The sequence below is a fragment of the Manis pentadactyla genome, chromosome 6 (assembly GCF_030020395.1).
Source record: "Manis pentadactyla isolate mManPen7 chromosome 6, mManPen7.hap1, whole genome shotgun sequence".
NCBI lineage: Eukaryota > Metazoa > Chordata > Mammalia > Pholidota > Manidae > Manis > Manis pentadactyla.
The window spans coordinates 8,755,448-8,978,230 of NC_080024.1; the positions used below are offsets into that span (position 1 = coordinate 8,755,448).

Sequence of the window (222,783 nt, forward strand, 5' to 3'; positions counted from 1 at the left end):
GCCCCGTGCACGTGCTGAGGGGTGAGGGGCACAAGCATTTCAGGCACACAGTCCAAAGAGGACAGGCAGTTAAGTACAGCCAGTGAAGGGCCACGGGGTGAATGGGAGGAGCTGGGTCACAGGAGGCCCAGGTTAGGGCAGAGATCAGATTCACAAGTGCTTGGGAGACGTGGCAGCAAGAAGACATCCCTCAAAAAGGGAGGCTGGTGTCACAGCAGACACTTTAGCAGGGACTGCTGTGGAGTAACCAGCCGTGCAGGCCCTGTGGACCCGGCTCATGTGCACCTGAGGCCTCCAAAGTCAAAATGTTCAGGAACAGGGAGGCGGGGAGAGAAGGTTGATGCGGAGCTGAGAGCTGAGAAGCAGCAGCATTCGCCACCTGGGGAAGAGAACTGGGTGGGGGGCCGAGGGCCTGGCGGTGCACTGAAGGCACTCTGACGGTGAAGCGTGGAGAGGGTTGGCCGAGGGCGTCACACCGGCACCAGGGGTCCCCTCCCATGGTCAGGAAGGAGAACGAGGTAAGAGTTCCCTGGGAGGGCCCAGTCCCCACACGGAGGGCAGTGGCAGGGAGAGAGGCCTGAGTTTGGGGAGGACCCAGGGAGCCACTGGTTCACTCAATCCCTTACTTTTCCCGAGGGGTGAGAGGATCTTGAAGAAGAATTTACACCTTAGTTACTATTTCAATGAACTTAAGATCCTTGTTTGTAGAAAAAGATGAACAATAACTTCATCGAAAGCTTGGAATATTCTCTGGACAACTAAATCAGCATGGTCTCCTATTAAGCTCAAGGCCCTCCCCCTTCCAACGTCACAAGCGACCTCAGGGAAACCTTTTAAGGTTCCGCTGGCCAAATGTGCTGTTGGCCCTGAAGGGAAAGGTGGCATTTGTGGTTAAGAACATAAATCTTGTAGGTGTAGATTTGAATCTCAGCTTTACTATTTGTTGTTAGGAAAACTTGGGAAAATTAACTTGTCCTCTCTGAGAAGAATTCTGGCTTTGCAAGCCATACAGTGTGTATCGTGATTACCTGCTCTTGTTGTGTGAAAGTGGCCATAAGTAATACATCAAGAGTGTTCAGAGAAAACTAGCCAGAAACAGGTGGCTTGGCAGATTAGGGTTATGCCATAGTTTATACACCCATGATCCATAAGACAGAAATTACATCACTTACCTTCAAGGGTTGTTGTAAGAATTAAGTTGGTAACTATCTGTTTATTTCTTGGCTACAAAGTAGACACTCAATTAACAGAAGCTGCTGTTATTATTGTTGTTATTATTATTTCTAAGGTTATTCCAACTCTGTGGCCATGGATCTATAGCCTTCAGACTTCCTGATGCGCAGAACAGAGTTCACGGTTGAAAATCATCTGAATGGAAATCTGTGCTGGGGGCACATAGATCTGGGGTTTGACAAGCAGGAAACGAGGTTCTCTAGCTCCTGACGCTGAGGGTTCCATGTCGCAAGGGCAGACTAATGCTATCCCAGTGTGCAGGCGATCTCATTTCAAAGTAATAAACAGTTTTTACTGTTTTACTTTGTGAAATGACCTACTACATAGCGTTTAACCACAGATGTGTATTTTTCTTTGGAGTGGTGGGAGCCTGTCTACTTAATGTTTTCAATAGCCAATCAAAGACATGCATTTAGGAGTTGAAAGGCCTGGATACTCGTTCACAGTGTATCATCTTAACAAACTGAAGATAAAGGTCATTACACTACAGCTCAGAGCAAAACACTATGCTGCACAAGTGTTTTATGTTTTTATAAGGTTGTCCTAGGTGATTCTTCAGCATCTTAGGAGTCCATTTCTGGTTACAAATGAGGCCTGATGACCACGTTGTACACAGCAGCTCAGAAAACACTGACAAGTGGTGACTAGGGTGTTGTCCCTACCCCCTGATACCCACTCTTTCCCCAAACCATACCTTCATCCTAAGTTCCTGAGCCTACTCGGTAAAATAAACATTCTGGATTCCATATAACTGCGGTTTAATGCACATACTATACCAACCTGTTCAGGAAAAGAGCAGTAAGGGAAGAGTTGACATTAGGTAAAATATATTTATATTTTTTAGTTTATAAAATTAGTCACATTGGCTGTTGTTAAATTGTTCTTATAACACTAAATGTATAAACCATTAGAAAATATCGGTATTTTGCTTTTACAGTTACAATGGCAAATGATAACAGAGTAGAAACACTTTTGACTGAGAAAGGGCAAGAGTATAAAATGCCGTGGCATTTCACTCTGAAGTGGTATGTCACCAAGCGGATTTTTCCGTCCCCATGGAAGCTGTCAGTAGAGGCAGAGAGGCAGGACCCTGGCTGCCTGTTCCTGCTCAGTGGGATTGTCATGTGGGATCTCACATGGGAAATGAGGCCCCGGAGAGGGGGACAAAGATTTCAACCACTGAGGATCCTGGTGCCATGCAGGATTTTAGGTTGATGATAGTTATATTTTGGCAAAAATAATTATAATCAGGTAACAAAGCATCCAAGTTATTAGGGCAAATAATTACTGAAATAATCTAGTAACCTAAGTTATTTTAACTATTACTTAACAATAGTCAACATATTAACTCATTTTTAGTTATTTACCACTAACATCAATTTTTTCTGATTATTTTATATAGACAATAAGAATTTTCAAATGGCCGTTTTGTGTTCTAATGATTCATGTTGAATCTCATGCATGCTCATGAGCTTTCAGAATCTCAGGGAGGTGATGAAACAACTACACATGACATTTTTAGCTGTTGGCATTTTGCATGGAAGTTACAAATGAGTGAAATTTCATATTTATGTAGTTACGTTGACATGCCAACCTGTGCATACACACAGCACAGTAACCTATGTTCTGTCACTGAAAACCCAGCCGTGAGTCAAGTCTGGAACATCAGGGAGAAACGAGACAGGAGGAGCCACCCAGAAGCAGGTGCCCTCCGCCTGCGTGCCAGTCACCCGCGCCGCCCTGGCAATCTGTCCTTGGCAGGGAATGAGACTAGGGTCTCTCGCCAATTAAACCTTTGCTTGGACTAAATGCACATGAAACTTTGACAGGCTCCTCATCTGCCAGGAAGGAGATTGTGCTTGATTTCACAGGTGTCAGTGGGAATCTTATGGGTGACTGAGTGCTAAGGGTGTGTGGATAAGGGTTAAAATCTGATTTGAAATTAATGCAGGTTTAATAAAAAGTAATAGTTTGTCACTAGAGCAGCTATGGGACTGTTCCAGATGGATGTAGGTGGGGAAGGCCCTCAGAGCCTGCCTCCCCTGCCCCGGTCAGGAGGCCCCACTGTATCATCAGGAACAGCTCTGCACTGGGGCGGGGAGGGATTCGGTTATTTTTTCCAGGTACTGAAGTGGAGGTTGCAGAGAAAAAGAAATGATTAGGGGATGGGACACTGAAAGCTGCTTTGCTCAGTAGCCTAAAAGGAGCCATTAGATTATTTGCTGCTCTCAGTTCAATGTCTGGGGATACTTAATCAGCCTGAGAGCATAGGAGGAAAGCAATTTCTAAATAACCCATCCCACGGAGGTAGAGTTTCTTCCCTTACATCCATGCTTTTTTTTTACCCCTCTGCCAAGTTGACGATACAAACCGTGCTTAGATTTCCAGTCTGTTACCCCAGCCTGTGTTCTTAAAAATCCCTGTTATAAAATTTGTAGCTGTCACATTCCTTTGGGGGAGCAGCATCCTTCTAAGAAATCCTTCTAAGATTTACATGACAATGTGAAGTCCTGGGCAGTTGGACTATGGACAAGGTCTGCAAGCAGAAAGCTGAGCCTTCTCTCCAGCCATGCCCCAGGGCCAGGTCAGAGGTTGCCTGTGGGGAGGATGGAGCCCGGCATCTCCCAGGCCACCAGATGGGGGTCCCTGAATACAAATTGGGGGGAAGGTTGTTGGATGGCCACTGCACTCACCAGGTCCCCCTCCCCCACCCTGCACCAGTTCCCAGAGAGGACACGCAGCCACCTGCTCCATGGCTGAGTCAGTGATGCAACAGATGAGTCAGATGAACATGGAAAAGGTTCAAAAGCCCCGTTCTCCTTTCGAATGCCTAGATAAAAGTGCTATGTGATAAAAATCTGCTAATAACCATTTATTGTTTGTTTTTATACAACAGAAGCCTTTCTTTTCTCAGGGGTATCAGGGGATGGGGAAGACGTGCTGTGGGACTCTGGGTCCTGCAGCCCCGTGCTCAGGGCCACGATGCTCACCTCACTACAAGGTGGACTGCAGGGTCAGGTTCTGCTGTGCGTGCATGCAGATACTCTGTGCTTTGCAGATGGCTCCTGAATCAGCAAGACCTCGTAGTTCTTAATGAAAGGAAACAGAAGAGATTTGGACACATGAAAAAAAACACGACCATGACTCAACTTCCCTGCAGACAGGAAAATGCATGCCTAAAACTGACTGTCCGTCTGGTCTTGTTGTCTTTGTTTCCTCTTGCGGAGCTGCCGCTGGAGCTGCAGCTTGTTGGTGAAGAACATCTGTCTCCATCCCACGTCCTCGGCCAGGGCCCTCATGTCAGGGGTGATGTGGTCACAGGCAGACTGAACGATCTGCTCCCACAGTTTGTCACACTTGCACAACTATGGGTGGAAAAAGCCAGAGGTGGGTCATGTCACACACGGCTCCAGCAAAAGTCATCCAGTCACTCACAAAGTCCCTGTCCAGCTCCTGATGCCTGTGGGACAAGGGAGGAAACACTACATGAGCATGAAGACATGCCAAGCACAGCTCCTGCCTCAGGCACTTCCTCTTTGAGGACAGAGGTGAGTGCACAAATATCAAAGGACAAGGCAACACTTGATTAGTGGAATAAACCAATTCCTGATCTCAGTTAAGATGAGAAATGCAAGATACAGTTGACCCTTGACAAGGGTTTGAATTGCGTGGGTCCACTTATACGTGGATTGTTTTCAATAAATATATTGGAACAATTTTTGGAGATTTTCAACAATTTGAAAACTCATAAATGAACTGAATAGCCTGGAAATATCTAGAAAATTAAGAAAGGTATGTTACAAATGCATGAAATATGTAAATACTAGTCTGTTTTATCATTGACTATCATAAAATCAGCAGTAGGCTACTAATAGTTAAGTTTTGGAGAGTCAAAAGTTATACACAGATTTTTGACTGCACAGGGGGCGGGGGTGGGGGATTGGGGAGGGACCCCTAAGGCCCATGTTGTTCAAGGATCAACTGTACTTATAAGTATTGCATAATTAAATTTATATACATTCAATATTGTATGGTTAGTTTCCAAGTATCCACATAACAAGAGACTGATAATGATGTGGTCAGCCGACCTTCTGCCCAGAGCCACAACTTCTCCAATGGGAGCATGGCTTACTCCTGCTAAGCTGGCATTCATTTAAAACCTTCGCTCAAGCCATCTCTCCCCTGGGCTTGTACAGCTGACAGCTTAGTTCACCACAAGCTACTCAGCAGAGAACCACATCAAAATAAACAAGCAGCCCTTGGAGACTACCAACCAGCATGTCTATCCACCCATTCCTGGTCTAGGATCCCATCCACAAATATTTTGCTCTTAGTCCTATGGACACGTGACATAATGCCACATACCACAGTGGCCCCGAAGATTCTATCTAATCCCCGAGCCTGCCTGGAGCACGACAAAGTGAGCCGTCCTCTGAGAGTAACCTGGGAGGTTCTTCTGCAGTCTGGGCTTTAACTAAGTGCCATGAGGTTAAGGACAGACAAGACCCCTCTGGCCTAGGATTTGCACAAGGCCATTTTGCCCTCCAGTTCAAAAGTGCCACAATTCAGTCTCCATTTATCCAAGTTTTCCTTATATGATTTTTCAGTTGGCACCATTATTTATGGTAACTACTCTCATTGGTCTCCTGCTACTAACACTATTATTAAATGGAGATTTTCTGACCCCTTACCTAACATATCTACAAGTCCTTCCTGAAAGTAAAGCTTCCATTGTATTTACTCGGTATTGCCAATCTTGGTGATAGCCCTGATTTTTTGGTGTATGCAGGAATGGCAACATTGAAAGGTTTTTGGACATCTGATGTTACCATAGTAAATGTGCTCTAAGAAGGGTTCCATGTGGACCTTCACCCCCTAACCTGTGGGCCTGGACATGGTATGGATACTCCACATCTAAGGGGTGAAGCCCTGAACATTTCAGAGACCTTGCACGGTGGGGAAGCCCTGCTGCCTCCCTTGTCTCTGGGAGGGAGGCCCTCTGACCCCACAGACTTGTTCAAAGTTGCCGGGCTCTGTCCCTCTGCTCCCCTAAGACACAGCACTGCTCTCTGCCTGCTGCCACCACCATGCCTACCTGTGCCTCACAAGCTGCGATACGCACCCCAAGCACCAGCTTTCTGAAGGTACACGGAGAGAGCCATGACGTCCTCCTACCACTCACTGCAGCTCACCTGGCTACACGCAGCTGCCCACACGCACCATCCCCCAACCCAGGCAGCCAAGCGTTCTGCCAGCCCCACCCGGCCCAGCCTGGGCTCTGTCCGGCCTTGGTCCCGAGCATCCTAACTTCTTTCTGGGGAAGGGAATTCATGTAAGTGTATCTCTATGTCACGACACCATCACACTTTTGAGCAGAAAGCAGCCAGTATTCTTTACTGGCTCTAAAATTTACTTACTCTGTAAGTACTCTAATAAGGGAAAATAATTAATTACAAATAAAAATGAATAGCATTATAAAGCATAATCACTTAAGATCCTTTCTGTATAAATATCAAAACAAAAATGATTATATATTCACATAATGGGTACTGTTAAACAGCAACACTAAATGTTATGACATTGACAGTCCCTACAACATTCTGCTAGTCAAATCATTATCTTATCCCTTCTCTAGTTTCTGTACTCAGATTACAACATATTCAAAATACAAACAAGAAAGGAAAACTCTTGGAAAATGTCTTAATGTTAAAAAACAAAACAGATCTTCTGAACCTCCTTTAAAAGATTTGAACTTGAACATTAGTGTAAATGGCTATCTCATTACCAGCACCATACATTCCGGGATATCAGTGTGTCTTATGTAATGGAGATTATGGGAGAAAATAAGGTTTGGAGGAAAGGGATGTATCAGCAAAAGAGCTGAAATTGCCACTAGTGTAACTTCATTTATGACTCATATTTTAAAATGAAAATATTTGATTTATATTATAAATTGTCTATGAAATACCCCCATCTAAGACTCCCAAGCCCTAGGGCTCTTTTGTTTTGTGTTAAGTGACAGGTTGAAAAAAACAAGGTGCTCCTCTTATAGGCCCAGCTGCTTTGATTCAAAGCACAGCTACTTGTAGCTCTGGCTCCTCCTGGTGGTGGTGTATGAACTTAACAGACATAAACTATCAAAAACTGAAAGGGTCCTGGGGCTTATCTAGTTAAAGCCTCTCCTTTCATAAATGGGGAAATTAAGGCCCAAGAGAGGATGGGCGCTGCCAAGGCTCATGGTGGAAGCAGATGAACACAGAACAGAATCCAGCTGTCCATCCTCGTTTCCAGCTGTTTAGAATCCTTGAGATCTTTACTGTGCAGTTTTAATATCAATTGGCCAAATCCTTGGACTGGATTCTTAGAATTGGGTTGCTGTAAAACCAAGACAACACGTTAAAAACACAGATGCTGGGTCCACCTCAGACCCACCAAATCAGACAGTCTGGAGTGTGCGCCTGGCACCTGTTTTCACCTGCTCCCTAGAGGCTTCTCCTGTTCGGCCAGACTTGGGAATTATAAGGGCGTTTGTGGACATGAGGAAGAATCTGTTTCTCCACAGCCAAAATGTGACCCAGGAGAGATTTTTCTCAGTGGGTCTTAGAGCTGTTCCTGAGACACAACCAAGATGAATATGAGTAAGAGGGGACATGGGAGATGAGGTGGGGATGGATGGCCCTGGAATTTTGGATGTCACAGGACCAGTGAAATTTCTAGAAATCAAACAAAAATAAAACGCCAAAATAAGGTTGCTGACTTTTTAATTTTGCCAAGTAAGGATAGGTTGTTAAAATGATCATGTTTAATACCACTACTTCATAAAAGAAGAAGCATTTAACTCTCCCCAAAAGAAGCAGGCCTGACCTCCCATAGAGGATGGTCCTTTAAATGGAATAAATTTAGCTTGATGTCCAGCTTCATTTTGCCCTGGCTGTTCTCATTTCATCACAGATTATAAAATCTCACTTCCATTGATGATGTCAGTTTGCTGAATGTGAACTTCTGTGTAAACCATTTTTTTCCAAGCAAGGAGGGAAAGAAAGAGATTGGATAAGAATAGAGTCAAGAGATTTTGGTTTTTGAAGGATGAGACCCATTTGAGAAAATGTACTGAAAGGAAAAAGCAATTGAAAGAATGATTTAAAAATAGGAACTAAATGCAATGTAGTATCCCAGAATGCATCCTGAAACAGTAAAAGAACATTGATGGAAAAACTGATAAAAACAAAGTCTGTGGTCTAGTTAATAGTGTTGTACCAATATTAATTGCTCAGTTTTGATAAATGTCCCAGGTTCTGTAAGATATTAGCATGAGGGGAAGCCGGCTAATGGGTCTATGCAACCTCTCTGTATTATCTTTATAACACTTTTATAAATCTAAACATTTATAAATAAAGTTTTAAAGAATAACGACAAAACTGAAGAGAAAGGAGATAAGGGACAGAAAAGTCCCTGGGGTTAGACCTTGGAGCCCAGGTGGCAGGTGGCACTGGCCTTGAATAGGAGAGGAGCTCCTGCCTTCTGAGATTAGGGGCAAGAGCCAGGCGCCGACACAGTTGGTTAATAAATTTGTCCCCAGAAGCTTGAAGTGGAAGCCTTTTTTTCCCCATTAATAAGATAATTAAATAAATGGCAAGACGAAAGAGGTAAATGAAAAGAGTTTATAAATAAAGGGAAAAAAACAGTAAATGGAACACAGGAAAAATTTAAACTGAAAGCTTAAATGAGTGGTTCATATTGCATGGGAAGAAAAGAGCAGGGGCCTGGGACCACGTTCCATCTTCTAATAACGCTGTTCTGCAGGATACTGAGGGCTGAAATCAGCAACCTAGAAAAGCCTTACTGTAGAGCACCAGGTAAACTGTGAAGGATATTTTCAAGACGGCACTAAAATAATGGCAGGACATTGAGAGAGAGAATAGTGTGCGGAAGTAAGGAAAACCTGGAGAGAAAACAGTTGCTCAATGTAAGGAATAAATTCCACAAGACACTGCAGTGGCTGCTATTTCCTGCCCTGGCAGGAGCTTTCAATAGATCCCCATTAGTATATTTTATTTACTTAAATTCTCTTTCTCTGAAAGTGTGAATAATCAACTTCTCATCAACAGCAAATACAAAATCTTTAATACATTTTCTAATGGCAAAAAAATATACAAGTATTACTCACACTTGTTTCCGGCTCTCCATTTTTAGGGGGAAAAAAATCAAGTAAAAATATATATTTTTTATTCTCAAAAGGGATATATTAAGCAATACAGATTATACTGCTTAAATTTATATATAACAATCAAGAAATTGTATTGCATTGTCGTGAAAAATGTTGACTTTTCAGATAATAAGATCATGATTTGAATCATCTTGGGCAATGCTGCATGCTCTTTTACAAATGAACATTGGCCTGTTTATATTACATCTAAATATGGAGTAAATTAGGGTTCTTTGGTTGCAAACAACAGACTCCCACCCAGATTAAGTTAAGCCAGAAATGGATTTAGTGTAAGGATGGTGCGTGTGTTTGGAAAGAGCTAGCGGAGCAGGAGCCCAGGCTCCCTCTGGGATCCAGGGGGAGGAGTCGGTAATAGTTGCATCAGGGTTCTCACTTTGGGTGGATCAGCCCCAAGCGCGTGCTCCGTGTGTCATTCTGCTGAGGATTCAAAGGAATGAGAGAGAGTCCATTTGGTCAGCTGGGGGCATGGAGAAGGACAGGGCACTCTGATGAACAATCCCCCTAAACCTTCCACACTGGGAGACAGGTAATTCAGCAAAGGGTTATTATTGGCAGAAATGGAAATGGATGGGGTAACCCTACTTGCGTTATTCTTATGCAGTCGTGTCTCTGCCTGAGCTGTTGTCTTGCGTTGGAATGCCCCCTGACCTGGAATGCCTCTAGTCTGCTAGACCACCTATGGGGAAATGAACTCATTTTCCCCTCAAAACCCAGATAAAGTAACCCCCGCTGTGAAACCAAGCAGAGGAAATCACTTGGCACTGTCTTTATACCTCATAAACACACCCTTTGTTGAACTGTATTATAATGTATTGTATTATATTGTATTATAATGGAAACTGTAATATAATGGATCTGCCAGTGGCTCTCTCCTATTGGACTTTAAATTCCTGGAGAGCAGGAATAATGTCTTCTCCTCTCTACTGCTTTTGTGCTTAGGACAGTGCCTGCCATTAAAGTAAGTATTCAACAAATGCTTGCTGAATAAACGCAAACAATAAACCACTGCTATGTTACAAAAGAAAAAGAAAACTTTGAGGGAGCACAAGGAAAACTCTATATAGACACCAAATAATTAACCGTTACCTTTCCAAATCTGTGTGATGTTTGAGAAAGCCTGGCAATATCTTCAAGATCCAGATAAGAAATTATATTCAGGAGCAAATTGTCCGAGAGCCGTTCAAGGAAGTCAAATTTACCTTTGCATAAGTTGCAGATATAGTCGAATATTCTTGCACCAAATATTAAGGCAATTTGAACTGTAATTCAAAGAAACCAACAAACCAACATGGTTATCATGTACAGTGGCAAAACAACTCTGATCAGCCCCAGTAAGGCACATGCTGAGTCATCCCTGTCACCAAGCTGCCTTTGGGAACAGTGCCATGAATTTGTGAGGACTTTGTTTCCAACTGCACTCTTCCTGCCTGGAGATCAGAATCTTTTTGGGGCACTCACGGTTTAACACAGTGATAGGCTGCATCCCTTGATGCCATCAGCACCAAATTCCAGTCTAGACACCTGGCTTAACAGCTCTCGGCGCCATCCTCATCCCCATCCTCGCAATGTCCCCAGTGCCAGGCCATGTGGTCTCCCTGACACCCACTCCTCTCTCCAGACTGGTCGGAAACACATTAATTAATATCTTTAACTTTTAACTGATTTTTTTTCTCATTGTTATATGTTGTTTCTCCTGCAAACTTTCTTCCTTCCTCTTTACCTGCTTTCCCCCATCTTTACACACTAGAAGAAAACTAGTAGGCAAAGAGAAACACAGGTGACTATTTCATGAAAATTGTGTTCAGTTTTGCCTAATATTTTCCATACCTTTTCAGTTATTTTCAAATTAAGAAATAGTGCCCAAAGAATCATCTGACATAACAGTCTACCTCAACATGTAAAATGAAGGAGAAAAACGGTTTGTTTCTTTCTAACCCAGAATAACCAAGAAATGGCTAACCAATAGGAAAACATGTTTGGAGGGATACGTGCTCAAATTTGAAGTGGTTAAGTCTGGGTGGTGACTTTTCTTCCTTTTGTTTATCTCTTTATCTTCTAATTATTCTACAATAAATCCATTATTACCAGTGTATTTTTTAGGAAGGAAGGAAGGAAGAGAGGGAGGGAAGGAGGGAGGGAGGGAAGAACAGAAGAAGAGTATCTCCTTTTACGAGTGAGGAAAATGGGATGATGAGGGGTGCATATGGATTCTATGATCCAAAACCTGGGGCCTTTCTTAGTTTCTTGAAGCTCATTTTTTCCCCTTGTGATGCTGAAAGCACCACAATAGCCAGTCTTTCCAGAGAACCTCTCTTAGAAGAGAGAGCATGCAATCTCTATGGAACTAAATGTCCAAGATTTGGGGACCGCCTTCCCTCCTCAGCATGGAACACTCCATCTGGAGCAAGTAGGATGGAGCCGTCAAGGACACTGGGCTCCCTCAGAAGCAGACCTGAGAGGCTGGCGGTTCTCTGATTTCAGAATGGGTGTGAGGTACGGACTATGTTTAAGTAAAAGCTCTAATTGTGCTACCTTGGAAGAGCCAGCCATATCAGATTTCTCTCCAAAACTGGTTAGTCCAGCTTTGTAAAGGCATTAAAGGGTCTTAGTTGCTTCTGAATTCCAAGAGCTTCCAATTCAAAGCACCTCTAAAGTCCACGGGCTTTCATGGGGGTAAAAATACCAAAAGCAAAACCTTTGAAGAATAAGCATTGTGGAGACCTCCTGGCCCACCAGCAGAATAAGAAGAAAAAGCAGTGCTTATTTACTGAGGGGAAAAAAAACCTTTGGTATAATTTTTTTAATCCCTTAATGTAGTGGGAGATGTTTGAATATTTTTAAGTGCCAGGAAAACATACTCACAGCATATTTAGATGTGCTTTAGGAATTCTCTACCAATAAGGTCTTTAAAATGTAAAAATTACAAAAAGACATACACACCTTGGTATATAATGTGATAGTTTCAAAATGTGCAGGTATTGGAGCATTTAGAAAAAAATTTTATTTATGTTACCAATATTTATTCATTTTGAAATTTTAAAAATGTCAAAATAAAATCCATTTTGGAAAGTAAATTTGGATTTGGAAAGCTTTCTAGACTCCAAAGTGCTCCACTGATTCTCTCTTCCCAGGTTCATTCCCCTGTCTGTTTCCGTCCACACTGAAGCAGGCCTGGTCTATGTAACCAATAGGATATCACATAAATGAAATTCCAAGCCTAGGTCATCAATGACAATGGGGCTTTTGCCTTCTGCTGCCTCTTGTTCTCTCACTCCAGAAGAAGCCGACAGCCATGCCCTGACATTTTTTGGCAGCACTCTGGAATGGTCCATGGGGAAAGAAATTGCAAATCTGCCCACGACCACCAATGATCTGTTAGCCACACATTCAAGTCCTCATGGAATTGCGGCCAGCAGCCCCGGTCAAGCCTTCGGATGACTGAGACTCCATGCAACCCCATACCAGACCCTGAATCAGAACAACTGAGTTTGGACAGCTAAGCCACCCCCAAATACCTGACCCACAGAAAGTGAGTTATAAACATTTATTATTGTTTTGTGCCATTATGTTTTGGGATAATTTGTTACACGATGATAGATAATCAAGATTTGGGTATCTACAAGTTTTGTGGTGCCATAGTGGAAACCTGAAATGTGAGAATGGCTTTGAAATGGGAAAATATATGAAAAATTTGAGTAAGTTTGAGGAAAGTGTCAAGGGAAATACCAAAGAAACTTTGATAAATAAATAAATAGCTGTTATTTATTTATTCATGGTCTGATGGACTCTGTGAGGACTTTATAGGTGAGGGCTTAAAGGGAAGTGAAGAAAATACTATTAAAAACTGGAGGAAAGAAGATCCTTGCTAGGTAGGGGCAGAAAGTTTAGCAACATAATCATATCCTACTGTGACATGGAAAGGAGGGAATATATTTAATGGGTGTGTGATTTAGCCAAGGACATCTCCAAACAGAGAGCTAAATATACTGCCTGACTTCTTGTTGCTTAAAGTAAAAGGTGAGGGGAAAGATATAAGCTAAAGGAAGTTCTCTTAAAAGCTGCTAAGATTTGCTGGTTATGAAGATTCTCTTTAGATGACAAACAATGCTAAAATTAAGAAATGGCTCCTAGGCAAAGATCAAATCCAGAACAATCTCAGGAAAACAGGGTATAGAGATGAGGCTGAGAGTGTGGCTGTAAAATGCTTTGATAAGAAACAATCAGTCAAGTTTTAGGGATTCCAAGAAGCTTAAGTTCATTGTCAGCTGGGAGACAAAGGCAGAAACCCAAGCTAGAGATGGGCTTTTCTCAAAAAGATGTATGGGTGTGGTTTTGTCCAGTGGAGTGAACCCCAATAGGAATAACAGACAACACGTGAACTTTCTAAGAGAACTCTTTTGGCAGAAACACTGCCTGCCAGTTTGGAATGAAGGGCTCAGAGGCAATGCAGAAGGAAAAGACAGCTTTGGACCCCCAAACTCCTACAAGCAGGAAGGAGGCTCAGAAAACTACACCTGAAAACATGGGCTACCTTTTGTGGGAAAGTAAGGATGACTCAGAAGATCCAAAAGCCCAGTGGGTGAAGCCAAGAACCATGAAGAATTAGTGCCAGATCGTGAGCTCTAATCAAGAACTGGCAGCCTATGCCCACTTAACTTCAGAATTCCTACATGCCCCTGACTCCCTGGGGCTCTCATTTCCCCACCTTTTCAAGAGCTGCTCAGACAGTGGTTCTCTCAGGCCAGCCTCAGAGAGAGGAAAAAGTGGAATAAAGAAAACACAGCAGAAAGGAAATAGAAACAGTAAAGCAAAGAAGAAGCAGGATAGGATGAAAGACAATGGAAAATAAGAGGACTGGAAATTACAGGCATATTAGTAATCACAATAAACGTAAATGAACTAATCATGCCAGTTAAAAGACTCTCAGATAAATAACACATTCATACACACACAAACGGTTCTGGCAATATGCTGTTTATAAGAGATATGCTTAAAAAATAATGATGTGGCAAAGTGAAAATAATAGAATGGAAAAAAATAGACCAATGCAAACCAAAAGAAAGCTGAATAATTATATTAATACAAAATATACTTTAAAGTAAAACTCACTATTGGTGACAAGGAAGACAACTATTTATTGGTAAAAGGAATAATTCACTAGGGAGATTTAATACTTCTAAACTAATATATGCCTATCAAAATATAAGAGCAATCACTGATGGAGTTATGATAAAAAATGATAAATCGTCCATTACAGTGGGAGATTTTATACTTGACACACCAAACAGATATAGAATATTTGAATAACACTATTAATAAGATTTATTCAATGGACATTGCTATAGAAAAACAAAGATCAAATATTAATGAGCTATGCATCCAAATAAAAAATTGATTACCTCCCCAAATTAGAAGAAGATATAAAGAGCAAAAATTAATAAAATAAAAAAGAAACAATTAAGAGGATCAAGGAAGCTAAAATGTTGATTTAAAACATAACTTTTCAAAAATAAGCAAGGAAAAAAAGGACCAAAGCATAACCTAGTGCTGTCAGAAATAAAACAGAGAATATAACTGATTACAACAGGAACTTAGGAAAATCATTACACCACATAATTCAAAATCAAGCAAGTCAGAATAATCCTTCAGAAATATATAATTTACCAATTCTAACTCAAGAATAGAAAACCTGAGAAACTATAGTAAATAAATTGAAGCTACTGATTGATTTTTAAAAAACCTCAAGTAAAGCTTAAGTTCTACACTGCTTTATAGGTTAGCCTCATACATTCTCAAGGAGTAGACAATCCATATCTTATACAACTTGTTCCAAAGAAAACAAATAGAAGGAAACTCAAACTATGAGGTTGCTCAAACTGGCAATGCTGGTAGTCAAAAAGAAAATTGCATATGAAATATTACTTAGGAACATACATGAAAAAAATTCTAAATAAAATATTAAGCAATTGAATCTATCAATAGACTAAAAAATAAAGAAGTTGTGACCAGTAGAGTCAATCCCAGGGTGATCCAAGGATGGAATAACACTGGAAGATATATTAATATCATTCACCATGCTAGCAGATAACAGGGAAAAAGTGATCATCTCAAACAGGTAGAAAAATTTTCATATAATTCTAACACCTACTTATAAATAAAAATTCTTATAAAACTAATAACAAATGGAAACTTCTTTAATCTGATAACCTAATATAGCCTAATTAGCAAAACCTAATAATAGTGGCAATAACAGTAACATGGATTTGTACAGTATCCAGTATTTGCCAGGTAGAGCTCTAATATGTATTACACAGTGTGTGTACCATATATATAGTCATTCAATCTTTGCAATAACTCTATGAGATGGGTACTATTATTATTCCCCTCTTAAAAAGAGAAAGATGAGGAACAGAGGGTAAGTGGCTTGCCCAAAGTCACATAATGAGAAAGGTCGCCTATTAACAACTAGGAGACTGAACCAAGCAGTTAGCTACACAGGGTATCTCCAATGATGATGTTTTATTTTCTTTCATATCAGACATAAAACTAGAATGCTTACTCTTACTCAACACTGATCTGGAAGTAAAAAAAAAAAAGATATAAAAATGTATCAGGATTAGAGAGGAAGGAAAAACTGCCAATACTGCAGATATCTAGATATCAACACACAAAAGTCAAGAAATTCTACTGAAAAATGGTCAGTATAATTTCTCTCTATACCAGCAATAATTAATTCAAAATTATGACTTAATATACATTTATCTTCTGACCCAGTTATCTCACAAATATATATTGAGTAAATATGAAATGACCCATGCATGAGGTTATTATTCATTTTGGCACTCTGTCAATACCACAAGTTTGGAAACAACCCAAATTTTCATCATTAGGATTCTGGTGCATCCACACGAAGAAATACTATGCAGCTGCAAAAGAAGAAGGGGGAAGGGGAAGGGAGAAGAAGGGGGAGGAGATCTGGAAAAGCATGAAGTGATTTCCAGGATATATTAGTGGAAAAGTAAAGTGCTGAACAGTAGGAATAGAATACCAGTGTTTGTATAAGAATGTGACAGGGGTTGGGGAGTCGGAGTGGGGAGGTATGGATGGGGTGTCCATAAATATATATGAATTTGTTTTTAACTGCAGAAGGAAACACCAGAAGGACACACAAACATAAATACAAGTGGTTAGTGTAGCACAAGAGGAAGAAAGGGTGGAGCAGATAGGGATGGAACCAAGCCACTGAATGTACATTGTTTCACAATTTTGACTCTGGAAACACCTGCATGTTTTACATAATCAAAGCTTAAAACAGAATTTAAGTTATTTTTTGAAAAATTATCCTATTCTTAGCTACAAAATAAATTATAAGGTGACTGGGAAAAATATGAACAAAGATATTTAGAGGTCAAAAAAGACCTATATGAAAAAAAATTTATTGGAAAACAAAAGACGATTTAAATAAATGGAGAGATATACCAAGTGCATGTTGGGAAGACCAAAAGATGACAATTGCCTCCTCAAAAATCCAGAAATTCAACCCAATTCCAATTAAAATCTCAACAGGAATTTTTGCATAGCTTTACCAGCTGATCTTAAAATTCACATGCAGAGTAAAAGGTCAAGAACAGGTGAACAGGTCTTTCCTGTAAAGAATAGAAGGAGGGGGAAGATGAATTCATCTTAACAGGTGAGAAAACTTACTGTAAGGATTGCAGTTAAAGCAGTATAGTGTTGGCGTTAAGACAGAAGACTAATAGAGTAAAATATCCCTGGAAATGACAGGAATACATCAGAATCTGGAATATATAAAAAATGGGATTACAAAACAGTGTGGAATAACTAAGTCATTGTATGAATGGTGCTGGGAACATTGACCAGCCATACAGAAAAAATTACAATCTTTCATCTCATCACATCCCAAAATAATGTTTAAGACTAAGTTAAAGACCAAAATATGAGAAACAAGTCATAAAACATTTAGAAGAGGAAATTATGAGCAACCCACACCAACATATTTGATAATTTGGATAAAATTAAGTAAATGTGACCATTACCATCTCTTACTAGTGGTGTTGGGTACCTGTAATATTATCTTCTGTTCTTTTTTTGTAGATAGAGATATTTCTGAATTTAAAAACTTTTAGAGGGCAAGGTATAGAACACAATGTATAAGATTCCACTTTCTGTATTAACCTATTTTGTATATAGGCATAGACCGTTTCTGGAAGGATCTGAGAAACTGCTAATGATGGTTGTCACAGAAGCTGGGAACATGGGGTCAGAGGGAGACTTATTTTTATCCTAAAATCTTTTAAAACCGATTTAACACTTGTTTTGCTGTGTATTTATTCTTTTTTTTTTCATCTCAAAAAATTAACTAATAAAAAATAAAATCCAAGAGTCTTCTTTAGACCTGCCTTCCGTGCTCTGTAGCCCAGAGCCAGGCTCCACACTGCCTGGACATGCTTTCGCCTCTCGGCACCCGCTCATCCCACCCTCCATCCACAGAACCCTACCCAGGTCTGCAGAAACTCTAGAAACCAGGCTGAAGACCAGGACCTCTGATTAGATTAAAGATGGCAAAGAGGAGACAAGTGGACAAGAGGTAGGGGGTAGACATGGGAAACTGAAGCCCCAGTCCAAGGCTGAGACCTAGGCCTGAAGGAAGGACCCGAGGAAAGGGAGAACGGGTCCACGGCACGGGGCTGGCCCAGGTTTGGGAAGGAGGTCAGGACAGTTCTTCCCCACCTTCTCATTCCTGATGTACCAGTATTTTCAGGATCTAGAACTCACGCCAATATTTCAGGATTATTAGTGTTTATTAGTATTTCAATTTTCTATTATAGTCCCCATTTCAAACTTTCAGTGACCTGTAAATCATCTAAATGCCCAAGGGATTCTTAATACTTTGACATCTAAATTGTGTCTCCCACATTTTCCACATGGAATAGCAAAAATAAAAACTTTTTGCTGTTTGGTTCAGAAGATATGGTTGTTAAAGTCATTTGGTTTTATCACGTGGCATTTTGTGGCCTGGCCTACAATCTCAGTCACCACTTACAGCCCTCCTTTGAAGATCTAAGCAACCAACTTCAAAATAGACATAAGTTGGAAAACAACTTATTTTTAGGTTGGATTCAACCTCAGTCCATGAATCAGCAGAGTTTATACAGGCAGATTTTTGCCCAAAATGAATTTTTTTTGAGGTATTGCCTTAAGATAAAAATTTTAAAATATTTCCAATAACTAATTTGTGGCTATTCCTATTTATTTAACTTAAGAAAAAAATCTGTCGATGTTTTCTCAGATTTTTAAAGGTCTCAGAAAAAACAAATTCAAACTTCATAGACAAGTGAAAAAGACTGCAAACAGGCAAATTACAGAAAGGATATAAATGGCAATTATACATGACAGGATGCTCACTTACTAGTTATCAGGAAAATGTTAATTAACTATGACACTATTTTCACCATTTAACTGGAAAAGATGAAAAGTATGAATAGTAATATCCAATTAGTGACAGCAAAGGTGTAAGAAAACTATATCCTGTTGGCTGGAATATAATTAATACAGTTTTTGGAGGGCAATTTGTGAATATAGTGAAATGACTGGTGACATTTATGTAAGTTTTGAGTTACTCAAAATTGAAATATTGTGCCATCAAAATACTAATGAAGTCGCACTTTTATGAACAAATGTTGAAATAATGTAAATCGTCAATTTCAAATTCTTTCAAAACTAGCATAATTATAAAGTTGGCATAATTATAAAGGTCAAATAAATTGCTGACAACATTTGTGCTGTACCCCATGACAGTGTCACCCCAACTAGAAATACCAACCTTTGTCAGGGTTTAGAGAATTCACCCCTCAAATAAAATACTCTGCATCTATCAAAATTTATAATGTACATTTCTTTGGCCCTAGCAATTCAACAACGAGAAATCTATGTTACTGACATACTATCACAGATGTGCAAAGATAAACATGTCTCAGAATGTACCTAAAGGGTTTAGAAAATGCCCAACAGTTGAGGATTGTATGTTTATACAACACAATACCAAACAGTTTGGAAAAGAACAGGGTACTTCTATGTATGCTAACAGAAAAATGCTCACCATATGTTAAGTGAAAAAACAAATTAATGAACTAAAGATTCTATTTTTATAAACAAGCACACACACAATCCAACGTTGAAAGAATTCAAAGGCAAATGAAACTATTTATAGTGGTCATCTGCTTTCTGGGGAACAGAGCTCGGAGGAAGAGAGAAAGACTTTTCACTTTTTTTTAAATGAAAGAGTTTTTTAAAAATAAAATTGTTAAGAAAAAAAAAAAAAAGACACAGGCCCAACATGGGGTCACTTACGCTAGGTTAAGCCTCCAAGCTGGGGCTTAATACCCACCTAATTGTAGTTTCAACCTCCTTCAGATATGTCATCAGTCAGAAATTTCTGGGCAGCAGGGATAAGCTAATGTCACCTGTGCCCTCTCCATCCCCCAAAGATGAGGCAATCCACTTAACAAGACCCTTTGTCCTCAAATGAAGGTAACCCACCCCCAAAAATCTTTTTTGCCTTTTTGTTTATGACTTCCTTGTCTTGCCTTTAAAAACCTCTTCTTTTCTGTTGCCCTTCGGAGCAGCTCTCTACTTGTTTAATAAAGCCAAAGAGATCTAAATTTACCTGGTTGAATTTTGTTTTTTAACAAAATCTAGTCGATATACAATATTGGTTTCAGGTGTACAACAGAGTGACTCTTTTTAATGGAAATATACATATTTTTAATTGAAATACAGTTGGTATACAACAGTATATTGGAATTTTGCTTTTCAAATGTGAAAAAGTGTAACAGCTAGAATCATGCCCTAGGCAAATGCTAAGCACTTCATTCAATTACTCTTCCTAAGGACCCTATGAGGCAAATAATATTATTATTTCCATTATCAACAGTTGAAGAAACTGAGATCCAAAGAGATTAAATAATTTGCCTGACGTCACATATCTAGTGGGTTTTGGAGCCAGGATTTGAACAGAGGTAACTTGTTTTAAGTAATACTTTTAATCTCCATGTTAACAGGTCTCTATACTTGGAAGTGTATGAATGACTTTTAAAATAACAAACATGAATTTGGTTTTTTTTAAGCGCAAATGTGGAAAAAAATTCAGCAAAGTTTTTGATTTTACAATTTAGGGATGTTGCGAACATTGCCCCTCCCAAAGATGTCCCATATCCCCAATCTTCAGGACTGATGAATATGTGATCTTACACGGCAAAAGGGATTTTACAGATATGATTAGAGATCTTGAGATAAAGAGATCAGCCTGGATTAACTGGGTCAGCCCAGGGTAACTACAGGTGCCCTTTGAAGAGAAAGGAGGTAGGAGGGTGGAAGTCAGAGGAGATGTGCCAACGGAAGCAGCATGAGTGAGAACACTGGATGGGCCGCTGCTGTCTCTGAAGAGGGAGGAAGAGGCCTGGAGCCCAGGAAAGCAGGCAGCCTGTGGGGCCTGGAAAAGGCACGGAAACCGATTCTCCCCTCAAGCCCCCAGAAGGAACGCAGTCCTACCAATGGCTTAATTTTAACCCAATGAGACTTTGGAACTCCATAATGTAAGATAGTATGTTTTTATTATTTAAGCCACTATATTTACAGCAATTTGTTATGGCATCAATAAGCAACCACTACAATCATTAGTTACAAACTTAATAAAGATACTCTGCTTAAAAGATTACAGGAAATTCTCTACATGGAAAGTACGGATTTTGCTATGGGCTGAACACTGCCCTCCCCACCTTCCCCATATCCGTATGTTGAAATCCTAAATCCCAGTACCTTTGAGTGTGACTGTATTGGGAGATAGGGCCTTTAAGGAGGTAATTTGGTTAACTTAGGTTGTGGGCTCTAATCCAATCTGATATTCTCATAGTTAGAAATTTGGACACATGGAGAGACACCTGGGACATGCACACACAGAGGAAAAGCCACGACGGCACACAGTGAAGTAGCCCTCTGCAAGCGGAGGAGAGGCCTTAGAAGAAACCAACTGGCAGCGCCTGGATCTTGAACTAGCCTCCAGAACGTGAGAATATAAATTTCTGTTGTTGAAGCCATCCAGTCTGTGGTATTTTGTTATGGCAGCCTTAGCAAACTAATGCAGATTGATATGGTTTATTTCTTTAGTGTTACTTATAACTACCCCAAGTAGAAAAATACTACTAAGTTCTAAAATTTACTCCTTGTGCTATTACTTGAACTTAGTCATGCAAATGCAGTGCTTTTTTATGTTTTTTTTTAACAATATTGCTTTATCAGAAAGTGTAGGTCTTCATTCATTTATTTTAACAAACATAGACTAAGAGCCTACCATGTGTCTGATCTTAGAAATAGAATGATTAATAAGACATGGTCCCTGAGCTAGCAGTCTGATAGCATGATTTTAATCATGATGCAAGATTTTCCCCCCTGGAATAAACTATTGATCAGAAACTTGAACTCTGTTAGGATCAGACATAATTTAGAAGAATCTAGATTTTAGAGTTTACCTTTGTCCTACCTTCTAAGAGTTCTCTCAAATATTTCATACAAGCATTTGTTGACCTATGTACCAGGTGTTGTTCCAGGTGGGCACTAAAAACCCAACAGTATGCAAAACAAAGTCTCTACCATAAGAGAGCTCACATTCTAGTGATGGAGACAGACAATAAATAAACAAATAACAGTCTATCATGTGGTAATCAGTGGTATGGGAGCTATGGTATTCTAGGGGAAGCGAAGAGGTAGTGATTTTCTATATAGTGGTCAGGGAAACATTCTCTAATAAGAAAATTTCATTAGAGACCTGAATGAGTAGCAAATCATGAGGCCATCTGGGAAAATTCTTAACAAAGGGAATAGCAAGTGCAGAGGTCCTGAGCTGGGAGATTGTCTGGTTTGTGCAGTAAACCCCAGGGAGGCCAGTGTGCCTGAAGTAGAGTAGGCAAGAGGGGAGAGACGCTGAAGATCACTGCAAGACTAGGTTCTTACCTCTTGTGAGACAGGAAGCCATTGGACGGTTTGAAGAGCAGAGTAATGTGACCTGATATATGTTTTGAAAGGCTGATTCTGGCTGCTTTGCTGAGAACAAAATACTGTGGGGCAAGGATGGGAAGAGTGAGACTAGCTAGAAAGGCTAGTTCAATAATCTGGGAAGAGGTTTGTTGTCGGTTGGACAACAGCTGGAACTGGTGAGAAACCTTTGTGTATTAGTTATCTATTGTGGCATAACAAATCATCCCGAAATGGACTGGCTTAAAACAAGTTATTATCTCACAGCTTCTGAGGTTCAGGAATCTGTAAGTGGCAGAGAGGGGTAGTTCTGGCTCAGGGTCTGTCTCTCAGGAGGTTAGAGTCAAGACTTCACCTGGGTTTGTGTCACCTGAGGCCCTCACTGAGTCTGTAGGATCCTCTTTCAAGAAAGTTCATTGCTACTTCTATAGCTTTTCTTCTTCCTTCCTAATTACAACCCTTAAATAGAATTCGTGCCTCATATCAAATTTACCGAGTATCATAATTCTTCCAAGTGGTAAAGATACCTCAAGACAAATGCTGGGCATAGAAGCCACAGGGCATAAATATGCAAAGAAGTAAAAAGCTAACTTTTTCAAACAATAAGGCTTCTCTCTCACTTACCAACTTCACATTTCCCTGTATGGCCCTGGAAGATGACTGGTTAGCCAGAGACGGGTAAGATTCCTCAAGGGAGGAACAACCTAAGACAGGCACAGTCGCAGGGGGGCCATCAGGTGAGAAATTGGGGATCAACAGAGGTGAGGCTTAGAACCTCACCCCCCCGTTCTGAGAGAAATCTTCTGCATACGTGGATGTTTTATTGCCCTGGTCTAGCTTGGATTAACACATAGTCTACAGGCACACACCTGATCATCTACATGTGCTCTCTTACAACACTAAACTATGTTTTCTACCTTTATGTTGTATCTACCTACCACTTCAGCATTTTATTAAAAATAATAATAATAAAGAGAGAAATGTGGTATCCACATATAAATCAAGTATAAAAACCAAATGAGTATTCATATTTGAACTGACTGTTTATAGTTCATAATGCATGAGCAAAACCGAAAGTTTCTGTGATGACTGCCCTTGTACTGTTCACTATGTAACTTATTCATTATGTAAGAATTTGTTCTACATGTAAAAACTTGTTTGTTATGCTTCAGAAGATTGGAGACTGACGAAAATTAGGCTTGGGGTGGAATGATGATTGTGCATTGAGCATTGACTCCCCTATACAGAATTTTATTGTCGTTAACAACCATTTGATCAATAAATATGAGAGATGCCCTCACAAAAAAAAAAAAAAAAAAAAAAAAAGAAGGACAGACTTCCAATGGTAAAATAAATTAGTAACCGGGATGTAATGTATAGCATAAGGAATATAGTCAAGATATTGTAACAGCCTGGTAGGGTGATAGCTGGAACCTAGAATTATGTATATAAATGTTCTACCACTGTGTTGTACACTTGAAACTCATGTAATGTAATACTATGTGTCAACTACCCTTCAATAAAAAATAATTATTTAAAAAAAAAAAAAAAAAAAAAAGAAAGTTCATGCCCATGGCCCTTGGCCAGAGGCCTCAGTTCCTCGCCTGTGGAGGCCTCTCCACAGGGCTGCCGCAAGACAGAGTTGTTAGCTATCCCAGAGCAAGTGAAGAAAGAGACATTACTTCTGCCAAATTCTATTGGCCACACAGACTGACTCAGGTCCAGTGTGAGGGGCTTGCACAAGAGTGTGAATGTGGAAAGTAGGAGGCATCTTTGGGAGACATCTCGGAGGCTGCCCACCACAGTTCAGAGCCCGGTTTTATTGATGGATTAATTCTAACATGTGATGGGAAGAAAGGAATTAAGGATAACTTTAGGATTTTTGGCTCTTTTTGGGTGGCAGGGCCGGGAGACCAGAGCTATTTTTTGATATGTTAATTTTGAGAGTGGAGATGTTAAGGGGGCAGCCTGATAAATATCTGATTGTGAAGTTTTTAGGGAGAGTTGAGACATGTCCATTTATGGGTAGCATTTAAGCCAGAGGTTGGATCCAATCCCCCACAAAATAAGTGTAGACGGACAAGAGAAAAGGACAAGAGCTGAAGCCAGGGCCCCAACACTTAGATTTAGAGAGATGGCGAGGAGGCAGGAGGGGAACCAAGAGGGAGGTGCTCCCAGAAGCCAGAGGAAGAAGACGTCACCCCAAGCTAAGTGCTGCTGAGAGGCTAAGGAGGCAAGGGACACGTGGTTCTGGTCCTCTGCCAGGACTGCCACCAAAGGTGACTCCGATTTTTAGAGACACGTCACAGGTATGCAGGATTTAAGGGGCAGAGGACCTTTGGATGAGAAAAACTGTGGGGATCTTGTGACTATGAAAAAGGGGGACAAGAAGAAAAGAAATCCAGCCAAATGTTATACACTTAACAGCTGCAAACGGTGATCAAGATGTGATTATGTACCGTGCATGTGCTGGGTCATGGACTGCTCACAGCCACCACATTTTATCCCCAAGTTCCAGAAGGAAATGGGCCCCATTCCTGAGGGTCAGCCTGTGGTCACACAGCCGGGCAGAGGCATCACAGAGATTCAGGGCCTGGCCAGTGGCCCTGGAGCCCTGCTCTGCATTGCAGTGCACCCCTCGACTGCTGCAGAGAGACCTTTCTGAGGGATTCCCTAAGGACTAAGGAAGAGGGGACAAACAACAGCATTGTTTGGATATTTCCCATCTGCCTGGTGCTGTAGAAATGTGAGACCTGGAGGCCTTTGAATTTGCCAGGGGATTTAATTCAGTATCTCCATGCCGCTCCTGAAGGGAGGCCACTAGGCAGTCCTGAGACTGCAGTTCTCAAAACTGCAATGTAAAAAGCCTGGCTGGGTGTACTTGACAAAATCCCTCCACACTCCTCCAGCCACAGGAGCCACGCCACTGTTGAACCCATAAATCCCCACTTGACTGCCTATTCTTCCAAAATCAGAAAACCCACAGTGGTTATTCTGAAGTGAATGTTGCCCACCCCCACCCCCACCCCCAGTATCTTACCAGGAGTCAAGCAAGAGACAGGTGAGGGTTTGGCCCTAAAACCTGTATCAGAACACAATCAAGTGCAATCCCTCTGGCTAGGTTTTCATGGAAGTCAATTTGAAGTCACACGGTCTGCCAATGAATATTTAGCACTCACTAGACATACAGCTTTGACATAGGTACTACAAGGCTTAGGAAATAAAATGGATCCTAAACTGAAAATAAAATGTGTCTTATAGCTGTTTATAACTATTTGTTCAGAAACATGTCGATTCTACAATGAAATAATAAGGCGAGTCTGGACTGACTTTTTTTCAATGAAAATGGGCAGTTTTTCCCCAGCATCGTTCTTTTTAAGCCAGTAATGAGTTTTGTAGGTACTTGCTATAAAGGAGCTGACAAAATAAGATGTGTGCAATATCAGGAATTGAAAGCAATCAGTTCAGACTCCTAAGAGGTAAGGAGAGAAAACAAAACAAAACCCACTCTCTCTCTATGAAAACAACGGTTACATGCTATAATTTTAAATAATAGAATGTTTTTAAGAGTGTTGACCCAGAGTGTGCCTTTAAAAAATAAGATTAATATGCTTGATTTTTCAACTTCCAATGATTGGTCCTAGCAAAATCAGTAGTTAACAGTGGAACCCTGGAAAGTCACATCCATTCTGATTCTCATTTGTGAAATGGGGATAATACTTCAAGGATATTGTACTAATAGAATGAGAACAGGTATATGGAAGTCCTTGATATTAATATTAATAACATTGTCTCACTACTCGTAATAAAATAAAAATCTGTAAAGTGTCTTCATTTTAAGTTTTAAAATTTTATTATTAAGGAATAATTGTTGAAGAGTTTAGTTAAAGGGAGTCCTTTTGGAGACATACTGAAGTAGTTTAGGATGAAATGATGTAACCGATTTGCTTCAAAATAATCCGATGGGAACTGTAGGTCTGGGTATAGATTTTGGCCACATTTTGAGTATTGCTGAAGCTGGGTTATGGGTACCTGGGAGTTTGTTAAGAGCCATTCTGTCTACTTTTTATGTTTGAAATTTCCATATTGAGAGGGGAAAAAAGCAAAGGGGAAACTGGTGGACAATTTCTATTAAGTCCAAGTGCTACTTGATGAAAATCATTTCTTAAGCAAACCTTGATATCAAAAGAAATGGTCATGATTTTAAAGAATATCAAAATGCATAAGAGTTCAAGGATTTGCTAATTTGGTTATGTTTTCAAATAACCTGCTAAGTTATCTTTAAAGGAAACCCATTTTAATTATAGAAAAAAATTATATTTGCATGATTTAAGGTTACTAAGGGAATCCGCATATTAATCTGGAATGTTAAACACTTGATTTTTCCCTGAAGAAATTTCAGGATATGTTAATAATTTTCTGGTTTTTAAGAACACAGTGTTCTATTACATCTATTATATCTAATAAAGTTCCTAATTACATATCAGTATTTCCAAGGATATATTTGATACTTCTTGACAAAATCTATCACTGATTAAGATAATTTAACAGCAGTAAGTATATAACGTGCTTCCTTCCTTACTTTGAAGATATGAATTCCCTTGGAAGTCTTCATGAGTTTCTTTTACTTCTCCAGGTTTTGCTGATCGATGCTCACTCCTCAGAGAGATCTTCCACCATCTAAAGATCACCTGTTATTGAATAGAAGGTGATATGAATGAAAACCGATTTTGATACTAACAGCTATATTCAGGTTTGGGATTTTGAAGACTTGCTGTGGTAGGCGCATAGGCTGTGTGTCCGACATCAGCTATAACTTTGCAATCTGGAATCACATCAAAGCAGAAGTGAGGCCTGTGCATCAGTGAACATTTTCCTTAGCGACCAGGGCCACAAATTAAAGTGCTGGAAGGAATCTTAAGTATCTATCAAGGCAATTGATGTTAAAATCACCCAAACCCAAATGGTGTTCTGTCTCTTGAAGATCTCTGAGGAAGAGATTCTCTGCCTCCCTTCCTGTCTGCAGGGCAGACAGGATGAGTGGACACTTTTCTCAGAGAGTGACAGTTACGTGGACAGGGCCAGGGAGAGCACCGTTACGCTGTGTTGGATGCATGAGGGTGTCGCTGCACCAGACACTTCTTGGTAATGGATCTGTTGCCACTTGTCTTCTATGAGCATTTTGGCTTATCTGAAGAAACTCTCATTTCCATGGTTACGGTCTGCACTTAAGTTCTATGCTGATTTTGTAGCAGGTCAACCACTGGTCCTGATGAGGAAGGCCTTAAAGCTTACCCAATGTAGCTCATGTTTTTCAAACTATAATGAAACTAGGAAATTAACTGAGATGACAAAACTTCCACCAACTTCAGCAACAACCCAAACTCTTTCCATACTTAGATGGGGGCTATAGGGAAAGGACAGGTAAGGAGACGGTGCAGAGAAACCCCTTGCCATCCTAGTTCTAGGCTCTTCCCTTGAGAGCATTACTGCGCAAGGTTGAAATGACGTTCAGGCAGGCTCTGCCAAGGAGAAACTGGCTTTGGGGCCTCCCTTCATCAGTTTGCTTTCCCCTATTTCCACCCACCCAGAGGTCCCTGGGATCCTCACAGGTCCTGGTGTGCCTTCTTTGACCACTGCCCTAGTCTTGGTGGTGTTCTGGGTCCCTCAGCCTTTGAACTGCTACACCTTCTTAGGCCTCCTCACTGCTTTCCCCTTGCCCACAGGCCCAGGCTTCAGCCAGCTTCTCTCCTTCTCAGGCTGCCTCCCCCGCCACCCTCTAATCTCCTGAGGCCCTTCCCCCTCCCTTCTCTCCAGCAACTCAGCCCCGGTGATGCCTGAAAGACAACTGACCTCTCAGAAGGTAGAGACTTTTTACACCATTCCACCTGCACCCTGTCCACGAGGAAGCAGATCCTCAATAAATACTTTTGGAATGTATGAAAGGGTACTTTTCACTTAGATTCTGTTCTAAACACTACCGGAGATGAGAAGAGAGTATATGGTAAGTTATGAAACTCAAAAATCTCACAAAATTGTGGGAAATCCCTTAGCCTTCCACTTTTGGTTTTCCTGAGCATGAGCCTCACAGAAATTGTCCTCTTACGCATCTTTCTGCCCCATCTCCATGGAGGGTGTAGCAGTCACTATGGCTGCTGTAACAAAATACTACAGACTGTGGGGCTCAAATAACAGAAATTTATTTCTCAGAGTTCTGGAGGCTGGACATTCAAGTGATCTTGTCACTGTCAACAGTTTTGGTTTCTCCTTGGGCCTCTCTCCTTGGCCTGCAGACGGCAGCCTTCTCACTGTGTCCTCACATGGTCTTTCTTCTGTGCACATGCACCCCTGGCATCTCTCTCTTCTCATAAGGACACCAGTCACATTGGGTTAAAGCCCCACCTTTACGACCTCATTTAACCTTAATTACCTATTTAAGCAGCCTATCCCCAAATACAGTCACCTTGGGGTTTAGGGCTTCAACACAGGCATTATGTGAGGACACAATTCAGTCCATAACAGAGTGACATCAAGTATTACAGTAGAAAGAGCATGAATTTTACAGCAAGATAGGCCTCACCAAGTTACTTGATTTCTCTGTACTTCAATTTTCCTTTTCATTCCTTTTCTATTAAATAACATTAAAATTAATGTTACATATTATAACTAATATTTCCTTTCTATGAAATGAAGGTGCCAGGTGATCAGAATCTAAGGCTCTGTTCCTTATATCAGATAATCTAGAACTTTCAGAGCTGATTGGGAAGTCCATCTCCTGCAACTCATACAGATGAGCAAAAAGTTTCAGAGAGGTTAAGCTAGAAGTGCTAGGTCTCCTTCCTTACAACTGTACACCTGATGCTATGTTACAATGAAAGCAAGTCTCAGATTGAGTTCTGCTACAATAAAGACATGCATCACCAAACTGACACCGCAGGAGTCCAAAACACGATTCTAGATCAGTGGAGTTCCCCTCACTGTCCACCTGGGCACTCTGCAGGATCCTGCACAGAAAGGTTTCTCTCTGGGGCAAGTGCACCCTTCTTGTAATGATATAACAGCTACCCTTTAGCCAGATCAAGCAACTAAATCCTTGGTTAAGTGGAGGATTCCAGAACAAATGGAATTCCAGACAAGGCACTACTCCAGAAATGTTATGTTATCAAGCTCATTTTTCACTCTGCTCAAAAAAAGGCAGAGAGACATTCGTGCAGTCTTACTTAGCCACATATCTGGCACGTCATCCATTTCATCAGTGCAAATTTATTTTGGACATTTGTTATACTAATCAGCCCTCTGGTACGGATTTAGAGGGCAATATTTGAACTGCTTGACATGACGACCTCCAAGGGAGGATCCTAAGGGCACAGACTCATGTCAACTTTTACATGCAGGTAAGCATCCTACAGGCTCTTCGGAGGCAATTAAAGTAAATTACTAAGAATATAACACTTACCTAAGGAAAGATGGCTGTCTAGAACCAGAATCCAAGCCTCTTCGCTCCTAACTCATAAACTCACTTGTTCTGAGGCAACAAGCTTTCTTTATACACGATCTTCATGCTGCGACTCATCAGACCTCCTCTGCAGAGTAGTATGCAGAAATCTGACATTGAGCACAACTTAGCCTTGTCCACACTCGCTTATATTCCATATACTGAACTTTTCAAAACAAAATTATATTCGATATTTTCTACCACTTGCTGTCAGATTGGTAAGGACTTTTATAAGTGACAAAAGCCAGTATTAGTGAACACAAGGAAAAATGGAAGCCCTTAATAACCAATGAGAAGAGTGTAAACTGGTTTGGCAATGCCTATCAAAAACCTTAAGGTCATCCATGCCCTTTGACCCAGACATTCTACTTGTAAGAATTTATCCTAAGCAGTTTTTCAGAGGTGTGTACAACATTTTTATGTAAGAATGTTTTGTCATAGGTTAATTTTGATAATGAAAAAACAAAGCTAAAAAATTATGGGACTAGTTAAATAATCATGCACATTGTGATGATAGAATGCTCTGCGGCCAATGAAGTAATATGTGAAACATATTTAATAACGTAGAACAATGTTAATGATCATTTGTTAAAAGACTCAAAAGTGTATATACCACTAATCCAAATATTGAAAGGAAAATACATATGCAGAGGGAAGGGGCATCAGCATGGCAGCAAATGCATGCATTTCACATGACAGATAGAGCTTGAAGGGAGCCCAGCTAAGAGGCATCCCTCAAGTATTTGTGAACTGGGTGCTACTCTGGCATTATCTTATTTTAAGTCATGTATACATACATAGTTGTTACATATTTATCTCAATTTTAAAAACCTTAAAATCTATAAATGCTGTTTTATTACTTCTTTTTATTATATCTTATTCTTACAATGACTGTTTTGTTAGTGAACACGCCTGCAAGAAAAGCCATACAGGAGCTCCCCACTTCTCATGGTTTTTGCAAGACTGTTTAGATCTGGCTGGACTGTGGGTTTCACTGTGTTCTCTCCAGATTCTGTGACTCTCCCAACCACCTGTAAGCGGGGCATGACTGTCTTTTTACAGGTGAAGAAACCAGCCGTGGAATAGATAGCCTGTGAGCTCTTCTCGCCCAGGCAGCAGCAGAACTTGCAAATCTAGTTCGCTTCACTGCCTCAGAGCTGCTCCTCCTTATCAGATTCACACCATTATTTGGTATCTTCCTAGAAATCATGTGACTAGTGGTAGAATTCTTGAACATTTTTATTCATATTTAGCATGTTCCTAGATTTCTTATATATTTCCAGCCAGTCTTTGTAACAAACCTGGAAATTGAGCTTACCTTCAATAGAGAGGCCTGAGATTGCTCATTAGTCCCCCTTCATCTCTTTGCACACAAATTAAGGCAAGATGACGAGGCATGTGTCATTCACCCAGCGAAGGCCCCTAAACGTTAGGTCTGTTTCCTCACCGTGCCAGCGACTCACCAGGCAGCCTTTAGGGGGGCCTCTGGAAAAAACTGGTTCCAGTTGGTCACCTCAGCATCTGAGTGTGCTCCGACAATGCACACCCCACCCCCAGGCCTGAGTCTGCCACTCCCACTACAGCCCCCGGCTGACAACTCCCGCTGCTGGGACAGAAAGCAGAGACTGGTGTCAGCCTGGTCTGGGTTTAAACCCTCGTCTCTGTCATCTACCTTGGGCAAATTTCTTAATCTCTTTTAGCCTCAGTTTTCTCATCTTCAAAATGGAAACAATAATGATAAATGATGTCCCTCCCCCTCACTGAATTTTGGAGGGATGACCTGAGGAAAACCCAAAATGCCCTGGGCAGTAGGACTGTGTCCATTTCCTTCTTCCTTTCCCTCTTGCTGACTTTCTGGGCAATCTTCCATATTCAGACACCACCACCAAGAGATCAAAACCGTGTATTTTTTCTCATCAACCCTCCAACAATATTCAGTCATACTTCATCAAGGTCTGTTTTCTTTTATTTATTTATTTATTTTTGAAGAAGATTATGTTTACTAGGCTCTCCCCTACCCCAAGTCCCCCCCACAAACCCCATTACAGTCACTGTCCATCAGCGTAGTAAGATGTTGTAGAATCACTACTTGTCTTCTCTGTGTTGCACAGCCCTCCCCTTTCCCCCACTCCCCACATTATACATGCTAATCATAATACCCCCTTTCTTCTTCCCCACCCTTATCCCTCCCTACCAAGGTCTGTTTTCTTAATCGTATTCTTCAACGGTATTTATTTCAGCTCTCCACTCTGACCTGGTATTTGATTTTTCTAATCAGCAATCATTAAGAATATTTTGCTAGAAGTATTTCCTCAATGGCGTAATGAAGAAGGCTCATCTATCTATCCAGTTAATGGACAGAGTAGCTCATGATGGATTAGAGTGACTGGCCAGTCACTAGTCTGGATCTTTGTAAGCATCTGTCTAGGAAATAACGTGTGTTATTTAGCTCATGACGGTTTCTGCTTTCTCCTGCTATTGTTATTCTATCAGATCAGACTTCTCTGTTTTGGAAATCATACACATCGAGGAGATTTCAGAGTGGGGTTGAGATCCAGTGGCATGGAGAGTTTATGGAATTAGATCTCTTATTAGGTGAGGAAGGATTTTGTGATCAGAACAGCCTACTGTGAATGGAGAAGCAAAAACTGCAGAGGTAAACGGCATGTAATCCTACCTTAGATTGCTCAAAGCTCACAACGCAGTGGCATTCCAAAAGGCAGAAAGACATTATTTTTTTTAATGAGTAATGATGGTAATTTGTTTTATTTCACCTCATATTTAAACTATATACTATTATATTTTTGGTGCAAATTTACATCAAGCATGTATTTATGTATTTATGTTCAGTTCAATTTTCCAAGACACAGCAGTACTTAGATTTTCAGCTACTGAAACTTTTACTCTGAAATGGTAGTAATTTTTACACATCAGGAATAAAAAGCAACATAATTAATAATGGGAATAAGTCTTAAGCAGAAATGGAAAGGGATAAACTGAAATTTTTAATAAGGGGGAATGGACTACATTGATATGTTTCTTTCCCTCAAGAATTCAGAAATAAAGTTGTCCTCGAAAAGCCAAATTAATAAACTTCAGTCACAAAGGATGTGATTAAGAATAGGTGGCAGACATCGTTGGTTGCCACCCAGGTTTCGTTTGCTCATCTGCCCTTCCTACATGGGCCCCAATTTATCCAGTAGCCTCTCTCCTCTGCATAGCTTGTGCTCAGAGCACAGGCCTCATCTCTAGCTCCTGGAGGCAGGATATGATTGGTGCAAACCATTTTTGGTAAGTTTTTCTCCCTCCCAGTGGTTGTTCTGGGTATGTGATAATATTTTGGCCAATGAGACACCAGGAGAAGTCTGCAGAAGCTTCTGGGAAAGGTTTTGTCACTTATAAGGAGAAACACATGCCCTTTTTGGGCACTGGCTGTTGCTTTGATGTGATGGGAATTGTTGCAGCCATTTTGTGATTATAAGGGGAGCCAATCTAAAGTGTGACAGCAGGCGCCTGGAGGAGACAGAAGCAATAGAATGTGGAGGGGAGGATCCAGAACACTGTCACTGTGTCAGAAATCTCCTTTCCCTTGGACATGTGTATGTGAAATGATGTATTTCATCAGATCTAATATGCCATCCATTGTGTGCCACAGCATTATTTAATGTGCTGTGTAGAAAGACAGCACTGTCAAGGAAACTGAAACAACAGTTTCTTATCATTTATTTTATGGTTATTGAAAGATATTTTTTACTCTTCACTAAACATGTATTTTATTATATTACTTTTAGCAATTACATTAATTTTATAAATTATATTAACATAGTATACCAATTTTAATATAATAAATTTATATCACCCTTGTGTATGCCTAAAAAAGGAAAAATGTAAGTGGACTAAGTAGATGAAGGTATCCCTAAAATGTCTTCATATTCAGAATCTGTGTCTTCTGGATCACATCATGAAGCAGATGTTTTACTTCATTGTTTTGCTCAGAATGTTGTCCTCTGTGATATCAAGAGCATGGTGAGAATAGCAGCTAAGGCCCTGGCCTCTTAAGCTGGCTCTGCAGTTCTGTAGAGCTAACCTCCTTTTGATTTCTACTTTGGGAATGCTGTAAACTTCTCCGATTGACCTCCACTCCCTCCTATTTGCATCCTAGGTTTGCCTAGGGTGAGGTGGAGCTGCTGCTGGTTGTGCAGAGGAGTGGAGGAGATGAAGAAGGCGGTTCAAACCACATCTTAAATGGAATTTCAACATGCCTACTGTTTTCAGGTCCTTCTTTATCCTTGTTTTCAAATGACCTGTTTCCATCCATTCCTGAACCACCTTACTCTGAGTTTCTGGAGCACAAATCTGATGTCTTCTTGACTCTAGCTTGATTTCAGCTTTCTCAGGCTGTTAAATCACCTACTAGTAGTAGGTCTTCTGCTTTCTAACATGCAAAATTGTTGCCTTTATTGGCCTTTCCCATTCTCTTTGTGGGTTTATGTTTTAGAAAAACTTTGTAATTTTCATTTTAGTGGTGTTGCGGGGCAGAAGGAGGGTATGTAACAGTTCTTTCACTACAAGCTGTGCTTTCTGTATTCTTAAGATGTTTGAAGTGCTGGAGAATCTGGCCTAATGTATTTGTCATTTTAATTCACATACATAGGATAATGCAAATGATTAAGTTAAAGCCAGTATTTAAAGTTAGAAATATCCCTTAAGTTTATATGATTTTAAGATGTTTAAAACTTTAAAAGAACTTGATCTATATTTTTAAGTTTGTTTCATTACAGCTTTTTAAATACTTGGTTTGATTTTGTTAGATTTGTAATTATGTCTTTTCAGATTTTAGACATACCTGAGAAAATCAAATTTATTAACTTTGTGATGTTGAAATGCTTACAAAGACTTAATCAAGTTTGTAAATGGTATAATTTAAGAGAATTTAATTTGATAGATTTCTAAGTTTTGAGTTTTAATCTATAATTTTAAAGATTTGATTAAGTCTATAAATAGTGCTTTTTAAGTAAACATTTAAAAAACATAAATGTTTAATGGATTATGGATTATGATTAATAATACAAGCTAATTAAGCACTAATCAAAGAATAGTAGAAATGAGTGTTTTTAATTTTAATACAAAATTACTTGATTTATAATTGAATTTAGGTTTGTAAGGTGTCTTTGAAGGTTTAGAGAAAAATAGGTTTTTAATTTCTAACCAGTTAAGTATTAGTGATAAATGCAAATAATTATAATAAATTTAAAGTATTTGTAACAAATGGTAAATAATTACAAATAACTAAGATAGAGTTTCTTAAGTCAGATTTAAAAGACTGATTTAGGAAAGTGGGGATCTCTTTCTTTTGGAAAAAGAAAATTGATTTATGCCTAATAACAGGATAAGCTCCAAATGGATCAAAGATCTGCATGTAAAAAAGTGAAACCATACAAGGACTAGAAGGAAAAAAAAAAAAAGAATTCTTCTATTGTCCTTCTAGTTATGTCTCAAAATCCAAAAACCTTTATACAAGAGAAGAATTGTAAATTCAGCTATATAAATATAAAAAGTTTCTGTATGGCAAAGTCTCCAAAGACCTGTCTGGAAATGTTTAAAGCAGCTTTTGTTCATAATAACTCCAAACTGGAAACAATCAAAGTATCCACCAACTGGTAAACAGATAAACACATCCATATGACAAAATACCACTCAGCCATGAAAGAACTGCTGATGCATGCAAAAACGTGGTTGATTCCCAAAAGCATTATGCTGAATGAAAGAAGTCAGGCATAAATAATCATACCTTCTGATATGATTCCATTAAGGGCATGTTGGAGAAGACGAAACTGAAATCAGGGGTGCCAAGGGGTGGGGCTGGGAGAGGAAGCTGACTGCATAGGGACATGAGAGGACTTCTTGGGTTGATGGAAATATTCTATATCTGTACTATGGTGGTGGTTATAGAAGCTAAAAAGTATGATTTTTACTACATTAAAAGCGTACCTCAATAAGCCTGATTTAAAAAAAAATCAAAGTCAAAAGATCATGATAAACTGGGGAAAATATCTGCAATTAATATATCACAACAAAGGGCCAATCTCCCTAAAGAGTTTGTAGAAATAGAGAAAAGAATACATTAATTTTAAAAATAAGCAAAAGACATCTATACTGGGGCATGCCTGTTTACCCTTCATAGTTCCTACAAGCATAATAATCATTTTTCTCTTTCCCTCTCCTTGTCTCCATCACCTTGTCACTCATCGCTTCTGTAAGAACTCAGGTGGAAACTGCCATCACTTCTTGCTTGATGGTCCTGCAGGATTCCAGCCAGTCCAGACCTCTCCTGATGATCCACCCTATACGCATCCCTTGGACTCAGCAACCCATTCTTCCTGCACTGAACTCAGCCAACCCAGGGTATAAAATAGCCAGAGACTTGGGTCCCTGTAGGTAGGGTCAACACCTGTATTCAGCCTGAAGCAGTTATAGGAGAACGATCCTCCTCTCCCAGCATCCCCAAAAGATTTGGGGATACAAGTCTCTGGAGGGCTGGGGGAACAGATGACATAGGCAGTGTAGTTCAGGAAAAGAGCCAGGCCCTGGGTGAGTCAAGAAAACCTTGAGGCTAATTCGTGTGGCCAGCTGGCAGAACAGGTTAGACAAAGACAAACCAGCTAGATTCTAGAAAGTTAACTTGTTCAAACCAACTAGATTCAGGATAGGCAACAAAAATAACCTACTGTTACTTATTATATGTTGATTAACATACTAAAATTCACACCTCTTGTATGACAGTACTACGGTAGGTCATCTACGGACAAAGAGAGAGTCACCCTATTGCCTGGAATTCCCCTCCCCCTTCTGAGAAAACTCCACCAACAAATATTCAACCCCCTGCTCAACTCTAGCTATAAGGCCACCCAACCCGAACCTCACCATGCTGCTCACCTGTGGAGCACACCCACACTCCTTCCTCGAGTGTGTACTTCCACTTTAAATGAACAACTCTTTGCTTGCATCTGCTCATCCTTCTCAGGAATTCTTTCTCCATCAGAGTCAAGAACCCTTCCCCTGGTTGAGGTCTCACCTATTACGCAGGGCTCTTAGGGTTGGATTTTCCAAAAACAGTTAGAGAACTTAGAAAGTGTGACTTTTACTACATTAAAAGCGTACCTTTTCTAAAAAAAAAAATCAAAGTCAAAAGAAAAATGATAATGATAAACCGGGGGAAATATCTGCAATTAACATCACAACAAAGGGCCAATCTCTCTAAAGAGTTTGTAGAAATAGAGAAAAAAACTAATTTTAAAAATGAGCAAAAGAAGTGAAAAAGTCCACAAGAAAAAAAAATTCACATAACCCATAAACATATGAAAACATGCTCAATTTCACTTACAGAAAAGCATTTTAAAATTGCACTGAGATACCATTTTTCATCTATCCAGACTGGGAAAATCCAAAAGAATAAAAACACACCTTGTTAGCAAAGATGTAAGGACACAGGTACTCTCATCATTGTGGCACAAAAGCTATGGAGGCAAATTTAGCATCATCTATTAAAATTACAGATGGGAAGAAAAAGATGATTTATTTAATAAACAGTGTTGTCATAAACCATCCATGTAAAAGAAATAAATTTAAATTCCTACCTCCAACTACATTCAAAAACAAAATGTAGATGGACTAATGTGATAAGTGCAAAAAGTAATACTGTAAGATTTTTAGAAATGAATGTATTACTTTAAAATAATAAATAATACCATTTTCATCTTAGAAAATGGTGCAGGAAGCAGGGATAGCACCACACAAAGAACAATTATGCATGTGTTTAATACCATCTTCTTCTCTGGCTAAAATATTGGAATCAGAATTCCAGACTCTGATTAGAAGCTATTATTTTAATTTGCCAGTTCACTACAGAGGTGGTAGCTACTAGTTTTGCTCCCTCTCCTAGGTCATGAGATCCAGAAATGTACTTTAAGCAATATTCTTTATAGGAAAACATTCTATTAAGTAAATCAAATCGGAGGTCCTACGGAATTCATGATTACTCTAATTTTCTCCTTACTGTGCATGAAGACTTGGATGTTAATACATTAGACATAATCTCACACTAGGCAGATTTTCCGAAAGCAAAGTTTGCACCAGAGTTTGCACAAAGGAAGAAAGATAGGTAAGAAAACTATACATAACTGATGATAAAATGAAAATGCACACAAAATCCAACATGAGTACTTATGACTCAGAGGAAAAAATGTCACTCAAGTAAATAAAGGATAAAAGGTATATCATACCAACGTGGATGGGATGTCACTAACTGTTCCTACCATTTGAAGGCACAATGGGGCCTCAAGAGTGTCTGAGCAGGTGTTTGGGACCTAGAGGGACATTCCAGCTCAAGGACTTTCTAGGTGGGTGGCCCTAAGTGGATCTCATAATCTTGTTTGCCTGCTCAAATCTTCTCTTCTGGGAGGATTGAAATGAAGTGATACATATAAATGTGCCTAGCAGAATATACCAGATACATTTCTATTTTCCTTTCCTATCAAACTATTACTAGAATTTGTTGAAATAACATGTCAAGAATACAAGCCCACTTCCCTAGGTTTAGAAGAAGCACAGATGGACTCTTGCAGCTGCAGTTGAAGACTTCATGAAACCCACACTTTTCTAAGTCTGGAGATGGTGGGACTATTTCCAAGCACAGATAGACTGTGAGTCAGGGCCATGCCAGTCAGTTCTAACACACACTGCAGAGGCCTGCCCCCAAAACACTAAGTATGCCTGCCAGATGGGTGTGCTAAAAATCTCTAAGAAATTCAAAGCACTCCACAAACAATAAGATAAAAAAAAAAAAACTCTGAACACAGATAGAAGTAGAGCTTTTTTTTTTTATGTCATTACATTTTTATTAAACTGATGTAAAATTCACAAACATAAATAAACCATTTTAAACTATACAATTCAGTGGCATTTATATTCATGATATTACACAACCATCACCACTATCTAGTTCTAGACCATCTTCAACCCAAAAGGAAACCTTGTACCAGTAAGCAGTCCCTCTGCCTCCCCACCTTCATTCTCAGCCCCTGGTAACCACCAATCTGCTTTCTGTCTCTAAGGATTTGCCTATTCTGGTTATTTCATATACATGGAGATGATATGTATTTTAAATTTGGGGCTATTCCACAGTATTTTTTTTTTTTTGTTTCGTTTTGTTTTGTGGTTTTTTTTTTTTGTTGTGAGGGCATCTCTCATATTTATTGATCAAATGGTTGTTAATAACAATAAAATTCTGTATAGGGGAGTCAATGCTCAATGCACAATCATTAATCCACCCCAAGCCTAATTTTCGTCAGTCTCCGATCTTCTGAAGCACAACAAACAAGTTCTTACATGGTGAACAAATTCTTACATAGTGAATAAGTTACATGGTGAACAGTACAAGGGCAGTCATCACAGAAACTTTCAGTCTTGATAACACATCATGAACTATTAACAATCAGGTCAAATATGAATATTCGTTTGATTTTTATACTTGATTTATATGTGAATCCCACATTTCTCCCTTATTATTATTATTATTACTATTATTTTAATAAAATGCTGAAGTGGTAGGTAGATGCAAGATAAAGGTAGAAAACATAGTTTAGTGCTGTAAGTAGGCAAATGTAGATGATCAGGTGTGTGCCTATAGGCTAAGTATTAATCCAAGCTAGACAAGGGCTTGGATCAATTTCTCACCTGATGGCCCCCCTGCGACTGTGCCTGTCTTAGGTTGTTCCTCCCTTGAGGAATCTTACCCGTCTCTGGCTAACCAGTCATCTTCCGGAGTCATACAGGGAAATGTAAAGTTAATAAGTGAGAGAGAAGCAATATTGTTTGAAAAGATTAGCTTTTTACTTCTTTGCATATTTATGCCCTGTGGCTTCTATGCCCAGCATTTGTCTTGAGGTACCTTTACCACTTGGAAGAATTATGATACTCGGTAAATTCGATATGAGGCACGAATTCTATTTAAGGGTTGTAATTAGGAAGGAAGAAGAAAAGCTATAGAAGTAGCAGACGGAAGAAAACATGGGAAGATTGGTTATTTCTTTGACATATCTTCTTGTAGAGTAACTTAAGCATGTATAGGTTTTAAACTACTAATTAAATTGCGCACACACATTAACATAATAGGAATACAGTTACATAACCAAAGCAGACCTACAATTACCAGCCATCTCCAGTGAAACCAAGAAAACCAGTTAGGCACCCTAAGCATTTGTGAAAACTTATCTATGATATGATGGATATTGTCTAACTGAATTTGAATAGTTTGAGAAAAATCAGACAATTTAAAACAACAACACATTCCTGGGAACTGTTCACATCCCATATGTTCTTTTAACAGTAGATAGTCTGTAGTCTCAAGATTTTGGAACGCTGCAACTTGCACTTCTCCTAATTCTTGGTTGAGTTCCAACAGTATAGATCCAGCCAAATTTGTTATTTTACTGTATGCACAGGCCAGCTTAGATATCTCCCCCTTCCTTCCAATGGCAATTCCACAAACCAGTGGGATGAATGCAGCTACAATTGCAACAGTGCCAGGATCTTTGTTGACATTTTTTGATGATCATCTTCTGCAATGACTCCTCCAGAGTATGTTGATGTTGGAACATCTTCTTCATATCGTATCTTATTTCATTTTCTGGGTAGCCAAATTGGGCTTTGATCCTCTGTATAAACACAAACAGACCCTTTGCCCACACTTTGATATGCCCTTTATACCATTGTGAAGAACTTATTGGAGGTCACCACACAGGAACTGCTTTTTTTTTTTTTTAACAGAAAGGAATATTATCAGAAAAATGTACTTCCATAGCTGATCATCTGACACCCTTTAAATGATCAAAATTAAGGATATTTAAAGCATGCATTAATCATTGATTTACAGTTAGTTTTATCCTATCAGGGAGTAATCCCCCTTTCTTTTTTTTTTTTGTTATCATTAATCTACAATTACATGAAGAATATTATATTTACTAGGCTCTCCCCTATAACAGGTCCCCCCTATAAACCCCTTTACAGTCACTGTCCATCAGCATAGCAAAATGCTATAGAATCACTACTAGTCTTCTCTGTGTTGTACAGCCCTCCCCTTTCTCCCACCCCCCCTATATGCATGCTAATCTTAATATCCCCCTTCGTCTTCCCCACCCTATCCCTCCCTACCCACCCATCCTCCCCAGTCCCTTTCCCTTTGGTACCTGTTAGTCCATTCTTGAGTTCTGTGATTCTGCTGCTGTTTCGTTCCTTCAGTTTTTCCTTTGTTCTTATACTCCACAGATAAGTGAAATCATCTGGTATTTCTCTTTCTCCGCTTGGCTTGTTTCACTGAGCATAATACCCTCCAGCTCCATCCATGTTGCTGCAAATGGTAGGATTTGCTCTTTTCTTATGGCTGAGTAGTATTCCATTGTGTATATGTACCACATCTTCTTTATCCATTCATCTACTGATGGACACTTAGGTTGCTTCCAATTCTTGGCTATTGTAAATAGTGCTGCGATAAACATAGGGGTGCATCTGTCTTTTTCAAACTTGAGTGCTGCATTCTTAGGGTAAATTCCTAGGAGTGCAATTCCTGGGTCAAATGGTAAGTTTATTTTGAGCATTTTGAGGAACCTCCATACTGCTTTCCACAATGGTTGAACTAACTTACATTCCCACCAGCAGTGTAGGAGGGTTCCCCTTTCTCCACAGCCTCGCCAACATTTGTTGTTGTTTGTCTTTTGGATGGTAGCCATCCTTACTGGTGTGAGGTGATATCTCCTTGTAGTTTTAATTTGCATTTCTCTGATAATTAGCGATGTGGAGCATCTTTTCATGTGTCTGTTGGCCATCTGTATTTCTTTTTTGGAGAACTGTCTGTTCAGTTCCTCTGCCCATTTTTTAAGTGGATTGTTTGTTTTTTGTTTGTTGAGGTGGGTGAGCTCTTTATATATTTTGGACGTCAAGCCTTTATCGGATCTGTCATTTTCAAATATATTCTCCCATACTGTAGGGATCCTTCTTGTTCTATTGATGGTGTCTTTTGCTGTACAGAAGCTTTTCAGCTTAATATAGTCCCACTTGTTCATTTTTGCTGTTGTTTTCCTTGCCCGGGGAGATATGTTCAAGAAGAGGTCACTCATGTTTATGTCTAAAAGGTTTTTGCCTATGTTTTTTTCTAAGAGTTTTATGGTTTCATGACTTACATTCAGGTCTTTGATCCATTTTGAATTTACTTTTGTGTATGGGGTTAGACAATGGTCCAGTTTCATTCTCCTACATGTGGCTGTCCAGTTTTGCCAGCACCATCTGTTGAAGAGACTGTCATTTCACCATTGTATGTCCATGGCTCCTTTATCAAATATTAATTGACCATATATGTTTGGGTTAATGTCTGGAGTCTCTAGTCTGTTACACTGGTCTGTGGCTCTGTTCTTGTGCCAGTACCAAATTGTCTTGATTACTATGGCTTTGTAGTAGAGCTTGAAGTTGGGGAGTGAGATTCCCCCTACTTTATTCTTCTTTCTCAGGATTGCTTTAGAAGTAGAGCTTTTATGTGTGTGTATGCATTAGTAAAATATTATCTTCTGGAACAATGCCTGGAAAAAAAAATGATCTGGAACTCTCTCTCCAAAACCTTCCCAGCTATGGGCAGGAAAAGTGCTTAAGCAGGTTGAAGGCCCAGGGGTCTGTGGCTGCACTTCACAGGGCACACCTTGGGATATCCTTGCCGCTAAGCCTGGAAGCTGCTTCTTCATAAAATTACTATGAATAATTTTTACTTCATAAAATTACTCAAAGGCATCTATGCTTTTGCTTCTGGTAACAAAACAGTAAATCACTCTCCCCCCTTCCTCTCAACAGTGGAAACTAGTTTATTGCCCTTGTAACTTACCCATTTCCCTATCACTGCTCTCTTCCAGTGCATCTGGGGCAGAGTCTGACCACTCAGCGAATGGCCACTTCAGTTTTACTTCTGTGCCTTCTTTCAGGTGCTCTCCACATGGAACGCTTCACTCTGCTGTGGTCTCCTTTCTTTTTGTTTGTAAAATGAACACTTGCTACTGCATGCTTGTGTCTATGTCCTTTTCAGGGCTTATCTGCTAGTCAAATAGAGTAACCATTTAGCACTTTTATTTCTGGGAATTATTTCTTAATTATTAACTACATATAAAAATTGGATCTACTTTGTCTAAACTTTTCTTAGCTTCTACTATGGACTGAACTGTGTCCACTCCCAAATTCCCATGTGTAGGTAAAACTGTAATATTTCCAGAATCTCTCGTCTGGACTTAGTCCATTGCCTGATCAACAGGTGTTTACAAGGGGTGGAGAGAAGCTATTCTCTCTTCCCCTCTGCTGTGTCATTGGTCTGGCACCCGTCAGTCACCAGGACTCCACCTGTGGTGTTGCTCCCAGAAGGGGCGGGTAGAGAGGCAAGTGCAGGCCTGATGGGAGAGAAAATGGGCAAGCGAGGGCTAAGGCAGCAAGAGAGCCAGGTCTTGGAACCAAAGTTTTTTTCCCCTTGACTGATTTTGGCTTCCCTGGTTTCACTGGTTTATTTGCCCCAGGCTGGGAACGCTTCTGCCTGGAGTTACACTATGTGGAAGTTGTAACCCTCAGTGTGACTGTATTTGTGGGTAGGGCCCTTAAAAAGGAATTAAGGTTAATGAGGTCATAAGGGTAGGGCCCTAATGCACTGTGACTTATGTCCTTGTAAGAGGAAGAGGAGACACCAGTGATGTGTGTACACAGAAGGAACATCATGGTGAGCACACAATGAGAAGGCGGCTAGCTACAAGCCAAGGAGAGAAGCCTCAGGAGAAACCAAACTGCCAACCCCTTGATCTTGGACTTCTAGTCTTCAAAGCTATGAGAAAACAAATTTCTGTTGTTTAAATCCCCCAGTCTGTGGTATTTTGTTATGGCAGCCCTGGCAGACCAATCCAGCTCCCAAAATGATCATGATAAATGAGAATCAATTTTATTGAGGGCATATCATGTGCTGTATACAGTGTGTGCTTGTCTTTATCCCATTTAATCTTTACAACAACTCTAAAAGGTTAATATCATTGTGCACTTTACAGATGAATAAAACTAAGACTCGGTAAATTTAGAAACACTTTCCCCAACTTATTCACTGCTCCCTGGGATTTGAATCCTGGTCCATCTGACTCCCAAGCCACTAAATCGGTTAAACATGTTAAACTTATTCAACATGTTGCCTTATTGGAATGACAAAAAGCCTTACCTTTTCAATGCGCATGATAATTCATGGAAGCAGTGGTACTTAGTCTTAACGATGCTAATCCACATATCATTAATATTTGGCATTGGATGGGCTTTTTACTTACATTTGATGGGGGTGTGATTAATGTGCTGAGAAATCATAGCATTTTATTCATTCCACATTCCAGAAGCACATAGGGCATTGGCATTGTTCTAGGCAAAACAGAAACCTTTCCCCCCATGAAGATTTCATTCTTTGGGGAGGGAAAAGAGGAGTAAGGACAATAAACAAGACAACATATTTCACAGTGCAGTCGAGTGTGATAAATGTTGTAAAGAAAAATGAACTGGGAAAAGCAGATAGGGAGTGCTGGGCAGGGATGGGAGTTCCATTTTAAATAGGGTGGTCAGGCAGGTGTCATCTGAGCTCTTCAAAGCTAGATGGTTAGACACAGGAGCTGCTAAACGGCAGCAGGCCCCATGCGGCCCTTCCAAGCATGCAGGCGACAAGCAAAATCCCCTCTTAACATCCTATCTGAAGCTGAATTGCTCATGGAGACAAATAGCACCTGTACTGTATATCACAACCCTGGGATTACATCTAATAGGCTTTCCTGCTAAACTGCAGATTATACGAGAGAATAAGAGCAAAGAAGCAACAATGAAAACTTTCTTCAAGTGCTTTGCTATTATGCCTTTGTTTTCATGTCTGTATGCCTTCTGGAGCCAGCTCCTTGAAAGTTCTGCCTGCAGCTTCCTGGTTGTACCGCCAATGCGTCTTCCATGCAGCAGATGCTCACAGTGAGGAACTGGACTCTGCATGATCAGCATCCTGCCTCCTTGCCCAGCGTCATTTGTCATCATCACTCCAGCGAGTTGCCTGGGAGCCCCAAGTTTTGATTAAACCGCCATGCATTTGCACATGCGTGTCCAGTGCCTAGAGCGTCCTCCCTGGCTGTACTCCCGAAAGACTCATTTTTCAAGATTTACTTTGACCACTTTCATTGCGTCATGACTGTCAGTAAAAGAATCTTATCTGTCTAACTCTCAAGTGAGCTGCTGGATTAACAAATACTCTCTATTCTCTGGGCAAAACACTTACTTTCAATATATGATCAAACTTGCAAAATAGTTTGAATCAAGTCTTCAAAGGGTCTGTAGTGATGGTCACATATCCATTTACTTATTGAGTCTATACATTTATTAATCAAATAAATATTTACTGTGTCCCTATGACTTGTAAAGCAGTGAGCCAGGCAATTGTTTGTGCACAGGTGAAGAATACTGTAAAAAATAAATAAGGTTCTCGTTCAAGAAGACCATATTTGTACAGCTAGAACATGAATACAAAGTAATATAAAACAATTACTTATGTTGACTTGTAAAAGATTAATATATGGCTTTAATTACTTCAGTTATACTAGCATAGTAAATAGGACTCTCACTTTCTTAAAGCAGATGTGCAAAAAAATAAAATTTTTTTGTAAGTGAACATTATTTTACTTTCTAATAAATAATAAGTACACATGGGAGAATGAACAGAGTAAATAAGTAAAAGCATCTGTCTTGTCAGTGGGTTTCAGCCCTGGGCAAGTTCACTATGGATTCAATGAGACTGAAAAATGACAATGGAATGTTCTTGGGGTGAAAGGGCTCATACCCAACTTTATTCCCACGGTGGCAGGTTAATCACTAGAACCCTGCCCACTCAGTGCGAGTCTGCAGGCAGCAAGCCGGTCTCTGCCTCTGGGCCTCTCTGTCCTAGCAGCCGTCTGTCTCGGTCCTGGGCGTTACTACCACTCCAGTCTGCTCTCCTGCGGCTGTGCAGCCGTGTGGCTGTGCCACCATGTCGCCCGGAGAACTGGGCACAGCTCTTCATATAGAGTCAACATGTGTAGTGAGCTAGCCGACTGGGGCCAGGTGAGAATCCTGGCCATAGGGACCTTCACTTTATCCACAGCATCTCTCTCCGTCTTGACCCCACCTGAATGTTTCCTAAACCTAGTCTCAGTCCCTTTGGTAGCTGAGTCCAAATTTCCAAGGAGCAGTGAGTCCTCCAAGCCAGTAGCGCGTGGGAGACCCTCCATTCCCCCTGTTCCCGGGCTGTCAACTCTCAGGTAACAGGTAAGGGCTGCAGCAGTCTCTTCCGGGTCTCCTCTTGGCAACATTTTCCCACCAGCTGGTGGCTGCAGGAGGAGGCGTCCTATGACTCCCCGAGTTCCCAAAGGAGGCGTGGGGGCTGGGAGGCGTTCTGAGGCCCGTCTGGCCGCCACCTCCCCTGGCGCTGTGCTGGGGGGTGGGAGGCACCTGAGGCCTCTCCGCAGGCCATCCCATTCGCCTCTCCCTCCTGGTCCCCACATGGTGGGAGGGGCGGGGCGGCGCGGAGGGGTTTAGCTTCGCGGAGCGCCTACAGCTTCAGTCTACCTGGGATCTGCCGGGTCTGCGTCACCCCCAAACGTGCTTGGAAGGAAATGGCTCAGGCCTCTTCTTGTGGACCAGCGGCGTCTAAACCTTCTCTTCGGAGTCTTTCTCCTCCCACTGCAATCTGGGAGGTTTGCTTTGTTGAAGACCACAGGGAAACAGGCTCTCTGCATATTCTAACCAATCTATTATCAGTGCCAAAAGCTTTGGGACCCCATCCCCCACCCACAGTTTGGCCTTTTGAAATTTAAAATCCTAGGCGCTTGCATCTCAAAGCCTGGTCTTGAGAAACTCCCCTAACGCAATGAATGTAGCTGTTTAAGGGAGAAGAGCAGATACTGGGAGGGAAAAGAAGATTCAAGGAAAACTCTTCAATCAAACCTCAAGTGTTGTCTGGCCTGCATCTGGTTTGATAGTATAAACTTCCGAGCATACACTTTAAAATAAAGCCGTGCCAAAAAAATATTTAAATTAAGTACGGTAATTAAAATAATGCATGGAACGTTCTCTTGGGGAGAAAAAAAATTTTTTTCTTGGAAAAAAGCTTAAATGAAACATATTCTATTTAAAAAGTTATTTTCCCAAGTTACATCTATGACCCCCATGCAAAATTTGGCAAGACTTTTCTCATCAAAACGTATGAGGACCATTCTCAGTCTCAAGTTTAACAGCTGACAAAAGCATCCCATGGTCCTTTCTGTTGAAGATAAACTGGAATTGAGCAAAATCACCTGTAAGCACCTGAGAAGCTATTATACGATCTCCATCTTTCCTGGTTTCTAATCCCTGACTTCTAACCTTGGGCAGAATTCACCTTATCTTCATAACTAATCCTCCTTCACTCACCTGCAGACTCAGCTCTTGATTTTCTATGTGGGCTCTGACTTTAATGCAGGATCTTGGTCCCACAGCTCTAGTCAGCTCCCCTGGGCCAGTCCTACATGCTAAGATACTTTTTTCCAGCGACAAAGGAATGTAAAAGTTCCTCCAGTTGGCTGCTATCCAACGAGTCTCCTGTTTTTTTAGAGAGAAGCCTTTTCAAAGTGTAGTCTGTGCACTGTCTCAAATTCCTCACCCTGTCTCTTTTCAACCCACTGCAGCCTGGCTCCACAAGACTTCATAGGACACTGAGGCTACTTAAATCAGCAGCAATCTCTTTAGCAGCTGTGAAAAAGAAAGACACAGACACGGGCCTGACATGCTGCAGCGCTTCATACCTAAACCTAATTACAGTTTCAACCACACCCACCAATCTGTAAGATCCAAGAAAGCAAGGACAAGTGACTTCTCTGCATGTCCAGCAGCTTCTGTAAAATATAATTATATGAATGAATGAAGATACTTCATTCATATATCATGTTTTCATTTTACAGCAGAGAAAAGTAAGAGTCAGAGGGTGAGTTTCAGAGGCCAAGGTCAGAGGCCAAGGTCACACAGGTAACAAGATTTGATTTAGTTTTATCTGACACTGAAGCTCTTTTACTTCAATTATACCACATCTCTTTCCTCCTATTTTATCATCTTTTCCATTGGCTTCTTCCTTTTAGCCTTAAATATGCTCAAATCTCTCCTAACAGCTACAACAAGGAAGAAAAATTGTCCTCCTTGTCTTCACTTCCTCATTTTTTCATTTACACCCATCATGTACTGAATCCATCTTCCAAATGTTACTAGGATCCTCCCAACTTCCTATCGAAGGGTGCACCCATCTTTATTTTACTATATTCTGCAGCATTTGACTCCTTCCCTCTGTGCCTTCTCTTCCCAGAACAGTCCCAGACTTCTAAGGTTAAGCTAAGGATCCCTTGCTTTGTAATCTCTCTTTGCATTTGCACAGGGTGGTCTAGAATCCGTTCTTCACATCACAGTAGGGACTTATGTGGCCCAAATTCCACCCAAGCTTCACAGTATCTACTGGAATGTTTTATTTATTGGAATGTAGCCCACTGAACTATGGCCATTTGTTTATCTTTTGTGACTACCACTAGCCTCCAGCAATCTTCCAGTCTTAGATGGAGACTTTTTTTTTAACTTCCAGAGTACCCATGGAGAAAGGCACAGAGCTGAAATCAGTAAGTGTCTGTTGAATGAATTATTGAATAAGTTAATATGCTGACTTATCCAATGGCATCCAGCCAGTAAATGGCAGAAAACAAATCAAGAAAAGTCAGAGATTTTTCCAGTAGACTATATTTTGAAAAAGACAGTAAATTTTCCAGGTATTAGAACTCATTAATATGTATGATATAAACTACATAAATCTATTATTTGGAGGATACAAAACTTTATTTACATAAATAATACTTATAATCTAGTTTGTACTTATATTAATAAACACTTAGGTTTACTTTACATTAGTTTATTTCTATTTAAACATGTATGTATACTCATTATACATTTATATCTTTAATAGACAAAAAGAATAAACTAAAGGTAACAAGCAATCTAAATAACTGAGAAATCCTTATTGTTATGAAATTACCACAAGACCACTTTCATATGAATGAGCAGACTATTTCCTCTTAAGTGAAATTTAGTATTTTAGTCACATTTAATCCTATTAAATGTATTTTAAAATTAAGGCTGTAATTCAGCTACATCTTCTGGTTTTACAACAGACAAGGGGCTAAAAAAGGGGGCTAAATAATGGCTGCCTGCTGCTTTTCTTCTTTTTTGAAATACTAAGTGAGGACAAATGCTGGGGAAATCAATGTGATAAAAATGAAGAAGGAATTCTCACAGGGTTAGTTAAAGGGCCATAAAAGAGAAAAATATTAAACCCACTAAAGGGCTAAAAAATTTGGCAGGTTGGTCTTCAGTCTATTTCCAGTAAAAAATGGCTGGCATTCCCTCAAATTAAAAAAAAAGGGAGGTGGCTTATGTTTTAGAATTTTAAAACGGGAAAATACAATGGTGAACAGGTCTATAAATAAATAGATCATAATTAACCTTACCTCTTCGAAGTGCACCACAATTTTATTTCCACTGAACTGCCATGAATTGTATAATTTCTTTGTAAACAAACTAAGCCTTTTATAACAAAAAAGTAAAACAATATAGAGCATAAAAAATAATAAATGATCTGAGATTGGGGTGAGAGAGAAACTGCATAGTTTCTTTGGGGTAAGTCTGTCTTTAAAAACTCAACACTTCAGTGACATCAGTGAGTTCTTATACTGAGTGCATAAACAAATACCTTGCTAGATTTACTAATAATTATTGTGGATATACTTCTAAAGAAAAATAAAAATGAGTCCTAAATGACCAAAGCTTACTCTGAAACCATAAGTATATTTCCTTTCCCACTCCTATCCCCCAGACCTACAAAAAGGAAAATGAAAGAATTGAAATATATTTTCCATTAAGGTCATCATCTAAGTTCCAACTATTTTTTCAGTAAAAAGTTGAAAAATCTGCCAATTAGGATGTCTCCATGTACAATAGACTACCACAAAATAAGTGAGTCAGTTTTCCTGGAGTGTGTTTTCGCTTATTTGACTTTCAGCAACAATGGCCTCACCTCTTCCTGAACTGTTAGCTGGCAAAACTCCCCATATTATTTTCTTAATGATATTAATTTTTTAAAGAGAACACTTAAAAACATTAAAAAGGCCTTATAGTTATGACAATGATAAAGCTGATAGTAAACAGTTCAAATAATAATAAAAAGCATGGGGAGAAAGTAAGAATAGTCAAAATCTATAATCCCACTTCCAGATATTACAGAATATTGTTACAGATATTCACCAAACATTGCTCAGATTCTATATACATTTGTAGATGGATTTGTATGTGTGCATATATATGTGTATATGTTTTACATAAATTATATGATTTGTAAACTTTCTGTCACAGACATCGATTCATGTGATGTCAAAATACAGCAACAATCATTTTTAGTGGCTTCACAATGTTCCCTTATATAGAAGTGTAGATAATCTACTTGACCAATTCTCTATTGAAGGACTTTTAGTTTGCTCCACCTGCTTTTTTAAAATTCTTATTAAAATTAAAAAAAAATTGTTTATTAAGTAATTATTGATATACACTCTTATGAAGGTTTCACATGAAAAAACAATGTGGTTACTACATTTACCCATATTATCAAGTCCCCACCCATACCCCCAGTGCAGTCACTGTCCATCAGTGCAGCAAGTTGCCAGAGATGCACTATGTGCCTTCTCTGTGCTACACTGTCTTCCCCATGATACCCCCCACCCCAACCGTACTAAACATAATACCCCTCAATCCCCTTCTTCCTCCCTCCCCACCCGCCCTCCCACACCCCTCCCCTTTGGTAACCACTAGTTCCTTCTTGGAGTCTCTGAGTCTGCTGCTATTTTGTTCCTTCAGTTTTGCTCCGTTGTTATATTCCACAAATGAGGGAAATCATTTGGCACTTGTCTTTCTCTGCCTGGCTTATTTCACTGAGCATAATGTCCTCCAGCTCCATCCATGTCGTTACAAGTGGTAGGATTTGTTTCTTTCTTATGGTTGAATAGTATTCCGTTGTGCATATGTACCACTTCGTCTTTATCCATTCATCTCCTGATGGGCACTTAGATTGCTTCGATATCTTAGCTATTGTAAAAAGTGCTGCAGTAAACATAGGGGTGCATATGTCTTTTTGAATCTGAGAAGTTGTATTCTTCGGGTAAATTCCAAGGAGTGGGATTCCTGGGTCAAATGGTATTTCTATTTTTAGTTTTTTGAGGAACCTCCATACTGCTTTCCACAATGGTTGAACTAGCTTACATTCCCACCAGCAGTGTAGGAGGGTTCCCCTTTCTCCGTATCCTCACCAGCATTTGTTGTTCTTAGTCTTTTTGATGCTGGCCATCCTTACTGGTGTGAGGTGATATCTCATTGTGGTTTTAATTTCATTTCCCTGATGATTAGTGATGTGAGCTCCACCTGCTTTTAAGTTATTATAAACAGCACTGTGATGAATATCCAGTTTGTGTGTCATTTCAAATTTGTGTGATTATCTCCTGAGGGTAAATTCCCAGAGATGGGATGCCAGGGTAAAGGATGACCATATGATTTGACTAATCATTGCTGAACTGCCTTGGCAAAGCATATTGGTTAGGATTAGGCTCAGCTGAACATGACAGAATGCCCAACAAGGTAGCTTACAGAAGACAGAAGTTCATATAAGAGAGGAGGCAGTCCATGGCCCAGGGGACCAGGCACCTTCCATTTTGGTACTCCCTCATCTTCAGAAATTGGCTTCTTCTGCATGGTGTGATATGGCTGCTTAAGGCTATCCATCACATCTGCATTCCAACCAGCAGGAAGGAAAAAGGGACAAAAAGGGTCCAACTCCCAACGACTCTTCTGTGACATCACCGTCACCACTCTGCCAATATCCTATTGGCCAGAATTTGGTCATGTGGCTACATCTAGCTGCAGGGGAAACAGATGTGTAGTCTTTTTGTCTGGGTTGCCCATATGTTCGGCTAAAAGTCACGTATTCTTTTATGAAGGACAAGGGAAAATAGATATTGGGGACAACTAACAGAATTTGCTGCAGGAAGGATGTACCAAATTACAGTCCTTGTCAACATCACACAAGAGGCACCATTTCCAAAGACTTTACCAACACCGTTAGACTGTTCCCACTGCAAATGCATTTCACTACTTACAAGGGAAATATTTAACTTATCCTCAAATAACCTGTGTCATTTAAGCCACTAATATCAATGATGGACACTATCCCTCCCCAAAGGTAAAAGGAACATGCAAATGTGGGGACTACGACACTGTCCTTCTGCCTTGACTTATGCTTCACTTCTTTCTTCCCTGTCATCCCTCTAGGGTAACGTTGTCCATAGATTTAAATACTGCTTAGTCAAAATCGGTATTTTCACTCCTGATCTCCAGAATCCTACTAAATTAGCCAGTTGCTTACTATGCATACCCATCTGGGTAATCCATCAGCATCTTAGAATCAACTGTAAAAAAACTGATCTCACCTTCTCTTTGAAACCCACCTATTCCTCTTCCCACATTCCTTAGTTTGGTGGCACTCATTGAGTCATTCTAGACTCTTCCTTGTCATCAAAAAACATTGACTCCATGATTAATTATATTTCCTTAAAAACTCCTGACATTTCCTTCATCTCTGGTTTTTGAGGATCTAGACAAAATCTCATACAAGGTCTCCCTACTTCCATGCTTGAACCAATGCAGGCAAAGATGGACAAATTTCAGGTAACTTTGATTTGATTTATTATTTCTCAAGCTCTTTCCTCAAACTTACCCCTGAAAAAGGCCAGATTAAGGGGATTCATAGTAGACATGGAAGTAGACCTGAGAACAGGAAGAACATAACTAAGCAAAGACTGGGGAAAGAGTGTTCTCGGGGAGGGGAAACATAAGCAAACAATGAGGACAGAGGGGACACTGGCTGAACTGAAGAGATGATGTCCATGTGAGGACAGAGTCCGTATAGACAAGGCTGTAGAGGCTTATCTCACAGCACACCTTGGACACCGCAGTGCACTGAGCCCTGGCTGCAACCAGCCGCATCATACTTGTCCCGTGGAAGTGCAGTTTTAAGGCCTCTGCTTCCCTCTTCCCTCCCAGGATTGCACTGTAAAATTTCTGCTCGTTTTACTTCCTTTTCATCTTCCCAACGCCCAGTTTTCTCTTTCACTGTCTATGCCAAACAGGAGTACTCTTGAACTGAAAAAATCTTGAAGATAGAGAAGATATACAGAAGGAAATTCAGGTACACTAAAATTTGCAAAAAGAAACCTAAGTTAGAAACTCATAATTTAGTGTTAGAGTACTTTCCAGATGGATCAGAAGGGTCTGGCATTATCATTTAGGACTCCCTGTCTCAAGAGACAGAAACACAATCCCAGGGAAAGTAAAAAGCAATCATGTTGGCTGATGTACCTTGGAGAGACTGTAGTGTGGCTGCCCTCAGGCACAACAGGGTCCAGAGGTGCAGAATGACAGCATCAGACATCAGCTCCTTCTCTTTCCTTCAGTTTCTGCTCCTCTGATGTTGGCCTCATTATCTACTGTTGCAGATGTGCGTCTCTCATGCAGTGGGAGCCTGGCAGCTAGAAACTCTAAGCCTACATCGTCTGGTTTGAGGAACCCCAAAGAAATCAGAAACTACCTGGGTAACTGATGGTGAAAAACTCCAGGGAATGATTTTATCAGTGCAGTCTGCATGAACTACCCACCCATGTCTTGGAGGCAGGGGGGTTAATGATTGGCTAAGCCTGGGTCACACGCCCATCCTCGTGCTTGCACTGCAGTGGATCACTGACAGCGGGGAGTAGGGAGCAGGGGGAAGGGGACGTGGCTGAAATGAATCTGGGGCAGAAAACCTGTCAATCTGATTAGAACAGAGACTTGGTGGCAAAGAGTATTAAGAGACAAGTTAGGAGTGGGAAATGAGGCCAGACTGTATAGATCATTATCCTGTAAATGGAACACTGAATACCCTGAAAAGTCTATGTCTGTTTGTATGTACAGCTGATTCTTGTTATTCACAGTATTAGGCTCTAGAAGGTTGCTGCCAATGCTGAATTAGCAGATAAGAACCACTGCCTTAAGGGAAACAGAGTGGTAGCTTCCTGCAAGCCTCTGGTCACATTTTCATCAACTGATCAATACATAACCTGGTTTTATGTGTGTCTCTGCTTCAAGATACTTTATTTAATGCATTTGTTGATTCATTAATACTGAGCCCACAGCCAGCAGTGCTGTAACTCATGTCTGAACGAAGCTCATCTAACGCACACATTTTCTCCATCAGACACGCCACACCCTTCTTGCTCGCAGAGCACTAGACGGCACTTCAGCAGTTTTTAAACAGTGAAAAGCATAAAAAATGAGAAAAACGTGGCACTAAATAGACCACAAAAAGGACACTTGTTTACAGAAAGAGAGGTGACACAAGAAGGCAGAGCGGTGCCGTGTTCTGCCTCAGCTGGGAGTGGGCCAGTCGGTGGACCCCATTTTTCCCTGCCCTGCAGACGTCCAGGAATGACCGGGAAGATCCCAGGAGTACACGGACTTGGGGGTTACAGGTAAATTTTAGCCAGCAAGCACACATAAGTATGGAATTCTGGAAGACTCTTCCGGCAGTGGTGGGCAGGAAGGAGGGCGCCGGGAAGGGAGAACACCTGGGAGAAGCAGCAGCAGTCGGGGAGACCCTGCGGGAGCAACAGGGACACAGGGATGAGCCCGAGGGAGTCCAGGGAAGGGAGGACAAGGCTCGATGCCCAACCGGACACAGCGCGCACGAGAGGGCGACGTCTAAGGGAGGAGGGAGAGTCAGCTGCTTGAGCCTAGAAAAATGGAGAACGGAGTCTGGACGAGAATCTGACCTTGAAGGGCAAGATGGATTCCGAAAGGAGCCCTGGGTCCTGTCAGATGCTATATGTTCTTCTTCACTCAGATTTTTTTCTTTTAAGTATAGATTTAGCCGATTTAAAAATAAGTAAGTACTATTCTAGTACTAAATCATTTTACTTCCGATCATTAATAAAATATAAAAACACATACAGCGCTTACTATATGCCAGACATTGTTCTAGGTTCTTCATATTTATTAGCTCGCTTATTTGCCAAAGCCTATGAGGGATCTTTAGATCCATATTTCAGATGTAAAAACTGAGGCAGAGAGTAGCAACTTGCCTGCACGCAGCAACTATTAAATGGTGGCATCTGCTAAGAGAATCCATGTGTTTAACTACCATGTTATATTGTAGTACTGGTCATGGTTTCTTTACAAACTCTTTACCACATTGCCATCTTCCTGCTTCCCCTCTGCCCAGTCCAACAATCCCCCCCATTCTCCCTCCATTTAATTTATGGTTTTGCCAATATTCGTCACTATTTCTCATCTAAAATGGAACATAAACCTTGTTTATGTTGGTAATAGTAACTAAAATAGTAATAAACCTTGTTCACCCTAATTTCTTTCTTCACTTATTTTTCTCCTTAAAAAAAAAAAAATCACTGCTCTTTAGCTCTCTAAACCTACTTCAAACTATAGCTCACAGATCCCTAAATCTTTAGTTTCTTTTCTGAATAAGCCCAAACTCTTCATTTTCTTATACTTAAAAAATACCAGTTTTGCTAGCTTTTATCAGAAATGTAGTTTTTTCTTCTATATTTAAAGTAGCAACACAATCTGGACTTTCAGGTACTAATCAAAGAATTTTTTGTGTGTGTTAAATGACTCATTTGCTGTCTTCATGTTTTAAGAGTGATACTACCTAGTTGGAGCACTGTAATAATATTTACAAAACAACTGGAAAATCATAAATGGAACTGTTAAATAAATGCAAGTGTTCTGGTATGGAATTTAACTAGAACATCTACACAATATCTCTTTTGTTTGCCAGCTTTACTTTATTTTTGATTTTGCTTTGATTCCTCAAATATAGCTGGCTTCTAGTATGGAGAACATGGGAGAGGTACGCTTTGAGAAAGGTGGGAAGAACCTAATTCAGCAAACACATACTACTCTGTATCAGGTGTCTTTATTCAATGCATATAACTTCATGCAGTTTTTATGAACAGATCTTGGAAGATGTCCACATCAGCAGTTTGCGAAGGTCCGAATACACAGCCACAGGGCACCAGCAAAGTTGCCAGGGGGCCAAGGCCCCTGAGTGCTTCACATACCCACTCGTGTGCTTTTCAAGGCTACTGTTTCATGGTTTTCTTTGTTCTATAGCAATAGCCATCATGATCGATGAACTCAAAAGTTGTAACCTTGCTTGGTGTACCCTTACGTGTACTGGAGAAGCTGAGCATCAAACTGCCTGTCTCATGCAAGGCTCCTGTCTCTGGAGCTGACCTTCCTTGAGCACACTTTGTCTTGCAGGTGACGTTTGGCCTGGCACCCCAGCCACTGTGAATTGGACCAGTGTGGCCATCTGACCTGGGCCAGTTGGGCCATTTTCAGTTTTAGGTGATGGAAAACCCCCTCAACCTGGTTTGAATAAAAAGGGAACCTTACTGGCTTTCATAGCTATAGGCCCAGCACTGGCCCAGAAGCCACAAACAATGCCACAAAGACCCGATTTCTCTTTTACTTCTCAACTCCATCCTCCTCTGTATTGGTGCATCCAGAGGCAGGTCATCCCTGATGGTAACAAGATGGCTGTTTGCAGCTCCAGGGTCACACAGCCATAGCTCCAAGTCTGGGGGTAAAGGGAATGCCCCCTTCTCAACAGCTGTAGGCATCTAATTGGCTTGGATTGGGCTGTCGGCGCCTCTCCAGATCACTGTGGTCATTGGCAGTGTTGGGTCCAGTTACTGGCAGCAAAGGTAACACATGATCCAAGGACAGGCGACACACAGGCTTGACTTGGCCAATAAGGACATCTCTTGGGAAAAAGTTCCCCAACAAGAACAAGTGGCTGAATAAAAATAGCACATCATTTCTCTGGAGAAAATGGAACTTGAGACCCAGATGTGAGCAGCTGGTAGGGGCAGTGTAAGCAGAGAACACAGAGACCCAGGGATGAGCAGGGAGCCAGAGTTGCTGAGGACTACAGTAGAGCAGCACGGAGCCCCGACGAAATTCTGCGGAGAGAAGCCAGGCCAGTCCTCGGGTCCCTGGGACCTGCTAACCCTCAAGTCTCCGAAGAGTGGCTGGGACGGCAAGATTCCTATCTTCATTGTCCCAGGTGTTTTCTCATGACCAAAACCCACTGCACTAGGTAAGTGGGATGAAGAACCCAAAGGACCTAAGGACACTTCACTGCGGAGAAGGTAAAGACAAACGAGAAGGAAAAAAAATGAAGGGACAGAATGTAGCACATGGTGGAGCGGCCGCGAGCACTCTTTCCGTGCTGTACGAAGCGCTGGTGCTGTGCGCGGCGTGGCAGGAGCCGAGTGTTTACCTTACCCTATTGATCCCTTGTCCCTGATTTTATTTCTAGGCAGCCAGCTGGAGAGGGCCTCCCCTCAGCACACACACTTAAGCGAACTTCCTGCAAGTCCTGCTCTTTAGTTTCGAGGTCACACCTAGTGGCCAGGGTGGTGGGACCTGCAGTCTTTAGGGCGGGCATCTTTAAGCTCAACTAAGGCTGTAGAATGATGATTTGCCATCTCAGCCACACCCCAAACGCCCACCGTGTTGCATGTAACAATCTCCCCTCCCCTGAGCTACCCCACCCATGGTCATGTCTCTTCTCTGGGTGTTTTCTGCTCATTTCTTGGCCAGTAGCTTGCATATGGTTCAGAATGGCCTTTTAAGCTTCTGCTTTACCTTTGTATTTCAGTTCCCTGCATCTAGTTGGCTGTATCTCTTTGACTCTTAGTCCAAATTTTCAAAAGGAGGCTCATCTGTTCACACAAATCACACGGTTGCTGGTCAGCAAATGGATTCACTAGCCTTGAGGCAGGTGTTCATCTTGGTCCAGTTAACTGTGGCAAGGGGAGGGATGGGGGATGGCACAACACAGATGGTGACTTATGTCAGATGGGGCTTAGAGAAGGTATGCAATGACATACATATCCAGACAACTGTATTTTCCCAATGACAAACTCAGGTGAATCAAGTAGGTGGGCCACAAATATCTTCCCATACTGTATTAGTTTCCTAGGACTGCTGTGTAACAAAATACCACAAACCAGGTGGCTTCTTAAAACAACAGAAATTTATTGCCTCACAGTTCTGGACGCTGAGAGTCCACAATCACAGGGCTGGCAGGGCCACGCTCCCTTTGCAATCCATAAAGCAATCCTGCCTTTCCTCCCCCTGCCTTCCATAGTTTGCCAACAATCTTATTGCTCCGCGCCGAATCACCCCAACTCCTGCCCTAGCCATCACGTGGCCTCCTGTGTATGTCTCCACACGGCTATCTTCTTATAACGCACTGGCCATAGTGGAGCACGGTCCACTCTACTCCAGTATGGCCTCATCTTAACTGGTAACATCTGCAATGACCCTATTTCTAAATGAGGTCACTGTCTAGGTAATGGGGGTTAGGACGTCAATACATCTTTTTGGGGAAGATACTATTGAACGCATAACACATGGGCCGCACAGCCAATTTCTCCACAAACCAGGTACACATCTAACCATCACAGCAGAATTACTCTCAAATCCATGATCCTTACACAAAAGGTATATGACACTGCAATGAGTACTATGAGTATGTGTTTACTGTGTCTTTATATATTCACCAAATGTTCTTAGTTATGCTATTAATAATGTCAGCTTGGTATTATTAACCTCCCTTTGAAGAGGAAAGGTTACAAAAAATCAGTATTCAAAGGTAATATTGGGGAATAATCTTTATTTCATTTACTTTCAAATATTCTTTAGTCACTGCTTTCTACCAATTGGGAAAAATTAATTTGATCCAGCAGGCAAAATGCAAAAGCACTAAAACCTCATCCAGCTGCTCCTCGGCTCCTTTGAGGGTCTTACGCGGAGTCCTGTTAAGGGCCAAGACTGCTGCCTCTTTAAGGAAGAGGGACCTTGGGTGACAGCGGGAAGCAACGACCACGTGGAGGAAAGTAACGGGGGAGCTGGAGGTGGCCCCTGAGACATAAAAGGGGTCAGTGTATAAACAAATTTTTCCTGTTGAATGCCAACCTCTCCCTTAAAAAAAATACCAAAGCGACATTTTAATAGTTTTAGAGAGGAGAAACACTCATCTTGGAACTAAAAGAACTTACCAGAATAATGTCACGTAGGGATGGAAACTCTCAATGATCTGTGTATATATTCACAAAATCCTTAAAACATCATGAGATAGAAAGTATCATCTCCATTTTTCTCAATAAGAAAATGAGACCCACCAAGTCTGAGTGCCCAGCTCCCTTCGGCCATGCTTGCAGAGCCCTCCCCTCTCCCTCGTGCCTGCTGCATGGCTGCGCCCTGAGTTGCAGTCTGTCCTGCAGGCCATTTTCCTCTGAAAAATCCTAAGTGGATCCCTATTACCTTGTAGTTGCCAAACTTTTAGTTTTTCATCACAGAATCATTTTATTAAGAAAAATTCTGTACAGATTTTACCTGTATCTGTTTATGTATATATATATATATATATATATATACATATCAGTTAATGTTTATTGAAAAGTGATATTTTATGAAGATAACTGTTTTTATAAGCTCAGTTTAATATTATTTACTTATTATCAAGTTAACAAGAACAAGGAAACTTCTGATAAAAAGAAAACTTTGAAATTAGGCAGCAAAATATAGATGAAAATGAGTATTGGTGTTACTCAGCATCAGTAGTCAATTAATGTCTGCATTTTATTATAAAATAATAAAAAGAATACACTTTTTTATAAAATAATAAGAATCCAGGCAGATAATCATAAATCTATTCCACACATTGTACCAGCACAATCTTTTAAAAATGCAAACCTAATTACCATATTTCATCCACTCTAAAATGCCCACTGACTGTAAGTTACATCAGCGTTTTATGTACAGCCCAGAAAAAAAAATGCTAATTAAACTTTGATTTTAGGGATAGTAAGATGTAAAAAGAGTGTGTTTCACGGTCATTGGGAAGTAGAATGCTAGTAACTTCATCCTCTTAAAAATCAGTGGCTTCAGGTTCTTCGCATAAGGACAAAGCTCCTGATTATGTTCCAGGAAGCCTGCATGGCCTCATCACCCTGATCTCTGTGTTCCAGCTACACTGGCCTTCTTTCCATTCACCACATCTTCCAGATCACAGATCAAGCTCCACTGCTTCTGGAGAGCCTTTCTTGACCTCGCTGACCAGGCCATATTTTTGAGCACTTGGGTGTCTCACCTGGACACCACTTACCATGATTGACATCTAGTTTGGCTGACGTATTTTGGCTTCTGTGTTTATTTAATATAGCCCCATGAGAATAGAGAACATGAACTTTTGCTCCTTTCTGTATCCTTGGTTCTTGGCACAGCACCCATCAGCTCCCAGGACAGCAAAGGCACTGAAACATTTGTTGAGTGAATGAATTGAAATCATTTTTAAAATTCACACTGCTGATTTTAGGAGAGGCTTCTGTTAAAAGGATCCGAAAGATCCACAAGTGTGATAGTCGTAAGACTTTTGTTTCAGAGTTGAATCATTAACAACATTTACCAAATTCTTGTCTCCTGAGGATAGATAACAACTTCAGACAAAAAGCCTTGAGTATCATTATGTGTTAAACTCTCTGTAGCTTGATATTATCACAAGGTGGTTAATGTGTTTTTGTGAATTCTTAGTGTACCAAGATTCTGTGCCGAGTTGGTTGTGTCTGAATTTCTCCTGATTTTAAGCCTTTTTCTCTGCTCTGGTTATACCTGCCTTGTTAAGGCACAAATTGAAAGATAGGCGGTCGGAGCTCAGCCTTTTAAAACAGTGACACATTTGTAAGAAATTCTGCTGTGTTCACAGCCATGACAGATGCTTTCCTCTGCAGCCTGCACCAAAACATGTTCATCTAGATTTTGGAAGCACAAGTTAAGGTGTTAAAATTTGGTACACAAAATATTTGAGGATGTAGGTATTTCTTTTGTACTACAACTTTCAAATTATTCCCAAAGATGAGATCTGAAGAAAATGCTTAAGGAACTCAGAAGAACATTTATTTGCAAAACCAAAGGATAATCTGAAAATCATTGACTGGCTGGATCAATTCTTAATTCTTGAATTTACCAGGCACCCTCTGATATGCTTCCCGGTGGTTCTGACACCCAGGTTACATCCTGCTGGAGCACACTACTTAACACTGGCCCTCAGAACAGGCTCAGTGTTAACACACTGTCAGCCCAGAGGACCCCACCTCTTCTTCGTCTTGGTCTAAGCACACATCTAGTCCGGGTGAAGTCTTCCGACAGCTGCTGCCCACTGAGGATTCCCTGGAAAGTTCTCACCAGATGGCTCCTGTCTCCACTCTACGTGACCTGGCTGCCATGTGTATTGGTGTCTTCCTGCTAGACTGGAAGCTTCTGGAGGGAAAAGGCTCCATCTTTGCATAGTTGGAATGGTCCAGAGCATCGTGTGCAGCAAACACTTAATGAAGGAAGCCCTTTCTCTCACAGCCTTAACAACCTGGACAATTTCTATTTTTTGTCAGTGGAAAAATCTGTCTTGTGGTTTTTGAACTGTATTTCCTGATCACTAGTAAGATTAGCATATTTTCATATATATGTTTATTAGTTGTGTGTTTCTTCAGGTATCCTTTTGCCTATTTTTCCACAAGGCCATTTAACTTATTAATTTGTAGGATTTTTTTTTTTTTTTTTTTTGCCTAGACACTTGACTCTTTTTAAAGATCTCCCAAGGAGCAGATTCCGTATTCTTCCATAGAAATTCATCCCACCCAGCTAGGTCTTCCCTATGTTTAATCTAAACCTCACAGATTGCCCTGGGGGCCCATTTCCTCTGGTTTTTACTGCTGCTGTGTAAATGGAGACTAGTTGTGATCATCAATTATGACTAAACCGTTATTAACAAAAGCAGAAAGTACTATTGAATATTCCAGGCCTCTCTTATTTGGTTGAATAATCAGTTACTTATACTCAGAGATTTTATTTCCTAATTATTTTTATCTTTACTACTAAACTCTTTTCTAAGTCCTCTATATTCTCTACTGTGGGATCTAGAGCTTAAAAATGGGACCCAAGGAATGTAAAATAGTTCAACCTTTGTGGAAAGCAGTATGGAGGTTCCTCAGAAAACTAAAAATAGAAATACCATTTGACCCAGGAATCCCACTCCTACAAATTTAAGAATGCAGGAGCCCAGTTTGAAAAAGACAGATGCACCCCTATGTTTATCGCAGCACTATTTACAATAGCCAAGAAATGGAAGCAACCTAAGTGTCCACCAGTAGATGAATGGATAAAGAAGATGTGGTACATATACACAATGGAATACTATTCAGCTATAAGAAGAAAACAAGTCCTACCATTTGCAACAACACAGATGGAGCTAGAGGGTATTATGCTCAGGGAAATAAGCCAGACAGAGAAAGACAAGTACCAAATGATTTCACTCATATGTGGAGCATAAGAACAAAGTTAAACTGAAGGAACAAAACAGCAGCAGAATCACAGAAACCCAAGAATGGACTAACAGTTACCAAAGGGAAAGGGATTGGGGAGGATGGGTGGGAAGGGAGGGATAAGGGGGAAAAAGGGGCATTACGATTAGCACGCATGTGTGATGGGGGGACATGGAGGAGGCAGTATAGCGCAGAGAGGACAGGTGGCGATTCTGTAGCATCTTACTACGCTGATGGACAGTGACTGTAGTGGGGTGTGTGGTGGGCACTTAATAATAGAGGGAGTCTAGTTACCATAATGTTGCTCATGTAATTGTACATTAATGATAGGAAAAAAAAAAAAAAGGGACCCAGGTCCTGGTAGGCATAAACTGGAAGATGATGTAGGACCCCTGGAAGGTTAGCTTGACCCCCACCTCCATTTTGTGTCCTCCACTTTGAATAACTTAACTATGTGCCTCCATTTTGTGTCCCCCATCTTGAATAACTATGTGCCTCCATTTTGTGTCCCCCATCTTGAATAACTATGTGCCTCCATTTTGTGTCCCCCATCTTGAATAACTATGTGCCTCCATTTTGTGTCCCCCATCTTGAATAGCTGTGTCCCCTACATGACCCCTGCCTCCATTTTGTGTCTTCCATTTTGAATAACTATGTCCCTCCATTTTGTTTTGTGTCCCCCATTTTGAATTTTCCGCTCAAGCCACACCCATTCTGCAGAAACCTTGCCCGCAACCCTCCTCAGCCAATCAGCTGAGGCACAATAAACCACCCCCCTTGGAAAGCCCCTACCTGTTTTTTGCTACAGTATAAAAGCAAAAAGGGAACCTTGTTCAGGGTCTCAGACATAGTCCTATGTTTTGACGGGCCACTGGGACCCTAGTTCGAAGTAGCAATAAAGACCTGTTTTGCTCTTACATCTCGCGACTGAGGCTGGTGACTGCGGCTCCGCACGGGGGACTCAAGGAAACGGGGCACAACAGTGACCACATGGTTTCCTGATTGCTGCACTTCTATTCCTGCCGCTCATTATGGTGCCTCAACCCCTTACTGGATTATTTTCTGTGTCATTGCTTGATGGGCACTTTAAAATATACATTAGCCAGACTAAGGAAGGTTAGAGAGCAAGAATTCCCTTTTTAGTAATTATTGTTCTGCCTCAAGTACCTGACACTTTTTAAAAAATTAAGGTATCATTGATATACAATCTTATGAAGATATCACATGAGCAACACTGTGGTTTCCACATTCACCCATATTATCAAGTCACCCCCCCACCCCATTACAGTCACTGTCCATCAGCATAGTAAGATGCTAGAGTCATTACTTGTCTTCTCTGTGCTGTACTGCCTTTCCCGTGACCCCCATACATTATGTATGCAAATCACAATGCCCCTTAATCCCCTTTTTCCTCCCTCCCCCACACCCTCCTCACCTCCTTCCTTTTGGTAACCCCTAGTCCATTCTTGGGGTCTGTGAGTCTCCTGCTGTTTGTTCCTTCAGTTTTGCTTTGTTGTTATAGTCCACAAATCAGTGACATCATTTGGTTCGTCTTTCTCTGCCTGGTTTATTTCACTGAGCATAATACCCTCTATGTTGTTGCAAATGTTAGGATTTGTTTTCTTTTTATGGCTGAATAATATTCCATTGTGCATATGTACTACCTCTTCTTTATGCATCTAGTGATGGACACTTAGGTTGCTTCCATATCTTGGCTATTGTAAATAGTGCTGCTATAAACATGGGGGTGCTATGTCTTTTTGAATCTGGGATCTTGTTTTATTTGGATAAATTCCTAGTAGTGGAATTCCTGGGCCAAATGGTATTTCTATTTTTAGTTTTTTGAGGAACCTGCATATTGCTTTCCACAATGGTTGAACGAATTTACATTCCCATTAACAGTGTAGGAGGGGTCCTCTCTTTCTGCATCCTCATCAGCATTGGTTATTCCTTGTCTTTTGGATGTTGGCCATCAAAACTGATGTGAGGTGATATCTCATTGTGGTTTTAATTTGCATATCCCTGATGATTAGTGATGTAGAGCATCTTTTCATGTGACTGTTGGCCATATGAATTTCTTCTTTGGAAAAGTGTCTGTTCAGATCCTCTGCCCATTTTTTAATAGGGTTATTTGTTTTTTGGGTGCTGAGGCCTGTGAGCTCTTTATATATTTTGGATATTAACCCCTTATCAGGTAAGTCGTTTACCAATATATTCTCCCACACTGTAGAATGCCTTTTTGTTCTGCTGATGGTGTCCTTTGCTGTACAGAAGCTTTTTAGTTTGATGTAGTCCCATTTGTTCATTTTTGCTTGTTTCCCTTGCTTGAGGAGATGTGTTCAGGGAAAAGTTGTTCATGTAAGTACCTGACACTTTTAATCAAAGTTCTCTGTGAATCTCTAACCATTTGTCCACATTAGTAAGTAATCTACATTAATACTGCTGATCCTATCCTCTAAGGATCTATACCATTATTAGCAGCAAACTTAGTATTTTCCCCCCCTGGGTTACTGACCACTTTGTCTTGACCATCTGTCCTCCAAGTCGGCATGTACTTTCATAACCATGCTCTGAGTTTGGTCCTCTGTCCGGTGAGTCTCCATAGGAGGGCTGTGATCTGATATCCTAATAGACTGATGACTATTGCCTATAGAATATAGTTTTAACATGTTAAAGTCAAAATAGACTGCATCAAGTCTTCCAAATCCAACATTCAAGGTCATAATGAATGAACCTAAAAAGGTTTTTTCTTCATGAGTATTCAGTAATCTAAGTTACAAAAAAAAGTTGCCCTTTTTTAACTAAAAATTATGTTAGTGTGCTAGGGCTGACCTAACCAAGTACCACAGACTGGATGGATTACACAGAAATTTACTTTCTCATAGTTGTGGAGGCTAATGAACAAAGTGCTGGCAGAATTGGTTTCTTGAGGCTTCTTACCTTGGCTTGGAGATGTCTGTCTTCTCCATGTGTCTTCATATAGTCACCTGTCTGTGCACATCTGTGTCCTCATCTCTTCTCTAAGGACACTAGTTATATTAGGATTAGGACTCACCCAAGTTATCTCATTTAATTTAATCTAAAAAACTTTTTTTTTTTATGAACAACAGATTGAGAAGAGCTAAGGTGCAAATATAGATTCGGAGAAATAGCAATATTAATGTGGTCATAAAGGCAAGAAGCACTTGAGTTGGCTTAAAGTAGGAGAACCAAGAAAGAAGAATCCATGGGCTATAAAGGGAAGCATTTCAAAGAAAGGCTGATCAAAAGCATGAAATGTCAAGCATGCTAAGGTCATAAATATCCATTATATTTAGTGATTATAGAGTCAGTGAATAATATAGAGAGAGTAAGAGTGAGGTAGGAGTTGCCTTAAGGAATGAATGAGAGAAAAGGTCATGGAGTCAGTGAATACTCTATGAAGGAAGAATAAGAGAGATACAAAGGAACAGAGATAAAAAATGTGTGTTTATTTTTGAAGGCAGCTACTTGAAGGGAAAGAGAATTTTGAGTAATTATTGCATATTAATTTGAGCCATAGTTTTTAATGAATTTCTGTCTTGTTACCTTTATCTACAAGTATCTTTCTTCCAAAGATCTGTCTTGTCCTATTAAATAGCAGAAAAACTTTCTCCTCTTTATAGCTGCAAAGTATTACATTCAAACTTCTAAAAGCATTACTTATTATCTTTTCTTCACTTTTTGCTCACATATTGGCCCTGCCCTTTAGTTGTACCACTTACTAGAAGTAAAACCAAGATCCTGAATGTTCAAAGCTCAGGCTTCTTTCTGTACCTAATCATCTAAGTTCATGACTATGATTCCCCTCCCTTTCTAGGCCCTGCTTTTGGTTTTGACATTTCCTTCATTGGATTGTGGGAAGAGATTTTTACTTGTAGGGAAATGCGGCTGAGATTTGCTATGGTATTTGGAAAAAGCACTACAGTATGTGGGGCTAGCCAAAGACAGTTATTCACTGCTTGGGCATAATGTATGGATTCCAGGCAATTCATTTAAGCTCTCTCAATCCCAATTGCTTGTCTAGATAACAATGGTAGCCATATTATAAGTATGTTTAAGGATTAAAAAATGACTCACCTGTTGTAAGCACCCAGTAATGTTTAATTTTAACTATTAGTTTTATTATTAAAAAGATGTGACTTTAGATGGATCAAGCAAGTTCTATTTGAATAGAACTTGTAAGATGGTTCTTTGGTGAATAATTGCTCATCGATACCAAACTGATCTTTTTCACTTAAGTAGCCAGGAAGTCTGTTTCAATGCTGAATCATACCTTAACCCTACAGTGATGAATTCTGAAAAGGAAGGCTTAAACCAATCTCTCCAAATCCCTACATAATCCTCTAAAGCATTTAACATTTCTAAATATTATGTAGTTAGGATACTATCAGTTATTTACTTGAAAAAATCAAATTTATTTAAACTAAAAAAACAAAAATGAAAACAATTTATCCATTTCTCCCAGCCCCTATGTCCTGCCTATGGCAACCACCAATCTGTTCTATGTATCTATGAGCTTGGGTTTTCACATTTAAAGAAATTTTAGATTCCACTTGTAAGAGACCATATAGTACTTGTCTTTTTTGTCTGACTTATTTTAACACTCAGCCTAATACCCTCGAGGTCCATCCAGGTTGTCCCAAATGGCAAGATTTCATTCTTTTTAATGGCTGAATAATATTCCTATGTGTACCACCATTTCTTTGCCCATTCATCCATCAGTGGATGCCTAGGTTGTTTCCGTATCTTGGCTATTGTGACTAAAATGCAATGACATCAAGTCATCTTTTTCAATCAGTGATTTTGTTTTCTTTGGATAAATACCCAGAAATGGAATTGCTGGATCATACGGTAGCTCTACTTTTAATTTTTTGAGGACTCGCCATACTGTTTTCCACAAGTGGCTGTACCAATTTACATTCCTAGCAATAGTGCACAAGGGTTCTATTCTCCATATCCTCACCAACTTGTTATTTTTAGTCTTTTTGATAATAGCCATTCTGATATATATATTGCAAATATTTTCTCCCATTCATTAGGTTGCCTTTTTATTCTGTTGATGGTGTCCTTTGGTGTGCAGAAGCTTTTTAGCTTGATGTAGTCCCACTTCTTCATTTTTGCTTTTACTGCTTTTGCTTTTAGTATCATATTTAAAAGACCATGTCAAGGAGCTTACCACTTATGCTTTCCTTGAGAAGTTTTACGGTTTCAGGTCTTACATTTAAGTCTTAAGTCCATTTTCAGTTAATTTTTGTGTATGGTGTAAGATAGTGGACATTTAATTTTTTTGCATGTGACTGTCCAATTTTGCCAACAACACTTACTGAGATTATCCTTTCCCTATTGTATATTCTTGGTTTCTTTGTCATAAATTAATTGACCATATAGGCATGGACTTATTTCTGAGCTCTCTGTTTTGTTCTGTGTCTATTTTTATATCAATACCTCACTGTTTTAATTACCACAGCTTTGTTGGTAATGTAGTCTGAAATCAGGGAGTATGATGTCTTCAGCTTTGTTCTTCATTCTCAATATTGCTTTGGCTATTAGCGGTCCTTTATGGTTTCACACAAATGTCAGGACTGTTCTGTTTCTGTGAAAAATGTCATTGGAATTTTGATAGGGATTGCACTGAATTTGTAGATTGCTTTAGGCAGCATGGATATCTTAACATTAATTCTTCCACTTCATTAGCATGGGATACCTTTTTATTTGTGTTTTCTCCAATTTCTTTCATTAATGTCTTATAGTATTTAACATACAGGGTTTTTTCACCCCCTTGGTTACATTTATTCCTATGTATTTTACTCCTTTTGATAGAATTGTAAATGTGATTGTTTTCTTAGTTTTTCTTTTGGGTGGTTCATTATTAGAATATAGAAACACAACAGATTTTTGTATATTGCTTTTGTATCCTGCAAATTTACTGAATGTATGTATTAGTTCTAGCAGTTTTCTGACAGGATTTTTTTGGATTTTCTACATATAATATCATGTCATCTGCAAATAATGACAGTTTTACTTCTTCCTTTCCAATTTGGGTGACTTTTATTTCCTTTTCTTGCCTAAGTGCTCTGGCAGGCCTTCTAATACTATGTTGAATAAAAGTGGTAGGAGTGGGCATCCTTTTGTAATTTCTGATCTTTAGGGAAAATTTCAGTTTTCACCACTGAGTATGATGTTAGCTATGGACTTGTCATATATGCCCTTTATTATGTTGATGTATGCTATCCCTATGCCCACTTTGTTAAGCATTTTTTATCACAAATGGATGTTGAATTTTGTCAAATTTGTAGGATTTATAATCTTTGGATCCTTGTATATTAACCCTTTGCCTGGTAAATATGTGGCCAACATTTTCTCCCAGGCAATTTATTTTGTCTTAAGTATCATTCATAAACAAAATTTTATTTTAAATGTATTGATCTGCCATTCCTTTCTTTTGTGTCTTCCAGATTATAACAATATTTTCTCGTATTTTCTTATGGTACTTCCATTGTGTATGTTTGGAGTATGACACTTAGCTTTTCAACCCATACAAAAAATTTTTAATGTATAATATGGGACAAAGATTTAGTTTTTCTATTTTATGACTATTTTGATAACCAATTGCCACAATAATTGTCGAACAGTTCTTCATTTCCCCACTGCTTTGAAATGTAAGTGAGCCTTTAAAATGAGACTCAGAGGAGGGGGATGATACGGATGTGGGGACACTGACAGGAAGTGACCCAGGAGACTGGGAACAGTGCCCAGTGACAGCACTGGAAGGTGGTAAGTGTTATTTAAGGGATGATGAGCACAGTGGTCCCGGGGCCAGGAAGCCCACAGTTTATAATGATCTGAAGAATGATTTGGAGAAAACAAAATTTCAGTATATAGCTAAAAGAGCCTTTTCTTTTGTTTGTAATAATAATAAAATTGACTATCCACCAAAAGGGAAATTTTAGCAAACTTGACATAAAAGGAAACATCTTTAATCTGACTTGAAAAAATCTACAGCAAACATCATACTTTATGGTAAAATACTGAGTGCCTTCCCAAAAAGTTCAGGAACAAGACAAGAATGCCTGGTGTCATCATTTCCCTTCAGTGTTTTAGTGGAAGTCTTAGCCAATGGAATAAGGCAAGGATAAAGAAGACATGAGGATTAGAAAGGAAGAAATATGTTATTATTCACAGGTGAGGAGAATGTGACAGAAAATATCATGAAGAATTATAAATTATTAGACTAGTGACTTAGCAAGATCATTAGATAAAAGAAAGTTTACTAGAAGCAAAAATCAATTTTTTTTATTACTAGTTACAAATAGAAAATGCAATTTAAAGAGGCAATATAACTTACAATAAAGAAGTCAAATATCTAGAAATCTAACAAAACATATGTAAGATTTTTACACCATAAGAAATAATTGAGCAAAATTAAATAATACCTAAAAAAATTCTACAAGGAAGGATATACTATATTTCTGGATTGGAAACTTGGTATTATAAAGATATCAATTCACTGTAAGTATGTCTATACATTCACTGCAATCCCAATCAAAACACTAATAGATATTTTTGTGGGAACATAAGCTGACTGTAAAAAAAAAATAGTGCTATAAGTAGAGTTACTACAATCATTTTCGTGGAAAAGATGAAGTTTGATTTGACATTGGAAGAAGAAAATGCAATATAAACATTTAATATTTCTTCCATATTTGCTATTATGTACCAGGTACACTGCTGGGTGTTTTTGTTTGTTTGTTTGTTTGTTATGTCATTGTACCACAGTTCAATAAGCCATTTCTTATAAAACTAGACAATTACATTACTTCCAAGTTTTAACTTTTTTTTTTTGGACTCCCCCCATCATCAAGTCCCCACCAGATACCCCATTACAGTCACTGCCCATCAGCGTAGTAAGATGCTGTAGAATCACTACTTGTCTTCTCTGCGTTGTACAGCCCTCCCTGTGCCCCCCATCTCACATTATGTCTGCTAATCGTAATGCCCCTGCTGGGTGTTTTGCAAAGAACATTCCACAGAACCTTGGTTCCTAAGATGCTCAGAGATAAAGGGGTTCTGTAGTCACATGTCCACAGGGAAAGCTCAATGCTGCAGTCTCCTCTTGGAGATTTCATCATGCACAGTAGGATTTCAAATACCCTAAGAAATTATGGAGAAGCAAGTAGAATTTTGTTTAACCCAGGATCTTCCAACTTACTTGATCATGAAACCTTCTAAGAAACACTAGCTTGGTGGCTCTCATTTATTAATATCTATGCAGTAGCTAAAGGCTGAACTGGGTTAAATTGTTCATTTTACAGATGAAGAAATGGAATCTTGGGCAGGTGAAGACTTATACCAGATCATACAGCTACTAATATGGAATATTCAAAACCAACTCAAAAGACGATGCTTTTTTCCAGGGTAAAACAGTACTTTCACTCGAAATAGAATTTTAGGAATGGAGTAAACCTTAGTGATCTCTTGGACTAGTGACCTTGCTATACTGATGAGGCAACTGGGGCCCAGAGGAATGAAGTGCCTTGCTCCAGGTCAAGAGCTTGCAGAGGAGCAGGAGGAACAGCAAGATCCATGACTCAGTGATTCCCAATTAAGTGCTCTACTGCCCTATATAATTAGGAGGCAAATCTGTGTCAGTGCAGGGTGAGACCGGATTAGCTATTGGGGTTGAGTAGGCGCTCATAGGTGGTGAATGAACCATTTACCTGGGGAAAGATGACACCAGAACTACGGTAAGTTGTCATGTCATTTTGGAATGTGGATTTAGAAGCCACTTAGTGACTGGGTTATGATATAGTAAAGAACAGAATAGTGTAATTTTTAAGAGTTTAATCACCTTATTTATATAATTTTATCCCTCTTCCCTGAGACTTTGAAAAACCAAAAGGAATTTGCATTTCTAAAAGCAATTTCACAACTAATTGGGCACATCCTGGTGTGTCACGCACGAGGCTGGAAATCATTTTTCTAAAGTGTGTCAGCTATGAAGACTAGAAAAGAATAATGCAGTAGGCAGAAATACCTGGAGGAACATGTAGGTCAGGGAAGGGCATGTTTATTGCAGGTACTGGTTCACAAAGAGCAGGAGGAATACCAAAGCACTCCTTGATGAGGGCCGTGAGCAGGGTTGGGCTGAAAGGTCTAAGACGCAGTGATGAAGGGAAACACCTGTTTTCCAACGGCAGAGAGAAAAATGAGGGCCCTTGGAAGGCAAAAAGACAGATGAAAAAGAGGGTAAGTCAAGACATATACGAGGGGGAAGAGGAAAATCAATGAAAGTGAGTATATCGCTGATTTCTGGGTTTTAAAGGGAGCAGCACCAGTTTTTTTTGGTGTGGAAACATTTTGGCTGCGGCTGCAGGCCATTGGGCTGAATGGGCAACACAGCTTTGAAGTCTGCAGAAATATTCACCTCCATTAATGGCGAAGGTTCTCCTAGGGACAGGAAAGAGTAACCGGAAGTAAAAGGAGAATGTAGGTTTACTCTCTGCTTTATCCTCTCCATGCTTAGGACTCTTGGGGACCTTACGTAGTGAGCAGGGCTAGAATAGAGCATGATTTAGGGGTTCCTGGGTTCCCTGGGAAAATACCAGCATGCTATCAAGGTGCTTGTACCCCATCCAGCTTCCAAAATGTGCGACCTGATGTTACTTAATTTGACTTAAATTGGTTTGGGAAGTTCTGTTCTTTAGGATTTACTGGGAGACACATCTGTACAGTGGACCACGTTTGCCTTATTTTACTCTCCACCTCCCTTTTTTTTAGCTCAGCAGTACTACCTCATGCCCAAAAAGGCAAGCAAGAGAGGGCAATTTTTTAGTCTCAAAAGTAATTATTACATTAGAAACAAAAACAAAAGCAAAACCATAAGGGTGGGATTTTCCAGACACTAAGATCTCCTTAACATTTCATAAGTAACTACTGACCCATTTACATTCTCTCTCAAATTTGCTGAATCAGATTAATTGGCTCCCCTGCATCCACCCGGAAGATTAGTAGACTCTTTGGTGGTACAGTTATCAATGCTGCCCACCATTTAACGTGGGAAGTGGCTCATGGGTGAGACAGGTAGAAGCTGATGCCCAGAGCAGGGCACTGTCTCTCAGAGTAAGAGTTCCCCATTTACATTTTCACTTCAAATCTTTGCTTTTCTCTGATTATAAAAATAAATGCTCATTGTAGTGAAATTCAGATCTTTCAGAAAGACAAGGCAGAAAGTGAAAGCAATCTGTAACTCTATCCTTAAGAGTGAATCACTCCAGCCTTTCTTCCAACATTTATTTATACTCCACTAACACTTAAAACAAAAAATAATTTTTATTTTATAAAAATAAAACTTGTGGTGCTGGTTTTTTTTTTTTTAATGGGGTCATAGTACATTTAACCCAGCAATTTGTTTTTCTTGCTTAAGATTTATTTGGTTTACTGAATAAGAGATCCATCATATCATTTTTAAAAGGTTGCATGGTACTCTACGGTATGAATGATTCACAGTTTAACTGAATTTCACTAATAGAAATATGTTTTTACAATTGTTTTACTTTGGTGAACATTCTTGCTCAATTAGCTCAGTACACATGTGAAAGCATTTCTGGATAGAAAATCCTAGAAATGGATTTATTGGGTGAAAGGGTGCATGTATTACCATTTTTATTAGACTGTACTTACATTTTAAATTTTAAGTTGGTCTATAGTTTAAAGTGGCACTGGTACAATTCTTGCAAAATCTCTCAGAAGCAGTCACTAAGTCTAGTTTTCTTTAACTGCTTTTTCAGAAGCCATGGAGATGATAGTTTCATGTCATAGGCTGGCATGTGACCCCAGGTATTTTCAGTCTATCAGTGCAACTCCAGAGCATGTCAAATATATTGGCCATTTTTGGGGAGTGAGCTTTCGGATTTTTTTAATTTTCAGATGACATGAGCTTCAAATATCTTTTTGGAGTTTTGAGTAGGATTAAATGGAGAGATAAAATAAGATGGATCTATTACCCAATTCTTCCTTCTTTCATCTGCTGGACTGACCATAACATGTTGACACTCTTGGACACCCATCTGGGTTATCAGCTGCATGAGGCCATATCTGCCATTTCTCATCTACTTAGCATATGGTTACTGCTTCTAGCTGTTTCCCAGCATTTGTCACATTAAACCTAAGTAGTCAGTTCTGGCCACTTTAAGCAATGCCTCCTTCGAAGAGACAAGACAGAATTTCAAGAGTAAAATACCTGTAATAGTATCCTTCAGAGAACCTCTTAGTCCAACAATGATTTTTGCTTCCTTTGACTCAGATTTCAAAATATCTGTGCTATTCATTAACTTGTCATGAACTTCCTTTGGACTTAAAAAAACAAAAACAAAAATAAACATTAAACCATTTAAGTGTTTTATAAATCAAATCACTAACTATATTCTCCCAACTAGATCATAGGCTCCCTGAGAGAAGGGATTTTGTTTGGTTCACTGATGTTTCACCAGTATCTAGAACAGTGCTTGGCACATAAAAGGTGCTTAATGCATAATTGTTGAATGAATGATGAATTCTTTGAAGGCAGGAATCTTCTTATATTTTGCATCCCCATAGTAAATGCCAAATCACTGATTAAAATTAAGGCAAGGATCTTCATTCAGGTATACAACTTAAGATGTTCTTAGAAGCTAAATGTTAAATATTCCTTGTCTACATAATATTCAAGATTCTTTTCAGCCCTAACTTATGAATCTACTAGTTTTCAAAGAATTAGAAACCCATGTAAGAAAATATATTAATAAAAATAGGGTGAGAATAATTGAGTAAATCTTTGACTTAGAAAGCAGTGCATTGATTTTATGGTCTTTGGATCATCATTATAAAGATCAGATTTGAGAATTAAACTATATTTCCTCAAGCTATATTCTGTAAGCCCCTTTTGGAAAAAAAAAATCACTGCACCAAGTTGTTAACTGGGAATGCCTCTATAAGCATAAAAAATATTTTTAATGTTACTGTATAAAAAGAAGGTAAAGGAAATATCTATGTACAACATTTATATTCTGGATGATGCCAATGTTGGTATGACGATTATCTGAGAGATACCAGCCTTCAAATTCATGGCTTATGTATAGTTATTTGGATTTAAAGCCAATAAAAACAAAAGCAGTGAGAAAAAATAAAAAAGGCAATCAGAGTTAAAGACAGATCCATCTAAATCTGGGGCATATTTTGGACAACACAACATTTTTGGAAATAAAGGCAAAAAAGAGAAAAAAAATGTAGAGGAATCAATTTTAGAAAGTTACTCCAGAAAAAAGTCCACCTTATAAAACACATCTTAATTCCAGTCTTTTAGTACTTATTTATGTCAGACTACTTCTTACTGGATGTTTGGTTTCCTGTGCTGAGACTAGAAAAATCATCTTGTGGTTAGAAAATAGCTATTCTCAATACAGTTGACTGAAAAGACTATTTTTTGGCTTACTATTTTTAACAACAAGATTTACTTTAAAAAGAGAGTGAATTAATCAGATTTGAGATGAACTCTCACTGGCTGTCATGGATATATTCGGTTTGCTTAAAAAAAGAAAATGGATCAAATCTTGAACAGGATTTTGTATATATGCAACTGACAGAAAGAATAGGATAGCTAAAACAACAACAACATAAAAGAGAATGGGGGTGGGTTGCATTTCATAAAACAAAATAGTTAGAAGAAGAATATGTGTCCAAGTTGGCCTACAGAGCAAAGTCTGAAGAACATCAACAACAGAAGCATTCTTGGGTAAAACTAATGCCAAGGGTGCTTCTATGATTAATTTATTAAAATAAAATGGTAAACAAGCATTCAAGTTGTTGAGGCTTACAATATTGGGGTATAGTACATTAGTAATACCAACCTGCAAGAAAAAGAAATGCTCAAAAAATTTCTCTAAAGACAAATTATGGAAAAGCCTGTAAAATAAAAACTAGAACATTCTAACTTACTTGAGGTAGATGAAAATAGAAAATGAAGTAGGAATATGGTAAGATATTACTGCTTTCTATCATTCACATTAGAAGATGAAGAATTATTAGGCTCATATATACATCTTAAAGTGAATGGAAAACAGTCAATCCTAAAAAATGTATGAAAAGAATTAAGTTTCAGCATATGAAAAATTCCAATTAAATGGGTAAAAATTCCTTAAAAAAGTGTTTAATTAAAAATGTTTGGCAGACTATCATACTTGTAATAGATATTATGTTTGTAGTATTTGTAAACCTCAGAGTTAAAAATTAAAATAAATGTTACTTATACTTTAAAAGATGCTTTTGAAGATATACAAAAAGTCATTCTCTGCCTATTTTACGTAAGGGTTCAGGAAAAAAAACTGATGAAACACTCAGTATCTACATCAAAACAAATACACAGTTCTAAATTTCATTTTACAAGAATACCATCTACTTTAGTGCAAGAAGCACGTATTATCTCAGTGACAGGCATAAACTCGGAAATCAGAACGTGTTCCAGAATCAGAAACGTGTTCCGAGTGGAGGCCCAGTTCAACTTGATCATTTTATGGGCACAATAAATCATCCAAAAGCCCACCTTACATAGCGAAAGTAGTCATAAAAATAGGCCGATGGTTACTTTACTACAGTGATAACATAATCCTCGGTCTTATTGTTGTGGAGCAGATGTCATCATGGGTGGGGCTGACGCGCAAAGCAGCTGAAACATTTTTGTACCACCCCCCGCACACTTTCAATGGGATAGAAGGGGATCCAGAAAAGGTAAGGGGAAAGCTCTTAACCATAAATTCCTACAAGAATAAGGAGTTTTGATGTGGTCGTCGTACACGTAAAGACCACCAAGAGATGTTTTAAACCCTCCATGATTAAGTCCTACCCTGGAAAAGAGATCGTCCCTTTTTCCCCTCCCCTGCCGGCTCCTCCTTGGGACACTTGGCTGAGTCTGTCTTTCCCTCATTTCCATGCTGAGGTGAGGCTGCACGGCAAGACGGGACGTCTGTTTTTCTCCACGCGCGGAGGGAACTCTACGGGTAGGAACCCCAGAAAGCACGAAGGGAGCGGGCGGCGTTGTGCGAATGCGGGGACGAGCCAGGCTGGGGTTGGGAAGGGACACGCGGGGCGCCGGGCCGGCCGAGAAGGCCGAGGGGTGACGAGGGAAATCTCCCGTCTTGGAGCTGCGACCGGGCGTTTCCGGCGAGCCACAGTCTCTCTAGGCTTGGCGCGACTATGGTTCCGTGCTTCATCAGGGCGGGCAGGGAGTTAGGAGGGAGGGTAAACCGCGGCTCACACTTGCCTGGGACCGGGTGACCAATAACTGGTAATAGTCTTTGCTCGGCGCCGGGCCTTGTCCTACAATTTCGAACAGCGTCTCTGGCAGCCACGACGCCATCTTGGGACGCCACAACCGTCGCTAGGACAACCAGGAAGGGGCGGGGCTTGATTGGGGTCATGGGGCCAAAGCCTTGGTTTAAACCGAACCCCACTTTAAAGCTGGCGGGGGGGTTCTGACTTGGGATGATCGCCCTCTCTTTCAAGGGTCACAGGGAACCCTGATCCGTGAAATTCCACCTTCAGTTCACCCATGACCCAAAGGAGAATTAGTTCCTGCTACCATGGAGGGGAGGGGATGACCCCGGCGGAGGGATACCAAGCGGAGTCCCACATTCCCCTTCCTGGTCCCTCGAAAGGATAGGGAGGAGGTCGCAGGCCGCTCGGGTAGACGAGCCGGACGTTGGGGGAGGGAGGGGCGACGTGTGGGGCCGCGAGTAGGCTGAGGGGCCTTTTTCCCGGACCAGCCCGTCAGCCAGAGCTGGAGGGCAAAGTAGTTCCCGGAGGGTGTTTGGAACGGGAGGGGAGGGAGGCAGGCGGCGCGCACGGAGGCGCACGCCGGCCGCGGTGCTGCGGCTCAGCTGATAATTGAAGGGACCCGAGGAGCCGCCGCCGCCGCCGCTGCCGCTGGGGGGGTGGGGGGAGCGAGGGGAAGTTACTGCCGTGCCACCGAGTCCGGACCGGAGACTTTGGGGCCCAACTAGGTAATTGGGACGCAGTTCCGAGTGGCTGGGCCAGGCTTGGGGGGAGGGGGCTGTGCTGTCGGGCGGGTGGGGGTGGGTGGAGGGATGGCCGGGGGGGTGGACTGAGGAGGGGAGGAGCTGGAACAGAAAGTCCCAGGAAGCCCGCTTGTGTCATCACCGCGATTCGGCCCCCGCCTGGCCTGTTCCCGGCGGCGGCGGCGGCGTCAGCGGCGGTGGGGTCGCGGAAGGACCGGGCCGGGGGTTGACGGGCGAGGCGTTCGAGGGAAACCGCGGCCTGAGGGACTTGGGCAGGGCGGGAGCGGGGTGGTTCGCTGGGCTCTCCCTCCAGCCCCCGCAATGAGAAGGGCCCTTCACGGAACCGGGGTAAGGCGTGCAGATCTTGAGGAGCCCTGCGGGGGTTGGGGGGCCGGAAGTGGGCTTCGGAGCTTGGAGGGCGTCTAGGAAGAGAGAAAGTGGGGGGCCGGAAGTGCAGGTGGGGGTTGTGAAGACGGCAAGGGTTCCCCGGAAATGGGATGGGGGGCCCGGAAACTGGGAGAGGGGAGGCTCCAGGGCCGGGGAAGGCCCGGAAATGGAAACTAGGAGCAGCTCGAGTGACAACAGTTGTGGGAAGCGAGGGTCAGAAGAGGGAGAGGCCGGAGTGAGGGGTTAGACCGCTGTAAGGGGTTCCTGCTAAGGGGGACGGTTGTGGGCGGGTGAGGCTGGAGACAGGGTCTCCTCTAGGCAAGTTTTTTGGCCGTGGGAAGTTGAGGCTGAGGGGAGGGTACGAGACGGGCTTGCCGCGGGAGGGGGGGGTAGAGCGTGAAGAGGCCGAGAAACTTGGCTGTGCGGAGGAAAGCTCTCCTTAATGGATCAGAATGGAAATTGTGTGATGGGGGTCCAGACTTGGGAGGGAGGTGGACCAGGTGTCACTCCAGAAGTGTTAGCATTCTAAGCGAGTCAGGCGATGAATTTATTTATATGGGATTACGTAAAATCTTATATCTTTAGTCCGTTCACCACTCTCTCTCCGTCCTTCACCAGTAGTGAGTGGGTTTCTAGTTCAGGCAAGTTAGAGAGGAGCTCAAATAACGAAAGTCGTGAGATTCCAAATCTGTCCACCTCAGTATCGCTTCCTTCCAGAATAAGAGTAATCCTTAATTTGCTAGAGGGAAAAATTAATAAAGCTTTAAGAACACAGGCAAATAGGGTGGAAATAATTGAACTCCCGTTGGTGGACGGGAGAGACTTGATTACTCTTGTGTTGTGAGGAGGGAACGGAAGGGGCTGCTCCTAAACCCTTTAGACATTGTTTTTGATAATGCCGTTTGACTTTGGGGAGGCTTAAACATCCTGCTGGCGGTGGGTTTTAATTGCTTCATTAACTGAGAGAGGAAAGGTGTCAGTGTGAAAATGTTCGTGTGTGTGGGGTGGGGGTGGGGGCACATTGAATAGCACGGGGAGTCTGTTGAGTGCACGTCTAACTGCTCCCCTGCTGTCTCCCTAGTCGGCGTTCCCGATTTTCCCTGGGCTGCCACATCACCCGATCCCCGGGCTTTACTCCGTTCTGTAGGCCCTTTAGTGGTGTGTTTAACTTTCTATTCCTTGCCAGTCTCTTTAGATATTTTTGGCATTTCATTTTTGAAAGACCGGTAAAGTTGAGGCTCGGAATCTCCTCTCTAAAAAGAAAACAAAACAAAAAAATAACGTGGTAGAAAGTTGAAAGAGCTATTGAGTGGGCTAAAAAAACGACGCTTGGAACAAAGGTCCTAGTTGTTAGAGAAAAAGGCAAAGAGCCTATGTAAATGAGGCCTGTGTGTGTCGCATTTAAGGATGAGGTGGGGTGTGAATGAGGGGGAGAGCAGTTAGGGCTGACGAGTGGAATTACCAGGTTTATAGACAATAAATTGCAGATTTTTAAATTGATCCTTTTCATATTTACATAGTGCAAAGAGTTCGGTACTGTGAATTTTATTAGAGGAAACAAAATTCTTTCAAAACTTCTCGTTTAGTCTAACTGAATTAGTGTGACTTCTATATCTTTCTGAGATTGGTGAGTTTTTCAGTTATTTTAAGCATAAAGAGAGCACATTACACGGTTGGGGTTTGTGGGCTTTGTTTACATCGGCCTTCTATCAATGTGCCAGTATCCTTAATTGAAGAACTGTACTTAAGATTGTCATTCTTTCCCTTCCCAGTTTTTCAGGAGTTTGAGTGGTTTTTGCTCAGGTGACATCTACTATTTAGTTTTTGTCCATGAGCAGGCTTTTTGTTTTAGTTTTTCACTTTCTAAAAGTTTTAGAAAACTTTAGGCAGTTAGAGTTCCAGAAGGTGCTAAACTAATTATTATTTTAAAATGAAGGGGATGCTAGGCCAGGGTAAAACCAATGCTTTCACCTTGCAAAGTAAATTTGAGCTAATGGTTACATTTCCATTCTAACTTTTAAGATTATTGGATTTGTATTATCTAAGTAAGGTTTTATGATCCACTTAAAGGATGGCCTACCAAAGGGACACAAGCTGTGTGACCTTGAGCTATTCATTTAACCTTATCAGGTCTCCAGGTTTATCTGTAAAATGGGGATAAGTAATCTCTAAGCAGGACTGAGTAGTTGTGGGAGTCAGTGGATATAAAGGCTGAAAAACTGCAAACTACTAAATAAGTGTAAGATATCACTAGTATTAGAAAATTATTGTTTTGAGATTATTAAATGAAGATACAGCTTCTTACCAGTAGTGGTGTTGATGGGGGGAGGAGCATTGATGCAAGGTAGATTGAAGATAAGTTACAGCACTTGATAATTTGGAATTGCTGTGAAATTGGTCGTGGAACTTGGGCCCATTTCTCTCTGTTGAGAGAATTATTTTTTTTATCATATGCCAGATATTTTTTCACCATACCTTCTGCTGAAGATATTTAATATTGTTTAGAAAAATTTCAGGCAAATTTATTTACATTTTAATTATTGACAACCCATTCTGGTTTGTGGTGCTTATGAAATTGACTTTCTAATAGCACAGACTACAATTAAGGAAAAGCATTGCTGAATGCTAATCTGTTGTCTTTACAGAATCTAGGGAGGTATTCTGAAAATAATTTTAATGGGTGGGGGAGATCTTCTTGAGCAAGTGTCATAACCACCAGTTGCCCTTTTATTTTTCCCCCATTTGTTGAGGTAATTTGATGGACTTAAGTTGAAAAAGCAACATGCTTGTTGTTTTCATCTTCACTCAAATTCTTGATACTGCCAGCCCAACGTTTTCCCATTAAGTCATTTTGGGTTCACTTCAACTCATCCCTTCAAATCACTTCCTCAGAATCCTCTGCCATGTGATGATGTCCTTTTATTTCTTGATTACTTATTTATGTATGCTTAATTTTGGGATATTAGTGCTGAATTTGTTTGACATGTGTTGCTTTTGTTTACCCCCGCCCCACTGTATTATAGGCTTCTTGAGGGCAAGGGCTATCTAATATCACTGTTTTGCATGGAGGTGCACTTATAAACCTGATTGAAAATACCTGTTTTCCTCCCCACTCCAAACCAATAATGTTAGACTGGTCTTTGCTGACTATGCTGCCAGCCTTCCAGCTTGGAAAGATTTTTGGTGCCAGCAGATGCTCAGGATGCTTTTTGTATTGGTGATCACAGCCTCTTCACATCTTCCTGACTGCTATCAGAGGGCTTGGGTAGGGTGCAAGGAGTAAGATTTGGGGGATTATACAATAAATATAGTTTGCACATTGCTGTACACTCTTGGTGCTTGTAGTTTTTAAGCTGTAAGAACTTTCTTAGCTTTATATTCATGTAGTTTCTTTCATTGCCTGTGCATAGTTCAAACAGCTATATTACAGATTTCCTGAAGGCATAACCCCTAGCAATTGTTCTTTAAAATCTACCTGCTCTGCTAGATTACTCTGTAATAGTGGGTGCTTGTTTTTATTTGTGGTAAATATACTGATGTTGAGCCAATCTGTTGATTTTTATTTAAGTAAAATTTAACTTGGCCAGTGTCCTGGATTTTTAAAAATGCAGTTCTTAATTAAATCTAATACCCTAACTTACTCATAGTTTATGTTTATTGGCATAAAAATTGTTTCCTAGGCTGAAATAAATCTGCATAATAGTTTTTCTCTTAGGCCTTGCAGATTATGGTTGTGATTCTTAAAGTTTCATTAAACTGGATTGGCCAGAAGGAAAAGGAACTCTCGTCCATTATTCAACTTACTGTTTTGAGTGTGCAGAAGCTGTTGGTATTAGTTTTGTGGTTATGCTTGATTTAAAGTTAGTCTGGTAGCTGAGGTTAAAAAAAGCTGCCTGTTAACTCTGAGTTCTTTCATTAGTGAACAAGCACTGTCCAAGTGAGTATCCGATTTGAAGGTAAAAAAAATTGGGTTCCAGTCCTGGCTATGCCTTTGCTGTCTTTGTGACCTTGGGCAAATAATTTAACTTTTGTGAGTTTCAAGGGCCTAATCTGAAAAATGTGGTTTTTGCCTCTTGACCTAGAGTCAGTTGTCATTTATGTGCTAGATGCTGTGTTTTGGCTACAAAGATGGATTGGAGCGTAGGGTCCTTCCTCTACTGGTTCACTGCAGCATTCACCGTTGCCTCATTTAACACTTTTCTACCTAGAACATACTTCTGTTATATATGTAGCTGTCCTACTGGAGAATATTTGAGTGTACAGTAGTATTCCTCAGCCAATTATGAATTCCTTGAAGTCATTCTTACCCTTTTTTTAAACCCTGTTATCTAGCTCAGTGCCTGGCCCATAATAAGGATTCTTTAGATGTTTATTGAAGTAATGTGTCTTGTGAAAATAAAATGATACTGTAAGTGAGAATATTTTGTAGTGATTTAAATGACCTGTTCTAATAATCATTTTGGATCATGGTTACTGCTAATAAAGATTTTGGGAGTGTTTTTTTAATCTGTTGGTACATGTTTTAGAGACTGCAAGTTACCTTAAATCATATATATTAAAAAAATGAAGGCAAGCCATTTCATATTGCCCATTATTTGCATAGCAGTTGATCATTTAAGTGCTACATCGAGGACTTAATTATATTTTGGTATAGTGTGCATCTTCAAGTACAAAACTGAGTTTATACATCATTCTAGTTTATTCTTTTTAGCACGGATGTATTTATTTCTATAAATATGTTATTACCCATACATGGATTTTGAAGGCTATTAATAAGCTGAAGTGTCTCTCAACAAGCTTTCAAGACTTGAACTTACAGCATTTCAGTGTGTATTTTAATCAACTTGTTGGCTGTCATAACTAGTGAGTTTTACCCCGACTTCAGAACTCCTACTCATTCCACCATGGGCAGCATTCTGAATAAATAGATGTACCTCGTGCTGTCTTTTTAAGGTCAGATTAACTCAGTTTGAAGTCCTTACACTGGTAAGTGTGTAATGGCCCTGTAAACCCAAAATGAATTTTTATGGATAGCCTATCTGAAATTCACTGTTGACTTGTAATCTAAGCTGCTTTATGTCCTTAGAGAGCAGGTTATTGGAGATCATATGGAGGGCCTACCTTTTTTTTTAACTCTTGAAAACCAAGTGATTGTAGTTGCCTTGTAAATAGCAAATGTATGAAAATGCTAATAACTTCTGCTATGGCCCCAGTATTTTGTAATCCTGTTTGTTCTGCGCCCTTGGCTGCAAGCAGTCAGATTGAGCTGCTCGTTCCTCTCTCAGCATGCCCAACCAAGTGCTTCACCATCCTTGCCCTGGCTTTGATTGTTGTTTCTTGCTGGATTGATGCTTCTCCCCCATTTTGTATCTCTTGTTGCTACTTAAAATTACCTTTCTTCCAGTAGCTCTTGTAAAATTTTTATTCTCTACTCTTCTCCCTTTCTACTCCTTTCTAGAACATATAATTTGTTTCTGTTATATAAGACACAGTCTCTCTTATATAATTAGTTCTTTACATCTTTACTAATCTTGGGCTTCTTGGGGGTAGAGGTGTTAATTCTTCTATCCTCACGGTGCAGGTTTTCTGCCTTTAGAAAACCTGATAGAATCTCAGTTAAGAAACATGAGTTAGGACATGATTTTTGGCTTTACTGAATAAATTGTTTGAAGTGCCTTCGTTGTACAAATATTTCATTAGGAACTAATGTCTGCACATTTTTGCTTCCTACAAGTTTTATGGTAACTCTTGGAGAGTGCTGAGATGATCTCTCATTATCTTGAAATGTAGTTTACTGTAGATGAGTCCAAACTATGATAGTAGAACACAACATATTGTGTGTATTGGTTATTAAGTACAAAGTTGAGTTTTATACAGTGGGTGCTCCGGAGTTTAGAGAGAGATTAACTCGTGGGTTTAAGTTACTGAGGAAGACTTCATGGAGAGACCAAGAGACTTGAACTGGCCCTGATTGTTTGGGTAGGCACAGAAAAATGGAGACCTTAAAAGGTGTGCTTCTGGCAAGGATCTACTGGTAGGAAACGTGGGCCTTCTAGAGAAGAGTTTCCACAGTTAGAAATACAGGAAATTTGAGCTAAGGTTGTTGAGGTTCTTAAATGGGAGATTTAAAAAATTAGATTTGACAAATAGACATGTTTTGAATTTATTGCTGATCTCTAGGCAGGGACAACATGAAAAAAGTGTAAAAAAATTTTAATTTGTAAATGAACTGAAAAAAGGAAAAGTGCTTTTAGAGCTTATCTTTCTATGAAGTTGTTTCCCTTTCTAGTACTGCACAATAGTTTTTGTGGTAAGTTTTGGGGCAGTAGAAACTGTAGGTAAAACTTGTTCAATTTCTCTACTTAATAGTTAAAATAGTTAAATAAGGAGCTGTCTCAACAACTCCCATTGCTCTCTTCAGGCACAGAATTCTTCCTTTAGTGGAAGCTGGCAATGATTTTTGTTTTAACACATTCAACTATTGTTTATTCAGAGACTTTAAAAAAATTCAGAGTACTGTTTGAAAATACATTATTTTTGGGGAGTTACTTAGTAATTGTTATTATTTATAAGAAACCTTTGCTTAGCTAATGCAGTAAAAAACGTTTTAAAAACAAAAGCAAATGCATTATAAGTATTTACATATATATTTTTTAAAGTGCAAATTTAATATTAAAAGTTAAATGTTCTGAAAAAATACTTGCCTAGCTCTGGTTGATGTCCTGGTAGACTGTTATTCCTTTTACTTTTATAAAAGGTACATATAACAGGATTTCAGAAATGGGAAGATGAACTTAGATGGTGGATGAAGGGAAAAATGAGGATAAAGAGAATATTTTATTCAGAGGCTTGGTAGCTGTAATATTTTGCTTTTTTAAGCAGCCTTTGTTTCTAGCAGTAAATATTCTTGTAGACTGTTGACTGCAGTTTGTATATTCTTCCTTAATGTGGAGATAGCAGAGATACTAGAGCTGTTAGTGCAAATTTATGACTTAAAATAATACTTGTTAAGACTGTCTAGTCCAAAGCTTGTGGGGTTTTGTAGACTTTATAATAAAAGCATTTGTGAAGTCTGTATTTTACTGCTCTAGCAGACAAGTGCCGGTTTGTCTGCAAGACAGTCATAAAGCTCCCTGTTTTTGTCCTTTATGGAGCATGTAGTCTCCATTTCTTCTACCCACCTAGGCTAAGCAGCTTGGTCTCCAGAGGGAATTAGGCCTGATCTCTACTCCATCCCAGATCCACAAGCATTTGTGCCTTTCTCCCAATAGATGGCAACCATTGGGCTGATTTTTGAGAAGATTCAGTAATTCTTAACTTTGTGATCAGACCTGTTTGCTAATTATTTCTCAACTCTCACTGGGAACTTTAGTGTTGATTTTCACATTTTGGCCTCAAAATAATTCTCTCAGAAAACTAGACTGAATTTCAGTGTTCACCTCCTTTTTTGCTTTATTCTTCACCCTGCCTTTTGAAAAGTTTTGCCCTTCTAGTTGCTGCTATGAGGTAAGACTTGGGGATTTTCAGCCTTTGAAATGGCCCTGTAAGATAATCTGCTTCTGCCTCTTCTAACCATCTAGTATTACTTTTCAGCTGCCTGTATATTAGGCCATGCCATTTTTTTTTTTCCAGGTACCTTCTCATTACACAAACTAAGTACTACTGAAAGAAATTACTGAAGAGGTAGTAGACCATTATCCTTTATCTCCTTCACACCCGCCGACCCCTAACAGCATTTCTTTTTTGTGGGATGGGCCCTAATGTGTTCTCTTGTATTCACTGTGTTCATGCTTTGTTTCTTGTTACTGAAAAAGAAAAGGTGATTCATAATTGCATAATTTTGGAGAGTTTACTAGATTTAGAGACACTTAGAACCTTTTCAGGGTATCTACTGAGCTTAGATAAATTTTTAATGGGATAGTAAAAGATTGGGGAAGTATCCATATTAACTAAGAGTTTTATAGTTAGGAATGGCTTAATCTACATTTCTTTTAAGGAATATATAGTCAAGGACCTATTAAAACAGTTCTAAGAAAAATTACTTACGCATTTATTTGTTTTAAGGGTCAGTATTTAATCATGGTCCAAGGGAAGAAACTACCTTGGTGTCAGTAACTGCTGCATTTACCTTTTAAAGATGTTGCTTGAATTGTATTAACAATACTCTGAAACCTAGAAAAACAATCATTTAAGGCATCTCTGCTCTCAGTGAGTTAGTCTGAAGTTAGCAGTGGAGATAGAATTAATGTATATGAATAATCAACTAGTGTGTATTACTATAAATACTTTTGAATACTTATTAAAGTCCTATGTCAAGATTTGGGATTTTGAAGGTATTTAAGATGTGGGCAGTCCTTGGCCTTGAGTTAAGAGTCTCATAGGGAGGTGGTAAACTGGGAAGCAAAATTAGCCGTAAAGACTCTTAATCTGAATTCCGAAATGTTACTCAGATAGTTCATCAGGTGACTGTCTGTTTGGAATAGAAAATATGGTAAAAATATTACTCTTTTACTCCCTGTAATAGTTGTATTATCTGCATCCCTCCCTGTACACTTACCACATTGAATTCCAAATTTGGTTCTTTGTTACCTTTCTGATGTGGTTTTCACTGTGTAATATGGTTTAATAGTGATCTGGGTCAAACCAGTGATGTGGAAAATTAATGGCCTATGAAAAATAAGAAAAGGATTCATGAATAATAATAATAATAGCAATAGCAGCTAACCTGATGAATCCTTCCCCTGACTCAGTGGTACTTCACATAGGAGGTTAGAGTCTCCTGGGGCAAGGGCGGGAGGTGAGTGAGGTGGAAACTGGATGGGTAGGTGATAGGTAAGTGAAGGAGAGTTGGACATTTCAGACAAGAAGTAGTGAGGGTGTATGAGGATATGTGTTAGAAGAGGATAGTTTTTCAGCAGCTGAGGGGAGTTAATTCTGAGTAAATGTATTCTGCATTCATTTTTATTGTGTTTATTGTGTTCTTTATATTTATTTTAATGTGTTCTTTGCTCCATATCTTTACATAAGGACGATGTACCATATTCTTTCTCTACTTTGAGTATCCTTGGGCTATTCATTACCCCAATTGGAATAAAAAAAATATAAATATGTTGGAAAATAAGACAAAAGCATGACCCAGTTAGTATCTTGCATACATTTACGTGAACATTTTATTTTTCTTTGAAGTTGGCATTTTTATCATGTAACTTTAATCAGTTTTCATAGACAATTTTGCTTTTCCATGATTAAATATATTTATGTATTTTGAGGTCAGTATCATATAAAAAGAATATGAGCTTTGAAGCCAGACAGTGTTGTGTTTAAACAAGATGCTCCATATTCTAACTATGTGATTTGGGCAAGTCATTTAAACTCTGAGACTTAGTTTACTTCTGTGTAAACTGGGTTGCTGTTAGGATCTTGCATAAATTGTATATACCTGATAAATGGTAGCTTCTGCTTTTTTTATTTATAGTAGTAAAAGAAAAAAAGTATATTAATTTAGATAGTTTGGGGAAGGTTTACACAATTACCTTCCAGAACAGGAGTAAGCAAACTTGTTTTGCAAAGCACCAGAGAGCAGATATTTTTAGTTTTGCAGGGCAATACAATCTTTGTTGAAATTACTCTGCTATTGTGGGTAAAAACTGACTATTGACTGTGTTCCAATAAAACTTCATTTGTTTGATGATAGATGGTAACTACATTTATCATAGTATTTGGTAATGTATATATTTGTTGAATTATTATGTTGTATACCTGAAACCAATATAATACTGTATAACAGCTATACTCAATTAAAAAACCTTTATTTACAAAATGAAGTGGTGGGCCAGATTTGGCTTGTGGGCCATAGTTTGCCAATCCCAATTCCGAAATATTAGTTGCTGCCTTTCCTTTGTTCACAGAAATTTGAAATGTCAAACCTTTATATTTTAAAGATAATGTGATAATGTCTAAGTGATGGAATTTTGTGTAAGTGGCTAAGAGCAAAGACTGGGATTCACCTTAAATCATGGCTCTAATATTATAAGCTGTGTAACCTTGGGCAAGGTGCTTTATTTTTGCTTCAGTTTCCCATGTGTATAATGGGAAAAATAATTGTACCTATATTCTAGGTACAATTTGAGGATTAAATTACATTTGGCCCTTGAATAACACAGGTTTGAATTGTGTGGGTTCACTTGTACATAGATTTTTTTTCAGTAAATAGAAAATTTTTTGGAGATGTGTGACAATTTGAAAAAACATTTTCTCTCCTGTAACTTTACTGTAACAATACAGTATATAGTAAATACACAGAATATTTGTTATTTGAATTTCATATTTTAGGTAATGCTTCTCGGTCAAAAGTAGGCTACTGGTAGTTAAATTTTCAGGGTGGTATCAAAAGTTATACTCGGATTTCTGCACAGGGGTTTGTGCTCCCCCTTCCCAGCTTGTTCAAGGATCAGCTATATAGTTAAAATGTATAGAGCAATGTTTGATAAATTGATGAGTGCTCAGTGTGTTAGCTATTACTGTTAGTAACCATTCTTCTGAGAGGAAGCATTTTTATTTTCCTTTCCTTTATTTATAGCCGAGCTAAAAAGGTTTGAAAAGACAGATTTCTCAGATATCACCTTGGAATTACTCGAGTGGTAGAGTTGTAGGGCTGAAAGATCATTTGACAGTAATGGTGGACGCTGTTAGCAAGACATTTGGGTCCTAGTTTCATAGTTGTTTGACCTTGGGAAAATTACTTGTAAGTTAAGAAAATACATATTTACAGGATTCCTTTGAATTTTTAATGATTGAAGTCATTAGTGCAGTGCCTGGCTCACAGTAGTGATCAAATGGTAGTTGCTATGTTAGTTTTTTTTTATTAGGATATTGGCTTCCCAAAGGAGTTTAATAGTGTAGCTTTTATTCTAATAGTTCTTTTAAATGACGACCTATTTTTAGAGTTGATATAGATGTATAAAATGACAGTCGACAATGTGTAAATTTATTTTAAAATGTTATAACTTAGGTGTTTGTAAATTAATGGATAATTAAAATGAAACTTTATAAAGATTAAAAGGAAAAATATCCCTGACTTGGGTTAACATTAAGCACTTTGAAAAGTTTCTTGGGTACCTGGTTCTGCATTTGAAACTGGTTTTTCATTGCTAATTGTAGTTCTTTTGTTTGTTTTTTACTAATAGTTTCAAAAAAGGCCAGTATTAGATGTAATGATGGCTGAAGTTTTATATCTTCTTGATATAACATCAGGCTTATAAAAGTGTGTGAAAGTAGTGTAAGGGGTATTCTACATTTTCTTTACCTAGTTTTTTTATTATTAGAGGATAATTTTCCTCTTCTAAACTTTTTAGATCAATGAAAACTTTTTTTTGAGAAATAGATGTGGTAAATCTATTGAAAAAAGGTCAGTACAGTGAGCACATTTTTTTTTCATGTGGCTCTTTACCAGTCATAGACTCATTAACTTTTCAGTGTGAATGTACTGTAATGGTTTGTTCTGACTCTAGGCCATCATTAGTGAACATTATTATTGGCAGTTGGAGACTCCAGGTGACACACTCACAGGTGGCCTCCTTTTTAGGAGACTTACTTGCGTTGTGCAGTGTGTGTGCCCCAGCATCCCCTCCACGTGCCCTGTCTTACTAGGTTGTGGGCTTTGGATGTATTTAGGGACTATGTACTATGCCTTATTCCCCCAGCTTAATACGGGTTGAGGTGCAAAGATACTTGCTAGAATTGTGTATGAAGTAATAGGTAACTTCACAGTGAAGGCTTGCATCACGTAGCTTCAAGAGTGACAATTCTGGTAGTTCAAGGGTATTTAAAAAGTGTATTCTCAGCATTTTTTCCTTCATTGAAGGGATCAATAAGGCCTTTTTAAATAGACATTTGAAGCCCTTTGTTTCTGAAAATAGTAAAATAATTGAGGGCCTTATTCTGCAGCAAGTAAGGGCCTTTTATGTGCCAGCAGTCATATTATGCAAAACCCTCTGCCTTAACTTTGAACACATAAATATGTTCTCCTTCTAAAAGCCTCCCTCTTTCCTTTGCCTGCCATTCCTTAGTTAAGGACTCCTACTGTCTGTACTTGCCCCTTGAAGATTCTTAGATGATAGCACTTTCCAACATTATTTTTTAATTTTAGAATAGTTTTATATTTATAGAAAAGTTACAGAGATAGTCACTCTGTACTCCTCCCTAGTTTCGATCTTATGTTAATTAGTATGATTTATTAGATTCAGCTTATGAGTCAGTATTGATAAATTATTACTACCTATACTTTATTTGGATTTCCTTTAGTTTTTGCCTGAAGTCTTCCTGTCCTAGGATTCTATCCAGAGTGCTACATTACATTTATTTTTTTTATTTATTTTTTATTTATTTATTTTTAACAAAAAAAAAAGCAAAAAAGCTTTATTTATTTATTTGTTTTTTTATTGAAGGGTAGTTGATACACAGTATTACATTACATTAGTTTCAGGTGTACAACACAGTGATTCAACATTTATATACATGATAATTCTAGGTACCAGCTATCACCATACCAAGTTGTTACAATATTTTGACTATATTCCTTATGCTGTACATTACATCCCGGTTACTTATTTATTTTACAATTGGAAGTGCGTGTATATATATATATTTTTTGTGTGTGTGAGGGCATCTCTCATATTTATTGATCAAATAGTTGTTAACAACAATAAATTTCTGTATGGGGGGTCAATACTCAATGCACAATCATTAATCCACCCCAAGCCTAATTTTCGTCAGTCTCCAATCTTCTGAAGCATAACGAACAAGTTCTTACATGGAGTACAAATTCTTACATAGTGAATAAGTTACATGGTGAACAGTGCAAGGGCAGTCATCACAGAAGCTTTTGGTTTTGTTCATGCATTATGAACTATAAACAGTCAGTTCAAATATGAATATTCATTTGATTTTTACACTTGATTTATATTTGGATACCACATTTCTCTATTATTATTATTTTTAATAAAATGCTGAAGTGGTAGGTAGATACGAGATAAAGGTAGAAAACAGAGTTTAGTGTTGTAAGAGAGCAAATGTAGACTGTGCCTGTAGACTATGTGTTAATCCGAGCTAGACGAGGGCAATAAACATCCATGTATGCAGAAGATTTCTCTCAGAACATGAGGGGGGAGGTTCTAAGCCTCACCTCTGTTGATCCCCAATTTCTCACCTGATGGCCCCCCTGCGACTGTGCCTGTCTTAGGTTGTTCCTCCCTTGAGGAATCTTACCCGTCTCTGGCTAACCAGTCATCTTCCGGGGCCATACAGGGAAATGTTAAGTTGGTAAGGGAGAGAGAAGCCTTACTGTTTGAAAAGGTTAGCTTTTTACTTCTTTGCATATTTATGCCCTGTGGCTTCTATGCCCAGCATTTGTCTTGAGGTGTCTTTACCACTTGGAAGAATTATGATACTCGGTAAATTAGACATGTGGCACGAGTTCTATTTAAAGGTTGTGTACATTACATTTAGTGAGCAACTTTTAAAAACTAGTAATTTTTGAGGCATATTATTTGATTATAAGGTACAGTGATTGTTAAAATTTGAATAAAGAAAAACATAAAAGGAAATTAGGAACAATTCATAATCGCTACACAGTGCAGCCACTATAAACGTTTTTGTATTCTAGCTTTTCTTCTACTAAAACTGGGTCCATATTATGTTTTTCCCTGTACTGTTTGATGAACATTTCCCTATTTCATTAGTGATTCTTAGTGTTTGCTTCATATTTATCATTAACCATATTTATCCAATCTTCTAATTATTTTTTAGTTTTTAAAAAGCTGTTAAATAATGCTTCAAGGAACGGTTTTGTACCTAAAGCCAAGTTTTTAAATGAGATGTCTTCCTCTCTTTGTATTGACTTGGCAAGTGCTCTTGTATGTACGTGAGGTGTGAGTGTGCTCCCACGAGCAGTTACAGCAGTTGGTGGGAAGAGCTGGAGGCTTCTTACAACCTAGATGCCCAGAATGGTCTGTTGCCTCCCTGCTCTCTGACGTCATGTATTACTTTCACCTTTTACTGGCTCTTCATTCTGCCTGGAATGCGCTTCTAGATTTGGTATGGCTTTCTTCTTACATATGAGGTCTTGGCTCAGATGATACCCCTTAAAGAGGCCTTACTTGGTTACCCTATACATAATAATTACTTAATTTGAAGTTTACCTGCAAGTAATAGAAAACTTGACTAACGAGAGCCTTAGATAGATTGAAGTTTATTTTTCCTTGTTCTGTATGGTTCAAAGCTGCACAATGGTTCCAGTGAGGACCAGGCTCTGGGTGTGTTTCTTCTCTGCTGTTATTACCAAGGGGTTGTCTTGGACACCAGACCTCTGTCATGGCTTGAAGTCATTATGTCCCTCACATTCCAGGTAGAAAGGAGAAGATGGGGTCTTTTTTTATTCAGAAAGCAAAAGCTTTCCTAGGCGATGCCTAGCATACCTTAACATTACCCCATGCTGGGGAGAACTAGAAATCAGAATTCTGGGGGAAAAAATAAGTGACAGTTTTGTACAAAGATAGGTTTAGACCACTGGCTTTTAAATTGTTTTGATCTGCAATCCATAAGAAATGTCCTATGCTATGTGTAGGGAGGTGTATGTGTATGTAAATGAAAAAGATTTCACAAACAATACTTAATCATTATACATGCTTCTGTTTTTTATTCCCTATTTCATTTAGAACTTCTGACTATGACCTTTTACTCAGTGGATTCTTAATGTTTTTTTGGTGTGGACCTTTTAGCAGTCTTAAGCTGTGGACCCTTTAAAATAATATTTTAAACTCATAAAATAAATGTGTAAGACAAAAACCCCAATATTTCAGAATGTTGAAATCTAGCTCTTGCACTGTTAAAATAGTTTGTTGTAATAGAGTAATGTGTTTATTAAGGCACTTTCAGTAAAATGATCTAGCAGCGGATCAAAGTAGTGATGAATGTAAAAGATACTGTGAAGTATTTGCAACAGTTGTAATGTGATATGATAATACCTGTGATTTCTCTTGGTGCAAAGTCAGAGGTACTGCCAATGATGCAGTGGTTTGTTGCCTATTCATGATAAAGGAAATGTTACATTTCAGTTAGAGGTTAGTGAATAATTTTTTTCAACCCAAGTTTATGAACTACCGATTAAGAACCCCTGGTCTAAATTGACTCAAGGCTCTAGTCTTGCAGTTTGAGAAAAATACTGGCTTTAGCCCAATCATGACTTACCTCCTGGTGCCAGGAGAGTAGCCTACCTCCTTGGAGGTCAAGGGATTTGTGCACCATTATAGGGCATGATTTGTTTAGCAGGGAAGAGAATTTGGGTATTTAGGTCGGGTAGATGGAATTTGTATAGGGAGGATGATCTTCTCTCTTCCCCTGTGTAGTTTCCCCCTCTATTCTCTCTCCTGATTACTTAATTGTCCTCACAGTATTTGCTGTCTGTCTCCCCCAATAGAATATGTAAGTTCCTCAAGGGGAGAGACTGTATCACTTAACCCTTTCTCCCAGTGCTTAAAACCTATGAAGTAGGGTAATCAATAAATACTTGTTAAGTAAATGACCACTGGCAGTCCCATATACAACTAATATGTAAGACTGGGCCTTGTCTCATCATTGTCCCTTCCAAAACAGGTGCAACTGATGTAAAAGCTTAAAAGTGGGAAAATTTATGTAAAGCCATTGCTTTGTGTAGTGCTACACAAATGAGATGTTTTTTCCTTAGTAAATGGTTACAAAATGACTTGTGTTCACCTTGTCACCCCTTGCATTTTTAGATGTGTGGGTATATCTCAAAATAGTTGGAAATCAGGAGCAGAGGTACTTTTGAAAATTTGTATAGGAGAAGTAGAAAGAAAATGACTTGTCAGAAACTATAGTCTAAGGACCCTATCTAAATCTTGGAGTTAACATTTGCCACTCCCTCCCCCTTAAAATTTTTTTACTTCAAGGCAGTCTGGTTTTCCTTCACTGGACATTCTTTTTTCAAGTGGGTTGGAGCAAACCTGATTGATGAAAATGCTAAAAAGGATTGGTTGCTATTATTTGGGTGTTTTGTTTTAACTTGGTGGTTTGCTACATTTCATTTTTTTTTTTTTTTTTTTTTTTAATAATTATTTTTTATTGAAGGGTAGTTGACACACAGTATTACATTACATGAGTTTCAAGTGTACAACACAGTGGTAGAACATTTATATACATAATTCTAGGTTCCAGCTATCACCCTACCAGGCTGTTACAATATCTTGACTATATTCCTTATGCTATACATTACATCCCGGTTACTAATTTATTTTACCATTGGAAGTCTGTCCTTTTTTTTTTTTTTTTTTTTTTTTTTTTTTTTTTTTTTTTGTGAGGGCATCTCTCATATTTATTGATCAAATGGTTGTTAACGACAATAAAATTCTGTATAGGGGAGTCAATGCTCAATGCACAATCATTATTCCACCCCAAGCCTAATTTTTGTCAGTCTCCAATCTTCTGAGGCATAACAAACAAGTTCTTACATGTAGAACAAATTCTTACATAATGAATAAGTTACATAGTGAACAGTACAAGGGCAGTCATCACAGAAACTTTCGTTTTTGCTCATGCATTATGAACTCTAAACAGTCAGTTCAAATATGAATACTGATTTGGTTTTTATACTTGATTTATATGTGGATACCACATTTCTCTCTTTATTATTATTATTTTTAATAAAATGCTGAAGTGGTAGGTAGATACAAGATAAAGGTAGAAAACATAGTTTAGTGTTGTAAGAGAGCACATGTAGATGATCAGGTGTGTGCCTGTAGACTATGTGTTAATCCAAGCTAGACCAGGGCAATAAAACATCCACGTATGCAGAAGATTTCTCTCAGAACGGGGGGGTGAGGTTCTAAGCCTCACCTCTGTTGATCCCCAATTTCTCACCTGATGGCCCCCCTGCGACTGTGCCTGTCTTAGGTTGTTCCTCCCTTGAGGAATCTTACCCGTCTCTGGCTAACCAGTCATCTTCCGGGGCCATACAGGGAAATGTAGAGTTGGTAAGTGAGAGAGAAGCCTTATTGTTTGAAAAAGTTAGCTTTTTACTTCTTTGCATATTTATGCCCTGTGGCTTCTATGCCCAGCATTTGTCTTGAGGTATCTTTACCACTTGGAAGAATTATGATACTCGGTAAATTTGATATGAGGCACGAATTCTATTTAAGGGTTGTACTTAGGAAGGAAGAAGAAAAGCTATAGAAGTAGCAGGCAGAAGAAAACATGGGAAGATTGATTATTTCTTTGATATATCTTCTTGTAGAGTAACTTCAGCATGTATAGGTTTTAAGCTACTACTTAAATTGCACACACACATTAACATAATAGGAGTATAGTTACATAACCAAAGCATATCTGTAATTACCAGCCATCTGCAGTGAAACCAAGAAAACCAGTTAGGCACCTTAGGCATTTGTGAAAACTTATCTATGATATGGTGGATATTGTCCAAATGAACTTGAACAGTCTGAGAGAAATCAGACAAATTAAAACAACCCATTCCTGGGGACTGTTCACATGCCATATGTTCTTTTAACAATAAATAGTTTGTAGTTGTAAGACTTTGGAGCGCTACAATTTGCACTTCTCCAAATTCTTGGTTGAGTTCCAACAGTATAGATCCAGTCCAATTTTGTTGTTTTACTGTATGCACAGGCCAGCTTAGATATCTCCGTCCTCATTCCCATGGCAGGTCCAGGAACCGGTGGGACGAGTGCATCCACAGCTGTAGCAGTGCGTGGATCTTTGTTGGGGTTTTTTGATGATCATCTTCTGGCATGAGTCTTCCAGAGGGTGCAGATGTTGGAAGTTCTTTTTCATATCATATCTTAGTTCATTTTCGGGGTAGCCCAATTAGGCTTTGATCCTCTGTATAAACACAAACAGACCCTTTGCCTACACTTTTATATGCCCTTTATACCCTTGTGTAGAACTCGTTGGAGGTTACCACACAGGAACTGCCCTTTTTTTTTTTTTTTTTTTTTTTTTTTTTTTGCTATCACTAATCTACACTTACATGACGAATAACTCTCCCCTATACCAGGTCTCCCCTATAAACCCCTTTACAGTCACTGTCCATCAGCATAGCAAAATGTTGTAGAATCACTACTTGCCTTCTCTGTGTTGTACAGCCCTCCCTTTTCTCCTACCCCCCATGCATGTTAATCTTAATACCCCCCTACTTCTCCCCCCCTTATCCCTCCCTACCCACCCATCCTCCCCAGTCCCTTTCCCTTTGGTACCTGTTAGTCCATTCTTGAGTTCTGTGATTCTGCTGCTGTTTTGTTCCTTCAGTTTTTCCTTTGTTCTTATATTCCACAGATAAGTGAAATCATTTGGTATTTCTCTTTCTCCGCTTGGCTTGTTTCACTGAGCATAATACCCTCCAGCTCCATCCATGTTGCTGCAAATGATTGGATTTGCCCTTTTCTTATAGCTGAGTAGTATTCCATTGTGTATATGTGCCACATCTTCTTTATCCATTCATCTATTGATGGACATTTAGGTTGCTTCCAATTCTTGGCTATTGTAAATAGTGCTGCGATAAACATAGGGGTGCATCTGTCTTTCTCAAATTTGATTGCTGCATTCTTAGGGTAAATTCCTAGGAGTGCAATTCCTGGGTCAAATGGTAAGTCTGTTTTGAGCATTTTGATGTACCTCCATACTGCTTTCCACAATGGTTGAACTAACTTACATTCCCACCAGCAGTGTAGGAGGGTTCCCCTTTCTCCACAGCCTCGCCAACATTTGTTGTTGTTTGTCTTTTGGATGGCAGCCATCCTTACTGGTGTGAGGTGATACCTCATTGTAGTTTTAATTTGCATTTCTCTGATAATTAGCGATGTGGAGCATCTTTTCATGTGTCTGTTGGCCATCTGTATTTCTTTTTTGGAGAACTGTCTGTTCAGTTCCTCTGCCCATTTTTTAATTGGGTTATTTGTTTTTTGTTTGTTGAGGCGTGAGAGCTCCTTATATATTCTGGACGTCAAGCCTTTATCGGATGTGTCATTTTCAAATATATTCTCCCATACTGTAGGGATCCTTCTTGTTCTATTGATGGTGTCTTTTGCTGTACAGAAGCTTTTCAGCTTAATATAGTCCCACTTACTCATTTTTGCTGTTGTTTTCCTTGCCCGGGGAGATATGTTCAAGAAGAGGTCACTCATGTTTATGTCTAAGAGGTTTTCGCCTATGTTTTCTTCCAGGAGTTTAATGGTTTCATGACTTACATTCAGGTCTTTGATCCATTTTGAGTTTACTTTTGTATATGGGGTTAGACAATGGTCCAGTTTCATTCTCCTACATGTAGCTGTCCAGTTTTGCCAGCACCACCTGTTGAAGAGACTGTCATTTCGCCATTGTATGTCCATGGCTCCTTTATCAAATATTAATTGACCATATATGTCTGGGTTAATGTCTGGATTCTCTAGTCTGTTCCATTGGTCTGTGGCTCTGCTCTTGTGCCAGTACCAAATTGTCTTGATTACTATGGCTTTATAGTAGAGCTTGAAGTTGGGGAGTGAGATCCCCCCTACTTTATTCTTCTTTCTCAGGATTGCTTTGGCTATTCGGGGTCTTTGGTGTTTCCATATGAATTTTTGAATTATTTGTTCCAGTTCATTGAAGAATGTTGCTGGTAGTTTCATAGGGATTGCATCAAATCTGTATATTGCTTTGCTTTGGGCAGGATGGCCATTTTAACGATATTAATTCTTCCTAGCCACGAGCATGGGATGAGTTTCCATCTGTTAGTGTCCCCTTTAATTTCTCTTAAGAGTGACTTGTAGTTTTCAGAGTATAAGTCTTTCACTTCTTTGGTTAGGTTTATTCCTAGGTATTTTATTTTTTTTGATGCAATTGTGAATGGAGTTGTTTTCCTGATTTCTCTCTCTGTTGGTTCATTGTTAGTATATAGGAAAGCCACAGATTTCTGTGTGTTGATTTTGTATCCTGCAACTTTGCTGGATTCCGATATCAGTTCTAGTAGTTTTGGGGTGGAGTCTTTAGAGTTTTTTATGTACAGTATCATGTCATCTGCAAATAGTGACAGTTTAACTTCTTCTTTACCAATCTGGATTCCTTGTATTTCTTTAGTTTGTCTGATTGCCGTGGCTAGGACCTCCAGTACTATGTTAAATAACAGTGGAGAGAGTGGGCATCCCTGTCTAGTTCCCGATCTCAGAGGAAATGCTTTCAGCTTCTCGCTGTTCAATATAATGTTGGCTGTGGGTTTATCATAGATGGCCTTTATTATGTTGAGGTACTTGCCCTCTATTCCCATTTTGCTGAGAGTTTTTAACATGAATGGATGTTGAACTTTGTCAAATGCTTTTTCAGCATCTATGGAGATGATCATGTGGTTTTTGTCTTTCTTTTTGTTGATGTGGTGGATGATGTTGATGGACTTTCGAATGTTGTACCATCCTTGCATCCCTGGGATGAATCCCACTTGGTCATGGTGTATGATCCTTTTGATGTATTTTTGAATTCGGTTTGCTAATATTTTGTTGAGTATTTTTGCATCTACGTTCATCAGGGATATTGGTCTGTAGTTTTCTTTTTTGGTGGGGTCTTTGCCTGGTTTTGGTATTAGGGTGATGTTAGCTTCATAGAATGAGTTTGGGAGTATCCCCTCCTCCTCTATTTTTTGGAAAACTTTAAGGAGAATGGGTATTATGTCTTCCCTGTATGTCTGATAAAATTCCGAGGTAAATCCATCTGGCCCGGGGGTTTTGTTCTTTGGTAGTTTTTTGATTACCTCTTCAATTTCGTTGCTGGTAATTGGTCTGTTTAGATTTTCAGTTTCTTCCTGGGTCAATCTTGGAAGGTTATATTTTTCTAGGAAGTTGTCCATTTCTCCTAGGTTTCCCAGCTTGTTAGCATATAGGTTTTCATAGTATTCTCCAATAATTCTTTGCATTTCCGTGGGGTCCGTCGTGATTTTTCCTTTCTCGTTTCTGATACTGTTGATTTGTGTTGACTCTCTTTTCTTCTTAATAAGTCTGGCTAGAGGCTTATCTATTTTGTTTATTTTCTCGAAGAACCAGCTCTTGGTTTCATTGATTTTTGCTATTGTTTTATTCTTCTCAATTTTATTTATTTCTTCTCTGATCTTTATTATGTCCCTCCTTCTGCTGACCTTAGGCCTCATCTGTTCTTCTTTTTCCAATTTCGATAATTGTGACATTAGACCATTCATTTGGGATTGCTCTTCCTTTTTTAAATATGCTTGGATTGCTATATACTTTCCTCTTAAGACTGCTTTTGCTGTGTCCCACAGAAGTTGGGGCTTAGTGTTGTTGTTGTCATTTGTTTCCATATATTGCTGGATCTCCATTTTGATTTGGTCATTGATCCATTGATTATTTAGGAGCGTGTTGTTAAGCCTCCATGTGTTCGTGAGCCTCTTTGCTTTCTTTGTACAGTTTATTTCTAGTTTTATGCCTTTGTGGTCTGAAAAGTTGGTTGGTAGGATTTCAATCTTTTGGAATTTTCTGAGGCTCTTTTTGTGGCCTAGTATGTGGTCTATTCTGGAGAATGTTCCATGTGCACTTGAGAAGAATGTATATCCCGCTGCTTTTGGATGTAGAGTTCTATAGATGTCTATTAGGTCCATCTGCTCTACTGTGTTGTTCAGTGCTTCCGTGTCCTTACTTATTTTCTGCCCAGTGGATCTATCCTTTGGGGTGAGTGGTGTGTTGAAGTCTCCTAGAATGAATGCATTGCAGTCTATATCCCCCTTTAGTTCTGTTAGTATTTGTTTCACATATGCTGGTGCTCCTGTGTTGGGTGCATATATATTTAGAATGGTTATATCCTCTTGTTTGACTGAGCCCTTTATCATTATGTAGTGTCCTTCTTTATCTCTTGTTACTTTCTTTGTTTTGAAGTCTATTTTGTCTGATATTAGTACTGCAACCCCTGCTTTCTTCTCACTGTTGTTTGCTTGTAATATGTTTTTCCATCCCTTGACTTTTAGTCTGTACATGTCTTTGGGTTTGAGGTGAGTTTCTTGTAAGCAGCATATAGATGGGTCTTGCTTTTTTATCCATTCTGTTACTCTGTGTCTTTTGATTGGTGCATTCAACCCATTAACATTTAGGGTGACTATTGAAAGATATGTACTTATTGCCATTGCAGGCTTTAAATTCGTGGTTACCAAAGGTTCAAGGTTAGCCTCTTTAGTATCTTACTGCCTAACTTAGCTCGCTTATTGAGCTGTTATATACACTGTCTGGAGATTCTTTTCTTCTCTCCCTTCTTGTTCCTCCTCCTCGATTCTTCATATGTTGGGTGTTTTGTGCTGTGCTCTTTCTAGGAGTGCTCCCATCTAGAGCAGTCCCTGTAAGATGTTCTGTAGTGGTGGTTTGTGGAAAGCAAATTCCCTCAGCTTTTGTTTGTCTGGGAATTGTTTAATCCCACTGTCATATTTGAATGATAGTCGTGCTGGATACAGTATCCTTGGTTCAAGGCCCTTCTGTTTCATTGTATTAAATATATCATGCCATTCTCTTCTGGCATGTAAAGTTTCTGTTGAGAAATCTGACGTTAGCCTGATGGGTTTCCCTTTATAGGTGACCTTTTTCTCTCTAGCTGCCTTTAACACTCTTTCCTTGTCCTTGATCTTTGCCATTTTAATTATTATGTGTCTTGGTGTTGCCCTTCTTGGATCCTTTCTGTTGGGGGTTCTGTGTATTTCCGTGGTCTGTTTGATTACTTCCTCCCCCAGTGTGGGGAAGTTTTCAGCAATTATTTCTTCTAAGATACTTTCCATCTCTTTGCCTCTCTCTTCTTCTTCTGGGACCCCTATAATACGGATATTGCTCCTTTTAGATTGGTCACACAGTTCTCTTAATATTGTTTCATTCCTGGAGATCCTTTTGTCTCTCTCTATGTCAGCTTCCATGCGTTCCTGTTCTCTGATTTCAATTCCATCAATGGCCTCTTGCATTCTATCCATTCTGCTTATAAACCCTTCCAGAGTTTGTTTCATTTCTGCGATCTCCTTTCTGGCATCTGTGATCTCCTTCCGGACTTCATCCCATTTTTCTTGCGTATTTCTCTGCATCTCTGTCAGCATGTTTATGATTCTTATTTTGAATTCTTTGTCAGGAAGACTGGTTAGGTCTGTCTCCTTCTCTGGTGTTGTCTCTGTGATCTTTGTCTGCCTGTAGCTTTGCCTTTTCATGGTGATAGAAATAGTCTGCAGAACTGGGACGAGTGACGGCTGGAAGGACTTCCTTTCTTGTTGGTTTGTGGCCCTCCTCTCCTGGGAGAACAGCGGCCTCTAGTGGCTTGTGCTGCGCAGCTGCGCGCAGACAGGGTTTCTGCTTCCTGCCCGGCTGCTATGGAGTTAATCTCCGCTGTTGCTGTGGGCGTGGCCTGGCTCGGGCAGCTACTCCAAAATGGTGGAGTCGCGTTGGAGCAGGAGCTGCTGGGAGGCTATTTATCTCTGTAAGGGGCCTCCCTGCTCCCTGCAGCCCAGGGGTTAGGGTGCCCAGAGATCCCGGATTCCCTACCTCTGGATTAAGTGGCCCGCCCTGCCCCTTTAAGACTTCCAAAAAGCACCCGCCAAAACAAAACAACGACCACAAAAAAAAACAAGAAAAAAAATTTTTTTAATTAAAAAAAAAAAAAAAATTTTTTTAATTAAAAAAAGAAAAGGTGGTCGTTCGTTTTTCTTTATTCTCCGGTGCCAGCCTCAGGCCTCTGCTCACCGGTCTTTCTGCCCTGTTTCCCTAATATTGGGGTCCCTGTCCCTTTAAGACTTCCAAAAAGCGCTCGCCAAAACAAAGCAGCAAAAAAGCAAAAAAAAAAAAAAAAAAAAATGGTCGCGCGCTTTTCTTATGTCCTCTGTCGCCCAGCCTCCAGTGCCTGCTCACTGTTCTTGCTGCCCTGTTTTCCCAGTATCGAGGGCCCTGCACTCTGGCCCGGATGGCTGGGGCTGGGTGTTCGGCAGCCCTGGGCTCCGTCTCCCTCCCGCTCCGCCTGCTCTTCTCCCGCCGGGAGCTGGGGGGAGGGGCGCCCGGCTCCCGCGGGGCCGGGGCTTGTATCTTACCCCCTTCGCGAGGCGCTGGGTTCTCTCAGGTGTGGATGTGGTCTGGATATTGTCCTGTGTCCTCTGGTCTTTATTCTAGGAAGGGTTGTCTTTGTTATATTTTCATAGATATATGTTGTTTTGGGAGGAGATTTCCGCTGCTCTACTCACGCCGCCATCTTCCGCCCCGCCCTCTACATTTCATTTTTAAGTTTTCTTAAAGTAATATTATAAGACACGTCAGTGCCTTTTACACAGTTGGAATGCAGATAGCTGTTGATCGGTGTACATATGTCTGTCTGCCCCTTAATCTTTGTTTTAAGTTTTTGTTAAAGGTAAACTAGCAGTTCCTCTTTGATCACAGGGCTTTATGAGTTTTAGAACTTTTGGAACAGATAAGTAGTATTATCCCTGCTGGATTTCATTTCTTTTGTTTGCTTTAGAAAAAATTAAATGCTTAAATTAATCCTACATAGAAGTTTTGTGGAATATAATAGTAAAATGTTTCTGTTAGTTCCTATGTAAATAACTTCTGTTTTTCATTAACTGTGTTGGGGAACAAGAAAAACTGTTGACTTTCTAGCCAGTGTAAGGACTGAAGTAGAGAAGGCATTATTACTTTTATTAGAGTAGAGAATAGGATGATGATGGTATAAGTCGTGAGGAAATCAGATTGTTAGTGAGGTTTAGTAAGTGCATTAAAAAATGCACTCCACTATATTTAGGAGTCTTTTCATCCTTTATGATGATCATGTCTTTTTTTTTTTTAAGTAAGGTATCATTGATACAAAATCTTCGAAAGGTTTCCCATGAGCAACATTGGGTACAACATTCATCCATATTATCAAATCCCCACCCCCACCCCATTGCAGTCACTGTCTGTCAGCATAGTAAGATGCTACAGAGTCACCACTTGCTTTCTCTGTGCTACACTGCCTTCCCCATGACCCCCTACATTATGTGTGCTAATCATAATGGCCCTTAATCTCTTCTCCCTGTCTCCACACCTCCTCCCCACCCCCTCCCCACCCTCTTCCCTTTGGTAACCACTAGTCCCTTCTTGGAGTCTTGAGTCTGCTGCTGTTTTGTTACTTCAGTTTTGCTTTGCTGTTGCACTCACTCCACTAATGAGTGAAATCATTTGCTATTTGTCTTTCTCCACCTGGCTTATTTCACTGAGCATAATACTCTCTAGCTCCATCCATGTTGTTGCAAATGGTAGGATTTGTTTTCTTTTTATGGCTGAGTAATACTCCATTGTGTGTATGTACCACATCTTCTTTATCCATTCATCTACTCATGGACACTTAGGTTGCTTCCATATCTTGGCTATTGTAAATAGTGCTGCGATAAACATAGGGGTACATATGTCTTTTTGAATCTGAGAACTTGTTTTCTTCTACTTTTTGGAAAACTTTAAGGAAGATGGGTATTAGGTCTTCAGTAAGTGTTTCATAAAATTCAGCTGTGAAGCCATCTGCTCAGGCTTTTTGTTCTTCAGTAGTTTTTGGTTACCAATTCAATTTTGTTGCTGGTAATTGGTCTGTTCAGATTTTCTGTTTCTTCCTGAGTCAGGCTTGGAAGGTTGTATTTTTCTAGAAAGTTGTCCATTTCAACTAGGTTATCCAGTTTGTTACCATATAATTTGTTATAGTGTTCTCTAATAATTCTTTGTATTTCTGTGGTGTCCATAGTAATTTTTCCTTTCTCATTTCTGATTCTGTTTATGTGTGTAGACTCTCTTTTTTTCTTAATAAGTCTGGCTCTAGGGGTTTATCTTATTTTATTTTCTTGAAGAACCAGCTCTTGCTTTCATTGATTCTTTGTATTATTTTATTCTTGATTTGATTAATTTCTGCTCTAATCTTTATTATGCCCCTCCTTCTACTGACTTTGGGCCTCATTTATTCCTCTTTTTCAAGTTTCGTTAATTGTGAATTTAGACTGTTCATATGGAATTGTTCTTCATTTCTGAGGTAAGCCTGTATTGCAGAACTTCCCTTTTAGCACAGCCTTTTGCTGCATGCCACAGATTTTGCCGTATGGAGTTATTGTTGTCATTTGTCTCCATATATTGCTTGATCTCTGTTTTTATTTGGTCATTGATCCATTGGTTATTTAGGAGCATGTTAAGCCTACATATGTGTGTGTGCTTTTTCATTTTCTTTGCGTAATTTATTTCTAGTTTCATACCTTTGTGGTTTGAGAAACTGGTTGGTACAATTTCAATCTTTTTTAATTTACTGAGCCTCTTTCTGTGGCCTAGTATATGATCTGTTGGAAATGTTCCATGTTCACTTGAGAAGACTGTGTATCCTGCTGCTTTCAGGTGGAGTGTGCTGTAGATGTCCATTCGGTCCATCTGTTCTAATGTGTTGTTCAGTGCCTCTGTGTCCTTACTTATTTTCTGTCTGGTTGATCTGTCCCTTACTTATATTCTGTCTGGTGGATCTGTCCTTTGGAGTGAGTGGCATGTTGAAGTCTCCTAGAATGAATGCATTGCATTCTATTTCCTCCTTTAATTCTGTTAGTATTTGTTTCACATATGTAGGTGCTCCCATGTTGGGTGCATAGATATTTATAATGGTTATATCCTCTTGTTGGGTTGACCCCTTTATCATTATGTAATGTCCTTCTTTGTCTCTTGTGACTTTCTTTGTTTTGAAGTCTATTTCGTCTGGTACAAGTACTGCAACTTCTGCTTTTTTCTCACTATTAGTTGCATGAAATATCTTTTTCCATCCCTTCACTTTTAGTCTGTGTATGTCTTTGGGTTTGAAGTGAGTCTCTTGTAGGCAGCATGTAGTAGATGGGTCTTGCTTTTTTATCCATTCAGTGACTCTGTGTCTTTTGATGAGTGCATTCAGTCCATCTACATTTAGTGTGATTATCAGTAGGTATGTACTCATTGCCATTGCAGGCTTTAGATTCATGGTTACCAAAGGTTCAAGGGTAACTTCCTTACTATCTAAGATTCTAACTTAACTCACTTAATATGCTATTAGAAACACAATCTAAAGGTTCTTTTCTTTTTCTCCTCCTTTTTCTTCCTCCTCCATTCTTTATATATTAGGTATCATATTCTGTACTCTTTATCTATCCCTTGACTGACATTGGGGTTAGTTGATTTGATATTGCATTTGCTTGGTAATTAATTGGTCTGCTTTCTTTACTGTGGTTTTATTTCCTCTGGTGACAGCTATTTAGCCTTAGGAACACTTCTGTCTGTAGCAGTCCTTCCAAAATACACTGTAGATACTGTTTGTGGGAGGTAAATTCTCTCAGCTTTTGCTTATCTGGAAATTGTTTAATCCCTCCTTCAAATTTAAATGATAATCTTGGTGGGAAGCTTATTGAGTATTCTTGGTTTGAGGCCCTTCTGCTTCATTGCATTAAATATCATGCCACTCCTTTCTGGCCTGTAAGGTTTCTGTTGAGAAGTCTGATGATAGCCAAATGGGTTTTCCTTTGTATGTGATCTTTTTTCACTGTCTGTCAGCTTTTAATAGTCTGTCTTTAACCCTGATCTTTGCCATTTTAATTATTATATGTCTTGGTGTTGTCTTCCTTGGGTCCCTTGTGTTGGGAGATCTGTGTACCTCCATGGCCTGAGAGACTCTCTCCTTCCCCAGATTGGGGAAGTTTTCAGCAGTTACTTCCTCAAAGTCACTTAGTATTTGTTTCACATATGTAGGTGAAACATACCCTTTTTCTGTCCCTTTTTCTTTCTCTTCTTCTGGTACCCATATAATGCAAATATTGTTCCATTTCAATTGATCACACAGTTCTCAATATTCTTTCATTTCTAGAGATCCTTTTTTCTCTCTGTACCTCAGATTCTTTGTATTCCTGTTCTCTTAATTCCTACTTCATCTACCATCTCCTCTACTTCATCTATTCTGCTTTTTAAACCCTTCATTGTATGTTTCATGTCAGATACTGAATTCTTGAATATTTGTATCTCATTCCTAAATTTCTCCCTGAGTTCTTGAATATTTTTCTATAGCTCTGTAAGCATGTTTATCATTATTATTTTGAAATCTCTTTCTTGAAGATTGATGAGTTCAGTTTCACTTGGCTGGCTTGTGTTTGTGGGATCTTGGTTTGAATCAGGTTCCTTTGACGTTTCATATTTGTATGTGGCGCCCTCTAGTGCCCAGAAGCTCTTCTCTGGAGCTGCTCAGCCCCTGGAGGGACGGCAGGGGTCTCAGGCAAGCAGTGCTGTTGCCTGTTGGGAGGAAAAAGCTCTTCCCTGCTTCCTGGCTGCAGTGCTTATCTCTACTGCCAGGGCCAGTGGGTGGAGCATGCAGGGAGAAGCCTCTGTGCTCTGTACCTGTAGCTGCTGTAGGTGGGGCCACCCTCCGGCTGGCCTGGCACAGTGGCAGGTGCAGCCAGTTTCCTGGCAGTGCTGGCCAGGAGGAAGGTGCAGCAGGCTGCGTATCGCAGTGGGGGGCATTGTAGCCGCACCAGCCAGGGGGATGGCCCGCCTGAAGCTCCTGAAAGTTCCCAACCTGCTGGCCAGAGTGCACCTGGACAGTTTTGTCCACCTGTCCTGTCTCCTGAGCACCAAGCTCTGTGCAGTCCTTGCCCCTTTAGCAGCCCTCTTACTGTTAAGTCTCTCAGACTGCCTGCTTTTTGTCCCAGAGCGGTGGTATGTGGATCCCTGTTTTCCACAGGTGGCTGGAATCTCAGTCTCTCCAAGTGTTTTGCCTGTCTTAGCTTTCCAGCCCCACTGATCTCCAGAACACCATGTAATGTAGGTCCGTGCTCCCAGAGCACATCTCCAGTGCTGGGTGTTCAGCAATCCTAGCCCTCCACCCGCTCCCTGCTTAGTTATTTTTCCTCCCACCCATGAGCTGGGGTGGGGGAAGGGCTTGGGTCCCTCCAGATTACGGCTTTGTTACTTTACCCTTTTCCTTGAGGCCTGCTGGTTTCTCCAGGTGTAGACAGTTTGCTGCAGCCTTCTTTCCTGGTGCTCTTTCAGGATTTGATGTATTTGGTATATTCTTCATATTACGTGGTTTTGGGAAGAGGTTTCTGTCTCACCTCTCATGCCACCATCTTTAGTCCAGTCCTGGATAGTATAATCTTATAGAGTTAGTGTTCACTTACATTTATCTGAATTTTTGTCAGGTTTATTTTTTCTCACATCTCAATACCTTATCTAGTGTCACTTTCCTTTTTATTGCTGGTGGAAAAGCTTTTTATCTGACAAAAACTCCATTTTTAAAAGATAGTTCAATTTGGGATAGGGTTCTCATTTGGAACCTACCTTTAGTGTGCTGAGGAAAATATGATTTCACTGTCTCTGACTTCCATTGTTGGTGTTGAGAGGTTAACTGATAGTCTGTTAAAAAAAAAATGACCTCCTTTCCCTTGTGCTTTAAGATTTTCTCCATCTTTGGTACTTTGTAATTTCATTATGACATGTGTAGGTGTAAATGTTTTTATCCTCTTTAGGATCATTTGGGTCCCTTGAATTAAAGGGTTCGTATCTTTCACCAGTTCTAGAAAATTCACAGTCATAAAATATTTAGATAAGCTTCCCCCATGTCTTCACTCTTGTACTTCTGAAATTGAGTGTACGTATGTTTGGTCTTCTTTATGCTTTGTAACCTCTATTTTTAATCCTTAGCTCTGTTTTGTATTCTACATAATTTCTTTCATTTTACGCTTTGGTAACTTTCTTTTCTGTCTAATGTGCTCCCAGACCTGTGTATTAAGCTTAACTTTCATTTTATTTTTCATATTAGAAGTTCTTTTTTATTCTTTTTTCAAATCTATGTCACTTTTAATAGTTATTTTTCCCTTAGGTTCTTCAAGTTTCTCCTTTGTGTTTTTAGACAGCATTTTAAGATCTGTGTGATAATTCTAATATCTGAAATTTGTGACCCTTCCTCATTTGTTTTTGCAGGTAATTGTTCATGGGGCCTTGTTTACGTACGTGTCTTCTATCTGCTGTTTGTAGTTTTATGCGTAGGGGCTTCCTGAGGCCTGGAATAAAGATGCCTTTATCCAAGAAGATGTGTTTGCTTCTCTCAGTTATTTAGGTGCACTAAGACCCTGCTATGCAAAGTGTAGTTCTCAGACTGAGAAGGGATTTTGTTAGAAACTTAGTACCTAAGGTCCCATGACTATATTTTAATAAGAATCTGTGTTTCACCAAGATCCCCAGATGATTCTTAAGTCATACCAAATATTGAGCAGCACCACTCAGAGAGCTCTATAAGATTCGAAATACCCAACTGGAAATTTCTTGGATCACTGAGAATATTCAGAGTAAGGCCACAAATCTTCGCCAGCCATGCACAGCTTTTCAGGCCTGGGTTTTCTTTTCCTCTCTGTTTTCTCCTTTGATGTCTCCCTGTTTCCCTCACTATTCAGCAACAAAGCTATTTAGCAGTTGTGTGGGGGTGGGGATTAGGCATACATCTGGGCATCTCAGTCCTGACAGGGTTTTCCCATAGTGTTTTGTTTCTTGTTTGTTTACTTCATAGGTGGTTGATAAAGACTAAAAAGAAGTTTGAAATAAGATTAGGCTCTTGAGTAATTTGTGTTTGGACAGTAAAGTGGGAAGAGCTTCAGGTAAAAGTGATCAACATCATTAGTAATTAGGAAAATACAAATCGGAACATTTACCACTATACATACCAATCAGAATGGCTAAATTTTAAAAGACTGGCAGCTGTTTGGCAGGGTTAAGGAGCAGCTGGAACTTTCCTACTTAGTGATCGGGCAGGAAAACAATATAGGTACTTTGGATAAAGGTCTGGTGGTTCCTTTAATAGTTAATCATAATCTTTCTGATCTAGTGATTCCACTTCAGTATTTACATGAGAAATGAAAATGTATGTCCATGGAAAGACTTGCAGAGGAAGGTAGCAGCTTTATTCACATTGGGCAAAACCTAGAAACAGTCCACCTGTCCATCAATAGAAGAATGGTTAGAAAAGGGTGATATATTCATACAGTGGAATACTCAGCAAAAAATATTGACTCACTCAGCCATGTGAATTGAGTTTCAGGATATGTTGAGTCAAGCTTTGTAACAGAATACAGAGAATATACTCTGGGGGTTCTGTTGATACGAAATTGTAGAATAGGTAAAACATCTCTGGATAGAAAAATCAGAATGGTTTTATTTTTTAATTGAAATCTAGTTAACATACAGTATTAAATTGGTTTCAAATGTACGACAGTGATTTGGTAGTTAATACACATTACTAACTGCTCACATAAATATGGTTACCATCTGTCAGTATACAGAGATACTACAATATTGACTGTATTCCCTGTGCTGTACTTTCATCCTCATGACTGATTTATTAATTGGAAGTTTGTACCTCTTTATCTCCTTTACCCATTTTGCCCATCCACCCCACCCCATGGGAACTGCCAGTCTGTTCTCTGTTTGTCTATTTGTTTTGTTTGTTTATTTAGGTTCCACATGTCAGTGAAATCATATAATATTTGTCTTTCTCTGACTTATTTCACTTAGTGCAATGCCCTCAGGGTCTATCCATGTTGTAGCATACGGCAAGGTTTAATTATTATTTTTTATGGCTGAGTAATATTCCGCTATGTATATGTATCATGTCTTTTTTATCCATTCATCTATTGACAGATACTTAGATTACTTCTATATTTTTGCTATTGTAAATAATGCTGAGATAAACATAGGAGTACATGTATCTTTTCAAATTAGTGATTTTGTTTTCTTCAGGTAAATTCCCAAAAGTGGGACTACTGGGTTGTATGGTATTTCTTTAGTTTTTTAAGAGGTCTCCATACTGCTTTCCATAGTGGCTGCCCACCTATTTACATTCCCATCAACAGTGTCCTTGGGTTCCCTTTTCTCCTTATCCCTGCTTTTTGTTAGTTTTTTTTTTTTTATACTAGCCATTCTGATTTGTGAGTTTTGATTTGCATTTCTCTGATGATTAGTGATGTTGAGTTTTCATGTCTGTTGGCCATCTGTATGTCATCTTTCAGAAAAGTGTTTATTTTAGTTCTACCCATGTTTTAATTGGATTATTTGTTTTTTTCATGTTGTATGAGCGGAATGGTGGTCTTGAAGTTGGCAAAAGTGCAGGATTGACTGAATAGGAGCACAAGGAAGCTTTCTTGGGTGATATTCTCTGTCTTGGTATAGGGATTTAGGTTATACAGATATGCATTTGACAGGACTCATTGAATTTTATACTTGATTCATTGTAAATTTAAATCCATTGTATGACAACATGAAACAAAATTTGAACACTTGTTACTGATACACACAAAGTGTAATGTCTTCTTGCTTTGAAATACATCAAAAAATAGGATGGATGTTCGGTCAGACGGGTGCATATAGGTGAGTAGATATGGATACATATGTGAATATAACATGGAAAGGAGCACTAACTTGTAAAACCTAGGTGATGGAATTATGGGTTTTATTGAACAGTTCTCAGGTTTTTTTTTTGTATTTTGAAATTTTTTATAAACTTGGGGAGAAGAAGGTAGTGAGAAGTAAAACTACTAAGCTGGAAAGTTCAGGAAGGGAATTAGATTTGTACAACTAGCCTGTTTTACAGATTTTGTTCAACTAACGTTTGTGCCAACTTTAAGAATGGTAACTGTAGTCTTGTCTATTTGAATACAGCTTCTAATTTTTTTTTTTTGTAGTTAATCACTTTATTCAGCTGAGAAGTTGTGTTTCAGACTATAAAGCTTGAGGACTACTGGTCCTTCTCTACTTCACTGTGCCAAAGACCCGTTACTAGCTCATCATTATTGCTGTCCATATCCACTTATATATGTATAAGTAAAAGATGAGTGTTCAGTTTTGGAGAAGGACTTTCATGAATTTATTGGTCTACCTGGGGTAGTTTCAGTGTATACACTGTTTTCAGTGTATCCCATGTTTATATTAGTTCTGAGCAATACTAGGTGAAATGTGTAAGGCCACTGTACTTCAGATTTAGCAAAGGACCTGAAGTATAAATGGAGACTTTTGTCTTTTGCCAGAATGGATTTGTATAGTAGCTGTTTAGCTCCGCTGCAGAGTTTGGTGAAGTGCTGAATTGATTCTGCATCCTCTGAAGTTACTGTTAGGTGGCTGTGTCGTGTATTATTGGATGACTTGAGCCCAACGTCTTACACTGTATAAGGAAGGAATACGTGTCAGTCAAGAATGCTGAAAGTAATGTCATGGGAAGATGTGTAGGATCACTGTGGGCACTTTTCAAATGGATGTGGGACAGGGTTTGATTTCTTCTGTGTCTTCACCTCTGAAAGGCATAATGTTTTCTCTGATAATCTCCCACTGTGTTAGAGTTGGGACATGATTATTTAAAACTATGAACTAATGTAGGTTGACACATATAGGTCAAGGATGAGTTGCTCTATATCCAGAAACTTAATTTTTCTCATTTCTGATAAGAGTGAAATCTCTATAGATGTTTTTTGAAAAAATAAGTGGTGATGACTCTGAAAACAAACAAAAGCAACATTCTCCTTTCAAGATAACTCACATATTTAAGTGCTTATTCTTTTTGTAAAAGGCTTTTATTATGGAGGATTAAAAAAATACACAAAAGTAGAATTACATAATGAACCTCAGTATACCCAAGATTCAGCTACACCATCAACTCATGACCACCCTTTTCCACCCCTCACCCCAGTTATTTTGAAGCATATTTTAGTCATTATTTGATCTGAAAAAATATTTCATTTTGCTTCTCTGAAAGATGAGAACTTCTTTAAAGACATATACCATGACTGTGTAGTGAAAAATAGACAATTCATTATTCGTAAATATCCAGTCCTCCTATTTTACATTCTTGCATTTTGTTGATATATCTCTTAAAACTTAATATGTGGGCTTTTCTCTTTTTTCCTTTCACCCCTGCAGTTAGCTTACTTATTTTCTAAATGTTTTACTTCAAATTAATTTTAACTTCATGAAATATGGTTTTCTCCATTTTATAGATCAAGGCTTTGATGGGTAAGAAGTTTCTCAAAGGGAACATGGTTTATGGTGGAGCCACAATTTGAACTGACTCAAGAAATAGGTGCTCTTTACCACTTCCCTCTCTTCGCTACTATTGACATATAGGTATATTTTCCTGGACTTGTTTTTTCTATGCGTATAAAGACAAGTACATTCAGCTTCCCCCCTGCTTTTGGTTCTTAATGTCAGCTTAAAATATTTCTCAGAGAGTTATTACCTGATGAATCAATCTCAGTACTTTTTTCTTTCCCCCTTCCTGTTAATTCTTTTATCTCCTACTCCAGTTTTCATAGCACTTACTTACCACAGTTGTACAAATAGCTTCATTATTTTCTTACTTCCCAATTGAATGTAAGCTCCATCCAGGCAAAGATGCTTGTTGATGCCTGTCAGATAGGCTCTCAAGTATTTGTTGAAGAGATTAAATGTGTTTTGCCCTTCATATCAGTGCAGTATATATAAATCCACAGTTTTTAAGGACCGCTCAGAACTGCTGCAGTGTGTTTATTTAGTCATTTCCTACTGAGAACATTTGGATCTTCTCCAGTTTTCCACATTGACATAGTGCAGCGAGCATCTTGATTACATACATCTTCGCATACTTACGCAAATACTTCTTTAGGTTAGGTTCCTAGAAGTGGAATTGCAGGATTACAAGTACATAACTGGCAGTTTCTAGTTATGGGATGTAGGAGAGTCATGTAAAGATTGCAGAGGATTTGGGGATATGTAATGATAGGTTACACCTTTTTTTTTTTTTTGCTATGTCAGTTCTCAAGCCTACCTGATACTGGAATTATGTAAGGAGCTTTTAAAAAAAATAGATTTTCCCAAACCCCCATTCTGATTGGGCTCAGGAATCTGCATTAAGAAAATGCGGGCTTGGGAACATCAGCTTTCATATTTTTCTTGGCTATCGATTTGTGTATGTTCTGGGTCAGTATAGAGGCAGTCATTGCACGCACTTAGTTTTGGTAAAAATGCTATACTGTTTGTAGAAATGTGGGCCACTGATCTGTAGAGTTGACATTCTAAATGTTTTTTCTTTTTAGCCTTTAAAAAATATTTTCTGAATTTAGGCATAATTGCTATGGCAGACATGATCTTAAAAATTTGGCACTGTGCAGTTGTTTACCTTGTGTAGAAGTTACAGCTGTGTCTTTTCTCTCCAACTGTGAGTTACATTTCATAGTTTTTTTTCTCTTGAGCCTAATGACAAACAGTAATGCCTACTCCTGAAAATTCTTCAGGTTCTAACACTACTGATGACAGGCTACAAACCCTTGATAATTTGTGCCAGTCTAAGCTTATCATAATGTTGAAACATTTTTTATTGTTACAAAGCAGACATAGACTTTCTAATACAAGCTATGTTAAGAAAATTAACCTCTGATTTCATTATTATGGTGGCATTCACAGCAGTGACAACATGTATTGAGCAAAATTTTCTCAGTATTGCCTGATTATGTGTGTCCCTATGCTCTAAAGGTCATTTGCCAACCGTAGAATTGGTTTTGTCCATTGGGAGCACCTTGCTGTAATCTACAAGGTATTTTGTGTTTTACTTGCAGTAACCATGATTCTAACCCAGGAGGCATCTTTCTGCCCCTTGTGGAGAGAGGCATTTACAAATCATTTACTCCTCCCTCTATTTGTAGCTCATGGTGATGTTACTAGGTCTTACAGGAATTTAAAAAGTACTCCGTTTAGGAAAAGCTGAAATAAATGTTAGGTTATAGCCTTATAAAATTTAGAGGTGAATCTGATTTTAAAGACTGTAGTCCAATAACCTTTCTTTTTGTCTCTTTATTCCTGGGTAGATATAAAAGGACATCTTTAAGAGGATGAACTAAAAATGCTAGTGATAAGCTGACCTTCTTCTACCCCCACAGACTGGGTAATTATGGTAGCCAACAGGATTGAGACCTCTTAAAGGACAGTGCCCCACGTTTCTACAAATAGTAGCATCTTTACCAAAAATAAGTGGGTGCAATGACTGCCTCTATACTGACCCAGAACATAAGCAAAGGTCTTTAGGTCTTAAAGGACTATAAGCCAGCCATCTTTGACACATGGGCTAAAAGTTACTGACTCTGGTCTTAACAATTCTTGAGACCTTACGAAGAAGAAAAAAACTCTTTTTAAATGCAGTTAGTATTCTGAAGGATTTTACTAGCTATAAGAGCTAAGACAGGATTTCTACTAGGGAATAAGTTACTCTATTATAGAAGGGGCTGGGCTGGGCTCTGTCTCTGATAAATTGATCATATTGTAGTGTTCTACAAAACAGACTATTGGTGCCAGTGATGGATTCAGTATGTCATTCTCTAATCTTGTGTTTTAGGCAGCAAAAACTCCCATTTTCTTGGAAACAGTATGTGGATTATGAAATTACATGTTTGTTGTTTTCTTAAGTGAACATGTGTCTAGGATATAAAAGCCTTTGAAAATAGTTTTTGAGTTTTTCTCCAGTTTTTAGTAATGAGACCATAGCATAAAAAAATGAAAATGAGGAAAGAATAGAATCTGCTAAAAATGGCTAATATTTTGCTGTATATTTTCTGGTTATCTTTACCTACAAACTGGCATCTTCCATAGAGTTCAAATTATAACGTACGTAATTATTTAAAGAATCGTTTGAATAGGGAAATATGTATGTGATTCAAAATGTAAAAAGCCTTAAGGGGTCCTGTTATAATAGCTTATTTAAATAGTTTTAAAAATGTATTCTCTGTAGCTAATATTTAAGCCAGTGATTATTTACATATATAAAATATATATATGTAGAAATATTCTGTGCCCAGCATTCTATACCTGTTTTTTTGTTTGACAAAATCTTTAGTACTCTTTTTAATGCATAAAGCATTTTCCTTCTCATTGCAGAGTTAAACAAAACTCTTAAGGTTGTCTTCTTCCTGTTTTATAACTTGCTTTTAAAATTGTGCAATAGCATTTTTTTTCCCTCTTAACGATGTCCTCTTTATTTCTTCAGATGTTTCACTAACTACAATTGCTTCCCCTGCCCTGTAGTAATTCTCAGTTTTGCTTTTGGTTATTCATCTTTGAGCAGAACAGTTATCTTCGTGGAAAGCCATCGTGGTACCTTTGCTTGGTGGTTGAGTAATCATTTGCTCAAGGTGATCTTAATTTTGGAGTTCTTATTCCCTTACCTGCTTCTCTCCTGAGCTGTTTTTTTTTTCTTTTCTTGGTGAATCAGGGTGCTTTTCAGTACAGATGGTATGCCTGTCTTCTTTTTTAGTAGCCACACCCCTTGCTATTATGGTGTGTGAAACTGGCCCCTAGGAGGAGGTACTTTGATCTTCTGTTGCCCTTACCCCACAGTTCTTAGTTTTTTTTAAGTAAAAGGTCATTGATAGGAAACTTTAAGATCATTTTACCTTTTCTTTTTGAAAACTGTGGTGTTTACTTCTTCCCTGTCATTGGTACAGATTTATTATCTGGCAAATTTTCTTCTAGGATTTAGGGTGTAGCCAGCTTTTCTCTAGATTAATTAAAAGTGGGGTTTTCTTATTCTTGAGCTTTTATTCATTTTGCTTGAAATTAGGGAGGGAAATAAAGAGTCTTTACCCTGGTATCACCTATTTCTAGGCTTGCAGTAAGTATCTAGGTTAAATCCAGAAATCTTTTGAATTAAGTGTGCTTAGACTCAAGAAATATTGGAGTCTTTATTCTGTGCTAATTAACGTATTAGATGCAACTGTGAACCTCAAGTTTTGTTGAACAAGAAAAAGGACATTCCTAAGAGTTACGACATTCCTAAGAGTTATAGCTCAGATTGTATAGATGTAAATCCTTGACTTAGTACTCAAAAGAATACTTTGTGAAAATAATGCCAAAATTAATCTTGCTAAAACTCTTTCCAGATGACATGTAAGGTAGATTCTCAAGGCATATTACAATTGTAAAATGTGGGTATTGGCATCAATTTGTGTGCTGGGGTTGAATTAGTCGTTAGGTGTTGAGGGGTACATGAAAGATGAGTTCTAGGCATTTGTTTTGAATTTTCATTTTGTAAATGAAGGTACAATATAGAAATTATTTGGAGTTTAGAGTCTGATGGGTCAGCTGTATCCTATTTCCACCTCTGTAAATGGATTATCTGATTAATAAACAAAGTGGTTGAATCAATGTTTTGAAATAGAATGGCATAATGCTTTCCACTGACCTTATGGAGAGCTGGGCGCTGCTGTTAGCTGTGTCCCTAAATAGGTGTATGCTCTTGAGCAGTTGACTCTTTCGATGAGGATTTCCTACATAAATGAGATAATTACTTTACCATTTATGGTCCCTACTCTCCTGTAGGTTTTTCATGCACCTGGCCATCATCTTTGTCCCTAGTTGGCATCTTTTCCTGTTCCATACTAGGTAACTCTTCATACTCCCATTCTCTCCTGCTTTTCTCTTACTTGTAGGTCACAGGTTCAGTCATGCAGATGTTTTCTTCCATTTATCTTCTCTTGCTTTGGAGATTGGTGTACCTTTCATACCATCTAAGGCTTATACTCTTCTTCTTTCCTCCCTGTAGGATCTTGTTAATAAACTGTCTTATTCCCAGCCTTTTTCTTCAGTAATACTTTTCCTTACATACATAAACAGCTGAAGATTGACTTTAAAAAAAAATAATAAACAAGAAAATACACGCACACAACTTATGTCAACCCCACCTCCCCTCACCTCATTGGCTTTTGTCTCTTAGTCTTCTTTGTAACCCAGCATTTGGTTTCTACTGTCCTCTTGACTACCTACCACATACTTCCCTACCATTTCTAGACACAACTCTTACCAATTTCTAAATCTGATGGATACTTTTCAGTCTTGTGCATCTGTCTTGTGACCTTTGAACTCCACCTGTCCATTTTATTCCTTTTGGTGTCTGCAATACCACTTTCCTGATTTCCCCCCCATACTTTTTATTTTATACCTCCAGTGTTAGGTCCCTGTACTTTTGATGAGTCCTTGTTTCTGCTTGAGTGGATTCTTTTCTTTTTTCTTTTTTCTTTTTTTTCCAGATTTTAGTGTTTCCCAAAGTTTTGCCCTGGGCCTCTTTTTCTTTTTATTCTGCATGTTTTTCATACAGGAAGTGAAATATCATTGAATATCTTGGTTTTACCTACCTACTGCATTTTGATAATTTTTTCCATTTATATATATAGTTATCTACTTAAATTCTATATCTTTATTTCCATCTGCATATTAAAACTCTTTATCAAGGTATCCTGTATAGTAAACTCAAATTTGACATGTTTGACACTAAGCCTAATTTTTCTGCTCCAGGTATTCTATTTAGTAATGTTATTGTTACCTCTTTCGTATAGTTTTCTAAAGTTAAAAGCATAATTTAAAACTGTAGTATGGACACATAGTAAAGATTTTATTGAGCTCACTAATTAATGAAGGGGAACTTGTTAGGATCAAGCTGGTTCAAAGAGCATTTGGGGAACTGGATAATTACAGGCAATTTAATAAAGAGCTTTAGAATAAGAGTACTGATGTCCTGCAGGGCAGCAGACTGGAGTCTTAGAGAAGTTGTTTGTATTTCCACTAGATGTAGATCTGCAAGTTAACATGTAAATTATTGTTTGAACCCCTAATTAATAGTAATAGTAAATAGGAATAGTAAATATATAATATATATAATAAATAGTAATAGTAAATAGCAAAGTTAAACAGTGCTACTCTTCCAGGAAATTTCTACATGAACCTGTCTCATGTGACATTGAAAAGCTATGCATTCATCATCTTTACATGTTTAAATAACTTAATTCTTGTTATCTGAGCAAGAAATTTGAGACGCATTTTCAATTAGTTTTTCAATTCATATGCATGCTGAAGTTTGAAAACCCTAGATTTCTCCTTCTGATTTTGTAGGACTCCCATCTCTTCATTTTGCCTTTTATTGTTATCAGACCCCCACCCATTCTTAGGTCTGTTTACTAGCTTAATAGTTGATCTGCCTCCTTATCTTTAGGTCTTGAAAGCAAAATGTCTTGTTTTAGGCTCTTCATGATATAGTTCATATTTATTTTCAGGACCGTGTTCTTACCAGATCCGATGTTTGAATCCCAGTGAACTACTCATTCCTCCATTGTGACTGACTTTCTCATTCTTTTGTGCCTTCCCTTGCAACTCTGGCTTTTTTTTTTTTTTTTTTGCTATCATTAATGTACAATTACATAAACAACATTATGGTTACTAGACTCCCCCTATTATCAAGTTCCCTTGCATTACAGTCACTGTCCATCAGCGGAGCAAGACGCCACAGAATCACCACGTGTCTTCCCCGTGTGCCCCCCCCCCCCAACATAATGTGTGCTAATCATAATGCCCTGTTTCCCCTTTATCCCTACCTTCCCACCCATCCTCCCCAGTCCCTTTTGCTGTGGTAACTGTTAGTCCATTCTTGGGTTCTGTGAGTCTGCTGCTGTTCTGTTCCATCAGTTTTTTCTTTGTTCTTATACTCCACAGATGAGTGAAATCAATTGATACTTGTCTTTCTCTGTCTGGCTTATTTCACTGAGCATAATACACTCTAGCTTTATCCATGTTGTTGCAAATGGTAGGATTTGTTTTCTTCTTATGGCTGAATAATATTCCATTGTGTATATGTACCACATCTTCTTTATCCATTCATCTACTGATGGACACTTAGGTTGTTTCCATATATTGGCTACTGTAAATAGTGCTGCGATAAACATAGGGGTGCATCTGTCTTTTTCAAACTGGGCTCCTGCATTCTTAGGGTAAATTCCTAAGAGTGGAATTCCTGGGTCAAGTGGTATTTTGATTTTGAGTTTTTTGAGGAACCTCCATACTACTTTCCAGAATGGTTGAACTAATTTTCATTCCCAGCAGCTATGTAGGAGGGTTCCCCTTTCTCCACATCCTCGCCAACATTTGTTGTTGTTTGCCTTTTGGATGTTAACCATGCTAACTGGTGTGAAGTGATATCATTGTGGCTTTTTAATTTGCATTTCTCTGATGATTAGGGATGTGGAGCATCTTTTCATGTGCCTGTTGGCCATCTGAATTTCTTTGGAGACGTGTCTGTTCAGCTCCTCTGCCCATTTTTTAATTAGCTTATTTGCTTTTTGTTTGTTGAGGTGCTTGAGCTCTTTATATAATTTGGATGTCAACCCCTTATCAGATATGTCGTTTATGAATATATTCTCCCATACTGTAAGATGTCTTTTTGTTCTACTGATGGTGTCTTTTGCTGTACAGAAGCTTTTTAGTTTGATATAGTCCCACTTGTTCATTTTTGCTTTTGTTTCCCTTGCCCAGGGAGATATATTCATGAAGAAGTTGCTCATGTTTCTGTCCAAGAGATTTTTGCCTATGTTTTTTTCTAAGAGTTTTATGGTTTCATGACTTACATTCAGGTCTTTGATCCACTTTGAGTCTACTTTTGTGTATGGGGTTAGACAATAATCCAGTTTCATTCTCTTACATGTAGCTGCCCAGTTTTGCCAACACCAGCTGTTGAAGAGGCTGTCATTTCCCCATTGTATATCCATGGCTCCTTTATTGTATATTAATTGACCGCATAGCTTTATATCTGGGTTCTCTAGTCTGTTCCATTGGTCTATGGGTCTGTTCTTGTGCCAGTACCAAATTATCTTGATTACTGTGGCTTTGTAGTAGAGCTTGAAGTCATGGAGCGTAATTCCCCCTGCTTTATTCTTCCTTCTCAGGATTGCTTTGGTTATTTGGGGTCTTTTGTGGTTCCTGGTTCCATATGAATTTTAGAACTATTTGCTCTAGTTCATTGAAGAATGCTGTTGGTATTTTGATAGGGATTGCATTGAATTTGTAGATTGCTTTAGGCAGGATGGCTATTTTGACAATATTAATTCTTCCTATCCATGAGCACAGGATGTATTTCCATTTATTGGTTTCTTTAATTTCTCTCATGAGTGTCTTGTAGTTTTCAGGGTATAGATCTTTCACTTCCTTAGTTAGGTTTAGTCCTAGTATTTTATTCTTTTTGATGTAATTGTGAATGGAAGTGTTTTCCTGATTTCTCTTTCTGCTAGTTCATCGTTAGTGTATAGGGATACAACAGATTTCTGTGTATTAATTTTGTGTCCTACAACTTTGCTGAATTCAGATATTAGATCTAGTAGTTTTAGAGTGGATTCTTTAGGGTTTTTTTATGTACAATATCATGTCATCTGCAAACAGGGACAGTTTGACTTCTTCCTTGCCAATCTGGATGCCTTTTATTTCTTTGTATAGTCTGATTGTCGTGGCTAGGACCTCCAGAACTATGTTGAATAAATGTGGGGAGAGTGGGCAACCTTGTCTTGTTCCCGCTCTTAAAGGAAAAGCTTTCATCTTCTCACTGTTAAGTATAATGTTGGTTGTGGGTTTGTCATATATGGCCTTTATTATGTTGAGGTACTTGCTCTCTGTACCCATTTTGTTGAGAGTGGATGTTGAATTTTGTTGAATGCTTTTTCAGCATCTATGGAGATGATCATGTGGTTTTTTTCCTTCTTTTTGTTGATGTAGTGGATGATATTGATGGATTTTCTAATGTTGTACCATCCTTGCATCCCTGGGATGAATCCCACTTAATCATGATGGATGATCTTTTTGATGTATTTTTGAATTGGGTTTGCTAATATTTTGTTGAGTATTTTTGCATCTATGTTCATCAGGGATATTGGTCTGTAATTTTCTTTTCTGGTGGGGTCTTTGCCTGGTTTTGGTATTAGAGTGATGCTGGCTTCGTAGAATGAGTTTGGAAGTATTCCCTCTTCTACTTTTTGGAAAACTTTAAGGAGGATGGGTATTAGGTCTTCACTAAATGTTTGATAAAGTTCAGCAGTGAAACCATCTGGTTCAGGAGTTTTCTTCTTAGGTAGTTTTTTGATTACCAGTTCAATTTCTTTGCTGGTAATTGGTCTGTTCAGATTTTCTGTTTCTTCCTTGGTCAGCCTTGGAAAGTTGAATTTTTCTAGAAAGTTGTCCTTTTCTTCTAGGTTATCCAGTTTGTTACCATTGCAACTCTGGCTTTTTAAAGCTGTATCTTTTCAACCTGATGAGGGCAAAATTAAGCCACCTTTTCTTCATTTACAATATTACCTTTGATACTGCTTCTGATTACACTTAGTAGATTTTATGATAATTATTCATTGAAGGATTGGTCAGCTAAACTGATTTTTTTCAAAGAATTGTAAAAGGGTTAGAATCCTCAAGATTGCTCCCAAGCTTGGAACATCATGGTTCTCTAATGCCTTATTTTTTTTTGTTAAAGTATCATTATATACAATCTTATGATGGTTTTGTATAAACAACACAGTGGTTTCAACATTCACTCATAGTATCAGTTGCTCACCCCCTCCATTGCAGTCACTGTCTATCAATGTAGTAAGATGTTATAGAGTTATTAATTGTCTTTGTGCTTCAGTGCCTTCCCTGTGGCCTGCCTATATTGTGATTGCAAATTATTGTGTCCCTTAATGCTCTAGTTCTTCCCCTTTGGTGTAACCACTAGTCCCTTCTCAGTGTCTGTGAGTCTACTGCTATTTTGTTCTTTCTTTTTGCTTTGTTTTTATATTCCACAAATAATTGAAATCATGTGGTATTTGTTTTTGTCTGCCTGGCTTACTTCACTGAGCATAATACCCTCTATATCCATCCATGTTGTTGCAAATCGCAGGATTTCTTTTCTTTTTATATGCCTTAACTTCTTAAAAAAGGTAAATGTATAATTATCATTCAGTTATACAGAGCATGGACTTCAGGTCAAATCTGTGTTTAAATGCTGGCCTTGTCACCTGTTGGCTTTGTGGCCTTAGGGATTATTTTAACTTTGTGCCACAATTCTTCTGAAGGAAGGTTACTTCCAGTATCTGTTTTGTAAGGTTGTTATGAAAGCTAAATGAAAGGTCCTTAACCTGGTACATGGTAAACACAGAATAGACATTACCCATAATTGTTTTTATTTTAGTGTTCACTTCAAAATCTGTATTTTTCCACTAAATATTGTTTTCTAGTATTAAAAAAATAACTTGAAAATACTAGTTTTACACATTGTATAATATCCCATCATGACATTGAAGCCCCTAAATTGAATTAATCTTTAGCAGACCTCATTCTTGGATAACTTAAATTTTTCCCCTGTAGTCAGTGACTCTTTAATTTCTCTACAAAATCATTTTTAACTGGAAAAGGCAATAAATTTCTCCCAGTTTTCCTACTGCAAACTAATGTTTTATTTTCTAAACTAATTTTTAGTTCATTAAAGGTTTATGAATCCCTTTGCACTGTTCTTTAACAGATACAGCTACTGAGTTTGACATTTGACTTCTAATAGTAACTGACTGGAAGTTTTGTATTGCCTCCTTTCAAAGTGAAATATAAACTGTCCCAAGTGGTTTTATAGACATTTTTTCTGTCATTTTTCCTCTCCAGTTCCTTTCTTGCTGAGGATGGGGGACTTGATGACTCCTCTCCTTTTTTCCCAGATACACCAGTCATTTAATTGTATATAAAAGGCATTCATTAAATAGCAGCTATTATGTGTTAGGCACTTTCTAAGAGTCTTATATGCATTGTCTCAATACTTCAACCCTAAAGTTAATATTATCTCTAGTTTAAAGGAGAAAGAAACAGGTAAAGGTAAGGTACTTGTGGGTCTTACTGTTACTAAGTAGCAGAGCCAGGATTTGAGTCTGGTAGAGGGGATTTAGAGCGGTAAGGACCTTGAGAAGTGGGGATTGTTTTTATTTGCCTCTTACTGGAGAGGAAAAATGACAGAAAAATGTCTACGAAACCATTTGGGACAGTTTATATTTCACCTTTCAATCCTTTGCACTTCAGGAAGCTTAAAAGTTATTCATTCCCATTTTAAAGACAGTTTTGTTTGAAGTTCTTGCCATTCTTAAGCAAGACGACTTCTATTTTATAAGCAAGGGTGACCTCTATTCCATTTTATTGTAGAGTTGTTTTTAATAGTGCCTCTAGTATGTTTGACTTAGCATAATTTCTCCTAAGATCTAGACATTTCCTTTTTTATCTGATGTAAGTAGTTGTTCATGTCTGCAGTTTGGATGCCATTACTTGGAATCTGTAGGTCCAAATGCCAGTGCTTGTTGTGTGCCGGGCACTTAATTTTCTAACACTTCGGTTTCCTTACTTGTAAAGTAGGAATAATAAAATGGTTTATAAGGCTCACTGGCACATTTATATTTTGCTTATTAGAATAAACAAATGAGTAAAGTGCTATCCAAATTGTGTTTATTACTGTTATTAACTCATTTCATAATCTGAAGCTAAGCCATATATCCTTGGGAGGACCACATCTGAATAGGGTGCGTAAGAAATTAGAGGAGGGGAGGGGGAGGACATGGTGGGTAAGTGAGATTCACTTTAAATATGAAAGCTGAAAACATTCTGCAGATACTGCATGGGATATAAGTATTAGCTTTTTCTAAAGAAAGTTATTTTTACTGTAAAAATAACGCCACTTTTCTTTAGTTTTTAGAATTGCCTATCAAATAGGGCATGGGTAGTAAGTACATGAGTTAACATATTAGCTCGCTTGGGGCTATTGATGACCCTGCTGTGGGTTTCTAAACTGGAGATTTGTTCTCCAGTTTATCAAATGTCTTTTATGTGATTTAAAATGCTGCATGAATACTAACTTTGGTATCAGCTTTCCTTTCTCAGACTTGTGGTGACTTAACTAAGAAGAACTACCACATCCTAAAGTTAACTTTTGCAATTGATTTCTCTTGGTATTCTGAAAGTTTTTCACCAAATGAACTGTTGAACTTGTTTTTTTCCCCTTGAACATACCCATCAGTGTTTTTATGCTTTTTCTATTGACTTCAAAGTCATATATGCACCATCTATTTTATTTCAGTGAATTAGGACATAATAACAAAGATTTTATGTGAAATTTCACAGAAATTATGATACATCCATGGTTAGAAGAGTAGTGTATTCCAGGACTTGATAGGGTTTGATAGACTGGACTTAAAACTTCTGGTTTCAGCATTATGAGATAACCTATTAAGATGGAATCCTTGAGTTCATAATCATTTCAGGTTATTTAAAAACACAAACTAGCAGTATAGTTCTTTGTATATGTATGTGTCTTCAAATTTAGTAAAATATGGTAGGCCTAAGTAATTGGTCAAGCCAGTATAGACTATTCATATAACAAGAAGGAGATCATTGCATAGTGAAAACTTTTGGTCTCTTAGCTGGAAGCAAAGAGGAGTTAAAGTTGATTGGAGTTGAGGTAGTGGTGATCCCTGGAAAGGGTAGATCTCAGTCTCAGAATTCGGAGGACATGTTCCTCAACAGATGACTTGAACTTTCTTCATTTTAATTTGTAATGTAAGGGGTTGAATTTGTTCATCCTTGAGAGTCCTTTACAACCCTTGATTTATTGATATTCGGCAGAGGGAGAGATCTTAGATGTATCATAATGTTAATCTTATACTTACCTTTTGGGAATTCACATTACAAAGTTTACAGAGTCTGGCCTCTCTTCCTTAAAGATCATCTTATGCTTTAAAAGCAGATAGCACTTTGATAAATATGTCTTACTTGCCACTCTTCCTCTCTTAAATCTCAAGAATTGTCCATGCAAGGTTGTTGGTTGATTATGGTGCTGGTTAACAAGTTCTGAAGATATTAGCAGCATTATTTATTAAGGTTACTTCGGTAATTATAGGTCAAAATAACCAGTGTGACTTGTATTCATTTGACTGACCCTCATGACATACAGTAGGCATTTAATAGCAAGAAGTGGGCAGGTGGGGTCTACCAACCCTGTTTATTGAGAAGAATTTTCTTTGCCTTTCACAGTGGAAGTGGCAGTACCATGCTGTTTTCTTGTATCTGTGTTGTTTAGGGTCCAAGTGAAATGGCATTGAGATGGTGAAGTAGTAAAACTGCTTGGATGAATTCTGAAATAGACAAGCCTTTTATTTAATTCTTTAATGGGGTGTAGTTGTTCTCTAGTGCAGTTCAACCAGGAGAGTGCTTTTTAAAACATGACTCCAATTTCTACACCCACAGACTCAGAATCTCTGAGAGCAGAGGTCAGGCAGTCATGTTTTGACGAAGCTTGCCAGGTGACTAATGCTCACCCTTAGGAACACTTTGTTTTCTTTATAGCAAAATTCACTTTTGAAACTGCCTTGCTAGAATTTTAAGACTCTTGTTAACTGGTTTATGGTGAAATTTCTCCCAGTATATTACTATAACCACAGGTATTCTTTATTTTTTTCTGAATGAATGTTTGTAGTAATTACTATAATAGTATGTACTGAGCCCTTGATGACAGGCACTGTGTTAAGTAGTTTGCATGGATTTCCCCATTTAGTCTTCACAACTGCCTGTGATGGAAGTTTCTTATCCCCATTTGATAGACTAATGCAGAGAGGTCATACAAGGTCGTACAGCTTGTTGGTAGTGGAGTCAGAATTCAAACTCAGCCAGAGGCAGTTTCATTCCAGAGCCTAACCTGTAACTACATACTGTGCTAGAGTGACCTAGCGGCTTCTAAAGGTGATTCGTTCCATCTCAGATTTCAGATCCCAGTCCTCTTTCTCAAAGGCAGTCAGTATTAACACAGTCTGTCTTATGAATCATTCCATCAATTTTCAAGGTGTAGACAGTATATAAAGATACATATGTAAAGCCTTTGAAATATATATACACACAGATGGGAGCAACCCCTAACATTGGGGAGTTATTTCCATGTCAGTACACATAAACTTACCCTTTCTCTTTCTCTCTCTCTCTTTTAATGTTTGTATTTTCTATTTTTATTTCTAAAATTGACAGTGATTAGGCTAATGATTTGAACTGACTAAAGTTTATTTAAATATAATGATGATGTGGGCTTGTGTGACAGGAAACAATCCTTTTCTACTGAATTAAGTCAACGTGTAACTCAAAAAAGAAAACCCTTTCCTGTTACAGTACATAAAATCTCTTAAAATCCTGTGGTAGATTTAGTTGTGATGAATTTACATTCTTTTCAACACCAGTTTCTGTGTGATAATGATCATTTGTTTTCTTCCCTCCCTAGTAAATCTAAGAACTCTATTTGGAGTTTGACTGGAGGCTTAAGGAAAGTTGTGAAAGATTTGACTTATTCAAATTGTAATTCTGATAGTAATATTGGCCTCTTCTTTCAGTGAAACTGATTTTCTTTGAGTATCAGCATTTTTCTTGTATAATAACTTTTTTATAGGAATTCAGATTGACTAAAAACTGTTCTGAGCTAACTTGTTAAACTTAAGAAGTACATTCAACAGTTTCTTTTTGCTAATAATTAAGTGAGGTAGGTAATACACGACTTACTAGATGAGGCAAATGAAATCTAGAGATTACGTCTCTTGGCTGAGATCCCAGCCAGCACAAGCTGATGTTGAAGTCCAGAATATCTGGGCCCATTTCTCAGTTAGTTCACTGTACTTGAGCTGCTTTCTCCTTACTTTCTCCTTAGTTTTACAATTTTCTTTTTATTTGTGATTTCATTTGTTAGTTGCAGCAATGCTGTGAGGTAGGCATGGCCTATGTTGTTGTTTATCCTGAGGCCGTTGTTGTGTAAGAGCAGGCTCCTTTTGTACCTGTTCTACCACATGACTTGAGCCAAGGTGTTGTGACTTCAGATGCAATGTCCTTTTCTACATGGTATTAGAAATGTAGAAACAAAGATTTCTACTTGTGCCGTTTTCTTTGAATTGGGAATTTCCTGGGTGTTTCAGGAGAAATCTGTTGATTTTATGTGTTTAGGGTCAGGACCACATGCCTTGAATTTGGTATATTCCTGACATTTTAGTAACACATTAGTCAGATTTTACAGTTTAATTAATAATAGTGCAGGGGAGGGCTGTACAGTCTAATTGTTTATGTAAAATTTTCCCATCATCTTTGGTTCCTCTCAATGTGTTTTCTGTGTTTTATCATGTATAGCTGATTTATTATTTTTTTCTCATATTTTTTTCCTTTTAGTGAATGGTAGTGTCTAGAAAGGGTATGTCCCTTCAAGAGAGAGGTGCCAATGTCCAACCGGCCTAATAACAATCCAGGGGGGTCACTGCGACGTTCACAGAGGAACACTGCCGGGGCCCAACCACAAGACGACTCGATAGGAGGAAGGTACGTATTTAATGATAATTTGAGAAGTAACTGGGAATAAAAATATTCTTCTAAAAACCTCATTATGGGGATCAAAACAGATGGTTCACACGAGTGGATAATATTTTTCCCTAAGTTTTGAGCCAAATAGCACAAATAAAACTAGAATTCAAAGTAACTCTATAATCATTTCCCAAATAGGTTGGGCTCAAAAAATAGTCCTCAGTCATTGCCATTATCAAAAATCTACTTTAGGGTTGTTTTGTTTGCCTCTTCTCTCTTTACTTCCCTAAACACATGCTACAACACATCTTTAATCATGTGTGGTCCCTTTCTTTATATCTTGACTGGATTCACTTTATTGAAAGAGAAGGCATCATTTGTTTTAAGATCTTGAGTTTTAAGAACTGGGTTTTGAATTTTTTCCCCCATTTTACTTTGTGACAACATATGAATGCTGTGAGGCTGGTGAGCAGTCTGATGTTGTTAGCACATCCATTATCATTCTCTCACTGGTCTGGTGTTAGCTGAGCTTTTTATTTGGAGTAGTACAGGAGGTAGTGTGAAGAACTAGATGCCTTCTCTTGAATGTAAAATTCCTTGTCTGATTTAGCCAAGAACTGTCATTTTATGTATAAAATATTCAGAACTTTACTTGGTAAGTTCTGATTCTTCAATCCATGGACTAATGACGTTTAGCTTATAATAAAGGCAAAATTCTAATATTCCCTGATGGAGCATTTTTAGGCATTACCATGTATATATTGTGTATTACTTAAAAATTTTGAATAGCAAGTGTAGAGAATAAACACATGTACATTAGGCTATTTTAGTGGTTGAGACAGACGTGAACTTTGCACTAAGACAGCCTTGTATGCAGTTATGCCTCTGCCCCTAAAGAGCTGTGAGTCCTTCGTTTATATCTTTCAAGAAACCTCAGTTTTCTTAGTCCACACGGTGGGGATACCTATTTCATAGGGTTATTGGTTAACTTCAGTAATGGAGTATGTTAAGCTCTTAGCACAACGCTTAGTAGAGTTTTGTTCTGAAACTATTTTTTGCTTTTTTACATTCAGATTATTCTTTGGAGCAGCCACACTTTATGCCATTTACAAAAAATACACTCCCCCATTATAAAAATATGACATACTTATTTTAGAAATTTGGAAAATACACACAAGCATAAAGAAAACACCATAATTCCATAGTCTGCTGTAACCACTGTTAACATCAGCATATTTCTTCGTAGTCTTTTTTTTTTTTTTTTTTACTGCATATATGTGCACATAAGTAATTTGTACCTTTCAAACAACCGCAGTTTCATACACACTAATCTCAGGTTCTGTTTAGATTCTCGGTCATGACTGACACATATTTTGGGCTATCACATTGCTACTAAAATCCACAAGTGTTTATCTTTTCTGCATGTTAGTGTTATGTTAAATTATTTAAATATTTTGTATTTAAAAAATATAAGTGGTAAACAAATGGAAATGGTTACTACTACTACTGACTAAGATGCATTGGTTTAAATAACTTTTAAGTTGTAATCAAGGTGGAACTCTTGTAGAATGGCAAATCTCCATAGTTTTTGTGCTTAAAGCCAATCAGTTATATATATGCTCAGTTATGAAGGAAAATACTAAAACTTAATGTGTTTGGAATGGCAGGAAACATACCAAAAAAATATAAAGAAAAGTGTAATCAGGGTTTTTATAGCTTTAATTCCTCCCTCTTTTTCAGTAACATAGCCCCATTTCAGTTCTCAAAATTTCAAGTTTAACATGTCTTCAAAAAATATTTCCCACAAAAGTAGTACACAAAAGATATTTGATTTTTTTTTTAGCCTTGTATCATATGTGTCATTCCCTATGTCCTTAAAAATTCCGTCTTTAAAAATTGTTTATAACTACGACTTTTAGAGTCTTTTTGTTCAGTCATATGTCTATACCATAATTGACCAACTTTTTGTTGTTGTTGCTATCATTAATCTACAAGTACATGAAGAACATTATGTCTACTATGCTCCCCCCTTCACCAAGTCCCCCCCCCACACCCCATCACAGTCACTGTCCATCAGCTTAGTAAGATGCTGTAGAATCACTACTTGTTTTCTCTGTGTTGCACAGCCCTCCCCATGCCCCCCCCCACATTATACATGCTAATCGTAATGCCCCCTTTCTTTTTCCCCGCCCTTATCCCTCCCTTCCCACCCATCCTCCCCAGTCCCTTTTCCTTTGGTAACTGTTAGTCCATTCTTGGGTTCTGTGCTTCTGCTGCTGTTTTGTTCCTTCAGTTTTTCTTTGTTCTTATACTCCACATATGAGTGAAATCATTTGGTGCTTGTCTTTCTCTGCCTGGCTTATTTCACTGAGCATAATACCCTCTAGCTCCATCCATGTTGTTGCAAGTGGTAGGATTTGTTTTCTTCTTATGGCTGAATAATATTCCATTGTGTATATGTACCACATCTTTATCCATTTGTCTACTGATGGACACTTAGGTTGCTTCCATTTCTTGACTATTGTAAATAGTGCTGCGATAAACACTTTGAGTATAGATTTTTCCTATTTTTATGTGGATAAGTATGATTACAACATAGAAATTTAGAACTTTACCCAAAAAATTCTTACCAGTTGACTTAGACGTTTGTGCCTTGGAATTTCATTTTGCCTCTTTAGTTTGAAAGGGACATTTTCGTCAGATTCCAGACTGACTTGAAACCCCAGTAAAGTATGCTATCCTAGCAATGATCTATCCTCTCAGAAAACTCTCCAGTGATGTTTGGTAGGGGATTGGCATTAATTGGGAAAGAGCAATTACAACTATATTCATTCTCTTTATCTGACTCATGTGGTTTAGCTTTCCTAAGTAAAATGATGTAACGGCTTTTGTTTAAAAAACAAAAACAAAAATTAATGGGTAAGGCGTGTAAATGTATTCATGGTGATAGAGTGATTCAGGTAATGGTAATAAATAACAGTATCTTCTATAAGAGCACTGGTGGGGGTTTTAAATTAGAAATTTTTAATATTCTTTCAATTGAGACAGAAACTCTTGGGTGCTAAATTTGTATAATCCCTGTTTTCTAAATGGAGTAGCTTGCTCAACTATTTATACAGCTAGTGTGTAGAGTCAGGGATTGATTTTTCACCTCTTGACTCTAAAGGCAGTGATCTTTTCATTATGCTAAACTGTTTTTACTACACTAACCATTAATCCATGTGATGAAGGACTTAGAGAAGGGTATGAAGTACTTAAAATTGAAGAGTGTTAACTCATTCAGTTTATAATTTAAGTAGCAGTTCTTGGCTCCTAGAATTTTAAAACTCATTCATTTTTGATCCACTCCATTTTCTTCTGAAGGTGCATTAAGCTGTCTTCTTTCTGTAGCTTCCTTCCTGTAGCCACTCATGCTCTTTCCCCAAATCAAGATCGTCTTTTTATTTTTATTTTTTAAGAATTGTTTCACTCACTCTTAAAATAAAAGTAAATTGGATCTTTGGAGAATATTTAATCTCTCCTGACTACTCTCTGGTCTTTTTCACCCATCCACCATCTCTATCCATAATGGAACTGGACACCTTACTCCTCCTCTATTATATTTTCTTTGATTTTATTTTGGGGCTCTAGCTGACCTGTTCCTCTTCTCTGTTCTCTTTTTTTTTTTTTTAGGAAGTCACTCCTTTCCACTGCTTCTCTGTTCCCACTTTTAGCACAGGTATTTTTAGGCCACCCCTCCCTTTTGGCTGTGCAGTAGCATTTTCGTTATATCATGTCCTTTTTCTTGTTTTTCTCAAATGGCAGTGGTGGGATTAAATTTAGTTTTATGGTAGCTTTGGTTAAGATTACTATTGTGATAGTTTCTTTTCCATTGTTTTTCTTACCAAAACACAGTATGTTGAGAATAAAAGACTGGGATGCTACAGGAAAATTAAGAAAAGATAAAATAATCTCAATCCAATCACCCAGAGATAATGATGTGAATATTTCTACTTTGTATTTCTGCTCCATGATTTTCTTTGATGTGAAAGCCAGTGATTAAATTTGGGCCTCCGATTTTTTTTCATTTTGAATATGATTGTGATTTTATGAAGTTAAATTCCTAAAATGGGTTTATAGCACCAAAGGATGCCAATGTTTTGGAGACTTTTAACAGATTGTTTCTTGCAAATTTGATTTTATAGTGGATATGTGAACCTGAAAGACATAATTTGTAAATACTATTGCATGGACATTAAGTTGTATACCCTGAAAACAGAACATTTTATCCTCCTTTTCAAAAAAGTAACTATGGAATGATTTGAAAATTTACTCAATCTCTTACCAGATCTGAGAGGTTTTTTTTAGAAACGTAATAAAAACAAAAGCCAATTTCTACAGATTAATGTAAAGACTATAAAGACCTGGAGTTTTTTAGTAGTTGATCTATTCTTAGTCTTTAGAAAGTACATTCTGTTACAGGTTAGAACCCTAAAAAATGAAACTATTATTTTTGCTAAGATCCAAGAAATATATTTCCTTTCCTTGAAAAATTAATTTTGTATCTTCTTTCAAGAATTGAATTCTTCTGGGAAGATGAAAGAAAAAAATAAAGAAACCAAGACAAGGAACTTTAGATACTCTTTTTTGAAGGGGTGACTGCATGGCATTCTTACGGATAGAATTTAGAATCTTGAAGTTTTCAGTGACTTCTTAGTTCCTTTGGGATGGTGTTCAGAATGAGAGACTTAAAAATTATAGAAAACAGCTTTGGTATTAATTAAACTTGGTTATTCTCATCAGAATATGCTCTTTTACATTATTACATGAAGGATGGATGTTGACTGTGAATTACATTAGTTGCATCTGCTACATTACTGTCTCATGTCTATAACACCAGCTTTTCTGGGTATACAATAATGCATGCTTCCTTTTATTACTTATGTAAATCTCTTCTAAGCATTGCTAGAGGTGAAAACAGTCTCTAACAACTGAAAAGTTGCGTTGTGTCCCTCAGACTAGCTCTTAGAACAATGCTGACAAAAGGATTTGATGTATTATAAATAATCCAATCAGGTATCAATAATGGAATCTTTTGAATATGTTTGGAATATTTTGTCATAAATTCTTTATCTCTTTCTCAAGAATTTGGTTTTTGGTATGTTTTCAATTGATCAGTGCTTTAAATTCTTAGCAAATGTCACTCCATTGGTTTTATGTAAGCATGTTTATTTGCGATTTAGGGTTTCTAATGATTTTCTGTGTAGAATCAGTTTGAGAATTGATTTCCTTTGCCTCGGCATATACTGTGTTAATCTGAATTATAATGTACAATTTGGGAATCAGTATAGTAGGGATCACACACTGCCTTTTAAGCTATTTTGGTTATATTTTCTATTAGAAGTATTTAGATAGGAAGTTTGTAGTTGCTTTTTGCCAAAATTCAGCATATTTCAAAGTCTACAGTGAAATTTCTGAAAAATTCATTATTGTTTAAGCATCTCCATAATACTGCAGTTCAGTTATGACAACTGGTGATAAAAAATCTTAACTCGAGTATTTATAGGGGTTGGTTCTAAGAGGCAGTTTCTTTTGCCAGGTTATTTGATAGAACAATAAGTTTATTACAGAAATATTTGGGAAAAAGGGTAGGGTCAATAATGAAGAATTGGGAGGTCTTTTTTTTTTAATGAAAATATATTTCACTTTCAGTATTGTATTTGCATCTCATTTTCCTGATAGATTTCTGTTTTGATTTTCTGCTGACAGGTCACATTTAGGGCAGGCAAAACATAAGGGATATAGCCCTCCTGAGAGTAGAAAATCTAATTCTAAGGCACCCAAAGTGCAGTCTAATACTACTTCTGAACTGTCAAGGGGACACCTTTCTAAAAGGTAAATCTTCACATTGCTTATATATGTTAAAGAAGAATTATTTGCATTTGAATCATTGTGTAATGTTAAAACTTGCCAGGTTAATGTTACATGTTTTCATTATTCTTTGAACATAACCTTTAGGATTAATAGCTTTTCACCTTTGCAGTGATACCAGTGAAGCCTGCCCTAGGTAGTGTATGTTTTCCCTTGCTTAGAGAGCTGCGAGGCTCTCATTTTGGCTTAACAAACCATTGTAGGCATCTGAAATTCCATTTTACCATTTTTCTAAGTCATTTTTATTGTCAGAGCCATAGGTCAATGATTTCTTCCTCCTTTTTATTTTTTTTTAAATTCAGAAGCTTTAATTTTCCACAAATTTTAACGTAAAGAGTTAGTATTTTTAATATTGCTTGTATTTTTCTCTCTTTGGCCAATGGTTCTTTTTATTATTATTATTTAAATAAATTTTTCTGTGGCTTGTTCTGTCCTTACATGACTGGGACCCAGGAACTAATCCCAGAGAGCCTGGATGCAGTGTCTTGCCACCATGCACAGATGTAGCTGGCTCCTGTGCATCTACCTTCAGGCATCAGGCCCCCTTGACCTGTTGGGTAGGACTTGCCCTAGCCTTCAGGCCAGTGGTTCCCCTGCACTTCGCCATTGCCATCGACAAAGAGGTTTGAATGGTGATTACCGGCAGACCCAATAAGGCCTTGCTATTCTTAGGGGCTCCAGGGCCTGTCCAGCAATCATAAATCCTACGTGTCTTCCATTCCGTGGAGCTCCAGTCAGGCCTGGCCGGTGGTTCTTGATGGCAACTTTGTTCCCAGGTCATTTGACATGTCTTTGATAGCCTCCTTGGTACATTTCTTATATATATATATATATATTTTTTTTTTTTCTTTAATTTTGGTATCATTAATATACACTTACTTTAGCAACATTGTGGTTACTAGCTTGGTACATTTCTTGCCCAACATCTGTAATCAGCCTTTTTTCCAAGACTTCTTGGTTCCTTTCGTAGCCTAGGATGCTCATTGCCATAGATTGGTGATTGCTTCCAGGCTAGATCACCAGTTTATTATAAAAGGATACAACTCAGGAACAGCCAGGTGAAAGAGAAAGGAGGTATGGGGGAAGGGTATAGAGCTTCCATGCCCTCTCCAGACACTCCACATCCCCACATCTCCATGCATTTATTAGCCTGGAAGCTCAGTCAGTGATTTCTTTATATCTAATTTGTAGGAGTCTTCAGAAAGGAATATAACTGTGAAGATTTGATGATTCTATAATACAAATTTTTTTCATTTTGAAAGTGCATATATTAATGCTTATTGTAAGCTTTGACAAAGAAATTGTATTTATGAATAAAGCTTTGGTATTCTAGTTTCAGCTGGTTCTGAACTACTAAGCATTCTTTTTCTCATATCTTAATTCATGTTTTTGGGTCAGGAGTGTTAGTGTCAGTAGCCTTTGGGCTGAAGAATTACTGTGGTCTTTTAATCAAATATTTTACCATCCAAAATTGCACCTGCTGTTTTTCATCAATTTTGAACCATTTGAGGCCTATGTTTATTTAGTATTGGACTTAAATCAGGAAAACTTGAATTTTTTTTAATGTACTTATGTCCACTGGCTTGAGAAGTTAACAAATATTACTTGGCAGGTTTAATAGTGGTGGGCCAATTCTAACTCTCTTCTTGTCTAACTTCTTAGAAGCTGCACTTCTTCATCTGCTGTCCTAGTTCCACAACCAGAGGATCCAGACAGAGCCAACACTTCAGAAAGGCAAAAAACGGGGCAGGTGCCTAGGAAGGACAATTCTCGAGGAGTGAAGCGCAGTGCTAGTCCAGAATACAACAGGACCAATTCTCCTAGCTCTGCAAAAAAACCAAAAGCACTTCAGCATACTGAATCTCCCTCAGAAACGAGTAAGCCACACAGTAAGTCAAAGAAGAGACATTTAGACCAGGAGCAACACCTGAAATCTGCACAATCACCATCAACAAGCAAGGCTCATACCAGAAAGAGTGGGGCCACTAGTAGTTCCCGGAGTCAGAAAAGAAAGAGGACAGAGAGTTCTTGTATAAAGAGTGGTTCTGTGCCTGAATCAACTGGTGCTGAAGAGAGATCTGCAAAACCTACCAAGCTGGCTTCAAAATCAGCCGCCTCAGCCAAAGCTGGGTGTAGCACCATCACTGATTCTTCTTCTGCCTCTACTTCCTCCTCGTCTTCTGCTGTAGCTTCAGCCTCCACGGTGCCACCAGGTGCCAGGGTGAAACAAGGAAAAGACCAGAACAAGTCCAGGCGTTCCCGTTCAGCATCCAGTCCCAGTCCCAGAAGAAGTAGCAGGGAAAAGGAACAGAGTAAAACTGGTGGCTCTTCAAAATTTGATTGGGCTGCTCGTTTCAGCCCTAAAGTTAGCCTTCCTAAAACAAAACTGTCTCTTCCAGGGTCTTCTAAGTCAGAGACATCAAAACCTGGACCTTCTGGATTACAGGCCAAATTAGCAAGTAAGTTTTGGAGACATCTTTTTTTTTTCTTTAATTATAGAAAATTTCTCTTGTTTTGTCAAAAGTGATTTATCCTTTCAAGATAGTCAGGTTTGTTTTATTTTTAAAGTTTTTCCCTAGTCTGAGGCAGTCTTAGATTTATTAATGTATCTGAACAGAATAATTGATACCACATTTAGTTTTATGGAGACGTAAGGAGTGCTGCTTCCTCCTTATTAAACCATCATGATTCAGTGCCTGTATCCTTCTTCATTCTTGCAGTATCTGCTACTTAAATTCTTTACTATTATCAGGGTGGGACATCAAGTTGTATTGTCTACTATAACCAGACATAAAATTGTTTTAGTTATGAGTTCCTCTTGACCATAATCAGAGATCAAATTCTGTCTTGGTACCGTACATTCTTGATGTATGGAAATGCTGAGCTAAATTATTAGAATAAATGTATAAATTACTCCTTATACACTAATGTTTTGTGGCCTTTAAGGAGCCTAGTCTAAAGATGAATACCTTTTAAATTGTATACATGGGACACTGGGTCCTTGGTAAATGAGAAAGAATATTGCCCTCTTGAAGCTAACAGTAAAGTAGAAAGAACTGACTTTTGAAAATTATAATTCAAGCAAAGAAACATACTAGATGGGAGGAAGGGATTGCAAGGTACTTTTCTTCCTCTCTTTTTTCCAAGACTTCTTCAGGAAGCTTAAATGTTCATCTCATTAAAACTGATTAGAACTGGTGATGACCCCCCTCAACTATATGGTTGCTAATAATGTATTAATATTTTTCTCCTACTTTGAGAAAGTGCAAATGTAGAGAATAATGCCGTGCTTTCCTGTAATTTTGTAAGCATTTGAGTTTTGTAGTATTTATCCAGGAAGCTTGTTTTGCTATCCTTTTAAGCCCTTGTAGAACATTTGAGGTCCAGTTTGATAGGGCTAGAACTTTTCTTGGTTACTGTAAGGTTTTATATAGTGTCTGTTATTAGTATTCTTGTCAAAGGTTAGCTATTATTAGTCTTTTTGCAAATGATACTGTTCATTCTTGTGAAACATAGATGAATGTATCTGAAAATAACTTTGTAAAATTAAGTACCACATAATGGTGAATTTAGAGTTGTTGACATGTATACAAAAACCCTTCAAATATATCAGGAATTTGATTTTTTTCCTTTTAAAAAAAACCAGCACATTAATCTGCAGGGGGGAGAATTAGATTCAGTGGGAAGGAGTTGAGAGGCAGGTTTGTGAATAGTGTATTTCAGGGAAACAAAATCTGTAGATTACCTAAAAAATGTGGTATACCTCTTGTGGGAAGTACAAAGCATTCCAAATTGGAATTATTATTTATTTTCTTTAACTTCTTAAGAATCAGTGAACTGTTAATTGGAATGTGATGTGTTTGCCCAGGTAAAGGATCATTTTAAGGTATGATTGGTCAGTAAAGCCTCATGGTAAAGCTTGTGGAAAACCTCTTTCTCCAGTGTTCACATATTACCCAAGGAGATTCAGGATGGCATTAACATTTTGAAAGCTGTGAGAAATTTTTTGGTGACTTTTGCTTCACTCATTGTTTTATAAATTTGTTTGACCACCTGTTACTACCTTGGAAGATAGCAGTGGTCTGAGAAACACCCTTTGGGGAATGGTATAATACACTTACTTAAGGAGGAAGATCTTTTCCAGTGTGCTTCTCCGGCAACTGTTAATAGGCTGATGTACAAATTCCTGGTGAGGAATTAGCAGCTACGGCTTCCTGAAGCCTTGTGGCTTGTCAGCTGCAACTCATCAGAATAGCCCTGGGACTAAGGTCATCCTGTATCAATTGGTGGAATTCTTGAGAATATTCCAGAAAGGATTGTGTTTAGTGATCATTTTTAATATGCTTTTAGGAAATTATTCTTGCTATGAGTTGTTTAACCTAACTAAGCAAATAGACAAATCTTTCAAATTTCTGTAGCAATACTGTAAAACTGCTGGAGCAATGTAATGATACAAATAATTTTTTTTAATGGTTTTAATAATATCTTAGTAACTAGTTTGGCTTCAGATTAAATTTTGCTACTCTACCAGTAAAGTAAGCTAATTCTGAAATAATTAGACAATTTCAATGTGTGTACTGTCTGAATAGTAGAAGGTAACAGATGGCATAGAAATAAAACAGTTTTTGATCAAAATCTGGGTCATTATTGAAATTATTTGTTGAAAAATTTAAAGGTATTAAATTTCCAGTCTGATATGTCTTATTTGTAGGTGTAGTTTCCTCTACAGTATTTAAAGTGTACATCATGTACACATTATTAATAACATAGTCAGCAGAGTTACTTGCTTATTTCCACCTTGAGTTTCATACTCTTCCAGTGACTTGTGTGCAGTGCAGTCTGTAGCCATTATTAAAGAACTAGACAAGAACCAGGCAGATTTCAAATTCTCAGGGTAATTTTGCTTAGGTTAGGGCTCTCTCTACCAGTTTGAGACATGGTCCTCTGCACCTCCAGCATGGAGGAAGGAAGGAAGGAAGGAAGGAAGGATGAGATGAGCAGGAGAGAAGAATTTAAACGTTAAATTCTTGGTTTTACCTAGTTAGGTGTTGAAGGGCATCCATACTGGGTCTAAAATACTGAATTATTTTTTAGCCTCATGAAGTGTTAGATGAGGAACTTAGACATTCTAAGGATGGAGTTTTGAGCTTTCTATATTATAAGGCAGCTGTTAAAGTAATTGAGCAATTAAAAATGTCAATACTAATGTAACCATTTTGAAAAATTACCAGTGATTTCTGATATTTTTGAGACTTTTAAAAAAATAGATTAAATTTTTTAAATGAGTTGCCAAATTAAAAAACATTAAATGGAAAACAAATACCCTTGGCCTCTTGGTTAAGAAGGTTCTGTTTGTTTCACATTGTGAATTCTAAACAACCATGGTATGTATTTTAGTATACTAGGTCAGTTACTCTAAGACAAATTATGTTTTACAAAACTTGCATATGAGTTTATTATTAAAAAACAGTCTTCCTGCCCATTGCTCTTCCCCACAGCTGATTATTTGGTATTCTATATCTATAAATGACATGCCCCTGTGTCTAATTGTTGATTATTTGATAATTTTTTTCAGTTTAAGCAGTATTGCATGCCCTTCATGGAAGATATGCCCCGCCTCTTCACCCACCAAACATACTGCCCATCTTCCCAGTTATGACCAGCATTCAGTGTCTATATGGATACATAAATGCTCTTGACACTGAGTCATGTAGGAACGTTCCTTTTATAAAAAAACATTTTTTTATTTTTCCTGAATTTAATACTTTCTTTTTCTTTTCTATAAACCCATCACTAAATTTCAAACTCTTTACTAATTGCCTAAATCTTTTCTCAAGCTGTGTATATATCTGTTTCATTTCAAAGAAATGAGACCTCTGGTTGGCTGCTCTTTTGTACCTCCTTACACTGTTTTAGCTTCGGGATTTTCTTCAGTCTTCTGTTCATTTTCTTGTATCCAGATCCCACTTTTCTTTCTTGATTTGCAAATTCCTTTTGGTGGAAACATATCTTCTACTTACTTCCTAAGAAATAGTGCTTATGAAATTTTTTAAAGTTTTATTTATTTTTTATTTATTTATTTTTTATTTGAACTTCTGAAAATATATGACCTCCATAGTTTGACAGATTGAATGTAGAGCTCTGGTTGGAAATTATTTTCCCTCAGAATTTTGGAGAATTGCACTGTCTTTTAGCTTTCGATTCTGGAAACATTCTGATTCCTGATCTGTTGTATATGCAACCTGTTTTTCTGTAAGCTTACAGATCTTTACCTCCATTACTTAGAAAAGTCATGATACTGCCATCACTGTGGGTTTGTTTTCATTCCTTGATGGGGGTGACCAGCAGTCCTGGTTTCCCTTGGGAAACTCTTTAAGTCTAAGGGTTTTCAGCCTTAATTAAAAACCAGGATAGTCCCATGTAAACCAGGGTAGTTGGTCACCCTATCCAAGTTTCTTGCTCTTTCTAGAGCTGTCCTCTTGGAAAGTTCTCATCTTATCTTTCTGTTCTTGCTTTTCTTTTTTGTACTACTTCTGGTGAATTTCTTCAACAATTTATCCAAACCTTTCTTTTTCCTGTTTGCTATCTCATTCTCAAGAAGCTATTTTGTTCTTGTTTCCTTTTTTATTATGGATGTAGTTCTTTTTTTGAGGACATTAATAGTGAATTTTCTTGGCTTTCACCATGTAGTTTTTATTTTCATACTCCAAATTTTCCTCTGATTCTGGTAACTCCTGGTTGTCTCCTTATTCTCAAGTATAGGGGGACCAAAAATCTAATTTCTCTGAGCATGCAGATGAGATTTGAGATTTCACTGTCCAGTGATGTGGCTGGGGTATTCATTACAAAACCTCCTCTAACCTTATTTTTTAAGTCTTTTTCTTTGGTAAAATTCCACAGGGAAGATTGTTTCAGACTTCAGCCTAAAGGTAAAGGCCTAACTGTCAGGGCTTTTGTGCCTGAGTGGACGAAGAGGCCTAGGAAAGAGGCCATATGTCATCTAGAATGTCTGTTTATACTTGATCACCTTCCCCCTCTCATTGTTGGTATGGTGCACCTATATGCAACTGTGTATTTTAATTGAGGATTTGTTTTTTACTCTCTAAAGAATAAAGGTCTTTTGTTTTGCTGGTTCAGGACAGTTACCCAGCTGTGCAAGTTGGGGAGGGGGTCAAGGGATCTGACTGCTTCATAAAGAGTCTGTTAAGCAATCCTCAGTTTTAACTGCGAAGTCATCCCAGAGCTACCTGGTACCGTCAATTCCTGAACCTTTGTGGGATTCTGAGTGTCATTCTAATTAATTGGTATTTATCTCAGTTTTCTGCCTTCATTTCCCTGGACCTTGCAGTGCTTGTAGTACTAGAATTCCTGATTTTCACCTTCTAAAATTGTGTTATGTTAACAGTCTCTTCCATTCTTCTCATCCTTGTGGATAAGTGCCTCAGATTCTTTTAATGCTGTTATAGTGGAGTTTCACAAAATAGAGGTGAGTACATGGGTGTCCAAATCCTGTCTTTACCCAGAAGGCAGGCACTTTTCTATGTGTATGCATGTGGCTTTTTCAAAAGTAGGAGCTTGCTCTGCGTGGCACTAGGCACTGGTTTTTGAGTGCCTGTTGTAAGCCAGGCCCCATACTAGACACTGGACATACACTAAATGTTTTAAATAGGAAAAAAACAGTGTTTAATGTGCCTAAATACTTTCTTTTTTCCTTTAAAAAAAAAAAACCCTGTAAGTTACATCATTTCTAATGGCTCTTGATGGATGTACCTTAATTTACTCCATTCCCATTTAATGGGTATTTACATTATTATTAGAAATTTTTAAACTGATCTTAGTTTTGTAATTTATGTCAGTAAATCCTTGTTGGATGACTAGTTATGTTCCTTTTAAATATTTATAAATTGAAATTTCCCCTAAAGATGAATGAATGTAGTGTAAAAATGCCAGCTTTTTCACAACCTCACTAACACTGTACTTATCATCATACTGTTTTTATCATCAAACTGATACTTGTTTAACTGTTTTCTGTTTATTGAACATTTAGCTCTTTTCCAGTTTATAACAAATAGTAATGCTTAGATGAATATCTTTGAACTTTTTTTTTCTTTGCACATTTCTAATGTTTTTAATTTGTATTTCCAAATCAGTGCATAAAATTGCTGTGCATTGACTAGGAAATAAAAATTTGTCTAGGAAAATCCTATTTGAGATTTAGCTCACTGACATCTGCAAAACTTGTCGTTATTGTTACTGAGCGATTTTAAACTAAACATCTGTGATCCCTTTTTGTATGCTAGGTTACTTTCCATTTGTGAATTTATTTTAGGAAGGTAACCATTAATAAAGATGTGTAAACTGGAGAGTAGACACACACCAATATCAATTTACACCAGACTTTCATGATTTTTTGGTGTCCAAAGGAATCAAGAGCTAGTTAATAAGTATTTTCCCATTGTTAATTAATTCTCCTTCTGAGTAATCAGATGGCCCCTAGTACATGGTTCTAAATTAAACTCCTTATTTGCAGGAATAGTCAAGCTATTGGGTGCTTTTTTCCCCCTTTTACGAAGGAAAAGGGAGTGGATTTGAAAGCCCTTTGAAACAGATTCAGCACCGAAATAAATGGATATTTAATGTAATTAACTTGGTAGCTCTTTCTTTATAATATAAAAACAAATTGGGGACTTGTGTTTTAAAGATTAATCACAGTCATTCTTTGATGCCTCTAATTCTGAATGAATTGTGGGTATTTTTCAGGATATGTATCCTTGCTTAAGATAATGGTTTGTGTATGTTATATTGGTTTGTCTACTCCATTTTAAAGTGGAGCATAATTACTGTCTGTAGGAATATGACAAAAATTACAAGTAAAACTTAAGATACCTAATATTCTAGAAAAATTAGTATTATTACTAAGATAGTTTTTAGCTCAGGTCTTGTTTTTCTTTTTGAAATGTAAGGAGATTTTGTTTTGCTCCTTTATTTTCAAAGTTCAGGTCAGTAAACATTTCCTGTAAAGTGCTATATAATAAATATTTTAGGCTTTACTGATCACATAGTCTTTGTCACATATTCTTTCATTACAACTCTCTGAAGATATAAAATCCTTTGTTAGCTAGAGGACTGTACAAAACCAGTCCCACCAGATGGATTTGGCCAACAGGCTGCACTTTGTTGACACTGTCTTTTTTGTTTTTTTTTCTTTTATTAAGATATTATTGATATACACTCTTATGAAGGTTTCACATGAAAAAACAATCTGGTTACTATATTTACCCATATGATCAAGTCCCCACCCATACCCCATTGCAGTCACTTTCCGTCAGTGTAGTAAGAATTCACTATTTGCCTTCTCTGTGCTACACTGTCTTCCCTGTGACCCCCCACACCATGTGTACTAAACATAATACCCCTCAAACCCCTTCGCTCTCCCCCACCCCTCCCCTTTGGTAACCACTAGTTCCTTCTTGGAGTCTGTGAGTCTGCTGCTGTTTTGTTCCTTCAGTTTTGCTTCATTTTTATACTCCACAAATGGGGAAAATCATTTGGCACTTGTCTTTCTCCGCCTGGCTTATTTCACTGAGCATAATATCCAACAGCTCCATCCATATTGTTGGAAATGGTAAGATTTGTTTCTTTCTTATGGCTGAATAGTATTCCATTGTGTATATGTACCACCTCTTCTTTATACATTCATCTACTGATGGACACTTAGTTTGCTTCCATATCTTTATTGTAAATAGTGCTGCGATAAACAGGCGCACAAATGTCTTTTTGAATCTGAGAACTTGTATTTGGATAAATTCCTAGGAGTGGGATTCCCAGGTCAAATGGTATTTCTAAATTTAGTTGTTTGAGGAACCTCCGTATTGCTCTCCACAATTGTTGAACCAGCTTACATTCCCACCAGCAGTGAAGGAGGGTTCCCCTTTCTCTGTGTCATCGCCAGCATTTGTTGTTCTTAGTCTTTTCGATGCTGGCCATCCTAACTGGATGTCTCATTGTGGTTTTAATTTGCATTTGCCTCATGATTAGTGATGTGGAGCATCTTTTCATGTGTCTGTTGGCCACCTGAATTTCTTCTTTGGAGAATTGTCTGTTCATACCTTCCGCCCATTTTTTAATCTGGTTATTTGCTTTTTGGGTGTTGAGGCATGTGAGTTCTTGATATATTTTGGATGTTAACCCCTTGTCAGATATGTCATTTACAAATATATTCTCCCATACTATAGGATGCCTTTTTGTTCTGCTGATAGTGTCCTTTGCCATACAGAAGCTTTTTAGTTCAATGTAGTCCCGTGTGTTCATTTTTGCTTTTGTTTCCCTTGCTCAAGGAGATGCGTTCAGGAAGAAGTTGCTCATGTTTATATTCAGGAGATTTTTGCCTATGTTATCTTCTAAGGGTTTTATGGTTTCTTGACTTACATTCAGGTCTTTGATCCATTTTGAGTTTAGTTGTGTGTATAGGGTTAAACAATAATCTACTTTCATTCTCTTGAATGTAGCTGTCCAGTTTTGCCAACACCAGTTGTTGAAGAGGCTATCATTTCCTCATTGTATGTCCATAGCTCCTTTGTTATATATTAATTGACCATATATGTTGGCTGTGGGTTTGTCTTATGTGGCCTTTATTATGTTGAGGTACTTGCCCTTTATACCCATTTTGTTGAGAGTTTTAGTCCTGAATGTATGTTGAATTTTGTCAAATGCATTTTCAGCATCTATGGAGATGATCATGTGGTTCTTTTCTTTCTTTTTGTTGAAGTGGTAGATGATGTTGATGGATTTTCTAATATTGTACCATCCTTGCATCCCTGGAATAAATCCTACTTGATCATGATGAATGATCTTTTTGATACATTTTTGAATTCGGTTTGCTAATATTTTGTTGAGTATTTTTGCATCTATGTTCATCAGGGATATTGGTCTGTAATTTTCTTTTCTGGTGGGGTCTTTGCCTGGTTTTGGTATTAGAGTGATGCTGGCTTCGTAGAATGAGTTTGGAAGTATTCCCTCTTCTACTTTTTGGAAAAAGGATGGGTATTAGGTCTTCACTGAATGTTTGATAAAATTCAGTGGTGAAGCCACCTAGTTCAGGCGTTTTGTTCTTAGGTAGTTTTTTGATTACCAGTTCAATTTTGTTCCTGGTAATTGGTCTGTACAGATTTTCTGTTTCTTTCTGGGTCAGCCTTGGGAAGTTGTATTTTTCTAGAAAGTTGCCCATTTCTTGTAGGTTATTCAGTTTGTTAGCATTTAATTTTTCATAGTATTCTCTTAATAATTCTTTGTATTTCTGTTGTGTCTGTAGTGATTTTTCCTTTCTCATTTCTGATTCTGTTTATGTATGTAGACTCTTTTTTTCTTGATAAGTCTGGCTAGGGGTTTATCTATTTTGTTTATTTTCTTGAAGAACCAGCTCTTGATTTCATTGATTCTTTCTGTTGTTTTATTCTTGTCGATTTTACTTGTTTCTGCTCTAATCTTTATTATGTCCCTCCTTCTACTGACTTTGGGCCTCATTTATTCTTCTTTTTCTAGTTACATTAATTGTCAATTTAGACTGTTCATATGGTATTGTTACTCATTCCTGAGGTAGGCCTGTATTGCAATATACTTTCCTCTTAGCATGGCCTTGGCAGTGTCCCACAGGTTTTGCGGTGTTGAATTACTGTTGTCTTTTGTCTCCATGTATTGCTTCGTCTCTGTTTTTATTTGGTCATTGATCCATTGGTTATTTAGGAGCATGTTGTGAAGCCTCCATGTGTTCGTGGGATTTTTCATTTTCTTTGCATAATTCATTTCTAGTTTCATACCTTTGTGATCTGAGAAACTGGTTGGTACAATTTCAATCTTTTTGAATTTATCAAGGCTCTTTTTTTTTCCCCAAGTCCCCCCCCCCCAAACGCCATTGCAGTCATTGTCCATCAGCGTAGTAAGATGCTGTAGAATCACTACTTGTCTTCTCTGTGTTGCACAGCCCTCCCTGTGCCCCCCCCAACATTATACATGCTAATCGTAAATGCCCCCTTTCTTTTTCCCCACCCTTATCCCTCCCTTCCCACCCATTCTCCCCAGTCCCTTTCCCTTTCGTAACTGTTAGTCCATTCTTGAGTTCTGTGATTCTGCTGCTGTTTTGTTCCTTCAGTTTTTCTTTGTTCTTATACTCCACATATGAGTGAAATCATTTGGTACTTGTGTTTCTCCGCCTGGCTTATTTCACTGAGCGTAATACCCTCTAGTTCCATCCGTGTTGTTGCAAATGGTAGGATTTGTTTTCTTCTTATGGCTGAATAATATTCCATTGTGTATATGTACCACATCTTCTTTATCCATTCATCTACTGATGGACACTTAGGTTGCTTCCATTTCTTGGCTATTGTAAATAGTGCTGCGATAAACATAGGGGTGCATCTGTCTTTTTCAAACTGGGCTACTGTATTCTTAGGGTAAATTCCTAGAAGTGGAATTCCTGGGTCAAATGGTATTTCTATTTTGAGCTTTTTGAGGAACCTCCATACTACTTTCCAGAATGGTTGAACTAATTTACATTCCCACCAGCAGTGTAGGAGGGTTCCTCTTTCTCCACAACCTCGCCAACATTTGTTGTTGTTTGTCTTTTGGATGGTGGCGATCCTTACTGGTGTGAGGTGATATCTCATTGTGGTTTTAATTTGCATTTCTATGATGACAAGCAATTGGAGCATCTTTTTCATGTGTCTGTTGGCTATCTGAATTTCCTCTTTGGAGAAGTGTCTGTTCAGCTCCTCTGCCCATTTTTTAATTGGATTATTTGTTTTTTGTTTGTTGAGGTGCGTGAGCTCTTTATATATTTTGGATGTCAACCCTTTATGGATCTGTCGTTTATGAATATATTCTCCCATACTGTAGGATGCCTTTTTGTTCTACTGATGGTGTCCTTTGCTGTACAGAAGCTTTTTGGCTTGATATAGTCCCACTTGTTCATTTTTGCTTTTGTTTCCCTTGCCTGGGGAGATATGTTCATGAAGAAGTCGCATGTTTATGTCCAAGAGATTTTTGCTTATGTTTTTTTCTTAGAGTTTTATGGTTTCATGACTTACATTCAGATCTTTGATCCATTTCGAATTTACTTTTGTGTATGGGGTTAGACAGTGATCCAGTTTCATTCTCGTACATGTAGCTGTCCAGTTTGCCAGCAGCAACTGTTGAAGAGGCTGTCATTTCCCCATTGTATGTCCATGGCTCCTTTATCGTATATTAATTGACTGTATATGTTTGGATTAATGTCTGGAGTCTCTGTTCTGTTCCACTGGTCTGTGGCTCTGTTCTTGTGCCAGTACCAAATTGTCTTGATTACTATGGCTTTGTAGTAGAGCTTGAAGTTGGGGAGTGAGATCCCCCCATTTTATTCTTCTCAGGATTGCTTTGGCTATTTGGGGTCTTTGGTGGTTCCATATGAATTTTTGAATTATTTGTTCCAGTTCATTGAAGAATGCTGTTGGTAATTTGATAGGGATTGCATCAAATCTGTATATTGATTTGGGCAGGATGGCCATTTTAACTATATTAATTCTTCCTAGCCAGGAGCATGGGATGAGTTTTCATTTGTTAGTGTCCTCTTTAATTTCTCTTAAGAGTGTCCTGTAGTTTTCAGGGTATAGGTCTTTCACTTCCTTACCAAGGCTCTTTTTGTGGCCTAGTATCTGATCTATACTTGAAAATGTTCCATGTGCACTTAAGAAGAATGTGTATTCTTCTGCTTTTGAGTGTAGAGTTCTGTAGATGTCTGTTAGGTCCATCTGTTCTAATGTGTTTTTCAGTGCCTCTGTCTCCTTACTTATTTTCTGTCTGGTTGATCTGTCCTTTGGAGTGAGTGGAGTGTTGAAGTCTCCTAGAATGAAAGCATTGCATTCTATTTCCCTTTTTAATTCTGTTAGTATTTGTTTCGCATATGTAGGTGCTCCTGTGTTGGGAGCATAGATATTTATAATGGTTATATCTTCTTGTTGGGTTGACCCCTTTATCATTATGTAATGTCCTTCTTTGTCTCTTGTGACTTTCTTTGTTTTGAAGTCTATTTTGTCTGATACAAGTACTGCAACTCCTGCTTTTTTCTCCCTGTTAGTTGCATGAAATATCTTTTACCATCCCTTCACTTTTAGTCTGTATATGTCTTTGGATTTAAAGTGAGTCTCTTGTAGGCAGCATATAGATGGGTCTTGTTTTTCTATCCATTCAGTGACTCTATGTCTTCTGATTAGTGCATTCAGTCCATTTACATTTAGGGTGATTATTGATAGGTATGTATTTATTGCCATTGCAGGTTTCAAATTCTTGGTTACCAAAAGTTCAAGGTTAACTTCCTTACTATATAAGAGTCTAACTTAACTCAGTATGCTATTACAAACACAATATAAAGGTTCTTTTTTTCTCCTCCTTTTTTTTCCTCCTCCATTCTTTATATATTAGGTGTCATATTCTGTACTCTTTGTGTATCCCTTGACTAACTTTGGGGGTAGTTGATTTAATTTTGCATTTGCTTAGTAATTAACTGTTCTACTTTCTTTACTGTGGTTTTATTACCTCTGGTGACAGCTATTAAACCTTAGGAACATTTCCATCTATAGCAGTCCCTCCAAAATACACTGTAGAGACAGTTTGTGGGTGGTTAATTCTCTCAGCTTTTGCTTATCTGGAAATAGTTTAATCCCTCCTTCAAATTTAAATGATAATCTTGCCGGATAAAGTATTCTTGATTTAAGGTGGTTCTTCATTGCATTAATAAATATATCATGCCACTCCCTTCTGACCTGTAAGGTTTCTGCTGAGAAGTCTGATGTTTGGTTTCATTTGACTCTTTCTCTGGTGTATGTATGATTTTGCTTTGAACAAGGTTCCTTTGACGTTTCATATTTGTATGTGCCATCCTCTGTTACCCAGAAGCTCTACTCTCTGGAGCTGCTCAGCCCCTGGAGCTGTGTTGGTGCCTGGTGGGGAGGAAATTGCTGTTTGCTGCTTCCCGGCTGCTATGCCTATCTCCACTGCCAGAACCAGTGGGCTGAGTACACAGGTATAAGCCTCTATGCTTTGTGTTTGTAGCTGCTGTAGGCGGGGCTTCTCTCTGGCTGGCCTGACACCAGGGCAGGGTTTGCTGGTTTGTTAGCCAGGCGCGGGCTGGCCAGGAGGGTGGCACAGCAGGCTGCGTATCACGGAGGGGGGCTTTGGAGCTGCATAGACAACCAGGGGGCTGGAGTGCCTGAAGATTGTGAAAGTTCCCAACATGCTGGGCAGAGTGCTCCTGGACTATTTTGTCTCCCTGTCCTTTCTCCTGAGCAGTAAGTAAGCTCTGTGCAATCCTTTCCCCTTTAGTAGCCCTCTCATTAGGAAGTCTCTCAGACTGCCCACCTTTCTTTTGTCCCAGAGCAGCCCAATAGGGATCCCTGTTTTTTACAAGGGGCTGGAGACTCAGTTTCTCCAGGTATTCTGCCTTTCTTAGCTTTCCCACCCTCCTAATCACCAGAGCACCATGTAATGTAGGTTTGTGCTCCCAGAGCAGATCTCCAGAGGTAGGTATTCAGCAGTCCAAGGCCTCCACTCCTTGCCCGCTCCATTTCTCTTCCTCCCGCTGGTGAGCTGGGGTAGGGAAAGGGCTTAGGTCCTGCAGGGCTATGGCTTTGGTACGTTAGCCTGGTCCGTGAGGTCTGTTCTTTTCTCCAGGTGTATGCAGTCTGACGCAGCCCTCTTTCTGTTGCTCTTTCAGGATTAATTGTATTAATTACATTTTTGTATTATGTGCCGTTTTAGGAGGAGGTCTCTGTCTCACCTCTCACGCTGCCTTCTTTTTCTGACACTTTATTTAGACTAAAAATTTTAATGCAATAATGACCTATAGTCAGAAGATTTGGGGTTATATTTGATGGATATTTAAAATTAAGGGAAAAGTTCAAGTAAGTGGTAAAGCCAGGAAATTTCTAGCCTTAGGATTGGCTGCATCCCAGAGGTCAAATATTGATGGTCCTGTCAATCTCAAGCCTTGTGGTTTACTGCTCCTTTCCCACCTTTCCCAAATATCACATCATTATGTATCAACCTGTGAGAAAGTCCCTGATTTCCTTGGGTCATATGCCTATCCTTGAGTGAATCACTATGGGATAGGGAAGAGGGGATGATGGTGGTAGAATTGATGCAAAAAGTGTGACCCCATTGAGTCCCACTAATCTAATGAAAGTATATAGTGTGCATGACATATAGACGGTGTAGGAGAGGTCCCCAGAGAATTAAGAAAAAAAGAAAAAAAAGACATCATGCTCAGAAAAAGGGTTCCTGGACATCATACAATAGTTGTTTACTTGAAATCTTCTGATGTCCCTTTAAAGTAAATATGTAAGTTGGAGAATAAAAACATTCATGTATTTTAATGGAATCATTTCATTATTCATTGAATGAAGGTATTAGATCAGTCTCCACCCACCCCTGATTTTTAAACAGTCTTATCAAATACATTGCCTTCATGTTTATTTATGACTCCTTATACAGCAGAAGGAACCTTTAAGAAACTAGAAATTTACATTATTATTGCTTTGCTGGAATATGTTACTCTTTGGCAGGGACTATATTTTCATTGTGGGACTATGTATGTAGTAGGTCTGATACATGTATACCATATCAAAGATAAGCATAGCTGTAATAGCTCATGGAAGAATTATAAATAGAATAAAAATGTGATAGTGAATATGTATTTTCTGGTTGTCTGTTGCTACTTTTAAAGTAACACAATTGAGTGAATACCATATCTTTCTAGGATTGGTATTTTTCTACCTTTGGTGACACCTGTAGTGCAGTAGGTGAATCATGTTACTAGTGCTCATTTCTCCTGAAAAGTGACAAAATTGAAATCAATTCAGAGTATTGTAATGAGAAATGCTTTTAAAAATTTGAAGTAGAAAAGAAAAATCAGTCATAAGGAGAAGGCACCCAAGAGCATCTTAACAATTTTACAGTAGTAAGGATCCAGAAAATAGAATACAGAAGGCCCTCAATCTGTTGATTGTACATTTTATAAATCTAAGCTTACAATTGGATTACACAAGATATTTCATTATTTCACATTTCAGATGTCACACTTTGCAGAGGGACTCATTTTAAAAGATAAAAACAAGGCCCTGGAGTTTTGAGTAAATCAAGTTTTTGGTTAGAAATACTTATTAGAAGAAAAATGAGTAAAACATACCTATATCATAGAACCAATCAATTACGGCTTTTAAGAGAGTAATACCAACTGCCTGTTTCTCCTTTATCCACAGGAATAAAGAATATAGAAATGTATTTGTAGGAATAAGTACATATGTTCCTATACCAATATAATAATAAGGTCAAGAGCTTTGATAAAAGTAGTATGTCTACGTTTATACTTAATTATATAAAGGCTTTAGGTAAGAATATATTAATCTCAGCAGTGATATGCTTGTTGCTTCTCAGAGTTGTATCATAAAAATAAAGACATGTTGTTTTGCTGCTTTACAGAGTCTAGGGAAGAGGGTGTGTGTGTGTGTGTATGTGTCCATGTACCTGTGTTTTCATTAGTTTTCAGTAGGTTGTTGGTTTACACTTAGCATGTTTCCTCCTCTTTTGAAATAGTCCTTACTTGACCAGTAGATTGGAACATATTTCAAGTCTACAAAAATACAGTGTTCTTATATGGAGAGTTTTAAAGTTTTCTGAATGAACTAGTAAAGCAAAATTTTAATACCTTGCTAGAAGTATATCAAAGATGTAGTAGTCTCTTTTCTGCTTCAAGATCAGCTTAGGAATTGTGTTATTGGCTGGGTTATGTACCTTTAAGCAAAGTCTATTAATATTTTTAATTGTCTGAAAAATAAAAGTTATCATAACTTTGTATCTGAAAGTGTGTTTGAAAAACTGTAGCCAGTTTAAAGTTGTGAAGACAGCATTGTCAGCTGAATGGTCAAAAAGAGGTTAAGCTAGCCCATTTTTAGAGAAGTACTTTATCTCCAAACTGCTTCACCTGTCCTTTTTCCTAGAATGTATGACATTTCTAATACTGACTTTTGGAAGAATTTGTATAGTTCTTCTGAATGGAAGAACTATGTAGGTTCAAAAAGAATATATATAGCTCTTGCAAGATTTGACTTGATTTGCTTAGAAACTCAGGTAAGTTACTAATACCAATATTCACCACATATGAGGTGTTCTCTTGTATAAAAGCTGGTTTTGTCTCCCATCCTGAGCTCTTTTCCACTGGACAGCATTAAATGTAGCTGCTCCTTTGGAATTGCCTTCCTGGCAACAAAATGTTTGGGGTTCTTTTTTCTAATTAGTCAGGCTAGATGGAGTTACATCCCTTGGCCAAAAGGGTCCTTTTACATTGTGGGATGATGTTGATGTCAGTTGTATTTTTCTGTCTACCCTGCGGTTTTGCTTTTTCTCTGCCCTGCTTCTCTGCGGTTGGTACATACAGCTCTCTGAAAGTTTAACACCAGCAGTGGATCAAGAGGTGGTGGCACATCCTCACCAAGGAAGCCACTCTTCAGTAAAAAGGATTGGACTGCTACTATGTGCAGTGTCCAAACTGTGTGAATCCATAACAGTCTAGAATAGGTGATAGCAGCAGAAAGGCAGATGGGTGGCTGCCAGGCGCTTGGAGCGGGGTGGAGGGCTAGCTGCAAGGTGGGCGAAGGGCTTCTTAGTTGATGGAAATGTTCTGTGTCTTGATTGTGGTGTTGGTCATAGGGGTGAATACATTTGTGAAACTCCATATTGAACCCCATATAGTATATTTTGTCACATGGAAATTGTATTTGAATGAAGTTTTTTAAAGAAGGTTCAATACCAAACTCTAAAATGGGGCATGAATAGTGTGAGTTTAAAAGTTTAGTCAAAAAGCATACTGTATCTCAATTTGGCAATAAAGCAGCAGCTCACAGTATGTTAAGTTGAATATTTCATTTTTGAGGGTCACAGATTAGATAAAAAAAATTTGTACTACTGTCCATTGCTGTGTCATAGTATGTATAAGGACACTTTAGTATTACACGAACTAAGTAATAATTTGTGTTAATAATACAAGAGTTTTGAAGTACTTTGTAAGTGAAACCACTTATGTTTTTTGGAGTGTTTTAATGTAATGTGTGCTGTTTTTTTCCCTCTCAATTGTGCATTTTTAAGTCTATTCTAAGTCACACAATTCAGATAAGTAATTTTTTTCTTATAGTAGCATTGATACACAGTCTTATGAATGTTACACATGAACAACATTGTAGCTTCAACATTCACTCACATTATCAAGTCCTCACCCCCAGTTGCAGTCACTGTCTATCAGCATAGTAAGATGATTCCTCAGGCTTTATTCCCTGTTTGAAAGTACTGAATGATGTTTCACCTGGGAGGGCACGGGAGCTGCAGAACTTTGGATGTGATTTCCAGAGCTTGGGTCACCCAACTGTTCATCCATGAGACAAATATTCACTGAGCACTGATTGTGTCTTGCACTGGGGACCCAGCACTGAACTAAGACAGATGTCACCCCTGACCTCACAGAACTAATGTTCCCTACAGGATTGGAAAGGAGATGACATTTTGTGAGCACCTGCTATGGGCTGGAAATTTCTCCTACATGATTTTTGTGCTAGTAACACCCCAAGGTTGGTTTTATTGTCCCACTTTGCAGATACCAACCTGTGAGATTCAGACAGGTGAAGTCAGTTGCCCAAGGTCATAGGCTTGAGGATGGTCACACTGGACTTTGGACCCAGCATGTTTGATTCTCCTACCCTCACCTGCAAACTTTCTGTAGAAGGGGCAATCCTACTTGGAGGTTACCTTTGTTCACTCTCCATGGTGACATGATTTCTGAACTGATCCCTTTGAGGACAGGACCTATCTTCTCCGTCCTGGTTCCTCACGGATCCCCCATGTTACCTCCCTGGTGGGAAGGGCATAGTATTTCAAACACAGGACCAATTTCAGCATGTAACCCCCTTTTGGGGCACTGGTTAGTTAATCCACCTCTTCCAGGAAGCCTGCCCTGATTGTCCCAATCACAGGGACCTTACTGTCTCTCTGTGGCCACAGAGAGCCCAGACTGTTTGTGGCATCATCTGTATCACCATCCTCTTCTTCCCCTTCCTCAAATTGGCAGATATTTTCTTATTAAAGTATCATTGATATACAATCTTAATGATGGTTTCACATAACCAACACAGTCGTTTCAACATTCACTGTATTATCAAGTCCTCACCTCCTGTATTGCAGTCACTGTCTATCAGTGTAGTTAAGATGTTAGAGTCATTAATTTTCTTTTCTGAGCCGTTCTGCCTTCCCTGTGACCTATCTATATTGTGATTGTGAATTATAATGCCCCTTAATCCTCTTCTCCCTCCTCACCCACCCTCCCTAGCCCATTCCCCTTGGTAATAACCACTAGTCCCTTCTTAGAGTCTGTGAGTCTGCTACTATTTTGTTCCTTCAGTTTTGCTTCATTTTTATACTCTACAAAGGAATAAAGTCATTTGGTACTTGTCTTTTTCTGCCTGGCTTCTTTCACTGAGCATAATACCCTCTAGCTCCATCCATGTTGTTACAAATGGTAGGATTTGTTTTCTTCTTATGGCTGAATAATATTCTATTGTGTATATGTACCACATCTTCTTTGTCCATTCATCCATTGATGGCTCTTAGGTTGCTTCCATTGGATAAGAGTAATTTAATATTTTCTGCAATACTTAAAAATATAATTTCTGGCAGGCACTACCATTTAGAAATCTAAACCATACCTTTTGGGCCCTATCCCCTTTTTTTTCCTTAAGACTAAAAAGACTAAAAAAATAGACTCAGAAACAGAAAACAGACTGGTTGTTGTCATAGGTGAGAGTGGATGTAGTGATGGGTGAAACAAGTGAAGGGCGGAATTAGTATGTTTGATGTTTTGGTCTGAGTGATGGCTACATGAATGTGTAAACATTTCAATTCATTAAGCTGTACCTAAGATTTGTATATTTTAATGTTTGTGCCTCATATAAATAAAATAATTTTAAATATTAAAAAATAGTGATACTAATTAGCTGAGTATGTTAAGCTAGTCCTATAATCTGTCCACATGCTGTGTTTGTCTTTCAGGGAATGGGGTGTGTGTACAGGCAAAGATAAAATAGTATAGGATATCAGGCATACATTTGTGATCACAACAATAATTCTGGTGATATGCTGTATAGAAAATCAACCTGAAAATAAAATAGAGATTTAAGAAACCCTTTGGCCAATCTTCTTTCCCCACTTAAATTTCATAATCTGTGCCAGTTTGAGGAGTCTAGATAACCTTTGATAAACTTTCACTGAAGTTATTTTTAAAAAGTCCCTAAAGGTATGGTTTAGATTCTAAGTGGTAATGCCTATCTGTCTGAACATAGATTTTTGTCTTTGTGGTTCTGTTTTCTGTGTAAAGGCTCTTTAATAGCTTGCTTTTCACTTAGCAACTTCCAGTATATATGGTATAAGTGGCACCCCAAGTTGAAGGAACTGAAGTTCTCAAATAAAAGTCTAAAAGGTCATGGAGAAGTCTAGAAGTCTTTCACCATCTTTCCCCAGACCTTCTACTGCTGTTTTTAACGTAATCAGGAATAAGGAATTTCTTATCTTAACACTTTAAAGCAGTGAAATGGTCAGAAAATGAAAACTTTCTGGGTGAAAGCAGGTGACCTGGCCAATTGTCATTATATAATTGATCTCTGAAAAAGTTCTGTTTAGAATAATATTGTAGTTCTCATGGAAAAATATGCTTGTTGACTCAGACCTTTCAGTATTTATTGGGGGTCTTTGTTTAGATAGAGCACACTGCACAGTATGTCATTATGCGTGATAATATTGTTTAGGGGAAGGTGAGAGTGGATGGATGCTCTAATGGTTTCCTTGTAGTTCATAAAAATAGTACTAAACTTAATTGCTTTACTTATTGAAAATCTGTTAACCCCATAAAGGTATTAGTTACATTCCAAAATAACACATAAGGTGTGCTTGAATGGTCATGGCTACTCACTCCCCCTCCCCGACCTCCATTATAGAGTTTTCTGTAAACTGGACATTCCAGTAACCCTCAGTTCAAGTGTACTGTATATTTCTTGCTGATGGGGTGGTATAAAGAAAAAGAAAGCATTTTGTTCTCTTGCAGCCTTATTGACAAGCCTCATCATATAAACTAGGTAAAGTGAGAGTGTAAAGACAATGTAATAAAGTGCTAAATGAAATTTGTTCTTATTTAAAACATAGAGTATATACTAAAAAAGGTATTAGCTTTCATAGTGGAGATGTGGAGAAAAGCAGTAGAAGAGCAGAGTTGTGATAGGAACCTTTAAAGAGGATGGTTGGAGAGAATAAGGACTGTCATTCAGGTTGTGGGATAGCTTGAGTCGAAGTTGGGCTAAAGGGGGATTTTCCTGAGCGTGAATGCCAGCTGCAAAATGGACTTTCCCAGTACGAAAAGGCTAAGTAAAGAAACTACGGAAGAAACGTAGCAGACTGCTAGAGAGGCCATGGGAAGAGTCTGTAGAGGACTTCTGACCAGGATGATGACTTGAAGAATTTTGTAATTTTTAATTTATGGTAACTTCTCATTTCAAAATTTTACTTCTGCCTGTCACATGTGTAGGTTTAAGAAAATCTACTAAGAAGCGCAGTGAATCCCCACCTGCTGAGCTCCCCAGTTTGAGGCGGAGCACACGCCAGAAGACCACGGGCTCCTGTGCTAGTGCCAGGTAATACATCAGTTTCTGGTTTACACGGGATTCATTACATCTGCTCAACTTGCATTGGAACCCTTAACTTTGCAATTTAAAAAAAATTATTACAGTTTTCACTTGAAATTGATAAACTTATTCTATAACTGGTATTATTTTTGTGAATTCATCCCCAATATTTATTTACATATTTTTGCTACATTTTAATCATGTTTTTTTTTGATAACTGCTTTGATCCTCCTCCACCTTTTCCTCTGTTGTTGCATTGTGTTCGCAGAGTTTTTGCCAATAGTTGGACATTTGGTTGTATTGGACATTTGGTTGTTTTCAGAGTTCCACCTTGCCAAATAAATCTGTAATGAGCATCTTTATGCAGATTTGGGGGGTATTTTTAAAACGTAGCTAAATTTCCCAGTAGTGTGACTAAGGGATCAAAATGGATGCCTGTTTTAATGGCTGTAATTTTGCCTAACGAGTTACAACGTGTTGGCACCATTATTGAGTTTAATGGGTAAGGGGGAGAGATGTACTTAATTTACATTTTGTATTACAAAACCTACTCCCTAAGGAAGCATGTAGGTTTTGTGTGTGTTCTTTCACATCTCCAGTTTCCATTTCTCCTGTAGCTGTTTTGGATCTCATTTTTCAGAAAATCAGCTGCCTTTGATGTGGTAGGGTGTAGTATTTCACATATTTTTATTAACTAGCTGAGATTCATAGGTTAAAGGTAAAAATCTTTTTTCTTGTATTTAATTTCCTCCCAGATTTTCAGCATTATCATTTGCTCAAGTGCCTTTGTGCTGCTAATTGCTCACAGCCATATAGGACTTTCCCATTGTTATGTGCAGTTTGTTCTCTACTAAATGTGCCAGAAACCAACAAGGGGGGGGGGGGCAGTTGATTTTAGTTTACCTTCCCTTCTCTAAGTCAGGTGAGTAGGAAGGGTTTAGCACTTACTTTTGGTTCTTTTCTAACCAAGGTAGTTGACTTTGCTCTCGGTCCCCTAGTGCCATTTGGAAACAGTATGACTTTCTTCTGTAGAAGTCTTAAGCAAAAGACCCTTGCTACTTAAATCTCCTCTTTTCCACTTACCTCCTAGTTCTGTCTGGATTGTTTCAAGTATCTGGAGTTAGTATATCTCTTTGCTTTTGAGGTTTCTTAACAATACGAGGACCTCAGAAAATTTTTTAGTTCGTCAGGGCTTTTGTCCTGTTTTAGGCTAGATTTTGAATCTGGTTTACCTGAGGTACAAACTGAATTCACTGTGGTTGCAGTGAATTTTAAGCTGCAGGTAATCTAGTGTCCAGCCTGTCTCTGGAGCCTTCTTCAAGTCATGATCACTTCTTTGGTGCTCCGGAGATTACTGATCAAGCTGTATACGAGCTGTCTAGCCACCAGCCCGGAGTGCTCTCATCTCAAACTTTTCTGAGTTAATTGATGTCCTGTTCAACTCGGTGCTTTCAAAGCCCTATTGCAGCTGTGTCTCAGGCTTCTTTAGACTAACACTCCTTGAGGGTAGCAACCAAAGTGTTTAGCCCAGTGTGTGTCACATGGCTGCTGCAAATGGAATGCTAAATGAATGAATTAGTTTGAATCCTGCTGATTTGTAGCTTGGTCAATTGGGTTTGGAATGTGAGCTGTTGCCTTGTGAAGGAAAGATTGGTTAAGCAAATTTCTGTTTAGGGAGGATTTTTTACTTATTGGAAGAAAAAAATCTTCTTGTACTCGCCAGGAATTCAGAGCTTTCATTTCCATGTCACATATGCCTGCTGTGTGTTATTTACTGGGCAGCATTTAAATTCACTGTAGTTTGACTGCAGTCTAAAATGTTTCTTCAGTAGTAGGTTTCTTAAATTTTTAAGGTAATTGGGGAGCTGCTGATTTAAACGTACCAAGTTGTAATTTGGGGAAGTCTTTTTTTTTTAACCTTATTTGCTTATTGATTGTGATTTCCCTATTAAAGTAGAAAAAATCATCAATAAAATGTCATTTGCTTCATGAAAAATGACTGATCATCCTTTTCTCCATGTCTTCTACTGTGTTCTCATCCTAAACAAATATCTTTCCAAATATCATCTGTATTTATTTATAAATATTAAATCCACTATTTACTCTGGAAGTTGGGATCTAATTTCAATGAATGGTCTCTGTGGAAGGATTCAGTTTTCCATTTAGTAGGAAGTGTTTAAAAATCATTTTTGTAAGGATGACAATGGCTCATAGCAACACAAAAGCTTGTATTGTGAATGCGATGTAACTTGGAAGAATTTTAAATATACAGAGTCTTGTTGTTACTCATAGTGATTTTCTGCAACAATTTTTATGAAAAAAGAAGAAACTGGCTTTGTGCTCCATGCACTGGAGCTCTGTGCGGTGAGGGTGGTGCTCCTGGTCACTGATGGTTTTGCCTGTGATGGCTGCTTTCCATTGTAGTCGGCGAGGCTCTGGCCTGGGCAAAAGAGGAGCTGCTGAAGCTCGTCGGCAGGAGAAAATGGCAGACCCTGAAAGCAACCAGGAGACGGTGAATTCTTCAGCTGCGCGGACCGACGAAACTCCCCAAGGAGCTGCAGGTAGATAAGTACTTCTTGGCCCTAAAGTGCATTTATGTATCTTAAAGATTTATTTAGAGAAGAATTACTTGTTAGATATACCAAAATAATGTAAGAGAAGGAACAGAAATACACTAGATGCTACCATCAAATAACCTTTTTCTTCTCTTTTTTCACTTTATAGGTTTAGCTTTTTGGTTAGTTGGATTTATGTGTTGTTTTTTAATCCTCTTCCAAATCCACCTTTGTACTATTTACATTCAAAGGGCTGTTAAGAGGGAGTAAATCCTTTTCTGTTTGTTTTTTATAGGTGAGTACATATAATAGTTGCCCATTGATTGTTAGAGGAAATTTAATTTCATAACAATATGGTTAAAATGGCTTTATACATATGTAAATTTTAATTAGAATGTTGTAACCCCTAAGAAATAATAAGTATTCTGTTTGAATCTAAGCTACTGTACATTTTATGGGCTTATTTTTATTTTTCTTGGTATCTTAGCACAGCAAAAATTCTTTTCTCTCCCTTCAGCTTTAAATATATATCCACTACCAATATGAAAAGTAGCTTGTCACTAGCATTTCTCACATTAAGAACAGACCAAAAAATGTTACAGTTCATCGTTAGGAACATATGGATATGAATCCTTTAAATGAGGATGATACACATAGGTTGAGGTGTAAGCATATAGTTTGAACAAAGCTCTTTCATATGCTATTGTTTAATATTAGAATATGTGCTAATTTTCTTTAATGCCTACAGTTAATGATACATCCCGTTTGCCAGGAAGGTTTGGTTTGCCCACTACTGTCCCATGTTTTATGCTTTTTGTCTCAGCTTTCTGTCCAGTTTAATAACTCTTTTTACTGCTGATCTTTCCTTTTGTATGATAAATTACATAGTGACGCTACAGCATCTCTTATGCTGGGAGGCGACACTTTTTTTTTCCCGTACCTTTTTCCTAGAAGAGTTTTTCTGAAGGGTTAAATGGTAGATGTGGGTTAAAAAAACATGTGCAATGAGTTTTTGCACATGTAACTCACTGATGCTCTTCCTGACACATAGCACATCCTTCCCAGTATTTTAATGTTTATTTCAAGTCTGAATATGGAAGCGGGGCAATTCCCATATGGGTGACAGATGGAGCTGCTGAGTGTGGTGTTAAAGTGGACTCCCTACAGTAATTATAATAGCTGACATTTATAGAGTGGACTCTCTTTTGTAGAGACAGTATTACGTACTTTATATATGTTGTTGTTTAAAATTGAAAACTACCTGCTGAGGTGTGAGTATGGTTAGTCCTATTTTATAAATGAGGAGAAACAGTGAGCATAACAGTTAAACTCACCCAGGGTTACAAACTAGGATGTATGCGTCTCCATCCAGGTCCTTTCAGTTGAAAAGAAGTGCACCTTTGTAACAGCCATGTCTTTCTGCTTCCCTTGTAGTTTTAAGAGTTTAATTCATATGTATATAACTGGGGGCCAGAACAAGGGGCTGGTGTGTAAAATTTTGTTCCCTGGTATGGGAACCTAAGAGGATAAAAGCTTCCAGGAATTAGGTTCATAAGCTGCCCTCCTAAATAACTCAGTGCCTTCATTTCCATTGTCACTTACATTTGATATCACAGTGCGTTCTACATGTTTTTCCAGTTTACGTAAAAGATACATGTGGCATGTTCACTGCCCCGAGAGCAGTACGAGCTCATTACATTTTGGAGGCTTGGATCCTTTATGGATCCTACAGAAATTCCTCTGTCAGCCCACTAAAGTAGTTCTGGGAGAAGAGGCAGATTATTTGTTAGCTTTATATTCTTCAGTGTAATGTGCTTTAATTTCTCAATGTGTAAAATTGCAATAAAAAATAAATAAAACACTCTTAAGTTAGTGTGGAGAGTATAGTATGAACCGACGGTGATAACTTAAGAGCTGCTTTTAGCAAACGTTCATTCTCAGACATCCTGGACAGTTGGTGTAACACTCTAATTTGAAACATTTGTTTTGAAATCATGTTTTCACTACTTTAAACAGATTGATTTGATCTCTTTGGTGCTATTTATATATTCATTTTTTAGTGTTATTTTTTTAAGAGCATATCTTTCTGACCTGTTTTGTTGTAATCATTGACATAAGCATACTTCTTTTCACACATTAGACAGTAAATCATTGCTCCAACTTTGGCAAACTTGCTGATATCACCCTCACTTTGCTAGTGTTGCTGACACTTAGGAAAGTTTGTTGATGATAAAAGGCCTCGGCTGGGTGGGTCACCCTCAAGTATAGTCTAGTATGGAGCCCAGCCCCGCTAGTTCTTCATGGAGGAAATGCTAGCTCTTGAAGTTGAAAGTTAAGTGTTCCCATTTTTCCACAAGTTGAGTCCTTTAGTTTTTTACTTCATCAAAACTCTGTACCCTTTTATAATGCTGATAGAGTCTTGCCAGTACTAGAGACACTAAAGTGGAAACTCAAGTATTCTTCTTTATGCCTGAAACAATCAGATGGTAAAGAAAAATACACAATGTTCTGACACCACATTTTGCATTGAGAATATTTCACAAGTGAACAGGATGCACATTGTAAGAATAAACTTTTGTAAATGTTCTCCCCTTAATGACTTTGGTTTAGTACCACTACAAATTAGATTGCTACCGTATCACCTAATACCAGGCCCATTTAAGGCATAGTTACATTCTTTACAGCCATTCTTATCCTGCTCAAAGCTTTTGTGACACTAAAAAAAAAATCTTCCTGTTGTCTCCAGTGCTTAAGTATCTGGTAAACCCTTAGTGGTTCCTGTCAAGTAAAACAATTCTGGCAGCTTTCTAATATTTTAACTTTGCTTTCTGCATAAGAGGCTTCATAAGTTAAATTATATAAGTCTGCCATCAACACTTTCTCCATTGTTTCATCCAGTTGTGTATTGGGGACTAATTGTGAAGATACGCCAAGGCTAGATAGGAGACATACCGGTTTAAACAAAAAACTAACTGACCTCCTAAAAACCTAGCATTGGGTTTTTCTCTCTAGTCTTATTTTTATATTTCTGTCTGGGGATACATCTTGTGCATGTTGCCCAAGGAGGTTTGATGCCTTGATTAAAGAACTTTGTCATTGACTCTTAGTTTGTTGGTTATATTTCCTTACCTGCATGACTTTATAAACAGCCACTCATAAGCTAAGCTAGTTTGGTTTATCTAATTCTGTAAAACTTTACATAGAAAACTATAGTGAACAAATGCTTAAGACCTGCCACCAAAGGGCTCTCAGAGCATCTTTTTCTTTGGGTCTAGTAACTGGTTTCTGTCAAAACAGACATTCTGCCTCCATTAAAAGTCAATATTCCTGCCCCTTCTTATAGTGGTTCTGTGGTTCCCTTAAGATTGGGATCCCACTGTAAGTCTTAAGCAGCTCTTTTAATTATGTGCTTTAAAAATTTTTGTGTCTTGGTTAATGTCTTTGTAGCAGTGCAATTTGACATATTCATTATGTATTTAAGTCATTAGAATAATGTGTTTAAGAAGTAACTTCAACTTAAACCTTTAAAATAACAGGTTGTAGATCTGTAACGTGTTTTAAGGTAAAACCAGTATAGACCCTCTGATACATCAATCTAGAAAACGAGCATTACCTGAACAAGTGAACTACTTTTTTTCTTCAAAAGTATTTTCAGAGAGTGCTTTAACAAAACCAATGATTTCATTTGTCAGAAGTTTGTATTTGGTCTCTGCATAATTAGAAGAGTTTTAAAGAAGTTTTGGAGTCATTTTTAACAAATTAAGTCACAACCGGTACCTCATAACAGTATTTTTAAACAAGGTTTCTGTATGATGTGAAGCAGCAGTTATACTTGAATTAAAAATTAGTACTGAAGAGTCTATATAAGGAGCTGATGAAGTACAGTTCTGAAGAGTACAGCCTATGAGGACAGAATACCTGGGTTCAAGTCTCTGACATGGTGATAACTAAGCTTGGGCAGGTACACTCAAAGTCAGAAAGCCTCAGTTGCCTTGTGTGCGTGATAAAGCTTATATACCTCTTTGTACCACATAGACACAGCTTGCATATAGTATTTAGTTAATACCACCTGTAAGTAGCATTACAGAGTGTAATTATTGTTCATCTCCTTTGTCTCATCAGAAATGTGGATTTTGCTAAACCCTGACAGTCTTTAATACTAGCATTTCTGTTAACCTGTAACTCTAAACTATGGCATGGGGTTGCAAATATTTTCTGTAAAGGACCAGAAGTTGATGTTTTAGGTTTTATACAGGCTTTTTTGGAACTACTCAACTCTGTATTGTGACAGCAGCTACAGATAATATGTAAAAGAATGAGTTTGGCTATGTTTTAATACAATTTTATTTGCAGAACAATGTGCTAGACTGAATTTGGCCTTTGGGCCAGTTTGCTGACTCCTGTTGTAAACCATACCTTAATCCATGAATTTTTAAAAAATCCCAGTGAGATGATTAAAAAAAATACTTAATGAACTGTGAAGAAAAGCATTATGAAAATACAGAAATGGTGGCTGATATATTAGCATCTCTTTTTTCATAAAAGCTCTGCAAACTCATATGTTGTCCATGTACCTCTTTTAACAATAATGACAAGAGTTTTCCTCTTGACTCGCATTCTGTCTTATCTGTCAAGTATTCAGGGTTGAACGTATTGTGGATAATACCATGCCTAAACTCATTGTCTATGTCTAAAAATGCTTTAGGACTCAGACACAGAGGAGGAACAGTAAAACTGCTAGTTTTACAGATACGGAGTTTCATCTCCTGGTCATATTCATAATGAAATTGATCTCTGTTTGCTTATTAGATTGAATGATTGATCAAGTTAGCATTTTATGTAGTAGGATTCTTCTTCATGTAAACTGCTTATTCCATACTTGTTTTGACATTTTTATTGTCCTGTCCTCTGTACCTCAGTGCTTTACAGTTATCTGTTAGTTATAATGTATGTCTTCAGTATTTTGTCTTAGATATACGGGTATTATCTTTGCACACTCTTGAAATTAAAGAAAACAGATAAATAGTTATATGGAGATTGTAGTCCAGGAATGAGGCAGACTGAAGAAGGCACGCAAATGAAACATTCCCCCAAGTGTCAGTTTCGGTTTCTGTTATGTTTGTGACTGGTTGCCTACTTACTGAATATCACAAAGTTTCGGCTGTGTTATCTTCATAGACTTCTGGTAGAGGAGTTCAGGACAAGACTTAATTTAGTTTCAAAGCCTGAGGAATCTGTGAAAGCCATGGATGAATGAAGTGCAAAGGTGGTATTTTTATGCTTGCTGAATATTTAAGATAGTTGAGCCATCCTTTTGTTTATAAAAGTCCAGAACAACAGCTGCCCATTGATGGGCAGACACACGTAATTGCTGTCATAGTAGTCTGTAAACCTCTGCCTTTTCTTTGTTGAGATTAATTAGCCATAATGAATTTGTTCCTCTCCTAACCCTCAAGTTTTTTTTTCCTTCTCTTTTTTTTCCCTGCTTTTTTTCCCCTTTTGAAGCCTCTAGTTCTGTTGCAGGGGCTGTGGGCATGACCACCTCTGGGGAGAGTGAATCAGATGATTCCGAGATGGGACGATTACAAGGTAAAGATAGTTAATTGAACTTATAAGAAATGATTACCATGGGCTGCCTGTTACTACTACTGTTTGTTGAAACTAATTCAGGTAAACTCATTAGAATATAATCTAGCAATGCCTTTACCTCCAAAAAGGCTTCTTATTTAGTGGTGATTGGATGATTTGGAATTGGGAGATTATTTGTGTAGCTTTTCATTTTTACTGTTTAATTAGACAAAATCTTTATGTTTCAACATGTTTTTCATTATGTATGTATAGCTTGTAATAAATTATGGAAGCTCTTGAAAAGGGGGTAGTTTAATATATTATTCTGTGATACCTGATAACATTGTGCATCTAGTTGGGGCCATTTTCTTTTGTGTTCTTGATCACTTCAAAATGAATGTAAAATGTACATATAAACTCCAGGTATTTTAGAGGATCTCATGACTAATATCTGATTGGGAAATAATATCAGAGGGAAAAACAGTGCACGGGTGCTTAATCTGTAATTTCTTCAAAGTAAATATTTACTTTGGGTTTTTCTCGGACTAACACATTTTCCACTGGCGTTACTATTCTTAAGGTCTCCATAAAACCTTAAGATGGCTTGGAGCTGCACATGGATATTATATTAATATATAAGAGTGGTCTTAAAAGTTTAATACAGCTTCTCAAAGTTCAAATTGGAAAGTGACTTGTCTAAATCAATTATGTGAGATGAATCATTTGCTTGAAATTTTTAGGTATGATCAGACAGTTTAACAACTCAACTGCTCCTCCTGTCCATCTTTTTTCCTTAGCTTTGTTAGAGGCCAGGGGTCTTCCTCCTCACCTATTTGGCCCTCTTGGTCCTCGGATGTCACAACTTTTCCATAGAACAATTGGAAGCGGAGCTAGTAAGTGTGGATTCTTTTAAATTTTGTTCTTAACCCCAGAATCCTTAATAATCAGTTAAGTGATGTTTTTACTGTTTACCAATTAATGTAATAAGGAAGCTTTCATGAACTTTAACCTGTTTTAAGAAAATAGGGCTTGTGCACATTCCTGCCTTAAATAGAGCAACTCTTAAGATTTTCTTGTGTACTTTTATTCTTGATTACTGAACTGGAGTCCGTAGAAACCAAGATTGATATTGACTTGTTTTGTTTTATTGAACTATAGAAGGGTAAAGAACCTCAGATGATTACATTTATTATCATAACATCTGATTGCATGATTTGCATATATATGAATTTTTCATGGTATAAAAAACTTTAACCCGTAAGACTCAATTGTAATACGAGCCTGAGAGGAAAGATTTCTCAGCAGAATTACCAGCCATTGAACTCATTTAATCAGTTTATTATAATGTGGTAATAAACCTTATGTGGTAGACACAATAGTGACTCTTCAAGTCTCAATTTGTAAATAAGTAAATCTTTTGCATAATTACAAATCCAGTTAAATTCTTTATGGTATTAAATAGTATTTATAGCTTCTTTAAAATTTAAGTAGTTTATAATATCTCTATCCTTAATGTTTCCTTAGTACCAGTAGGCTAGTTGTAAAGTTCAATCTTGATGAATTTCCAAGTTTCTAGTGTTACTGAAGGCTGTTAACTCTGTTTACTAATACATGCTTATGTAATGTTCCAGCAAATGGTTCTGGTTTTTTTTATTCACCATGTGTACATGTGCTCACATATGTGTATTTAAGGCTTTTTCATTTGACAGGAAAGTTAAGAAGCAGCTGGTATTTTTGATTTTGGTTTACTTTTGCTGCCATGACACTCAGCTCTCCAATAACATAACCCTGTCTCAAAGTTCTTATGCGCCTTTGAATATGGATTTTTATTCAGTGTCATTATTAGGTGCTGGAATTGTACTGAGTCATAAGCAGAGTTGTTTCCCACATGGACCTTCCATGCTAGAGGGTGACCCTGGCAATAAATAAGACATTTGTCATGCGGAAAAGTTCCAGGTAGTGTCAGTGCACTGAAGGGAAACAAAGCAGAGTGAGGATATGGGTTGGCTGGTTGAAGGGTAAACCTTAGGTAAACCTTCTGGGAACCATGGTGATTTTCTGGAAACTAAGCTTCCTAAGTGAAGTGAGGAAATGAGCTATGCACTGGTCCGAGGGAAAGGGGGAAGTACAGTGCTGGAGGGGGGAGTGAACTTGGCATGTTTGCAGAAGGGACAGCAAGATGGCCTGTGGTGAGAGTGAAGGGAAGTGGTGGAAGATGAAATCTGAGGGGTGTAGACACTCACTGGGTCACATAGGGCTTGGGCAGGCCAAGCAGCAAGTGTGGGGTTTAACCGAAAGGAATGATTGAAGGTTTTCAAAATACGGATTGACGTGATCTCCATAGGAAAATGACCAAGCATACACGAAAGTTGAGAATGTAGTGGTGTAACCACCGTGAAACCATTAAAAGTGCTTAGTCCACAGCAACTGTTTTGTTTCATTTATATTCTCAACCATTTTCCCCACTTGTAGACTTATTATTATTATTATTATTATTATTTTTGTTGAGAGTTTTTATCATGAATGGATGTTGAGTTTTGTCGAATGCTTTTTCAGCATCTGTGGAGATGATACGTGGTTTTTGTCCTCCTTTTTTTTTTTGGTGTGGTGGATGATGTTGATGGATTTTTGAATACTGTACCATCCTTGCATCTCTGGGATGAATCCCACTTGGTCATGGTGTATGATCCTTTTGATGTATTTTTTAATTCGGTTTGCTAATATTTTGTTGAGTATTTTTGCATCTACGTTCATCAGGGATATTGGTCTGTAGTTTGCTGTTTTGGTGGGGTCTTTGCCTGGTTTTGGCATTAGAGTGATGTTGGCTTCATAGAATGAGTTTGGGAGTATTCCCTCCTCTTCTATTTTTTTGGAAAACTTTAAGGAGAATGGGTATTATGGCTTCTCTGTATGTCTGATTAAATTCCGAGGTGAATCCATCTGGCCTGGGGGTTTTGTTCTTGGGTAGGTTTTTGATTACCAGTTCAATTTCGTTGCTGGTAATTGGTCTGTACAGATTTTCCGTTTCTTCCTTGGTCAGCCTTGGAAGGTTGTATTTTTCTAGAAAGTTGTCCATTTCTTCTAGGTTATCCAGTTTGTTAGCATATAATTTTTCATAGTATTCTCTGATAATTCTTTGTATTTCTGTGTTGTCCGTAGTGATTTTTCCTTTCTCATTTCTGATTGTTTGTGTGTGTAGATTCTCTTTTTTTCTTGATAAGTCTGGCTAGTGGTTTATATATTTTGTTTATTTTCTTGAAGAACCAGCTCTTGCTTTCATTGATTCTTTCTATTGTTTTATTCTTCTCAATTTTATTTATTTCTGCTCTAATCTTTATTATGTCCCTCTGTCTACTGACTTTGGGCCTCATTTGTTGTTCTTTTTTCTAGTGTCATTAATTTTGAGTTTAGACTGCTTATATGGGATTGTTCTTCTTGAGGTAGGCCTGTATTGCAATATACTTTCCTCTTAGCACAGCCTTGGCTGCGTCCCACAGATTTTTGCGGTGTTGAATTATTGTTGTCATTTGTCTCCATATATTGTTTGATCTCTGTTTTTATTTGGTCATTGATCCATTGGTTATTTAGGAGCATGTTGTGAAGCCTCCATGTGTTTGTGGGATTTTTCATTTTCTTTGCGTAGTTTATTTCTAGTTTCATACCTTTGTGATCTGAGAAACTGGTTGGTACAATTTCAATCTTTTTAAATTTACTGAGGCTCTTTTTGTGGCCTAGTATATGATCTATTCTTGAAAATGTTCTATGTGCACTTGAGAAGAATGTGTATTCTGTTGCTTTTGGGTATAGAGTTCTGTAGATGTCTGTTAGATCCATCTGTTCAATTGTGTTGTTCAGTGCCTCTGTGTCCTTACTTATCTTCTGTCTGGTTGATCTGTCCTTCAGAGTGAGTGGATTGTTGAAGTCTCCTAGAATGAAAGCATTGCATTCTATTTCCCTTTTTAATTCTGTTAGTATTTGTTTCATATATGTGGGTGCTCCTGTGTTGGGAGCATAGATATTTATAATATATCTTCTTGTTGGATTGACCCCTTTATCATTATGTAATGTCCTTCTTTGTCTCTTGTTACTTTCTGTGTTTTGAAGTCTATTTTGTCTGATACAAGTATTGCAACTCCTGCTTTTTTCTCTCTGTTAATTCCATGAAATACCTTTTTCCATCCCTTCACTTTTAGTCTGTGTATGTCTTTGGGTTTGAGGTGAGTCTCTTGTAAGCAGCATATAGATGGGTCTTGTTTTTCTTATCCATTCAGTGACTCTGTGTCTTTTGATTTGTGCATTCGGTCCATTTTACATTTAGGGTGATTATCAATAGGTATGTACTTATTGCCATTACAGGCTTTAGATTCGTGGTTACGAAAGGTTCAAGGTTAATTTACTATTTAATAGTCTAACTTAACTCACTTAGTATGCTGTTACAAACACAATCTAAAGGTTTTTCTCTGTTTTTCTCCTCCTTTTTTTTCCTCCTCCATTCTTTATATATTAGGTATCATATTCTGTACTTTTTGTCTATCCCTTGATTGACTTTGGGGATAGTTAATTTAATTTTGCATTTGCTTAGTAATTAGCTGTTCTACTTCCTTTACTGTGGTTTTATTTCCTCTGGTGACAGCTATTAAATCTTAGGAACACTTCCATCTATAGCAGTTCCTCCAAAATAGACTGTAGAGATGGTTTGTGGGAGGTAAACTCTCTCAGCTTTTGCTTATCTGGAAATAGTTTAATCCCTCCTTCAAATTTAAATGATAATCTTGCCTGATAAAGTAATCTTGGTTCCAGGCCCTTCTGCTTCATTGCATTAAATATACATCATGGCCACTGCCTTCTGGCCTATAAGGTTTCTGCTGAGAAGTCTGATGTTAGCCTGATGGGCTTTCCTTTGTATGTGATCTTATTTCTCTCTCTGGCTGCTTTTAATAGTCTGTCCTTATCCTTGATCTTTGCCAATTTTATTACTATATGTCTTGGTGTTGTCTTCCTTGGGTCCCTTGTGTTGGGAGATCTGTGGATCTCCATGGCCTGAGAGACTATTCCTTCCCCAGATTGGGGAACTTTTCAGCAACTACTTCCTCAAAGACACTTTCTATCCCTTTCTCTCTCTTCTTCTTCCGGTATCCCTATAATGCTAATATTGTTCCGTTTGGATTGGTCACACAGTTCTCTCAATATTCTTTCATTCTTAGAGATCCTTTTTTCTCTCTGTGCCTCAGGTTGTGTGTTCCTCTTCTCTAGTTTCTATTTCATTTATCGTCTCCTCCACCGTATCCAACCTGCTTTTAATACCATCCATCGTGTTCTTCAATGATTGAATCTCTGACCGAAATTCATTCCTGAGTTCTTGGATATCTTTCTGTGCCTCCATTAGCATGTTGATGATTTTTATTTTGAACTCCCTTTCAGGAAGAGTCATAAGGTCCATGTCATTTAAGTCTTTCTCCGGAGTTTTATTAATTTTACTCTGGACCAGGTTCCTTTGGCGTTTCATATTTGTATGTGGCGCTCTCTAGTGTTCAGAAGCTCTACTCTGGAGCTGCTCAGCCCCTGAAGCAACATTGGGGGTCTCAGGGGAGCGGTACTGGTGCCTGGGGGGAGGAAAGAGCTGTTCCCCGCCTCCTGGCTGCTGTGCCTGTCTCCACTGCCTGAGCCAGTGGGCCGAGCACACAGGTATAAGCTTTTGTCCCAGAGCGGCCGGATACAAGCGGCCGGAATCCCAGTCTCCCCAGGAACTCCACCTGTCCCAGCTTTCCAACCCCGTAATCATGAGAGTATGATGAAAGCACCATGAAATGTAGGTTTGTGCTCCCAGAGCAGATCTCCGGAGTTTAGGTTTTCAGCAGTCCCAGTCTTCCACTCCCTCCCTGCTCCGTTTCTCTTCCTCCCGCCGGTGAGCTGGGGTGGGGGAAGGGCTCGGGTCCCGCAGAGCCACAGCTCTGGTACATTACCCTGTTCCGTGAGGTCTGCTCTTTTTTCCAAGTGTATGCAGTCTGGCACAGCCCTCTTCCCTGTTGCTCTTTCAGGATTAGTTGCACCAACTATATTTTTTAATTGTATACGGTTTTAGGAAGAAGCCTCTGTCTCTCCTCTCACGCTGCCATCTTTAATCCTGTCTCTCGTAGATTTATTTTTAAGACAGTCCTAAGTATCATTTCATCTGCATATATTTGAATTTGTAACTATAGAATGACACAAAGTTTTTAGTCCATATTGTGGTTATATTAAGAAAATCCTTACTATTAATAAATGTTCAGAGTTCAAATGTTCTAGTCCTTTCATACATCCATTTAAAATTTTATTTGATCAGGATCAAAATATGATCTATACATTGCCATCAGTTAATATTTCTTAAGTTTTTTTTTTTTAAGAGACATTTTATTCCATTTATTTTACCACTTTATTTCTGGGAGGAAGGTTGGGGAGAAAAATTGTTGCAGGACTACCTTAAGGGTATGAACATTAAAATATCTCAACCACATAAAGGGTTGACCAGTGCACATGAAAGTAATGCAGATCATAGACTAGAACCAGAGTAGAAAACTGTGCTACACCCCTCCGTGCCCGTGACCCAGCTTTAACAGTGCCTGCTTCATGGCCAGTCTTTATCTTTACCCTCACCCACATTCCTCCTTCCATATTGTTTGAAAGGAATCCCAGACATTATATCATCTATAAGCATTTCATCATGTAGCTCAAGATAATGCCCCTTAATGCACACAAATTATACCTAAAAAAAATAACAACATATCCAATCAACCTCAAATTCCCATTGTCTCGCGTGTCATTTGAAATGTATTTCTTGTAAACTGACAGTTGGATCTAGGCTTTTTCAGATTTGTGCTTGATTATTTTCTTCTAGTGAGGAAAGATTAGGTAAATGTGGTAGTATGTTCTAATGTTAGGAAGCACATAAAGCCATCAAAACTCAGTGCTTAGATAACAGGGATTACGAAATAATAGTCCTTCAGATCTAATGATCAGTCTTCATTTATTCAAAGTAAAAGTAATTTAGTGGGGATATATAAAGAATATTCATCCTTTTTGTTTGGTTACCCACGCCAAATCTGGCTTTCTACTTATTTTTATACAGCCTGTGAACTAAAGATGATTTTTACGTTTTTAAATGGCTAAAGAAATTTAAAAATACATTGTGACATGTGAAAATTAAATGAGAATAAAATTTGTGTCCATAAATAAAGTTTTATCAGAATACAGCCATGCTTATCTGTTTATGTATTGTCTGTGTCTGCTTTCATGCCACAGTCCCAGAGTTGAATAGTTGTTAACAGATATATGGCTTGTAAAGCCCAAAATACTTACTTTCTGGCCCTTTATAGAAATGTTTACCTAACAACCCCTGATCTATGATTGTGGTTCTCAAAGTGTGGTCCGTAGGCTCCTTGGGGGTTCTTGAAACCCTTCCATTGACTCCATAAGGTCAAAACTAGTAATAATTAGTAATGTTTTTGCTTTCCATTTTGTTGATGTTTGAACTGATGGTGCCAAAACTGTGGCATGTAAAACTGCTGGTACCTTAAGAATCAAATCGGTACCAAACTGTAGTATAAGTCATTGTATTATTCAATGCCACATGTTCTGGTAAAAATAATTTTCATTTGATATAAAGGATGCCCTTGCTAAATAAAGCTAATAATTTTATTGAATTAACCAACAAGTGCCATCTCTATTTATAATAATCTTTGTGACAAAATAGGGCTCATCTTTTCAAATACTTCATCTCAAATAACATTTTACTGTAGATTGAGCAGAGGCATAAGTGAGTATATAGCTGTCTTTAATTAAGTCAGTCTGGCAGTAAAACGATATGCATTACAAAAACTTATTACTGAATTTTTTTTTTTTAGTAACAGTTGCTTTCACACAGATTTTATTTATATTAATATTAATGATTTAATCAGTTATTTAAAAGTTTTCCCTTTTAATTAGAAGCACATAGTATCACTAGATGTAAACCATATAAACCAAAGTCCTTTCAGGCTCCTCCAGTATTTAAGAGTATAAAACAGTCCTAAAAACAGAAACAACTCATCAGGGTAGCTGTTTATCTTCATAAACCTGAAGATGATAAATTATGGCTTTCACTTTTTGTTGTCATTTTCAGATTGGCATGAGATCTTTTTTTAGGAACATCTCAAAAGTTCAGTATTATTGATGATGATTTTGATCATGGTAAAACGATCCATGTCCTTAGAATTAGCAGCCTCGATGTTTATAAGACAAAACAAATTTTGAAAGAACACCTGATGTCCCTTTGAAAGGATTGTGTCTTCCAGGAAGATCACTGAAGGCCAACTGAAATAAAAAACTTTGATTTTCATATGAATTCCACATTCGTTGACAGTTTTCAAACAGAACACTTCAATACTTAACGATATGGGAGTACAAAAATCCAATACACAAAGAATAACCTGAAAAAGTGTGTAAGAATAAAAAGTGCTTGAAAGTAACATCATGTATAAAATTGGTAAGCAATAATTGAGTTAATCATGGTTACAAGTAGGGAGGTGTTAGTGAAAATTTGAAACATATTTGTAGACTTTATTTTTGAGCATCTTGCACCTAACTGATAACTTTATTTCCCTGTGGTAATTGAGTCTTGGCATTCTTTAGTTGTTTGGGCGATGGGATTGAGCATTAAGAATAGAACTCCAGAGTACTCTGGTAGCATCATCTGCACATTAAATGAGAGAAGGTGAAAAGACCAGTCTCTGGCTGTTTTTTAGAAAATACTTGATTCTTTCCATTGGCCTTGTTAGGTGATTGCTCTGTTTGTCTTTATTTCCTTGCCCTTTTACTGTTACTTGGATTCCATTTTTTCTGATACAGATGTGGAGAGGCATAGAACATTTTCTTTGAAGTCTGAGCATCATTGTTCATTAGGTTTTTATTATTGCAGAAAGGTTTTACTCACCATGTATTTATTTATGTAAATAAAGCAGGTATGTTACAGGTAACAGTTCATGCTAGTTTTATGGGTGTCATTTTTTTGTTTTAGCTATTAAAAACCAATCAGCTTGGCTCACTTAAAAAGATAAAAAGTCAAAAGAAAAATACATAAATAACTGAGATCACTTTAAGGTAGCATAAATCCAGCTGATTTAATTTTCTTGAATTAGCAGCAGCCTGTCTTAACCTTAGGATAGACCTAACCTTTAATTGGTATCCAAAAAAGATAAGCAGCCAGCTGCCACAAAGAGTCACACCTTACACCTAGTAATAATTTTCTTAAATGTTTAGAGTAATGATTTTTTTTCCCTTTGAAGGCTCTAAGGCCCAGCAGCTTCTGCAAGGACTGCAAGCAAGTGATGAAAGTCAGCAACTCCAGGCAGTTATTGAAATGTGTCAGTTATTGGTCATGGGAAATGAGGAGACGTTAGGAGGGTTTCCTGTCAAGAGTGTCGTTCCAGCTTTGGTAAGATAGAATTTTCCTCTTGTTTTCCTCTGACTGCTGCTGTTGTCCTCTGAGTGCATTGTTATCTGAATTTTAAAACATTATAGACGTAAGAGAGAGTAGTATGTGGATTTGATTTCATACTTAAAACTGTAGTGAATGATTGTTACTGATGAATTTGTAAATTTTCTAAACCGTTTTTGATGACGTGTTACCCCATCTTTGATAACTTTTAAATAACTCTTTTTAAATTTTAAGTTGTTACCCCATCAGGTAGTACCTTGCCAGACTTCATATGCTTTCTCTTTTAAACCCACAAGCAGCTCACTTGTGGGTTGTCTTTGTGGGCCATAAAGATTTTCGTGTTTGATAATTTTATGCATGGCAGAGTAGTCAAACCAGAACACATGGATCCTTGAAGCCTAAAAGGTTTTATGTTAAATGAAAACACAAACAAAAAAACAATACCCATTTAAAAATCTTTTAGTGATTTTTCAACAGAGTAGTGAGTTGATATTTAGAATTTATTAACATCTTAATTGTGTTAGCATTTTAATGTGAAAACAACAGGAAGAGAAATTGCTGTTACCGAATATAGGCTCTTCAGCATAATAATGTCTTTTAAATAGTAAATTGGTAATTTGTATGATGAAATAAATTGGCTATGAAAGACTAACATAAACATCATGATTACATGTATAGCATACTTTACCTAGGAGGTTAAATAAATGCCATTTAAGTCTTTGTTCACATACACGATAAAGTTGACAAAAATGAAATTATGTTTGGTATATCAGATTGTCTGTTTTTTCACATTATCACATATGGAGAGAGTGAAGTGTTCAGGAGAGCTGAATTCAAATTCAGTGAATTAAAAAAAGATAATGTAGTCCTTATTCTGCCTGTTCTAGTTGGATGGCTCAGCTGTGGTGGCGAGTTGGTGGTGGGGGTGGAGGCAGGTGGTAAATGATAGGTCAGTTTCTTTGCCTTCTGCCACTCTACCTCCGGATAATGAAAACTAGCCTTCAGGGTTTACCAGTTCCACTGTAATCAAGACTTGAATGTTCATTTCTGAATGTTTTATGAAAGCAATACTAGCCTTTTGTACTTTTACATTTTGCCTGTGTTAATATTCATGCTCAAATTACTGATTTCTTCAATATCTGGCTTCTGTTACCTGAATTAAACTTTTTTTGATTATTCATTAAAAAATAAGTAGGAACAAAAAACTAGGTTTATCTTACACCAAAGTGCACCCTTTATTAGTTAAATAAGGAAGCTCATTAAATCTAGGCAGAATGTTGACACAAATTAAGTTTACTTAATTTGCTGGTTGTTGATGGGATTTAAGTATTTAATAGACCTGTACAAGTCAGTTCATGCTGTTAATACTGACAGTTGTTAATGAATTGACCAGATTTATCTTACACACTTGGATATTGTGAATATGTATCTGTCAGTCACCATTCACTTACGTGACCACCGTCACTTTTAATGAAAGGAAATCTATATAGCAGTTCTCCTCAAACATGATCTTAAAAATAAAAAGTTCATTCTACCTTAAGAATTGGAGAACTTGTTACTTTTCCTGTTAACATGACAACCCCTTTCAATTTAGAGTGGGTGTTTTAAGTAACCGATTGTAGGTGATTTGAGACATTGAGGGCTGGTTAACCTTGAAATGGGTGTGTGTGTGTGTTTTAACAAAAATAATTATTACGACTTAGGACTTCTGGTGTACAGACTAAACAAGTATGTATTAGAATACCTGATGTCTGTTATTATAGTTTTAAACATTTAATTGAAGGGTACTTTATTGAATTCAGTGCATTTAAAATTAAAGTAGAAGACAGTGAATGATTGCTTCCCCAAGTAGGAAATTTCTCTGGGAGGAATTAAAAATTTTTTGATTATTCATTAAAAAATACTTGATTTCCCTATGCCTGCAGTTTTGCATTCCCTCTTTTGAAAAACATTGTCAAAATCTGCTTAAGGTTTTTTCCACAAAAGAAACTGAAATAAAATCAGATGTTTAGACTCACTCATGTGTTTTTAAAACAATTGCATTAATTGTTTTTTAATTACTGCATATTGTGTTTCTAATATGATCAATATTGTGTTTATATACTTGTATTTTACAGCTGAGTTAAATGATACTTAGCTTTTCACTAGAGTTTAAGCTATGGTCTTGAATCTGTACTGACAGTTTTTAATTTAACAAATGCCAGTCGTTGCTGGTCTCTTCATTTATGTATCATATATTTATTGACACTGGTTAAGTCCTCAGTGACATGTTAATGGGCTTTTGGAAGGGACTTAGAGGTGCCCTAAGGATTAATTGCAAGCAACAGGAAGCTTTGGTTTTGACCTGGATCATGAGGTGATGATTATCTAGCAAAGTTCTCAGGTAGCACTACAGTGTGTTGAGTAATGCCATCCTAAATAAGGTCATTCTGTGTATATGTGTTAGGTTTAACTTGGTATTATTTTGCATGGGAAAAGTCTTGAATAATACTTCCCATTTCAGTTGAAATAGAGGAAGAAATATAAGGATACAGATAGCTTCTAATACTTTGTTATAATCTTTTTTTAACAGATAACATTACTGCAGATGGAGCATAATTTTGATATTGTAAGTATGTCGTATTTTTTTAAATCCTCTAAATTTTTTAGTTTTTATTGAGTAAAAGTGCCTCCTTGTTTTCTAGATGAACCATGCTTGTCGAGCCTTAACATACATGATGGAAGCACTTCCTCGATCATCTGCTGTTGTAGTAGACGCAATTCCTGTTTTTTTAGAAAAGGTGATTGTACTTTCGCCCAACTTGTTCAAAAGTGGGAAGGCATACATAAGAAGAAAACAAATCCTACCATTTGCAACAACATGGATGGAGCTAGAGGGTATTTTGCTCAGTGAAATAAGCCAGGTGGAGAAAGACAAGTACCAAATGATTTCACTTATATGTGGAGTATAAGAACAAAGAAAAAACTGAAGGAACAAAACAGCAGCAGAAACACAGAACCCAAGAATGGACTAACAGTTAACAAAGGGAAAGGGACTGGGGAGGATGGGTGGGAAGGGAGGGATAAGGGGTGGGGGGAAGAAAGGGGGCATTACGATTAGCATGTATAATGTGGTGGGTGGGATGGGGAGGGCTGTGCAACACAGAGAAGACAAGTAGTGATTCTACAGCATCTTACTATGCTGATGGACAGTGACTGTAATGGGATTTGTGGGGGGTACTTGGTGATGGGGGGAGTCTAGTAAATATAATGTTCCTCATGTAATTATAGATTAATGATACCAAAAAAAAATGGGCAAGCATAGGGAAATCAAGTTGTGAACTCTTGACTAATGAATTCTAAAGTAGTATATCAAATTGTAAGGTCACCTTACAAGACATTTTTTAGCACCATTATCTAACAAAAGTGTACTTTTCTCCAAGATTTCCAGGAAGAAGATATTTAACGCTTAGCAGACCAGTAAAGTCAATGCTAATGGAACATTTATAAAGTCAATTCAGTTTTATAAATTTTTAGTAATATTACCACATTAATATAAAATCTTACAGAGAAGAACTTAAGGCACTTGAATAAAAATAATCTAATTATTTCTAGAAAACATTCTAATGAGCTTGATAGCTACTTATACCCTCATTTTATAGCTGATGAGGCTGAGACAAAGTGCATTGCTCAGGGTCGTAAAATGAGTCAGTGGAGAAAGGAAACTTTTTCTTATGATCTGTGGTAGGTCATGTTTTTGGTCTGTCTGAAGGGCCTTTTTCCTTTTAATGAACAATAAAAATTGCATTATGTGAAAGCCTTGGAATATGGTATAAAGTTGAAAACCTGATTTTAAAAATCAGTTATAAAAATAGTCTACTTTAAATATGAAGATTTAAAGTTATATAGTTGGATTGGTTTTTTTTCTCAATATAAAACATTTTTCAATATCTTAAAAGAGAGCAAAGTAGTTGAAAAATATATTGGCTGTATGTTATAGCTTAAGCTTATAAGTCACTGGTTTCCTGTGGTGAGTGTCATGTTAGTGGCAGTATAGATTGATTGAAATTAGAAAATACTGTGTCTATTCATGTAGAAGATAAGCAACTAGAAAATAACTTGAACGATAACCTTAAGTCACCATTTATATGTTCCCAGCTGCAAGTTATTCAGTGTATTGATGTGGCAGAGCAGGCCTTGACGGCCTTGGAGATGTTATCACGTAGACACAGTAAAGCCATTCTACAGGCGGTAAGTGTTGGAACTAAATATTTAATTTAGTGTTGAGTCGATTTTAGATCACATTTGTATTAGCTCCTGGATTGCCATCTCTATAAGGTACAATTTCCCAAGTGAAGTGCTAGACTCTTTACTATTTTTTTATTCTTTTAAATTGCTGTTAGAAGGGCATTTCTTCACCTTAACAGTTTTCTGTATTTTAGGGTGGTTTGGCAGACTGCTTGCTGTATCTAGAGTTCTTCAGCATAAATGCCCAAAGAAATGCACTAGCGATTGCAGCCAATTGCTGTCAGAGTATCACGCCAGATGAATTTCACTTTGTGGCAGATTCCCTCCCATTGCTTACCCAAAGGCTAACCCATCAGGTAAAAGATGAGCCTATTTTATGTGTAATAAAATTTTTTATTACATTTTTTAAAAATGCCAGTTTCAACTAGGGTTTTAAATCTTGCAACTGGATATATAAATTGGAAATGTTTTAATCAGTGTTGTTTCCTATGTTAACCAGTTATGTACCTAAGGGTCACTTTATAAAATTTTGGTGGATTCACCCACAGAACCATATTTCATATGTTTTTTTTTGATATCTTCAGTTGTTTTGACTCTAAGGGATGAATTGTTATTTCAGCAAAAAGAGCGTTTACCATGTGATATGACCAGAGTTTCCTTTTGGAAAGATTACCCTGTCTTTAAATGGTTAGGCAGACAAGACTAGGAGGATAATAATTAGATCAGAAGAAGTGAGATTGTATCCCAGATAGAAATAAAGTGAAAAATGTAGGCTGTGCTCTCTGGGGTTGGAGTAGAGCAGGAGCAATTATTTAGGAGATTGAGTCAGTGAGCCTGGTGATACAGTATGAGCAGTAGGGTTTGCAGAGACTGGCGTGGAGGACACGTCATGAGTTAAGCCTTAAGCTTGTAGAGAAATTTAATTTTCTTTCAATACAGGCCAATGTTTTAAAGTGTTGTTACTGCTAAAAAGATACTTAGAAGTCCAGCTTTGTAAATCACGTTTACAAAGTGTTCTTAAAGTCTTGGGAAAATTAGGTACATAGAATATATTACGGGGTTATATAAGATAATATAGTAATTATTGAGTCACTTTGAAGTGTTGTGCTCCTAAGATGATTAAGATACAAGTGGTGCCATTCATTGTTTACTTATTTTTTTAAAACTTAGCTGAGATGACCTGTGCTTTATGGGGACCACAGATAATGTTCTCCGGTTAGCTGTGATTTCAGTACTTTATTTTGGAAATAAGTTGTAAGAGTTAAGAGAAGTTAAGTAGTTGGCCACTGTTATTTGTAGCACTCTGTCTGTATGTACTAAGTAGTGACAGAGCAAGTGTAGGGCTTTTAAAATACCAGAATAATTCTCATTTTTATACAAGTCTAGTTTTTACATCTTAAAAGGAGAAAACAAACTGTCAAAACACTTAGTAAATCATTAAATTGTTCTTTCCACTTTTACAGGGATTATTTCAAATGTTTTCTCAGTGAGACTAATGTTCTTTCTTGATTATTTTAATAGTGAATAAAGCAAATGTACACGTAGTTTCTCACGTTATCAGGAAACCTCTAGCTAGCACACGTATACTTAAATACTGTTTCCAGTGTTTTAGTATATGAATGTTTTAAACATTTTTACTGGGAATGCTGTTTAGAATGGTGTGATGTCTTTTTTTGTTGTTGTAATTTTTGTATAGGTATTGAAATGGACAAAGCACAAAAGTTGGTCCTTTTCTATGTAATTGCTTTTATCTGTTGGGCCTTAATGAGAGAGAGATAATATCAGTATGATTCTTTACACTTTGGAATCATATTATTGTTACACCTTTCCTAGACTGATTACATTTTCAAAGCTCACATCTAATTGAGCCGGCCTTGAAGAATTTGGGGTTAGGAAGAAGATTAAGGTAGTGATGTTAATACAGTGAAAATGCTTTACATTAATAAACTTTATTTTTTTTTTGTTTAAAAAAATAGGATAAAAAATCAGTAGAAAGCACTTGCCTTTGTTTTGCACGTCTAGTGGACAATTTCCAACATGAAGAGGTAAGGATTTAGCCTTGGTGGTGTTTTTTTGAAGTTGTTAAATTGCTGAATCACCATATAACAATTCCTTTTTTCTTGTGTTGTGAAGAATTTACTCCAACAGGTTGCCTCCAAAGATCTGCTTACAAATGTTCAACAGCTGTTGGTAGTGACGCCACCAATACTGAGTTCTGGAATGTTTATAATGGTGGTTCGCATGTTTTCTCTGATGTGTTCCAATTGTCCAACTTTAGCTGTTCAACTTATGAAGCAAAGTAAGTGTTATTTTCCTACTTTAAGCAGGAGAAGTGTCTTCTTTTAAAATGTTCATTAATAAGTAAAGTCATTGTAAGCAGAAGAGATTGTTAATATAGCCACTGGATAATAAAGGAAGAAAATGTTAATGTGTAATAAATTTGTGTGCAGACAACATAATTATAGTATAGTTGACCCATGAACAGTGTGGGGGTTAGGACTGCTAATAACCCCACACAGTCCAAAATGTGGGTAACTTTGACTCTCCAAAAACTTAACTACTAGCAGTCTACTGTTGACCAGAAGCCTACCGATAACATAAAACAGTTGATGAACACATACTTTGTATGATACCTGTATTTTATACCTATTCTAACAATACAGTAAGCTAGGGAAAAGAAAATGGTTTTTCAAATTGTCTCAAATCTCCAAAAAATTTTCCAGTATATTTATTGCAAAAAATCTGTGTATAAGTGGTTCAAACCTGTATTGTTCAAGGATCAACTGTCCATTAAAATTTTAGGGGCTAAAGAACCAAGATTATGGCTTTGATAAAGTTTCCATTATGTAATGATGTTTCCATCAGAATTCTCAGTTTTATGTTGCTGCGTATAATTGCTTGTCTTCCACCTTTTAGTGGTCCTTTCTGCCCATGTCAGATTTTCTAGCAGTTTATATGATTCCAAAATGTTCTCTCCCTCAAAAGGTTGGAACTTATACAGATGAATGTCTCTCATCTTTGCTAATTTAGTATTTCTAAGCCTTTCCCAACCTTACTGAATATGCAGGAAAACAATTCTGTTGTACTACCATACTGCTCACATTTCCTCTCTTAAACCTTAGGTTTCACAAGTTAGTGTCTGAAGACAGTGGTTTAAGAAAACAACTATGTGTTAGTATTAGTGCTAGCAGAGTATAGCTTACTTTTGTATGGAATATCTGTAATTGTGGGTAATTTTGTGTCCATAATTCTAATCTCTGAGCATGTTTCCTTGGGAGTCTGTGATGATACTCACTGACAGAACAGCCTTTGGTCTTAACGGCTTAGAATAGTAAGTAGCATAACACTACTTTTTTGGGGGAAACTCAGTTTTATCTTTAGTTTCATTTCTTGTGAATTAGCACATTGGCAGAGAATTTTGGAGAAAAATAATACAACTGAAGTGATTTATTGAAAAGAATGTACCATTGCTGTGTATTAATGTTTCTTAGGCAAGTTGGCAAAACCATAATTTTTCAGGAAAATAAAAATTTTCATCACTGTTGGGGCAGTTTCTGTGAAACAGAGATTTAACTATCTACACCTCTTTACCCAAATCAGTGATAAATACTTTGCTTGATAACAGGACTTACTGATTACTGGCAGTATTTTTCAGTGCAGTGTTTCTATTTTACATATATGTAGTATTTAGAGAAACATACACAACCAACGCCAGCAAAGCTCTGACCTTGTCTAGCTAGCTTAGCTGTTGGAGTGGCAACCTGTGTGGAGGCTGGGAGCTTCCTCCACTGACAGTGTGTCTATACATCAGGCTGTTCTCATGCAAATTCCCCGCTATGCTGATGTCTTCTGGGAATAGAAACTTCTGGCAGACGATATTTTAATTATCTTTGTATTAGATTGGCATGCTAAATGTATATAAGCTAATGGCTTTCCTGATCACAATATGGTAATGTTAGGTGCTTTTAATTGGTATGTTTTATCCTTCGGCCACAGATTTTTGGTATCTTTGAATAGAAGACAAATACTTGAATATACTTGAATTGATGATTCAAATGTATGTTGAATGTACTTTTGTACAAAGCACTGTGCTCCTCAAGGAGAGTTAATAAAAGATTCCTGAAGTCTCGGGGCATAGATTTGTGAGTAGTTGTCCAGCCTAGAAACTCAGGAGTCCTTAGAAAGAAATTGTTAAAATTTTCATAAACCTTTTAGAAGGTTTTTATTATAACTCATTTTTATTTTTAATTTTTGTAGTATATTGCTTTATAAAAAAATAATTCTGATTGTTTTCCCCTCTAAGGAATGATTATCTCTTAAATTAGGTAATACAAGTAGTCTCATGGGCTTTTGTTTTTTATTGGTTTTACAGACATTGCAGAAACGCTTCACTTCCTCCTGTGTGGTGCCTCCAATGGAAGTTGTCAGGAACAGATTGACCTTGTTCCACGAAGTCCTCAAGAACTGTATGAATTGACGTCTCTGATTTGGTAAAGATGGGGCTAATAGTAACTGGTTTATGAAAGGGTATTTTACCTGGAGACCTGTCATTTCCTAAAAGTTCAGGAGGCTGCTTTGTAATATAATTGCACTTTCTGTTTTCAGCGAGCTTATGCCGTGTTTACCAAAAGAGGGCATTTTTGCAGTTGATACCATGCTGAAGAAGGGAAATGCACAGAACACAGATGGTGCGATATGGCAGTGGCGTGATGACCGTGGCCTTTGGCATCCCTATAACAGGATTGACAGCCGGATCATTGAGGTAGTAGTTTCATTGAACCGTTTAAATATGTCTATTTTGGTGGAGAGTGGGTGTAGGGATGGAGCGGGAGGGTGGCTGTATGTACTTAAATGTGCTGAGTTTTAAATTAACTTAAGATTCTCTTATTTTGTCTCCTGAGAACAAGGTCCTCATTTCTGTTCAGGTCAGAAAACATGATGCTCTAGTCCTGCTTCTGCTGCTAACTACCTGATTGACATGGAGCGAGTAATTTAAGTTCTTTTTTCTGTTGTTTCCTCATCTGGAAGGAAACAGTGGAGGAGTTAGGCTATATGTTTCTAAAAGTTCCCTCTATCTCCTATCCAGAAGAATCAAAAGCAAAGATTTACATAAAATAGTTGCTTCTGACTATTTCTTCAGAGCAAAAACATAGAAACAATTTATATACCTGTATCTAGCAAATGATTAAGTAAATTGTGATATATTCATAGGTTTCCTTATAATGCAGTCATTAATGGGATAAGTTTTAATGGCATAAAATGGGATCTGATAAATGAAAACAAAATACTCAGAATTAATGTGGCTCTTTTGGAAAGTTGGCAAAATAAAAGAGGACAATAACAAAGGAAATACACCAAAGTCTTCACAGTGTTTTCCTGTGAAAGTTTTATGTATAATTTTATTCTTATCTCCATACTTCTGTGTAAACTTTGCAGTGAAATGATTTTAAAAAATTTTCAGGTCAGGTAAAATACTTGTCCGAGATGAGGTAGGAGACAGTGTTGGTCACTGCATTTTTGAGATGGCATGCATCCTTTACTGGTATTTTCAATATATAACATACCTTTAAACCCCTATTTTCTGATTTTAACCTGTGGTATTTGAATTTTTTAGAACATAATAATTAAACAGACATTCTTTAAAGATGTCATCTACCAGTTTCTAAAACTGCATTTTTGAAAAACTTTGAAACCACTGACTTATGTTATAAAACCATAAATCCTTATAAAAATACCTAAATTCGGAGGCAGCAGCATTTATGAGGAGTTAACTGACGGTCCTTCTGTGCACTGTCAGCTTCAGTGTCTGTGCAGGTTGTGGTCTCTTAACTGTGTGTTCTTCTTAGCATTTTCCCGATACTGCCTTTTCACTGTTAGCTCACTGTCTTGTATTTCCTAAGAGTGCTGTCTTTCAACCTGGGAATGCCAGAGGTTGCACTGTAATAAGATGAGTTATTCTGTCACTTCATTGGACTGTCTAAAATCAGCCAAACTGTTGATGAAACAGTCTCAGTTTAGATGGATACCATGCAGCACACTGAGCCTCTAGTGATTGCGCTCCTATTTCCAGTCATGTCTCTTTTAGTCTGAGAAGCACCATTCAAATGTAGAGGCTTTTTCATTTACCTAGGACAATTTCATAGGACATTTTATTTAAACGGGGATTTTGGTGGATTGCTAAGAATCTATGATGTCAATAATGCTTTAACCTAAGACAATTAGATACTAAGATTTATGGATAACATTTTTTTTCCTATCAGCAATGTCTTAAAAGCCTTCATAATACAAATGATGGTTTCTTCGTGTCAATAATTCTACATGACTGGATCATTCAACAGGATTTTACCTGTATTTATGTCTTGGGGGACCTGATAGGACCTTCAGTGTATATTTCTGTTCAGTCAAACATGATTTGTTGAATGAATGAGTTTTGTCACATCCACACTATTAAATTTTCCATATTCTATTACTTCACCGTCTAAAACCTGATGAAATCTGTAAGTCAGCATTTGTGGAGGGTCCCCACTGTGTCTTAAGTTTATAAATTTCTCCATGTTTATATTCAAGGTTTCTCTCTCTTTGCTCTCAGGCAGCCCATCAGGTCGGTGAGGATGAGATAAGCTTGTCCACTCTGGGACGAGTTTATACTATTGATTTTAATTCTATGCAGCAAATCAATGAGGACACGGGAACAGCACGTGCCATTCAGAGAAAACCTAACCCCTTAGCCAATACTAACACTAGTAAGTACCTTTTGTATTCAGAGTAGTACTGTATGGTCATGTGAATATTATTTGTAATAATGTTTGAGAGTCTTTATTTTTAAGAGTTGCATAGGAGTAATTTTTTGTTACTATTTTTGTGTGTGTGTGTACTTTGGCGAGTGAGCCAGTGTTACTTAACTGGTGGTAATCCTCCATATAATTTACATTATTTGCAGTGTCTTAGACTCCAGTCAGAATTGGCCTGTGCAATTGTTTTTATCCTATTACCCCTTAAGAATCACCCATACCCATCAGATTAGTTTTTTCCAACCTTCTGTTTTATATTTTCCTATCAAAATTCTCTTCTTCACTATTGAAGAATAGAAGATTGTGATCCCCCCCCCCCAGGTTTCTGGCATCTATCCCCCTCCTTGAAGATTTAGACTGATGCGTTTGCAGCTTTAGTTTAGAGTGCTAGGGTCAGCCATTTTTTCCTTCTTTGAAAAGGTCCAACAGGTAGTAAATATTTTAAGTTTTGTGGGTCAGGCTCTGTACTCAACACTGCTGTTATAGCCCCTAGCCAGCCATATCCAGGATGTAAAAAATGTACGTGGTTGTGTTCCAGTATACTTGTATTGACAGAAATAGCTGGTTGGCTGGACCTGGCGTTCTGCAATACTTTGCCAAACCCTGATCTTGGAGCTTACCTTTCATCACTTACCTTTCCCTACACCTTACTGTCTCCAAGCAGAATGACAGCTCATCTTGTTTTTTCCATAGCTTCTAGCTAAATATTTACTATCCATTTCTTGAACTCTGTTTGTTTCTTTCCAGTGGTTTTACTGATTAATAAATAAATATCCCCACTATCTATCTGTTGAACCTTTGTTAGTGAAATAAGAGGTGCAGTGGTTGGTGGTGCCTTCCTCTTTTTACTTGGCCAGAATGGTCAGTGATTTTTCTAGCTGGCTAAGTTCTGTCTGAATGCCTTTAGCATCTGTATAGACTTTAGTTGATCACGTTAGGTAGGTTAATTTGTTTTATAACCAAAAATTTTTATGGCATTCTAAATAATTGTATTGGTCTGAATGTTTTATTGTTACTTCATTGTGTTTCTGAAGGCTGTAACTTTAAGATTGTACATTTTTATAACAGGTGGATATTCAGAGTTAAAGAAGGATGATGCTCGAGCACAGCTTATGAAAGAGGATCCGGAACTGGCTAAGTCTTTCATTAAGACATTGTTTGGCGTTCTTTATGAAGTGTATAGCTCCTCAGCAGGGCCTGCGGTCAGACATAAGTGCCTTAGAGCAATCCTTAGGATTATTTATTTTGCCGATGCTGAACTTCTGAAGGACGTCCTGAAAAACCATGCTGTTTCAAGGTGTGTACATGAAAATAGTGAAAACATTTTAGAAATTCATGTCTCTGCAAGTAATTTGAGAAATCTTTAATAATACAGGGAAAACAGGCATAAAACCCTTCATTGTCTTTTTATATTTGCACACACACTTGATAAAAAGTGAAATAAATGCTAAAGTTGAGCGTTGAAGAAAAATTTTGTTTTAGTGGACTGGTTTCACAGATTATTTTGCTCTCAGATTTACAGTATGCCCCAAAATAATTATCAAACTCAGATGAATGTTTTATATATAAATGCTTTCTTTTTTTAGTCACATTGCTTCCATGCTATCAAGCCAAGACTTGAAGATAGTAGTTGGAGCACTTCAGATGGCAGAAATCTTAATGCAGAAGTTACCTGATATTTTTAGTGTTTACTTCAGAAGAGAAGGTAATGTCATTCATAATTAACTAATTAATCTTTTAGTCTAAATAGTATTTCAATAGAAGTTTAATTTTAATCTGTGGAACACAAATTAAGCTATTACCTTTTAATGTAAGATAATTTGTATGCTTATTGCTCAAGTACATATAGTGTGTCTTCTATAAATCCATTAATACAGGTTGTGTGAGATTCACTGTCAGTTAATGAACCCTAGTAAGTTCCAGTAATTTTTTTGAGTTGCTGGTGCAAAAGCAATTATTGACTTACTTTTTATATCAGTAATACATAGCTGCTCATAAAGATTCCTTAAAAAATCAGAGGTGATATTCTTCCCCAATGGATCGTATTAGTAGATCAGAACAATTGTACAGATGATTATTTTGTATTTCATTGTGTAGCTAATGAAATGTTTTAAGACGTGGAATGCCCTTCAAGTGCAGTGGGTCTAGTCCTCTAATTTGAGGAATTTGGATGTAGATATCATCCTTGGAGACATGGTACTTTTCCATTCAATTCTTGGAGACTTCACGATCAAGCTGTATCATTCATTCAGGTTTGATTGCTTTTGAAACCTGCTAAGATACTAAAAGAAGTTGTTTCTCTTCAACAGAAATCCCTTTTTTTTTTTGGTCTTTTAGGATACTTTGGTGTTATGAGAATACAGGAAATACTAGTGTTTTCCCCTTAAGTAGTCCCACCTTTATCTTCCATCTTACCAGCAATCCTAGTATTTTCTGCATATGATTGTATGTGTTCTTATTTTTAGCCTTAGCTTATCTTGAATTTTGCATTTTGTGCATTATTTTTGATATCTACTCCTTATTGCTTTTTGCTTTTACTTGTTCCAAATTTTGGATTTGGAAGTATGTTAAAATCAATCTTTTTTCTTAGTGGTGACTTTTTTTTTTTTCTTTGATTTCATTCAGAATTTTTTTTAGGAGTTTGAGTTTTGTTGTTGTTGTTGGGCTTTTCTTTAAGAATCTGATGGAAAGCCCTGGACTCTTCCCTAGAAAAATGTTGAGTTTGTGAACATTCATTCACATACATTCAGACACATAGACCTGCATGGAGTTTACAGAGGCTGGCATCCTTGACTCGTGCTTGCATACAGTCTGGTAGTTCTTGAACCTCTCCACCTCCACCCACCCTGCACATCTTTTCATGGTCTTGGCTCAGATTTGAATCCCTGCCTTATAAGTTACTATTAGCTTTTGTTATACATGTCCAAGGATGTGAAAATCACCACCCTTCGATGGCTGGTGTTCTTGACACTGGTATTGTGATCTTGTCATTTCAGGTTTTGGCATTTCAGGTTAACTAATGATTATGAGTCTTTTTCTCCTCTCTGGCAATGATATTTCTGTAATTGATTATCATTTTTATAATGGTTATTTTGAATTCTCAGTCATACTTCACATGTGATCCTATTAAATTTCCTATTACTAGGTTTTGAATATCAGAAGATATTCAATATAAATATCTTTACTTTTCAATTTGCCTGCTACTTCTCTGAATGGAGTCAGATTGAATACCCTGGCACCTAAATTTTGTTCCCTATTTTCCAGGTACTATTTATTAATTCCCTGTTAACTGGTGTTAGTGTTTAGGGATTTTGTAACGGCCGGGAGGCTATTCTGATTAAAATTGATTCTTAAATCTGTTATTATATAGGTGTAATGCATCAAGTAAAACACTTAGCAGAGTCTGAGTCTTTGTTGACAAGTCCACCAAAGGCATGTACGAATGGGTCAGGATCCTTGGGGTCCACAACGTCTGTCAATAGTGGAACAGCCACAGCTGCCACTAATGCCTCGGCTGACTTGGGATCCCCCAGCTTGCAGCACAGCAGAGATGATTCCTTAGATCTGAGCCCTCAAGGGTAAGTCAGAGTTTTGTGGTGATTTTTGTGCTCTTTGCATTTAACTTTGCCTGGGGCTCACACAGGGAATAAAATGGTAAAATAAAATATTAGCAAAAGTGTACATTTACTATTTTCCCATCTGTATTTTGTTAGCTGTTTAATGAGAATGGGGAGAAAACTGGACATTTATTGGAAACCTGCTGTTTTGAGCCATGTTTAGGGGCCATAAAAGATACATGGTATTTCCATTGACATACAAGGGAATCAAGCTCAGAGAAGTTAAATGACTTGCAGTGTGTCACACTTATTTTTACAGATGCAGGATTTGAGCTCTCATTTCTGATTCCATAATCTTGTGATTATTTACCATTTTTCAGATACATACCAGCTTCAAGACATCCAGATACAGATATAGTGAAAAATGTTAAAAATTAGAATTTTTAGAATCTTAAGAGAAAAACCTGATTTCCCATTTAATTGGCAAATGGGAATTTATACTTCGCTGTTAATAAAGGAAAACCAGAATTCTTAAAGACTGTTCTCTACTTCCATCTCTATCTATTTATAATCCTTTTGTTGTACTGGGCTACAGAGAACATTACCAAACCCTCTTACTGGTTTTCATTTTGTTGTGTTGAAGCAAGTCATACTCTAAATGTTTTTACTTCTGATACTAGAAACTTAGTATTGCTCTACGAATGGTGCATGATGACTCAAATTTAGTTCTGAAATTCAGAATGAATGTACTCAATGTAATACTCCTTTACAACTTTAAAGGCAAAGTGGATCTTGGTAAGACATACAATACTTAAGTGGGGTCCAAAACATTTTAATCTTGTGAATGACAATGTAGTATCGTCCTATGAAGCTGGCCGGCTCAGGATTCTAGCTGCTTTTGGTGCCACCTGGTGGCAGTTATCCGCTTTAGCTTTAATACGAATATTGGCAATTCTAAGACTTAGGGCAGCAGACTGGGACTTCTCATGCCGTTGCTGTGATTTAGGGAGCTGCTGAGTTTAGGTGGTACCCATGTCATAGGCACAGTCCAAGGAAATCGGGCCTTGACAATACCGGGAACTCCCCACCTTCCCTGTACAAGTTGGATTTGTGTGCTATTTTCCTCCCCACCGTGCCTGCCTCTCTCCTTCCTCCCCTAACTGCGGTTTTACTATTGAGCATAGGGCCTGAGATACCATATGTGTTTGGTGAAATGTGAGGCAGCATATTTTTGGGCCACTTCAGGTTAAGGACTTAGACTTAATTCTAGGTTCTAACAGCTAATGATTCTAAAAAAAAATAGGAGGAAAGAACCTTTATCTTAAAATACTTAGAGAATTTTAAGTGGTTCCATTCCATTCTAATACAGTTTTAAATGATAAATTCGTACAAACTTGTAAAGGAATTGTTCAGTCACATTTGAGTTTATTCTTTGAATGTTCACTTGTCCTGGTTGTCAAGCGTACTTGAATACATTATTATTTTCAATAGACATATCAGGTACTAGGAGATTAAAAAATTTTTTTCCTTCAATTTCTTTTTCCTTGTTTGGGTCACAGACCAACTAAAACCAGAACATTTTTTTCATCTTTTCCATCTTACGTAGTTTTGTTATTCTGAGAATCTGTTTGTTTCTGTCTCTAGTGTTCTTAACAATAGTGAAACTAACACAGAAAGGCTTTGTATGTTTTATTTTATAAATTCTAATTCAAGATGGGTTATTTAAACTCTCACTAGCTAAATTTGTTCATAGGTAATTTTGGGTTTTAAAAAAATATATCACTAAGTTGTAAGTACACTGATTTAGGGTGGCACTGCCATTGCATATCATGAAATCACTTTGGGTAGTATTAGAAAGTATTTTGATAATACTAACTCTCAATACCATGTGTATTTTACTTGTCATTTAAGCTAGTGAAGAAATATGGTATGCAGATATAGAATAATCTTTTTCTAATTTGTGATCACACAGTTCTTTTTAATGTTGGTTCTTTATGTTATATAATTTGTTTTATGCACTTTATGTACTACATTTTATAAAAGTTTAACACAGGGTTAATGAGATACTCTGACTTTACTTTCAGCAGTTCAGTATAGTGGAACAGCCATTTTCTGAATTAGTCGTTTTCTCTGTACACATCTAGAACATGACAGGTGCACAGTAGGCATTAATCACTAAATGAATAATACCATGTTGTGGCAATATTTTATAACTCATTGTTTGTGCTATTTTAGCTTGATTTTCAATGAGTGATGATAATCATGGTAATTGCTAAACTTATCCATATTTTCCCATGTGATAGTCGATTAAGTGATGTTCTAAAGAGAAAACGACTGCCAAAACGAGGGCCAAGAAGGCCAAAGTATTCACCTCCAAGAGATGATGACAAAGTAGACAATCAAGGTAATTCTTCTGATGGAACTGGGGGAGGTAAATGGAAAGTTGAAAGCAGGTAAAAGTATGTACTTCATTAAAACTGCTGATGCCTTTGAAGTACTCCTGAGTTTCCTCAATACCCAGAGTTCCTAGTTCTTTCAGCTAATTAATCTATTGAGAATGTGAATCTTAAAATTCATTTGGTTTTCATCAGTTACGCTAAAATGAATTTAACTGTCATTCTCTTTTCATAGCTAAAAGCCCCACCACTACTCAGTCACCTAAATCTTCTTTCCTGGCAAGCTTGAATCCCAAAACGTGGGGAAGGCTGAGTGCTCAGTCCAATAGCAACAACATTGAACCGGCACGAACCGCGGGAGTCAGTGGTCTTGCCAGGGCTGCCTCCAAGGACACCATCTCCAATAACAGGTACAGCGGGGCATTTCTGTATTACTTTTCTCAGATTAGAAAAGCTTGACTTTGTTTCAGTAAGCACATTTTTCTTATGGAGGTGAAACATGAACACAGAGCTTTGTGCTTGGAAGTAGCATTGCTCAAGGTTGGAGTAGATTGTCAGTTCTTAAACTCTGTGTTCAGCTTTATCCTAATTAAGTTCCAGTCTTAAACTTTAAAATTCTTTTTAGCTTCGTTAGCTGGGAATTGTGTATATTCAAAACCAAACAAGTTAATGTTCACCATGGGACGTGTACCTTAGTTTTGTTCTAAACAAGAGAAAGCTGGTATCTTCTCTGTCTGCCTACCCACTCACCCTACTCACTCTCAGTGATACCCCTCCTCTATCTTTATAACTGAACCCAAAGATCTTAAAGTAGAGCCTTGCGTTTTTTAAGAAACATAGCTAAAGCGTTTCACACCAGTTTATGGCTTTTAAACATAATTTCTCCAAAATCCTTAAATTGTTTTTATAGGCTCTGGATGTAGCATATCAGCAAGGGTTACTTTGTTTTCAAATTAGATCTTTTTAAAATGCCATTGGGAAAACAAGCTCTTTTTGCTTGGTTGATTGGTTTGGTTGGTGGTGGTTTTTCCGAATTTAAGTTAAAAATAATTAAGCAAATGTATTTCTGAAGTCATCAGAATTTATAATTCAAATAGCTGGCTTTCAGTTTTAGGGGTCCTGCACCTAACAGGTGCATGTTTCTGGTCTGTGATTCTTTACTTCAGCTCTTCTGGGAGGACAAGTAAAGGATAATACAGATAATAATTGCTTTAAGGTGGACGGGTAGGAAACTGTTACATTGTAGAGCTCCAAGAAGTTAGACTTGATGTTTTACTGTTCATGTAGTGAATGACCTGAAATGATTTTAAGTAGCTGTACGTGTCTCTAGGTGCATCTTAGTCCATTTTCAAAATGAAACTTAATTTGATTGATGTGGAAACTGAATTTATTATAAAAAGCATAGGCCAGAAAGGGTTTTTTAATATATCAGCTATTTGCCTTTGTTTAGAGCTTAAAATTTAAATCCTTTCTAGGTACATTGAGGCTTTACTATCTCCTTTTTCCTCCTTTCAGAGAAAAAATTAAAGGTTGGATTAAGGAGCAGGCGCATAAATTTGTAGAGCGTTATTTCAGTTCTGAGAACATGGATGGAAGCAACCCTGCACTAAATGTCCTTCAGAGACTTTGTGCTGCAACTGAACAACTCAACCTCCAGGTACTGTGTCCCATGCAGCTTGCTGATCCTTTCCAGTTTCTTCTGGAATCTCTTGCTGTTCCTTTCCTTGGTGACTCTCTGGTTTTCCATGGACTTAGCTATCATAGGTCAGCTTTTTAGCCAGACAGGTACCTTAGGCATCAACATTTCAACGGTCCCTTGACTTGGATACTCCATCATTTATCACTAAATGAACTATGACTCTCATCTTTGACTTTCTTACCTTCACATCCTGTTTTTCTTGACAAAGAAACATCGGAAATGTCCCTCAGCACATCTCCTCTTTAACTACAGGTACTAGAGTTGGTAGGGACCCTCCTTAATCCCTCTCCTCCTGGGGTCTGAGAGTAATTGGGGAGGTAGAAGTTTGTTAAACCTGTGTATATTTCATTTGATTCCTAGACTTTCTATATTTTTTATGTACATTGAGTGATTTGAGTAATACATGGTTTTGAAGAAATTGTCCATTTCACTCAGATTTTAAATGTATTAATATATAGCCATACCTGATACTCTTGTATGTCTTTTCATTTTGGTATTACAGCTCTTTTGTCTTTTTTTTTAATACATTTGTCAATTATGAAATTTTCTTTTTATGTTAGTATGGACTTTGGTTTTCTGTCATGAAATATTAACATTTTGTGAGAGAAAGGGGGAGAGAGTGTATGTATGTGTATGTAAGATCACAATTTCTAAGAAACTGTCAAGAATGTATCACCCCTTCCTCCTGCCCCCACCCCCACCCTCCCCACCCCACAGGCTGCCTGCCTTCTATTTTTAAAAGATGTTGAAAATGTATTCATTTCCTTTCAGGCAACTGGGATTGTACAGTTAGTGAGGACTGTTTAAATCAATATAGAAATACTGTTCCTAACTCTTTCAGGTGGATGGTGGAGCTGAGTGCCTTGTAGAAATCCGTAGCATAGTCTCAGAGTCAGATGTTTCATCATTTGAAATCCAGCATAGTGGATTTGTGAAGCAGCTGTTGCTTTATTTGACATCTAAAAGTGAAAAGGATGCTGTGAGCAGAGAGATCAGATTAAAGAGATTCCTTCATGTATTTTTTTCTTCTCCAGTAAGTTATCCAATGCTTGCATATCTTACTATAAGAATCATTGCTTGCTAATGTGTGTATTTTCATCCCAGTAGTAATTTCCTGTAGGTGTGAAGATAGCAAGCTAGAAACTTCACCGTAGTAGGAAACAAATTGGATTCCTTCATCTTTTCTATGTCAAGTAAACAGTAAAACAACAACATGGAAATTTAATGAAGCAAATGCCACAGTTTCTATCGTCTGTTAACTTGGGTCTTTGTGTTTTCCTTATGACAAGCCATTAATAGAGTCTCTTGTGAATGTATCTTATACTCAGTATGCTTTTATACATAGTGTAGTTTGCAATACATTTCTTAAAGGAAATACGGTTGACATAATGTAGCTAATGACATAAGGTAGAGTAGACATACATTTCCATTTTGTATATAAAACATAGTGCTAACAATTCCATTTAAGAGAACTTAGTCACCATTTACAATGTGGATTACAGGAGCAGAACCACAGAATGGCTCCCCTTCTTTGACCTTAGTAGGTGAGGGCAAGAAAGTAACTAACTAGTCTTGGACATACTGACTCTACACCGTCATACTTGTTTCCAGCTGTTCAAGAGGTAGCATCCCTTCGGAAACCTCTCTGGATCATCAGTGTAATTAGAGATTCATAAGATGGGCAGCAGTATTGGCTATAGTTTTATACCATGCTTAAGATAAAGTATAGGCCTGTAATCTCTTATTTGAAATTCCTTAGGACTGGATGTGTTTCAAGAGTTCTACAATACAGTATATATACCATATATGACCTGATATCCCCAGTGGATTCTAAATAGCACTCCATACACATGAAATGTTTTTGCAGCAAAATATATGAATATTCCTACTAAATATAGGTAAATAAATACTGCAAATAGCCTCATGTGTATCTGAGTCAAATTTTGCCACCAAATGATTTGTGTTTTGTTTATGAATATGGGATTGTGGGCCTGTAAAAAAAAAAGTGTCTTTATTGAAATAATTTATTTGGAAAACTTGTTCCAACAAATCCATCGAAAAGAGAAAAGAAAATAGATGAACAATTCTCTTGTAAAACTGCCTGTTAAGTTGTCTTGTTGAAGAGTGATCCATTTTTAAGAGGCCTTGCTTACCCTGTTGGTTTATTAATAACTTTAGCTTCCTGGAGAAGAGCCCATTGGAAGAGTGGAACCAGTGGGTAATGCACCTTTGTTGGCGTTAGTTCACAAGATGAACAACTGCCTCAGCCAGATGGAACAATTTCCAGTCAAAGTGCATGACTTCCCCAGTGGAAATGGGACGGGAGGCAGGTAAGGATCATTGCCTGGGTATGCCCTTGCCTTTGGACTTGGTGCTTGCTTTTTTGGAGAGTGGAAAGAGGTCTGGAAACACTGTCATGTGCCTGAAGAACATTTCAGCTGTAATGAGTGAAGAAATTGAATACTCTAAAAAGTGAATAATATACTTTGTATCTTTTTAATCATCATGTGTCTTAAACATGATGTTTTGGAAATAAACCATTGACTTTGTTGGCAGCTTCTAATAGGCTTAGTTTTCCTTAAATTGACAAACTTAATATATAAGGCTTTTCTTCAAAATGTTTGCATTCTGCGAAATAAGGTGATTTCATATGTGATGTAAGTGGTTATAACACTTGGTATTTTGATGGGTTTTAAGAAACATTTATTTTGGAGTTTTACTGTTTCAATAAAACTTTTTTTTCCCCATAATGTAGTTTTAAAAACATTTAAAATTTTGATTGAATTAAAAATAAGCTTTATTGGCTAGATAAAGCAATTGGTATGGACTAGGATTTTTTCTGCTTTCAAATTTAATGTAGAGTGTGGTATTCAGTTTTGATCATTATACTGTCCTGGAAGTTTTTCCGAAATAAGGGGACATTTTCAGTTGTGCTTGAGAAAACAATGAAGTTTTTTCACTTTCACTAAAATTTGTATAAAGTACGTGTTTACATTTGTATATATCAGTATAATGGAATATTCTTTACTATTTCCGTATTTCCCAGTGGAACCTTACAGATTAACTGTGTTTTGAGCTTGTTTTTATCTTACTCTCCAGCCCTTCTCAGAAATGAGCAATTAAATATTACTAGATTTAGACTGGTGTAGCTATTAAACTGCTTCATTCAAAGGAATATAGTAAAGTAAAATTTTAAGGTTAATTTTTAAAGTAGATTTGTAGCTGAAATCTTATTAAAGCAAAAAATAAAGTTTTTTGTTTTTAAAAAGAATTTAGGCAATGGCAAAATATTGTAGAAGTGAGCGTGCTCACATAGTTGAGGAATTTTTATTTCAGGGAAATGATTAAATCTCAGTGGTGAAGTATCTTTGCTCAGGTGGATTCATGGTGGAAGATTGAATGTTGGTTTTTTGTTTTTCTTATGCATGTGTTCACACCCTCTTATTTCCTATTTTAGTAAATTTTTATCCTATTTTAGAAAACTTTTACTAAATACCTTGAATTGTTGTCTTTGCCATTTATGTCACCAGTAAGTGCATGCTTGCTTTGTGCCTTAAGTGCAGTTTGTATTATGTTGCTTTTGAATTAATTGTGTTGGTTTTGAAAATAGTAGAATAACTTTTTTTTCACAAATTATCTTGAGCTTTTCTCTCAACAGAGGATCACAGGCTTTAAAATTTTTCAACACACATCAGTTGAAATGCCAGTTACAAAGACATCCAGACTGTGCAAATGTGAAGCAGTGGAAGGGAGGACCTGTCAAGATTGATCCCTTAGCTTTGGTACAAGCTATTGAAAGATACCTTGTGGTTAGAGGTACTTTACATACATGAATATCGTGTATTTTTGTGTGTGTGCATTTGGGGTGAAATTAGTATTAAGAGCTATATAAATCACTTACCCACTGCCACTTCTGTTAAGACCTAGCATCAGTACCTTGTGTTGCCATCAGTATATTATTAGTAGCATGTAGAAATATGTTAAACTTTGTAGGGATTGACTGCTGACTTGGATGGGAATGTAGTAGAAATGACATTTTGTGTTTGACAGTTTTCTTAGATCATCTATCTGCTTCATAGATCAAAGTGTATGTTTTTCTAGGAATATGCTGGTTTAGCCACTATATGCAGGCTTTTCTTTGCCATGTGGAATTGCTAGAGTTTAACAGCCTTCTTGGGTCCTTAGGGTATGGAAGAGTAAGAGAAGATGATGAGGACAGTGATGATGATGGCTCTGATGAGGAAATCGACGAGTCTCTGGTAAGATGCTGTTCCTACCATGTTGTAATGGAGGAAGTTCAGGGCCCAAAGCTTAATTGGGTTTCTTTCTCCTTTATTCAGGCTGCTCAGTTCTTAAATTCAGGAAATGTCAGACACAGGCTGCAATTCTACATCGGAGAACATTTGCTGCCATATAACATGACTGTGTACCAGGCGGTGCGGCAGTTCAGTATACAGGCTGAAGATGAAAGGGAGTCCACAGATGATGAGAGCAATCCTCTAGGAAGAGCTGGCATTTGGACGAAGACTCACACAATATGGCAAGTCTGAGAATGATTTTGTTTGGTTTTTCATCGACTTCGATACTGTTCATGTGTTCTGGAATTCATGTTAAGGGCTGGCTCGCAGAAGGAGAGGGGACCCTAAACCCTAAGACAAAAATGTCTCCATAACATGATGTTCCTTTAGGTAACAGGACGGTTTTAATCTCTCAGCCCTTAGAGGCATTTGGATGCAGCTTCCTGCAGTGTTTGTGAATGTCTGCTACTTAGTTGAAGGAAGAGAACTGACCTTTTCAGAACCTCCCCTGGAGTTTCAGGTGGCCCCCTCCCAGGATGGCGGTCTCCCTGCATTCTCTTAGAGGAAGCAGTGCTATTGGTAATCTCCAAATCTGTATGTAGGGAGAGAGGATAGACTTCGTGGAGTTCTTCTGGTAATTTTGTGGTGTCTGTGGCTTTCACTTTGGTGTCATCGAATAATTTGCAGTTTTAAACTCTAACTTTGGTTTACATACTCTCCTGTCACTTTAGGTACAAACCAGTGAGAGAGGATGAAGAAAGTAGTAAAGATTGTGTTGGTGGTAAAAGAGGAAGAGCCCAAACAGCTCCAACAAAAACTTCTCCTAGAAATGCAAAAAAACATGATGAGTTATGGCATGGTAAGTTGACATATGATGGGGAAAACAGATTGCCATGGGGCAGTATTCTTTATCCTCAAGGTTTTAAAGGAGTGGTTTATATCTAGTAGTAAAATCTTTCAGTATAATTTACAAAAAATGAAATAACCACAGATGATTGCTTTTTATCAAACCCTTCACTTTAGTGTCTGAAAAATGAAAAATTAAGTATCTGCAAAATTAAATTTGGGAAGAAAGTTGGAGAAAATGCTTAGATTCTTTTCCATGAAAAATTCATGTTCTTCATGAAGGCTATAAGACAAATTTTATTAATAGAACACATTCATTAAAGAAGAATCTTGTTGTTAGTGAGTTGACCCTCAATTTTTATTGTTTTCATTAATAATAATATAATTTAACAATTATAGGAGGAATCAAAAGTTTGCCAGGTAATAATGACTACAGAATGTAGTAGTGCCTCCACCTGACCTGTTTTCCTTTGTAGTATTCTTCCAGTATGATTTTGTTCATTTCCTCCTCTCTTTAATATAGTAAAAATGCTTGGCATTAGATCTTACTACATTGATGGACAGTGACTGTAATGTGGTATGTGGGGGGCACTTGCTAATAGGGGGAGTCTACGGTACATTAATGATATAAAAAAAAATGCTTCGCATTAGGCTACAGCATCATTCCGTACAGAACTGAGAACTAGCCCCATCAGGGATTTCCAAACACTGATGTCAGGTGAAGGAATTTTCCCTGGTCCACAGAAGGAAGGGCATTATGGCAATTTTTTTTCCATAAAGCTAAATTTATTCTATTTAAAAGGGTCCTTATTGGGATTTTCTGTTTTCAGTGTTAATTGCTCTTCTATGCAGTAATAGTGCTGTGATTTTTAATTGTTTTTCTTGTTAAAAGTAAATGGTAATAGTATCAGTCCCTCACTTAAAAAAAAAAAAAAAAAGAAAGAAATGCTATTAGGAAAATCTTAAGAGCAAAGGAACCACAGATCCTACTTGGAAACGTCAACAGTCTATGCTGCCCTAAGCCTTGGAATATATAATCTCTCTAAATCAGATTTATAATTTGGGAGTATTTGTCATTTTATATGAGCATTTTAGGCTAGATATAAAAAAAAATCCAGGAAATTTCTGTAATAGTGAACTTAAATGTTTTGTCTTTATTCTTCTCTAACCATTTTGTTAGCTGTTGTTTTTGTTTTAAAGGAGAAATGCAAATTAGTTTTTATCCTTTATAATAGTTAATTGGGTAGAGGAGGAAAATTGAAATTTTCATAAGCTTAAATGACTTATATATAAGATAAAAAGATGTTCAAGCTGTCAATACTCTACTAACAAGTTACCAAGCATTAAGTCTTAACTTGTGGTTACTATTTTAGCTTTGATGATATGACACTTCACTGGCTTTGTTCAAAATTTAACTTTGATCTTTGCTTTCTAGATGGAGTGTGTCCCTCAGTATCAAATCCTTTAGAGGTTTACCTCATACCTACGCCACCTGAAAATATAACTTTTGAAGACCCATCATTAGATGTGATTCTTCTTTTAAGAGTTTTGCATGCCATCAGTCGATACTGGTATTACTTGTATGACGTGAGTAATGTTCCCTACTTGTGAGGTTTTCCATGATGTGTTATGACATATACTATAGTGTATATCAGGGATTGGTGAATTTCCTGTTTTACTAGAATCAGAAACACTGATTCAGTGAAATCCAGGGACCCCTACCCCAGTGAAGTACAATGTATTAGTGGGAACCTCTCACCCACTTTTTTTTCCTGACCTACGTTCTTGAATTAGTTTTCTTTGTCAGACTTGTAAAATTTTCTCTATCTGAAAATTTATTAAATGACTATTGAATGTGAATTTAAAAGTTAAAATTTTTGAGGTATATTTAATCAAAAGTTCATTTATCTAAGTTATGATACAAAATAAAATGTTGGGTGAAAGGTGAATGCTGCCTTTGATGTTTATGTAATGTAGGGAAGAATGGAGAAATTGGAGTTGGCCTTTGGAAAACATAAGCTGCCACATCAATGATGAATTTTGTACCAGTGGCCCCATGGGGGTGTTGGGGTGTCCTACTCTACATCACACAGATTATCATTTAGTTTGGGAGGCACCAGTGGGAGCTGTATTTTTATGTTGGAAACCACGGGAAATCTAGGCACTCTGCATATGTATCTGGGAATAAAGGAAGAGATAGTGAATATAAGCTAGATGTTTTACTACATGTAGACTTCTATTTTTTTCCTTTTTTAAAAATACTTTACAGAATGCAGTGTGCAAGGAGATTATTCCGACTGGTGAATTTATTAACAGTAAGTTGACAGCAAAAGCAAATAGGCAGCTTCAAGATCCGTTAGTAATCATGACAGGAAACATCCCAACGTGGCTTACTGAGCTGGGAAAAACCTGGTAAGACAGTTATTTCTGTAGTGCTGGTCTTGGAAGCATGAGCATTGTGATAATCTTTATATGTTTTGTTACAATAATCTAGTCTTCAGTGAATCTGTTTAAATGTGTATGGTAATATTGCCATGTTTGATCACAGCTTGCTTAATGGTGTAGCTTTATCATGCAAACAGACTGGGCAAACGGGCTGGTACTGGCTCTACTTGATGGCATGTATTATACATGTGAAACAGGAACATACACAACGATATTTGACTGAGGAGATTAAAATCCTCTGCCTTCATAAACTTGAACTCCGGAAGTGTAGTTGGTTAATTCTCTGAGCCTTTGGGGTCCAGATCTACGTTCTCAGAGACTGTAGGAGTGCACCAGTCAATATAATAATCAGTGTCACATGTGGCTATTCACATTTGCATCGATAAAGACTAAGTAAAATTAGCAATGGAGTGTTAGGCTTACCTCACTCTCCCATGGCTGCCTGCGCTCTGTGGAATAGACATTGGACATGCGGATCAACACAGGATGTGCTTTTGGCAGCTCTGTGTCAAGAGCTACCAAAATTGTGCCTCCAAGGCAGTAGGGTTTATGCTTCCGGTTACTGCAGGACTCATTTTTTGAAATGAGCAGCTGCCTTTTGGCAGGTTTACGTGACTTTTAGAAGTGCCAAAGCTGGCAGGAAAATCATGAACCAGTAAAGCCATTAATTCTGTTATCATGGTATCATGAAGTGTCATGATTGACTTTAAAATTTAGCCTTTGCTAATCATGTTATACTTCCTAAAGGTCTTTGGGTAGATTAAAAATGATCTTGGATGGACTTGGTTAAAGTGTAGGATTTTAATAGTTGAATTTCATATTTCACAGTGGGAAACTATTTAATGCATTATAACTTGATCACTTAGAGTTTTCATACACAAATTATGGAAATTCCTCAAAATTAGTTTCCCTAGACCATTTTTATTGGTTACATTTGTAATTAGTATTCTGTATCATATCAAAAGTCATTTCTAATACAGGGTTTTTTATGGTTTGTGATTCTAACTCAGATAATAAATTTGTATCACATCTTTTTACAGCCCATTTTTCTTCCCTTTTGATACCCGGCAAATGCTTTTCTATGTAACTGCATTTGATCGGGACCGAGCAATGCAAAGGTTACTTGATACCAACCCAGAAATCAACCAGTCTGATTCTCAAGATAGCAGAGTTGCACCTAGATTGGATAGAAAAAAAGTAAGTTTCTCCCCAAAATATTTAAAGATAAATCAAACTGAGCTTTTCAAAATAATGGAAAAACTAGAAATGTGGTGCATTTTGGTATGCCAATTGGTTTAGAGTCCTATCTTAGTTATAGCCATCTCTTTGCTATCTTTTTTTTAATCATCTGTGTTAGCCATATTTTCCTGTCAATCTCTTAGAACTGGGCTGGCTGTGATTTCTTGTTCTTCCTCTAGAAAGAGTCCTTTTTCCCAGTTTTTGAAATAATTTCTACAATCCTGTTTTTTTGCCGTAACTCTTGTGCTAGAAAAATCTTGTCTTCTCTTACCAAGGCTTTTCTAAGTTAGGCACTCAAAAAACTGTAGCCTCACTTTTTATAATTGATCCCTTAAGCAGTAGGTGGAATTAATCAGATCCGCTTTATTCCCTTAGCAAATCACTCCAGTCAAAACGACTGAAACAAAATCCTTGAAGTGTTTCATGTCGCTAGACCAGTCAGTCCCTGCTGCTGACTTACCCTCTGTGCTCCGAATTCTTGCCCCCACATTCACAGCTGTCAGCCACACTGCCCAGAGCCATTCCATCTGAGTCACTGTGCTGTCCTTCTGACACTCCACTGCTTTTTACTTAGGCCTTCTCTTTTTACCTTCCCCTTTCTTGCTGAGGATTCTTACTCATTCCTGTCATCCTGAAACCTTTATCTCCAAGTCTCTTCAGAGCCATTAATGACATAAAAAGGGGTAGAAGGAATGAGAAGTAAAAAAACAACAACACTGTACTTGTGAAAAAAGGAATAAAGGAAGCCTTGTTAGTCTTACCTTTATTTGTATCATTAAGATTCCATAGACAGAGATAATAGGAGGTGTTGGTAGAATTGAAAATGTAACAGGACCTTTCTCATCCCTATGAATCTCATTAGAGACCTTTGTTGTAGTGCTTGTAGGGTCTCTGCAGCTCAGAGTCCATAGGTTTCAGCTCACCTGTCTCACCTGCCACCCCCATATCTACTTCTCCACCATTTAAACCTTAGGTGTACCCAGGGAGATTTCATGAAGCTGCAGCCCTGAATTTCACTAATGTTTGTCAGAGTTACAGAGATTCATTCTTCTCCATCTTGAATTTTCTGAATTTGCCATGGGCTCAAGATAAAAGTTACACTTAAATCTAGCTTTTAACCATGTATGCCAGGATGCTGTATTTGTCACAATGCAGCTATTTATTAACCTTTTCTGAGGTATTCTTTTAAAGAAGTACTTTTATAACAGTTGAATTTTTATTTCTTTTGCACTTAGAAATGCCACCTATTTATTTAAGTGACATGTGAGCATAGTTTCCTCACAGTTGTGCTTTGTCTTGTTAGCGTACTGTGAACAGAGAGGAGCTGCTCAAACAAGCGGAGTCTGTGATGCAGGATCTTGGCAGCTCTCGGGCCATGTTAGAAATCCAGTATGAAAATGAGGTGAGCTGCTGAGTCTGTTGATGGTTTTTAGCTTGGCATGTGCCTTTGGTAAGATGTCAGTAGAATTTATTCTCCCTATGAAATTCTAAAAGGCAACTGGAAACCTTATCTGAAAATTTGAGATATGCTCTGTTTTCCTTTGAATCATCTAAGTTCTTTTTTGTTCAAGATTAAACTGTATGTTAAAAGACAGTTTTCCTTTTCTGGCAGAAGAGCAAATGTTTGTATAATCTTTAGGTTGGTAAAGTGAAAGGATGTTCTAAGCATAACTTTCAAAATGTTTGAAATGCTTTTTTTAAAAATCAGGCTTACTGATTACATAATAAACTCACACTTTTAAGATGTACAGTTCTAAGAATTGACAAATGTATGCAGTCTATAATCAATGCCACATCAAAATGAAGAAAAACATCCCATCGCCCCAAAACATTCTCTTAGAACTTTCAGTCAGTCTCCACCTTCCCCCAAGTCCCTCGCAGTCATTGGTCTGTTTCCTGTCCATATAGTTTTATTCTTTGTACAATATCATAATAAATGGGATTATATAGTATAGAGCCATTTGTGTTACACCGTCACTTAGTATAGTGCTTTTGAGATTCATCTGTATTAAATGTATCATTTCATTACTTTTATTTTTAATACTGAATAATAGAGTCTGTGTTACGGCTATACCATGTTAGGTTTATCTCACCACCAGTTAATGCATACTTGAGTTACTCTCCAGTTTTTGGGTGTTATGAATAGTGCTGTAGTGAACATTAGTGAGCAAGTCTTTGTGTAAATGTGTTTTTATTTTCTTGGGTAAATAATTTAGGATTGAATTGCTAAGTCACTTAGCTATATTTTAACATGACATGGAATACCAAATGGGTTCCAAAGTCACTGTCCCATTTTACATTCCCATTAGTGATGCAGTATGAGTTTCAGTTTTTTCATATGCTCAACAGTACTTAGTTACTATCAGTCTTTTTTAGTTTTTTTCTAGTGGATTTATAGTGGTATCTCATTGATTCTTTTCCCTATCAGAGAAATGCAAATAAACACAGAACATCATAATTGTAGACCATTCATTTATCTTTCTTGGAGACCTGTCCAAGGATTCTACTCCTTCATTGGGCCATTTTGTTTTATCATTGAGTTAACAGTTCTTCACATAGTCTGGATAGAAGTCCTTTATGAGATAAATAAGTGTTTTTTAAATACTTTCCTCTAGTCTGATTTATCTTTTCATTGCCTTATAAAATGTCTTTTGAATAGAAGTTTTAAATTTTTGTAAAATCCAATTGTTTTTTCTTGTTTGTGATTTCTGTATCCCAAGAATTTTTTTCTAACCCAAAAGTCTCAAGATTTTCTCCTGGGTGTTTTTCTAGAAGTTTTATAGTTTTAGCTCTTACATTTAGACCTGTGATCCGTTTTGAGTTAATTTTTACATATGGTGTAAAAGTAAGGGCAAAGGTCCTTTTTTTCCTTCAACATGAGCTCTTCAGTTTATTTGAAAAGACCAACTTTCCCCATTGAAGTGAAGTATCTTATTAACCTTTGTTGAAAATCATGTGATAATGACTATTAGGATCTCTTTCTGGATTTTTTGTTCTTTTTTGTTAGTCTACACTATGTTGAAAACTGTATATTTATAGTCAGAGTTAAAATCAGTGTGAGTCCTCCGACTTGGTTTTTCTTTTTCTGAGTTGTTTGGTTATTCTCAATCCTATTTCCCTATAAATTTTAGAATCAGCTTGTGAGTACAAAAAGTCCTCACAGCGTATTGATTAGAATTGTGTTGAATCTTGATCAGTTTGGGAGAAAATTTACATTTACAGTATTGAGTCTTCCAATTTATGAACACAATGTAGCCTTCCATTTATTGAGGTCTTTTATTTCTCTCAGTATTGCTTTGTAACTTTAGTCTAAAGGTCTTTCACGTACATACTTTGTTAAGTTTCTACCCAAATATTTCATATTTTTTGATGGTGTTGAAAATGACCCTGTTCTCCCATTTTAATTTCTATTTGCTTTTATAGAAATACAGTTGATTTTGGTATATTGATCTTATATTTTGTGACCTTGATAAACTTAATTAGTTCTAATAACTTTTCAACAGATTATTCAGGATTATTGGAGAATGAGGGCTTGGGAAACCTTTCTGTAAATATTTCAGGCTTTGTGGGCCAGAGCTATACAATCTCCATCACTGCTCTGTTTCACCTTTGTACAAGCATGACAGTGGCTGTAGACAGTATGTATATGAATGAGCATGACTGTTCCTTTAGAACTTGATCATCACTGAAATTGGAGGTTCGTATAATTTTCTCACGTTGTAAAATATTCAAGACTTTTTTCAGCCATTAGAATTGTAAAAATGATTCTTAACTTAAAGACCATACGAGAATGGAGAGGGCTAGGGCTGTAGCTTGTCAACCCATGTTGTAGACTGTCTTGTCATCTGTGAAAAAAGACAGCTTAGTTTTATATTCTTTCTAATCTTCATCTTTTATTTCTTTTAAGAAGCTTTTAAACAGCTGGGATAGCACACCAGAAGATTCAAGTAATGATTTTCTGTGTGTATGAACTCTGAAGTTTTGAGTCTCTTGGGGATACTTTCCTTCCTCCTGCCCCTAATTTATTTTAAAACAAAACTTTGGAGTGTTTGGACTTCTGAAACTCCTATGGACATAAAATGTTCAAACCTCCTTTAACACTGATTGTAAGGGCTAATAACCACTCTAAACCACCCCCCCTCCACTGTTCTTATCTATAAAATGTGGGTTATGACTATTGTGAGTTACGTCAAGTTGTGACTGTTTTGATTCATGTGAAGGGTTAGAACAATGCCTGGCTCATGGTAAGTACATGGTAATATCCACAATCTTAGCTGTAGTTATGCAGGTAATCTTAATCGACTGATTTTTCATCATTTCTTAAACATTTTCTCATCATTAAGACTTGAAAAGTTAACGGAGTTAAGAGTCAACTTAATTCAGTCATCAAAATTAAATTTTTAAGTACTTGTGTACTGAGGTGTATGGCATGTCAGGGATCCAGGTTATGGCAGAGTTCCTGCATTGAAAGGATTGCAACACAGCTGGGAAGACAGGACAAAGGTGCAAACAGGTGTTGCAAATGGGTGGCATAGGTACCAAGTGAATGAGGCTTTCAGACAAAGATGACTGTCCCAGGAGTGTGTGAGGGAAGCCATGAGGAGAAGTAAGACCTTAAGTTATACCTTAATGGAAGACAGAAGATTGAAGGGACCAACGGATGTGACTTGAGCAAAGGATTGGGCTTGGTGGTGAGTGGCAGAGTGAATGACTGCCCTGGAAGTGATGAGAGGGAGGGGAGGGGAAGGGGAGGCTTTGACTGCTGGGGTAAGAAATTGGGTCTTCTTTTGACTCTACCCTGATCATGCCTTGTTGCCCAGAGGATACAGTTCTTATATTTTATATGCCCAAATTTTATTTATAAAATGGCAAGACCTTTGCTCTAGCCAACTTGGCCTGCTTAGTTTGTTTAAACATGCTTTCTACTTTTTTACTCCTCATTTTTTTTTTTTGGCCAAGAATATCTTTTCTCTCTTACCCTTCATGAGTCTGTTCAGAACACATCTTACGTGGAACCTGAACAAGTTCAGAATAGCATCACACTGTTCTAAGGGTCAGGATTGACTTGCTGATACAGAAATCATGATTTTATGATCTTCATCAATGGGTCTTAACCTATTGACTCTGAAAAGGAGTCTAGGAACCAGCTTCATTGGGGAAAAGGGGTTTGGAGGAGTGCTTGCTTCATATATGCACAGAGCCTCACATTGTAAATCACACTCAACCATACAAGGCAGCCGGTGGTCATCAGGAAGACTTCTGACTAGCTCTGGAATCCTAACCCTAGTGTCAAATCAAAATGGGCTCCATCTCAAGTAGGGATGATATTGGTAAGCCAGGGGAGAACTAAAGCTGTCTCTGGGTTCAGAATGTCACCCAAGCCAGGGATTGGGGCTGCCAGTGACCCAGCCTCCTGGATGGTGACAGGTTAAGAACATGGAATGTGGCACCTGGTGCCACCACTTACTAGCTGGGTAAAGATAGCAAGTTAGGTAAACTCCTCAATGAGATCTCAACAAGGAGCATAAGAAATATACCTGCCTCATTGTTTGTTACAATGGTTAAATGAGCTTAAATGGGTAAAACACTTAGGATAGTGTCACGTGGTGAGTGCTGATATATATAAATGTTATCATTTGAAAGAAATAGACTTTCAAAGTTAGACAAGTTGTCAGACTTTTTAGTGTTTCTGTGTTTTTGTTCCTGGAGCTTTATGCTTTCTTAAAAAACAAGAAGCAAACCAAAATACCTACCTTTTCTGTGGAGTGACTGGGTAGAGCAAAGATTCCTGAAAAGGTCAGATTGATCTGCAGGGCTGCCGGGTCAGCCCAAGGTAGGGCTGAATTGCCAGAGCAGACCCAGCCTGGTCCTTCCGCTCTCACAGACCCTTGGTGTCACAGAGACAGCAATAGCCGTGCCATTTAGTACTGTGAGTTAAGGCTGTGTTACCTTTAGAAATAACAGTATTTGGACAAAGGCAGTAAGTAGACTGATCTGACCTGTGATTTCTTACGTTGGAGAGAATTAACTTGTTTTCAAGCACCATCTGGTGGATACTGGATGTACTGCAGTTCTTTCTTTCTCTGCTGCTGTCTTTCCTCTCGTTCTTCTCCAGTGCCTGGGATTCAGTAGAGAACAGAATCTACAAAGTCCCTGCTGTCACTGATCTTTATTTTAGTTTGGGGAGGTCAGTACACATACACTTGTGCACATGTATGTGTTAGGCTGCATGATGAAGAAAAAACGAAGCAGAATAAGAAGATGGAGCATGATGTGGGGCGGGTGCCCATGGGGTAGTCTAAGGTGGTGGTTGAGTAGAGGTTGTCCTTAATCTCTGGGGAAAGAGTGTCTCTACCAGAGGAGACAAGTGGAAGCCCTTAGGCAGCATTCCTGGCCTGTTGCAGATGACTGTGGCCAGAAGCAGTAGTCACGCAGGCTGTGCTAAGAACTTGAGCTTTTGCTTTGAGTGCTGGGACACTATTGGAGGGTGCAGAGGAGTGTTCACACATACACTTTGTAAAGGTCACTCCTAGGAAAGTGGGAGAAGAGGATCTGGGGTTCTGAGAATGCTAGTGCAGAGACCATTTAGGAGGCTCTGGCAGGAGGCCAAATAAGAGGATGGGGCTGATCAGTTTAGAATGTATTTGGAGGTGGGCTTTACGGTGTTTAATGATGGGAGTGAAAGGAGAAGAGCCATGGGTGGTACCAGAGTTTTGGTTGCACGTGGGGTGGATGCTGATGCCATCAGCAGCTGTGGAGCATCAGCAGAACAGCACCAGCTCCAAGCTGATGGATCACTGGGAAAGGTAGAGGTAACATTAGGTAGACTACATCCTTTAGTGGGGGTGCTTTTTGAAGTAACTTACAATGTTAAAATAATACCCATTGTTTGCAAATAATCTATAAATGAAGTAGAACCTTCTTGATAGGACTCTGGTTAGATTTAACCTATAAACTGTGGAATTAACTTGTCATTAGCTCCTGGTCTGGGCTGGTTGGATTTTGGTGGGACATGAAAGAGCTATAATTAGGCTATAAACCCTGCCCCAGGATCACGTGTCTCACAGAGGAGGGGTTTTCATTCAAGGCTCTACAGTCACCTTTCAAGCGTGTCTTAAAATACCAGTGCCCAGGCTTTAAACTAAACCTACCAAATCAGAATCTTCAGGCGACTCCAGTGCACTGTGGGGTTTAAGAAGCACTTACATCCTGTCCAGCCACATTAGCCCTGTGGGTGTTGGTGTGGGTTCAGACCTTTAAGTACTCTAGTTTTATTCAACAAGCCTGTGTAATGGCTCGTGTGTGCCCAGGCACCATAGAAGGGTACAAAGGTGATTTAAAGTTGCCCTCAAGTAAGATATTTAAGTGTGTAATGAAATCATGGCATGTAATATGGTAAGTATTAAAATAGCTGAGTTCTAGAAAAAGGAACAAAGCTGTTTGGGCAGATAAAGGATGCTTCTCCTGAGGAGGTGACAATTGAGCTGGTGTCAGGGTACCAATTCGTTAGAGAATGGGCAAAAAGAGCCACATGCAGACAATGCCATCTTACTCCCTGAGAGAGTGAGAGCTTCTGTGGCACTTCCATCAGTTACATATGCTCAAACAGTACCATTAAAATGTTGAGGCCATAGGGGGTAAGAAATGATAAAGGGTTGCTAGTTCTGTTCCACATGACCAGGACTGAAGGAATATAATCGGGACAGTTTGGGAAATAATCTGTAACATCCTGATAAACAGTTCCTATTAGTATCCACATTGCCAAGACACTGGTACATTAAAAAACCCCACAGATTCTCTAAGTTGAAATTGTTCTACTTCTGTCCTTCTGTAGGTTGGTACAGGTCTTGGGCCTACACTGGAGTTTTATGCACTTGTATCTCAGGAACTACAGAGAGCTGACTTGGGTCTCTGGAGAGGAGAAGAAGTAACTCTTAGCAATCCAAAAGGTAATGTTAATCTCTAAGTTAGTCCATTTGTGTTAATTCATGTCAGGTAAAGAGTCCTTACAGTTCATTAAATATATTTAACTTCTAGCAGAGGACCATGCTTTCTGACCTTTTAGCCTTTGTTTTGTTTTCTCTTTCATCAAATAAGGGAGGCCCTCGCGGCGCTAGAGGGTTTCACTCAGTGATCTGTTACCTGATTCTGAAAATACCCAATTTCTTAAATGTTCTTAGTTACTAGATCTTGCCTTGTTTTGTCTGGGGAAATTGCCTCTAATGTTTGTTGACTTGCTTATTTTTTACAGGAAGCCAAGAAGGGACCAAGTATATTCAAAACCTCCAGGGCCTGTTTGCACTTCCCTTTGGTAGAACAGCCAAGCCAGCTCATATCGCAAAGGTTAAGATGAAGTTTCGCTTCTTAGGAAAATTAATGGCTAAGGCTATCATGGATTTCCGATTGGTAAGTTTTTTTTTTTTTTCCTAGGGTTTTTTTGTACCTATGTACTATGACATTACCTTAATCCCCTGCACTTACCGCTGTATTTTAAAAATAGTGTGCATATGAATTACTTGGGGATTTCATTTAAAAAGCCAATTCTGACTAATTGATGAGTGAGGCCCAACTTTCCACATTTTCATACCTGCTCCCAGGTGATACCCAAGTGCTGGTTAGTGGTCCATTCTTCTAGTAGCATGGGTTCAGAGAATCAGGCAACATTAGAGGTGGTTTTAGTTACATATTTTTAGTGTTTAACATTATATTTTTAATTAAGAAAAAAAACATCAGCTTTCTGCAGCTGAACTGCAGTCAGTTACCATTAGAGTGCTGGAATGCAAATAGCCCCAAGAAATCAGTATTCACTGAGGCTTGATCATTTGTGGACTTACCTTCATTTCCTCTCCACATTTTCTGAGATACTTGATCAGTATGTGTAAGACATTTTCATCTGATGTTGAATTCACAACCTTTCAATTTTAACTGTAATTTATTGGTTTTTCCTTTTAACCTCTCTTGCTTCTGAATATACAGTAGTAATACAGACTACAGTGGAATTAAATTTTTTTGCCCCCAAATAGAGTAAGATTCTGCTAAAATTCTCAGTGTTGGCTCTTAGGGAGAATATATGTCCATGGAAAAATTCCCTTGTAGGGTCAGTGTTTAAGTGAGATTCTTCAGTATTCTAAATATTTCACAAAATCTGGGCCTCACATTGAGTTTAAATGGGAGAGAATTTCATGTACTTATAGAAACAGTTGCCTAAGTATGGGTAGCCACTTTTAACCCTTAGGGGTTACCTGACTTTTTTAAATGACTTCTGGAAGTGTCAGTTATAGAACTGAAGCAATTCTAGAAGCTTAGTGTGACTGTTGAAATATTTTTCATGTTCCTTACAGGTGGATCTCCCCCTTGGCTTGCCCTTTTATAAGTGGATGCTACGGCAAGAAACTTCACTAACATCGCACGATTTGTTTGACATTGACCCAGTTGTGGCCAGATCAGTGTATCACTTAGAAGACATTGTCAGACAGAAGAAGAGACTTGAACAAGATAAATCTCAGGTAGGCTTAGAAGATGAGAAAATGGTCAGATCAGTTCTTACTGCAGAAAGCTGAGGTCTTTGTTAAGTGGCTTGGGTTTGACCTGGTTATTATTTTACATTAATGTTTTATTTTAGAAGAGTTTGATTTTTTAAATTATACTACCTGGAATATACTGCAGTGGGTAAGATAGTAACAGGTAACAAATAAACAGCTTCATTAACAAAGTATGCTCCTAACTGAAACGATAGGTCTCTTTGTTCAATTTTAGATGGGTATTCTGTATCTGGGCAGATACTATATCATACTGAATTTTTTTAGTAAGCACTTGAATCAGTTAAATTATTCTCAGGACAGATAGATTTCCCGGAAGAGGTCTTAACTAGGAATAATCCATTTGCTTCTAGAGACAATTTTAAAGGTCCTGATGGGTCTCCACTATTTCTTCGTAATGTTGAAGTGTCTCTGTTAGATTTCACGAGTAAATTTGAGCTTTACATCATGAATGTTTATTCTTTAAATATGTATATATTTTATTAAAGTTTCATTAATATATAGTCTTATGTTGGTTTCAAATATATTATCCTCACCCCCTCTAGTAAAGTTACTCTCTATCAACATAGTAAGATACTACAGAATCATTGACTATTCTCCATGCTGTACTACAGTCTGTCATCAACTTAATATTGTGACTGTGAGTTGTTGTGCCCCTTGATCCCCTTCACCCTCCCCTGTCCTCTCCCTTGGTAACCACTAGTCCCTTCTAGGTGTCTATGAGTCTACTGCTATTTGTTCCTTCTGTTTTGCTGTTTTTACACTCCACAAATAAGTGAAATCATTTGGTATTTCTCTTTCTCTGCCTGGCTTATTTCACTGAGCATAATGCCCTCTAGATCCATCCATGTTGTAATTGGGACGATTTCTTTTATTTTTATGACTGAATAATATTCCATTGTGTATATGTACCACATCTTCTTTTTCCATTCATCTACTGATGGACGCTTAGGTTGCTTCCATATCTTGGCTATTGCACATAGTGCTGCAATAAACATAGGGATGCATATGTCTTTTCGAATCAGGGATCTTAGGAGGAGAATTCCGGGTCAAATGGTAGTTCTATTTTAGTTTTTTGAGGAACCTCCATATTGCTTTCCACAGTGGCTGCACCAAGTTACATTTCCAGCAGCAGTGTAGAAGGGTTCCCTTTTCTCCACACCCTCACCAGCATTTGCTATTTCTTGTCTTTTGAATAGTGGCCAGTTTAACTGGTGTGAGGTGATACCTCATGTGGTTTTAATTTGCATTTCCATAATGATTAGCAACATAGGGCATTTTTTCATGTTGGCCATTTGTATTTCTTCACTGGAGAAGTATCTGTTCAGGTCCTCTGCCCATTTTTTACTCAGGTTATTTGGTTTTCAGGTTTTGAGGCTTGTGAGTTCTTTATATATTTTGGATGTTAACTTTTTATCAGATGAGTTATTTACAAATATATTCTCCCATACTATGGGATGCCTTTTTGTTCTGCTGATGGTGTCCTTTGCTGTGTAGAAGCTTTTTAGTTTGATGTAGTCTCACTTGTTCATTTTTTAATTTTGTTTCCTTTGCCTGAGGAGATGTGTCCAGGAAAAAATTGCTCATACTTATTATATTCAAGAGATTTTTGCCTGTGTTTTCTTCTGAGATTTTTATGGCTTCATGACTTACATTCAGGTCTTTGATCCATTTCAAGTTTACTTTTTTTGTGTGGAGTTACTAATCCAGTTTCATTCTTTTACATATAGTTGTCCAATTTTCCCAACAACAGTTGTTGAAGAGGCTGTTTTTTCCCCATTTTATATTCATGGCTCCTTTATTATATATTAATTGACCATACGTGCATGGGTTTATATCTGAGCTCTCTGTTCTGTTCCCTTGATCTATGGGTCTGTTCTTGTGCCAGTCCCAAATTGTCTTGATGACTAGTTGTATAGTAGAACTTGAAGTCAGGGAACGCAATCCCCCAGCTTGCTCTTCCTTCTCAGGATTGCTTTCTATTCAGGGTCTTTGTGGTTCTATATGAATTTTAGAACTTTGTTCTACTTCATTGAAGAATACTGTTGGTATTTTGATACACATTGCAGTGAATCTGCAAATTGCTTTGGCAGGTTGGCCATTTTGACAGTACTTATTCTTCTGTCCATTAGCATGCATGGATATAGTTTCATTTATTGGTGTCTTCTTTAATTTCTCTCATGAGTGTCCTAGATTTTTCAGATTAAATATCTTTTATGAACTTGGTTAGATTTATTCCTAGCTATTTTATTCTTTTTGACGCATTTGTTAGTGGAACTGTTTTCCTTATTCCTCTTTCTGCTAGTTTGTTGTTAGTATATAAGAATGTGACAGATTTCTGTGTATTAATTTTGGATCCTGCAACTTTGCTGAATTCAGTTACTAGTTCTAATATGTTTTTGGTGGATTCTTTAGGGTTTTCTATGTATAATGTCACCTGCAAATAGTGACAGTTTAATTTTTTCCTCACCAATTTGGATGCCTTTTATCTCTTTTTGTTTTCTGATTGCCATGGGTAGGACCTCCAGTATTCAAGTGGTGAGGGTGGGCATCCTGTCTTGTTCCTGATCTTAGAGGAAAAGCTTTCAGGTTTTTGGTATTAAGTGTGATCTTGTCTCTGTGCTTGTTATACATAGTCTTTTATGTTGGTGTATGTACCCTCTATACCCATTTTGTTAAAAGAGTTTTTGTCATGAATGGATGTTGAATTTTGTTAAGTGCTTTTTCAGCATTAATTGAGATGCTCATGTGGTTTTTATTCTGCTTTTTGTTAATATGTGATATATGATATTGATGAATACTGTACCAACCTTGCATCCTTGGAGTAAATCCCACTTGCTCATAATTGTTCTTTATATATTTAACAATAGATTAAAAATCATTTGACTCATCCTGAGATTAATAATGGTTCTGTATCTGACATTAGAAGAAGACAAAGTTATATTTTTAAAAAAAATTTATATTCGGGCAGGTAACATGGACTAATGTTAAGTCAACTCCTATTTTTATGAATTGCATAAAATAAGAATAGATAAATACATAAAGTTGAGAATCTAGTGACAGTGCCACATCTGTTGATAAGATGGAGGAGAGCTTACAGTAGACAGTGAGGTCAGGACTTAGAATGCTTTCTTTTTATCAGGCAAGATGATTTGTAGGAGAATGAATTTTATCCCCCATTATTAATTGGTAATTATTGGTGATTTTTGGAAAAATAAGTATCAGAAATTAGTGTTTAAAGAAGCCAATTCCATCTTTTCCGTATAAGGTCTTAAGGATTTTTAATGCTTACCAACTTTGTAAGTTTTTAATTACTACAATCCTTTTTATGATCATCTTTTAGATAAATAATGGGCCATAAAGAAAAGGAAAGAAAGTTAAACCCATGACACTGTTGCGAGTGCCTTACATACATCAATTCTTTAACCCCCGACCACCCTGTGAGATTTAGATACTAGAAGTATCTTGGGTTACACATGAGGAACCCAAGGCACGTTGAGTCACATACCTAGAATCTGGGAGAGCTGGATTCAAACCCAGGCTGTTTGCTCTGGAGCCTGAACTTACACTCCTTGCAAGTTTGTTGTGTCTCCTTGGCTGCAGTGCAGTATGCCACCACAGTTCTCTTCCTCAAATCCTTAAGAGATTTGTTTTTCTAATCTTTATTATTCCTGATGTTGTCACCTTTAAAGTATAAAATATTTGGCACAGAAACCACATTCCAGAGCTGATTACTGTGTTAACCAACTTCCAACCAGAGCATGAGGAATGGCAGTGTGCTGAAACACCCACCTCATTATCTTATATACTATTCAGATGCAACAAGCTGTCCTGGCCGAGGTTCTACTTGGTAGTTTAAATTCTTGAAAGATACATGAAAAATGGACTGATGATTAAGAAGTGATAGGAGAAGAGACTTTTCATTAGCATAGCAGTGACTTGTGACAAGGTGGGGGGCAGTATTGAGCGCTCCCAGTGGGAGAACATTAAAATGGAGAGTGTTTTTTTATTACTACTTTCAAAATCTTTCTGCTGAAGAATATTTCAGAAGTAAAATGAAAGTCTTCTGTTTGAGTATCATCAAATGATGCACCTGAAACTGAGACATTAACAAGAATTTTTACGGAAGTGAAAGTGGACATAATCCTCAACAACTGTATTTTGCTGCAATCTTAAATAATGCTGCCACCTTCTCTGCATTTTAAATTATCTGGAATCCTGAGCAGCTTTCAGTTTCCTTTTTAAAAAAATAATTTATTCATCAGTACTTCCCAGCTTTAGTTTGAATGACAGTTTCCTGTACCTTGACTGTTTTGCTTCTAGGAATTTCATACTTGGAGGCATCTACAATTTGGAAAGCCATTTGCCTTCTTTCAATTATCCTTGGAACCGATTTTCTGATAGAATTTGCAGTTTAGCATGTTGGTCTTTGATCTTGAATCTAAAAAAATTTTTTTATAAGCTTTTCGTAATCTTAAGCATTTAAAAAGTAAGTGATATAAACTGCTTTTAACATTTGTCTGCTTATAGCATTTGTCTTTAGAGGATGACTGGATTTTTCTTAGGGCTTTGTTGGAAACGTTTTCTGTCAGAGTGGTACTATATGAATACAAATGTGTTATGTTAGGCCTGGAATGATTGAAGAAAGAATCCCAGAGTATTCTTTAGACTTGAACCTTGTACAGAAAAAGGGTTAATCACCATTACCAGGTAGTGATTATTTGTATTTACAGTTTTCTTAACATGATGTATTAGTATTTGCTATATACGTATATGAGATTCATTAAAATTCGCCTAGAAATTTATGTAAAGTTTGTTTGCGTCTAGAGGAGTACATACTCTTAAATAGGCCCTAACAATTTGAATAATGGTCATTCTGTGAATTCTAATTTGAATATTGTCAAATTGAGTAGCAAGCATCTCATTATGGAGGAACTTCAAGTGATTTTTGTTTTCCTGTATAAAAGTAGTTAGAATCCGAACGTGTTTATTTCCTTTGTGATCTCAGTGGCTTGTTCCTGTACAGATTATGGCAAAAAAAAAAAAAAGAAAGAAAAATGCTAAGAGGTAAAGGAACCCATTAAATTTATTAGCATATTTTTTTCTTAAAAACACAAAAGCATAACTGAGTGAATAATTGACAATATTTCTCCCTGCCACCCGCCTCTTTTTTTTAATTTTAAGACCAAAGAGAGTCTACAGTATGCATTAGAAACCCTGACTATGAATGGCTGCTCAGTTGAAGATCTAGGATTGGATTTCACTCTGCCAGGGTTTCCCAACATCGAACTGAAGAAAGGAGGAAAGGATATCCCAGTCACGATCCACAATTTAGAGGAGTATCTAAGAGTATGTAATTGCAGTGTGCGTCGGGCAGAAGGCGGCTGTGGTGATGCATGGCTTTGCCTGTGTGTACTACTGCTGACCCTTGGACAACATAGGCTCAAACTGTGCAGGTCTACTTAACACGCAGGGTGTTTTGTTTTGTTTTTTTTTTCAATAAATATATTGGACAAATTTTTGAGATTTGTGACAATGTGAAAACTTTTCTCTAGCTTACTTTATTGTAAGGTTATTTCCTCTAGATTACTTTATTGCAAGAATATAGTATATAAAATATGACATCCAAAGTGTGTATTGATCAACTGTTATTGGTCAAGAGTTGGCTATTAGTCATTAAGCTTTTGGGGAATTAAAAATTATATGTGGATTTTCAACTGCATGGGGCTTGGTATCCCCTAGCCCCCATCATTGTTCAAGGGTCAGCTGTACTCTGAAGGGAGAGGGAAGGGACCGGAGTGGCGAAGCCCGGGGTTGGTTTCCATCCACTGCCTGCACAGTCTGGTTTGAGACCTTTGACATCCCGGATCACTGCATGAAGTCCACTTTTTCAGGCCTTAGCTTCTGTTTGCTTTTGAGAGAACATGTCAGCTATTTCACTCTGCCTTGAATTCTCCATCATCAAGCTGGAGTACTATCTATAACACCACATGTTCTTAGTTAAGAAGTAATTGGTGAAAAGGAGCCATCACTGGTTTTTCTCACCAGACTGCATTTCTGCCTTTCTATCAAGCCAGCTAACATGACAGAATTTTCTCAGCACACACGTTTGGTGGGTTGGTGAGGCCTTTCAAATTACTAATTCATGATCCTTGACTATATGTGCTAAATTAAGGAAAAATAATTTTCTATTGAATACACATTAATATTTTAAATTACAGCCTATGTATATTTTTCTGTTATTTCTTGAAAAGTTTCTTTTGGTTTATTCCTGACATTGACTGGAAAGAGCCTTGGGTTCAAGATAAAATACCACCTACACCTAGACTGACTTTTCCATTACTTTAACTGTGTAATTTCAGATGGAACCTCTGAAAAATCTTGGCTGTGGTTTCTTCATCTGTTTGGGAGAGAAGATAGCAGAGGAACCCAGATAATATTTAGTCTTCCTAACAGTTCTATGATTCATATGTAATTTTTTAAATAGTGCATAGGACTGTCTTCTCATTCTTCCTGCTTCGTTCTAACTTTAAGAAAGCCAATTTTTTGGCTTACTAGTAAATGATGACTTAATGTCCTGATTAAGTGTCTCTGAAAATAATTTGCAGTAGTGCTTGTATTTTTCTGTTACCAAAACACTGTACTTTTCACTTTGAATTTGTCCTCTATTCCTGAATCAAGTGGGTTAACCAGAGTCATTGAAGACTAGATAACAGTTGCTTTTGGTTACCCTTCAATTTCATGCGGCTGCATTTCCAAAATTTGCCTTTTTTCTAAGTGGAGAAACATACTGCAAAAAGGTTGGGTTCTAAGAATTAAACAGGATTTAGAACTGAAAATTTCACATTAAAAATTTTAAACACTTAACAGTTGATAATTGTGAATCTTGAAACATTACTTAGACCTTCTTGGGAAATTCTCAGCTGCTTCTCATGTGGTTAAGGTAGTGTATCACTACCATAGGGATTTTGATGTAAACGAATTTTCAAAACACACTAAGTGTATAAATGCACGTCTCATTTTTTTATGTTTTCCTATTGGCCAGGCCCCAAATCAGAAGTTGACCTGACTGATCTTTTACTTATGCAGTTTTCTGAAAGATAATTTAAAGGACATAATAACCTTTTTTTTTTTTTTAAAGTAATCAGGATGTTTCACTACTTTACCATGTATTAAAATGGGAAGGAGATTTGAAATCTTGGCGTGGTTTTTAAAAGACTTTTCTTCTTGCAGCTGGTTATATTCTGGGCACTAAATGAAGGTGTTTCCAGGCAGTTTGATTCTTTCAGAGATGGATTTGAATCTGTCTTCCCTCTCAGTCATCTTCAGTACTTCTACCCAGAAGAAGTGAGTATTTAAAGCGGTCATTTCTGGTTCTGTCCCTATAGTTGCCTTTATTGGGCTGTTACCTATGTGCTATTCAAAGTCCTCATTTATACAAACAAAAAAATAATGGGGTTTGGGAGCAGGGAATGGAAGTTTTGGGAAAATAAGATCATTTCCAGACAAGGTGGAATATTAAATATAACTTAAATATGACCTCTTTTCTATTATAAATATATAAGTGGTAAAAATACTACATATTGGACATGGCGTAGGGTCCGTGTGTGTGATGGAGGGGGCACTGTTGTCACCCGAGCCACCGTGCTGCCCGGTGGGGACGGGGACTTGGGTCCCTGTGCTGCTGTGGCAGATGGGCAAAGCCATGGGGCGGAGGAAGGAAAGTGACTCTAAGGCTGTACTTGTTTGTTTTGGTTTGACAGAACTTCCTGATTTAGGTGAGACACTGTTTCATGATTTTGTCCTTGAAGTTCTAAGGAAGTGTTGCAAATCATCTAATTGCCAAATTCAGAGGATATTTGTGAGAATGGAAAAAATAAGTTTATGTGCATCGTTTTTTCCTAGCTATGTTTAAACTGCAACAAGAATCTCAAAGAACTCATCACTGCTAGTGAGATGGCATAAAAAGGGTCTAGAAAGTTTTAGGTTTTCCCAATTTGGAAACTTCTTACTTATTTTTTTGAATACTACTTTTAGAATACACATTGATTCTGACTGAGTCTGGAAATTTTTGAATGACTTAGAATTTTCATCTCTTATTTTTATATCCTCTTTAATTTGCTATTTATGAAGCATATGGTATACTGAGCACTTTCGGGCACTAAGTGGAACTGAAAGTAGCAAGTGTTGCTCCTGGGGTTGAGTCCTCGTCCCCCCCACTACTTGGTAGCTGTATGACCTTATCTAAGTTGTATCCGACTGCATCCATCAAATTGGGATAACCTCTGTCTTACTAGACAGGATACCTAAAGTACCTGGCAGTGAATGACACATAATAGATACTAATTTCATAGGGCCTGCATTTTGGATTTTCTCAAAGTATATAGTCATTCCACAAATGGGCAGTTAGCCAGAGAAAAAAATGGTTTAATTTTTTGGGGGGGATCATGTTTTTTTTTAATTCTAGCTTCATTTATATACAATCTTATATCGGTTTGAAGTATGTAACACAGTGGTTCAACAGTTGCACTTATTATTAAATGCTCACCCCCACTAGTGCGTTTACCAGCTGTCAGTGTAGGAAGATGTTACAGAATCATTGGCTGTATTCTCCACAGTATACCACTATCCCCATGACCAACTTAGGTTGTGATTGAGAATTTTTGTGCCCCTTTATCCCCCTCACAGTTTCCACCCACCCCCGCAACCCAGCCCTTACTCCCTATTAACCACAAGTCACTTCTCAGTGTCTATGAGTCTACCACTGTTTTATTCATTCTGTTCTGCTTTGTTTTTATATTCCACAAATAAGTGAAATCATAACAGATATTTGTCTTTTTCTGTCTGGCTTATTTCACTTAGCATAATACCCTTTAGGTCCATTCCTATTGTGGCAAATGTCAGGATTTCTTTCATTTTTAGTGGCTGAATAATATCCCATTGTATCTATGTGCCACGTCTTTATCCAGTCATCTGTTGATGGACACTGGTTGCTTCCATATCTTGGCTGTTGTAAATGTGGCAGTAAATGAAGGGGTGCATATATATTTATGGTTTTGAATCAGATGTGTTTTCTTTGGGTAAATTATTGTAAGTGGAATTAACTGGGTCATATGGTATTTCTATTTTTAGTGTTTTGAGGGCTGCACCAGCTTACATTCCCACCAACACTGTAGGAGGTTCTCATTTCTCCACATCTTCACCAACACTTGTTACTTCTTGTCTTTTGGATAGTGGCCATTCTAACTGGTGTGAGGTGATAGTGTTTTTGATTTGCATTTCCCTGATGATTAATGATGTGAAGCAAAAAAGATGGTTTAATTTGAAACTGATGTTAGATTTTCTAAGGAGGTACAGGCATTTCTTGCTTTCACTGTAATGGCTAGCTTGGTCCCCATACATGCCCAAAACCATATGGCATAGATGCACCTCTCTTTACAAAATAATGAAAACCTATTCATTTGCTCTGTCTGTCAGTTAAACTTTGATCTCCCACTTCTGTCTCCAGTCCAGTATTCTGTCTCTTGGCTTCCATTCTTTTGTATCCCTGTGTTTCTAAAAGATGGGATTTCTAAAATCTCTCTGGTTAAAAATAGATTATCAAGTTAAAGCCTCTGAAGAAAGGAGAAGAGTTAGGAAAACTTAAATTGGTTTTGTTTTAGTTTCTTTTTTTTGCAATTAAAGGCTTCTCTAGAACTGAGACCCTGCAAATGGACAGTGTACCTATCAGTGTGTAACCAAAGAAGAGATTGAGACTGTGGGCATTTCAGAAGAGCACTTTTTCTAAAGGAGTCCTAAGCGGAAATTTTTAATACTGAAAATGATCTTATTTGGTACATGGCAACCTTTATATGGGCATACTATAAGACAGAATCATGTTGTTTGCATTTTCTCTGAATTAGGCAGCTATGTTTTTTCTAATGTGTTACCTTGTGTAAACACACAGCTGGATCAGCTCCTGTGTGGCAGTAAAGCAGACACCTGGGATGCAAAGACACTGATGGAATGCTGCAGGCCAGATCACGGTTATACTCATGATAGGCAAGTACCCAGAGCTGCCAGTTTCTCCGTTTGTAGTTTTTGAATTTGGTGGTGGTGGTGTTTGTGTGTGTGTGTGTGTGTGTAATAAACAACAATGGGCTGGGGAGGAGTGTCATTTTAAAATTTGTCTACGTTGTCTTTCAAGACTACACCAATAGGACCCAGGGTTTCTTTCCCAAGTATTTCAATGAAAATGGGCAGGGAGGGAAAAAGTGGGGGATACAGATAGAACCCCATTACCCTTTGTATATATATATATATATATATATAGTAAAATGGAAATACCTGTACAATAAGACAAGTCTTATTTCAATAGCAATTACTCTATTTGAATTCTAACTCCAATAAACAACAGAAGAAACAAATTAGATTCTCGAGTACATTGTTAATGTGAACTCATGTATCATATTTAACTTTGATAGTCTCTAGCTGATGGTGAGAGTCAGCAATGCTGTGTAAGTTAAAGCTATATTTTAATATAATGAAATAATTTTGGTGTATGTATTTCTCTTGTAGTCGGGCTGTGAAATTCTTGTTTGAAATTCTCAGTAGTTTTGATAATGAGCAGCAGAGGCTGTTTCTCCAGTTTGTGACAGGCAGCCCGAGATTACCTGTTGGAGGTGGGTATGCTCTTGATGCTCGGTACTTGTTTTGGCTGTGAGTAAGTGAGTGTGTGTGTGAGAGAAAGGTGTGCACCAGCGAGGGAGGGAGGAATGGGGGCAGGGGAAAGAAACTTCAGGGACAGTAGCAGAACTTTTTTTTCTGACTTACTGTGCCTCTTAGTTGTTCTAGTAGCATATTTCTAAGTTTATTTGTTTTGCAATCTAGTAAAGATATCACTGGCAGGGGAGTTCATAGGGATGGTCTTGAACATGTGGAAGCAGGATTACTAATACACATGGAATGCTGCTCTTCTAGATAGAGTCCAAATTCTCAGGCGTTTGTTTATACATTACCAACTCTTAGATGATGTGGGTGAGAATGCATTCAAAGTCTGGTTTCTCAGAAATGACAGCTAATCTGAGTTGGATTAGTGCTCAGAGTCAGAAAGCATAAAGAACTGATTGCCTCCATGTTACACGATGGCTGTGTGATAAAGCAGAGCCCAGTTCCATGTACCACACGGATATGGAACATGTGGGTCACCAAGCAAGACAGAATAAATACCTTGTGTGTCATGGAAGTGCACAGCAAACCATGTGTAATGTCTTGCGATAATAGTAGCAAGAACAAAGTGGGTACTTGTGATTTCAGCCTGATTCTTATGGATGAGAAAATGGTTTTCTCTGAGCTAGCTGGAGTGCATCCTGTGAACTTACTGAGCTCCTTGGTCTGTCTTCCTTCCCTCTGAATCAGGCTTCCGGAGTTTGAATCCACCTTTGACAATTGTTCGGAAGACATTCGAATCAACAGAAAACCCAGATGACTTCTTGCCCTCTGTAATGACTTGTGTGAACTATCTTAAGTTGCCGGACTATTCAAGCATTGAGATAATGCGTGACAAACTGTTGACAGCAGCGAGAGAAGGGCAGCAGTCATTCCATCTTTCCTGATCAAAACGAGAGATGCAGTGTCTGCCTGTTACAGCAAAGGAAAAATCATGATTTCTTTTCTAAATGTATCACCTGAGTCAAGGAAACATGTTACGCCTTCTTGTTGTAGGAAAAACGGCTTGCAGATTATAAAAGACACTTGGTTGATGTTCATTAATGGCCCCATGGACTTAAAGTGATCAGGCCCTAAAACATTGTTGTGATGAGGTTTCTTTAGCAAGTTCTTGTTTAAGTTATCATTTATTTGATGAGTGAAGTTTTTAACTTGCTTTGCTGTGTGAAATTTAAAAAAGGGATGTTTTTCCAGGCTGAAACAATAAATGTCGCTGTGCAGTTTAATTCTGGGCTGTGTGTATCCATCTAGCTAAGTCTGCAGTTTTGTTTCCTCCCAAGACCACTCTTGTACATAAGTACAGAAATGAGAGCCCACGTGTATTTGACAATACAGTTCCGTAGGTTAGCTCTCTGTGCTTCTCACCCTCCTGACCTCTCTCCCTGACTCATGTATTGTCTGTGCAGTTCACACAGGTTTTTGTATACAATACTCACAGTTTGTTACATTTTCGTTAACCATGGGATTTTGTTGTTCATG

At 38.0% G+C, this 222,783-nt stretch overlaps 2 protein-coding genes across 19 annotated transcripts; one reads left to right on the top strand and one right to left on the bottom strand.

Moving 5' to 3' along the window:
* Window positions 1-4,090: 4,090 nt before the first annotated feature.
* On the bottom strand, window positions 4,091-77,340 carry FBXO36 (F-box protein 36). The gene is made up of 5 exons (XM_036913005.2): window positions 76,986-77,340; window positions 27,093-27,201; window positions 10,547-10,719; window positions 4,421-4,598; window positions 4,091-4,322 (listed from the first exon to the last, which is right to left on the bottom strand). The coding sequence occupies exons 1-5, from the start codon at window positions 77,079-77,081 to the stop codon at window positions 4,228-4,230; spliced, it is 651 nt and encodes a 216-aa protein (XP_036768900.1). The 5' UTR covers window positions 77,082-77,340; the 3' UTR covers window positions 4,091-4,227.
* On the top strand, window positions 76,435-222,530 carry TRIP12 (thyroid hormone receptor interactor 12). Of its 18 annotated transcripts, none has more exons than XM_057503470.1 (42): window positions 77,548-77,724; window positions 127,209-127,355; window positions 133,086-133,211; window positions 134,910-135,559; window positions 135,647-135,706; window positions 155,890-155,995; window positions 158,411-158,547; window positions 164,047-164,130; window positions 164,907-165,002; window positions 173,409-173,557; window positions 176,133-176,168; window positions 176,245-176,340; window positions 177,698-177,790; window positions 177,982-178,143; window positions 179,764-179,832; window positions 179,921-180,086; window positions 182,160-182,277; window positions 182,393-182,552; window positions 184,377-184,530; window positions 185,647-185,875; window positions 186,165-186,283; window positions 187,949-188,156; window positions 190,439-190,539; window positions 190,767-190,941; window positions 192,047-192,188; window positions 193,072-193,263; window positions 194,409-194,560; window positions 195,874-196,046; window positions 196,416-196,489; window positions 196,571-196,770; window positions 197,260-197,387; window positions 198,810-198,961; window positions 199,644-199,786; window positions 200,860-201,016; window positions 202,362-202,460; window positions 208,893-209,007; window positions 209,310-209,464; window positions 210,400-210,564; window positions 215,782-215,946; window positions 217,831-217,944; window positions 220,544-221,258; window positions 221,995-222,530. In XM_057503470.1, exons 2-41 carry the CDS (start codon window positions 127,258-127,260, stop codon window positions 220,679-220,681), a joined length of 5,856 nt encoding a protein of 1,951 aa, XP_057359453.1. In that variant the 5' UTR covers window positions 77,548-77,724; window positions 127,209-127,257; the 3' UTR covers window positions 220,682-221,258; window positions 221,995-222,530. The 18 variants fall into 18 exon arrangements, with proteins under 18 accessions (XP_057359445.1, XP_057359443.1, XP_057359453.1 ...); XM_057503471.1 differs by having other exon boundaries at window positions 182,393-182,549; window positions 195,889-196,046; XM_057503462.1 differs by lacking the exon at window positions 77,548-77,724 and adding an exon at window positions 76,435-76,453 and having other exon boundaries at window positions 134,910-135,706.
* The last annotated feature ends 253 nt before the right edge of the window (window positions 222,531-222,783 follow it).

Coding starts and splice junctions, on each gene's coding strand:
- FBXO36 (XM_036913005.2), bottom strand. CDS start 77,081: ATGGCGTCGTGGCTGCCAGAGACGCTGTTCGAAATTGTAGGACAAGGC. Junction 27,202..76,985: donor TATTGGTCACCCGGTCCCAG/GCAAGTGTGAGC, acceptor ATTCAATAACAG/GTGATCTTTAGATGGTGGAA. Junction 4,599..10,546: donor CATCACACAGATTTGGAAAG/GTAACGGTTAAT, acceptor TTCCACCCATAG/TTGTGCAAGTGTGACAAACT.
- TRIP12 (XM_057503462.1), top strand. CDS start 127,258: ATGTCCAACCGGCCTAATAACAATCCAGGGGGGTCACTGCGACGTTCA. Junction 182,278..182,392: donor GAATTGACGTCTCTGATTTG/GTAAAGATGGGG, acceptor TTCTGTTTTCAG/CGAGCTTATGCCGTGTTTAC. Junction 199,787..200,859: donor ACTGAGCTGGGAAAAACCTG/GTAAGACAGTTA, acceptor ATCTTTTTACAG/CCCATTTTTCTTCCCTTTTG.